We start from the raw sequence: 249,731 nt of genomic DNA, 5'->3' as shown, positions 1-249,731 counted from the left end.
TGGTCCTTTCGTGATGTGGTAGCAGGGAACCACCCAGCCAAACGGATGGCTACAAGGTGACAGTTGTGAGATCGTTCTTGCTGGACTTAACTATGCACAGGATGAAGACACTGCTGGATAGGAGGGGACCGAGCTCAGTTTCTAGGTTGAATTTTTCTTTTTAAATTTTGGAAGTGGATGGACACTGGTGATACTGAAATTAAAAGGATGGTATTGAAATTAAAAGGATGATATTTTGTGGGAGAAAGACCTAGGATTCGAGTATAGGCATGTGAGGTTTGAGATGTCTGAGAGACATCTGGTTGTAGGTATTTGTTACAAAGTTGGCAAGTGTATTGGTCTCAAACTCAAATTTGACATGAATGACATGTCAGTCATTTAGGTCAGAGAAAAATGGATGACTGTTAGGACAAGGAAAAATGAAGCAACAAAGAAAGTTGAGAGACAATGGCAAGGAACAAGAGAGAATGGAGAGAATGGTGCTCCGGAAGTGGAGAGGAGGCTCTGTAAAGGAGGAGGAAGCCAGTTCTGTGACAGGCTGGCGAGTGGGCAAGTAACGTGGGCTTGAGGAGAGCTCGTGGGGGATGGGGGTGTGGGTGGAGGTCAGACTTGCTGGATTGAATATGGATAGGGAGTACATGTTTATTATTCCCCAATGCGCTCTCAGCACCATCATAGCCTTTTGAACTCATAGCAATAATCTCAGTACAGTCATCATCCACATTGGTCTTCATCATCGGAAACCTGTGGGAGCTCTAACAGGTTCCTTTAAAATCCTCTCATACTCCATAGTCTAATGCTCATAACCATGGGGACACAATCCCCTATGTCCAGCTTTCTTTCCCCTGGCTCCAGGAAATCATCTCCCCGTCATATCTAGTGCAGTCTCACATGCAATGTCGACTTACTTTGAACAACTATGACTTATTCTCTTTCTGTTAGAATATAAACCTCAAACATGTAAGAGGCTAAGTTTGGTTCTTCATACCATCGTAAGCACTTAAAATAGTGTCTGGATGATGGTCAGTATCATACTTTTGAGTTATCAATGCTTTTGAGTTATTAATGACTTTGAATGGATGAAGGACTGAATAAATTGTCCTCAAGCCACCCATCACCAGCAGTCTGGTGATCCATCCATCTTGGTGATCTGGCCCTGGAGCCTAAGCTTTACATCGGCCAATTCCACTTTCATTTGGCACCTGCATAGGCAAAGTGTGAACGCTACATGTACAAAAGCAAAGGAAATTGGCCAGGCATTTATGACTCTGTAAAACACGACCAAATGTGCCTACTTATCATTTATACAATCTCTAAAAAATGTATTAGGCTCTCTAGGGTCTGTTTACTGAAATCAATGCGACGAGCCACATTATTAAAGAATTATGAAGGCAAAATTGAATGCTTCAGTGCTTTTGATATGCAGCCAAAGACATAGTCAAGCAAAGCCAAAAGAAGATGCACTGTCCATTTTTAATCTTTATGATTAGTTAACCGTGGTCTTTGTTAACTGTAAAAGAGAGAATTGTGAGCGGGTGATGAAATTAACTCAAATGCTTCTGGAAAGTTGTATAGACTAGATAGCACACCATGCTGTTTCTCCATTAAAAAAATGATGACGATGGTGATGGTGATGATGGTAACTATATATAAAAGTGATGAAGACATAACTCAGTGCTACATTTTGATTAGACCTCTAGGTGAAATGGGGCATCCAAACCATTCTCATTTTTCCACAGGAGATGCTGTGTTTGCTTTCACACTGTGTTTGCAGACAAGGCACTGATTTGTTATTTTAGAAACCAGTTTGGCAGCATGTTCGAGGTAGAAGCCTTTTGCAATTAATCCCTAAGCTTCTCATCTCTATTCCCTTAACACTGTGCATTTGTGTATGACACAGTACGTAGGATGTGGGCATGGGAGTAGGTGGTATTTGTTGAGAACAGGGAATATTTTGCTGTCATCATTTTCTCACAATACCTCATTGTCCACTAATTAATATTTAAGAAACCATGTGCTCTCTGTGGATAAAGTTTTAGTTATCATCCATTCTTTAGTGAGATATTCAACTAACTAGCTGAAAGGTGGGAAGACTTGGGTCTGTGTGTATATCCATGGGGAGATACATATGTATGTATGTATATATATATATATATATATATACATGTTTTTTGAACAAGAGATATGAAAGCTCATGTGGGAATTTGAGATTGCTTGGAAAGAAAAAAATCTGGACAGAGCCTTATAAAAACTACCTTTGAAAATCCTTTCATTGAACTCCTTGGGAGAGTAAGACAGGAGAGTCATTTGAGGTCAGGAGTTTGATTCTAGGCTAGACAACATATAGAGAGCCTGTGCTCCAAAAACTAAACAAACAGAAAAATGTCTTTGAAGATCATCATGACAGTGTTGATGGAGCTGCAGATGAAAGGCTCGAGTTTGGGGTGTTGAGAAAAAAGAAAGAGAAAGAATGTTTAATAAAATTTCTGTCAAAAATAAATAGATGACTCATATGTCAATAAAAAAATGAGTGATTGGATATCTTTTAAGTCCAGCTCTTAAAACTTAACAGTGATGTTCTGCACAGTGTCTGTGGGAACATTCGTTTTTGAGACCAAGATGATCTTTCTCTTTGGGAATGAGCAAAACATTTGGGAAAAATGTGTTTTGCTGTACTCTTGCCCCAGTTTTTACTCTCAGGTCTGCAGTGTCCATTGGCTCATCCAAATGGCTTTTCCCTTAAAATAATTTTTCTTTAGTAACAACTTTAAACTCTCTGTTGTTTTTGAACTGCAAATGAAAGAGATCAGATGACCCAGTAATGAAATGGAAGTTACTAGAAGGTGACCTTCCTAGTAGGCAGTAGTTGGCAACAGAGATAAGTTTTTCAATCCCCTTTTGCTTTGAGTTTCAAAAAGTTATTTGCTCGTCTTCACAAAGTATTTTGGTGCTTTTAGACTTTAAAATACAGAAGAAATTTAATATTCATCTTTCTTGATATGGAAATGAGGTGCTTCTTTTTAATGAACATTTCTGTTATTATGTGAGCACATTGTCTCCTTCCCCTTCTCCTTCCCTCCATCCTTCTTTCTCTCATTCTGCCATCAGTACGACATCACACACCATGTGTGTATTTATCATTTGTATCTATAGCTATATCATCTGATGATTTAAAGGAAACTCCGGTCTTACTTACATGGGGATAGTGAGAGAAGATAATTCTTCTGGTTTGTGACTGCAGAAACAAGTCTCAGCTCATTTGTCACTTTGACTTCCTCCAAAGCTCAGAGTTTACCTGGAATATTAAAGTGATTGTTTCTGGTATAAGGCTTGGGACAACTTGGGGATTCTCCCACAGGACAAATGAAGTGGAGGCCTTAGCCTTGAACAGTGCTCTGTGAGAATCTGAAAACTCTACCAGGCTTTTACTGCTAAGCTGAACATTTGGATATCCAGAATTTTAGTCATCCCAGAATTGTGGGATTTTTACTTGGATCTAAGTTACTAACACAACTCTTTCTTATCTAAGGCATCCTTCAGTATAGGATTTTAAAGTACATTAAAAGGTATCTTTAAATATAATAAAACATGTATTTATTTATTTAGGTATCAGTCCTGGGGCTTGAGTTCTGGGCCTAGGTGCTGTCCCTGAGCTCCTTTAGCTCAAGGCCAGTGGTCTACCACTTGAGCCACAGCACCACTTCCAGCTTTTTCTGGTAGTTAATTGGAAATAAGAGTCTTATGGCCTTTCCTGCCTGGATGGGCTTTGAACCGAGATCCTCAGATCTCAGCTTCCTGAGTAGATTTCAGGCGTGGGCCACTGGAATCTGGCCAAAATGTGTTTTTAAATATGTTAAAACATACTTAGAAGCGAATTTGTATTGTTTAGGATGCTGCAGAGGAATAGAAGGAATGGTTTCATTAAAAAGGTGGGAGGAGAGAGACAGACTGACACTGTCTTATTATAAGGACTCGGCTCCTGTGATTATGGAGATTGCTGTCTTAAGTCTGTGGTCAGCAAGCTGTACACGTAGAAGAGCGGACAGTATAGATTCAGCCTGAAGGTGGCAGGCTGGAGACCCAAGAAGAGAAGGTGATGGCGTTTCAGTTTCCATCCTGATGTCAGGCAAAGTAAAAACAATATTCTAGCCGAAGGGCAGTTCAGCACGTAGATTTCCCTTTTATTTGGTGGGGAGCAACTTTCGGTTCTACTCAGGGCCCTAACTGATTGGACAAGCCCCAGGCACGTTAGGGGAGGAAATCTGCTTTCCTCTACCAATCTAAATGTTCAACTCATCCAAAGTCACTCTCACAGAAATACTGAGATGAATATTTGATCAAATGTGTAGACACTAGATGGGCCAGTTGAGTTGAAACGTAAAATTAATCATCACCATTTCCTACTTTGTTTCCTTGACACCACACATATCCCCTTAAACCATAGCCTGTAAATGAAGAACAGAGCAAGGTCGTATTTCTACTTAGGATTATGTCATACCCCACATAGAGGTGAAATGTCGTGGACTAACTATCTTTACTCCAACCCAGTTCCTATGTTGGAGTCCTTGACTTCGGTGTTGCTATATGTGCATAGAGGAAGCTTTGGAAGAGTAATAAAGGTTTAAGGAAAGCACAAGGATGGGGCCCTGATGCGATAGAATTAGTGGCCTCATAGTAAGAGAAACCAGTGTGTTCTCAAATCCCACCCGAGTAAGGACAGAATGAGAATAGGAGAAACTGGACATCTCTAAGGCAGGAAGACACTAGTGATCTAGTCTTGGTCTTGGGTTTCTGACTTTCTAGAACAATGGGAAGTAGATTTCTCTTGTTTATTTATTTTATTTAAAATTTTTTTAATGGAAGCCTGAGCAGACAAAGACCAAGAGCAGCTTGTGAGCTACAATCAGAGTAATTCTAATTTTTAGCCCTCTTGATAGTAGAGATTTCTTTTTAAATGATACGCTTATTGTTGGGCTCAGAATACATTATTAAACAATAATGCTCATCAAAGGACACTAATGAGGAGCAGGGAAATTTTCTGAGCCAATATTTCTATCTTCATAAGACATTCAACAAAGTTGCAAGCTATAAACACTTCTTAAATAAACGTATGGGTACTTTAAAATGAATACGGAACATTTATAAAGAAGGCAATTCACAGGAAAAGTGTTGTTATGTTCTTGCACACATATTTCTCTTATGTCACTCAAAATAAGGATATGGGGCTGGGAAGGATGGCTCATGCCTGTAATTCCAGCTTCTTAGGAGGAAATGGAAGCATCAAGTCTGTAGTTCACCCAGGCAAACACACATGGCTTATTTAAAACCAAACTAAAGCAAAAAAGGGATAGGGGAGTGGTAGAAAGATAGCCTTAAAAAGCTAGGCAAAGATCGAGGCCCTTGGTTCAACTCTTGGTATCAAGATAAATAAATAGATACATTGACAGACAGATTAAGTAGTGAATAATAGAAGTAAGACCTTCCCTATTCTTTTTACTATTGTTTTGTAGTAATTTTACTAATATTGCTTTTGTGATAGCTTTGGAAAGAACTGATAGTTACTTAATGAAGAAGACATGAAGCCAAGCTCTCAATTCGCATCGTATCTACCATCTGGCCTTTGCCATCCAACCTGGCTTACAGACTCCTTTGCCTGCTCAGCCAGCTGCCCGTGTACCCATCGGTGGGAATGGAGCTTGGCATCTACTTGAATCACACTCAGTGTGCATTTGTTTCTGTATTTTTAAAAAAGTTTTTATTATGAAACTGATGTACAGAGAGGTTACAGTTTCATACGTTAGGCATTGGATACATTTCTTGTACTGTTCGTTACCTTGTCCCTCATACCCCCCTCCCTCCCCCTTACTCTTTCCCCCACCTGAGGTGTTCAGTTCATTTACACCAAACAGTTTTGCAAGTATTGCTTTTGTAGTTGTTTGTCTTTTTTACCCTGTGTCTCTCGATTTAGTATTCCCTTTCAATTTCCTAGTTCTAATACCATTATACACGGTTTCCAATATACTCAGATAACATTACAGAGATAGTGTAGATACAATCACAAGAAGGTGATACAAGAACATCATCAATAGTAGAAGCTACAGATACACATGGGATGTTGAAAGTAGTTACAACTGTGATATAACAATCATTTCCATAAAATGGAGTTCATTTCATTTAGCATCATCTTATGAGATCATAAGGGTATAGCTATTGGGCTCTTGTGATCCTCTGCTGTGACTTGCCTAAACCTGTGCTAATTATTCCCAATAAGGGAGACCATAGAGTCCATGTTTCTTTGGGTCTGGCTCACTTCACTTAGTATAATTTTTTCCAAGTCCTTCCATTTCCTTACAAATGGGGCAATGTCATTCTTTCTGATAGAGGCATAAAATTCCATGTGTATATGTACCACATTTTCCTGATCCATTCGTCTACGGAGGGGCATCTGGGTTGGTTCCAGATTCTCGCTATGACAAATTGCGCTGCAATGAACATTGTTGTGCTGGTGGCTTTACTGTGATTTTGTTTGTGGTTTTTCGGATAGATACCCAAAAGTGGGGTTGCTGGGTCATAGGGGAGTTCTATATTTAGACTTTTGAGGAGTCTCCATACTGCTTGCCAGAGTGGCTGAACCAGTTTACATTCCCACCAACAATGAAGTAGGGTTCCCTTTTGGCCACATCCCCTCCAACAACTGTTATTCTTAGTTTTCTTGATATATGACATTCTTACTGGGGTGAGATGGAATCTCAATGTTGTTTTGATTTGCATTTCTTTTATGGCCAGTGATGTAGAGCATTTTTTCATATGTCTCTTGGCCATTCTCATTTCCTCATCAGAGAAGTCTCTTTTTAAGTCTTTAGCCCACTTGATGAGCGGGCTAATGGTTCTTTGCGGTTTTGTTTTGGAAGAAGGTAATTTTTTTAGTTCTGCTTATATTTTAGATATAAGGCCTTTGTCCATTGAATGGCTGGTAAAGATCTTCTCCCAGTCTGTGGGCTTTCTGTTTATCTTGCGAGCTATGCCCTTTGCCGTGCAGAAGCTCTGCAGTTTGATGCAGTCCCATTTGTCCAACCTTTCTTTGATTTGTAGCCTTTCTGGGTCTTGTTTCTGTATTTTTCTACTTGTAAGTCTTTCCCATTAAGTGCTCTCTACAGAAAGCACAACTTTCTTTTCTTCCCCTGTACATACACAAATGACCCCGAAGAGACAGGGAACAGGGATTAAACTGGTTAAAGTATCCCAGGAGGGAGAAAAATTTGAGTGACAGAAGCTGATTAGAATAAGAAACCTTCTCATGGAAATGGGCCGTGGTCGGCTTTAGCATCAGATCATTACTTTAAGCGAGGCCTTCTCCCCGTTCTCCTGCCACCTTCCTACACAGATTGTTTCAAGTTATTGGGTATGCTCTTAGACAGACTATAATATTTACAGGAGCATAGAATGGTGTTTTTTTTTAAATGGCCAAACCTATTCCTTCCCTTGTACCTTTATCATAGAGTTGCCTTAGTTCCTGGTGTTGGCTTCAGGCCATTGTTCTAGAAGGTTCTTTGAACTAACAGAGTTGTTCGTCTCCCTGGACCTGGGGCTTGGATCAGAGTGTGACAGAGGACAGAACTGGAGAGGCCATGAAGTGCCAACATGCATTCACTTTATTGTCTTTTATAATCTGGCTTATATAACAACAGCAGCAGCAGCAACAACAACAACAAAGTATTCTGTATGCCTGCAAGAAAGCTGTAAAGTCCCTGAAACAAAGGATGGGGATTTCTGGCTTCACTACTGAGAGTTTTTTCTTAATAATTCATGGAACCTATTTGTCATTTTCATAGGTTTTTAACCTAATTATGTTTTTGGCAGAATTTCCTCCTTTCAGATATTCCCATGTTTATTCTATCTGACATTGAGGGGATGGGGAAGAAAGCTCCTTGATACAGTGCCTTCCAGGCACCATGTAGGACCCTTGATGGTGGATTTTTCCAGATCATTCAGCAAGGACTTGTACTAGCTAGTTGAAAGTTTCTATCAACACTTAAAGGGGGAATAGACAAAAATGTCCCTTGGTGAAGTGTAAGTGCTTTCATGGATTATATCATTTTATTTAATGCTTTTATCAGGCCTTTGTGGTAGTTATCATTACTTACATTTTATGAAGGAAAAGCTAGAACTGTGAGAGATTAAAGAGCTTTATGGCAAGACTACATAAATGGAAGAGTCAGTATTCGACCCCTTATCTGCTCCCACCAGGGGTTAGAGTTCTGTTCTTTCTTGTACTCAGCCTGCACTGAAGGTTTCTGTGGCTTAAAGGGTGAGGATTTGTACAGCTAGCTCCTACCAAAATCAGTTTTTCCAGTACTAAGTATCAGCAAGTGCATACATTTATTTAAACTGTATTTGATTAGTTCTACTTGTGTTCTGAGCGCTGTTCCAGAGCTGGAGACACTGTGGCCATGACTGGTAGGACATAGGATGTGTGGCTAGTGGGAGATGCAAGCTGCAAATGCTACACAAGCACCTATGTGTTCTCACGTGCAGTGTGACACAATACATCTTCCTGTGGTGATGACCGCTATCAAAATTTGCACAAGGTAAAGAGATGTTCATTGATACCGGAAAAACGGGCTGCTATTATGTATGGTCGGGATAGATAAAGAGATCTGAATAAGAATGTATTTGGGCCAGGCTCACACTTGTACTCCCCATTATTCAGGAGGCTGAGATATGAGGATCATAGTTCAAATCCAGGCAGGGCAGGAAAAGTCCATGAGACTCTTTTCTCCATTTAATCACCAAAAATGCCAGGAGTGGAGTTGTGGCTTAAGTGACAGAGTGCTATCCTTGAGCAAAAAACCTAAGGGACAGTAACCAGGCTCTGTGTTCAAGCCTCAGTACTGGCACCATATGTGTGTATACACACACACACACACACACACACACACACACACACACAATTTGGGTGAAGACTTGATTGCGGTATGCCACAGGCTACAAGAGTCCCTGAGGGCAGCAAGGACGAGGGCTGGCCACGCGAGCAAACTTCCCATATGCAGGGCTGAGCTGGGAGTCCAGAGGTGCTGGATGGAGTGGATGGGACAGGAGCAGGTTGGAGAGTAGCGGGTGAGGTGTACAAAGAAGGCAGGTTGGACCTGGCGTCGTCTTGGGGGTCAGGAGCTTGCATTTTCACCAGAGTGCTGTGAGACACCCAAATGGGGCTCTAAGCAGAGAAATTATGATGATGTATGTATGTATTACCAAGAGATCCGGTAGTGAAGGAACTATTCCTCAGGACCACCACCCTGCCTAACCTAGCCAAACCTTTGCTATGATTCTGACTCTAACAACTTTTTTCAAATAGAGAAAACTGTTTCTTAGAATCAAAGAAATGCACTCTGCCATACCATGTCCATGATATATTTTACTGGAATTGATTTGTCTGCATGACATTCTAGCTTTGGAGTCAGAGAGAACTGAGTGGCTCTTCAAGAACTTGTGGCTCTTCAAGGCCAATTTGCTCAAAGATCTCAGGCCTCTTGCATATCAGTCTCTCCTTTACCCATAGAAATAATAATGATTAAATGAACGTTGTAAGAGATAGTTTTTCGAAACTATTTAATATAGTGACGGGTGCATGCCCCAAATGGAAGCTATTATTTTATTGTTGGATAAGAGAAATGCCAAGTTTTACTAAATATCCAATCACGGTTTAAAAGAAATATATTGGCAATTTGGAGCAGGCCATTCAGATTGGCGAAGGATCTATTAGACAAATGATACAAAAATTGCTGGGAAAAAAATGGGAATCATAAATGAAAAAAAAAAGGGAATCATTTGCTGTGATTGAAGAAGGAAGTGGGGGTGGAGAGAAATGAGAAAGGCTATCATGTGTGCAAAAAGGAGAAAAGGTTTGTGGCACCAAGATCTCTGTTTTTAAGAAGGTTATTCTCATGCATTTATGGGCGTGCAGTTTTCACATGTGCAGAGCTTCCTGTATTCTTACTCGGGCTCAGTCTTGTTGGCACTGAGCCAGTCACCATCTCGCCTCATCTCTCTCTCTCTCTCTCTCTCTCTCTCTCTCTCTCTCTCTCTCTCTCACACACACACACACACACACACAGTTCTCATGGCTGTCATTTCCAGCTTTGATCTGCAGACAGAAGGCAATAGCAAAACTTCCTGGGGTCAATGGCTTGGCAATTGGAAAGTCACAGGAAAGTATGCTCAGGCCTCTTGGTCATTTCAGTGAGTTTTTTTTTTTAATCTCTGTTTGAGTCTTTTATGTAGTGATGATGTGGGAAAGAATCTGGGTATCTCGTGAGAAGAAAAATTTCAGCCGGGAGGCAGAGGCTCATGCCTATAAGAGGCACCGTTCAGGAGGCTGAGATCTAAGGAGCATGGTTTGAAGCCAGCTCAGCTAGGAAAATCTGTGAGACTCAAAGCTCCAATTATCCACCAAGCAAACCGCAAGTGAAGCTCAAGTGGTAGAGCTCCAATCTTGAGTGATAGTCCCAAGTTCAAGTCCCAGTGCGCTCTCTCTCTCTCTCTCCCTCCCTCTCTCTCTCTCTCTCTCTCTCTGTCACACACATACACACACACACACACACACACACACACACACACACACACACACATTGATGGCTGAGATGGTGTTAGTTTTGTTAGTTTTTTTTCCCTCCTATTGACCACAAATGGTAGAACTTGAGAACATTCCCTCTAAGTTCCTCTACAAGCTCAGTCTCTGATTTAAAAAAAAAAAAAGAATCTATTCAGTGTCTTGAACTGTCAGGCAAACAGGCTGTTGGGAGCAAAGTCCAATCAGTTTGACTCCATGCTCAAAAGTGTGGCAGGGAAATAACAAGACTTAGAGTTGACGGTGTAGGTACCTGGGCACCAAGATGGCGGTGTACTTAGTAGGTCTTCAAAGTGGTTTTGTGGCCTGGGATTAACTGTGCTACTGAATTTAAGTCTTCTATGCATAGCACGGAGCTGGCACTGTGCAAAGATGCTCAGGGGCAGAGTTCTTTATTTAGTCTGATTCTTCAATGAATTTGACCCAAATATGACATGAATAAATGCTGCATTTCTGAATAATTACGTGTCCCTCCTTCAGGCCCATTCATAACTGTGTTTCACTAGTCAGTTCCTATGCAGCGGTTGCATTCCTATGGTGATCGCAGGTGCTTGTTGAAGTTGATGCTGGAGAGAAAGGCAAGCACAAAGACAGAGCGTTATCCAGGAGGGCCTGGCCTAGGAAACCTCACTGACATGCATTGAGCATTCTTGGCCAAGCAGGTTTCATTGCCGCAGGCAGGTAGCGCCACCAGTCTCTCGTCTGTTTTGGTTCCTTTGTTGATCTGTCACGTTTGTAAGGATACAAGGATGGTGAGGCTGGTTTTGTGGGTGCCAGATGGGAGTACGTGATACAGTCTCCCCTGACTGCAGAAGCATTGAGCTTAGAAGGTTCTTACACTGGAAAAGCATCTCCTCATGACCGTGTACAATTAATTACATGCCACTGGCTTATTGGTGACTAAAAATAACCACACATTTGTCCTCATTTACATTTTAGAAGGCTTACTGTTTGTCCAGCAAAGCATCCCTTTCATTTCATAGGAATGTATGTTGGAGAGAAATGTGGGTGCTAGTTCTGTGTGTGTGTGTGTGTGTGTGTGGGGTAACTTTCAGCCAGGACTCTGATATTTCAGCCAGAACTGTTGGTATAAAAGAATTTGTTTTGCTCTTTGAAATCAGTCACTAAGAATTTCATTTATTCACCCTTCCCATCAAGTGGATCATGTTTTGAACACTAATGTCCATCAAACAGTCTATACAGCATGCAGTAAAATTCCTCTTCTTTCACTTAAAGATACTAGCCACAATCTGCTGTGATCAGTTGATAAAATAGTGAAATAAAAATAGTTCTAGTCAGGATTTTGTTGATTTTTTTAGAGCCATAAATCATGCTTTCCAGTAGTTATTCATAGTGATGGAAAAACAGCTCTACCAATTTTATTAAGGTTTCATAGTCTGGTAGGAGTCTGGGTACATTTGAATCATCAATATGCAAGTATCATGTTCGTATGATCTTATTACTAATCATGATTATTTTCATATGGAATTTTCTTGTATGATTACATCCAGTTCATAGTCCTTTCTGATTGGTATTTTGTCTCTTCCTGCATTTTAAAGTCAGCATTTAAATATCTCATCACAAACAGTCTCAAATGTAAAGCTTTACCATACCCATAGGCTCCATCAGGGTTTTGCTTGTGTATGCCACTAACCTGGACTTGAACTCCTGGCCTCACATTCTTCCTTGGCTATTTTAACTCACAGTTGCTACTCTACCACTTGAGCCACATCTCCAGAAAAACTATTTTGCTGGTTAATTGTACATGGAGTCTCTTAAATTTTTCTGCTGGGGCTGGCTTTGAACACTGATCCTTAGATCTCAGCTTCCAGAGTAGCTAGAATTACAGACATGAGCCACTAGCATCAATCATTTAAAGGTACCCTATTATACGTGAAGATCATCATCAAATTTCAAAATAAATGGACACATTTTTCTTCTGTCTTTGGAAATTGAACACCATTTTTTTCTCTCCTCTGTCACACATTTTTATTCCATACACCCTCCTCCCATAGGATGTTACCTGAAAGTTTTACACATCATTCTATCATTAATAATAACACTGTATTTCTTTGTGACAGAAGTGCTGTTGGTCTTTGTTGTTCAGTGTCTGTAAAATTTGTTTGTAAACCTGAAAACCAGTTCTTGGAGCACTTGTGTGGTTCCATAGAGCTGTGAGAAACTTGAGTCAGCTGGTAAGTATGAACCTAGCTGCTATTATGGCTGTGCTATGCTTTTTTTTGTTTCTTTTGCTCTAGTTCTCACGTTATAAACAGTGTTCCTTTTAAGGTTTATTTAATATATTTTGTAATGCTGTATAACCCTGGATGACCCATGCATGACAAAAACGTGAGTGGGGCCATCCACACGTGACAAAAACATGAGTGGGGCCATCCACGCATGACAGAAACACGTGTGGGACTACCCACTCGCGACAAAACCATGCGTGGGCTCCCCACTTGTGACAGGAGCCTGCGTGGAGGGTCCACGCGTGACAAAAACACGTGTGGGGGCCTCCCGCACGCTATGCCTGTGGACCAACCCACACAAGACCACCGACACGTATCGACCAGCCCACGGGAGAGCCTGTGAATTTTTTTTAAATAAATAATTATTTATTGTCAAAGTGATGTACAGAGGGGTTACAGTTTCATACATAAGGACATGGGTACATTTCTTGTAGTATTTGTTACCTCCTCCCTCACTCCCCCCTTCTCCCTCCCCCTTTTTCTCTCCCCCCATGAGTTGTTCAGTTGGTTTACACCAAATAGTTTTACAAGTATTGCTTTTGGAATCGTTTGTCTTTTTATCCGTTGTCTCTCGATTTTGATATTCCCTTTCCCTTCCCTAGTTCTAATACCACTATATGCGGTATCCAGTGTACTCAGATGAGATACAGTGATAGCGGGGACAACCACAGGAAGGGGATACAAGAGAATCATCAACAAAAGAAGCTACATTTCACATGAGCCTGTGAAATTTTGCAAGGGGGCGGGGTCAGTGTCACAGCTCAGCTCCATCTCCTAGGACACATGGCAATTGCTTGGAATTCTACCATTATTTTAAGATGTTATTTGTCATCATCAGGAGAATGACTAGGAAAGTTCCCTCACGTGTGTTTTCCTGTCGTGGCCCAACCCACGCATGACCCCTGACACACGTGGACAGACCCACGTGTGACCAAAACACGTGTGGGCCTACCCCCATGACAAAAACATGCGTAGGGCCTTTCCATGCGTGACAAAAGCACACGTGGACCTTCCCACTTGTGACAAAGACACGTGTAGGGCCATCCACGCATGACAAAACATGTGTGGGCCTGCCCACTCATGTCAAAACCACTTGTGGGGGCCGTCCATGCGTAACAAAAACCACACGTGGGGGCCCACCCACACGCGACGCCCATGGACCAACCCATGTGAGACCGCTGACTCGTGTGGGCCAACCCATGGGAGACCTCTAACACGCGTGGATGAACCCACGCGTGACCTCCAACACATGTTGACCAGCCCACAGGAGAGCCTGTGAAATTTTGCAAGTGGGGTGTGTGTGTGTGTGTGTGGGGTCCGTGTCACAGCTCAGCTCTGTCTCTTAGGATGTAGAGCAATTGCTTAGAATTCTGTCATTATTTCAAGATGTTTTTTGTCATCATCAGGAGAAGGACTAGGAAAGTTCCCTCACGTGTGTTTTCCAGTCATGGGCCAACCCACGAGAGACCTCTGACACGCCTGGGCCAACTCCGCATAACCGTCACAGGTGGACCCCAATGGAGGTCTCTTGTGGGTTTGCCCATGTATGTTGGAGGTCTCCCGTGGGCTGGTCCACGTGTGTCGGAGGTCTCCCGTGGGCTGGTCCACACGTGTCGAGGCTCTTGAGCATGTGAAAATTGTACCAACTTAGAGAATCGTGAGAATAAACTTACAGGTACACATGTATACGTTCAGGCACACACACAGAGGTACACACACAAGTGTGTGTACACACACAGCCACGCACATACACATGTGAAGAAATGTATTAAAATGTTTTGTGCTTTTTAAAGAAACCCTTATCTTATTGATTCATTTGCTTATGCAAATGATTGTCAACAATGTTAATAGGGATTAAATTTAGCAACACCAAATGTGAGAGAATTTTATCATCCTGTGGAGAGCCAGTATCAGTAGCTGTGTAACATTAGCTTTATGGCCTCTCTACCTAGCTTTAAGAAATTCTATGCTGGGCACCAGTGGCTCACGCCTGTAATCCTAGCTACTTAGGAGGCTGAGACCTGAGGATCATGGCTCAAAGCTAGTCCAGACAGGAATTCTCATGAGACTGAGCTCCAACCAACCACCCATAAAGCCAGAAGCAGAGCTGAGGCTCAAGTGGTAGAGCAGTAGTCTTGAGAAACAAACAAACAAAAAAAGCTCAGGGATAGTGCCTAGGCCCCAAGTTCCAGACCAAGGACTGGCACAAAACAAAAAAGAAAAGAAAAATAAATTCTACTGTTAGAGGGCATGTGGCCGCAGAGGGATAGGGGAGAATAATGGAAAGGATGACAATGATCAAGATGCATTAAAACCTCTTTGTACAACTACTTAATGAAAAATGAGTGGAAAAAAGGACTTCTGTATCCAAGTTGTATGTATCAAGCTGGAAAAATAAGAAGGAATCTTCTTAGTCTAGTGTTCTTCTATTCACCAAGTCTTTCATTAAGTGGACAACTTTTAAAGTCTGAATACCTTGTTATTCTTTAGACTAACAATGAAGCAGAAATGAAAACCTCTTCTGGGAATATTTGCATAAATTACTATTTAGTTGATTATGGAAACCACACCCAGTTTACAAAGGATTTGTGTATGACGTTTCAGAAACCTAGTTCATTGACTTATTTGTACTTTCTCAAGGTTTGTCATTACTTTAGCCACAGAGTTTTTCAAGTTAAATCAAAAGGGGTTATTGGATTTTGTATCATGATATCATATCATGACGTAGCAAAGCAAGTACTTCCAGTACGTTTATAATTCATATTTATCTTCATACTTAAATTCACAAGCCATTATGACATAAATCTAAGTAGTTCCACATATTAATGGAGTACCTGCTACAATGAAATTATTGTATGGTTGAATCTCAGTAATTCTCATTCGGCTATGAGTAATCATCTTTTTGTAAGTGGTTTCACTTTTTCTATTGAGTTTCCAAAGTTAGCTTTTGAGCTCTCTGGAAACCCAGCAGGAAAGTTACATGGATGAAACTGTCTTTAGCACTGAAAAGGACTATGTTGCAGAAAGTGATTTGTCTCAGAAATCCAAAGTATTTTATAACACACTCCCAATATCTTCCCTGTAGAATTAAGGAGTAGGAAGATATGCATTCATTGGCTACCTTTTCCCTCCACCCCTCTTTCTTTTGGGTCCAAGACACTATCCAAGTTTTTGTGCCTATAGTTTCAAAACCACAATGGATCAGGGAAAGCCTTTAGTCACAGTTTCCAGGCCTACCACAAGATGGGGCTCACTTGTAAATAGACTATTTTTATAGTCCATCAGAGCATGTTACCTAATTTTAACTCTTGCTCTTGCTTTTCTGAAGGGAGGAGACTAGTCTGCAGCAATGAGCAACTTACAAACCTTCGTAACTTAGATACTTTAGTCTACAGCCATGCCCTCTGAATAAACCTGATCCAGTCTGAAATAATTTAAAAATGGCCCAGAAAGAAGTGTCTAAATTTGGGGCTGGGAATTTGGCCTAGTGGTAAAGTACTCACCTCATATACATGAAGCCCTGTGTTTGATTCCTCAGCACTACATATATAGAAAAGCTGGAAGTGGTGCTGTGGCTCAAGTGGCAGAGTGCTAGCCTTGAGCAAAAAGAAGCCAGGGACAGTGCTCAGGCCCTGAGTCCAAGCCCCAGGAATGGCAAAAAACAAAAACAAACAAACCAAAAAACAAAGAAGTGTCTAAATTCATGTATTTTAAGTGAAGATACATACATACATACATACATACATATCTACATGTACATATATATATATATATACAAAAATGGTTTGTCTTGTCAAAAACTGCTTAAGATTTCACATTTTTTATATGAACATTGAGAATTCATTGTAGTGATTATGTGTGTGTATGGAGAATAGAATGGTATTTAAAGGAATTTTTCTCTGTAGTATTTCATAAGAGGAAGTCCTTTTCTTTCTTTTCTTCATGTTCATTTTTTTTGAAGCACTGGGATTTGAACTCAGGGCTTTGTGCTTGGTAGGTAGGCACTCTACGAGGCAAGCGCTCTTGCCACTAGGCCATATTCCCAGCCCCTAGGCATTTTATTACTTGAGCCACACCTCCACTATTTATCTATCTACCCCTCTAGTTTTGATGAAAAACTCAGTGATGATTTTTATATCTGTAATTTCTACCTAGCACTCTCTTCTGCCTTGAACAGCCATATATCCAAATGTCTGCTAGACATTTTCGTCTGGCCCTCTATCAAATTCAATTACAAGAACTAGACCTTATCACTTCCCTGGACCATTTCCTCGTGCTGTGTTCTTTGTATCAGCTGATTGTCTCCGAAATTGAAAGACGGGGTCAATGTTGAAGCTCACCCCTCTCTCACTTCCCATACTAAACAGTTACTGTATGTACCCAATTTAATTCCTGTATTTGTCTAATCTGTCCCCTCTAATCCACCTGTATTTCCATCATCATTTTCTTGACTCACAAAATAGGATGGTGGTATATAATTCTTGTAAGCCTCGTGATACCAGCTTCTCAGATAAAGAAATTGAAACACCGAGAGGCCAGGTCCTGGACAAACTTACTAAGTGAGAGAGTTGGGATTGAAACAGGAGGCTTGGCTTTTTCTGCTACACTACTTCATGTCTATTTTGGGTTACTCAAGCCGATTGCTGGTTTTCTTGACAAAAATCTCGGCTCCTCAAGCCCATCCCTGGCATAGTCAAGTGATCTAAGATGCAATATGGCTTCTTACAAGCCAAGCAAGGCTTTGGGGGATCTAGAGTCTGTCTTCCTCTCATTGCCATATTCTATGGAGCCGCATGTAGCTTACATGCCCCACTCTAAACATCAACTAGGTTGTCATTTTAACTCTATGGCTAGATCTTTGGTGAAGAAAAGAATCTGTATTTTCTAGTCTGTCCCTTTTCAGTATCTAGTGTAGTGCTTGGCTTGATACAAAACATTCAATACATTGTTTTTCATGGAGGGATGAATGGATACTGTTTTTTTTTTTTTAATTTTTTTCTTAACAAGACTGGGAGCCAGTTTTTGTATGTTCTGCATAAAGCTATTGTCTTCAAGTCTTTAGACAATAATCAGATTGGGAACAATTTCTACCCCCCCCCCAAAGAAAAGGAAATGAATTATACCCTTGATATAGAGGAGTTTTGTCTTAATAAGAAATTACTTTATATATATATACACACACACAAAATCATGGAATTAGTGTTTACAAGAATGAAAAAATGTTTTTATTGCTCCCAGGAAAATATTTTCTATTTTTGTCTTGTTCAATATAGATAAGATGAAAATATCCCAGGGAGAAAATGTAAAAGACCCTTGTTCATACAATTTAAATTTCTCATAACTAACTAGTGATAGAAGAGGATTTTTTTTGTTTTGTTTAAAAACATAGCCATTCAAGCATGAAATGGCCAGTAACTTCTTTCAGATTGTCAGGTTACCCAACAGTATCATGTCTACTTTGTATCTCAGAAAATAGGGACCCAGAACTTGGATAAAAGATGGCTCTTTGTAAACATAATGTTGGACCTTGTTGCAATCTAACACCCGCTTCTCTTGTTCTCGATGAATCTGAATGACAAGCTAACTTTACCAATGTTTGTGTGGATGAAGAATATTATAAATTACTTCACAGGTTGGCACTATGTGAATCTTACAGTGATTCCCCTTTCATCTCTCTGGATTGTGTACAAATTACATTATGTCATTTTTATATAACAATAATAAGTATTGTGGGGTTTTTGTGTCTATGAATGGAAAACTACCAACAAGAAGCAAATAACAAAGAAAGCAAAAGTGTTCATTTTTGAAACAGGGAAGAAAACTTGCTCAAATAATCGGGACTCAAGGATGCTGAAAACTATGACCTCATCAGCTCAGAGACAATTTTATTAGGGCTCATTACATAACCTCCTGCAAACAGAAATCCTTTGAACACCAAGACGCATGGAGGAGCGATCAGATGACCTCACAGTGATAAGTAGTTCTCTTGGGTGGCTCTATGGTCATCTTGCTTTCCAAAATACTAATCTTTTAAAAAACATTTGTAGTGATTAATTGTGATAATGTCGATGGAGCTCTCGGATTTACACTCCAAAGAAATTATTTGAATGCTAGTTGGAGGTGCTTTTAAACCTGAAAATGGTGGGTATGGTCTTCTAAAAATGGACACTGGGTGTGGGAAGTCTGGGGGAGAATCTCCTACCCTCCAAATGCTGTTGCACACACAGTGGGGTACATGCTCAGTCGTGCCATTTGTGAATACATAGCCTATTTGTTCAAGTGTTCATTAATTCATGAATGAATGCTGTTGGCCTAGGCTGCTCTTCTTGGTACTGTGCTCCTCTGGCCAGCTCTCCTCATCATTGCTTTGGCATCATTCCAGTAGGGTCATTTCAGGGACTGTTTCTTCTTCTCTGTTGGCCCTACTTTGTTTTAGGATCATATTTATAGCTTACCATGTAGTATGTCTTCCATCCAACTTGATACTTCTCACTCTTCTCTCTCTCTCTTTCTCCTTCCCAATTGCCTATCTGTCTGTCTGTCTGTCTGTCTGTCTCTCTCACACACACACTTTCTGAAGCAAGTCGCAAATGTTCTCATCAAACAAACTTATCCTCAAATTATGATTGACCACCAGCTTCTTTAATATCACAAGAAGGAGTTGACACCCAACATTTTTCACTGGTAGAAAATGGAAATGTGTGAGGTTGGACCCAAAGAAAACCTTGTGTTTGGTATGAGTGAAGGTGAAATGCTTTTTTTTTTTTTTTCTTTTTCTTGACTAATCTGCTTTAGAGTGCCTCAGGGCACCAAATGAAGAGTTTCTAGGAGGAGTGCTGTTTATTACTGGCAAGACAACACTGATCTTCACAATACCACTTACTGGATCACAACACCGCATACTGGATCCTTTTGGATTTCCATTTTTTTTGGCCAGTCCTGGGCCTTGGACTCCAGGCCTGAGCACTGTCCCTGGCTTCTTCCCGCTCAAGGCTAGCACTCTGCCACTTGAGCCACAGCGCCGCTTCTGGCCGTTTTCTGCATATGTGGTGCTGGGGAATCGAACCTAGGGCCTCGTGTATCCGAGGCAGGCACTCTTGCCACTAGGCTATATCCCCAGCCCAACTGGATTTCCATTTTTAAAATTATTCTCTCTCTCTCTCTCAAGATCAGCGTGCTTTGAACAATCATTCACTGTGGAGAAATGATGAGACAGGGAGGTGATGTACTTTTTTGATTGGATTTATATTCATGGCCATATAATTTGTGGATAATGAACCAAACATTTGCACGATCTAGGTAATGATTTGGTGTGAGCTCATAGTGTGTGTGTGTGTGTGTGTGTGTGTGTGTGTGTGTGTGTTCCTAAAGAAGCAATATACCTTAGTTTGAAAGGGGTGCCCTGGTTTCCTAGACAACTGAGGTAGTCTGCCCCACTGGCTGATGTTTTTGGACTAATGCAGAAGAATGAATGACTTTTCTTGACCTATGTAAAAAAATTCTTCATGTTACTTTCCAGGTCAAACATTCAGAATAATTTCTTTGAATGCCTGCCAGAGAAATCCCAAAGTGGCTTTCCCAGTCTTGTCTTTATCTTCTTGTTCAATTTCTTATTACTTATCACCACACATTCATCGGTTCAGTTTGGGGATGGTACTTATTATTTCTAAATACCACTTACCTTTCCATTTGCCAGGTCTAGTTTACTTATTTCTAACTATTCAGACTTTACCCATTCTTCAGAAGCTCATTCAAGCCCCATTTCTTTCAGAAGGAAAAAGGTAGAATTTATCCCTGTTTTCTTCTAAAATATCATAATACTGATTTTGCATATGAAATCAAATCAAATTTTGGTGCTATTTGCTGTGGTCATTTAACTTTTTATTATGCTTGTTATGGTGTACGTTCTTCAGATTTAGGGACTATATCTTGCCTTTCTGACATTTCTAGTGGTTGGCTTACTACTAAACATTCAGTAACTCAAGTATGTTTTGAGGTAAACAGGGAAAGAACTAACTAAGCCAAGATGAGTTTGTGGAATGGCATTAACACAAGCCTGTTATTACCACATCAGTGCCTCGTATTCATGAGCTATATGTTCTAAGATCCCAGTGAATACTCAGATAGTACTGAGTCCTAAATATCATAGGTCTTTTAAAATCATAAACATATATAGCCATGACAAAAGTTAGTGTTGTAAATTAGGCAAAGCCAGAGATGAACAAAGGTCAGAGACATACAGAATATTTATAATAAAATCATTACGAGAACTGAAGCTCTGCCATAACCATGGTGATTAATTTGATAACTACCCGGATTGCCAAGTGATTAAGGAGATGTCACTGTAGCCATACAGCATGGAGCTAGGAACAAAGGGATATTTGGGTTCGGGGTTGGGGGAGGAGATGGATATCCCTAGGTTTTGTCACAGTAACTCACACGAAAGCAAGATTGAAATCTTACAAATTGCTCATGTCTAGAAATTTCCACAGCTTATTTCTGGACCCTAGTGGTGGGTTACCAAAACCCCAGAAAGCAAGATTATGGATAAGGGAGGGGGGAGGGGCTCCTGTATCTGAGAAAACCAGTCAAATGACATTTTCTACAATAGTAAGCTAGACTTGTCCCCCTCCACCCCCATGCATAGTCTGTTTTAGAGCCACCCTACAATAGAACTATGAAATGGGATTTTGTTCAGTACCATAGCTCATCTGTGATTAACTATATGACATCGGACTGTGGACAAGACCCTCCATCTTCAGATGCATTTGTTTCTCTATCAACAACACACAAGGAAGCACCTTTTCCTCCTGCTTGACATAGCAGCTGTAAGGAATACTGAACCCAACATTTGCTCTGCTTCTTCTTTCCAAACACAGAGTAATTATAAGATTTCAGAGTCAGTTTTTAAACACACACACACACACACACACACACACACACACACACCCCAAAGACATTTTTAGAGGAATATTTCATGACATAATATTGTTCTGCTAAACTATCATCTCTTGGTAACATGAATATATGCTGAAGAATACTTTATGCGTCTTTCCAAATTATTGAGATGAATGCACATGGAAGAATTAACTTAGCCATCATCGAGATGTGTGGCTGGATTTGCATAAATTACAGACAAGTCTACTAGTCTCTCTTCTTATGGGAAGATATTTGTTTCTTGTTATGATTTCAAAGTTTAGCTTATAAGCAAGGAATGGTTGGGAACTGTATACAAATTCCAATGATAGGATCAGTCACAAATGTTGAGATGCAGTGTTCTGCACATCAATGGCATTTAAGTGCGTATTTCTTTATTTGACATTTGTAAGATTTTGTGTATTTTCTCAGAGTTAGTGTTGAAGAAGAGAGGCAACATTTTTTTGTGTGTGTGTGGAGAATTTTAGAAAGGCTGGGCAAGCAGAATTCCAGTTCCCAAACCCTGCAGTGCAGGTCTTGGGGTGCAGTGTGAGCGTGGAGCTTCCCAGGGGGGTACTGTACTTTACCTTTGGGAAGGGAGTACAGTGGGAACATAGAATCTGTTGGTAATGGAAGGGCATTTGTCCCAGGTCACGAGCTATTTTTAACAATTGCTCCTGCTACAGTAGCTCAGTCACTCTGAACACTGATGAAGTTGGGCTTTGGAGATTGCTATGATTAAAAGAAAATAAAAACAAGCAAACAGAAGCAAGATACAGCGATAGCCATGCCCAATCTGAGAAGGGCAGTCCCGGTGTTCCACTTAGATAATGGGCAAAAAGAACTCAATGATGACAGTGATTTAAGGATGAAATGCCTTTTTTTTAAAAAAACAAAAACAAAAACACTTCATTCTTATTTTCAAATACTACTCAGTTGTCAGAATTTCAGTTCTTGGCTTGGTGGTTTGAACCTTGAGTAATGTTAAAAATTCTTGTGAAAACCTAACAGTCTATCAAATCTAAGAATTTCCTTCTTTGAGTGAGAAATACCAGGATTTCATAGGAGATGGAGCTGAAATTCACCTAACTCAGTGTCTGCACACCAGGTAGAGAGACAGTCACCTGGGGAATCTGGATGAAAAGGACTAAAAACTGATTTATTTTGGCAATGACTGCCTACACATATTACTTCTTTGGGAACAACTCCTAATTAAGTAAATTAAAAAAATGGAACACTTGACTTTAGTTCACTGTTTGAATATAGACAGTTGTTAGTTCACTGTTTGAATATAGACAGTTGTCCGTTTTGTAGTAAAACCACCAATGCTTTAAGTTTCATTACTGTTGATAGAGAAATGGTTTAGGGTTACGTTTTTCTTTTTTGTTTTTGTTGGTCATGGGGCTTGAACTCAGAGCCTTTCTATTGTCCCTGAGCCTTTTGGTTTTCTTTCCTCAAAACTAGTGTTCTGGTTTTCTGGTGCATTGGAGATAAGAGTCTCATGGACTTTCTACCCAGCCTGGATTTGAATCTTTTTTTTTTGGCCAGTCCTGGGGCTTGGACTCAGGGCCTGAGCACTGTCCCTGGCTTCTTTTTGCTCAAGGCTAGCACTCTGCCACTTGAGCCACAGTGCCCCTTCTGGCCATTTTCTGTATATGTGGCGCTGGGGAATTGAACCCAGGGCCTCATGCATACAAGGCAAGCACTCTTGCCACTAGGCCATATCCCCAGCTGGATTTGAATCTTGATCCTCAAATCTCAACCTTCTGTGTAGCTAGGATTACAGGTGTGAGCCACCAGCACCCAGTTAGGATTATGTGAATACTGAGGTGTTTCTCTAGGCTTGAACTGTTCATTGATGATGTCAGGCATTTGAATATCATTCTTGAGACGTGTGCCAGGAATTATTGTAACATGAAGATCAATTTTCATTTCTTTCTTACTTCTTTCGAACATAAATTTGTTTCAATTATCTCCAGGGTACAACATCATTGAATCATTATTAGTAATGATTTGTTAATGTTCTTTTATTTTATATCTAGTCACAAGAGCACATTTCATTGTTGAAGTTAGTATTTCTAAGAACTCTAGTATTTACATAAATGGGTTTTAAAGTAGATTATTCTAAAATAATGAGGGAATAACAGATCACATATTTACTACAAACTGAACCTATTTAGGTAAATGTCTATTATCATTAGCAATGCACTATCAGGCCCATAACTGATAATTCATACTTGTTATTGTTAGCTTCAAGCCTAGTAAGCTACAGACAGAAAGAGATAATTCTTTTCTATAATATAATAAACAGACAGAAGAATTAGGTTATGAAAACACAGGGAAATGGTAAGCATGTCACCAAATATGATTGAGCTGAAATATTTCCTTTTTAAAAATTGTTCTGCTTAATCCCAAGGACCTTGTTTTCGTGGCAGTTTCAAATAAAGAGAAGATCTTAGGTAGTTTAAGAAGGGATTTGCCAAGAAATTGGGTTCTCAGGAAGGATGTGATGGGAAGGAAAAAAAAAAGGAGCTAACCTTTATAATGTGCAAGAAAAAGTTTTTTTAGATGCAAACTATTTTCAGAAAGAAAATGAATAGCTCAGCAAGTCAAAAAGTGAGAGGATAGTAAAGATGGCTGACTGCTTTTCCATTTAGAGACAAAAACACTAGAGAAGTTAAGGAACTTGCTTTTGGCCCCACAGCTAGTTATAAGACAGGAACTATGAAATATCCATGCTTCATGTACATGCCCTACACAATATGTTATTGCTTTTTCATGACAATGTATTACAGAAAGAAACTCAAATGGGTTATTAGCGGATGTACTATTTATTTATCACGCAGAAATCACATTATGATTTTAATACAGTAGATTTGTCTCCTTTTTAGCTCAATTAAAGACAAATTACAGGAGACAAACAGGAAATATGTTTCAACATAAAATCCTGGGCTTAGCAATCAGAATGGGAGTTCTGACTTGGATTTATGGACTCTGTGACATTGAGGAAGATATTTACAACTTCTGCATCAGAATTTCCATATCTACATAACTGAGAAAAATGTCCCTCTTGGGGCACTGTAAAGATTAAAAAAAAAAGAAGAAGAAGCAATAAAAAAAGAATCTGAGCTGGGTGCCAGGGGCTCACGCCTGTAATCCTATCTACTCAAGAGGCTGAGATCTGAGAGTTGCAGTTCAAAGCCAGCCTGGGTAGGAAACTCTGTGAGACTCTCATCTCCAATAAGTTACTCAAAAAATCTGGAAGTGGTGGGTGCTATGGCTCAAGTGGCAGGGTGCTTGCCTTGAGCACCTTGAGCAAAAGAAGCTCAGGGACAGCGCCTAGCCTCAGAGTTCAAGCTGCGGGACCAGAAAATAAAGAGAATTTGGCACATACATAGTAGGTTTGAAACAAATGCTAATTTCCTTTTCCTTCAGTAAACTTGGAAGATCAAAGGTTTGGAAGAGGGCATAGGTGGAAATAAGAATTTGCAAAGTAATATAGGCTAGTGAGGGCATAAGCAAACATTTATTTATAAAATACTATGGCTATTAGACATCTAAGGTTAATACTGTGGCTTACAAATACACACATAGGAAGGGTACAATAATATTTTAGTATAGCTACATTTAGTATTAAAATAATAATCCAAGCCTACAGAAGTATACTAAAGATGGCTAGTTTGGTGAGTCTGCAAATGAGTAGGTTGAGAATTGTAGAGGGCTATAGTATTGATCTTAGTACTTGATGCATTTGGTTTGTAGGGCCTCTTTTTTAGAGAGAGATAATGTCTATCCTATGGACTTCAATATGAAGCCACTTTACCAGAGAGTTGGGCTGTGCTAGCAACATCAAAATAGACAGATTGTTTGTCACTTTTTTTGGGTTGGTTGTGGGGCTTGTTTGTCATTTTTTTAGCCTCACATATTTGGTGGCATCAAAATGAGGAAGCTCTCCTGGTCCAACTGTATGTCTGATACAAATTCTCCTAAGTATATATTGACTTGAATTTTTTTCTCCTTTATATTTTCTCCTTCTCCCAACTACCCTTTCTTCCTCTTTTTCTCCCCAAGCAAGTAGTCTCCTTTAAGATAGTTTTATGAGTCACTATAATCATCAGATGAGGAATTACATTGCTTTCCATGCGGCCCTGTGTATTTTGCCAGAGAAAATGGTTCTTCTCATTTTTGGTATTATCCTTTGTGTTTCCTATGTCTTGAAAAAAATTGGCAAGAATTGACTATAGCTTCTCCACTTCATTGCACATGGCCATTCACTGACAAAGCCCTTGGGATCACTTTTAAGAGGGATATGGCACAAACCTCATCTTCATTTGAGTGACAGGGGCATAGAGTCAAACCTGCAGGTGAAGTGTGTGTGTGTGTGTGTGTGTGTGTGTGTGTGTGTGTGTGTGTGTAGTTTTCTAGGTTAGGGATTGAGGAAAATTTGCCCTAGTTAAGAATTCACCAGGTAGCTGTAGAAAGAAAAAAGTTTTCCCTAGTGAAGCATTCACCTGGTAAGCTGACAAGTTTATATAAATCTGCGAAGGACTGGGGGAAAGAGAGATTTCCTTCCTCTTTTGATTTGGGGAAAGGAACTCTTCTGGGGTTCTGGAGGGGAAGGAGCGCTGAGGCAGATGTTGGAGGTTCTCTTGCAGGAGACTGAGATGGATGAAAAGAAATTAGGACGGAGTTTGGAGCTTTGAATGCAAAGAATTTGGGGAATGAGGACTGATTGTAGTTTTTATCCACATTTGACAGAGGTGATTTTTCTTGAGTTCTCAGGAAAAGATGAACATCAGATGGAACACGGCAGTGTAGTGAGAGGAAAAACATGTTGTGTGAAGGTAAAGCTCAGTTGCCATTCTGAGGGAGGAAGGACATCTGTTTTCTTAGGATGCATTTTCTAGTCCTTGATCAATCTGAGTGGGTCCTTGGGTGCCCATAATATCACTGATAAACCGACTAATACTTCTGAACTGCTTTTCCGGCACAATACTGGCTTTATGGACTTCAATGAAACACAATACACCCAGCAGGGGTAGATTGGTGGGAATGAGTTTTACAGCTGTCTGTTCCTAAAATCAGAGCAGAATATTTATTTTTTGGTGGCCAACTCTTTGCTTAAAGTACTTGGATTGCATTTCTAGCTTAAGGGTGTTTTCTTTTTTTTTAAGTGTCGAGTATGTTATGCTTTGGTTTAAAAATGTTAATTCAAATATAGAACAGCACTCTTCCTATCAAGAGCTTTTTGAGCCCTCCTCCTTAATGAAAATACAAAAGGAAACTGTTGAAAGCAAAGCAGATGATGTACTGTCTGTGTTTAGGTCTTCATTTGTTTCTACTTTAAAAATTGGTGGGAATATCATGATCAAAGGCAGAGTAATTCATCCAGAAAATTGTCAGGCCACTTCATTTAGTGTTAAGAATCTTTGATCCAAATGGTTGACACAATGTCAGAAATGCCCCATAAGTTCAGAGATCTTTCTGGCAGTAAACTTTTCATTTAAGCAGAAAGACTCCCAGGCCTCCTGCAGCTGTTATAAACAAATGATACTCAGTGTTTTGTACCCAGTAAATTTGGCTTTAAGACAAGAGCTGGAGTGGACAGTAAAAAGTTCCAATTCTAAAGCTGGGCACTGGTGGCTCATGCTAATTACTCAGGAAGCTGAGATCTGAGGATCCTAGTTTGAAGCCAGCCTGGGCAGGAAAGTTTTTGAGAGTTTCGTCTCCAATTAAGCACCAAAAAAAGCTGAAAGTGGAGCCGTGGCTTAGATAGAGCACTAACCTTGAGCAAGAAGTTCAGGGACAGCGCTTAAGCTCTGAGTTCAAGCCCAGGACTGGTACACACACACACACACACACACACACACACACACACACACACGTTCCAATTTCCAACTCTAAGCTTGGCATGAAGTTTATGTACCACTATCAATAAAGTACCCTGTTTTTTTTTTTTTGTTTTTTTTTTTTGTATAGAGGACAACAATGGAAAGTTGAAATAATGTGAAGGGCAGAGATTAGGTAGCATCTTTTGTGATAGCTCTAAAATTCTATGATCTAAAGAACTTGAAAATTATCTCATCATTATTAAAGAAGAGAAGTAGGAATTGCAACCCATATTCAGTGATCAATACCAAGCACTGAGAATAGCACAGTTTCTCCAAAGTTGGAAGAAATGTAATCATCAAACATATTACCCACTGTAATTCAGACAAATGGGCTACTGAAGGTTTTTAGCAGAACTGAGGGGAAAAGATGTAGTTTGTATAAACAAATGCACACAGGATTAACTGAAATGAGAAATTCGATCACTGATATATCATACAATCCAAGTGTTAATGATAATAAGTATTTTAAAACTGAGGCCCAACTTCCTATGATAACATGAGAAACCATGGAGTTAGAAACTTCTTTAGCAGGCTGAGAAAGGATAGTATATACGTGTATATATATATATATATATATTGTTTATATGTATGTATATATTATATTGTTTATATGTATGTATGTGTATGTATGTATGTATGTATGTATGTATGTATGTATGTATGTATTCTGTCCTATTTGTTGCCTATTTAGGATCTGGGAATAAGCCATGCTTTTGCACCAATTTCAGTGGATTTTTTCCAAAGCATAAAAGGAAACATCAAGTAACATTTATATGGGTATCTTCATAAACAATCGCAAAGATTTAGCATCAAAAGAAACTTGGGGTAGGGGCAGTGGAACTCTTTTTTTTTTCTTTTGTTTTTAAATACAAAGAATCCACTCAAACCTGTTTGCCTTTCCCTGGATCAATTCTGGGGGAAAAAAGAACAAAAAATAAAAACAACAACAACAACAACACGCTTTGGCCTTGGTATTCTGGGAGAAATAAAACCAGCACCCAAACTTTTCTTGTTTTCTATTTCTTTTTCTTTTTCTTTTCCCTCCTCCTCTTCCTCCTCCTCCTCCTCCTCCCCCTCCTCCCCCTCCTCCTCCCTCTCCTCCTTTTTCCTCTTCTAGCTGTATTTAGAGAATATTTAAGAAAACATAAAAGCCAAGATTTATCTTCTCAATAAGACACTCTTGATTATACATGTTTAGAAGGGAAGCTGTGAGCACACTTGTAATCCCAGGAATTTGAGACACTGGGGAGGGGGTGTTTCTTGAGCCAGTCTGAGTAACATAGCATAGCGAGACCCCATTAAAACAAAACAAAAACAAACAAAAAATAAAAAGCAAACCAAAACCAAGCAAGGAAGAAATGAAAAGAAAAAAGTCTCCATCTAAAGCAAAATTATGAACCTACGATTCAATTATTAGGGTCATTAGATGAGTTTCAAAGTCCAATTATACAATACATCACCAATTCTCAGCATTTTTTTCTTTTGGTTCCAGTTTCTGATTTTAATATCTTCAAATCACTCCTTAGTGAAGGTCCACTATTGCACAATTCTTTCCACAGGCGGTGTGTGTGTGTGTGTGTGTGTGTGTGTGTGTGTGTGTGTAGATGTGTGGATGGGGAGGTGGAAGGGGGGAGGGAGGCAGTGGGGTGGACTGGGAGGCGGGAGGGAAGGAGGGCTGGGATGGGATGAATGCTCTTTTGCTTTGGTTCCTGATCAGAGCTGCAAGTCTGGCTCGCGAGGTCTCTGCCTCGTCCCGTCCCTTGCCCTAAGGGCTGAACAAAGTCCAGGGCTCCGCTGGCGCTGCCTCCTGGAGGCCTGGGTGCCAGGCGCAGGGCGGTGAGCACCGAGGCGGCCGTCTCAAACTGCAGACCAGGGCTGAGCTCGCGCTGTGGCGAATCTGATCCTTTCTTCCCACGCCCCAAAGCTTTGCCAGCTGCTTGAGTGCGCCCAGATTTAACCCGGAGAGCCCCGAGGAAGAGGGACACGGGGGTGGGGATGGGGTCCCGCTTTGGGCTGGGTCTACAGAGGAACTGTTCGCATCCCGTCCAGCACGCGGGCCAGCGCGGCTGCAGGTGGCAGGCGGAGCTGTCCAGCACTGGGGCCCAGCCCGAGGTCGGCGCGCCCCGCTGGGCGAAGCCCGCCGGAGCCCCCCCCCACCCACTCCCCACCCCCGCCCGCGGTCCCTGCTGCTCGGGGAAGGGGTGGTGGTGGCCCCCAGGAGTCCTCCAGGAAGATGGACATCAACATGTGGCCCCTGTCCTTCCCTTCCTGCCTGGGCATCAGGTCTTGGGACAGTCAGGCTGGATGGCGTGGCCTTTCCCTTTGCCCCCCGAACTTCCTAAATAAAGTCCCAGGAAGGCAGGGGGTGAGGTGGGGGGGGGCACGAACCCCCTGCTGGACGCTGCTAGGCTTCCAGGAGCTGGTTGCAGAGGGAGATCTCCCCGGCCGGGCCCTGCGCCCCTCTCCGCCCTCCAGCGCCCCACTGTCTTTCTCCGGGGGCGGGGGACGGACGCGTGGGGTGGGGGGACCTTGGGTCCCGCCGGAGCCAGGTGCGGCGCGCTCCTCGTGGGGTGGCCAAGGAGGGCGCGCCGAGGACAGCGGCACCAAGTGTCCTCGCTGCTCCTGAAACGTGGCGACAGGCGAGGCAGAGACTCCCAATGAGTGCGGTGGGGACACGTGATGCGGGCGGTGGGAGGATAAAGGGAGGAGAAGGAGGGAGGCGGGGAGCGGGGAAGGGGCGCGGGAGGCGCGCAGGCGGCTCCGGCACTAGCCGGCCTCGGAGCGAGCGCACCAGGTCGGGGCGCAGCCTCCTCCTCCCTCCGCCCATTCGTCCGTCCCTGCCGCCCGTGATCACACCCTCGCGGGGGGCCCCCCGGCCACGCGATCGGCAGCCTCGGCGGTGGCGGCGCCCCCAGCCCAGCCCAGCCCGGTGCAGCCGCCGAGCTCGGGCCCCAACTTCCCGCCATGAGCGGCTGGTCCGCGGGGCTCCGCGGCCCCGGGGACTCCCGCCCGGCAGTGCGCGCCCGCAGCGCCCCGCGGCCCCGACTCGCCTAACGCTGGCCCCGGCCGCCGCCGCCGCCGATCGCTGATCCCGCCACCGCCGCGGTCGCCCGCGCCGCGTCCCCGCCGCCCGCCGCCCGCCGCCGCGGCCCCGCCAGCACCAGCACCATGTCTCGCAGGAAGATTTCATCCGAGTCTTTCAGCTCCCTGGGCTCCGACTACCTGGAGACCAGCCCGGAGGACGAGGGGGAGTGCCCCATGGCTAAGCTCTGCTGGAACGGCAGCCGGAGCCCCCCCGGACACCCCGGGCCCCGCACGGCCGCCGCCGCCACCACCGCGGCCGCCGCTGCCATCACCCCGGCTCCGGCTGCCGCTGTCACCGCCGCCGCCACCGCCGCCGCCGCCGCCGCCGCCGCCGCCGGGGCCAGGAGGGCGCAGCGCCGCCGGCGGGTCAACCTGGACTCGCTGGGCGAGAGCATCAGCCGCCTGACGGCGCCCTCGGTGAGCCCGCCCGCCCGCCCGCCCGTCCGGAGGGGCCCCGCGCCCCGCGCCCCGCGCCCCGCGCCCCGCAGGGGTCCGCAAAGTTGGAGCGCGCCGACCCGGGAGGGCGCGCAGGGCCCCGCCGCTGGGGGGCGGCCCAGGGTTCCCGGAGGCCTTGGTGTGGGGAGCAGAGGGGGAGAGAGGGTGAAGCGGATGGGGTAGGGGGTGGTGGCGGCGGCGGGAACACTGCCAAAGGACTGAGAGACACCCCACTCCGTTCTAGGTCCCCTGATCCCAGAGCCTGTGCGCCCAGTGTCAGACCCAGGACTCCCACCCCAGTGCTCCTTCGCGCCACCTGTTTTCTTTCCCCCAAACTTTCCTAGGCGCTGGGATCTAGAGTGGGGTTTGACGTCTTTCATGTCTGTCCTCACCCCATCCCAAAGGAGCCCCCCTCCAGCCCCCTTCCCGGAAGTCCTTCCTCTCCCTATTTCCCACACCCTCTTGCTCTTGGCCTGACCTTCTCTGACATCTGAATTCCACCAGCCATCTGTGTGTCCTCGGCTGCTTCCGGTTTCTCAAGTCTTCAGGAAGCCACTGGGCAGAGAGTTTGCTCCCGGGCCTTCCCAGGGGGAACCCTGTAGTTTCTTCTCTGCACCCTGGGCCTTATAGTTTATCTTATTATTATTTAAATGAGACAGGGCACTTACTAGTTCTACTCTCTGCGCTTGGAAGCCCTGGCTCCTGGTTTTCAAAACCTCTGGGACACTTCTTACACCCCATCTATCTCATCTTTCACTTCCCCTTCAAGGCAATCTCCAGAACTTTGTGTTGCTCTTTTTTTTTTTTTTTTTAATGCCTTCCTTATAGGAAGCTCTTCACAGCTATGTGTCAAGTGAATAAATGCTTTCCTAGACTTCTCCAAACCTGTGCTGGTGATGGGGGGGGGAGGGGTCGGAGTGCGGATCAGCAGTTCTGGGGGAACAGCAGTTTCCCCCTGTCTCTACCCATCCTTCACAGCCCTGGGGCCTGGTTCTGAGCAGGCCTCTACCTTTTGCAGGAGAGCTAGACCTCTGGGTCTCATCTTGCCCTGCCTGCCTGAGCTCTCTTGTGAAGGAATCCACTCCCGGACAGTCAGGATGAGAAGGAAAATCAGTGTTAAATCTTTGTTCAGCTTCAGACCTTGTGGAAGCAAGGACTTGAACTCCTAGCCGCCTTTCCCCTCTCCACACCTGGGTTTTTTTTTTTTAACTTTTCTATAGTTCCCACAGTGAATCTGAACATTGACTAATCTTAAGTCTTACTTTGGAACCATTCTTGCGTGGCAGGCAGCACCTGAGCAAGAGTAAGATTCTGAGAGCCTGGGTTCTTGTATCTGGCAATACTACAGGTGACCCTCATGGCACTCGGCATTGGTGGAGAATGACTTCCTTTCCTCAGTAAAGCCACTCTGGAGTTCTTTTTTCATTCTTGGGTGTTTTAGTCTTTAATTTACTTTTCTGTCATGGTTTCTGTTGACAGCCTAGAAAGAGACCCCAGAATGGGCTGGCTGTTCTCTGAAAATATTCCCCAGGCAGCAGTAATCCCGCCAGTTACCTAATTTGGCAAATGGTGGAGCCTCATGTTTCCTAAGAGGAATTGAGTTCACTGTGCCTGTGTAGGTTTGTATGAGGACCTAAAGCAACATTTGTTCAATGAAGTGATTCTTCAGTATGTTCTTCGGCATGTAACAGATTCTTTTTTTTTTTTTTTTTTTAACATGGTGATGCTATTGAGAGGATGGTTAGTTTTTTGGGGCGTGGGGTGGGGAGAGAATTATCTTCGTAATTGTAGAGTTTTCTTTTTGGGTAGGACAGAGAAGTTACAAATTCCTAAGGTAGCTTTGTAATGGCAATTTAGCCTGACAGTTCCACATCTTTTAGCAGCAGCAGCAAACAAATGGAGAGCCCAATATTTACTACTGGAATGAGAAGGAGGAATTGTCTCTGACAGTTACTTTATGCTTTCTTTTCTTTTTTCTTTTTTTGGTAAAGTCAAATTTGAATCTCTCTGATAGGAAAAGCACGTGTCCAGGTAATGATTCTCAGAGTAAGACTTGTGAACGTTCATTGTGTTGAGCAGGGTGGCAGATCTATGTTGTCTTTGCTGCTTTGAAGAAGATCTGTTAGGTGGATGCCGAGAACAGCACAGTGTAAAGCATCTTTCGTCTCCCAAGGCATATTGAGGAAATCTCTCCTCGGCTAACCTCTTACCCATAGACCAAGGGATGCAAAGAAAACAGAGAGAGGTTCCATTTCAAGCCAGTGACTGAATCATGAGTGGCCCCCACAGCTGACTGAGAAGGTACTGCTTCAGAAACTTCCATTGGAATCCATTCTTTTGCATTGCCAAGCTTCTAAACTTAACTGGAAACACTTGGGGAGATGGAATATGTCCCAGGTATTCTCTTTCTTTAGAGCTGAACATTTTTTTTAACTGTCTAGAATAGCTATTTTAAAAAGACTGCCTAGGATAGCATTTTAAAGTGGGAGTTAGTTTCTAGCTGATTTGAGTGCAGCGAGCCTTCTACCATCCCATCACAGGATCCTCTAGATGAGACTGTGCTTGCTCAGGACCATGGAATGTCTCATCACTCGGGATGCACAATTTGCAAGTAGCAAAATAAAACTGAGTTGGTTTTTTCATACATACTAGGACATTGCCAAGTCATTAGAGGCATTATTTTACCCATGGAATACTCCAAGTGAAGGGATTTTTTTTTGGATATTTTAATAGTTATTTTTGAGTGCATTGAGTGCATTTTGATGTGCATGATGATACAAAAATTATGATAAGACTTGTCTGGCGCTGGTGGTTCATGCCTGTAATCCTAGCGACTCATGAAACTGAGATCTGAGGTTTGTGGTTTGAAGCCAGCCCAGGCAGAAAAGTCCGTAAGTCTCTTGATCTCCAATTAAGCACCAAACACACAGGCAGTGGAGCTATGGCTGGAGTAGTATAGCACTAGCCTTGAGCAAAACAGCTTAGGGACAGTGCCCAGGCCCTCAGTCCAGGTGCCTCCCCCCAAAAAATAAACTCATGATAATACTTTATTGTTTAAAGAATAAAGTTTAAAATTAAAATAACCTCTGAGATTGAAAAAAAAACAATCCAAATTCAAAAGACCTGATGCTAATGTTTCCTAAATATTTGTGCATCTCTGGGGCCTGCTGTGTGAGCTCTCTTCTGATTTGCTGTGTTATCCTTACTGTTCATTTCTACAAAGACATATCATTCTGGAGCATATGATCCTATGGCATGTGAAAGAAAAATAAGGCATGGATGAGTTGTTTTTAAACTTTTCAAGAAAATAGACTATGTTCAGAAGTAGGGTTCATCCAAGTTATTACTGAATTTGTCCGATTATTTAGGGAAGTTGAGAATTTGCTGTATGGTAAGTTTGGGAGAGAGCTCTGTCAACAGACATGCCGAGTATCAACATACCCAGACGTGGAGCTCCTGGAACTTACTTCAAGTCCTTCTTTTCAGGAAGTTGTATTGAGGAGAAGCATTTGGACTTCAGTCTTCTTGGAGACATCTAGGGGAAGTTTTATGTGTCATCCTCATTGGGTGGTTTTGTTCCCTGTGAATCTGAAATACAGCTAGGATAATAAAAATAACCTTGAAGACTTGACTAGGAGACGTTATAAACCACTCATCACCTTGTTTATTTTGAAATAATACTTAGGAACACATATGGAGAAACAGCTGGGAATTTTACATCAAGGGAGAATTTAGTAGCTCGTTTATTTGGACTCTAGTGTGTGTGTGTGTGTGTGTGTGTGTGTGTGTGTGTGTGTGTGTTGGTCCTAGAACTTGAACTCATGGCCTGGGCACTGTCCTTGAGCTTTTATGCTCAAGGCTAGTATTCTACCACTTGAGCCACAACTCTAGACTCAGCTTTTTGCTGATTAATCCTCCCTGGGCTAGCTTTGAACTATGTGATCCTAAGATCTCTGACTCCTGAGTAGCTGGGATTAGAGGCCTGATCCGCTGGAGCCCAGTTTGGATTCATTCTTTTTTTTTTTTTTTTCAAAATTTTATTATCAAACTGATGTACAGAGAGGTTACAGTTTCATACATTAGGCATTGGATACATTTCTTGTACTGTTTGTTACCTTGTCCCTCATGCCCCCCTCCCTCCTCCCCCTTTCCCTCCACCCCCCCAGGCGTTCAGTTCACTTACACCAAACAGTTTTGCAAGTATTGCTTTTGTAGTTGTTTGTCTTTTTTTACCCTGTGTCTCTCAAATTTGGTATTCCCTTTCAATTTCCTGCATCCAATACCAGTATACATGGTTTCCAATATACTCAGATAAGATTACAGAGATAGTGTAGGTACAACCACTGGAAGGTGATACAAGAACATCATCAATAATAGAAGCTACAGATACACATGGGACATTGAAAGTAGTTACAACTGTGATATAACAATTGTTTCCATAACATGGAGTTAATTTCACTTAGCCTCATCTTATGTGTTCACAAGGGTATAGCTATTGGGCCAGTTTGGATTCTTGCTGTATGAGAGTTGCAGTTTGGTCAGTCCCTTTTCTATCAGCTTTGGGTTTGCTAATGAAGCAGCCAGGGGCGTGGCCTCGCCAGGTGTCTTTGTCAGAGCCTGGTCCCTAGTGGCATTGCTGGAGGGTTCCACACCCTCAGAGGCTGCAGAAATGTGGAAAGAGAAGTAAATGAATGGGAGCAAAGACAAATAAAGGGAGGAAAGCTTGTTCATTTATGGACACAGGAAATTATAAAAAAAAAAAGGAAAGGAGAAATAAAAAGAAATTGAGATTCAAGTGACATTATATTAATAAAAAGCTTAGACAACAGCATAAGGACACAAAAGATACCTAGTTATTATCCCCTTCCAATGGGAAATAAAATTAGCTCATGGACATCTGCAAACTCCTTAAAAATCCTCAGCAAGTGTGACTGTAGCTAACGCAGAAATGATGAAAAATATACAACATTTATTTGTGTGCTAGTTAGGATATTTTTGGTAGTTTATCTATGGTTTCAGTTTGGGCTTCAGTGAGACTTAAAAAGTGCCGAGAAACAAAATTCACTAGAATTATGAAATTAGATACAGTATATTCCAAAGAGTTAACTATTTTTTCTCATTTGTAGAAATTAGATGGCATAATAGGAAAGGAGAATTTCATGGCTGTGTATTTCTTTCCTGTACCTTATTGCTAATTGTAGAGAAACAAAGTGGCAGAATTGTAAGAGCAAGTTTGGGGGACTTGGCCTAAATAGACCTGCGAGTTGTTTCTTTAGGATAAGACCCTGAAAAGTGAAAAGCGCCAGGTACTGGTGGCTCACACCTGTAATCCTAGCTACTCAGGAGGCTGAGATCTGAGGATTATGATTCGAAGCCAGCCTGGGTAGAAAAGTCTGTGAGACTCTTATCTCCAATAAGCTACTCAGAAAAGGCTAGAAGTGGTACTGTGGCTCAAGTGGTATAGTGCTAATCTTGAGCACAAATAGGCTCTGGAACAGTACTTGGGCCCTGAGTTCAAGCCCCATGACTGGTCAAAAAGAAAAGAAAAGTAAAAAAGAAAAAGACCCTGAAAAGCCACCTCTTACCTGCCAGTGCTTGTAGCTTTTCTCTTTTGTGAACTTGGAATTATAACTACCTTGTAGAATTTCCCCCCATCCCCGTCCTCTCTATCTCTCTGAAAGCGAAAGAGTAGTCTTTGTAAAACTCCCAGAATTCAACAAATAACAGGTTCAGAGTGAGAGCTGTTCATTTCAACCTGCTTTGAATATTATTTCCAATGATTTTATTTTTTTCCTCAATAATTTGCTTGCTTGTAACCTTATTTGAAAAGTTCATATAGTAGGCTAGGAGATGTTAAGTCCTCCCCAAAAGATAAAGAAGTGCTTCATTTTGTTGGCATAATCAGCCAATCTATTTAGAAAAAACACACAAAATATCTTAAAACTGGAGTCCCTTCTTGGTTCTCTGGTTGTGACTCACATGGGTACCGAGGCACGGGTAATTGTTCCAGAGTCAAACATTTCCACTAAGCTGTGATGTAGCAATTTGAAAGCCACTTTTACGAATTCTATAATAACACAAGGACCATTATACTTAATTGCCTAGAGCGTAGGTATTTCATAATAAATTGATTTTAAATTAGAAAAAAAATATGAGATGAAAGAGAAACTACTTATTTCATTTGTCTGAGAATTGCAAGCATGCCTCGTTGACTGCTTTTAAAGGAATCTGTGCAGGGGCTGGAAGGGCAAGGCAGAAAGATCGTGGCCTTTGTTATCTCTGTTTGGCTACAGTACTGCTCTGTTCTTTGGCTACCACCTCAATTGCCAGGCCTTGGTTTTAAAGACAAATGACTCTGGTGGTTGTTTGTGGGTAGAGGTGATGTCACAGAATTCCTTTTCAGTGGGTAACTTGTGAACCATGAAGGATTCTTAGACTCCTGAGAAGTCCCCTGGAGTATGAGATTTTTCGCTATTACCCTTGTTTTTCTTGCCTTTCTTTGTGTGTGTGTGTGTGTGTGTGTGTGTGTGTGTGTGTGTGTGTGTGCGCCAGTCTTGGGACTTGAACTCAGGTCTTGGGCTTTGTTCCTGAGCTTTTCTAATACTCTATCACTTGAGCCAAAGCTCCACTTCTGGCTTTCTTCCTTTCTTTTTCTTCTTCTTTCTTTCTTTCTTCTTTTTTTTTTTTTTTTTGGTCTTTTCTTATTTTGGTACTTGGGACTGAATCAGGACATTGCATTTGCTAGGCAAGTGCTTTGCCACTGAGCTACATTCGAGCCTTTTTTTTTTTTTTAAATTTCTGGCTTTCCCTTTTGGTGCTTAACTGGAGGTAAGATTGTCCTGGATTTTCTTGCCCCAGGCTGACTTGTATATAGATTCTCAGCCTACAGATTAGAGCCCTGCACCATTATTTTCTCTTTTTATTCACCTTTGATATTATCTGTATTGTATAGTACTCAAAGTAAAATAAGAAATAACAAATATTTTATTGGACATAATAGCAAGGTAAATACATCATCTCTAGACATAAACACTGCTCATCGTGAGCTACTAAGAAGATATGATATTTCCCTTTGGGGAATTTTGCACACATCTAGGAAGAAACATAAATTTGAATGGCACAGGCTGGGAGAATATTTACCAAGGGCTATATACTGACTGGATTTTCTTTATGTGCTCTTGTTTGAAATACTGACCAGTAATTTAACAAAATTCAAGGCTTTTATTTAAATAGATTGTTTTTCTTTTGTGTTTAGTATTTTATTTTTGTTGTGCCAGTCTAGGCACTACCCTGAGCTTTTTTGTTTTTTTTAATATTTTGCTCAAGGCTAACTGTCTATCACTGGAACTACAGCTCCACTGCCAGCTTTTTGGTGGTTAATTGGAGATTGGAGATAAGAGTCTCACAGTCTTTCCTGCCGGGGCTGGCTGTGAACTGTGATCCTCAGATCTCAGCCTCCTGAGTAGCTAGGATTACAGGTATGAAATATGTTTAGTATCTTGGATGGTATATTTGGTTCTTTCAGACAGAATGTGGAGATTTTGCATCCAGACTGGAAGAGACATGCTCAGGTGTGCACACCTGTTTGAACATTGCAGACACTTGCTGTTTAAACCCCAACATCTCTGTGAAGTTGTATAGAAAAAGAAAATATGGAGTGGTAGCTTCCTTCTAGGTCTTTGTGAGTGACTCATTTACAGTTTAAGAACTTAGGTAATGTAAGGAGTCCTCCTGTCAGGTTGCTTACATTTTCTACACAATTCTCTGTTAAATGAAAGAGAACTGTTTGTCAGCAAGGGGGCTACTGTAGCCAAAAACATACTGCTAGAAGATGGAAATGAGATCATCTGGGTCCTCAAATAGCATTTTTAGGACAGGATCTGCAGATCTAGAATTGTGTCCTGTAGGCTCAGAGTACCTCATAGAGTTGGAAGTTCCAGGCCTTGATGACCAAGGAAGTAGGAAATAAATAGCATTGCAGGCTGGCGATTGGTTCGGGCTGGTATGGGGAATTGAGAAGGACTAAACATTCCTATAAGATATGGTGAGATATCACTTTGTGAACTTTCCAATTGATACTATTTGAGGCTTACAGTTTAGTAGTTTTTCATGGAAGTTACTGGTTATCAAACTTCAAAGAACAGAAGACATAACTGAAGAATGCTGTTTCCTGGGCCTCCATCAGTTTGTTAATAGCAGGGACAATTTTTGACTACATTTTGTGTGCGTGCGTGCGTGTGTGTGTGTGTGTGTGTGTGCATGCATGTGTATATATGCCTGTGTGTGCATGTGTGTTGGTCCTGGGGTTTGAACTCAAGGCCTAGGTGCTGTCCCTGAGCTTTTTTTGCTCAAGGCTTGCACTCTACCACTTGAGCCACAGATCTACTTGAGGCTTTTTTGGAGGTTAATTGGAAGTAAGTCTCATGGACTTTCCTGCCTGAACTGTGATCTGGAGTAGTTGGAATTGCGGGTGTGAATCACTGGTATCTAGCTGACCTTAACATTGTGTGTGTGTGTGTGTGTGTGCACGCGCACTCGTGTACGTGCTGGTGAGTGGGTAGGTGTAAGCCACCAGCATCAATCTGGACTCTACATTTTGCACAGACTCAACACATAGCCTGTGCAGCAGATCACGAAATAAAATGCTGAAGATTTGAGACCAGAGCTGGGAAAAGAGCTCATGGTTGAAGAGAATGAATGATGTTGCAGGAGATAGATACTATCTTGAAAAATTAGCAAGCTTTCTGAATGAAAGAGAGTGAAAAACAAAACAACAGCAAAAGAGAATGGAGAAGTGATGGACAAATCAATGTACAAAAATGAAACAAAAACCTCCAGCAGATTGCAGGTGACAAACGCTTTCTTTGTGCTAGTAGGGTAGGAGATGGCTGGAGAGTTGGTGTAAGAAGGGACCTTAGAGGTTGATATTTACACAAGAATTAAGAAAAATTAAACGTTACTTTGAAGCCTACTTATAAGTTTTCTCAGACAAATCGTGTTCATCTTGCATCTGTGATAGAAACGATTAAATGAGGCTTAAAGGGGGAAATGTGTGAAGGGTAAATAAAGGCTATCATGCCAGACATCCCTGATTTAAGGCATTTGGCAATAAAAGGAGACAGGGAAGGAGAGCAGGAGAGAGGGAAGAGGGAGGGAGAAGAAGGAGAAGTGGGAGGGAGGACCGCAGAGGACCTGTGAGGCGAAGTCCAAGTAAGTAAACGACTCATTGTAATGGAATTGTGAAACCTGCAGATAAACCCAGGCACCTGTAGCTCACACCTGTAATCCTACTTACTCAGGAAGCAGAGGTCTGAGGATTGAGGTTCAAAGCCAGCCCAGGCAGGAAAGTTTGTGAGATTCTTATCTCCAATTAACCACCACAAAACAAATTCTGAAGCAATGGTGAGGTACATTGTTTCATTTGTATAATCAATCCATTACTTTCATAACTTTTGATCACTTTGATTAGTAGTTTTAGGCTTGGGATTAAAAAAATTCTTCTGAAGATAGGAGTGTGTAAATTGAAAGCCATGTAGAAGGCAGTGTTTTCTCATTCTTGTTTGTAGTAGCACATTCTCTTTTTAGTTTTTAAAGTAAATATTATCACTGGGTGCCAGTAGCTCATGCCTGTAATTTGTGGAAAGTCCTTGAGACTCTTGTCTTCCATTAACCACTGAGAAACCAGAAGTGGAGCTAGGGCAGCTCAAGGGGAGCACTAGACTCGAGCACAAAAGCTCAGGGTCAGACTTCTGGCCCTGAGTTTAAGATCCAAGACCCATATACACAAATCTCTCTCTCTCTCTCTCTCTCTCTCTCTCTCTCTCTCTCTCTCTCTCTCTCTCTCTCTCTGTCTCTCTCTCTTTCACACACACACACACACACCCTTTGTTTTGATCTTTTCCATGTGATTTGTTTACTTTTAGCGCTCTTTTTGGTGCTGTTTTGACACAGGTGGGGTGGTTACGAATGGATGTCTTTAGGTGCCAAGGGCATAGGCTTTTATTGTTACACTGAAAAAGTTTGTACAGTTGGAAAGTATGGAAGGTAAAATAAGGCCAAACAAGATGGGCATAAACAAATTTAGCTTCTTGGTCTTCTTGTTCCCTTTTCTGGGCAAATTTTGCTTCATTTCATTAAGTAAGAATTTTTGTCTTTTTTGTATATTGCCAAATTCTGTATCTATGCCACATTGCAGTTGGTCGATAAGTATTATTAAGTGAATAAATTTAGAGTGACTGTAAATATATTTGTTTTAAGGTACCATAGAAATGCAAGAACTAAATAAAGTAATACATTCAAATGTGTTTAAAAAGTAAAATCAATAACAATAGTAACCATAGTGCAGATAAAGAATAAACAAATGTTTAAAAATGTATTTTTCTTTGAATTCAGAACTTTTGTACCTATATAACCTGAGCTACTATTCTGCCCTTTTTTCCCCTTTGCTTTAGTTTATTTTTCAGATATGGTCTTGTGCTATCTTTCCCAAGTCTATCCTTGGACAACAATCCTCTTATTTCTGCCTCCCAGCTAGCTGGCATTATAGGTATAGAGCTACTCTATGTATTGTTACTTTTATTCTTTTATCTTACATATATTTAAAATGTCTGGTCTGAATGTTTGGACTTTTACTGTATTGTGAGTCAGAACACTAGATCTTTGAACCACAACAAAAAGAGTGATGCAATTATCTGTAGAATTAAAAGAAAAGTTGTATTTTCCATGCATATTAAAATCTGCTGCCCCAATCGACTTTTATATAGTAGCAGGAAAGAGTGAGTTCTTTCTACATAATCTGTATATTTAAAAACAGGGCAACATTATTTCAGGAAACAAATATTTGTGGTTAACTTCTGCTGGGCCAGGAATTTGAGGTGTCCCAACCAGTTATCCCAGGAGAATGCTTACAGTTTTCCCACCTAATGGTTTTCTTTGTGATTGATTATATGTTGCAAAGATTTCAAGAACGAAATTCAGAGTGGTTGCCTCTTCACCTTCTTTCTTGGATGGCGTCTTCTCAAGGGGAAACAAGAACTTTCAAGACAGACATTACTCCAAAGCAGATTTAAGGAGCAACTGTCACATTAATAGGAAATCTGTTTTCTTCATTCAGAGGGTTCTATAGATCTGGATACAGAGAAGAATATCTCATTTTAATGCCATGGATTGAATTTCCTCATTTTTCCTGCTCTGGTTAACTTTCTTTAAATTCCACTCTTCCCTCCATCCTCATGTGATTGGTATGATTTATACATGAGTGATGTCTTGATTTTCTTTTTCTTTCTTTTTTCCCCCCACTGGTACTAGGGTTTCCTCTCAGTGCCTCAGGCTTGCTAGGTTGGGGCTCAACCACTTGAGTAATGCTTCCAGCCTGGCTTTTGCTGGTTCATTAAAAAAATTAATTTTGTCTAGGTGATGTACAGAGGGGTTACAGTTACATAAGTAAGGTAATGAGTACATTTCTTCTAGGTTTCCCTCCCTCCCTCCCTCCCTCCCTCCCTCCCTCCCTCCCTCCCTCCCTCCCTCCCTCCCTCCCTCCTTCTCCCTCCTTCTCCCTTCCTTTCTTCATTTTTGGTGCTGTTCCTGGTGCTGGGCTGGAACTTTGAACCTGGGCACTGTCCCTTAGCTTTTTTTGCCCAAGGCTAGTACTCTACCACTTGAAACCACAGCTCTACTTCTGTTTCTGTTGTTGTTTTGCTTTGTTTTGTCATCAATTGGAGGTAGAAGCATCATAGACTTTCCTGCCCAAGTTGACTTTTAACCATGATCCTCAGATCTCAGTTTCCTGAGTAACTAGAATTGTATTATAGGGGTGAGCCACCAGTACCTAGCTCCCAGCTTGCTTTTCTTTTTCTTTAGATAGGGTTTTGCTATGTATCCTAGGCTAACTTGAACTCAGAATCCTCCTGTCTCAGCCTCTGCGGTGCTAGAATTGTAAGTGTGTGATACCATATCTCGCTTCATCTTTGAATGCTTACCGAATCTCTCTCTCTCTCTCTCTGTGTTTATCTTAAGAGGCTTGTTTGTTGATATATTTTCCAGAAAGGAAACCATACAGAAACATTTGTAGGTTACGTTTTTGTTAATAGTTTTTACATAAGAAACCTGACTATTTTCGTAGCACATTGGAAATACTTGTCTATAACTATCTATATCTCTGAATCTATTTTTTGCTTTTTTCTGAATTTATTTTAAAGGTAATGAACGGGGGGGGGTCTACTTACTGTTGATTTGGTAGGGCACAAGAGAAATGACTCCATGAATGGTTGTGAATTAAACAATAACATGAATTAGAAATCTGGAATAGACTTCATGACTCCCCATTGTGTCTTTTTAAAAATTTGCCACAAATGATGGAAATGTCTTTTCCTTCTTACCAAAAGGACCTGCTTCCAAAAGTATTTTTTTTTTGCCAAGAGTTACAATAATGAGATTGCATTGTATTAGAACAGAACAGAGCAGAGCAGAGTGAGTGAGAACGAGCAAGTGAGCAAGAGAGCAAGAGAGAATCTTAGCTATGGACCGTCATCCTCCCACTTGAAACTTGAGACAGCGATGAAGGCGTATGTAGTGTGGGAGCTAGAGAAGAGAGATTTATAGTTCCTACCTGATACAATGGTCAATAAACAGTGTTTGCAAGCTATAAAGCCTTGCTTTTTATTTACCTTTTTCCTCTTGCCTTAACTTACTGCCATTATAAATAACATTTCAGAGGAGGGAAGCAATCTTTCCTTTTGCTCTGAATTAATGTTTCCAAAAGGGTGTTTTCCAAGTTTAAATCTAACTTTCTTTTTTCAGGCAGATCCTTCTTTTGCCAATCAACTGCTTCTGCCGCTTATTCCCCGTGGTCAGCAGTGTGAATCATAGTCCCGGGACACTTTGCCTGTTGGTTCTGTCCACCCTTGTGTAGTTTATTTACTGGAGCTCTTGGGTTGAGGGTGGGACAAGCCAGAGGAAATCAGATAGGAAATGAAGCTGTCAGTGTGATTTTTACCATCTGACTCTTTTGACTGCTCACAAATAACCTAGATCTTAATGTAGAGTTGACAGAGATATCCAATTATTTTTATAATAGAGGTAGACTACATCACCCTAATCAGTTACACCCACAACTGTTATGATAAAAATTAAACATTCCTCTAGCAAAATGCAATAGGGAAAAGCATTTTGCTACAAGTTTGCTACAAGCCCAAAAACAATACTTTTTCAAGGAACTCATGTCAACAATTGCTTTCTCCCTTCCTCCTTCCATCCCTTCCTCCTTCCCTCCCTCCCTCCCTCCCTCCTTCCCTCCCTCCCTCCCTCCCTCGCTCCCTCCCTTCCTCCTTTTCTGTCTTTCTGTTGTTGTTCAAGCCTGGGACTCAAGCATAATGCCTGATGATTTCACTCACTGGCTGGTGCTCTACCAACTCAGCCACACCTCCACCCATGTGTGTGTGTGTGTGTGTGTGTGTGTGTGTGTGTGTGTGTGTGAATACATACAGAATACATACTGTATGTATTCTGGTTTAACCTCTGATCTCTTACGGATTAAGGGTGAGGAAAACGTTGTAAGGTAGGAATGTTTATTTTTCTTAGTCTGTGTTACCCATCTTTCCTCTCTTCCTAAATGAAAACCTTATGGCTCCAAGTGCATTCTGAGCCTCCTCCAACTGTGACAGTTTGTATTTTGAACACTTGATCATGTTCAAATGATTGGAAAGCTTTCTTCTTACCAGTGAACCCCAGTATAGGAGTGGATAGCGGGGTGTGTGTGTGTGTGTGTGTGTGTGTGTGTGTGTGTGTGTGTGTGTGTGTTGGTGGAGAGAGCTCCTCCAAGGCTCCTAAACTCCAATCGAATGTCTGCCCTCTTCAAGTTTTTTCATGCAGTTATGACAACAGGGAATCTAAGGGAGTTTGGAAAATCCAGGGCATTTGCCAACTGTATTTTATTTTAGGGGCTTGAACGGAAATCACAAGGTACTAGAGACATGACCTGTAACAAAAACTTTCTGCTGAGACCCGTGAGAGAAGGGTAGCTGGATCTATAGCTGTCCTAGGGAGGAGTCGCTAACCACAAATGACACCTGCTTTAAAAACCCTTGGTATCCTTCCCGATTCACCCAGGGAATGTCATCAGTAGACAGGGCAAGGATTACTAGGGCGCCCAACTTAAGGGAGAGGAAACTGAGGCACAGAGAGGAATACTAACTTGTCCGAGGTCAAGAATGTTTCTCAGTGTATACCCTATGTGGTCTGCTCCATGGATTGCATCTATTCCCCGCCCTTCGGGGCCCCTATCCACCCCCTAGTGAGGGAAAACATGGGATGCTCTTTCTGAGTTGGGCTTTATTTCAAGATATCTCATTCCATCCATATTCTGGAAGTGATAAGAGTTTTGTCCTTCTTTGTGGCTGGGTGGTACCCCATTGTGTGTGACATCTGCCTGTCTGCCTGCCTGTTTCTATTATCTGTATCTATAATCCTTCCTTCCTTTTCCCCTCCCGTCCTTCCTTTCCTTTCACCTGTCCTATCTGTCACATTTTCATATCCATTTATCATATATTTATCACACATTTCCTATGCATTCACATAGCCATTTATCAGTATCTACATTTTTTGTTGTTGTTGTTGGTCGTGGAGCTAGAACTCCGTGTCTAGGCACTGTCCCTGAGCTTTCATGCTCAAGGCTAGCGCTCTATCACTTTGAGCCACAGCTCTACTTCCAGTTCTCTGGAGATAAGAGTCTCATGGACTTGATTGCCCTGGCTGGCTTTGAACCACAATTCTCAGATCTTAGCCTCCTGAGTAGCTAGGATTCCAGGTGTTAGCCTACAGTGCTCAGCTTACCACCTACATTTTAATGCCTCTTTCTACTTTAAAGTTCTTTCCACCATTTCTCAATATCATTACTAACCAGCAGTTACAACCTCAATATATGACATGCAGTGCCGTTCAGTATACACCCTTGTCACACCTCTCCTGCTTTGTGACTTGCTAAGAAGAGGCTAGTCCAAATGTACTGTGGGTTTTCTTGTACCTGCCTGGTTTCCCGGTTCTGACTGTGTGATGGTCCTGTGTTAGAAATGCTAATGGACTCTTTCTTCACTGGGACTCTGCCTCAAGGCTGACCTAGTTTGCCTGCCCACTGTTGGTTTGTATGCCCCAGGCTCCCAAGGGTGAGACAGCTGTGAGCAGAACAACAAAAGCCATGGCCACTGCCCACCTTTCCCCCTTAGGCTGCAGAGCCTGGGAAGAGCAATGACATAACCTGAATTTTGATTTTTAAATATGAAGAAAGTCCTGGCAATCACTAAAATCATGCCAGTGGTGTAAGGGTATATGCCTTCCTCTACATGCATCACACACACGTGTGCACGTCTGTATATCCGCATGTCTTGGCATAATTAGATACCTTATTAGAAGGAAGGAGAAAATAATAGGATGATCATATAATAGAGTGATAGGTAAAGTATGTTTAGTTCACAGTTAAATTAAAACAATAAGACTTTTAATGTCATTGATATCAGTACTCTGCCTGTATGTTTGTTTTCCCTTTTCTCCTCCCCTTCCCTCCACCCCAGGAAAGCGTATTGTTTTAATTTGGTCATCTAGTGTCTCATGGACACCAATGATGTAGCTTTCATCTGCCAAACATCTGCCTCCTAAGTGTGTTTCCTGTCCTATGGATTAGATTCTAGTCAGTAAATATCAGAGTATATGTGGACCATTGTTGAGTTCTCTTTCTTTCCTTTCTTTTCTTGTGTGTGTGCACATGGGCCAGTCCTGGGCCGCAATCTCTGAGCCTGGGCACTTTCCCCCAGCTTTGTTTTGCTCAAGGCTAGTGCTCTACCACTTTGAGCTACTTCTAGGGTTTGTTTGTTTGTTGTTTTGCTGGTTAATTGGAAATGAGAGTCTCATGGACTATTTTGCCCAGACTGGCTTTGAACTGCAATTCTCAGATCTTAGGCTCCTGAGTAGCTAGGACCACAGGCATGAACCACCAGTGCCTGAGCTCCTTTTCTTTCCGGGTGAGGCCACTCTGCAGAGCGTGGCCATGAATTCTGCTCATTTCAGCGGGACACTGAAAGTCTGATGTCTCGCTCTTCTCTGTGTCCTGGAAACCAGTGAAAACCAAATGCTTCCGGCTTTCCAGTCTGCCTCTGAGTGACAGTGCTCTTCTTTCCACTGAGCAAAGGCTGTGAAATGCATCTCATTGCTCAGTCTTCCCCGTCAGCACATTTCTTACTGCCCGAGTGCCAAGTCATAATCAGAAGTTTGCTTCAATTTATGTAGAATCAAAACAAAAAGAATTTTGTGCCAAATTCTTCAGCCTACTTTCTGGAGCTTTCCAGTGAGTGATAAGAGGAGATCAGATCATGGAACCCTGATGCTCGGGGTCTGTGGATAAGGCAGACTCCCCTTTGTTTTGATTTTTTCCTTTCCTTTACAAATCATACTCTTCAATGCATCAGAGGGTTCAGATGAAACTCAACAATATGAGTTGTTTTTACAAGTGGTGCCTTTCTTCATTTCCCTGTGGGTTGCCCTCTGTATCTTTCCCCATCTTACTTATGTGAAGAGAAGCTGTATCTGTGGTTCAGTGGTTCACTTTGCATAGATTTACATCCCGGCAAGTGATTGGAGGAGTCGCCATTCACTTACGTATTAGCATTTGGTGACATTGATGAAGATGCATTGTACTCACAAATGGATAGGTTGGATTGAAAACCCCTTTGGATGCCTGAAAGTAACACAACTTAAAACATTAGTTAGCATTTAGGTTAGTGCATTTAGGGTTGACAGCTTGTTTGATATGTTTTTCCATTTGTTTGTGAAATAAAAGTTTTCCTTCCTTCATTCCTAGACTCTTTTTAGCTCCCCAAATACAGAAAACAGTAGAGAAGTCCTTGGAAATACGTAGATGATGGCTGTAAGAATTTAAAAAATATATATATTTTTAGTATCTTTAAGTAGTTGTACAAAGGAGTTGCCATTTAACAAAGCAGTTTATGAATACAATGCATCTTGATCTGTGTCATTCCTTTCATCCATTAAAAAAATATATTTTATTGTTATTGTAAAGGCGACGTACGGAGAGGTAACAGTTACATAGCCAGGTAATGAGTACATTTCTTTTTGAACAATGTCTTCCCTTCCCCTACTTTCTCCTAGTTTCTCCCTCCCATCCCCACCCACAAGTTGTCTAGTTCATTTTCCACATAGTGTCTAGTGAGCACCACTGCTGCATTTGGTCACTCTTTGTCACCGTTTCTGTGCCCCCCTTTACCCTCCCAAAGACAAATATGCTAAAAATCAAGACAAAAGGAAAAGATAGCAAAAAATGGCAACAACAACAACAACAACAACAGATCTCTTATTTTCATTTCTTGGAGTTCATTTTGAAAAATATTATTTTATATGATCCTACGCACACAGCAATTGAGCCTTTGTGATCCACTTCTATGATTATCCTTCTTTGGTCTCACTGTGACTACGTAGAGACAGTGTATTTTTTTAATCCTTCCCCACCCCACTCTTTCCTCAATTTTCTTAATTTTGTAGGCTATGCATTGAATTTTGTTGTTGTTTTTGTTTTTCTGTGCTGGTTCTGGGGCGTGAACTCTTAGGGCCTGGGCACTGACCCTGAGCTTTTGTGCTCAAGGTTAGCACTCTACCACTTGAGCTGCAGCCCCACTTCTGGCTTTTATTTAGCGCTTAATTGGAGTTTAGAGTCTCAAGGACTTTCCTGCTTTGCACTTTGATCTCATCCTCCTGAGAAGCTAGGATTACAGGTGTGAGCCACCAGCACCCAGCGTGCATTCAATTTTATAACTGCATTCTTTCCCCACTTCCTGTCTTCATCTCCCTCCACTCCTGTTGACTCCAACCCCACACTTTCAGTACCTGGTTATTTTGATGGACTGTGAATTAGCCTTTCTAAGTAATTACATTATTTGAATTCTCTGAATCTACCATATTTCAGTTAATAGATTTGGGCATACTTGTCTGACTACAGTCCGAGACATTAGCTATATTCAGTTTAGTGCAATTTAACATTTTTAAACTGCTTTACCTTCAAGAGAAGCATGCATAAATGCACCAAATCACACATACTTGGTAATAACCTTACTTGTATAACCTTAAAATATAAGATATATAAATGTAAGATATATATACATATATATCATATACACATACATATATATATATACATATATACATGTATATATATGAGAAAAGTTTATCTTATGTTTTCAAACAGGAAATTGCAGGTCAGAAAAATGTTTATCCCAAAACCCACACACAGGGTAGTTAGGAGTTAATCCCTTTCAACTGTGTTCTGTGCATTGGGGAGAATGGAGTCATGTATTTCAGTTTAGAAGCAGTTGGGAACTTGGCTTTTGGAGGCAGTCAGACTAGATTGTGTTCTGACTAGATTGTGTTCCTATCAAAGTGACTTCGGGCGAGTGTTTTAAGCTCGTCTGGATTTTAGTTGTTCCACTTACGAATTTGGGGCAGCAGTCCTTCTACTTCTGTGGGGTTTCTGTGAAGATCAGGTGATATGATGTGTTGGACCCAGTGTTTGACAGTGAGCACTCCAGACACTGTTGGAGGCTAGTACAGTGTTGCTCAGATGCTGATTCCTATTTCACTACGTACACAGTCAGTTCTGTGCCATCTGTGAGGTTCAGAGGCTTAAGCAATGTCCCCTTGGCTGCCTTAGGTTATAGTATGATCCATTTTATTTTCTCCCAAGCAAGTGTTTCCAAACAGTGCCATCTTATCTCATAGTTGGGCTGAGCATGTGGCTTAGTGGTAGAGTGCTTCCCTAGCATGCATGAAGATCTGGGTTCGATTCCTCAGTGCCACATACACAGAAAAAGCTGAAAGTGGCGCTGTGACTCAAGTGGTAGAGTGCTAGCCTTGAGCAAAAGAAGCTCAGGGACAGTTCCCAGGCCCTGAGTTCGAGCCCCAGAACTGGCAAAAATAGAAAAAGAAAAAATACTACTCAATTGATCTAAATTGCCTGAGAAAATGAGCAGTAGAATGGTAAAGCTCCTAAAATCTTCCCATTCAAATGCTAGCAGCCACAAACAGGGCTGTCTAAACAACATCTACAACTGTGGGAAAACAATTTGATAACTTTTGTTCATATATGACAGATTAAGAAAAAGGGTGAATTTCATTTAAGCACTGGGAGCTTTTGCCAGTGGACACCGAAGAGTATTAAGTTATGCGTGGAGGCAGTCGGTGGTGAGCGGAATTGCTCAGCAGTCCTAAATCCTCTGCTGGTGCTGCATTCATCTCTTGTAGCTCAGGAAAAACAACGTACTCTCTCTGATTCCCAGTTATTGTTTCTGTGAAATGTGGTTAATGAAATCTGAGACTCAGGGAGTTGTCACGGGACTCAGCTTGTGTGAAATGTTTTGAGAACTAAAGGTGGTGTTATGATTCTCTGGAATTCTTTGAAAGTAACTAGCATTCTTAGGTGACTTGAATGTGATTGTGTTCGAGGGTAGGGGAAGGACTTTAAAATAAACAACCCAGCAATAATGATTCCTCTTCAAGGGGCTATGTCTTCAGCTTAAATTAGTATTGATGGTATTGAGTCTTGTATCATATTGCAATTCAATGTCGAAAAGCATTAACGTAAAACAACACACAAGGGAGAATACTTGGACAGAAAACACACTTTGTAGAGGAAGACTTAATTATCATATTGATTCTATATTAAGCATATTCAGTTTCAATCAATAATTACAGTGATAGTAACTACTGAGTCTTTCACTATTTTGTGTATATCTCTAATCGGACAGTTTATTGGTTTGAACCCCCTGTGGGTCAGTTAGTATAATGTTAGCTCTCAACTTCTGTTCTCATGAGATGTTCAAATGTCTACTCACCCTCCCCAGGAAAATAGAGGGTGGGCGATGTCTCGGATCAACCATTGTAAGTAGAAGTCCAGTGATATTGTAATACATTTATAGCCCCCACCCCACCCCACAAGCATGCGTTAGCATTTTTGGACTATAAGTTTTGCTTAGTAGTAAACGTGTATGTGGGTCACTTAAAATACCATTCCAGCTTTTCTGAAAGTTTTCCATCCTTGCACAAAGTGAGGTTAAGAGTACTCGGAGATGGGAGCTTCAGTGCTTCACATTGCAGCCTGGGCTTGCAATCACTGCTGGGACTGTGAAACCCCTACAAGGGTTTTCCAGATGGCAAAGTGAAAACACTCCCCCGCCCACCCCCACCCCCCCTGGAACTTTCTTACTCCCAGGTTAAGAGTGTTTTGGCTTATTTTATAGAAAGGTCACTAACACAGCTGGACTTGAAATTCAGAGGTCCTGACTCTAAGTTCTATATTTACTTTTAAGTCTTTATTTTTGGTTTACATGTTTTAAGTTTAGTTAGAGGCTGGGAAAATGAACATTAGGTCTGGATATTTGGAAAAAAGTGGTAATTATTACACTTATGTCTCTTTAAGTAAATAAGTAAATGGATTATTTGAAGTAACATCCTTCCTTCCTTCCTTCCTTCCTTCCTTCCTTCTTCCCTCCCTCCCTCCCTCCCTCCTCCTTCCTTCCTTCCTTCCTTCCTTCCTTCCTTCCTTCCTTCCTTCCTTCCTTCCTTCCTTCCTTCTTTCTTTCCTTCCTTCATTCCTTCCTTCCTCATTTGTGAGGCTTGAACTCAGGACCTGGACACTGTTCCTGAGCTCTTTGGCTCAAGGCTCTACCACTTTTTGAGCCATAGCACCACTTCCAGCTTTTGAGGGGTTGATTGGAGATAAGAGTCTCATAGGAACTTTTCTGCTCTGGCTGGCTTTGAACCACCATCTTTGGATCTCTGCCTCCTGAGTAGCTAGGATTACAAGGATGAGCCACTGGCACCTGGCTGAAGTAACATTTCTTTGAATTGTTTTATTAACAATGTCAGACCATTTGTTCCATTGGTGACTGCAGGCATAATTATGAAGATATTCTTATTTTGAAGTTTTGGAATTTTGCACAGGGTGCCTTTTTGTGGGGATGGGCCTTGTGCTTGCTAGGCAGATGCTTTGCCACGTGAGCCATCCACCCAGACCTAGTTCTTTTTTTGAATAGGTCTCACACGTATTCTTTGACCAGTCTGTTTCATGTAGTTGCAATGACAGGTCTATGCCACCATGCCTAGCTTTTTTTTGTTGGTTGAAATGAGAGTATTGTGAACTTGAAGTACAGTCCTCCAGATCTCTGCCTCTTGAGTAGTTATGATTACAGGTATAAGCTGTCATATCCGACTGGCATAGGCTAGGTTAATACTCAAAGTTCTTCTGTCATTAAGCTTATTTCCCCAAACTCCACAGGTGAGGTTCAGAATGTCAACATGTTATAGAGATGCTCACCCATACCATCATTTTCCTTAGAAAGGATTGAGGATTGAGATTGTGTGATTTCGGATCTTTTGTCAGTACTGCGATTTGAACTCAGTATTCCAAGCTTGACGGTTGAATTGTTGAGGGAAAGGAGATCAGCACAAAGGGATGAATGAAGGAGAATATGCAATGGATTGTTTGGAGGTATCTATTTTGGGAGTTTAGATTGTGGTAGTGATTTGGCCTATTGAAAGTATAAAACCAGGTACTGGTGGCTCACACCTATAATCATAACTACTCAGGAGGCTGAGATCTGAGGATCGTAATTTAAAGCCAGCCCTGGCAGGAAAATCTGTGAAACTATTATCTCCAGTTAACTGCCCCCCCTCCAAAAAAAAAAAAACCCTAGAAGTGGAGCTGTGGCTCAAGTGGTAGAGTGCTAGCCTTGTGCAGAGAAGCTCAGGAACATCACCTAGGCCCTGAGTTCAAGCCCCAGGACTGGCACATATACAAAAAAGGCAGTATGAAGACAGTGGGTACTCAGAAAACGGGAAGAAGGAAGCCAGGGGATGAGAGAAAACTGAGAAAGAGGAAGACAGTGTGCAATGAAGGTATCCCTTTCTACAGGATCTTTTTCATTCTCTTCTTTTTTTTTAACAGGAGATTGATTTTTAAAAGACTATTATATTTGCTCTAGGAACAGATACACATAGTTCTTTAATTTTGTGTGAACATTAAAAAGTATTTTCTTATTGAAGACAGTTTCCTAGGGGAGGAAATGTTCTTTGTGTTAAAGAGGGTTGCTTTTTATTTATTAGATGTGTAATATTTGAGTAGATCATGCCATCTCTCTAACTTTAGTTCCCTCTCCTCCTCTTCTTCCTCTTAATCTTTTTCCTCTGTTTCTTCTTCTCCTCCTTGTTTCTCCTTCCTCCTTTCTCCTTCCTCCTCCTCTTCTCCTCTTCTCCCCCTTCTCCCTCTCCCTCCCCTTCTCCCTCTCTCTCCCCTTCTCCCTCTTCCTTTCCTCCCTCTCCCTCCCCACTCCTTCTTCCTTCTTTTTTGGTGATACTGAGGTTTGAACTCAGGGCATTGTGATTGTCTGCATGGGAGGGAGTCTCATGTTTTATGCTTAGGACAGCATGTCCCATGATCTTCCTATTAAATTTCCTGCATGGGTGCATACTACTGCACCCATATTTTTATTGGCTGAGATAGTCTCATGAATGTTTTGCTCAGACTAACTTCAAACTTCCAGTCTCTTCCTGCCAATCTCCTTCTCCTGAATAGCTAGAATTATAGGCAGGAGCCATTACGTAATGACCCAGCCCAAGGTTGGTTCCTTTTCAGTCAAATAGTGATCATGATGGCCTGCCTATTTCACAGGATTGGTACAGGATCTAGTAGGACAATATGTAGTAAAAATGTACACTGGGAATAGCTCAATCAAATATAAGCCATGAAGTGTTTATTTTTTGCAGTTCAGGTTGAAGGTGTTAGGATTGGATTCTAGAGTCAGATTGTCTGGGTTGCAAATCCTGGCTTTGTTTCTTTTTGCCTTTTTGACATGGGGACCTTAAGCCTTTTCAGTCTGTTTTCTTGTTTTCTTGTCCATAAAAAGCAAAACAATAGCACTTACCTTATAGACCAAAGAAGCTGGTACAATATACAATAAGCTTAACAAATAGAGAAAAAAATTCTATATTGAGGCTTTAAGCATTATATGTAAGTGTAAATCTGTATTTATCCAACAAATTCACATCTGATTTTAAGCCACTAATGACAGTTAAATGAGACTATATCTGAATCTAGTAATCATTAGTGAACATTCGGGGGCTAGTACACTGTCTCAAGGTTTAGAATGCCTGATTAGCAAGTGGTGTCAGGCCCTGAGTTCAAATCCCAGTAGTGCTAAAAGAAAAAAAAACAAGCTTGCCTTAGTACTATCTTTCTCTTGCTATTTGAATACTGAGCTACTCTGATCACTACTGATCCAGTCAAAAAAGGGCAGAGAGCATTGGCCTTGTTCAGTTTATGCCTCAATGAAGCATTTCAATTCTGACTGTACATTTGAAGCAACTGGGTCCCCCAGGACAATTGGACTGGAAAATGGGGGGTGGCTTTGTAGTGTTAGACTGTACTGCCTAGACCTGGTTGAAAACCACTGGCTTAGAATATTAGTATGCAGTGTATATTCATACCGTTTAGTTTCAGACGAAGACAGGTAATTGTATCATATATATATTTTTTTTTTTTGGCCAGTCCTGGGCCTTGGACTCAGGGCCTGAGCACTGTCCCTGGCTTCTTCCCGCTCAAGGCTAGCATTCTGCCACTTGAGCCACAGCGCCGCTTCTGGCCGTTTTCTGTATATGTGGTGCTGGGGAATCGAACCTAGGGCCTCGTGTATCTGAGGCAGGCACTCTTGCCACTAGGCTATATCCCCAGCCCCTAATTGTATCATATTTAAATGAGCAAAGCAATAAGGCTATTTATGGATGTTTCTTTAAAACAAACCCGTTGTTTGCACTAAATCTGTATCTGCTGTGTGTGTATAACGAAGCAGAAATGAGAAAGTTCAAATTATCACTGCTTTTATTATTGTCACAATAAAGGCTCCACATAGCAAATGAGAGTAGGGACCCAAAGAATGTAAAAAGGTGGACTTGATTGCCCAGGGCATCTAGCAGGATGAGGATGCCCAACACCAGGGTGGGCTTTTTGTAGTGTGTTCACTATGTCTGTGTGACACAGAGCAGGCTCGTGTCTGTAATTTTAACCACTCATGCGGCTGAGATCTGAGGATGAGGGTTTGAAGCCAGTCTGAGCAGGAAAGTCTGTTGAAGCTATAGCTCAAGTGGTAGAGTGCTAGCCTTGAGCAAAACAAAAAGCACTCTCAAGGACAGTGCCCAGGCAGAAAGGAAAGAAGAGAAAGAAGGAAGGAAGGAAGGAAAGAAGGAGGGAAGGAGGGAAGGGAGGAAGGGAGGAAGGGCGTGTAGGAAGGTGGGAGAGAGGAAAGAAAGGAGGGATAGAAAGGAAGGAAGGAAAGAAGGAGGGAAGGAATGAAAGGGAGGGAGGGAAGAACAGAAGGAAGGAAAGGAAGGAAGAAAGGATAAGGAAGGCAGGAAGGAAGACTAATGAACCTTCTTTGGACACAAAGAATGTAGAGAAGGAGAGATAGGTGGTCCTATAATTTTATAGGCCTATCCTAGAAGATCTAAGAGACAAGGATGAGGAGGGAGACAGATTCTACTATGATTATCCTAAAAAGAAAAATCAGAGAGAGCTATCCTTTCTCTTTGCTTCCTCCTATGCTATGCATGGTAGCCATGTATTATCTCAATTCAACACAGAGATGCATGCAGACAGAGACAGCAGGGAAGTACTAGCAGCCGTCTGTGTCTCTCACCAGAGCTCACACCCAAGGTTCCAGAAGCTTCCATCCTGTGGCCATGAGAAGCCAGCTTCCTCCATGACTATTATAACCAGCATCCCCATTCTCAATTAGCCCCATGGCTGACTTGACAGACTGAATGCCAGGCTTACGAAAAGTCAGGGGATCCACACAGCGAAGTCATGAAGCCATCCCAGCAGAGCCAGAGATAGGATCCCGGGAGTGTGCAGGAGGGAGCTGGTCGCAGCAGCTGACTCTGGGGGCTCACAAAGACCTGTAGAGCACCGCCCCCCCCACCGTCCCTGCTCTGCATATCCGCAGCAGATGGTGTTGGGATGAGGCAGGAGGCAGAGTCAAGTGTGTGTGCCCGTGCATGCACGTGCATGCGTGTGGCGTGAAACAGTTGTCAGTGCACAGGGCACATGTTCACCTCAGCTCCACAGAGAAAGAAGTGGAGAGGGGGCGGGGGAGGGGGTTCTGCTCTGTGTGCTGTTTTTCTGTTTCTTTTTCTTTGTAGTAGAGTTGATACTGACTTATTATTAGAAATAGTGCACTTACCATTACAAACAGTGGTATAGCTCTGTTGTTGGCTTTTTGTTTTGTTTTGTGTATTAGACTAGTTGCATGGGTTTTGCTACCTAAATGTTAGGCTCTTCAACTGGATTTTTGAGACTCATAAGGAAAGGTGGGTTTCTGCCTATTAGTGTCATAATAATCACTTAATATTTGGGCAAACACTGTATTTTTAGTTTCAGTTAATTCACATAAGAAACAATGTATATGCTAGGAATTATTTTTTTAACAGCAATGCCTAAGGTCAGCTAGTTTGTAAAAATTCTATTGCATAGCACTGTGTGTGTGTATATGTGTGTGTGTGTGTGTGTGTGTGTGTGTGTGTGTGTGTATCTGCCAGTACTGAGGCTTGAATTTGGGGCCTGGGTATTCACCCTTAGCTTTTCTTTTGCTCAAGGCTGATGCTCTATCACTTGAGCAACACCTCCTTCTGACTTTATGCTGGTTAATTGGAGAAAAGAGTCTCACAGACTTTTCTGCCCAGATGGCTTCAAACCTTCATCCTCAGATCTCAGCCTCCTGAGGAGCAAAGATCATAGGTATGAGCCACTCGTGGCCAGCTAGAGCTTGATTTTTGAACTCGGTTTGATCCTCAGGCTTTTTTTTTTCTTTTTCTGAATTCCTTCTTGAGGACAAGAACCTCTAGAGACCTGTCTATAGAGTGGGGTGCTCTAGTGGGGTCTGCTAAGGTGCTGTGTTGTCAAGGGAGCAGATAGAGGAGCTAGGGCGCTTCAGAGCCCTCGTTTTCTCCACCGTCTACATTGTCTTGCATTACTGGTGGGAGCCCATAGCAATGGCTGATTGAAGAACTAGACAGCAATCACCCCTGCAGGAGGCTTGGCCCCATGTGTGGGTCTTCATGCTTTTCATTAGATTGGAGACCCCCTCAGGTTATGGAAGATGACTGTCACTAAGAGAGCTGTGGTTCCAGGCCATCAGACAAGAGTCTAGGACAACTGAAAAGAGCCCATGATGATGAGATATTACAGAGGCTCCAGATATTATGGGCATTATGGAAGCTAGCCTTGGCCAGCAGGAGATACTTTTCAGTGAGCCCCAGCGCTTGAGTTTGTCTCCCTCATCCCTTCGGCTTTAGTTTGATATAGGACCTAGATAAATGTAGTGCCCACTTCAAGTTTAGTTGCTTGTGCTTGAGGAACATTTCCTTTAAATGTATTTGCAAACTACCCATTTAACCCTGAGTATGGAAGTATTGCTTCTTACAAGGAGAAAGTTCCTTTACAGAGCTTTGCTCCTTTTACACACATGTGCTTTGCCATGCCTGGGAAAATTCTAGTCTTGGAAAGAAAATGTCCTATAGGGGGCAAATAAAGACATTTGTACAAAGGTCATTCTGGTCTTCCTTGGCCCTGTGCATTTTAGTTTCTGCTTTCTAAAGCCCGTTAGGAGAGCGAATAGGAAGGAGGTGGCTCTGTGGCTAGTCACTGCCATCGTGGTGTCGTTAGTTAGCTTAGCTTGGGAACTGCCAAACGAGGATGAGGCTCACATCCTAGGGGAGGGGAGGCAGAGATAGAAAGGACTCCGCTTGGGCAGCCCGGGGTTGGATGGTTGCAAATTCTTTTCGTGTGCCACACCTGCTGTGCCCACGTCATCTTCTTTGCAGGTCTCATTGTTTTCTTGGTTCTGGGTTGCTATTGCTATTTCTTTACTTTGTGTTGAGTCTCTCCCGATGACTAGAAACAGCTGTACCCAGGGTGAGATTTCATTCATCCTTTTTAGCAGGCATACATAAATAAAAGCCGGAAGTTGCTCTGTCCCTTTCCTTTCAGCACGTGGAGTCTGATTCAGCCTATAATTAACTTGCAGATTGGTTTGGCTAAGGGGAGGAATATGTCTGAGTGCTTCCATTTGTACCATGAAAGGATCCCGTTTTGCGGTGGCAAAGAATGGATCTCAGTGGGTAGCCCTGATTTAATTTAAGCTCCTCTGACTTGAAAATGACTGTTTCTACCACCTGTTGACGGCTGTCATGGTGGCTCATGGGAGGATGGTGGCTGATGGGTTTTTGAGGCCCCCTTCTCTACTGAAGGCTAGATGCTGTAAAGCATGCCTGTTAGCCTAGCTATCATTCCAAATCTGAAATAGGCCTATCATAGTCCAGGTATATGATTGCGTAGAAAATAAGATCCTATTTTAAAAAAAGGATCAATGTTATAAAAAGAGCTGGGCAGTAGAGTGCCTGTCTAGTGGGTGCTAGGCCCTGAGCTCAAGGAAAAAAGACAGTCACTCTAAAGAACTTAGGACTCTGAATTCATCATCATCAACTACATCTTAGTGCTGGAACATCTCTATTTTTATTTTTTAGAGGAACTGCATTTGTGTCATTAATTAGCCATAGCTCATGAGATCATCAACTGTGGCATTGTCTCAAGTGTTGAAAGATGAGCATTACACTCACATTTCCCTACAACTCCTCCTGGGTTATAATGAATCAATATTTAGAATATCCTTGATGGCTTTTCCCTACTGGATGGACTATAGGTTTTTAAAAAAATTATTATTTATAGTATTCACTTTGTTGCTCTTGGGAAATCGGTTTTTATCATGAGTTCTTAGTGAAAATCTGTGTTCTGGGATGTTTGTCTTTCATTTATGGCTAAGTCTAACCCCCTAAGTCTGGGCCCTGCTGCCTGAATAAGTCTGAAAGTCATTTCTTTTTATTTATTTATCTATCTATCTATCTATCTATCTATCTATCTATCTATCTATCTATCTATCCAGTCCTGGGCCTTGGACTCAGGGCCTGAGCACTGTCCCTGGCTTCTTCCCGCTCAAGGCTAGCACTCTGCCACTTGAGCCACAGCGCCGCTTCTGGCCGTTTTCTGTATATGTGGTGCTGGGGAATCGAACCTAGGGCCTCGTGTATCCGAGGCAGGCACTCTTGCCACTAGGCTATATCCCCAGCCCCTGAAAGTCATTTCTTGATCTAGAATTAAAAAGCAATCTTGAACCGTCATGAGAAGGGGTGAATTATCCAAGTCAGTTATGAGTTACTTAGGTACTTTCTGCGGACCCCTTGGGGGTTAGGGGTGCTGAAGACACTTAAAGCCTCTGTAGGAGACCAGAAAAAAGTCTCTTGGACACCGAGGAAATGAAGCTGACTGCTGCTTGAGGTGCTGGCTGTGGCATCTGGATCCTCTGCTTCCTGTCCTACCCGAATCTCTCTATTGGTCCTCTCAGGTGTCAATTAACATTGCTGGGCGGGATCATCTGACTGAAACCCTACTCTGTTGTAAAGAGGAGGGGGTTAGGGCTTGGCTCAGGTGATCAAGTGCCATCCAACATCAGATAAGAGTTTGAATCTTAGTCTCAGACAAAAAAACAGAAAGTTGATTTCTTTAACTCAATTTACTTTTGTTTGTCAGATCCTTCTTGAAAGTTTTACTGAAACCTAAAAGTTCAATCTGTCATTACCTGACCCAGATTGTACATACTGGTCATGAAGAACTGTCCCCTGTGTTTCTATTGTACATTCTTGCCCTCTGCTCCTCAAGGCTACCTGGCAGCCAATGGGTCTTTCATTGAGCTTAATCACTGCTTTAGAAAAATGAAAAAAAAATTTAAAAAGCTAGGAAATCCTGCCAAATTATACATCGGGAAAGTTTGGGCCAATTGCAGAGTGTTTCATTAGTTCCCCTGGGGGAAAGTGCCTGGCCTGACACAAACTGGGTGAAAACTCTCACGAGAGAATTCAGAAGATCCACGGCTGCCTATGGGGTTTAGCATGGGAATGGCACTGTTTTGCTGATTCTTGTCTCTATTCTTGTTTTATCCTGCAGCCTCAGACGATCCAGCAGACTCTCAAGAGGACACTGCAGTATTATGAGCATCAAGTGATTGGGTGAGTAGAAATGGATTTTGGTTGTTAATGAGGACAAAGTGAAGTGAATTCTTCAAACACAGTAGGGGAGCATGTGGTTATTCTGGTGTCCTGGGGTCTCCTTTTCACATTGGCAGAGTTCTCCAAGTGTGGGGTCCCTTAGTGCTTCCCTTTGGCTTATGAATTTGTGTCGTGTGTGTGTGTGTGTGTGTGCACACGCGTGCGTATGCATGCATGTGAATGCCTGCAATGTCAGTGCCAGTCCTGGGTCTTGAACTTGGGGTTTGAACTGTTTCTGAGGTTTTTCCCTCAAGTCTGGTACTCTACCACTTAGAACCACAGCTCTGCTTCTGGCTTTTTGGTAGTTAATTGGAGATAAAGAGTCTCACAGATTTTTTTGCTGGGCTGGCTTTGAACTGTGATTCTCAAGTCTCAGCCTGCTGAGTAACTAGGATTACAGGCAGGAGACACTATTGAATTTGATTCTTTCCAGTGATATTCTCTTTTGATAGTGTTTTCTCCATCCCTTTTTGCTTTCGGTCCTCTAAAATTTCAAGATTGAATCTCATAATTTTGCCTCATGATGGTTATAAAGTTTATTGATCTCAACTGTTGGGGGGGGCTAAGAATGGGAGTTTGTAGTCCTTAAGTAGAGTTCAATTAAAATGACACCTCAAGGATTGTTATTAATGTAGGTAGAGTCTTGTGCTACCTATTTTTCTTTATTCCCCCCTCCCCATTTCTCCATGTGCTTATCATAGAGTGTGAAGTAAGATTTGATGTCCAAAGATGGGAATTCAAAATCTTACCAGTGCTTAGAACTTTGTGTGTATGTCTCTGTGTACAATCATGGGGCTCAAACTCAAGCCTTGGTACTCTGGGAGTTTTTTACTCAAGGCTGGTACTCTACCACTTGAGTCATGCTGCCACTTCCTGCTTTTTTTTTTTTTTGGCCAGTCCTGGGGCTTGGACTCAGGGCCTGAGCACTGTCCCTGGCTTCTTTTTGCTCAAGGCTAGCACTCTGCCACTTGAGCCACAGCGCCACTTCTGGCCGTTTTCTAGATATGTGGTGCTGGAGAATCGAACCCAGGGCTTCATGTATACGAGGCGAGCTCTCTTGCCACTAGGCCATATTCCCAGCCCACTTCCTGCTTTTTTGAATTGGAGATATGAGTCTCTCACATTTTCCTGCCAGGGCTGTTTTTGAACCTTGGTCTTCAAATCAAGCTTCTTAAGTAGCTAGGCTTATAAGCATGAGCTACCAGCTCCCAGTGCACAGAATTTTCAACAAGTAACTTTATTTCTTTTGTAAAATGATGATGATTGTGATGATGATGATGGCTATGACTCAATGGAGGGTTACATATTATGATTAAATGAGATCATTTCAATGAAAATATTTTGTGCTGACTCTCATAGAAAAGAATGGACACACACATAAAAAGCCTAAAGTTACTTTCTTGAATAATGTAGTCATTTAGATTAAATTCATGGACATCGGAGTCCATTTTTAGTTTTGAATTCACCTTGTTAGTATTTTCTGTGTACAGTAGTCATTTATCTTTGTGAGGAATCAAGGTTCAAATCCTGGTTTGTCCTGAAATAGCATCAAGAATTATTTTATACTCAGGGTAAGTCCCTTCCCCTGACATCAGGAGTTTGGTTTTTGTTATGGCAATACAACATGATTGGTAGTTGTTTTTTTAAGCAAAATTAAAGGGAAGGAAACCAATGGAAAGATAATTCCAGTACCTAGTACAATGCCACATACTTTAAGTGCTTGATGATTATGCTAATTGTCATTTCAAAGGGAATTGCTTTGAAACTTTGTCATGCCAATTCTCAAGAGTGCGGTACTAGCAAAAACATACTATTTAAACTCATGAGATGGCTTTTAGTTTGAGACCATTAGTGATTTTGAACGGTTTATCCTAATGGAGCTAAAGAAATGTCAAATTAATCTTTCCCCACACATTCTAAAATAAAACTTAATCACTCGCATTGAGTTTGCTACTTTGAAAAGTATGGTGTGTGGATTGCATTAGGTAATACACTTAGAGCCATTTCAGGGGCTGGGAGCCTCTGGCTTGCTGACAAAATGAGACCCTCAAAATCACCAGATGAGGAGGCAATGGTAGGAGGGATTTAAGGTTCAATAAATCTGGGAGATTTTCATAGTAATATAAACCCCAATACTAGCTATCATCACTCACTCAACATCCTTTGGCAAAAAATGTTCTCCATCTGATATGTGGTAAAGACTGTATACTTGTTTGCTCTTATGTTTTCTTCTTGTTACCATTCAAAATACTTGAAGGACATTCAAGTTAAATCATTTTCTGGGCTTATGAACATTCTTTCTGCATTGAACTCAAATACTAATGAAAGAGTCTGGTCTGTGAACTAAACTAAATCTTCAAGGAAAGTTGGGACTCTTTTTTTCTTTTTTCTTTTATCAATACTGGAGTTTGAAGTCAGGATCTCATGTCTGCTACATGGGTGCTTTGCCACTTGAACCATACTCCCAGGCCATTTGTGCTATTGTTTATTTCTTGGAGAGAGTGTTGCTTTTTTTTCCCCTTGGAACTAGCTCAAACTACTCTCTTACCTATGCCTCCTTTGTAGCTAGGATTATGGGTGTAAACTACGCACCAAATTTGTTGGCTGAGGGAAGGTCTTGCTGTTTTCTCAGGCTCTGGCCTTAAACAGAGATCCTCTTGATCTCCGCCTTCCAAGTAGCTGGGGTTACAGGCGAGCACCAACACATGTGCTATTGTGGATGACCAAAAGAAATAGATAACCAGACTGTATTATGATAATTAGCAGAGCATTCTTTTGGCTATTAGTAAAAAGTAGTTCTCTTTTATTGGCTGCCTCAGCTTTCCTGTTCTCCTGTTTTGTTTGCTCTGAAAGCTTCTTTCCTAGTTTTGTTTATTGCAAGCACAGCAAAAAGAGTGAAGGTAATTTGACTTTATCATAAATAGGTATCTTGATGTCCTATTGGATCCAGATAGACCCATGAGCATATTTTGGGGTGTTGCCTGATTTTCTGGGCTTACAGAGCCTCCATTCACTGCTTTTATTTGCATTGCTCTGCTTTTTATGTTCCCTTAAAATCTGAAAAAAGGAGAGCAGCTAATGTCACTAACACCTCGACTAAAAGGTGTTCACACTTACATGTTTTTCCTCTGAAGAAAAGACAATTTAAGGCTTTTAAATCTCAGTTATAAGGAATGTGTTTCTTTACAGTTAAGGGGATTTCAGGCAATGGAGAATAAGTGCTGATAAACATTTGTCTTATTAGTGGAGGTGACATGGGTACTAAGCTGATGTTTTTCTATTTCTGACGAGTTTTGCCTCAGGCCTGTCTTAAAGCAGTTCATCTTTTAGGTGTATTGACTGTATTGAGTCAGGACAGGTAACAGAGTGTCTAAGCTAGCCCTTCTCTTTTTTTAATTAAAAAATTATTATAAAGGTGATGTACAGACTGGTTACAGCCCTTCTCCTTTTCACTTTCTCAATTTACCCTTCAACCATGGGCCTTTCCCAGCCTCCATTTCCTTTCCCTAAACTTGCCCTCAGATCCTATTTCTTATAGTGTACTATGCTTCTTGGTCTTTTAAACCTATGTACTATAAATACACTAGGGCTTTTTGGTCTCTTGATACCTGGGCTTGACCACAGGGAACAGCTGCTCCAAGGATCCCAGATACAGGGTTGGGAGGGAGTCCCTGCTGTCTCTTGTTAAAGAGTAAGATAACCTCTCTCTGCTTCCGCTTCTTTATCTTTAAACATTCATTCTCCTCCTTAATTTATGCACTACCTCATTCATTTATATATTCACAGAGATCACTTACATTGGGGAAAAGAGTGCTAGAATAATTTATTCATGCTCTGTGATCCATCTCTCCATCTCTACTGAGATTCTCAGCTCTCATGAAGTTGTAAAATTTATAGTTGTGGTATTGGAGGGCCCTTCCCCCCTCATTTTTTTTTTCCCATTCCTGGGGCTTGAACTTGGGGCCTGAGCATTGTGCCTAAGCTTCTTTTGCTCAAGGTTAATACTCTACCACTTGAGCCACAGTGCTGCTTCTGGCTTTTTCTGAGTAGTTTGAGATACAAGTGTCATGGACTTTCCTGCCTAAGCTGGCTTTGAGCCATGATTCTCATATCTCAGCCTCCTGAGTAGCTAGAATAACAGGTGTGAGCCACCAGATCCCAGCAAGGACCCCTTTTTATGGCATAAATGGCACTAATTTGTTACCCTTGTTTTTCATATATCCTTAAGACTCTTCCTTTGTGTGTGTGATTGACCTTACAGTACACAAGGTCATGGTGATAGCACATTGCTGCTGACCTGGACGTCTTGTTTTCATAGCTGTCTTCAACCCTCAACTAAAGACAAGAAAAGTTACAGCTAATTTTTGTTTTTGTTTCACTGTACCAGTGTTTGAAATTGAGGTCTCACACTTGCTTGGGCTTACTTGGTTGCCTGACGTTCTACTATTTGAAACACATCTCTAGCTCAGCTTTTTCCTGGTTAGTCTCACGATCTTTTCTGCCCAAGCTGCCTTCTAACTTTGGTGATTGGAGCTGGGTGTTGATGTCTTATGCTTATACTTTTAGCTACTCAGGAAGCTGAGATTTGAGGATCATGGTTTGAAGCCAGCTTGGTCAGGAAAGTCTGCGAGATTCTTATCTCCAATTAACCAGAAAAAAGCTGAAATGAGAGATATGACTCAAGTGGTAGGATGCCAGCCTTGAGCCAAAAGGCTGAGGGATAGAGTCCAGGCCCTGAGTTCAAGCCCCAAGACTGGCACACACAGAAAAGAGTGGGGCATAACAACAGGATCAGAGTGAAGTTTAAATGAAAGCTCAAGGACACAATTAATGCAATCATGCTTTACAATTAGTGTACTTTATGATTATGCTTTATAATCAAGTAAAGTAGTTATCGGAGTGCCCATTACAACCCATGCTAGTTGCATTCTTAATTGGCACCTGATTCTTTGGCACTATAGTTTTTTGTTTTTTTTTTGGCCAGTCCTGGGCCTTGAACTCAGGGACTGAGCACTGTCCCTGGCTTCTTTTTGCTCAAGGCTAGCACTCTGCCACTTGAGCCACAGCACCACTTCTGGCCGTTTTCTGTACATGTGGTGCTGGGGAATCGAACCCAGGGCCTCATGTATCCGAGGCAGGCACTCTTGCCACTAGGCCATATCCCCAGCCCCAGGCACTATAGTTTTTAATTTATTGTCTTCCCCTTTATTCTCTTGCTTTCTTTTCTCTTGTTTTGTTAGCTGTCTAAAATTTAGGAATCAATTGCTTAATATCAGGAGCTGAACATAGCCAGTTCATATGACAGTTCTCCTTGCAAATTACTTTTGCTTTAGATTTGTTTTTCAATATCAATTTTTGTCCTCAGAGTGCCTACCTCAATGACCCTACTCACACTTATATTGTATGATTCCTATTGGCCTGTGGCACACGGATGTACTATCATGACAGGTTAGTGTAGGTGGATTTCTTCAGGAAGCTGCCATGGAAAACACATGATAATCAATATGGCCGAAACCTCTTGCTCATCCATTAGATAACTTAACCAATAAAGCTTAAAGAACGTGAAGCCAGAATCTTCCTCTTCATTGTGTTAGGAACTGGGTATGGGCGTGGTGCATATCTATAATCTCAGCACACCTGAGGCAGAAGAAGGAAGATTGTGAGTTCCAGGCCAGCCTGGGCTACGTAGCAAGACCCTGGCCTCAAAACCTTCAAGAAGAAGAAACTCACAATTAGGATGACTGCCAGCCTCCTGTTCGTCTGGGATAGTGCTTCCTGGAGTCATCTGAAATTAAATTCTACCACTCTGATTATCATTGTGTGTCCAATGTTTGTTTTACACAGCCAACCTTCTGTTCTCTCTTTTCCTTTGACAATGCATGAGAAATTAAGCCAAAATGATTTCAATAGGAAGTTAGAAGTGCAATTAAGAGCGGGTGAGACCTGGTTAGTTTGGAAACAAGCTTCGACTATATTGCTTAGGCTCCCATGGTCAGATTGTTTTCTTTTTTTTTTTTTTTTTTTTTTGGCTGTAAATTACTTCATCAGAATCCTAATATCTAGCTTCTCTTGCATCTGTTTACAGCAAAGAGCTGTATATTTTTGAACAATAACAAGTTAGACTGGTATATTATCTGCCGCTTAACTGTATTTGAAGAAATATGCTGAGCACTCACTATACATATGTTAGTTCACAGGTCAATTAAAAAGAGCTCATGTTACATAGGAGGACAATGGGAATGGCAGCAAAAATAAATACATATGTCAGGCAAGGTCTTGGAAAGCTATGTTTTCTTACTCTACATTTTAAAGTGTGCTTACTCTTCAAGCATAGATACACACAGGTTATGTATGCTTGCTATATGTCCGAGTGCATTTGGAAATGCTTTCAACACTGTCTCCATGGGCTGATTTTTACTTTCTTCTTAGTTATAGGGATGCCGAGAAGAACTTCCACAATATCTCTAACAGATGCTCCTATTCCGACCATTCCAACAAAGAGGAGGTTGAAGACGTCTCAGGAATTCTCCAGTGTACCGCTAATATACTCGGTATTTGAACTATGTGTGTATACGGTTGGCAGAGAATGAGAGAGCAGGCTGGGAAAGGGGAAGACATCTATGGTTTACTTTCTACTTGGGAGATTTGAAGAGCATGCAAATGTAAACCCAATCCTGTCTTCATGTGACTTAACTTTAACTCTGTTGAAGACTTTTGAGCCCAAGTTACAAATGAGTGCCATTTTCTTGCAGGTTAAAGAACAATAACAACATTGTAACAAAAATATTTGCATGGTGGGGAAACTTTTCCAGGTATTCATTCATGAATACTCTTTGCTTCCTATTTTCCAAATTTCTCTGGCCCTAACTCTTAGCTGAGAAGACCTGACTTGCTTCTTAAAGTCATACCCTGTTATTTCTGTGAGACCCTGGGTTGAAGCTGAGCTTGTGATGGATTCTACAGTTCCAAGGTCCCTTTCTTTGTTTATTTGTTTTGTTTTTGTTGCCAGTCCTGGGGCATGGACTCAGGGCCTGAGCACTGTCCCTGGCTTCTTTTTGCTCAAGGCTAGCACTCTACCACTTGAGCCACAGTGCCACTTCTGGCTTTTATCTATATATGTGGTGCTGAGGAATTGAACCCAGGGCTTCATGTATATGAGGCGAGCACTTTACAACTAGGCCATATTCTCAGCCCCAGCAAGGTCCTTTTCTTGACTGTCATTGGAACAGGTCACCTACTGAGCTGCCTGCTCTGCCTGGGCCTGGAGGAATGTATGTCTTGAAGACAACAATAGGCATCTTCTAGTTTTGGGGGGATGCTTCCAACAAGGCTAAAAGTACTGTTCTAAATGGCACTGAATTCCACAGCCTTAAGTTAGAACAACTGAGCTGTCCTGGGGGGCTGCCTGAAGGGCTTAATGTGTAAGAACTGCACTGAATTCAACGCAGTATTGATATTATGTGTTTTTCATGCCCTGGTATCTTACAGCTTTTCGGTAAAAAGTACCCCTTGGCAGTTCTTTTGGGGATCTTCCTTTATTTATTTATTTATTTTTTGGTCATGACTCCGATCAGAGTCCAGGGGCACTGGTGGAGGTGGCGGCTTTGGCAGATCTGAGTGGCTGGTTCTGTTCAGACAGCAGGGTCACGTGACCTTCAGATCAGGTGAGGGACAGTGTCTACCACACAGTGGTTGCCCTGGGTTTTTTTTTTTTTTTTTTCCTGTATGGAAAATACTTTCCTCTGGAGAGACTCAAGTTCTTCCTACCAACAAATCCTGGGTGATCTCAACCCCTCAGTCTCGTGTGGTTCAAGGCTGTGGTTTCCATTTGTCATCTGTGGGGTGCATTGGTAGGCTATTGAAGGATTGAAATCGATGACCTCTTTCTTCGACTTCTTAACCTCATACTGGGTTGTCCTAGAGGCCGTAAATGTGTTTGCTTATTTACTCACTTATGTACTGCTTATACTTGGGTTACCATCCAAAAGACTGGAAGTCCTAAATCAGAAAATAACACAGTAGCAAATGTTTCTCTTTCTAAAAAGGGCTTGGCACAACAGTTTTTTCAGGGTTTCAGGTTAAAGTTTGAGTGTAGGGTCACCCGAGTAGTTCATGCTTCTCTTTCAGTAGTGTAAAAACTGGTTGTGTCTATTTTCTATCCCATAGTTTACAAATTAGGAATACCCAGTATAGTCTGCTTCTTGCCTTCTAGTTAGCTCATTTTGATGTCCTGGTAATGTAGCCCATTGCTCTAAAGATGATATAAAGAAAGACAGCTATGAGCAATGCCTTTGCTGCTGAAGGCTTTTAGTGTTCAAGTTATTGCATTATTTGGTTCATATTGCCTTTTGCTTACCGAAATGATCTAATTCTAGTCACCTGAGAAATATAAACCTTTTTTTTTTTAAAGCTACAATATGAAATGCCTGTTTCTGGTTCATATTAGATAGTAAAAAATGTGTTTGTATTTCTGCGCAGCATGACATTTTGTATTCTTTTGGAAAGTGTAATGGTTGAATGGTTTGATGAACTGGGTTTTCGAGGATCTACACTATGTTTGCCGTAGAAATTTTGTTGCTTGGCCCCAGTGCTTGGTGTTAAGTGGTGTAGGGCAACAGAGAGAAGGAATGAGAATGAAGAATCACATCCTCTTCTTTGCCATCGTGGGTTAAAATAGAAATGTAGTTATGACTATTTCAGTTTCAACAAGTTTGGATGCTATTAAAGGAGCTGTGGGTGTTCGAGTTAGCGCGAGAGGTATGGGATGGGGGAGGTGACATCAGAAAAGAACATTGTTCATAGGTCACAGATCAGGTAGACTGAACATATTTCTTGATAGAGGTTCTGTTATTTTAGTATGTATTTAGTCTGTATGTATAGTATGCATAAAACATTTGTTTATCTCTGCTGGCTGAGTGCTTTTTTTCTCCTAAAATAACCCAGAAGAGCATGAGTTGGGAAAGGACACTGGTTAACATTTTCTCTGCTTCGAAGGTTTCTTTCAGGTTAAATGTTTAAGGTTTACATGTTTCGTCTTCTTCAAAAAGTTAACACATTTAAAGTCAGAACGGAGTGATGTTACCCAGGGGTTACTTTGTTTGGAAAGCGCTAGAGAGGCTGAAGGAGGAGATGACCTTTGGGACTTGCACCTGCCAGTGTTTTTCTGAAATGCTGTGAAACCAGACCTCGTTATTTTTAAAAAGGGCCACCACTCTGGAATCTTGCTGCTATCAAGCTTTCAGTGTTGTTTGTTGATTTTTTAATCAGTAATTTTGGGGTACGCACTTAGGAGCCTTCTCACTGGAAAGAATTGCACCAATCTTGGGTCTTATTTCATGCCTTTTTCCAGTGTTAAGCTGCCAGTGGAAGCATTTCTGTGATTATAAATGGGAGCTAGAAGGAAGTCCAAGAGGGGCTGATTAAAATGAGGGGAGCCTAGCTCATTCCTATGAGGGCACCTTTCCTCATTTCTTGCTCAACTTTCTTTTCAGAGGGGCTGAGGGTATTGAGTGGTCAAATGCCATGTTTATCTTTTTGAATCATGTTGGCAAGGGCAGATTGCTGGCCAGGCCAGATAGGCATCCAAGAGACAGGATTTGAAAGACAAAGGGAGGCTGAGGACCTGTCCTGGGGGAAGGGGATTGAAGACAAAGACAGGCAAGTGCCAAGACATCCTATTGGATCCTGGCCCAGGGGAAAATTTGCGCATTTTGGGGGCATTATATGGAATATGAATATAAACTGATGATGAGAGGATAGCATTGTTTGAACGTGCACCGATACATTCAGGGGTAAAGGGGTGTATATCTGCACACGTGTGTGTGTGTGTGTGTGTGTGTGTGTGTGTGTACAATGAGAGAGAAGGGAAAGAGAGAAAGGAAGGAAAGGAGGAGGAAAACAGAGAAAGAGAAAAAAATAAATTGGACTTTTTTTTTAAACAAATTAGTACACTTGGTAAAGGAATATGGGAATTAAATTCTTGGAACTTATCTCCAAGTCTGATGTTATATCAAGACAGACATTTCCAAGAATTGTTGAATACAGTTAAACTTACAAGTTTGTAAGTCCAAAAGTACTTTTGTTTCTATGAGGTTTTAGTCTTAATTAAAAAAGAATCAAACAAAATTGTAGAAAATGAAAACTAAAATAACAAAAGAGGTTTATAACTTGGTAGTCTACTTTTGTACTTAAGTGCCTTTTGTTTTTCTTAGTGTCTATTATCAGTGTCCGGATCAGATCCCATTTGATAGAGTTCAAAACTTAGTAGACATCAAGTTCTGTGGTTCACTGTGACTTGATTTAGTGACACAGACCATGGAGATGAGATTGAGGTAGTAGTGCAATATGATTCTGCCATTTTTCTAATGTATCAGAATAGCAGCTGGTTCATCCATGTTTTAGACTATTTTTTTCAGCTTTGAAAATGCAGTGTCAGGTGATATGTGGAGCCTCACGCCTGTAATCCTAGCCACTCAGGAGGCTGAGATCTGAGGATTGTGGTTCGAAGCCAGCCCAGGCAGGAAAGTCATGAGACGCTTATCTCCAATAAATTACTCAGAAAAAGCCAGAAGTAGTATGACTCAAGTGGTACTCCTTGAGCACAAAGAAGCCCAGGGCCCTAAATTCAAGCTCAGGGAAAAAAAAGAGAAAATGCTGTGTAATAATAAATACACATACATCAGAATAAAATAAAAATAACACCATAGACTACCTCTGTTGTCTAAGTTTTCTGATAGTGACAGTCACACTAGGATTTCTTCTTATAATCTTTTTACTATTAGGTAATTTTAGGCTTCTCCAATACTTGGTGTGATTTGAAAAGCCTCATCAATCATTGACATATTCTCCTTTGCAGATTCTGATTTTTTTTCTTTTTTAGATTGCTTTTCTGACATTTTAAATACCAGGGTAGATTATTTTTCATAGTCTGCCATCAGTCATTAGATAGCATTGCCATGCGCTATGAAAGTGCTTCTATATTTATCAGCAGCGCTTTGTTCCTTTCCTTACAGCAGTGAGTATCATTAGTTAGATAGAATTTTCACTTGAAGAGAGTCAACTTGAAAAGTCGTCATTGAGAGGTTAAATCTAACAAATGGGTAGGTAAAATGAGTTATTTAGAAGGCAACAGACACTGGTGACTATATAGATAGTTAAAATTACTCCCAGCTCCCAGATCTAAAAATTAAGGACCTACCTCAGAGATTTGTATTAGTGAGTCGTCTATTGATTTCAAGCTTAATATATGCACAGGTAAGTGTTGTCCCAGGTCCACTCCATTCTCACCTCCCTTTCCTCCCACTTCAATCATTGGACCCACACATACGCTTTCACTTTACTGGGGACCTCATATCCTGGCCCTTTGGTAAGAAAAGTTTTAATTAGATATGAAGTAAATGTAGTCTCATGACAGTAGTAATCACAGATCATTATCTCCCCTCTCCCCTTTGTATATATCTTAGAAAACAGGATTTGTGAGGTAGACTAAATGATATTTACCCCTGGGAATTTGCCTAAGGTTGGCTTTATTTCTTTTTATGTAAGTCCTTGGTTAGTTCTGCATAGTGACACAAGGATGCTAATAATGAGTTTTACTGTCGTCTACAGACAGCAGAGATCATAGGCCTGTTGTCTAAAAATAAGATTGTCCATGTTAGGAGATTTGCACTCAGTACAAAGTTGCCATAGCCACAAAGTGGGGAAAAATGTTAAATACCTATTTGTCTTTTAGGGCACCCAGGCCAAACATACAACTGTTAATGGGTTAGAAAAAACAAATAAACTATGTTGACCTTTGACCTCCTTCTGGAAACTGGAAAGGAAATAGCAACAACATTTTGGCAAGGCAGAGAATGCTCTAAGAAGAAAAAAAGCCAGCATACTTTTCTACTTTTAATCGTGACTTTTTCTGCAGCAGAGCAAAGAAGCATTTCGGTTTCATTGTGTGCAAATGCAAGATATTGCCACTTGGTAATATCTTTTTCCTGTTAAGTATTGGACTCAGTTGACCTTTTGGATAATGCGTTTTTGTTTGCTTTTGAGTCTTAGGAAAGATCTCTCATATAAGCTTTTGTTTTCTTTAGGAGTTAGAGTGCTGGGATGATAAAAATTTATGGGAAGCAGAAGAACTCACAATTCAGACATTTTTGTTTTATATCTCTTTTGAGTCAGATAGCCTTATGTCTACCTAGGAGATGCAAGTAAGTCTGGTAGTGCTTCCTTCCTTCTCCTGCTTGTACATGAGATATTTTTCCCAGCTTCCCCTTGCCAGGAAGTAGAGTGACTTCTTTTTCCCCGGTGCGGATTCTCTCCTTTGGGCATTCCATGGGAGAAAAATGTAAGTGGCAGGACACAGATGTTGGGATGAGCCAGATGTGCGCACGAGGCTTTGAAAGAGACTACTTGGATTTGAGAAATGATTTTTGTGAGATATTATTGGAAATGAGAAGGAATGATTTGATGATGTCCTGTGAGTAGGACCTGCCCGTGTCTCTTACTGGATGTATCATGGCAGAATGTGTGTCATTCCAGCAATCAGCAGTGGTATCAGCCAAATCCATGTTATACTCCTCCTTGTACACCTTGCCACGTGCACCCTCCCTTGCATCTCTCCCGAAGCTGATGCTTGGTTGAAGGTGATGGCCATCCCAGATGGAGGGGGACCACACCTCCACCAAAGATACACACAGGTTAGCTGTGGTTCCCCACTCCAATTGCCGAACAAGCTTTCAAAGTCTGTCATGGCCACTTTCATGTCCTGCTCCTCAACCAAATCTACTTCTGGCATTCCTTCCTGCAAATTTGTGCACAAGTCCTTGTGAGAGAGTCTTAACTTACATTCTTCTAGTTGATTAGGATTCCTTCTGTTTTGGGTGGCAATCACCTGCCCTAATTCCTTAGTATGCTGGTGGTATGTCTTACTATTAAGTATATGTTTATGCTATGATAACACAGAAAACCATAGTGTGCACAGACAGAGACAACCTTTATATCTTTGTCTTATTAATGGTTTATATATGAGTTTTTTTTAAAGAGAAATAATACAAAACAGAAAGATGGCACATAAGACAATGACTTGATAGTGTTGATTGATGTTGTCAAATATAAAACAGGGCAGAATGAAGCAGTTCAACCACAAGGAATGGTCAATTAAAATACGACAGCTCTGCTTTTCAGAGGACGCTAACCAGCTGTTTACATGAGAACTATGCACAGAGATTATCTTTCAGCAGGGGAAAATGCTTACAATGGTGTTAGAACTCTGGTTCCCCCGGAAACAGATTTTTAAGGTTGACAAGAAGTCTGTTAGAGACAGCAATTCAGCATCAGTAGTCCAACCAGGCAAAACCTATTAGGTTTTAAGGCCTAGATGACCTTTGTGTTTTGCAGCCCTGGTATCTGAGTCATCGTTTTTCTTTTTCTTTTCTTTTTTTTTTTTTGTGTGTGTGTGTGAAAAGGAGCACAGGTTTATACCTGAATGACTTCCCCAGGCTATTTCCCTGAGAGGATGGAGCAGAGGGAGAATGTGGATGGGGCAGAGGGAGAAGTTAAATGGCTATAAGTGTGTCAGCCTACAAGTCACCCCAATTGAGACAAGAACATGGAGCCTTTGCCTCCTAACCCCCTCCCTCTAAAACTAGTTGTCTTCTTACACAAAAAGAAAGAAAAGCTTGTTTGGGTGTAAGCATTATGTACCTAACTATGCAAATAAAATATGGATGTGTGTGTGTGTGTGTGTGTGTGAGAGAGAGAGAGAGAGAGAGAGCGAGAGAGAGAGAAGGGAAGAAGAGAGAAGAGGAGAGAGGAGAGAGAGGACGAACAAAATTGTGTTGCAGAAGTGGAAGAATTCATAAGAAAATAACCCCTTTCACCAGGTAAATGAGACTAAACAGATGAGCAGTTTCCTTTATAACACAAGAGTGCTAGTACATTTCTTCATCCTCTCTCCTAAATTTAAAATAAGATATTCATTGGTTTTTTTTCCCTCTTTCTCTTAGGCAGATCTTAGGTTTTTCCATGCATTTTCTTTGTGGAATTTGAAGCTGTCAGATCTGCTTTGAGATGAAAAACAAGTATGAGTAGTTGGTTTAAGTGGGTTGCTAACTTCAGCCATTCCTAAGGTAGCTTGTCCCTTGTCTTTCCTATACGCTCCTTTTCACAGCTTCTTTAACCAGACTAGCATCTTCTACCTGCCTGAGAATTGGGCAAGAAAAATGTAGATGGCACAGGGAAAAGAAGCCCAGTAGGGTCCTGGAAAAGCTTGTAGTGTGTGCTCCAATAAGGAGAAATCAATACAGATATGTGTTCCCCCAAGTTAAAACACATGCACACAACGGACTATAAAGTACAGGACTCCTTGTGATAGCTGCCTTTATCTGAAATAAGCTGTATCTCTCCCACTTTTTTGTCCTTCTGAAGTGTACTCTGTCCTCTCTTTGCAGATCGCTCTTACCATATGGGGCTTCCTCCACCCCCCTAATGTTTCTGTGCTTTATCTATTTTAAACAATTCTTTAGTGCTACCTTTATTATATCCCGAATTAGTGCTTCGAAACTATAAAACGAGAAGATAAAGGGAGAACATGAGAGTGATTCTGAGGAACTTGAAAGGACTTGTGTGAAGAAAGTATGAGGTAGATTTGTTCAAACTGCCACAGAAAATCGAACAAGTGGACCAAAGTTACAGGGCTTGCTTTTGCCTCAAATGGAAGATGAAAGAAGCATGGTAGTTTCTAGAAATACTTTGGATAGGAAGAACAGACTTCTCAAGCTGCTTAGACTGATTGTAGGATGGTTATGTGGCAAGACAGCTGTGTTTGAATGGAGCTTGGGCCCAGTTTCCTGTGAAGTTCCAGCATGGTGAATGGCTTCCTGCAAGGATGGATTGCAAAATGACGTATCCACAAATTGTCTCGTAAGCGAAACAGATACACAGAATCCCATGCTGCCATTCTCTGAGTGCATAAAGATATCAGAATTGCTTGTTTATAAATGGTGTGGAACTACTGTGTTATGCTGCAGCAATAAGCTCCATTGTGGATTCATGGTAATGTATCATTGCTGGTGCCTGACTTGGCTCAAAGTGGTCCAATGCCAGTCATGAGCTGCAAAGCTGCACTGAGAGTATGAGGCTGTAAGTTCAAGCCCAGTACCAGCATACACACACACACACACACACACACACACACACACACACACACACACACACACACAAATACTTGGTGCTATTTCTCTAGAAAAGCACCTATTTGGGCTCTTTAATAGGGAAATTGCAAAAAGCAAAATCAGATTCTCATCAACTTTTTCCTTCACTACAGCAGAAGCTTTCTTCTAAAAGTGAGTTCCTTTCAGTACCCGCTGGGCAGGGGCAGAGCTCCCAAATCTTGGTTGGAGCCATTGAGGAGGGCAAGTGATCATTTAGCCATTAAATAAGAAAGCAGAAGAAAACCAAAGAGGCATCAGCAGTGATTAACAGCATGGAGTAAGGCCTGTGAGGCTCCTTCCTTATGAAATTTATGCTCCCTGGCTGCTACTGCAGTGGCGTTCAGTTTGGACAGTCTGTCTGTGGCAGAAGCCAGAGTCCATGTTGTTTGCATAATAACCACCCTTCCTCCTCCTCTGCAACTAGCAGGTATAAAAGACCAGTGCTTTTATCTGCAGGGAGATGGCTATGCCTGGGAGCCATTTCCACTCTCCCATTTTCACAAGGTGGCAGATTGCATTTCAGAAGCAAGCCAGGTGTGGTGACTGAGCTGAGGCAGGTAGCCCAGTGGGGCCCATCTCTGTAGTTTGCTGACAGCTGTGGTTTCTCTCTGCCCTGCGCCGCTGCTGGGCTCCTGTCAGAGCCCTGATTTTACATTTGCTGCCTCCAGTCTGTTCACATCTTAGTACTGGGCACCCGCATCTGGTATTTGTTGGCAAAGGGAGAATTCAAGTAATAAGTACTCACAGCTACTAAGTCAGTTAGCACAGCTTGGTCAACCTTGAGTAAAAAGACTTGCTAGAGACTGAAGGATACAAAAAGCATTGAATGGAAGAATAACACATGCATACCTGTAGGAGTGCACATTTGCATATATGATTATCTGCCTACCTATATTACACATATGTATCCATCACACATGATATATATCTACTACATATGGTTAATGTTTATATTATATACATATTGTATATATGACTATGTGTATATTATATACATATTATATGTATTATGTATATATAATACATGATATGGACATATGATCAGTCCCCCACACTGTCCATTTATTAATTCTTTCATCTATCCATTCAAAAAATTCACCATTACAAGGTACAATGCCACGAACAGAAAAACCCTTGATGGTTACTTTTCCAGGATCTTTGCACGTGTGTTCCGTTGGTATGGAATGGTTCCTTTCCTGCCTGTTCCTTGTTAGCCGCCTATTTAAGTGTCATTTGTCCTTGGATGTGTCATTTTATGCAGGAAGCTTTGTTGTGGGTTTTTTTTGTTGTTGTTCATTAGACTACATTATGCTCCATTATATTCTCTCCTGTCATTCTGCCCTTATTATTATAAGCGCCAATGTCATGTCTGTTTGCTTGTACAGTTGTTAGGTTACGTGCACAATTACAGATAAAATTATCTTTCACCCAGCTAGGTGACAGCTCAATAGCTCTATTTCTATTTGGCTCACCCTTAGACCTCCAGATCTCCACACTGAGGCAGTGATAGAGAGATGGTGAACAGGATAGAGTCCTTAGCATTGCTGTTTCACTTCTGCAGCTTCACTTCGATTTGAAGGAAAGGATAGTGTTGTGGGTATTTTGTTAGTATCGATAAACTGATAGTATTGGAATGTGCTTGGACGTTATTCTGCTTCTTAATTGAGGTTGATAATTATTGAAAATAAGTATTTAAGTAGTCGGGTAAGGATTGACTCCATCTCTACGATGCCATATTTCTCATTATTAACATTTTTATGCCATGGATTTTTTTTTCAAATTTTTATTAGCCAACTGATGTACAGAGAGGTTACAGTTTCATACATTAGGCATTGGATACATTTCTTGTACTGTTTGTTACCTTGTCCCTCATCCCCCCTCCCTCATCCCCCTTTCCCTCCCCCCCCCCCGAGGTGTTCAGTTCACTTACACCAAACAATTTTGCAGGTATTGCTTTTGTAGTTGTTTGTCTTTTTTTACCCTGTGTCTCTCAAATTTGGTATTCCCTTTCAATTTTCTGCATCCAATACCAGTATACACGGTTTCCAATATACTCAGATAAGATTACAGAGATAGTGTAGGTACAACCACAGGAAGGGGATACAAGAACATCATCAATAATAGAAGCTACATATACACATGGGACGTTGAAAGTAGTAACAACTGTGATATAACAATTGTTTCCATAACATGGAGTTCATTTCACTTAGCATTATCTTATGTGTTCATAAGGGTATAGCTATTGGGCCTTGTGATGCTCTGCTATGACTTGCCTAAACCTGTACTAATTATTCCCAATAAGGGAGACCACAGAGTCCATGTTTCTTTGGGTCTGGCTCACTTCACTTAGTATAACTTTCAAGTCCTTCCATTTCCTTACAAATGGGACAATGTCATTCTTTCTGATAAAGGCATAAAATTCCATTGTGTATATGTACCACATTTTCCTGATCCATTTGTCTACTGAGGGGCATCTGGGTTGGTTCCAGATTCTCGCTATGACATGCTGTACGCCATGGATTTTTTTTTTCCTCAAATTTTTATTATCAAACTGACGTACAGAGAGGTTACAGTATCATACGTTGGTCATTGGATACATTTCTTGTACTGTTTGTTGCCTTGTCCCTCATGTCCCCCTCCCTCCCCCCCTTTCCCTACCCCCCCAGGTGTTCAGTTCACTTACACCAAACAGTTTTGCAAGTATTGCTTTTGTAGTTATTTCTCTTTTTTTACCCTGTGTCTCTCGAATTTGGTATTCCCTCTGAATTTCCTACTTCCAATACCAGTAAACACGGTTTACTCAGATAAGATTACAGAGATAGTATAGGTACAAACATAGGAAGGTGATACAAAACATCATCAATAATAGAAACTACACATACACATAGGACGTTGAAAGTAGTTACAACTGTGATATATCACTTGTTTCCATAACATGGAGTTCATTTTACTTAGCATCCTCTTATTTGTTTCTAAGTGTATAGCTATTGGGCCTTGTGATGCTCTGCTATGGCTTGCCTAAACCTGTACTAATTATTCCCAATAAGGGAGGCCATAGAGTCCATGTTTCTTTGGGTCTGGCTCACTTCACTTAGTATAACTTTTTCCAAGTCCTTCCATTTCCTTACAAATGGAACAATATCATTCTTTCTGATAGAGTACGCCATGGATTTTTAAGAGCGTGTCCTGATGGATTTTCAATATTATGCATGGCAAACTTAAACATCACAAATAATTTTGTAACAAAAATACATAAAGAGCTTCTAGTAATACCAATTCTTCTCTCTAGTTAAGAATTAATCATAAATACTATAGGGAATTTCCCTCATCCTTCCTTTTCTTTTTAAACTATGTGTAGACAATTCTTTCTTATTGCAAAGATATTAAAATCTTGGCTGTTAAAATATGAATGTTTCTTGGTATATAAGACATTGTAGAATTAAATGAAGAACAATGAATTGAAATTCATCTATACTTTGAAATAAATGTGTGAAAATACTATATTCCTGTAGGAGCCTGAGATGCCACTAATAAGTATCTCTAAAGTAATAGCAGGTGTTTTGTTTTTAATCCTTAATACCTTGAAAGTGGTAGAGATTGTTAGGTTACTATAGCAAATTCTGTGAAATAGCAAAGGTTTTGTGTCACCTCTGATAGACTCCAATGAGACCAGATTGATAGGGCAGATAAGAAAACAATTTCTTTGCAGTTATAATTGGACCAGTGGGATTTCTTTTTTAGTCTTTGTCTTTCCGTATTTGTTGAGAAGTATAATATTGATCCTTAAATCTCTGGAAGGCAGATGCTAACTTTTGTGATGGATTTATAATTTGGTATGGAGGCAGAATAGTATTCTTGCAAAAATCTATTGAGATTTCTAACTTAGTTAATAAAAAACATGGTCATCTTGCTAAATTTAATTACTTTCTCAGAAAAGATAATTGTCTCCTAAAAATATGAAAATATCTTTACAGTGTAGACTTGAGATACAATGTGCTTGTGTGATATGACACTTAAATATCAGGTTGATGAAATCTTATAAAGCTTCAAAATGTAACTATGAGATAGCAGTTCACAGAAGTTCCATGGTAGGTATTCAGTTCTTTGAGTTTTAAACAATTTGATGGTCACCTCCCATTTTGATTTGTCCCCACATTGATGATCTTAGACCCAGAAAGATACTAATAACATATATATATATATATATATATATATATATATATATATATATATATATGTTTTTGTCAGTTCTGGGGCTTTAACTCAGGGCCTGAGCACTGTCCTTGGCCTCTTTTTGCTCAAGGCTAGCACTCTACCCCTTGAGCCACAGCACCACTTCTGGCTTTTTCTATATATGTGGTGCTGAGGAATCTAACCCGGGGCTTCATGTACGCAAAGCAAGCACACTACCACTAGGCCATATCCCCAGCCCCACTAATTACTTAAAAAAAAAAAAGTTTTACTGTAGAACTTCTCCCAGATCAAGGATCCTAGGTTAGCAACTTATCTGTCTCTCTTCATTTATTTCCAAATGAAGGCAACATTTCCCATTTTAAGTAAGGAGGTCAGATTAAAAAAGAAAAGTTTTACAAAGGAAGTGATTTTAGCCTTCTACTGATTCAGCTGAAGGTCAATGCTTCTGTTTCTTTATCAGACATGTATATCTTACAGCATGCTATCTTCTGGCCTCCCTTCTCCATTGAAATTGCTCGCTCACCAGCCCCCAAAGACTAACAAATATATCTGACTGTTTACTGCCCTTGTCTTTTCTGAGCTTGCTGCGGGACTCCTCTGTATTGATTTCAGTGATTTATGAATTTATTAGTCAATACACATTGACCCAGGCCGATGATATAACTATGAGCAAGACATGCATGTTTCCTCCCTGAATGGAAACTTTGCTTGTTTGATACTGTACTTATTATACAAAGGTTACTTCTAGACAGACTTTCCCTGATGCCTGTCTCTGCTAGGTGTAGTTGTGTGAATGTGTACACTTTTTAAAAAAAAACATTCTTCACCTGTATAAGGAAGACACTAAAAATACCTATTCAAGAATTTCAAAAGCAGCTCAAGGATGGGGTCCATAAGCTATTTAGCATACTGTGCAACAGTTCTTGCCATTCTTACTGGGATAAGCTGGCAGTCTCTTTCATCTCCCAGTTGGAGTTCCCTTTGGCTTTGGCAGTTCCATGTCCAACTTCTACAATGCTGGTCCATGTACTACATTTCCCCTACTTCTACTGGCCCATTCATTATCCACTCCGAGGACCTGCCGTTTCCTGGCCAGGCTGGGCCCTCCCACTTCACTCCTTCACCTGGCCTCCATTACAGTTCATCTGCTGTGGTGCTCTTCTCTTCCTTATTGGGTTCTTGCACATCTGTTTGTGCTCCTCTGTTTTAGCCCCATCACAGGCAATGTATGACCAATAGGGAGAGCCCATGAGAGGAAAAAAGACACACCTTTTTAACTTGATGTCTTTAAATGTGGCACATCTGTACCCTGAAATAAATGATAAAATGTACCTAAGAAAGGGGTTCTATTTCCTTTAGGGACACAGGACACCAACATTTTGGGCATTTGCCTTCGCAAGGAGGTGATTTTAAAATTCTGACTTTTGGCTGGGAATGTGGCTTAGCAGTAGAGTACTGCCTAGCGTATATAAAACCCTGGGTTCAATTCCTTAGCACCACAGAAACAGAAAAAGGCAGAAGTAGTGCTGTGGCTCAAGAGGTAGAGTGCTAGCCTTGAGCAAAAAGAAGCCAGGGACAGTGCTCAGGTCCTGAATCCCAAGCCCCAGGCCTGGCAATAAATAAATAAATAAATAAAAATTCTGATTTTCAGCTTCCACATTAATGAGAGTGGTTTATGCTAAAGTCTGCTTCTTGAGGGAATGTATTCTTATAGACCCACATATCAAGCTGTCATAGCATCTTGCGATTTGAGGAGATGAGCATTGTCTGTATGTTGCAGGTGATTTACTGCAAGGTGGGGGATTTGCGCCAACCATAGTTGAGAACTGAGCAGTTGTTTGCACTGAATGACTTTACCTGTGCTTTCTGACTTTTGAGATGAGGTTTAAAATGGAAGCCTTGGCTATTGACTTGGTAGTATATTTGCAGAAACTTTAAATTTTTCCAAGCCCTAAAACTCCTTTTCTTCTTTTCAGATGTGCACTTTAGCAATAGTGGAAAGAAAAACCTTTCTCAGTTAATTCGACATTGCAATGTATATGAGACCACTGTGTATAGAGTATTATCCTCACAATATTCAGTTTTATTCAGTGATAAATGTAATATTTTAACCTCCTAGTATGCTCTAGTGACATCATTTAAAAATGAACAGTTATTGTACCTTAAAGTAGAATAGTGCCTTTTAGAGCAGCAAGGATTTCTTATGGATACGATTTCGTACCACAGTAGTTTTTATTCTGTAGCCTCTGGCATATTTACTTACTGGTTATTATTATTTTTTTGGGGGGGAGGTGCTTTTTTGAGATTCTGGCATTGAAAGCAGAACCTGAGCTTGCTGGACTGTTTTTATGTCTGTATTACAAATTAACTGCAAGGCCATTTTCATTGTTAAGGGAAATGCCAGTTGAGAAGTAACCCTTTTTCTCTTTTATTGCTTGTAGAACCTAAGTTCTTTGGAAGATCAAGTCTTCAACATTTAGAAGCAGTCCACAGAATATTTCCAGTGGTATTTGGGAAAAACAGGTTGTAGGAATATGGATTCTGGATTTAGTTTGAGGGAAGAATTTCATAATCAGAAAGTTTCCTGCTTGGAGAGAGTACTGTCATTAAATGTAGGTATCAAGTATGTATTAGATTTTTTTTAACTTAAGGGAATGTGAGGATTTAGCATAAAAAGTTTCGTTGGAGAAAATGTGTTGATGAATTTCCAACATAATCAAATCAGGAGGTCATGGTTTTATAAGCCATAATAAATGAGGATTTTTTTTTTTGTCTGTTGTGGGGCTTGAACTCTGGTCCTGGGAGCTATACCAGAGCTCTTCAGCTCAAGGCTAGCGCTCTACCACTTGAGCCACAGCACCAATTCGGGTTTTCTGGTGATTAATTGGAAATAAGAATCTCACAGATTTTCCTGCTTGGGCTGCCTTTGAACTGTGATCCTCAGATCTCAACCTCCTGAGAAGCTAGGATTACAGGTGTGAGCCACTGGAGCCTGGTTGAAATGAGGGTTTTAAGAGAAGTTGATAGTCTCAAATTAAAACAAAAATAAAGTTAAGCCAGTGGAAAAAATAGTAATGTGTTGGCTCTGTAATCCTGACAGCAGTTACAGCAGAGCACTTAGAGCTGCAGTGAATATCCTCTGATTTGCTTTCTCTTCATGCTAGAGAGCTGGCTGGGCAGGCAGGTGCTCTTCTCCTCAACTCTGGTTGTGGTATTGTGAGCAGGCACAGCATTTGTTGAAGGGCAGTCTTGTAACATGGCAATGTCAGAAGTGAGGCAATGTGTGCATCTCTCTTGGTGATGTTCTCACTAGCATCTGAGCATCAGATCTGTGAAACCAAAACCAGTGTGATATATTCCTTTATAAAGGGACTCTTTTTCTGTTAGATTTTTCTCTTTATTTTATTATTCACTTTGGTTGTGTATGTGTGTGTGAGTCAGTCAGTCCTAGAGTTTGAACTCAGGGCCTGAGCGCTGTCCCTGAGCTTTTTTTGCTCAAGGTTATGGGCTCTACCACTTGAGACACTGCTTCTAATGTTTTCAGTAGTTTTATTGGAGATAAGAGTCTCAGGGACTTTCCTGCCCAGGATGGTTTTAAACCATGATCCCAGATCTTAGTTCCTGGGTAGCTAGGATTACAGGTGTGAGTCACCAGCATCTGGCCTTCATGTTGATTTTTAAGACCTTCTTTGTCAAGCTGACACAATTGTTTGTGTAGAGTAAGCAAGGTGGTTAACAGGGAATCTTAAGGGGGGGAGGGGAGAGCATGTTGGGAAACATCTGGAGCATCTCTCAATTTTGCCACAGATGTAGATCTGATCTAACACAATCGGTTTAAAAGCAAACAAACCAATATGTTCTTTCTCATTAATGCCTTAGGAGCATTCAAAAGGCAAATTAAAGTTTACTTTCTCAGCTTCTAAATGAATGAATTGACCTCTGTGGGAAATTTGTGGGCCTGAGGACTGAGGGTAGTATCTCTTTTGTTTCACACACTGACTGTCTCTTTTGATGAGCCTTTGTTTGTTTGTTGTGTCAGTTGTGGGGCTTGGACTCAGAGCACTGTTTCTGAGCTCTTTTGCAACGTGGGCTAGCTCTCTACCACTTTGAGGCACAGCACCACTTCCAGTTTACTGGTGGTTACTTGGGAGATAAGTCTCATGGATTTCCCTGCCTAGGCTGGCTTTGAACCATGATCCTCAGATCTCAGCCTCCTGAGTAGCTAGGATTACAAGAGTGAGCTCCTGGTACTCAGTGATAAGCACTTTTTTTTTCTTTTTTTACCAGCTAGAAATTCCAATTATTCAGATTCTGCTCCCCTGACATCTGCTTTGCCATTTCTCTTTAGGTTTGAAGTTCGAGGAACTCCAAGAGAGGTTTGGCGAGGAGTTCTTTAAGATCTGCTTTGACGAGAACGAGCGGGTCCTTCGCGCCGTGGGTGGCACCTTGCAGGACTTCTTTAACGGCTTCGACGCGCTGTTGGAGCACATTAGAACTTCCTTTGGGAAACAAGCCACCATGGAATCGCCCTCTTTCCTGTGCAAAGAGCTCCCCGAAGGAACTCTGATGCTCCACTACTTCCATCCCCACCACGTCGTGGGCTTTGCCATGCTGGGGATGATCAAGGCGGCCGGGAAGAAGATCTACCGTCTGGATGTGGAAGTGGAACAGGCGGCCACCGAGAAACTGTGCTCCGAGGCCTCCAACCCGGGCAACTGCAGCTGCCTGACGTTCCTCATCAAAGTCGGCGAGAACACCAACATCCCCAAGAACCTTCCCCAGGGCACGTCCCGCGTGCCCGGCGACCTGAGAGTCAGCATCAACACCTTCTGCAGAGCCTTCCCCTTCCACTTGATGGTGGACCCCACCATGTCCGTCCTTCAGCTTGGGGAAGGCCTGCGCAAGCAGCTCCGATGCGACACCCACAAAGTGCTCAAGTTCCAGGACTGCTTTGAGATCGTCTCCCCAAAGATCAATGCCACCTTCGAGAGAGTCCTCCTGCGGCTGTCCACCCCATTCGTGATTAGGACCAAGCCCGAGGCGTCTAGCACGGAAAATAAAGACAAGGTAAGTACAGTGCGTGGCCCTACACTGGAGACGGGTGAGGGGGGAAAAAAAACAGTCGGATGGATCATGATTTCCATAAATGACATGCTGGCGGATCCTTGTAATTTAGAGCAAGAGAGCTTTAAGTGCCATTTAGGAGATTACCGGTCCCTGGATGTATGTAAAAGATTTGGCCCCATTCCCAGTCATTTGCATAATGCCCCCCTCATTCATTAATTTATTTCAGTACATAAAAGAGGACATTTATTAATACTAGCCATAGCAATTACAAGACACAATAGGACTCAACTCAAAAGTCTCATATTATCAGCTCACGGATATTTCCACTGTGGATGATGAAAATGATCTCAGCCCATGAGGCTTTGCTGCTTTATCCGTCAATAAATATAGGTTAAAAATAGGGTATCTTTCCAATTTCACAATGCAGCAACATACACGCTGCATCCTATATTTGTGTTAATATATCAAATAAGGAAAGGTCCAGAAGCTGGAAATGCATGATTTCAAGATTTCTGTTATTATTTTATTCTAGTATTGAAATAGGAATTCCTGTCCTTCTTAGCACTTCACTTCACTGCTGGGTGAATGCAATGAATACTAGGTATTTTTATTGTGGATTTCCTTGAATTCCAGGTGGGAGATGTGAGTTCTAAGTCATATATCATCAATGAGAAAGTGCCTTCGGAAAGCAATCCTAAAATAGTCAAATTTAAGCTCAAGTTTTCTCCTACAAATAGGATATTTTAAAATGTCAATGCTAATACAAATAATGAAATGTAAGGAAAAATCCACTATAAGCATTTTTTTTTACCCTTGGTAGTAGAGTGTCAGTGATTATAAAAGAAATACACTGTTAATTTTCAGAATAGGCATCTGAACGGACAATCAGTTTCTAATAACATGGCTTCCCAACATTTTCTGTAGAGGTAAATCAAGTTATCTTAGCGTCCTCATCTTGTTTCCAAGCTTTTTTGGGGGGGAATTATTGGAAATGAGAGGGTTGCTATTTACTAAGGGCAGAATTGTAGAAATATTGAAGAGCTCAATGAAGATTTTCCGAGTATTTTGTATAGTATTGGTTTTATCATCCATCAACTTTTATCATTTTGATCGTTACTAGGATAAACAAATTATTTGAGAGAGTTTAGGATGGTGCAGTTTTAATCAGTATGATGGGATGAAGAAATTTGGAAAGTTAATTCAATAATATTTTTATCATATAGGTGTAATAATTTGACATTACTTAAGGACAGATCTGGATTCCAATTTGGTATATTTAGACATTCTAGATTCTAGTCTGAATCAATTATGCCTGTTTAATCGCATGAAGACTTTAAAAAATATTTTTATTACCTTCAAATAGTTGTACAATGGAGTTGCCATTCAACAAAATAGTTTATGAATACAATACCTCTTTTTTTTTTTTTTGCCAGTCCTGGGCTTGGACTCAGGGCCTGAGCACTGTCCCTGGCCTCTTTTTTTTTTTTTTTTTTTGCTCAAGGCTAGCACTCTGCCACTTGAGCCACAGCGCCACTTATGGCCTTTTCTATGTATGTGGTGCTGAGGAATCGAACCCAGGGCTTCATGTATACAAGGCAAGCACTCTTGCCACTAGGCCATCTTCCCAGCCCAATACAATACCTCTTGATCAAGGTTTCTCCCTTCATTGTTCTACCCAGCCCTCATAACCCTACTCCTTCCTTCAAATTTCTTAATTTTGAGGATATACACGGACTTTTATGATTGCATTCTCCCCTCCCCACATTGCCTTCTTCTTTACTTGTCTGCTTCTCTCTTCTTGACTCCACTCCCTACTTTTCAGGTACTGGTTACCTGGTGTTTCTTTTCTTGGGCTATGACTTAGTCTTTCTAAGAAATTCTACCACTTGAGTTCTCTCCTGAGCCCACCATATTTTGGTGAATGCCTTTGGGTACCCTTGCATTCTACCTCAAAGTGTTCACTTATATATTTATAAATTCAAGCTACCTGAAGGTGTTTTTACATAAAATCTTTAATATGTAAATTATATCTCTATATATCTATATATATCTGTATATCTAATAATTCTTATTTTGAATCCTTTCAGAATGGAAGAAGCTTGATCAGTCTGTGTTTCAGTGTCTCTTTGTGGTGGTTTTAAAATTGGAATTGCTCTACTTCTTTACTTTGGAAAGTATTAAAGCTGTCAGTTTTTAAGTTTAATATTCAGCTAGGAGGATTTGAAGCATCTTTGGTCCTTAGAATGGAAGTTAGTATTTTTGACAATATGCTTGGAACCAGGATGTATTATAACCAATGTTAATTGCTTCATTTATTTTATAGCTTTGAGAAAAATCAATTCAATTTGAAGTTACTTCTTCCGATTTTTTTCCCCTCTCTATTTCATTTGGCTTGTATTTCTATTTAATTTGTATACCAGGGTAAGAAATAGACATAATGAAATGGTGACTCAAATGTCAAGGCCCCCTGCCAGTTCCAATAATAAGGAACTGTGCTCATTGAGAAGATACAATTATCATTTAAACATGTTTGTGGCAGTTTAAAGATAAGGCAGTATTTTTTACCTAGAATAAAGGATAGTTATCTGCTCATCTTTATATCTACTTTCTTTCTTACCTAACTGAGCTTGCCAATGTAGGACCTTTGGGAAGATTCCATAGCTCCAAGTGAAAACTATCATCAGTAATGGCATGGAGTCTTAACCAGATGAATTGCATTTTTGAGTTAGTATGTCATCATTCTTAACATACAGAGAACAAAAAGAAAATCAGGATTAAAATTAGGTCCTTGTTGATATGTGGGACCCTGATATGTAGTATTTCCTCATCATAGTGAAACTCGTTAAGATAGAACTACGTGTTACCTGAAGTATAATTCTGTAGTTGTCCTTGGTAAGAAAGTACTACTTTAAATTATCTATAGGGCTTGATTTTCATCAATTGTTTGACTAGGCACCCAAACACCAGTGAATCACTACTATGTCATAAAAAAAAAAAAAGAATCAGTGGTCACTGGAAGTGAAAATACTTTTAGTAAGCCATGATCCTTTTGTGTTGTCATTTGTGGGTTGTCTATGACTAGAAATAGAATGGACTCATGAGTATCTTGGTGACAGCCAGCATCCCAGAACTCGAATAATTTCCATCCTTTTCGTTTCTTTTTGTTGATTAAGGGGGTTGAACTCGGGACCTGGACACTATCCTGAGCTCTTTTAATCAAGGCTAGCACTCTACCACTTGAGCCACAGCTCCACTTCCAGCTTGTTGATAGTTAATTGAAGATAAGAGTCTCATGGACTTTCCTGCCCAGGCTGGCTTTGAACTGTGATCCTCAGATCTCAGCCTCCTGAGTAGCTAGGGTTACAGGCCTGAGCAACCTGCACCTAGCTGTAATTTCTATCTTGCTTCTGGTGTAATGGCTAGAAACATGGAAAGGTAGCCCTCCAGTCATCAAGCTGCCACATGGAAACATATGATGCAGTGACCACAACAGGCTTCCACTCAACAGTGTTGAAGTGAGTAGAGCAGCTTCTAGATGGTTTGGCCAGGTGTTCATCTCATCACTTGGTTTCTTCTTCATCTTCTTCAGGTGCTCATTCATGCCCTCATAGTCACTGTTTTCTCCCTGCTCTCCCCTCACCCAGGTTTTCATCTCTCCTTAAATTCCATTTTCTTCTCATCATCTTTCCTTGCCAGGCATCATTAGTTATAGACGAGTTATTATTAAAGAAAATCAGATGCACCAGTGGTTAAAAACTTGATTAGAAGTCCACTCTAATTTGTGCTGTGATCTTCTTTCATGTCATTTAAATCTAACAGTGTTAGGAGAATTTGGAAGTTTCCTATGTAGATCTTTTGGTCTACTTAAGTTCACTGTGGTCGATCTGAGAAGAAATCTGTTGTGGTCAATGAACAGATGTGAGGTTAACAGCTATGTAAGCCTGGGCCTCAGTGTGTGTGTGTGTGTGTGTGTGTGTGTGTGTGTGTGTGTGTGTGTGTGTGTGTAACATGGTATAATCCCTGTTTATGCAGAGTGTGCAAGGTACAGTCATGATGTGTGGGGAAAAGTGTCAGCAAACTGGTAGAGAGCAGTCTCTATCCGTTCTGATTTTAGTTACTCCCCATTCATCTCTTAGCATCAGATTTCTCCACCTGGAAATTAGGAAATCTAACTAATCATATTTGTGGTCCTTACCAAGTTATATTTAACACACACACCTTCCTATGAGGTCATTTAATCAGAAAGCCTTCTGTCATTCCTGTAATTCATTCTACTCAGATTAATTTTCAAGGAGAGGCAGGGGCTGCGGCTTAGCTACCAGGAAGAACTCATCTTATTCTCAAGACTGACGTACAGTAAATCTCTGACAGTCGAGGCTGCTGACCTGAGAAAGCTGTGAATAATAAAATGATAATCTAGAGAAAATTCTTAATGTCTTCAGCACCAACATTAAGTGCTGGATATATATTCCTCACTGCTACTTCTGCTTCTGATATTATTAATGTTCTTTAGCACATTCATAAAATAAAATTTGGGCTCTTTTAGTATCCTCAATAAATATTAGTAAGACTATCTGTCACAGATTGGCCAGGACCTCTGTGGGGTTCAACTTTCCTATTTACAAACTATCCCTATTTTAAAATCTGTTGTCTGTCTTTCAGGTTCAGGAACGTGTGGGACTAAGGTTTTATTACCTGTATTTACAAAGGCCTTTTGTGTTCATTTGCTGTCAAGAATATATTTTGACATGGATCAAGATATACTGCATTCATAAACTGCTTTGTTAAATGGCAACTCCTTTGCACAGCTACTATAAGACAATAATAAAAAAAGAAATACGTTTTAACTTAAACTTTAATTTGGGAAAATCTAAGCATGTCTTTCCCTGTTGACATCATGATATTTTATTAGAAAATTTTAAGTATTGAACTGTAGTTTTAGTGATGGACAACTTGACCTGAAGTCTTGAACCTATGCATTAGCAGATTATCACATATAACTTTGTTCAAACTTATGTGGATTTAAGTAAGTACAAATGCTATCCTTTAATTTGAATTTCTGGTGGGCTTAATTTTCTCTAGACCCCCTTATTTTCAACTCACTTCTAAAGTAGATTAGAAAAATGGAGATTTTGAAACAGATATTGATAATGGCGATCATGTCAAAAATCAGTTTATAATGCTGTTATGAATAATTGCTATATTTTGTATGGAGGATCTAATCAAAAGATTCCATGGTGAATTACATATTTCTAACAATATCCTTATGTTTAAAGTGCATTTTTCATCATGTTTTCATTTTGTCAGCAAGAAAGGTTTTCAGCTCTGTACTTAACAATGTGCCTCCTAGCAGAAATCAGATATTATTGGATTCTAGTCTTAAAGGTTCTGAGGGGGAAAAATGAGTCTCTTTAGGTTAAAAAAAAGTCATGAGGAATCCTTTATTAATTTGCTCTCTTGTTTTTAAAAATTATTTAAAATTTTTAAAATTTATTGTCAGTCATAAGGCTTGAACTCAGGGCCTGGGCACTGTCCCTGAGTTTTTTTTGCTCAAGGCTAGCACTCTATCACTTTGAACCACAGGGCCACTTCTGGTTTTCTGGTAGTTAATTAGAGATAAGAGTCTTATGGACTTTCCTGCCCACACTGGCTTTGAACAGAGGTCCTCATATCTCAGCCTCCTGAGTAGCTAGGATTATAGGCATGAGGCACTGGTGCCTGGTTGTTCCCTTGTTTTTAAGCTGGAAGAATTTAATTTCAGGCAGAAGTGGTTTTTTTTTCTCAAGGCTAGCACTCTCCCACTTGAGCCATAGGCCACTTCTAGCTTTATCTATATATGTGGTGCTGAGAAGTCGAACCCAGGACTTCATGTGTACGAGGCGAGCACTTTACCACTAGGCCATATTCCCAGCCCCATCAGGCAGTAGTTTTAAGTCTTCAGTGAACTGAAAAAAAAATCGAACTGCTGTTTTGAACATGCTGTCTGCCTCTTCAGTCTTAATTCATGTGAACATTTTTATAATTATATAAGGAAGTGAGTTTTAATAGATACAAATGACATGTGATTGAACAGTCATCACAACAGTGCAATTGTAGAAAATTTTAGCTCTCTAAAAAGTTGCCTGTCAACATTTCTGGTCTATCTAATATCTGATTCTACCCTAACCAATGGCCTATTGTCATTTGTCAACCTTTCTTTTAAATAGAAGAGTATGTTTGTTTGATTTTTGTTGCTATTCTCTTATGTTGGCATAGTTTAGAAGTTTTCTATGTTGTAAGCATGTATCCATCGTTCATTTTCATACTATCATACTATTTCACTGCATAGGTTGAATTATTTTCAGATATTGATTGTTGTGAGTAATGGTCGAGGAAATCTTCACATGCAAGTGTTTTGCAGGGAAAATTTAATTTTCCATTTCTCTTAGACATATTCTCTTGGGAGAGGAACTATGGTATCATAGAAAAAGTATATGTGTAGATTTTTAAAGAAGTTGCCAAGTTTTCCAAGAACGAGGTGATGCTTCTCATTTGTACAGCATTATATCATTCCATGTATATAATGTATTTAATATATGTGATATAGTTAGTATTACATATAATTTGAATTAGAATATATGCATCCTTATTTTTTGGCTTTTTTTGTTTCCAATTATAGATTTGCTGCTCCTTGTATTCTTTTTGTAGGGAAGGGATGTAGTGGGGATTGAATTATGGGCTCACTTTTACAAAGCAGGGCTCTCTCCTCCAACTCTGCCTCCAACATTTTGGTTTTGGCCTTGTTCTTTTCAAGATACAGCCGAGGTTAATGCCTAGGATAATCTGGACTGTGATCTTCCTATTTGTGCTCCCACATGGCCTTGGGGATGACAAGCAAGTGCACCCAGGCTTTGTGTTTCCCCATCGCTGGGATAGCAGGGTCGGGTCATGGCTTTGGTGCCCAGCCATTGGTTGAGATGGAGTCTTATGGACTAGATTAGAGATCTATCATGAGTAGTTAAGTATAGTAAAAGTTGTCTTTAAAACTTATTTAACTTTAGGACCCAGAGCCATGGAATTTTCCTTTTTCTACAACATAATGAGTGTAGTTCATCACACTTGGTTTTTCTGAAATGAATCAAATTATTTGTGCTTGAAACACAAAACAGTCTTTCATTTCCTTTTTTTTTGCATTTATTGCTATCTTTTAAAAAATTTTTTATTGTCAAACTGATGTACAGAGAGGTTACAGTTTCATACGTTAGGCATTGGATACATTTCTTGTACTGTGTGTTACCTCCTCCCTCATTCCTCCCTTCCCTCTCCCCTTTTCCCTTTCCCCCCATGAGTTGTTCAGTTCATTTACACCAACAGTTTTGCAAGTATTGCTTTTGCAGTCGTTTGTCTTTTTTACCCCGTGTCTCTCGATTTTGGTATTCCTTTTCAGTTTCCTAGTTCTAATACCAGTATACACGGTTTCCAATGTACTCAGATAAGATACAGAGATAGTGCAGGTACAACCACAGGAAGGGGATACAAGAGGATCATCAACAATAGAAGCTACGGTTACACATAGCACATTGAAAGGAGTTACAACAGTAATATAACAATTGTTTCCATAACATGAAGTTCATTTAACTTAGCATCATCTTATGTGTTCATAGGGTATAACTATTGGGCTGTTGTGATCCTCTGCTGTGACTTGCCTAAACCTGTGCTAATTATGCCCTATGAGGGAGACCATAGAGTCCATGTTTCTTTGGGTCTGGCTCACTTCACTTAGTATAACTTTTTCCAAGTCCTTCCATTTCCTTACAAATGGGGCAATGTCATTCTTTCTGATAGAGACATAGCAAGCGGTATGGAGATTCCTCAGAAGGCTAAACATAGAGCTCCCCTATGACTCAGCAGCCCCACTTTTGGGCATCTACCCAAAAGACCTCAAACAAGAACACACTAAAGCCACCAGCACAACAATGTTCATTGCAGCACAATTTGTCATAGCTAGAATATGGAACCAACCCAGATGCCCCTCAGTAGACGAATGGATCAGGAAAATGTGGTACATATACACAATGGAATTTTATGCCTCTTTCATTTTCACTTACTAAGACAGTGCGTATTTATCATGGAGGTTCTTGGGTATAAAAAATATCTGACCCTATCTGTGGACACAAGTGGAAGAACAAAGTTGATCATTCTTGCTCTTTGAAAAAGTTCTTGTCAGTACAAACTCACTTATAATGTTATTGATGGTTACTATTAAGAATTCTTATGAAGAATATGTCATATCAAGACAGATATTGCAACATTTTGTATTAATAGCAATAAACACTGGAGACAACCACACGGGAAAAAAAAGAATTCTTATGAGCATGTGCAAATCTCATTCAAAAGCTTGATATTTGTTTCAGTAATCTGGGTGCATAAGTGACTACATATTGAACATTCAACACTAGCTTCAGAAATCCTTCCTCTATAAATGAAATGTATGAGAGCATTGCTCTTTCCATACTTGCTTATGGAGAACTCACATTATGAGTTATAGCAGTTTACATTTCTGTATTTCTCTATGTCATTATGAATTCAACAAATATAGATTTTATCCTAGAAGTCCCAGAAACAAGAGTTACAAAGGAAATTCTTGCATTTCACTTTGAGTTTTATGCTACACTGACACATTTCCTAGGTAATTATTAATTCTGCTCATCCTATTCTTTACTTAATTATGGAAACTCCTTTTTCATTTTTAAAAATCATATTCCAATGTGCTGTATAGTTTCAGGGGTATTTTCTGTACTGTGAGTGTGTTATCTGGTGAAAATACAACATGTACTATTTTATGTGTAGTATTTACATTCTATATTAATGCTAAAGGAAATGAAATTTTGTATAGTTAGAGCTGCTATCCCCCAATCTAGAAAAAGTAATGATATCTAATAAATTATTTTTAGGTTCTGTTTTTCGTTTCCCTGTAATTCTCTTGGTTTTATGGGATTATGTATTTAGCAGATTTTCCATTTCAATCTGTCAGTTTTTCCATTCTTGGGTAGATACTTTTTGAACTTGAATCCACACTACTAAGTTACAGAAGAGAATGAATAATTTTATACTGTTTGAAAAAATCAAAAGCTCTTAACTGGCAAGGATCACTGGCCACTGTAAAGAATGTGTTTCCATTTTTATTTTAATTTTCAGAGAACATTATCTTGTAAAATTTATATATGATTTATCTCTTTCGTGTCCCTAGGCATTTCTTTCAAGAGACAGAGTGATCTGAGTGTTGCCAATATTCAACTTATGAAGCTATTTCTCACTACTATCGTATAACAATTTAAAGTAATTTAATTTAAAAAATGTGTTGTGAGCTTTCCTACCATCTAAATATAGAGCATATGTCTGTCTGCTAATTTGATAATTCCAGGGGGAAGAGATGATTAAGTGCCTCTGGTATGAACTGTTCTCTAAAATCTCAGCCAGGCCAGATTCTTGAAGGAGGAAAAATACTCTCATAAGCTTCTAAAAGGTCTTTTTTTAAAAAAATTAGTTTGTGAATAACATTACCTTGAGTATTTCCTTATTTTTCTTGTCTTTTCCCCTTAATAAGTCTTGACTCACTACATTTAAATTGTATTTACCTGGGTGATGTGGAATCTCAAGGTTTTGATTTGCATTTCCTTTATGAACAGAGATTTTGAACATTTCTTCATGTGTCTATTGGCCATTTTTACTTTTTTGTCTGAGAAGACACTCTTTAGCTCATAGACCCATTTATTAATTGGGTTCATGAGATTTGCGGGGGGGCGGGATTTAATTTGTTTTTTTTGGTTGTGGGGCTTGAACTTAGGGCCTAGGCACTGTCCCTGAGCTCTTTTGCTCAACCCTAGCCCTCTACCACTTGGGACATCAGCTCCACTTCCTGTTTTTGAACAGTTAATTGCAGATAAGAGTCTCATGGACTTTCCTGCGCTTGGCTGGCTTTGAACCGCAATCCTCAGATCTCAGCCTCCTGAGTAGCTTGGATTATAGGTGTGAGCCACTGGCCCTCAGCTGAGGATTTAATTTTTAAAAATTCTCTGTATATTTTTGGATTTTAGGTTATTCAAGGGGGAACACAAATCATGTAATTCCTTAAAAAAGGCAAAGTCATAGTTCAGCAAAATAAAACACCAGGAAGCGGGTACTTGAAAGGGGTGGGTGGAGTTAAGGAGAAAAGGGGTGAACAAATGAAGAGGAAAAGAGGGAGAGTGTAGCCAAGAATCCATTGTATCACCTACAAAATTAAGACTGAAGGGAGGGCAGGGTAGGGGAGGGATTAGTGAGAATATTGTATATACATGACATAGGTTACCCAAATCAAAAGCAGTGTCAACAGGGGATAAACCAAAGGGAAAAAAAATGAAAGAAAAACAAATAACATTGTATAGTACATTATAACAAAAATGTCCTCTTGTTTTCATACCTTGGAGTTCATTTTGATTAGCACTATTTTATATGGTCATATGTATGTAGCTATTGAGCTGTTGTGATCCTCTTCTAGGACTATCCTAGACATAAACTAATTAGTACAAATGAGGGAAACTATGGAGCCTATGTTCCTTTGGGTCTGGCTCACTTCACTTAATATGATTTTTTCCATGTATTTCCATTTCCTTAGGAATGGGAGGGGGGATGTTATTCTTTGTGATTTGGGGAAGGGAAAGGGAATCACAAAATGGTGAGACAAAGGACAAAGGGTGAACCAAATGCAACAGTGATACTCACTTTACAGCTGCAGGGGGGAGGTAGGGGAGGGAAAGTGGGAGAAAAGGAGGGAGAGGGTAACAATGTTTGATGTATTCATTCCTTACCCTCTGTATATCAACTTTATAATAAAAGTAAACAAAAGCAAAAACCCACATTGCATTCATAAACCGCTTTGTTAAGTGGCAACTCCTCTGTACAACTACTTAAAGATAATTTTTTAAAAGTGCATGAAAACAACAACAATAAAAGAGACCAAGAATCTCCCTTGTGGGAGACATAGTAAGAGAAATGAAAAATTGTATTTACTTTTATTTATATTGTGGTAGGCGACAGAGTTTTCTGAGTTAATTTCTCATGTTTTATTGATATATGTCAAATTTTGTTCATTATTTCATTCCTGATGTTTAGTCATTGCCTGGCATACAGCAGCGTCCCGGGAATGATGACATGATTTTGAAATTCATTGTTCATTTTCTAAGGCCACAGTTTGAGAATACACTTGCTAGCATTTGAAAGGCATTACTTCATCGCAGAGGACTGCATTAGGTACAGTTATTTATTCATTAATAAGTAGTCATAGTTAAACTTCCACAGCTAACATTAAATAATTTGATTTCTTAAGTGATATTTCTCTAAATTACCACTATAATCTGCCTGGCATAAAAGACAGAAATAGAATTACAATAAGATCCTAATGGTACAATTTTCTAATGAGTCCTCATTTATGGTTATGAGTCCAGTTGGAATCACTGCTCATTACATAAGCAGGTTGATCTTACTATATTTCTTCATCGTTATTTTTCTAGCATGTTTCTTTAATGAGCACTAGAGAGTTTTGTTTTGTTTTGTTTTTAACCTCAAGCCCCTTGTTGCCCATTTTCCCTTATTTTTTGGCCCTTGCGTCCTGTGTGTATTCAGGGTTCAATGCATGGCTCTGTGTTGGCTATTCCCTTCATTATAAACATGCTAAGAGTAGATGTGAGTATAAGAAATATGCACAGCTCTCAAGGGACTGCTTTACATTCATTTCCTTGGTGTGTGTGTGTGTGTGTGTGTGTGTGTGTGTGTGTGTATGTTATGTGTTTGTGCTTTCTTTTATTACATTGTGGGTCTCTTAAGTTTGTGAACTCTATAAATCTGGGGAAGTATTTCATTCGTGATCTTTACCTCCAATTTCACCTCAGATTTTTCTTTCAGCACCATTCCACATTTGTATGGTTAGTGCTTACTTAGGTCAAGGGGATGTGCACTTGACAGTGTTCTGGGTAGACAAAACTTCCCGATAAATTCAATTCCTGAGACCCCTCCCCCCTCCCACTTTGCACGAGCCTCTGTGTTGTGATAGATAGTAAGGATTGAGTGATAACTTAGCCTTCCGTTATTTCACCATGGCGAAAGGCAGAGCCTAAAATTCACTGTGGTCACTGACTACTATAATGGTAGAGGGCTGTCTGTTTGCTTATTTGCTTGGTCTCTGTCTATCCATTGCTTACAATGAGCAATACATTGGAATAATTAGTTCATATGTACGATCTTGTGCAATCTTTCCAGTAAGGTTAAATCTTTATGTTCATTTGACACACAAGGAGATGGAAGTATGAATGTTATGTATGGGATTGCAAAAGAATGAATCATTGGTTCTTTGTTGAGGAAGAGGAGATTTGGTTTGATGACATTGAGTTAAGAAAGAGATCGGTAATGCTTTCTGGGAGGCATAGTCTCAACAGAAGAGGAGTAGGTTTTCATCAGAATTGTTTTATTCCTTTTATCATCTTGGAAGCTTTATTTTTTCTTTTGGTGGAGCACAGTTTGTCTTGAGGCTTGTCTTTTTGGCCTAGATCCCTGGGAATATGAGGAAGGACATGGTCAATGTTCTAGTTGGCTGGAAATGTGGAAATATCTGAAGGATTTTTCTAGTCAGGTCCAGTAGGAGTAGAAATCATGCTGGTCATGGAGCATTTCAGGATATGGGAAATTGAATTCGGTGAACATGGAAATAATGATGAGAAATCCATAAACAAGTTTTAAAAATAGGTGACTTCCATGGCCTGCTCCTGGCTTTTCCCAGGAGGTCACACGGTTACTTTGCATTGCGTATGGACTGAGAAGGGCAGAGTGCATGGCAATTCATCTTACAAACTCATATTTTTTTTTGATGACTTTAGGGCATACTGCATGTGTTTAATTGGCAATCAAATATATATATAAAAGTCACAGTGAAGCTTATGCCAGGTTTCAGAATATAATAAAATTTCAGGGAAAAAAAAACCCCAGAGGCTTCATCAGTCTTTTGACTAGAATGTAATTGCTTTTGTCATCGAAGGAGCACTGAAGTATCATTGTTTGAGAGTGGTTTTTAATAAGGAGTCTAAATAAAGGAAACTCATTATAGATTAACTTTTTAAAGAAAAGTTTTATTGCAGATGACTTTATTTAGAACTGAGTATTATTTTTTCAGACTTAAAATTTAGTATTCTGCTGCTTACTTAAACCACTCTTAGCAAGAAACAGCTCGCAGGGTTTGTTTAATGGCTATGTGAGCTTCATTTGTGATTAGAAGATCCAAATGGTAAACAATTGGAAATGTTTACATCAGTAGAAATAACCCAGTTTCTTTGAATAGATTAAAATTACCCCCAAATAGCAATCATGTTTATACTTTCAACGAGGTTTAAATAATTAACGTGGATGTACTGGAAATTTTAAATTGGGAGAATGTGATTTAATGACCTTTGCATTCATTCCTAAGGCTAGAAATAAAACATATTGCAAGCTGATTAACTCAACTCCAGCCTCATTCCAGGGAGGTGGGTCTGTCTGTCAGTCTGGAAGGTCACCCAGGAGTGTAACAATGGACAATATGACCCATTATCATCATTTCTTGTAAGTGACATGAGCTTCGTTTTAAATTGTTTTATTTTTGGATCCCTGTATATTGATAGTAAAAGGGGTTTGGCTGTGATATTTCCACACACACTCACAGTGCAATGTGGACAAACTCACTACTCTCTTCCCCTTACCCTCCTGATCTCTTTCTAGACAGTCTCTCTTTTACATTCATGTCCCTTTATTATTTTTTATACCATCATCATCATTTTAGGTATGTATTACACAAATGAGAGAAAACGTGCGATTTGGCTTTTTGAACTTGGTGTATCTCACTCAACAGAATTATCTCCAACATTAGCTACTTTCCTACAAATGACATCGTACTTTTAAAAAAAAATGGCTGCATAGTATTCTGTTTTCTATATGCATTCATTGGCTGCGGGGCACTTTGACTAGGTCTATGGTTTGTCTATTGTGGACAGAGTGGTGGTACATATGTGTGTGTAGGCAAGTTTCTTGAACACTGATTCACCCTGCTTTGGGGTCTATGTCACAGAGTGGCTTGCCTGGGTCATATTATAGGGCAACATCACGAGCTTCTTAAGCTTAAGCTACTTAACTTACTCTAGCAAGCAAGCCCTTACAGATGACTGGGGCTGACAGATGGAGCGCAATCTTTGCACCATGATTCACGATCAGAGGATGGTCTCCCAGGAAGTCATGGAACACACTTTTAAAGATGCCAAGTACACCCAGCTGACTGCTGCTAAGCGCCCTTATCTAATTGAAATTTAAGGTAGTGATTACAATGAAGTGTGGATAAGTTTGGAAAAAGGCAAGAATCATGGCAAGAGTGACTCAAAGGAAAGAACAGTAGAGAATAAGATTCCAGAACATTTTCTGGTACATTTTTTGACATGTACTTTGTAGCTAGTAAATTGAAATAGGAAATGTAATAAATATCACATTCCTATGCATAATCTCACTAATGAATGGTTAATAAAGTTTGTTTTGGAAATCAGCCCTAAGATTAACACAGAAGTATCTGTCTGGATAAAATGGTTAATCAAAACATGAAAGCATTATTGGTGCACTTAAGCAGAGATAAATGACAGTTATGGTTTGATGGGAACATATACTCAACCATATGGCTACAATATGTGATGACTGTTTTCCTAGCAGAAATTGTTAAGCTAGCATCAAGGTAAACTGTGTGTAGGTAGCTTAGTTTTCAAGATGTTAGTTGACAGTTTATTGGAAATTCATCTGAAATCAGAGCATATGATAAACATTTTTCACTTGGCTTTGCTGAAAATTTTATCTTTTAGAACACATGTAAGAAATTATGGAAATTGAGCAGTTCTCTGGGCATATTTTTTTTTCTTTCTAGCAAGGGTGGTTGGTTGGAGAAATGGAAATGATAGAAATCTTGGTAGAAAATGATTATATTATGTTAGAGTTCATAATAGATAAGAAAAAATACTGGATTGAGTATATAAGCTCACTGAACTGAAAGTAGAAATGAGAAGCTCTGGAAAAGATTAAAGTATATTTCCTGAGAATGAGATTCTGAAATACTATTAACTAGAAGTAGTATATTGCTCCCTCTGTCCTTCTTACTCCTTCTTCCCTTTCTTTTCCCTTTGACTTACACACACACACACACACACACCCTCCCCTCCTTGACCCTTCCCTACTCTTAGCATTTTAGAGAGGCTTTAAAGAGTCAAGACAAGGGAAAAGAAACAATAATAAAAATCATTTGAAATAGGGCAATAGTGATTCCCGTCTGTAATTCTAGCTACTCAGGAGGCTGAGATATGACAATCATGTTTCGAAGCCAGCCCAGGCAGGAAAGTCCAAGTGACTCTTCTCTCCAACTAACCACAAGAAAATTGAAACTGGCTCAAAGTGGTACAGAAAAAGAACTCAGGAACTCTCAACTTCAAGCCCTGCAACTGACAAAAAAAAAAAAAAAAGTTATACACATTCTTAGAGTATATTTTCATTCATTATTTTTCCTTTATTTATTTATTTGTTTGTTTGTTTGTTTGTTTGTTTATTTATTTATTTTTGCCAGTCCTGGTGCTTGAACTCAGGGCCTGAGCACTGTCCCTGGCTTCTTATTGCTCAAGGCTAGCACTCTACTATTTGCACCACAGTGCTACTTCCAGCTTTTTTTATGTAGTACTGAGGAATTAAACCCAGGGCTTCATGCATGCTAGGCAAGCACTCTACCACTAGGCTAGATTCCCAGCCCCTTATCTTTCCTTTATTTTAATTCATAAATTATAGAGTATATGGCATGTGGATAAAAATATAGACATGGGTTTTGAAAGTATTTGCAAAACACTAGATTCTTAGCTGCTTATAATTGGTTCCTTTCAGCTTTGCAAGTTATTAATTTAGATTTGAAGAATCAATCTGATTTTGAAACTCACATTCACAAAAAACTCAACAAGCATTAATCAGTTGTCATAAATCAACAAAATATTTTGGAACTTTTGTTTCCATTTTATTCATTTGTTATGTTTTACTCTTTCCCCAGAAGTGGATCATTAAATTGATTCTGGAAGATTTTCCTCAATCTTAAAACGTTGAACATTTTCAGGATTAAGCTTGGTCCTGACCAAGTATAATTGTTAATATTAGAATTTGTCTCCCCTAAAGCCAAACAAAAACCATTAGGAGCGTTTCTCTTTATTGCTTCTTAAATTATTTTTATACAAAAGGAAGGATATAATCTACATGTTGTTGTGAATGCCTAAATCAAAAGCATAGGCATGGGGCTGGGGATATGGCCTAGTGGCAAGAGTGCCTGCCTCAAATACATGAGGCCCTGGGTTCGATTCCCCAGCACCACATATACAGAAAATGGCCAGAAGTGGTGCTGTGGCTCAAGTGGCAGAGTGCTAGCCTTGAGCAAAAAGAAGCCAGGGACAGTGCTCAGGCCCTGAGTCCAAGCCCCAGGACTGGCCAAAAAAAAAAAAAAAAAAAAAAAGCATAGGCATGAGCATAAAACCTATAAAAAGCATTGTATATGTTAGGTTGCAAAAACTTATTCTTTCTAAAAATGTGTACCCTTTTACCAATTTATGACTATATACTATGCTTATATCTAGCATTTTCTTTTGTCCAGTAACAAGATTGGACAAAAGTAATTCCTTGGACAGAGAGAATGTCTTCCAGTTTCTTCTATAACTGTTGATAGTTAGTTCAATTAATAGATAATAAATATATATAGTAACCATAAGAAACTATACACTCAGGTGACAGTGATTCAGCTGTATATCTTGGATAATATGAAGTTTAGATTAAATATCAGAATCTTAAAAGTATGCATTTTGAAGTTGCATGCCAAGTCATGATTTCATTGGCTTTTTACCATTGGTGATTTGAAGTGCTCTTTACTATCTATGTTCAAGCCAGTAACTAACTACATTATAGTTCATTGACTACAGAGGATCATCAAAAGTGGTGGAAATCTTTTGCTTTAAACTTGTTATTAGAAGATTTTGCACAACAGTCTTTCCTTTCTTTGGTTCTTCATTTAATAAGTGATCTGCAAGGTTCACAGGTTTTGTCACAGAATTTTTATTTTCTGTAAATATAAAATTTCCTTTTCCCCAGGCATTTGAAATGAATGTGGCATTGATGTGTGTGTGTGTGTGTGTGTGTGTGTGTGTGTGTGTGTGACAGAGAGAAAGAGAGAGAGGTTGAAAGAGATTTGCATATATTTGTGTATGTTTATATATAGCTGATATTAGTGACAAGGAAGTACAATTAAAATTTAAAAAATTGGCATTGTGGCATCTTCTTACACATAAATAAAGTTACATGTTTGTTTAAGAGTGGGTTCCACAAGAATACTATGTTGAGGAAAAATATTTTAAGAACAAAATTAAGGAGAAGGCACATTGGACAAATGGCAAGTGCTCTATCTAATAAAGGACTCACTACGAGTGGAGGAATTTTTGCCAGGATTTCCATTAACAGAGAACGGAAGTGGGTGGAGCTGAAGCTGTACTTCCATTGAGTGCCATTGCGTCTAAGGGCCCTGCCACAATGGGCCTCCCGGAAAGGTGGGTGATCTGCAGGTGGATTTGCTCCAGGTGTGTGAGCAGGGAGGGCACTCTGCCATCAATTCTCCTCTGCTCTCACCAAGGGCTATCCTTGTGCCTCCTCAGTGGTTCAGTAATTTCATGCCCAAGGCTAGCATTTTACCATTTGAGTCATAGCTCCAGGTCTGGCTTTTTGGTTGTTAATTAGAGAAAAGTCTCATAAACTTTTCTGCCTTGAGCAGCTAAGATGGATTACAGGCATGAGCCACTGGTGCCTGGCCAATCTATTTCTTTATTGCTTTTTTTTTGTCTTTATTAAGATATACCATGAAGATAAATCTTGACTATTTATTTTTTTGCTTTATATCTTTTTTTTTAACCAGTTAGTGTAATTACACAGTAGATCTTCATTAGGTATCTTTAAACTCAATTTGGAAATGGTTGCTTTTCAGATCTGCAATTTCTGGCTGGAGAAGTCAGCATTTTTCATAATGTTTTCTTTCTATAAGTGTTTATGTGTTTTATTTAACTCTACAAAAGAGTAGGCTTAAGCCAGGTTTTCTTGCCAGGGTAACTGTAACTCAGATTTATCTGGGCTGAACTGAGTCTGCTTACTTTGCAATAGATAAAGGCATGACAGGGCCTTGCTATACTAATTCATTCCTTGTCCTTCTTTGATATAAATTTTAGTATACCACTCTTATCTAAAAATAGATATAGAATATTCAGACATGCATGCTTGAAAATTGCATTTTACTCCAGTTGAAATTTTACTAGTTTGAGGGGCGCTCTTTGTTGAAGCAGGAGCGTAGATGATATTAAAGATAATTTTATCTTTAGTTGTACAAAGGACTTGCCCTTCAACAGAGAAGTTTATGAATACAGTGCATCTCGATCAATGTCATCCTTTTCGATATTCTCATCCAACCCTCACACCCCACCCCTTCCCTCACTTTTCTTATTTTTTTAGGTTATGTATTGATTGTTTCATTGCGATTTATGTATACAATGCATTGTGATCTGTGTCGTCCCTCCAACATTTTTACTTCCCATTTGACCCATCCCTTATTTTTGTTCATTCTGTGGTATATACACTGAATTCTGTCCAGTTTCCTCCCCGTTACCCTCTTCATCATAGATGAAATTCTTCCCTTACATGGTGATCCCAGCCCAGGGCTGCCTGCAATAACTCACTATTAATGCACTGGTGGAACACCAATATCAATGTGGATTAGCGTCAGTAAGTCCTAACATGAATATGATGTATAGACACTTATCATTTTGCAAACATGATATTGTTAGTATTGTTAAATCTTTTCCCCCCTGTACTACTAAAACTGGTAATAAATAGGATTGAGGTAACAGCTGCTGTGATTTATGATTTTCAAAACAGTCCAAATGGAATGTTTAACCCACAAGCACATTATGCCTTTGGCTTGGTTGCCCAATAAATCTTCTGCCTTTTCAGCTTTAGTCACAGAAATGCTTCTTGTAGTTAAGTGTTTAGGAAGTTGTTTTTAGAGACAGGGTCACAGGATTGTGTGTTGATCTGAGAGCATTGTGCCTTGTCTTTTACATAGCTGCTTCCCCTAGATAAATATATGCATTTAAGAGAGAGGCAGTAACTGTGACAGAAAAAAACCACAATGGAGTGTTGTAGAAGATCTTCCGTTTCAGGTCAGGTACTGAAAGGCTGTGTTTCATCGAGCCGGGACAGCCTTGCCCTGCTCAAGTTCATTTCCAACAAACCAGTGTGACCTTCAGAGCATATGAATATTATGAAGTCTTGAAAGTCAGGTATAGTGATTTGTCACCTGTTGGAACGGGGTTGAAACCAGCGCCTTCCTTTTCAGATGATCTGTAGAAATCTTTTGATGATTCTTGCCTTTGTGGTTACTTGAATGCACAAGTTACTTTATTTCCTTCATTGTTATCCAACTACATTTTCATCGTTTGTGTTTGGTGGTAAGGATGGAACCCCTGGCGTTTTGCATGCTACACATGTTCTACCTACTACCACTGAGCTATATTCCAGCTGCTTCAATAAACGCTTTACCTTATCTGTCATTGACATTAAACCTTCCAAATAAGCAAGATTCTGGGCACATCTTTTTTTGGGGGTGGGGGGGCAGTCCTGGGCCTTGGACTCAGGGCCTGAGCACTGTCCCTGGCTTCTTTTTGCTCAAGGCTAGCACTCTGCCACTTGAGCCACAGCGCCACTTCTGGCCATTTTCTGTATATGTGGTGCTGGGGAATTGAACCCAGGGCTTCATGTATACGAAGCAAACAGTCTTGCCACTAGACCATATCCCCAGCCCTCTTCATTTTTGTTTTTCATCTCTTGATAGATAAGTCATTTGTTGCATGCACTTTTTTTTTTTTGCTGGTTTTGGTCCTGGGGCTTGAACTCGGGCCTATGCATAGTCCCTGAGCTGCTTTTTCTCAAGGCTAGCTCCCTACTCTCTACTATTTGAGGCACAGCTCCAATCTGGCTTTTTTTTCAGTAGTTTTAGTGGAGATAAGAATCTTAGACTTTCCTGCCTGGGCTGGCTTCCAACCAGGATCCTAAGATCTCAACCTCCTGAGTAGCTAGGATTATAGGCAGCCACCAGCCTCCTGCTAACTGCATGAACTTTCATGGTTAGTGGCTATTCCAGATTTTGCCATGTATGTTTGCAACCAATCTCTAAGTCCACTTTCACACGGCACCACAGTGCTGTGCACGTAGGGTAAAAACTGTTTGACCAGTTCCCCACTCCCCATCCCTTACAACAGAGCTCTCATTTATTTTCCTCATCCATATTCTAGGATCTATATATTGTCACCATAAACCATTAGATTGTTATGTTGAGCAACTATTTACTATAACATTAAGAATGAGAAAAAGTGAATTTTTGGTTTTTCACTTTTTTCTTCAAATCTCTTTCTTTGGGACTGGGGATATATATGGCCTAGTGGCAAGAGTGCTTGCCTTGTATACATGAAGCCCTGGGTTCAACTCCCCAGCACCATATATACAGAAAATGGCTAGAAGTGGTGCTGTGGCTCAAATGGCAGAGTGATAGCTTGAGCAAAAAGAAGCCAGGGACAGTGCTCAGGCCCTGAGTCTAAGCCCCAGGACTGGCAAAAAACACAAAAATAAAAAACAAATCTCTTTCTTCATACAGATCCAAACTTTTGACCTATCTGATTTCTCTTTCTTTACCTGGGAGGATTTTGATCATTCTCCCCTGCAGCTATGTTAGCAATGAATTTCTTCACTCTTATTTGTCTGGGAAAGTATTTCCCCTTAACTTTTGCAGGATATGGAATTCTAGATTGGCAATTAAGAAATGAATGGAAATATGATTCAATGTATTGTCTTCTGGCTTACTTTTTTTTCTTTTTTTGCCAGTCCTGGGCCTTGGACTCAGGACCTGAGCACTGCCCCTGGCTTCCTTTTGCTCAAGGCTAGCACTCTGCCACTTGAGCCACAGCGCCACTTCTGGCCATTTTCTGTATATGTGGTACTGGGGAATTGAACCCAGGGCCTCACGTATATGAGGCAAGCTCTCTTGCCACTAGGCCATATCCCTATCCCTGGCTTATGTTTCTTGATGAAGGGACATTGTTAGCTTTGTTAGTTGTCCTTTTACATGTTGGAAAAATGGAGGGAGAATTGCTGTGCTCTTTCCATGTCGAAGGGGAAAATGGAAGTCTCGTTTGTGGCTTAACTCTATGTCCTTCAGAATGTTTTGTACTGTTGGATGTTTCCAAGTATCTATGGAACATTCTTCATCTTCTTAGATTTTTTTACCCTTAAACCCACATGAGTCACTGTGGCTTCCAGTTTCTATTCACAAAGAAAAAGCTCTAGTCTATCTTAATAGTTTTTGAAAAATTCCTGACATTTCAGAATGAAACTGAAATATATTAATATTCCACTTTTACGTTTTCCATGACAAACAAAATTCATGAGCCAAAAAACTAAAATACAACCCACCTCACACAAGTAAAAAAGGGTAAGGAAGCTTATAAAAGTAAATATGAGCTGTATGTCAGTGATCATGCTTGTCATCCTAGCTACTCAGGAGACTCCCATCTGAGGATTGTGGTTTGATGTCAGCCCAGGCAGGAAGGTCCATGAAACTCTTTATCTCCAATTAACCACCAAAAAGCTGGAAGTGGAGTTATGGCTCAAGTGGTAAAGCACTATTCTTGAGCAAATATGCCGAGGGACAGCTCCCAGGCCCTGAGTTCAAGCCCCAGGATTAGCACAACCTACAACAAAACTAAATACAGATCTCAGCAGGAACAGCTGATGAGAGAAAGGAATTAAAATGCTTTAATCAAAAAAGATCACATTGAAAAGCACATTATTTTATTTTGTCACAAAGAAATCTGACTTGATTCTTTTATTTTAAAAACAACTCTAAATTGGAGGGTTGATTTAATGATAGTCCTCATATTCTAAGTTTAAAATACTGGACAACCCCATCTCTACGTGAAGCCCCTGTTCCTTCATTCATTTGGTTATTTTTTCTCTCGTTTCTCATCCGCTCTCATTCCACATTCTCTACTCACTTTCCTGGTTGATGTATGGTTATGTCCTTGTGAAATATATAGCATATGGATTTTAAAATAAATGTTATTGTATCTATCTTATTATATCTATCTGCTTACATTATTTAGTGGTGTGTGGCTCTCTCTTTTCTCTATAAATCTGTCTCTGAGTTTTTTTTTTTTTTTTTTTGGCCAGTCCTGGGCCTTGGACTCAGGGCCTGAGCACTGTCCCTGGCTTCTTCCCGCTCAAGGCTAGCACTCTGCCACTTGAGCCACAGCGCCGCTTCTGGCCGTTTTCTGTACATGTGGTGCTGGGGAATCGAACCTAGGGCCTCGTGTATCCGAGGCAGGCACTCTTGCCACTAGGCTATATCCCCAGCCCTGTCTCTGAGTTTTTTGAGTTCATTGAAACAGCCAGTGAGAATATTGGTTAAGATTGTACTGAATATATGAGTTTGAGGACAATTGAGCTCTTGTGTTCAGTGCATGCTTAAGTGCTAAGGACTAGACTTGGTAATTAATGCCATTATTTCCTTCCCTCTGGAGACGTTGAGAAGGATCTCTACCCTGCTTTGCCTGCTATCTATCTGATGATGTTTTTAGTGTCCTAGTTTGGATTATATATACTATGTTTGTTGTACAGAAATTAACAGGTGGTTATTGGGCTCCTGGTATGTCATTGTGTGATCATCTTAATAAACGTTCCCAGTTGCAAGTGCAATTTGAAGTCAGAGCCTCACCTCTAGGGTTTCTACATTGTCAAGTCTAGTCACTGGAGACAATATGACAAAAGGGAAAAGTGGTGATGGAGGGTGGAGAAAGATTTCTTTTTCCACACAAAGAGTAAAAAGCAAGCACTTCGTCTTTGGAGTGCCAACGTGAGTCAGGTTTAAGCAGAGGAAGAGCAGGGGCAGAGGGTGAGAGATGAGCGTTATCATCCATGCTCTTGGCCACAGGTGTGGTCTGATTGATTTTCATCATAATCCCAAAAGGAAAATCAGGTTGTGCCTGGTCTCTCTCAGAAAGGTGCTGGTATGAAGGGCATTTTCAACTCTGGTCACAGGATGTTGTTTTTCAGTCTCTGTCATTCTTGGATTCCACTCTTATTTGCAAGGTGACTGCCTTGAGCATGGCTCAGAGCAGAGGAGACCTATGCAGAATGGAATCAGGAATGGCCAGCATGTCCCCTGCCTTTAATGACCCTCTGGACACGTGGGGAGGGTAGCAAGGAGTTGCTGCCTATTCAGGGAAAGTACTTTCTTTGTGCCTCTTATATCATTACCACAATTTCAATTACATAATTTTTAGTGATAGCCCTCTGCTAAGAGGATTTAAAACCCTATCTGCATCTTCTTGCCATTGTGTGGGTAGATTTATTTACATAACAGTAAAATGGCATCTTAGCTACCATAGAACAGTTACAGGGAAATGGGTATTGGTTTACTTGAACTTTATTTTTGGAGGGGGCCAGGAAAGAGGGAATCAGGTTTGTGGCCTAGGTGTCCTAGTTTCTCTTAAGTGGCAGAATTGTGTCACCCCCCCCATCTGTATGTTGAAGCTCAAACCTCCAGTGTGACTATATTGGAGATAGGAGATTTAGGTAGAGACAATCCAATGGAACTGGTGCCCTCAGAAGAGGCAGAAACTTCAGAATGAGAAGCCAGTAGCTACAAGTCCACACACAAGGCTTCACCAAATCCTATGGATGCTAACACTGTAACACTGCGTGAGAGACAGGAGAAAAGGAGCCTCCATCTAGTAAGTCACCCCAGGCTTTGATACGTAGTTACTGTAACCTTTGAGGACCAAGACACTAAATCTGCCATTAGAATGATGGTAACATTAATTAATGTGCTGGAAGACAGGCTTATGAGTCAGCTTTCCCTTAGAAATAATTTTATAACCATCTATTTTTGTCCTAGGGTGTTTAGGCATTAAATAAAGTAAATGAGCCCTTGGTCGTATCTTTCCACATTGGCTGACTCCTCACGAAAACACAAACTACCTTTTCTAGCCACCTCAGAGCCTTGCATTCTCGTTTCAGCTTTGTGCATCACTTCCTGTCTTTTCTGACAGGATATGAAATTATTTTGCAGCCCAATTCAATTAGGTCATCAAAGACATATTGTAAGCTAGGTTTCTGAAATGTAAAATGGGATTGCTAACATTGTTCAAGAGTTGAGTCACCTAGAAAATTAGATAATTGCATTTAATTATTCCTATTAATTGGCATCCTTTTTTTTTCTCACTTCAGGAGGCTATGTCATAGCAATCAGGTTTTTCTCATCTGTTTGGGGGTTTTTATGTTCGGATTTCACATATTACATTCACAGTAGATTTTAGACTTTAATAAGCTATGGATTTGGTGATAGATATAAGGCAAAGTTTAAATTTTTTTACCTCCTACTTCAGTGCCTGAAACATACTAGGCAAATCAATAGCTAGATATTTATTATTCGCTCAACGTAAAGCTTTTCATGTCAAAATTCCTGGAGAAGTTTAAAACAGACTTTCAGTTTCTTTTCCTACACCTCCCTGTCTTATTTTCCTTTCCTCTCCACTCCTTTCCTCCCTTCCTTCCCCTTCCCTTCCCTTTTCTTCCTTGTTTTACTCCCCTCCCCGCTTCCCTTTTCTTGTGCTGGTCCTGGGGCATGAGCTCATGGCTTGGGCACTGTCCTTGAGCTTTTTTGCTTAAGGCTAGCACTCTACCACTTGAGTCACAGCTCCACTTGTGGCTTTTTGGTGGTTAATTGGAGATAAGAATTTTGTGGAGTTTTCTGTTTGAGCTGGTTTCAAATCAAGATCCTCAGATCTCAGCCACTGGAGTACCTAGGATTATAGACATAAGCCACTGGCACCCGGTCCCTCCTATTTTATTTTGTCCTCTTCCCCTTCCCCTTTCCTCTACCTCCTCCTTCCCTTTCAGGTTTCCTTCCTTCCCTCCTTCCTCTTTCTATGTAGCCTAGGCTGGCCAGCAACTCAAAATCCTTCTGCCTCAGGCTGGAATCAAGGACATGTGCCAAGACATCCTTGAAACTGATTTTTAAAGAGCTTCTCAACAAGTAGTTTTGCTCATTTCTAAAGGGCTCATGAACTACTGAAATATATATGCTTACTGATAACATGTATGTATTCTAAACATTTATTTAACATAAAGATCTATGAAGTAACATAGGAATTAAATGACCATTGACATTAAAGGGGTGGAAAATAGGAAAAATGCATGTTGAACAATTTGAGGTTTGGAGTAAGATGCAGATAAACTCCTGTGTATATTCTGCTCTGTCTGCTTTGCTAGGAAGAGGGTGTAGGCCCAATGTGGAATGGTCAAATGTCTGTAGTTTGTTTACTTTGTAACACCTATGGTTATCACTAGCTCTTACTTTATATCAGCTATTAAATAAGTTTGGTTACTTAGGAAAGACTCTTAGGTTTAAAGTATGATAGCTGTGAGAGACTTCGTTTTCTGTTCAGTGAAAGCAGAATGTGATTCTGATGACTTCAATTTGCTTTATTTACCCACAGTTTGTGATTGAATAATGGCTTAGAAGCCAGATTGGGAAAATGAGTCTTATTTTTCTAAGAAAATATTTTATATCAGCTGTGTCATTTTTATATTATTAGCTCAGAATTAGGGGTGCTATGGCTTGAGTGTTCTTACAAGAAGGCTTGAGAGCAATTGCAGACAATTTTATCCAATTGTGACCATACTGTGGTAAATTTGATGGTAAATTAGAAGGGAGATAATAACATACTTCACAGAAGTCCTTGTGCCATGTTGTACCTTCTCTATCCTTGACAGTCTCCTTTTGCTCCACTTAAATGGAAATAGATATTCTGTGCTTTTCTTTAAAAAGAAACAACATCTTTTAGTGGTTATCAGTTTTAAAACTAGTTAGCAAAGTTATAATCACCTGGTTTTCCTTTGAGTGAGGAGCTTTAGATCAAACCAGGGTTTGAAGACTGGCAGTTTGAAAATGAATTCCCACCGAAGATTTCATGGCTGTGTCTGAAAAGGAAGTTTGCTGATTAAATCAAAATGAAATGAGCAAAAGTTACAGGAAATGGACACTCCTTTGATGGGGTGAACTGGAATAGGTTAGACTCCAAGTGAAATCCCGTAGGGTTATTGGTAAGTAACCTTGCTTCTATGACTTACCGCAATGTAATCTGTAAAGGGACATATAAAGCTGAAATGTAATACAAAGACATTCCTTGTCATTGTTTCTCTAGAGGAAGTTCAGTCAGGGGCAAAGTTAGATTGAAACAAGATAGAGAGGTAGGGCAATCGAAGTGAGAAAATTGGAATGGGCCAAGCGGCATTAAAGAATAGAAGAATGAAATTGTATGTGAAAAGCTTCACAAAGTGGTGTTTTCCCCCAAATCATTTCAAAGTATGTGATAACTTTTTTTTTTTTAGTATTATATACTTTGGTCACATCTAGTTAATTCTTTATGGTTTTATTTTGTTTTATTTTATTTATCCTTCAGAAGTTTAGACTCTAACAATGAATCCGAGTTGGAGCACAGAATAAATCACTGGACATATACGCTAGAAAGTGGGTTAGAATTCTTTCATCTTAGTCATCCTTGCAGGACTTTGACTCAAACCCAAGAGATATACTTTCATGTGGCTAAGGAACTGGTAATGTTGAACTTGGGGTGTGTTTGTGGATGATTACCTGCATTTGTGCTAATGTGGTAGCAGTTTGATTCACTTTTGCACCATTGGTGAAAATGTCAATTCAGGGAAAAGGCACATGATGTCTTACAATTATTATGAAGCCAGCTCTGACCTTCATGATTCTCTGAAATTCCAAAGTCTATATCACCCTCGGATAAAATTGTCTATACAATTGCTCTCAAGCCTTGTTGAATACTCAAACATAGCTCCCTTGATTTTGTGCTAATAACGTTAGGATGACAGAGTTGATACAAAATGCTTGTGTGGTTTGAGCACCACATTGTTAAGTGCACAAAGACTAGACTATTCTATCCAAGGGGAAGAGGGATGTGTGGTTCCTTTTTCAGATGGTTCTTCTGGTTCATCTTGAAACTGCAACTTTCCTTTTTGTTTTTAAATTCCATGGCATTAGGGGTATTCGTTTTCTTTTTTTCCCTCCTCCCTCTCCTTTTCCATTTCTTTCATTTCATTTAATTTCCCTTTTCTTTTTCCTTTCCTCTTCCCTTCCCTTTCCTATTCTTTTCCCTTCCCTTTCCTTTTCTCCCTTCCTTTTCTTTCTCTTCCCTTCCCTCCCCCTTGAACTCAGGGCTTGGGTGCTGTTCCTGAGCTTTTGTGCTCAAAGCCAGTGCTATACCACTTTAAGTCACAGCTCTACTTCTGGTTTGGGGGTGGTTAATTGGAGATAAGACTCTCATTGACTTTTTTTTTTGCCTGGGCTGGATTTGAACCACAATCCTCAGATCTCAGCCTCTTGAGTAGCTAGGATTACAGGTGTGAGCCATAAGTGCCTTGCTTCATTTTTTTTTAATGCTAAAATTTCTACTTTCCTCTTTCAAAAGAACTGTAATAGCTTCCTAGAAAATTATTACTTAAGGGGCTGAGAATATGGCCTTGTGATAGAGTGTTTGCCTTGCATACATGAAGTCTTGGGTTCGATTTCTTAGCATCACATATATAGAAAATGCCAGAAGTGGTGCTGTGGCTTAAGTGGTAGAGTGCTAGCCTTGAGCAAAAAGAAGCCAGGGACAATGCTCAGGCCCTGAGTTCAAGCCCCAGGACAGGATAAAAGAAAGAAAGAAAGAAAGAAAATTGTAACTTAACATTGTTTATTCTAATCCTTAATTGTTTTAATCTTTTATTGGTTAAGTTTTAAATGTAAGCTTCTTACATGTTTCCTAAGCTGTACTAGCATTTATGTAGGAATGGTGTAAGAAAAAAAAACTAGGTATATAGAAAATATTCTCAGAAATTATTCAAGAGGAAGCTTATCACTGGCAATAACCAAGAATCATTTTCAGTATTACAGATATTATGGGTTTATTCAAGTATAAATATTTTATTATTTGCTTCTTTGGTACATTGGGCTGTGCAATTATAGCTTACATATTAACAAGTATATTTGGTTGTTAAGACATCTCAGTAGGTAACAGACATTATACATCAACAGACTGCATACATCCTAGCTGCTGGTTTTTTTTGGTCAGTTGTGGGGCTTGAACTCAGGGCCTGGGTGCTGTCCCTGAGCCTCTTTGTGCTCAAGGCTAGCATTCTATCACTGGAGCCTTGATGCCTCTTCTGGTATTTGAGTGGTTAATTGGAGGTAAATAGTCTCATGGGGATTTATTTGCCTGGGCTGGCTTCAAAGGGCAATCCTCAGATCTCAGGCTCCTGAGTAGCTGGGATTATAGGTGTAAGCCACTGGTGCCCAACCATCCTAGCTTCTTAACCTACCAATGTATGCATTTCAGAATCTGCCTCCTCAAACCCATGTTATTCATATGCATAACTTAATACATCATTTCTTTTTTTTGGGTGGGGGGTGAACTTCTACAAGATTATCCACAAAGGATTTGTTAGTAATACTTCCAATTATTTTCTATTTAACAAAATGAGAATAAGTACTTTATTTCAGTGTATGTATTGAGGAAATTAAGATTCATACAGGCTAGACTCGCCAGCTGGTTACTTGAATTTTCTTTCGTCACTGTTGTTTGGGCATTTACAGGCAAAGCCCAAGTCCTGTAATTATGTCTGAATTAATGTATGATGCAAGGCGCTCACCCACACTGCTTCTATTTATCGCTCCATGGAAACAGCGTGCTTTGGGCTGCTACAAAATTTTCTACATGTAGGACATTGCCACATTTATCTTTTACTATATTCTTTCCCATGATGTAATATAGTAGTTTATTGTGCTTTAAAAAATACATATTTTGAACAACTCAGTTTGTATTGTATAGGTTGTTATCTTTGCAATCTCTCATTCCACTGCTTTTGGTTTGGCAGTTTAAAAATGATATTTTTAATGCTTTCTCATTAAAACAAAACACCCTTAGTTTAGAAGCCTCATTTACATATTTCCAGCACATTTTAAAAATGCTTATTGAGATGTAATTTTAATATATTTTTGAGATATAATTTGCATCTAACATGCTCAAAGAAAGGTATTGTACCATTTGTAAAGAAATAGAAAGACCTGGAATAAAGTATGTAAGTGAAGGTAAGTCAGGCCCAGAAAGACAAAGGATCCATGTTTCCCCTTATATGTGGAAGCTAGATCTAGTTTACAAACTCATAAGTAAACACATTGGGTGGTATGCAAGTGTGTACAAATGGATTAACTGAAATACCTGTAGATTCAAGGGAGATCTCAAATAGTGTAATTCAGCAAAATAAAACTCCAGGAATTGGGTTCTTGAAAGGGGTGAAGTGGGGTCAAGGGGCAAGGAGTGAACAAATGAAGAGGAGAAGAGGGGGAAAATTCTGCCAAGAATCCAATGTATATCCTACAAAATTAAGAAGCGTGAAGGAAGGGGCAGGTAGGGGAGAGATGGGTAACAGTGATGAAAGGGGTGACATAGATCAATATATATTATACTCACAAACTGCTTTTTTAAATGGTAACTCCTCTGTACATCAACTTAAAGACAATAATAAAACTATTGCAAAAAAGATGTAAAAAAGTCACATTTGCTCCAAACATTTTCATGTTTCAAAGGTCATATGTCAAATTTACTAGTATGAAATTTCTTTTGTTGCTAGAAAAGGGAATTGTGAGACATAGCGATGGAGTTTGGAATGCTTGAGCTAAGGGGCTGGCTTTGGACACACCTGAGATTAAAGCCAAGAGTCTAGACTCTGTAGAAGTTAATGAGATGCTATTGTGCCCAAGTTTGTATGTATGTATGTATGTATGTATGTATGTATGTATGTATGTATGTATGTATGTATGTACATACGTACATATGTATGCATGCACTTACAGACAGTCTTGCTTTCTAGCCCCTACTGGCCATTAAACTCACTGTATAGTTTCAGCTGTCCTGGAACTTGTGTTTTCCTACCTTAGCTGGGGCAGATCTCTACCAGTTCTTGGATTACAGTAGTGTACTACCGTGCCTATGTTAATTATTTTGTGTCATTTGAGTGTTGATCTGATTTTTTTATACATCTACATGATGTTAGGGGTCACTGATAAACATACAGTACTCAGCTTGGAAAAACCAAAAATAGTGACATGAAAAAATGTTATGTCTCATCATCTAGGAAATATGTAATTGTCATCTGAGGTTGAGTTCAAGGATGTTTTATTCTTGGGAATATGGGTCAATGAGTTTCATTATCAACAAGAGTAAAGGATAGAAAATGGAAGCCTAGAGGCATGGTAATGAAAACAAATTCATAGCACCCGAGTTTGATGAAATGTATACTATCATGAAAAATAACTTACTGGGTTGATAATTTTGAAAGTTTGGAAAAATGGTTAGTGCTAGATTGAACTATGACCTTCCACACTTGAGCCTTTGCAAAAGGCTTTTCTTATTGCTTCTCTATGTGCAATGTGGCCCTAATTTTCCTCAGAAAAATAGTTGTTCTATCTTTTTATTTTTTTGGCCAGTCCTAGGCTGTGAACTCAGGGCCTGAGCACTGCCCCTGGCTTCTTTTTTGCTCAAGGCTAGAACACTGCCACTTGAGCCACAGCGCCACTTCTGGCCATTTTCTGTATATGTGGTGCTGAGGAATCGAACCCAGGGCCTCATGTATATGAGGCAAGCACTCTTGCCACTAGGACATATTCCCAGCCCAAAATAGTTGTTCTAAATACAAGATGGGGGAAAGTAGGAAGGTGCATTAAGATATCTAATTGGCAAGGAAATTAGTTGTTCCCTCACCTCTGATGATTACAGAGAATATAACACCAAGCAATGAACTTTTCTAACTATCCCTTTGTCCTTTAAATTTATTTTATTTTATTGTGAAGGTGATGTACAGAGGGGTTACAGTTACATAACATTTTTACCCCCTCCCTCATTTTTCTCCCACTTTTCCTCCCCACCATTCCCCCCACCCCACATTGTAAAGTTCATTTCCATCATATAGTGTGAGTATCGCTGCTGCATTGGTTCACTCTTTGCCCTTTGTCTCACCATCCAATTATTCTTTTGGTACAAAATAAAAATCCTAATTCCAGTCACCTTGCCATCCAACCACCACAAATGAAACATTGGATACTTATTAATTCAATACAGGTATTGTGGCCCAAATACCAGTTGGCTCTCAAGGGGAAAAAAACATAGCCCTAAAATGAAGTTAGAAAGCAAGGGAAATCAAAACAATTGTGCTGTCTTTTTGGCAGCTATGGTGATGAGATTCTCTTTGTAAGCCTTTGAAAGAAGGACATGTGGCTTATTCGGAATGATTTTAAGTTTTCAGCATCTCTTGGACATTTTTAGACAACTTAATATGTGAAACACAGTAGCTAGACACCTATTCTTTTTTGTTGTTGTTGTTATTGCCCTTTGTTTCAGAGAGAGATTTTCTCAGATAAGTTTTGAAGTGATTTATCCAGAATTGCTCACAGTAATAAGTTCCAGAGCTGAGAAAGAATTAGATAGGATTCTGATTTTACTGAACAAATATTAAAATACTATTGTAAGTCACCCCATTTGACAACTTTGAGTTGGATAATGGGGACTGTAAGAAGGGAATTATTTCTGATTGGAGAGACCTAATTCCATGGTGTTTCTTCAGTATAAAACCATTGTATATCTTAGGAAAAATTATTAGTTTTGACATCTGTCACTTGCCTAATCATCTTCATTTCTGTCATAATCTTCCATTTCCTCTGGCATTGTACACAGATAATTAATTAGAACCAGATATAATCACTTGGCTGGGTGTTGGTAGCTCAGCATGAGGATAGAAGTGTAGGGATGAATGGTACAACTGAGAATAACTGAAGTGATTGGCATGAGGTCCTGTTGGTTACAGAGGGAAAGAGGAGCTGTAGGTGGGAATTTGGTGATGGTGGAGGAACATGGTGCCTAAGGACTGGAGGCTTAAGTACCATGTTAGAGCACAAGGGACAGTTGGAGGGGTTGTCTTTTATGAATGGGAAAGATGGCAGTGAGATGTTGAGATGTATGGATGATACATACGTATCTACAGTCAGGTCACGGAAGTGGAGAGAAGAAAAGGTCAGTGTGGCAAACGAAGCCAAGAATCTATGACCACCAGGTACTTGCATGGATCATTGAGTTGAACATCGTGTCTCCTGTAGGACTCCTATTAGGAGTCCTAATGGATTGATTACTGAACAAACATATAGGGAACTATATAAGAATGGAAGAAACTGCCTTCTCAATCCCAGCAAGTGTGCATGATGCTTTCTGTCTGGAAAAAAAATTCTTCTGTTGAATCTTAACCTGGTATCTCCAATTACTTATCTACATCTAAATTTCATCCTTACTCATATAAGTGAAGCCTTTCCCAAATCTTGAGTAGTAGAATCTTCTGTGAACATCTGTCCCATACCATCATTCAGCTCTTCTGAATGTAAAAAAAAGTCATGGTGCTTTAATCACAACTGAATCCCCAGCATCGAATACAGTCAGTGTTTGTTACATACTAAGTACACAGAGGGATTTTCTTTCTTTAGTCAATAAGTGTTTTAGATAGACATAAATTTCACATGAAAATGTGATCTGTACAGGCTGTGCATCTGGAGAATAATATATCCAGAAGTCTGCTTACTGGTTGTCTGATTTGAATATAAGGATAAAGAAGAAAGGTGCATTTCACATTGTTAGGATTCCAAAGTAGGATATGGGAATGTCTTCTGATGGTTCAGCCTTAACAGATGCATTGTAGGCACCGGACAGAATGGACATAAATGGCTATGAAGTGTTGCTCTATTTGTCGTAGCAATAATTAACTTTATCTGGGTGTCTTCAGTATGGATCATCACAGACAGATAACCATTTTTCTTTAAACACAGGCTCATTACAAACAGGAAGATGACAGAGAGGTCCTGAAAAATTTGCTAATTAACTAGATGGTGACTCTCAGTGAGTTTTCCTGTGATTCACTAATGAGAATTGGAATGACTGTATAAAGGATTGTGAAACTAAGAAATTGTGAGATTTACAACATGGCTTTGTATTATAACTGGGGCGGGGGGTCAGTGCTGGTAAAATCTTAATGTTATATCTCTAACCAAAAGCCCAAGTTGATTACAGTCTTATACTCTTTCATTCCTTAGTATATCATTGATTTCCCCCTTGGAGGACAAATTTTATTCGAGGGGGGGCAAATTTTCATGACAATGAGTACAGAGTTTTTGACATGTGGAGTTTTCTGTGAAACAATAGTGAGAAAATGGTAGGTACTATTAGGTATGACAAAATATCCATAGCCAGCTCTCCAGTCCTGAGACTTTTCTGGTATATTAGATTTGTACAGTCTCAGGGGAGAGCTTTGTGTCCCTGTGCACTCGACATTTAAAATCCTATGATGCACATTCATCTTACTCTCACCATTGGGAAACAATAATTTAATGCTGGTTCCAACAGTGTTTTCCTCTTTCTTCCCTTTCACCTCTCACCCCAGTTTCCAGCAGCCTGTGATAAATCTTGACTTTATTAAATTCATCCAAGCACATTTTGGGAACTGGACCTATTGGAGAAAGGTGAAGCACACAGTTGGCAACTATCTGAATAATTATATATATGTGCAGAATTCTATTTGGAACCATGTAAGCTCCATCCTTTCTCCCAGTGTTTTCTCATTAGCATGGTTATTTGGCAATAACCTTAGATTAAAAACTTGGGCTACTTTGACCCTGAGTCTCTACACTTCCCACTTTTAGATATTATAGACTGAAATGGAGTGTGAAAGGCTGAGTTGATTTTCATTTCCTTAGTTTGGCAACAAAATATTTTTAAGATGAAAAAATAGAAGGGAAGGAAGGAAAAGAGGGAAAAGGAGAGAAGGAAGGAAGAAAGGAAGGAAGAAGGAAGGAAGAAAAAGAAGGAAAAGGGGAAAGGGAAGAAAGGTGATTAATTGGTTTGGTAGGATTTCTAGTAGTGGGCAAGTTAATCATCCAGCTAAGCTCATTGCCATTGCTAGAACTCTTCTCACATATTGTGATGACATTTGTGCCTTCCTCTTCTCATTTCCATATGAATTATATAATGATATGTATCATATCCTTAATCAGTGATTAACATTTCCAGAATCTAGTCATATGAAATGTATTCATGCAGAGAACATTTAGAACAATAAAATCGATATATGAAATTATTGAGGACAATCTTCTAGAATTAGTTGCATTTTGTGGATTTTATTGTTTTAGTTACTATTGCATTGTCTTGGGATTACCTCTGGGGTGAGAAGGAAGATTGCAGGGGCCCCTGTCCTGGCAACATTCTATTTCTTAGGTGGATGATGGACTATTTGATATCCATTATTGTTCTTTACTACAAGTAATTTTTGAGGTGTGTGTGTGTGTGTGTGTGTGTGTGTGTGTGTGTGTGTGTGTGTGTGTGTGTGTATGTATGTATGTGTCCTGGAGATTGAACTCAGGACCTGGGGACTGTCCCTCAGCTATTTTGCTCAAGGCTAGTATTCTACCACTTGAGCTACAGCTCCACTTCCAGCTTTCTGGTGATTAATTGGAGTTAAGTATCTCATGGACTCCTGCCTCAGCTGGCTCCAAACCCTGATCCTCAGATTTCAGTCTCCTGAGTAGCTAGGATTACAGGCGTGAACCATGGGTGCCTGGAATTTGTAATAATGTTGAATGAGGAATCAACACTATAAGGTACTTGGTTGCTAGTTCTGTGGATTCAACTGAAGTATAAAACCACTCTGAGTTTTAATAGGCTCCCTGTAAGTCAATTAAAAACACGCTAATTCATGAAGTCAGGCTTTCTAAGGTGTACCCATCTATCGAGCATGATTTCAATTCTACAACTAATAATGAGACTGTTTTGTGATACATTCATCCTTTCAACCTTTGTGGAATAGCTAATGTATCTGCCATTGACCCTGTATGCAAATGTATGCAAAGTTCTGTGAGTCTTCTAACTTTCTAAAAGGAAAGTGTCTTTTCTAGAATCAAGTAGAATTGGAAGTGAAAGTTGTCCATGTCTGATCACAGTCCAAACCACTGGACAATTAGGTTTAATTCGGGGAAATAGAATCATGGAAGGTTAGAGCCGGAAGAAACCTCAGAGATAATCTAATTTATCCCCTTCAATTAAACAATGGGGAGTTACTACAATCCAGAAGCCTTAGTTGAACAGCTAGTTAAAGAAAGAGCTAAAAAGCACTAAACCTAAAATTTCAGTGGCCTCAGGATTTTCTGATGTTGTCCAAATTGGCACTGCAAAAATCGTTCATAAGAATGCAATCTGAACAAAACAAAACACATCACAACAATGAAACGAACATTTGCAAAGTAACTTCTGAAAGAATGGTTCCTCTGGTCTCCTATGGATTCTCAATCACAAGGTACTTTAGCATAGCAAAGGCCCTGTGCTAAATATTGTTTAATCTGTCCTTCCCAATTTGTTGGACACCTGAATGAAAGCTCTAGTACATTTTGAAGAAGGAAGTTCAGATAATGTATAAAATTAATCCGATTGTGGGTTTTGGTTATTATACAATTTAGCTGTAGCAGATCAACGATTATTTGTTTATTTATTTGATTGTGGGCCTTGATCTTGGGGGCCTGGGTGCTGTTCTTTAGCTCTTTACTCAAGGCTAGTGCTCTACCACTTTGAGCCATGGCACCACTTCCAGTTTTCTCGTGGTTCATTGGTGATAAGCGTCTCGCAAACTTTTCTTCCCTGGCTGCCTTTGAACTGTGATTCTCAGATCTCAGCCTCCTGAATAGCTAAGATTATAGGCATGAGCCAGTAGTGCTTGGCTCAGATCAACATTTAAAATTAGGTCGATTGGTAGTATAGATGCACGTTCATGAGCACAGACAGGAGCTCAACACCAAGGTTCCTCAAATGTTTCCAGTATGTTTCATTGGAAGGATAATAGTTTTCTATAATGAAAGAGTTCGAGTATGCTAGTGAAATCTTTCACTAGACACTGAACTATAGATCATGGTAAAGGATAAAGAATACAAAGAGAGACAGAGGCATTTCAGGGTGATCCATCAGGATTTCTCTCTTAAGGAGGTAATCCTCAAATCAATGAAAACACCAGAAAATAATTCAAGAAGTATGATTAATGTAAAGGAAGGGAAAAAAAGGAAGGACTGGTGTCAACAAAATAGAGACAAAATAGACAAAATAAGGCTAAAGCAGGTCAATGTGTCTATTTCTTCCGTAAGGTTTTTTTTTGAATTCCCCAGCAACCTGATTACCTAAACTCTTTAAGCTTTTCTTGGTTGACTCTGTAACTTAGCCTGTTCTGGATTTTCATTGACTTTGTTGTTGCATATATGTTTTATCCCTCCCAAGATATTGTTCCACAGAATGAAGACTGTGGGTTGTCTTTTTACTAAGTCCCATGGTTACTAACTGATTGCCTAGTATGAACCATTTCCTTATTGAATGTTATACACAAATAGAAAAGCACATTTTGTCCACAAGTGAGAATGTGAACCTTTATTAGCTCAGTGATCCCTTCTCTCAAAAGGTTTAGAGTTCTACTTGAGATAACACATTAAAAAAAATGAAAAGGAGAATCTTTTCCGTGAAACCCTTGGTAAGGAACTTGTCCATTATAAGGAAAAGTTTAGTGGATATTAATAATATTTATCGGAGGTAGTTGGTGACTTTAATAGTTTCTTATTGCTTTTGTTTCATTTTCACAACCAAGTATTTTAAAAACGACACGCATTTATTATCTTACAGCTCTGACTATCTGAGTCTGAAATGAGATGGGGGAGGGGTGTTGTCATAATTAAGGCTTGGGAGTTTAAGTAGGACAGCTTTCTTTTCCTAAAGACCAAACAGTCTCTAAGGGAAAAATACACTTCTTTGCAATTATTTAGAGGTTGCTTCCTTCCCTTGGCTTGTAGTCCTTTTCTATATCTCAAAATGAACCCTGAGAAACAGAGTTTCCTTCTTACAATTGCCTGGTTCCAATTAGATAATTTTGAATAATGTCCTCATCTCATGATATTATTTGATTGCACAAAATCACCTTACCATGCCAGATAACAATTCAAAGATTCTGATAGTACACGGGGGTCTTTTGGGGACCATTATTATTTATCCCACCATGGAAAATTGTTGTGAGGAAAGTTCTGGAGGTAGAAATCATCACCAGAAGTGTAGCTGCATAGGAAGCGAAGAAAATGACATATAAAGAACCTGTTAAGGAGTATGGAAAGTGGAATTGATTGTCAAGGCAGGTGTAAGTTATAAAACACTTTGAAATCCAGGACAGGAGATTTAGACTGGATGTAACTAACACCAGGGACCCTACCAGGTTTTAAAGAAGTGGTCAGTATTGTAAAAATATTATTTCTAAGGGATTAATCTATAGGATTTGTTGGGCAGCCTAGTGAAGAAGTTTGAAGGCAGCAAGACTGACAAGGGTAATTTTTCATGTGGTACCTTTCCTAGTTCTCTCTCTCTATGTGTGTATGTATATATATATATATATATGTATATATATTGTTAGACATAGTGTATATGGGGAGATTAATGCTTGGATTGGAATTGCAACTATGAAACTTTTCATAGGTCAGTAAGTTCATATTATATCTGATTTTGAACCACAAGCACTGTTGTCTTTCATGGCTCTCATAGCCTTCCCTTTTCTTTTTCCTTTCCTTCCCTCTCTCTTCCCTTTTCCCTTTCCCTTCCCTTTTCTTTCCTTTCTTCTATTTTTGGTGCTAGTACTGGGCTTTCGTTCAGAGTCTCATGCTCTTGCATAGCCTTTTTGTTCTAGGCTGGCATTTCTATTCCTTAAGCCATAACTTTCACTCCCAGAACTTTGCTGGTTAATTGGAGATGAGTCTCTTGGATTTGACTGCCTGGCTTTGAACTGGGATCCTCAGATCTCAGCCTCCTGATTAGGTAGGATTTCAGGTGTGGGCCACAGTGTCTGCCTTCCTGTTAGTTTTCTGAAGCAAGTATTTGACTCTAGTTGTCAGTATTTTTCTTTACTTCCTCATTCACTTCTCTTCATCTCAATTAATATTTCTATTTCAGTGGCTGTTTTTATTCAAGGGCCTCTCCTTTTTCTCAGTTAAAGAAATCTTGTTTCTATGAAAGTAACTTTATGTTAGGAATGATAAATGACTTCTTTTGACATTGTTATACATTTTCTTCATTAATTCTAATCTTTGTGAGGTTAGTCATTTCCCCCCCTAGGTGGAAGATACTTATGTCAGTTTGAATATTTACTTTAAACACATGCTACCTGGAGCTTTTAATGCTTTCGGGTCAATAGTTAATTGGATGAAAAAGATTCAGCTTGCTAATTATAGTGGAATGTCACCTGCAATGTGGCTTTTGGATTGTCCCAAGGCCACAAAGTCCTAATTATCTTGAACATTAGTGTGAAGAGCCACATTAGATGTGGTTGGTTCCTAAAGGGAAAGGACTATATTTATAATCTCTCTCTCTCTCTCTCTCTCTCTCTCTCTTGCTTATCTAGTAGCATCTATGCTTTGTGCCACTGGAAAAAAGTTATCCCATCCTTTCCACAGATTTTGCCCTTTCTCTACCTCTATTCTTTTTTTGTTATTTTATTCTTTTTTTCCTTCCTTCCTTCCTTCCTTCCTTCCTTCCTTCCTTCCTTCCTTCCTTCCTTCCTTCCTTCCTTCCTTCCTTCCCTCTCTCTTTCTTTTCTTTGGCAGTCCTGTGGCTTGAACTCAGGTCTTGGTACTGTGCCTGAGCTTCTTTTTGCTCAAAGCTAGCTCTCTACCACTTGAACTACAGATCCACTTCTGGCTGTTTTGATAGTTCATTTGGAGATAAAGAGTCTTACAGACTTTCCTTCCCCAGCCTCATTTTGAATCAAGATAATCAGATGTCAGCCGCTTGAGTAGCTAGGATGCCAGGCGTGAGCTCTCCACCTCTACTCTTAATGGGTAATCAGAATCAGAGCAATGACTTCTCTATATTTGTCTTACAACATGACTCCAGTCAAGGGGGACTGGTGGTAGAACTTCTGAGGATGAGGTACCACTCTGTGCCGGTGTGGATAAAGTAGTAAAACTTGAATATGGATCTGCCAAGAGTCACCTGTAGAGAGAGGTCCCCTAACCTTGCAGGCCATGCAGAGGAAATTGAGGCTGGTTAGAAAATAGTCTTAGTCTTGGAGATATGATTTTAACACTGGCTCAGATGATGATTAACACCGAAGCCTTTCCTACATGGGTTATTATCCAGTGTATTTTCTTCATGATTCACCTAGATTTTATTTAGTGATACATCTGTCACTTCCAGTCAAGAGCCGAGCCTACTATACAACACCTATAGCCCACAGTTAGGCTCCAGGGCCCTCTGAGAATCTTCTCGGAAATTTGGCCCCAAGTCTCCGATTTTTCCCTCCGTTTCTTCACCTTGAATCTCAGCAGAGGGAGTAACCCTGGCCTCCCAATAACTTGATGAGCCATGAAACTCTCTGAAAACAGCGTGTTCTAAAGGCACTATCAATAAAAGTTTTTGGTTTTATTTTTAGGAATGACTTTCATTACTGTTGTGGGGGCCGTGAAACCCAACTCTTCTATTTTTTGTTTATGGAATTATAGAGTCAACCCCATATCTGGATTCAATTTATTACTAGTGTGTATCATACTCATATTTCAGTAGTGATAAAATTTTTAAAAAGTCTTAGGGTGTTTATAAGGAATACAGAGATACTTTTTCTAGAAATATCTTCGAAGATTTTATTAAATGCATGGTGTCCAATAAATTACATACACACACATATTTTGCCAATCCTGAGGCTTGAACTAGGGGTCTGGGCCCTGTGTCTGAGCTTCTTTTTGCTCAAAACTAGCCCTCTACCACTTGAGCCACAGTGCCACTTCCAGAGTTTTGTGTTTATGCAGTACCCAGAAATTGAACCCAGGGTTTCATACATGCCAGGCAAGTACTGTATCACTCAGCCACATTCCCAGTCCAATAAATGAGATTTTAACAAAGATTTGAAGATTACATTGTACTACCACATGCTGAGATGTTTTCCATAGTAATTTTCTTAAAACATTTTTTTTCAGTAAGTTATGTAACCAAGAGGCAATTCTTTGCAAAGTGATATAGATGCTGTGTCTATTTCTCTTTCTTGATTTATTGAAATTTTATGTCAATACTGGTCTCCTCATTCTTTGAAGAAGGCAGACTGCCCAAGTTTTACTTATAAGTGGCATTACAGAAATAATTGGGACATGGTATTTCCATATTAAAATTAGTTAGCAAAAAAGGAATTGAGAAGAGTTTTATAATGCTGTCACAACTACTTGGCTTTGAGGCATGTTGAGTAGGTAACTATAGCCATAAACAGTCAGAACCACCTTGATTGCTGGACCTCAGGAGATTCCCGAATGTCCCATACCTGCAGATTTCTCTACCCCTTGCTTTAAGAAACATAGCTTTTAGATTCCCAAAGACACCCTTCTTTAAGAACTTGAAAGTATAGAAGCAGTGTAAATTCTCCTTCCTGGATTTCTTGTCCTAATACATCTGAAGTCAAACCAGAGATCTGTGAGCAGGGCAGTTGACAAGTTTTCTCCATCTCTCTCTTGTCTTTCATCCAAACCCAGAGAAATTCTTGCCTCAACTAGCTGGTTTGAGTAGCATCTCCAAAATCTAGCAAAGTGGTGGTACATTTGTTGCCAGAGGGAGAAAGCAATTGTCACTCCCATCTCTAGATATTCCTGAAGTTCAAACACAAGCGTTAAATATCCCTTGAAAGGCTCATGCCTGTAATCCTGGCTACTCAGAAGGCTGAGAGATATGAGGATCACAGTTCAAGATCAGCTCAGGTGGGAAAATACGTGAGATGTTTATCTTAACTATGAAAAAGCCAGAAGCTGTGGCTCAAGTGGTAGAGTGCTAGCCTTGAGCACACAAGCTCAGGGACAGTGCTTAGATCCTCAGTTCAAGCTCTAAGATTGGCCCATGTGTATGCACACGCACACATACACACATGTGTGCACACACACATCTCTGGATTCCTTAAGGAAACACACAAAAGGAGCAGCTATTTCTTTATGAAAAGTTACATGACATTTGAGAGCTATCCAGAGAGAGCCTGATGCCTCTGGAATGGCCGGAATGATGAAGGTAGCATTATCATCATCATCATCATCATCATCATCATCATCATCATCATCATCATCATCATCAAAGGAGGAGGATCCAGCGCTTACCTTCCCAATTTCCTTTCTTTTGTCCTTAAATACAGATTTTTGTAGAGAGCTTATCAAGAAGGAAAGGCAAACAGCTGTCCTAACACTTGCTTTTTTTTTTTTCTTTTCTCTTCATTATGAGTTTGTCAGTTTTGTTATGTCACATATAATTTCGTATGGAGACATGCTTTTCTGCACACTGCAAATGATTTTTTTTTTACTACGTGCAAATTATACCTCAATTTTTAAAAGTAGAATAAAAGCTAATTTTAGATAATGGTAAGTGTTGTTAAGGGAATAAAACAGGGAAATGAGAGAGAACAGGATTAAAAAATACTTGGGTAATTTTTCCATATTTGATTTTGAGCATTTCATTTTTAATAGCTTGTTTGTTGAAGGGAAAAAATGGCAATTACTATATTTTAAGCTTAAGTGATACAATATCTGATGAGGAAGTTCTAATTTTAATTGCTATTCTTTTACATGTATATCTGCTTTCAGCATTTGGGAATGCATTTATTCTAAGAGCTTGCCTGCAACTTGTTAGCTAGAGTTGTGACATTCTTGGCTGACAGAGGTTAAGTTGTATATGGAGCCCAGTGCTGTGGGAAGGATTAAGGCTCATAGGGAGACAGCTGACATAAATATATATGTGTATAAATATCTATACACACATATATAAATACATGTATATATTTGAGCATAGGTTTAATCTATGAAATAGAAGTAAATACTAAAAACAGCTCATGTTTATTCTCTGGAAGCATTATTATGCTATTAAAAACCAATGTTCTAATATTACCCTGAATTTTGAGACTTTTATGATCAGGAGACTCTATGTGAAATAGCAGAGCAGTGTGGATATATAATCACTCTTTCAATCCATAACGTTAAAGTTGAAGTACAGTTTGGTTCTTTAAACATCAACTTCAGTAGTTCATCGCATGAGTAATGGTATCTTCTACTTCTTAGATGCTGTCATAACTAATTTAAATGTATATTATTTCATTTATTTGTACTGAATCAGGAGAAACTTTTCCTTATAGTGCCAGGTTATCAACTTTCTACTTAGGATCATTACTATTATCATTATTTTCCATAAAATCTTAGGACTGTGTGTGTGTGTGTGTGTGTGTGTGTGTGTGTGTGTGTGTGTGTGTTGGTCCTGGACCTTGAACTCAGAATTTTAGATTTTTTTGCTCAAGGCTAGTGTACTACCACTTGAGCAACAGCTCCATTTTTGGCTTTTGAGTGGGCAAATGGGAGATAAGAATCTCACAGTGTTTCTTGCCTAATGGTTTCCAGCTGGGATCCTCAGAGCTCAGCCTACTGAGTGGCTAGGACACTAAGCATGAGCCATTGGCACTCAACTTTTATTTTAGTTTTATTTATTATTTATTTATTTGCCAGTCCTGGGGCTTGAACTCAGGACCCAAGCACTGTCCCTGAGCTTCTCTTGCTCAAGGCTAGCACTCTACCTCTTGAGAAACAGTGTTACTTCCGGCTTTTTCTGTTTATGTTATGCTGAGGAATCGAACCCAGGGCTTCATATATGCTAGGCAAGCACTCTACCACTAAGCCACATCTCCAGCCCCATTTTAGTTTTTAAGTGCAACTTTCTTGAGATCAAGAATCTGAGGAATCGAATCTTATGATTATGACTTTTGCCTGAAAGATGCCTCATAAACTTTTATGGAGTTAGTCATTAATCAAATCCATTGTAGATTTTATTGGCACTATGTTCTTTGCTGTAATTTATTTCTTAATAGGATAGGACTAATATATGTATAATATTCAGCAGAACAAATTAACACGAGTGATGGACTCAGTGGAGTATGAAACATTACTTTACATTGGTTAAAAAAGTTTAATGTTAGGAAATTTCATGAGAAAAACTCCAAACAAATAAATTAAAAATAAAAGTAATAATACAAGATTTATAGTTTAAAGCTATCAATTTAGAAAAACCTTTGTTCACAATTAGATGTCTAACAATCTAATTTTAGATAAGAACATTGACAATCACAGTAATCTACCTTTCATATCTGAATTCATTCATTAACTTTATGTCCACAATAAGTCAAATTATTGTTAACAGTGAATAGTCGTTCCTTAAAGAATGATTACAGAAGGAGGCTCACACATGTATTGGTGGTGCTGGGGTTTGAACTTGGAGCCTCTAATGACTTGGTAGTCAGATATTCTGCTACTTGAGCCATGCCTCCAGCCCTACTTTGTCAATTTAAATGTCTACTTTCTAAGTGTATGGCATTCCCTCTATCTCCATGATACTTTGTGAAAATAGATGACTTGAATAAAGTGTCTTCAGGCTTTCTTCTTTAATAATCACCAGACACTCTGTTGGAAGTGAACTTTATGACTTACAGGGAGGCGGGGTTAAGTCAGGGGTGGGAGATGGGTGAGAATGAAGAAGATGATGACACTGTTCAAAAAGAAATGTATTCACGACCTTACCCGCATCACCATAATCCCTGCGTGCCTCACCTTTACAGTAAAAAAGTAAAATCGAATCAAATTTGGAAGAAAGTCCTTCCCAACAGCTTACCCCTGCTGTCATCCTGACGATTGCCTTCCAAGCCTCCAGAATATAAAAGGTTATAACATTATCTTACAGTAGTTCTAGCTAAGACAGAGCCTAACTTTATTCTCAAGGTAAGAGAAATAAGTAAGTTAACCAGCTTAATGCTACATTCAGGGATAGAGATGCATATGTAGTAGCTCATTTAGGTAATTCTTTGGCAGGAAGTGGTCCATTTTAGGGGAAACATGCCATCTATTTGAAAATTGTCTTTTGTTTCCTTCGCAGTGAATAGCACTACAGGTACGATTCTAAACTGCTTAGTTTAAATGAATGCCTGTCCCCAGCCATGGTTGAATTCCCCTAAAGACAAGGGAATCACCAAGTAGGGGAATGGACAGCACTCTAAGTGTTTTCTTTTGGCTGCTGCAGGATTTAGAAGAAAGAGGAGCTTGGTGCACGCTGCTGTAGGCGTCATTGCTGTGGGTATTTCACACAGTACACCCTGTGAGTTATGTGATTTTACCCTGGGGATGAAGACTAATATGCCAGGCTTGTTTCTCACACACTTAATGGATATTTTGACACTCCGCTGGGAGAATTTTTTATGGTATAGCCAAGAAATAATAAATGTATTAGGAAAAAGAAGGATGGTACTTTCTCATTGTGGAAAGCCTTTTATATCGATCATTTTTCTTAATCTTAAAAATGAATCCTTGAAAATAGATAGACCTGGTGTTTCTACCTTTAGATTACAGACAAGGAAATTGTCAAAAGTTGTATAGCTTCTTAGTTGCAGAATCAGTAAGAGAAAAACCACCCAGTTCTTCAGTGTTTTTTTTTTTTATGATTCTTTCTGTGATTGTATTATATAAAATGACAGTGAAACAAACAAGTGTTCAAGATTTACTGGTAAAGTCTACAAACATTTGAAGAAGAATTCAAACCAGCCTTCAGGAGCTTTAGTGAAAAAATAGAACTGAAAAACTTTCAAAATGTCTTTATGGCTAGTTTTACCCTGATACCGGAACAAAGACCATACAGTTTCAGAAATAACGGTGCAAAATTCTCAGCTAATCAAATGGCAGGTGTTTGCCCCAGAGTACTAGGTTTCTTTCACCATTGCCAAACCAACCAATACATAGTATTAATGCAATAAGGAAAAAAAATCCATAATATTGTCTGCCGATACAGAAAAAGGCAGTTGACATTCAGACACTTTTTTATGACAAAACTTTTGACAAATTAGAAACAGAAAGGTGACTTTCTCAACTGAGTACGTTGAATCTTGCATAAACTCACAGTCTCATATGGTAATTAATATGGTAACTCCTATGGTAATTAATAGTGAATGAATAATAAATTAATAATAGCAAATAATTAAAAGTGAATTAATAATTAATAAAATGATAAATGAGTACTTCACAGGACTGAAATGCTTTCCATCTAATTTGGGGGAAAATACAAGCTTGCTTGCCTGCATTTGTCATTGAACTAGATAGTTTTGCTAGGGCATTTTTATAGGGAATGTGTACAAATGTCATTCACATTGGAAAAGGAGGATAACACACTGTTCTCAGTTGAAATGATATTCTGTGCTGGAAAAAGCTTACAGACTGCAAAAATACAATTAATAAACAGCTTTATGAATTTTGAAGAATAGACGATCTCTATATCATTAAGTGAGGGGGAATACAGACAGATGCAAAGAGGTGGGTGAATGCAGTCATAATAGTTAATGTAACACGTGAAAATGAAACTAGAAATTTGAGATGGATGGGGTGGAGACAGATGGAAGAAGGGGAGAAATGTATTGACATATATATTGATATGTTGAATTCAAACCCCTGTGTCCAAGTATTTAAAGAATATAAAAAAATAAAGACAGACAAATGGAAAAAAAGACCACAGTACCAAATATAAATTGCACTCCATTTCTATACATTACCTGAGATAAAGCAAAAAGGAAAACTTAATTCCATTTTTAGTAGTATCAAAACAAAACAAAAAACTGGAAAAAATGAGCCAACGAAGTTCAAGAGTTGTTCTCAAAAGAACTACAAAGTATTATTGGAGAAGTTAAGTATCTTTTTATCTTTTAGTTGTAAATTTTTTTTGTTTTTGCTTTTCTATGTTTTTTTCCACTCGATTTATGGATTTCAAGACCTACTATTGTGAACACTAATATTGTTAACACTAGCCCACATGATCTACAGTCTCTATACTTTCAACCAATATTCTAGCTGCTTTTTCATCTAAAAAACATTACAAACTTGTCCTAAAATTTGTATGGAATTCAAGGCACCCAAACATTCTTTAAGTGTGAAAGCCTAGCAATTTTTAACTCCAAGATTTTTTTGGGAAGCCACAATATTCGAGGCCACAGACATAAATCAATGGGAAAACTGAGATCTGGAATAAATTCTTACATTTATTGTCACTTGATTTTTGAAAAGTGTATCAAGATAGTTCAGAAAAGAAAGCATGCATAGTGTGAAGACAACAGGCTGTAAACCTGGACTCCTGATTTATATCATAAATAAAAATGAACTCCAAGTACAAAGTAGACTTAAGCTTTAAAATGATCTGAAACATGTAGGTGAAAATATGATTATTAGACTCCATTTGTATGAAATTTCCAGAAGAAGTAAATATCTGGCAACAAGAAATAGATTGTTAGATGCTTCTGGTTAGCTGGAGAGGAGGAAGGGATGGACATTAACTGGTAAAAACCAACATCCCCAGCATTGTATTTGTAGCTTATCTTTGCTAGAATGTGGTTAAGTATTGCATTTAGTTTTCAGGTTTCTTTCTCATCTTTTATTCAAAATGACTTCTTGTTTCCTATTCACAAATCTGCAATCTGATTTTTTTTGGTTTATTTTTTCATGTTGAATGTTTGTATTTTTGTGTGTTTTGAAGAACACTGCACAGGTGCGGTTTTAGACTTCTTATTGTATCATAGCAAGGGACATATTTTAGACTTTTCTTCAGATTAGTTTAGATCACTTGTTTTATGAGAGGTTGGCTGCTTATCTCTTCATGAAAAAGGGAACTTTTATTTAGTAACTAGTAAGAGATCACTAGGTTGATGACATGGATGAGGTGGAGAGACTGTATTCTCCCATACCTTTCATTGAATGTGTTTAGAATCATCTGTGAGCCTTACCTGGATCAATGATTATATTATTATGGACCCAAGGGGTATATGGTGATTTCCTAATTTTACCCTGCTCTTTTGTGTGAGTGTGTGTGTCAGTTCCAGAGCTTGAACTCAGGCTCTGGGCTCTGTCCCTGAGCTTCTTTTGCTCAAGGCTAGCGCTCTACCACTTGAATCACAGCACCTCTTCCATTTTTTTCTGTTTATGTGGTACTGAGGAATCAAACCCAGGGCTTCATGCACTCTAGGCAAGTGCTCTACCGCTAAGCCACATTCCCAGCCGCTACCCTGCTCTTCTTAGGCACCACTGTGAACTCATTGAAAAGGCTCTCTAGCTGCCCTGAATTTCCTGGGCCTTCACTTTTTCCTGTCTAGTGCATTGCAATAAGAGAAAAGTATAGCAAGGATGGATAGATATTCCTATGAACAACAGGAATACAAAGTGTACCTACGACAGCTTCCTCTTCAGCTTCTTCAACTACAGGAGAGAAATGGGAAGAGTGCAAAAATGATCTTAATGGAAAGCAAAAATAATTTACCCATAGAGCTTAAGCATTGGGTATGTTTCTCTCTCTTAAAATAAGAAGAAACACCCACTTCCAATATTAAAGTCGGTATAAATGATAAATCTCATACCTTAATGACTTAGACATTAATTAATATAGGAAAATGATATTTTAAAAATCTCTCTCAGGATTTTTTTTTGGGGGGGCATTGCTTTACACAGAAAGAGAACATTGTTTCCATGAAATATAACTTAACCTCTTTTCTAATTACTTCATCATGGTGGATTCTGATTGCAAGTATTGTAAAGCATCATCTCTAGGTGACTTGAATGCACAGCCAGAGATGAGAATGTTTAGGGAAGAAGAGGCAATTCCATTTTCAAAGATGGAATTTTCTGACTATGGGAGCTAGAAGAATATGGCCCCAAATCCCAATTCATCCTCTACCATTCCTTATCCGATATCAAAATCAAGAGCAACGTAACTTATGAAGAAAGCCAATAGGGACCTCCATCCAAGACCATGAGAGAGATATCCCTTTTTGTGAGATTCAGTTATTTCTTCGAATTATAGAAAGAGCATGGGCTTTTACATCTAGGTTTAAAGTGTAACTTTCCTATAAATGATGTGTACCCTTGAGCAGTTACCTTCCTCTATAAAGACAGGATACCATTATTCACCTTGAATTACTTCAAGGATTAAACAAGACATTATATAAAAAGCCCCTCACAGGCCCTTTTACTGCACCTAGCCTTTCTATATTAACAACACACCCCTGGCCCAGGTTAGTCTAGTTTTCTCTGGTGTAATGTGCTCTTTAAGCCCTGCCCCACTTCACTGACAGTGAAACATTATGTATGATATTGGGGTGGAGTTCAAAGGCAGAACATTACCTAGTGAGGCCCTTGGTTTGTTCCCTAGTACCACAAAGAAATACACAAAAACCATACGGTACCCAATAAATGCTGTACATAATATACATAATAAGGCGGAGACTGTGGCTTTGTGATCGAGTGCTTGCCTAGCATGCATGAGGCCCTGGGTTTGATTCCTCAGTACCACATAAATAAAATAAATAAAAATAAAAACTGTATACTGAAGTTTAAACTATATACATATTGTTATATAAATATATATTTCTTCTGCAGAAAAGGAAGGAGCTACAGTTATAGCTTAGGGGTAGAACATGTACTTAGCACGCATAAAAAACAAAACAAAGATGAATACATTTTGAATGTCTGGGGATTGAGAGTGGTAATTCTAATAAGTGAATGAAAACAGCATGGGGCAAGGTTTACCTGTGGATAGCATGGATTTGTCATTCCTTTCTACCTATGGGTTACTCCCTCCCCCCACCCCCTACCCCTCCCCCTGTGTTTATCTGAAAGGTAACTTGAACAATGATGCAATGAAGTTGACTTATTTGAGAGAATCACCAGCAGCAGTGTTTTGTGATATGAGCGAGAGATAATACCCTATTCTCCATCAGGTCCTCAGCCAATCCTTTGTAGCACAATGAGCCCTTTCACTGCAATCCTATTAGACCCATTCGTATAAGGAAATTACAGCCTTTGTTGCCTAGGGAGACATTAAGCAAAACATGGTTTATTGAAAATATGCCTGACATAGCAATGATCTTGGAAAAGATCAGAAGAGTATACAGTCTTGGTTTTCACGTTTTTCTGCTTTGACCACAAGGCCTAAAGAAAACAACCCCCCAAAACAAAACAAAACAAAACACAACAGGTAATTTTGAGCCTGTAAATACTGGTGATGAGATACAAGAAGCACACTGTAAATATTTTGAAGGAATAGTAATCAAAAAGTAGTGAGTCACAGACAGATAGCCGAGAAAAAATACAGAATTAATGTTGTCAGAGCTTCGGATCAGAGTAAGTTTTCAATTTTAATCTCTATAGAGAATAGCCAAATTGAAGATCAACATGAATAAATATGGACAACCTTTTCTATTAAATTTTTCAGACAATAACTATTTCCTGGGTTATTTTTTTTTTACATATTCCTAATCTGAAAGTACATGCACTATCTAAAAAACGATGAAAATAAATCCTTTGGAGATGTTTTCTCTTCCTCTATTATGTTTTCAGGAAAACAACAGTATATAAACAGGGTGTGAGATTATAAGGCCTGGGTTTTCATGTCCATAGGAAAGTGGAAATTTAAATACATGCCTGAAGCTAAAACTACTTATGCCCACAGATTCCAGAATACAGAGGAGAAGTAATGCCAGCCAAATAAGAAATACAAACAATGACGATCTTGAATTCTTTATATGATGGCTGCCCTTGAAGCATCCTCCAAAAAGGTCTTTACCCTAAAGTTGTTGAAATGTTAAAGCATCCCAAGTATGAGCCACTCACTCCAATGGCGATCAGTTTTTGGACTAAAGCTTTATCGTCTACTCCTGGAATTTTTCTGAAACATCAGCACAGAAAGGCATTCTTTTTCTTTTCTTCAAAACTTTCTCCAAGTTTTTTGTTTTAAATTTTTACTGTTGTATAAGAAAGCAACTGTTCTTATTTCCTGTCAGGTTTTGCTGACTATCAAAGTAAGAAACATCTTTGTAAGGAAGTTAATAGCAGTGCTCTTTAGTCACTGTCTTTAAAGACAGAACCATTTAAAATTGATTATTGCCGATATGTAATGCAGAAAGCACCATCTAATTATATTGACACTTAAGAAATACAGTGCATGCACTTAGCTGATCTGGATATGTTCTTTATTCATTTTCTTTTGCTGGGCTTATTGATGCTTTTAGAACAATACAGTTATTTTTGCCTTTCTGGAAATGGTAACTCCTGGCCAATATGTATTTCTCTGAATTGTAGCCAACTGGCAAAGACACAGAATGCCTCTTGAGTTAGAAGCATTTATTCAGACACTATCACTTCATAGAAAATTTATTGTCAAAATACATCACAGGAACACTGTCAGAAGTACTGGTGATCCTGTCAATCATCTGTTCCTCCACATTCTTATTCTTCTGAGTGTCTCTTTCTCCTTTATGATAGCCTTGATGGGTATTAATAGAGAAAAGAAGAGGATTACAATCAAAAATGCCTTTTCTCTCCTGATTATCAATATTATTGGTGCATATGAGAGGGAAATATCTTAGCTTTTAGGTAGATGGATGTGTTTGAAGGAATGATTTCTTAGCCAGTGTTCAAGCTTAATGGATTTGGTAGCTCATTTTAAATGGTTTATAGAACAGACATACCCTAAAGCATGAAGAAGATAGGAACATTTTTTCCTGTAACAGATTCTGGTTTTGATAAAAGTCTATGATAACACATGGCTTACGGTAGATTAGGTGAATTGCTCATGGATTCTGGTTGCTTATTAAGTGGATTTTGTTTTATTTTATGGTTTGGTTTGTCAATTATTAGTGAAACTTAGATATGGATATATCATTATGGAAACAAATATACAATGTATTTAATTTCCAGGTTATTTAGTCCTCTCAAAATGCTTCTGAGATTTTTCTTGCTTTCACATTTTATCCATTAATATATAAATGAACATGTGAATTTTATCTACATATATATGCAATGTACAATCATATATATAATATTTGGTGACTGTTTGATGATTTGACTTTATTTCTTTCTGAGGAAAACCCTAGAGCATAAATTAGGGCTGTATTCCACGTAGAGAAGGGTCAGGTGTATCCGCAGAGATCTTCGGGGGCATTGAAGATGTATGGCTGCATTAGTGCTTCCCAGGCCCAGAGTTGAGTCCAGGAATCTCAGGTTCTGCTGCCCCTCTGGGCTGCTAATGCAATGCCATGTCTTACCCTCAAGCTCACTTACCCAGAGTTGGCAATTACAGCCTACAGTTAAGATTTTAGGTCAAGGGTTTGGCTTTTGGTTTTGTTTAGGCCATTTTGATATTTTTTCCTTACCTATTTTAAGCTCAGCAGTGTTGTACAAATTATATATATATATACATATATATATAATTATATACTGCATATACTTATACAAATTTTATACATATATTTATACATACATTATACACACAAATTATATAAATATAGGCGCAGGATAATGGCCTACCAATATCCTGGGATAGTAGTCTACTGATTTCTTGCTACTTTATGGTTCTCGTTTTAAAGCTGTGGAGTCGCTGTTTGGCTATGCCATCTGTTTCTCATGAGAAGGAAAAGAGTTAAACATTCTATACAAGGCAGAGTCTTCATACAAGGTGCAATAGTGTTTTCCTGAGGGCTTTCCATAATACATTTACACACACACACACACACACACACAATGTTTTCAGATGGTTTTTAGTGTTAGTGGATTTGCTCAAGGTGCTCACACCTGTGTTCTGGTCGTGACTCTGTGTTACTGGAACTTGGATGCATAGCGTAAGGTTTTTCACTCTCCATTCTTAGATTGACTCCTATTGACTCAGTTATGGAAAAATTAAATCAGATTACATTTTAAGGGAAAAAGCAGAAGAGAATGAAGTCTCAAATTTATGTTTTGTTTTTTTATTTTTGCTCCAGAGATTATGATTTTAAGTGAGTTTATCCCCACAGTATCTTATCAAATCATATGCTAATTTATACATGACTTGGGAACATTCCGATCTAAGAAAACATTTAGATTCTTTACAGTGTAACTTGAAAGCTTTTGAAAGAGAGGGGAATGTAAGCTATACATGCAGTCTTAATTTCAAAGGGAGAAAAATGGATACCAAGTTGTAATTCACGTAGATTAATGTTGAATGAGCAGAAAGCCACTTGCAGATTAGTTCTGTAAGCAAAGTTTTAGATTTAGGAACAATAGATTGAAATTTAGTTTAAGCCTAGACATCAGCCTATAGGGCATATATTAATGAGAACGACAATATAATTAGACTAATCTGGAAGAGAGTTATGAAGAGCTTCTCTAACCCTATCCACTGGTCCCTGGGCTAGAATTTAGAAATGAGCTTGTTCAGGTTTCTTGCTGTGTACACAAGTCTATAGCTTAGCTCTTTATTCTGTTGATAATTTTGTGGGTGTAATCCCATTTGCATACTTTTGCTTTTATTGCCTGTACTTGTAGAATTATATCGAAAGACTCATTGTCCCAAACCAACACAAAAACATTAAATGTACAATATTTGCAATTATAAGATACATACTCACCTTCTAATTATTGCGAGAGGTAGTAAAAATTCTCATTTCAGATACTTTTAGACAGAAATATAGAAATAAAGCAAGTGGCTTAGCAGAGCCTGACAGGTTCTAATAGTATGACTTTTAACTCTTTACTGAAATCTAGAATTAATTAATCCCCTTTATTATGTTTGCTAGTTTTGGAAATATGATAGGTCTTAGGATATTATATTTCTTACACATTTTGTGTTATTCCATTTAAACTTTATTATAATTTAGCATGTAATAAGACCTTAGAAAGATTTTCATATTATGCAGTGCTCCACAATTCTGTTTCTTCCCTATAAAAATATGTAGGTCCTATCATAGTTTCCCACATTGCTAAGGTAATAAATGTAAATCATGTGGATTTAGTTTATAATTGTAGTAAAACAAAAAGTATTCAAGAAAAATGATTTAGATTATATTCTGATTACAATCATAATGCATATATGAGAGAAATACAAATGCTCCAGGTGAATATGCCCATTACAAGATAAGGAAAAAAAAGGTACCAGTGAAAAATATATTTAAAAGAAGTTATTTATTTTACCTTTTCTTTCTCTCTCTTTTCTCTAGCTTAGATGATGAATATTATTTTTCCTCCTCGAGTCTGTGAACTCTGAAGAGATGTCAAAAAATCAAATAACAGCTACATATTAATGAAGAACATCATTATTGTCTTAAACCTTTCTTCTTCTTCTTCTTCTTTTTTTTTTTGCAAGACCTGGACTGTCCTTATGCTATTTTTCTCCAGACGAGTACCCTACCACTTGAGCCACAGCACTACTTCTGGCTTTGGGGCATTTAAGAGTATCATGGACATTCCTGCTCCAGCTGGCTTTGAACTGTGATTCTTAGATCTCAGTTTCCTGAGTAGCTAGGATTACAGTCATGAATCACCAGCTCCTGGCTGTCTTAAACATTTTTTGTTGGTTGCTCTTTTTTTTTTTTTTTTTTTTGCCAGTCCTGGACCTTGGACTCAGGGCCTGAGCACTGTCCCTGGCTTCTTTTTTTTTTTGCTCAAGGCTAGCACTCTGCCACTTGAGCCACAGCGCCACTTCTGTCCATTTTCTATATATGTGGTGCTGGGGAATCGAACCCAGGGCTTCATGTATATGAGACAAGCGCTTTTGCCACTAGGCCATATTCCCAGCCCCTTGGTTGCTCTTCTTGAACTCAGGGCCTGAGTGCTATCTCTGAACATTTCCTCCCAAGGCTAGCACTCTACCACTTTAACCATAGCACCTCTCCAGGCTTTCTGGTAGTTAATTGGAGATAAGAGACTCATGGACTTTCCTGTCCTGGCTGGCTTTGAGCCACAATCCTCAGATCTCAGCCTCCTGAGTAGCTAGGATTATAGATGTGAGTCAGTGGTAACCAGCTCTGTGTTAAATTTTGGATGCAACAATAAAAGCTTCCTTGTATATTGAAGATACTCAAATTTTATTACATGTAACAAATTACATATGTAATCATTTATGGACATACACTATACAAACGCAGTGATTCCATATTTTAAATAGAGAGAAGCAAAGGAGAAAGGCCCTTTTGTGATAGGAAATGTGGAAGTCAGTAAGCACAAAGAAAAGATGTCTAAAAAGAAAAGAGCCAGTGGGGAGAAAGATGGACAGTGGAATACATGCGTTAGTATGGGGGAGGGAAACAAAGAGAAATAGGAAGGAAGGACAGATAAACTCCAAAAGGAAGGAGAAGGGAAATAAAACAGACGTACAAAGGGCAAAGGAGAGAAAGGAAAAAGGAAGTGAAGTGGAGAAGAGAAAAGAAAATAATTGGAAAGAAATGTGAGGAGAGAGAGGGAGTGAGGGAGAGGAAGGGAGGGAAGAAGAAGCAAAGGGAGGGGGAAAAATTAAGGAGAGAAGAAGAGAGGGGGGAAGGAGAGGGAATAGAAGGTTTTAATCCATCATCCTAAGTGGTTCTTATTTTGAGGATTGCCACAAGCTTATAAAAATGTTTTGTCCTTTTTTTATGAAAAATCTTTATTATTTTTAATGATAGGAGTATAGATTACATGTTCTTCTTTATTCTGCCTTTAATATCCTAATAATCTAACAATGAGAAAGTATGTGTTATTAACTACAGCCCTTCCATGAAGGCATGTATAAAGACAATCCCAAAGCACTTTCTAGAACAGTTATGTCTTTAGGACTTAGACCGCAGCCTGCTGTCCTTTGTGAGTCCACCTTACGTGGGAAATTGAGGTCTTCTGCGCTCTGTTGTCTGGCCTGGGCAGATTTGTTTTTGTGACTTCGAAATGGGGAACCACATTTTATCTGGTCATCCCTATCACATAGAACAAGTAAATAGAAAACATCCAGTATATACTTCAGTGAATCGATGTTGAGCGTGCTAAGACTGAAATACTGAACTCTGGCAGAAACGTTCCAAAGTAATCATTTCGTGAGGATTCAATATTTTTTTTATTTCCTTATATAAATAAGATCTTGGTAAATGGTATGCGTGAACAAGATGGGATGTGTTTGTAGATTTTAAAAGCACCCCCCCCTCCATCTTTGCTGTTCTTCCTGGTCCACCAACAGCCTAGCGATGTCATGCTATGAAAACATAAAGGGAAACGAATGCCCTGAGCACCTGCTGGGTGGCAGTGCAAGTGACATAGTTGACACGATGTCCTAGCCTCCTTAGGCTGCTCTTAACCTGTTTCTTCCCTGTAATTACAGCCAGCTTCCTAGCCAGCCATGTGTGCTGAAAGGCAAGTCCAGCCCAAATAACCATAGTTGGTTAGTCTTGCCCTACACCACACTCCTTTCCTCCCTGCCCACTGATATATTGTCCAAGCCACAGAGTCAGTCATACTTTCTTTCAGTTTCTCTTCTGCAGGGAAAGGTCATAGAATAAATGATTAGTACTCAGATTTTAAAAAATCTTATTTAACTATCCTAATTTGAATGTGTGTGTGAAATTACTTTATGAACATGCTATTTTTCTGACAGTACCCATTAAAAGACACCTGATTTTTATTATTTGTGAGATTGTAACAGTTTCACTTTACTTGTATGTTTTAAGTTATCTTTTCATGATCTCTAAGTCATTGTACAGAGGGTTTGCCATTATCATGTCAGTTTTATACGTATAGTATATTTTGATCGATATTGCCCCTTTCATCATTCTCTCCCCATCTCTCCTAATCCCCACCCTTCCCCTCAATTTTCCTAGGACAATTTCTTAGGATATGGATTGACTTTTATGAGTGCATTCTCTCCCACTTCATTCCTTTACCCCACTTCCCTTTGACCTTCCCACCTTTAAGTGCCAGTTTTCTAGTATTTGTTTTGTTGAAATGTGGGTTATTTTTTTTAAAGCGTTAGAAAAGTTGAATTGTCTGCTAAGCTAGTCAGTGCAATAACGGCTACTTTTTCCCTGGACTAGGACTGATTAAAAAATGACTTACATAAAGCCAAACAATTATTGTGCTTCAGCTGAATCTCCTGGATTTATTATTCGAAAGGAGGATTATTTTAATAACAGTTAAATGTAGTTATTTTGCCAGATGGATTTATCTTAATTCTAATATTATTAAGCAAACAGAAAGGTTTGGAATTGCTCCAGAAGTCGCTTCTATCATGTACCTGGGAGTACTTCCATCCTGAAGAAAACCTGTTTTCCTGTCTCCTTTTTCACTGATTTCATTTCTTTTTTCACTATAATCTTTAGAACTTGGCTGAAGGACAGGCACAGCAATTGTGTCTCTGTGCTAAACCATGCTGTATACCCTGATGGTGTATCAGATTAAAGCTTATTTGTACGAACAGAGTAAGTCAGTAGAGTTAACAAAGCATTGCTTGTTCATCAAATCAATTGTTATTGTTGTTGTTATTGTGCAACTTTCTTTGGGATGAGCACTGACAGGAATTCCATGTCGATTTCACAGGTGATGGAAATCAAGGGGCAGATGATCCATGTCCCCGAATCAAATTCCATTTTGTTTTTGGGCTCCCCATGTGTGGACAAGCTGGATGAGCTCATGGGCCGAGGCCTGCATCTCTCAGACATCCCTATTCATGATGCTACCCGAGATGTCATCTTGGTGGGTGAGCAAGCAAAAGCTCAAGACGGCTTGAAGAAGAGGATGGATAAATTGAAGGCCACTTTAGAAAGAACTCACCAGGCACTGGAAGAAGAGAAAAAGAAGACGGTGGATCTGCTGTACTCCATCTTCCCTGGTGATGTAGCCCAGCAGCTGTGGCAAGGGCAGCAGGTGCAGGCCCGGAAGTTTGATGATGTCACCATGCTCTTTTCCGACATAGTTGGTTTCACCGCCATCTGTGCTCAGTGTACACCCATGCAGGTGATCAGCATGCTGAACGAACTCTACACCAGATTTGACCACCAGTGTGGATTTCTGGATATTTACAAGGTAATGGGGGTTTAGTTGCCGGTACATGAACCCTGCTTCAGAGAAAATTGTCATCTCCAGTAAGTTGTAAGGATATGCTTGTAGCTTAAACTTCAGAGCAAATGCCCTAAGTATCTTTAATTCAGAAATGTCTCTACAGTATGTAGGATTGGCTGCTTTATGAGTGAGTAAACTTGCACTATGAGTCAGTTTATAGAACCCACAAAGGATGCCGTGAATTGTTATATTTCTCAATAAGAAAAAAAACACCTTTGTACATAGTTCTCTAAATGTATTACTATTAAAAATTAAACTTACAGTCATCCTAGGCACCGTTGAGCCAAACATCTTGCTTAGAGAATGCATCTCCCATGTCAATGACAAATTTCATGTTGAGAGTTAAAAGGAAATACACTAAAATATGCATGGCTTTATTGGTTAAACCATGGTTACACACAGTTGTCTACACCACCACCCATTAACTGAGATCCCTTTAGTTCTAAATGAATAGATGTAGGTCTTTCTGGCTGCTGCCTGAATGACTGATGATTTTTTCAAAGGAAATACCTTAATCTTTTTCAAGTTACATAGTAAAGAAAGAGGATGCTAGGGAGTGAACAGTACCAACACACATGGCATCTGTGAGTGGAGATGGCAGGGTGGCATCACTGAATACTATTGAATAATAGGGTATGAAAGATGGGGAAAACGAGCATAAGCCCGGGAAACCCGTTGAGTAATTAACATATACTGAAAACACATGGACATCAGGAATGGTAACACATTCTGCCCAGAGTATGGAGACTTGTGGAAGGGCAAAGGAGCATGAAAGTAATCAACCTACTTGATGTGCATGTGTAAAAATGGAACATTGAAGCTTATCGAGATTGGTTCGGGAAGGGGAGAGTGAAGGAGGGGTGAGTTTGACCAAGGTACACTATGTACATACATGTCAAAATAATCCCCCCACCTTGTACAAGTAGTTAATATTAATATAAAATGTGAAAAAAGGAAAAACAAACCTTTCAAAATGGGTAACGACCAGCATTTATTGATTTGATGATGTAGCAAACTATTCATTTCTTGTTAAAGTCATAGCAATATATTGAGTAATTTATTCCCAGAGCTACCTAATAAGTAACTGCAAGTTTACGTGAAATTTCATATGGATTAAACAGTGTTAGAGTAAGTGGCTTTTTTTTTAAATATGAAGGATAGTAATCACCTTTCATATAAATTGTGAACTGTAGGTGTTTAAGTTTTCTTCTTTACTGATCTGTGTAGACCTGCTGCTTTCTATAGTATGATTAACACAAAATCAGATTTGGAAAGAGCTCATTTTACTTTGTAGGTTTCATATTATGCTACAGAAGTTGTATCTTCTTGGAGAAAGGAATTCTCTCATAGATAGAACACATACTTACTATTTTAGTAAAAGAATTATGTGTTTAGTAAACACATAATTACTATTTTAGTTGAGCCTCCTCTCTCTCTCTCTGTCGCTATCTCTCTGTCTCTCTGTCTCTCTCTGTCTCTCTGTCTGTCTCTGTCTGTCTCTGTCTATCTGTCTGTCTGTCTGTCTGTCTGTCTGTCTGTCTCTCTCTCTGTTTCTCTCTCTCATCAGTTGGGGAGCTTGAACTTAAGGCCTGGGCACTGTCCCTGATCTTTTTGCTCAAGGCTAGTGCTCTCTCACTTTGAGCCACAGCTCTACTTCCAGATTTGGGTGGTTCATTAGAGAGAAGCATCTCATGGAATTCCCTGCCCTGGCTAGCTTTGAACCTTGATCCTCAGATCTCAGCCTCCTGAGTAGCTAGAATTACAGGTGTGAGCCCCCAGTGCCTGGCTAGTTGAGTCTTTTCTGAGTGGCAAGCATTCATTGTGGAAGATGGACGAAGGATTTCCATTTCTATATGAAATAAGAATTTGTATAAATTACCTTTAGCTTTATCACGGTATAATTTATAGTACAGTTAGCCAAATGACTGATTTTTTAAAGCAAGATAGATACCCCATTGAGTCATTCTCAGAAGAGTGAGGAAATTAGCTTGAATTTTTCCAGTACTTTTAAACTTCCACCAGCCTTGAGGCATTATTATAGCAAGCCCTGGAGCCAACAACTTCTAACTCATAGATTATCCTTGTTAATTTCTTGTAGGGAAAAATGTCAGGGTGCTTTTGTTTGTCTGGTTGGTTGATAGGTTGGTGGGTTTTATTTAGCCTGAAGTTTATACTGTTAAATGAGAACGATATAGAAAAAGATTTGCTTTTGAAAACATTTTGGGATCTCCTATTTAAATCCACAGACCAGGGTTTGAGACAAGAAGAATGATCATAGTCCAGAAGTTTGCAACACTATATTGCATCTTTAAGAACATGAGCTTTTCCCTTGCACCTTTCCTGTGGGTCAAAAAGCAGATAGAACATTTTCCCTTCATTCCTCCTAGGTAGCCATTGTCTACTGAGTACAAGAGGGGAACCAGTGATTTCAGGTGCACGCAATGAAGAGCACATGAGGAGAATGAGACTGAAGCTGAGCACAGGTGGCTCACGCCTGTAATCCTAGCTACTCAGGAGGCTGAGATTTGAGGATTATAGTTTGTAGCCAGACCAGGCAGGAAAGTCAATGAAACTCTTATCCTCAATTAACTACCACCACCACCACCACCAAGCCAGAAGTAGAGCTTTGGCTCAAGTGGTAGAGCATTAGCCTTGAGCAAAAAGAATCTCAGGGACAGGGCCCAGAATTCAAGTACTGGACTGGCACAAAAGTAAAAAACAACAACAACAAAGACAAAAACAACAACAACCCTGAATACAATTTTACATAATCTTTCAAAATCACTTTCTTTTTTTTTTTTTTTTTTTTTTTTTTGGCCAGTCCTGGGGCATGGACTCACAGCCTGAGCACTGTCCCTGGCTTCTTTTTGCTCAAGGCTAGCACTCTGCCACTTGAGCCACAGCGCCTCTTCTGGCCGTTTTCTAGATATGTGGTGCTGGAGAATCAAACCCAGGGCTTCATGTATACGAGGCAAGCTCTCTTGCCACTAGGCCATATTCCCAGCCCTTCAAAATCACTTTCTTATGAGAGTCTGAAAAGTTCTTTTAGTGATAAAATTCTTTCCACTGTTAGAAAGTATACACTGTGTATGTGATGGGGTTCTGAAAACCATTAAGGCTGAATATATTACAATTCAAGAATGAAAGTACCTTATTCTATTTTATTACTATAGCCTCCGATTAGCTAGGCAATTCCTTACCTACTTTGTAGGAAGAAAGTCTATATGCTCTGTCTTACTATGTATCTGCTAACCACACTACTGGAGCTGGGGACGTTTATGACGTACAGATGTGGGGGCTGGGAGAACCATGGCCTTAGGTCTGCATCCTCACTTGGCGGGAAGCTGAAAGGAAGGCAAACCCACTCCTACAGGCTTTCTTCATGTGATATGGATCCATCCGTAAGAGTGGAACCCTTGCCAGCCCCAAACTTCCCTTTCCCAATGTCTTCTGACATTGTTGTACTAAGGATCACGTTTTCAATGCCTGAGTTATGAAAGACACGTTCAAACAAACCTTAGCACATTCTGGAAACTGAGAGCCAGGCAAGTTACTGTGTACTTTCCTGGGAAAGACCCAAGAGGCTTTGCACAGTTATCCTGGGAGCACTTGCATTTGCGTACTGCATAAAGAGCTATAACAGGCTTAAGCCTTCATCTTTTTAACCTTCTTGGCAAAAGATGAAAGCAGACATTTTCTACAGGAACTTCCAAGGTGATAAAACTCTATGCCTTGGGAAATTTGATTTGTCTTGACACTGGATAGTATGGAGCTACTGAAGCTGTCTGCTCACTGGACCTTTGTCCCGCCTCCCTCCTTCCAAAAGCTCAAGACTCACTTCAGCATGAACTGGGAATTTGCAGAAAAAAAATGTATACAATGAAGTGCCGCCCTTTTCCTCTTGTTTTGTGCTATCATAAAACGGAGAGTTTTTCAAAGTACTTAAGTTATGGTTTGTCTTTTATCAATACATATATAGTATTTTATTCTACTTTCCAGCACTAAAGCCAGTTCCATTTAGGAAAGAGTAACTGGCTCTCCCCCGCCCCCTCTTCCACCAAGATTTACATATTTTCTGTTTTAATGACCAGGACAAATACTTCAGAAATTGATCACAATGAAGGGTTTCTACTAGTTCTTATCTGTGACCTCCATCAACATCATGACATTTTCTTTTGCTGCAATTTTTCTTTTATTATTATCTTTAAGCTGCTGTACAGAGGAGTTGCCATTGAACAAAGAAGTTTTATGAATACAATTTGATTGAAAATGAAGTGCCTCCCAGTACCTTAGAAAAGAAGAAATTTCTGAAGTAAAAATGTAATTACTGATTTCATTCATTCTCTCATTTGATAAACATTGGGAACTTGTGCTCTCAATAAGGGGGCATAACTTGCCTACAGGCCAACCCAATGTAATAAAAATTAGCATATATTTTTAGCACAATTTTAATCAGTGGAAAAGAAGTAATTTGTGTGCTTTGGGACACAAGGTGAAAGCAACAGATAAGCATTCTGTTTTGAGATCTTTTCTACTAAGCGGATTATATTGTCAGTTTCAAAATAAAGTATAGAAGGGGATTTTGCCTCATTATTATTATTATTATTATTGCCTTTGGCAAGCACTTATGTTGGAGATAAAGAAGGGGCAGATGCTAGAAGCATCATCTTCTCTTCATTCCCTTTATTTTTTTCAGTTCAACTGAACAATGTCAGTGATGTCTTAAATATACTACTTGCAATTTTTTATCTTCCTACTTTTAAATCACTTCATTTAAACTCTCTGCCTTGTTTTCTTCAGCTATAAATAAAGCAGTGAAATAAGGTTTATATAAAATGATTAGAATAGGTCCTGGCTATTGTTTATCAAACAGGTGTATCTGGGTTTCTATGAAGTGTGTATATGTGTGTGGTGTCAGTATAGGTGTATATTATGTACATATGTGCATGAAGTATGCTTAGCTTAGTTGATCATATGTGTGAAGGCACACAAACATGTATCCAATGTTTACCCAAAATAGATAAAACACTTCTCAATTAGCTTCATTTGTTTAGGTTGTTAGGATTTAAAGGTAGTCCCCCGAAAGACTGAAAGACAATCAGACAGACGAGAGAGAGAGAGAGAAGAGGAGAGGAGGAGGAGGAGGAAGAAGAAAAAGAAGAAGAAGAAGAAGAAGAAGAAGAAGAAGAAGAAGAAGAAGAAGAAGAAGAAGAAGAAGAAGAAGAAAGAGAAGAAGGAGGAGGAGGGAGGGGAGGGGAGGGAGAGAAAGGGAGGGGATGGGAAGGGAGGGGAGGGGAGGAGAAGAGAGGGGGAGAGAGAGAAACAGACCAACAGAAGTAAGAATGAGGAAAAGAAGGAATAGCTTCCTGCCATGCATTAATCCTTGTTAGACACACAACTTATTCACATTATAAGACTTATCAGAAATTCCCTTCTAACTGTTCAGTGGTCAAAGCAGTTACTTAGGGATAATGATTATGGAACAAAGCTACGGTTATCAAGTGATGTTTTTTGTAAGGTTGAAATAATTGGCAGTAAAACTTAAAGTACAAAATGCACACAGATTGAATGCTAGTTTCTCATACTAAATGGCTAGTAACAAAGAGTTTGAACTTAGAACTTAATTTTTTATGTAGTTTATTGTTACCCAAAGAGAGAAAAAGACTACATAGAGACAAAGATGATGTATAACATTAGTAACCTTTGTGTTAAGATATATTCATTCCATACCTCATTTGTTGCTAAGATGTTTTTTTTAATATAAAAAAGATGATGAACTTTGTTAAATGTGTCAAATGTCTTTTCTGCAACTATTGATAGAATCATATATTGTTTGTTTGTTATGCCAGGTCCTGGGGCTTGAACTCAGGGCCTGGGGATTGTTCTTGAGCTTCACTTTGATCAAGGCTAGTACTTTACCATGTGAGCCACATCTCTACTTCTGGCTTTTTTGGTGGTTAATTGGAGATAAAAATCTCATGGCTGGCTTCAAACCACAATTCTCAGATCTCAGCCTCCTGAGTAGGATTACAAGCATGAGCCACCGGTGCCCAGCTATAGGTTTTGATTTTTAAAATGTCTTTCATTCTGCGAATGCAGCAAATTATATTAGTGGGTTGAATATATTAAACATCTCAGATCTTTTCATCCTAGGGACAAGTTCCACTTGATTATGGTATGTGCTCCTTTAAGTGTGTTATTTGCTTTGTTTGTATTTTACTGAGGGTGTTTCATTTCTGCTCATTAGGGACACTGACCTGTAATTTCATTTTCTTGTAATATCCTAATCTGGCTTTGATATCATACTTTATTGGCCATCAGAATGACGTTGGAAGCATGTCCTCCTCTTTTAAGAATTTGTCTTAATTTTCTAAAACTATACTTTATCTGAGAGGATAATAGGTTGTCATTCCATAGCTGTCGAAAATATTAGAATGTTAAAATTGGTGGAGACTATATTGTCTTCTTCCTCTCCTCTCCCCCCAGTCCTGGGCCTTGAACTCAGGGACTGAGCACTGTCCCTGGCTTCTTTTTGCTCAAGGCTAGCACTCTGCCACTTGAGCCACAGTGCCACTTCTGGCCATTTTCTATATATGTGGTGCTGAGGAATCGAACCCAGGGCCACTAGGCCATATTCCCAGCCCCTATATTGTCTTCTTTTAAGAATATTTTTTCGCCCCATACTACTCCTGGTACTTGAACTCAGGGCCTGGATGTTGGACCTAAGCTTTTTTGGTCAAGGCTAGTGCTCTACCACTTGAACTACAGCTCCACTTCTAGATTTTGGGGACTTAATTGGAGTTAAGAAGAGTCTCATGGACTTTCCTGCCCAGGCTGGCTCCAAACTGGGGTCCTCAGATCTTGGCTTCCTGAGTAGCTAGGATTATAGATGTGAACCACCTAGCACATGGATTAAAACCAAATTCTTTTTTTTTTTCTTTTCTTTTTTTTTTGGCCAGTCCTGGGCCTTGGACTCAGGGCCTGAGCACTGTCCCTGGCTTCTTCCCGCTCAAGGTTAGCACTCTGCCACTTGAGCCACAGCGCCGCTTCTGGCCGTTTTCTGTATATGTGGTGCTGGGGAATCGAACCTAGGGCCTCGTGTATCCGAGGCAGGCACTCTTGCCACTAGGCTATATCCCCAGCCCTAAAACCAAATTCTTAATGAGTTGTTTTCACTTGTGTGCTCCTTGCTTGGACTACACTATTCACCTTGAGGCCTCAGTTAACATCTTGAACATTCCTTAGGTGTTTGTGGAAAATAGAGTAGACCTTCAACATTCTGAGGACTGGTTTCAATGTGTGTTACAAATCTGCAGAAAACTTTTCTTAAAAAAAATAATAAACTCCTAATATTTATTTTGTAGAGGGTGAGTGTGTGAGGACTGAGAAATACAGCAAGAGAATTAAATGTAGGCAGAGTTGTAGAAGATACAGAAAGTTTGCCAAGAATATTGAGTTGTTCCTTTTGACTGGAACATGGAATAATATTTGGTGATAGTGATGGATGAACTGGAAAAATTGGAGCCTTATTTTTAAAGGTGTTTACAGGACTTTATATCAGAAAAAAAGCCAAAAATCCTGATTTGCCTACATCTAACTTGAGTGTTTAAAATTAAAATTTAAAAAATGGACTGGATTTTTCAATTTATTTTTCTTTGCTAACATGCCTCAGTATTTAATAACCTTGGTGATTAATGGCCTAGGGCCTGGCACCAGTATTTCCTAAATAATTGAGATTCCTGTGCTGTATCTGGAATTTACACTGATACAGCTACTGAGAGTTTTATCCGGAAAGGAGCTTTCTTTGGTTGGAAATCGCTTGGAATCCTTTTTTCCCCCTCATTTGGGAGTCACTCCCAGGCCAGCTTGCTGCTCTATTTATATCCATGGCCTTGTTTCCAGGGCTAAAGAAGCTCAGCACTGTACAGACAGCCTTAAAAGCAGTATTTGGGTCAGAAACATCCACCAGAATGAGTGTATGTAGACAGACTATTTTTTTTTTGAAACAGCAAAGGGATGTTTTGGAGGTAGTTTTATCAGTAAATCCTTAGTGAAAATTGTTTCCCTGTGAATTGCTAAGTCATTACATGCTGTGTTCATTTGGATCCATTTCACAGAACTCAGCAGCTCTGTTGAGATCACTGAATGTGATCTTGCTCCAGTACATATTGTCCATTTTCAGCACCAGGGGTGTGTGTGTGTGCGTGTGCGTGTATGTGTGTGTGTGTGTGTGTAAAGTATGGGGTATGCATGTGCATGCATATCTGAGCACATGACATGTGCATGTTTGTGCATATACATGTATGTGAACATGTGTGGCATATTTGCACATGTGTGCATACACACATCTTTGGGCTTGGAGGTAGAGTCTAAGGTTCTGGAAAAGTTTTATTAGTAGTATGGATGGGTGGGAAGAGAGAGAGAATGAGTATATCTGAGTAGGTGGGTGGGATTGAGGAAGGAATGGGCTTCTCCTTTCTAAAAGCCCACTGGCTCATTTATAACAGTGATCACCTGGGTGAATATTTTTATTATTTTAAATTCCTATCATATGCCAGAATTCTTAATATAAAATATACCCAGCAGTTTGTGAAAATGAAGATACTGGGGCTTACATCTAGATTTTGATTTTGTAAAGTCAGGTGGGCCATGAAAACTCTGTGTGTGTGTGTGTGTGTGTGTGTGTGTGTGTGTGTGTGTGTGTATACATGCAACCAGTACTGGGACTTGAACTCAGAGCCCAAGTGCTTTCCCTTAGCTTTGTCACTCAAGGCTAGTGCTCTACCACTTGAGTCACAGTTCCATTTCTGGCTTCTTTTGGTGGCTACTTGGAGACAGCAGTTTCATGGACTTTCCTGCCCCCCCCCCCCGACTTTGAATCCCTATTCTCTTGAGTATCTGGGATTACAAGCATGAGCTACCAGCACCCTGAAGGACCTAAGTTGTAACAAGTACCCTAGGGGTGACTCTTATGCATTTGGTCCTGAGTTTTGCATTTGAAACCCTTGCCTAGTGGACTTCAGGCATCACCAATCGCTAAATGTCATAGCTGGATGCAGTTTCAAGCATTTAGTAAAATTGTTTTAGGCATCCTAATACCATGCTAGGATGCAGGGAAATAAACATAAATATCTAGGCCAGGTCTTGTGATGCATATCTGTAATCCCAGCTCCTTGGGAACCAAATGTAGAAGAGTTATAGTCTCAGCTTAGCACTGAGCAGAAACAAAATTGAAACACTAAAATAAACTAAAGGAAAACAAAGAGGACTGAGAACACAACTCAAGTGGTAGAAAGCCCTGAGCCCAAACCCTAGTATCACTAAAAGAAGAAAGTAATTGAAAAATAAAGTTATGTATCTAGTGTGGGAGAGTATAAACACGCACACACACACATGCACACACACACTTGACATGCTTTGTTCTGTATCAGTGACAGAAAATTTCCTATCACAGTGGTATGAGTAAGCTATAGATTCTCCCTCACTTCTGAGAAAATAAAAAGCAAGATAATTATTCATCTAGAAATAGGGAAATTGAAAACTTGAGAAAATTTGAGGGCTGAGTCCTGGTATAGAAACATCCCATCCCAGATATTTCTTGGAGCCTTAACTAGAAACGAGGAAGAAAAACAGTGAGGAATGTGATTCTATTAGGGACTGAAAATGAATGCTTTGATTTGACTTAAAACTGAACTGAAGTTTATAAAAGAATGCCTATGTCTAAGAAATTTATTTTTACCGCCATTATTTCCGGATCAATGTTTATCAATTTGCTTATAAATGTTTGAAGAAAGACATGGCAAGATAGGCTAACCCTATAACGTCTTATTAAAGCAGCTATAGGACTATGTAGGCCATACATGGCAGATATTTTCCTTGTGTACATCTCTTCTGTGTTAGGAAACGGATGTGAGTTTGTGCTGACATCTGCAAGAAGCATCAATCCTTTCTCATTCTCACCCCTCCTTACTGAGCTGATTAGCCATTTTTATTTTTATCTAGTGTCATTCCAGAACTGGTTGGAGATCATCGTTTAGATGGTGTCTGTTGCGTCTAATACTCTATAAAATACTCTATAAAAATACTGAGACAATTATAAAGAATTCAGAACACAGCCAATGTTTTTAAAAAGATTTTTTTTGTGTGTAGTCTCTTTACTGTATCTATTTGTTTGGCTTAGGTTTAACTCATAACCTCAAGAGCAAGTAGGATTGTTATGTAATTCTTGCTCTTCACGAAGCAAAGTAAACTTAATTATTTCCAGTGGGAGCCACTAAACTTTCCACATATATTTCTGCTAGACATATCTTCAATGAAGGGAGATGTGAGAAAACTGGAGTGTTCATGGAAAGCTGCAGGTGTTGTTGGTTTTGCGTGCGTGTGTGTGTGTGTGTGTGTGTGTGTGTGTGTGTGCGCATGTGTGTTCATGCTACTGGTTTGAACTCAGAGCTTCATACTTGCTAGCCAGGTACTCTAATATTTGAGCCATGCCCCAGTCCAAAGGCAATAGTGTTTCACCAAGATAATATATATATATTTATATATATGCACTTGGAATATTTATATACCAAATATATAAATATTATTTATATGTAGTTATTTATATAGAAATATCTACAAATTTTCCATATTTATATGCTAAATTTTATATATTATAATGAATATATCTTTATATGAGTGTGTTATATACATACAAAATAAATCAACACCATATCACTCTAATGTATGCAATTTACCGATATTACCAAGAATTTTCAGGTTCATTTCTTTAGTAACTATTAATGTTAGAATGCATTCACATGAAATGGAATTATCACTGTTGAATCTTAGTAGAATACTTTGTAACTCTTGATACGTTTATGAGAAAATATCTTTGAGTCATTGAGGCAGCTCTTCCTATTTAGTTTTATATGACACAAACATCTTGATAGTGCTCATGAAATGAATAGTAAAATATAGTCAAAATAGTAAAAAAGAAAAAAAATCAGCAATGATAGTAAAATACCAGAATGAATGATAATTGTTAACAGGGTTAACATGTTTGACAGTTATTATGATGGTAGGTATTTATTAACAACCATGCTTTAGACCAACAATATAGAATACATATACCAAGAATGTATAGTTGAAAAAGACCTCTCATCTTAGCTGGTGATAGATACTGATTATTCATGGCTGCACATTCATTATAGTCTCTGGTAAATTTACCAGTTAGATATAAATGGTAGATATAAAATGGAGAAGAAATTAGTTCTTTTACTAAGAACTAATGAAAAGACCATTGATGACTTCACAGAAAAAGAGATGCTGGAATTGGAATCTAGTATTTAATATAATATTTATCATGTATTGAATATCAGAACTAGTGAGGATTATACCTCCTTACCTACGGTGGATCATTAGAGAATTTTTTCCTCTGAAAATAAGTTGGGTCAATCTTTTATGATTTGGATATTTGAGGAGGTGAATGTTTAATCTTGGATATTTTAAATATATAAAAATAGTAATTACCATGTTGTACGAATACTGACAATGAACTTTGGTAAGAGCCAGGAAAGAACAGTGCCTGCGAACTATTTAATTGCATGGTGATGGTTATAGATAGGTTTTTGCAATGCAATTTCTCATCTCCAAATATAATTAATACTTTTCTTCCATTGAGGGTGAGGAATAACACATGTGAAATGCTTGGCACATTAAATGGCAGCGAGTATGAATACACAAATTTTAATCTCTGATTTTGGATAAAAGAATTCAGATACAGACATTTGCACAAAGTAACATACTTTTAACTATACAGCACTGTCAAGAATGTCATAAAGGCCATCTAGATAATTTATAATAGAAAATATCCCTCTTGCTAAAACCAGAAGCACAGGGTCCTTCTTTCCTCCACCACCCTACAAAAAAGAAAAAGAATAATTATATTCTCCTCATAATGTATGATAACTTTCAGCTCACATGAAAAAAATGACAGACTGCCAGTTTATTATAAAATAAGGGACAGCTTCCTAGAGGAAGTGAAGTTTGATATACAACTTTACAGTTTAACAGAGACACATTAATAATCACTCAAAATGAGATACACAGGTAAGTATATACTTTCATCTTCATTTATAAATATATGTGCCTATCTGCATATATTTAAAATGATAGTCACATGTAATTTTCCATGAGTAAGATTATAAAGAATATTTCTCGGAATCAATCGGCTATATTTCTCAACCTATTTACATTTTAATTTTCTACATGATAGATAGGATATAAAAAAATAATAAAAATACCATGTAGTATATTAAATATGTTGCTTAAAATAAAACACACACACACACACACACGGAATTCTAGGTATTATAATTCCTAAGGAAGCACAGACCTGACAAGCAGTTACAGATGCTGGTAAACACGTGGAACATTTGGGAAGTGGGAACAGAGACAGAATTATAGAAAGTCTGAAGAAGATGAGAAGGTGGCTCTTATAAAGGACATTGTTTGAAAATTGTCTTGGAAAAATACAGACAAGTATCTTTTTGAAGGGATAAAATTAGTTTCTATTCCAGTTATTCCCAATTTCAGTGATCATCTACGGTGATCATGAAGGGCCTGGAGTGAGATGTCAGTGTTGGATTGTGGCTGTCTCCTAGCTCTGCTGTGATTATACTCAGTTATCTAATTGCTGAATTTATTGATGTTTTCCTGAATTGTTTTCAGCAACCTTCCTGATTGCAGATAACTGATCATTTCCTTCCTTTCCTCCTCCCCACCCCCGACTGATTATCCTAAGTTTGCCTTTGGTCTGTCTGGTTGTTGCAGGTGGAGACAATAGGTGATGCGTACTGTGTCGCTGCGGGACTTCATAGGAAAAGCCTGTGCCATGCCAAGCCCATTGCGCTGATGGCCTTGAAGATGATGGAGCTTTCAGAAGAGGTGCTCACTCCTGATGGAAGACCTATTCAGGTAAGTCTCTCAGCAATCTGGGAGAGTCTTCAGTGTACCTTTCTTTGTATCACGGTCATTCCCAAGTGCAGATAAATCAGGTGCTTCAGAATGAACAGAGAACAACCTGGAACAACCCCTAAATCTAGGAAAAAGAAAAGTGGGATGTGGTCCAACACAGGAAAGGGATGCAGAAGGCAGCTTTCTGTACCGAATTTCTAGGCCTACAAGTTGCTTATGAAGCTTGGGACCTGAGTTTTGCAATAATTTCCTGTGGCAGAACTTGGAGCTCAGGGACACTTGGGAGATTTTGAAAACAGTGCGAACACCTGTGGGGATCATAACATACATTTATGGGGTTCTAGATGGGGACACAGAAGGAATGCACAAAAGCAATTGCTGTCCTGTAACTGTACAGAGACACAAACCAGCCATCTGACACTATCATGCTAAAGGATCCTAGAAGAGGTAAGTCAACGGACTTCAACTCTAATGGCATCTGAGAGGAGGCTGCAGTACATTAGAGAAAAACACTTGGCAAATGGAAAAGTCACTTTTGGGGCAGTGTGGGAAGGGTAGATGTTTCAAGAAATGGTGGGTGAGACAATTGTCTTTCCATGTGGAAAATAAATTGAGTTTTTAAAATTTTATTTATTTATTTTATTGCTTCTCTACTTTGTAAATCAATACATACATCAATCCTAGCTGGTTTTGACAGTGAAAAGCCAAATAGCTACTGCGGTCAGTGAGTTTACTAATGGTAAATTAATGTGTGTATGCATATACTTATGGGTAATCAGTAAACTTCTATCATCAGTACATCTTTATGTAGGGTGGACTAAGCCCCAAATTTGTAAATTGTAAAGTAGTATACATTTTGCTACATTGAAATGAAAGCTCTTCTGCTGTGTGAAAGAGCATCAAAAGACAGTCATCAGCCCAAAACTAGCAGAAGGTTGTTTCCAGCACATACAACCAAAGTTGTCATTGTGTCATTTTCCTCCTCAGTAATCAGATCACTACAAGCAATAAACATTATGACACAGGGTTTCTGCCTACTGCTAGTAGTTTGGCAAACCTCTCAATATCTACCAACGCCACTGCTGAAGAACACTAGGGATTTGCTTTTTCCTTAACAATTGCTGGTTAACTGTTATGAGGTTCCCAAGGGGGTTTAATTGTTTTATTCCCATGCATACATACTAGGTTCCCTGACCCAATGTATCCTGGCCCCCACTCTCCCTATTCTCCTCTCCCCTTCCTAAAACAACATCAGCAGATCCCATCATTCTCTTTGCATACAAGCCTATACAGAATTTTCGCCATATTCCCTCTCCTTCACCTTCTCCATTGGCCCTCCCTCGCAAGACCATCGGTTACTTCCCTTCCAAACCAAGTCTGTTTTGCTTTCCTGGCATTCATTTTTTCAGTGTATATTAATTGTACAAAGGTAGTTCACCATGGGACTTTGCAGGTGTATATATTATTGCACACTGCCTCTCTGTAAGATGCCTTATACATAGACAGAGTGGGTTCCAATTTTATTTGTCCTCTGTTTTTCTCCTTCCTCTATAACTCCCTTTTGGAAATCCCTTTTACCTACCTGGAGTCCAGTAGTTTCTCTGCTGGTGTTTTCTCCAGCGAGGTGCTAAAGCACACACAAGATTATCATAATGGTATTTTTCACAATAGTTTCTACTGGAGATAAGTCTCTCAACTGCTAAGTAGATACACCATGATACACAATATAATAAGATATAATGTATTTTATTTTTTTCAGTGTTTTATTATCTTTAAGTAGTTGTACAAAGGAGTTGCCACTTAACAAAGCAGTTTGTGAATACAGAGCATCTTCATGTCACCCCTTTGAACATTCTCATCCACCCCTCTCCAATCCATACCGTCTCTCACTCCTTTTAATTTTGTAGACTATACATGGGATTCTTTTTTTTTTTTTTTTTTTTTTGGCCAGTCCTGGGCCTTGGACTCAGGGCCTGAGCACTGTCCCTGGCTTCTTCCCGCTCAAGGCTAGCACTCTGCCACTTGAGCCACAGCGCCACTTCTGGCCGTTTTCTGTATATGTGTGGCTGGGGAATCGAACCTAGGGCCTCGTGTATCCGAGGCAGGCACTCTTGCCACTAGGCTATATCCCCAGCCCTATACATGGGATTCTTGTCTGCATTTCCCCTCTTCTCTTCACTCGTCCACCTCTTCCCCCTAAGCCCTGCCCCACTCCTTTTCAGTACCTGCTTCTTGGTGTTTTCTATTGCTAAACTGCTACCTTTGCCTTTCTAAGGAATTATACTATTTGAGTTCTTCCTTGAGTCTACCATATTTCAGTCAATATATTTGCACGTAATTGTAACCCACCCAATGTATTTACTTTTCTCAGCACAGCATTCAGCTACAAAACTTAACATCAGCTACTGACCTCATGCGGATTGAAGGTCAAAAACATGAAGTCATCATTGAAGAATTCTATAGTTGGGTTCCATTTACTTCCAAGTTCAAAAGGGCAAAATTGGTTTAAAAATCCATTTGGAAAAAGTGTAAAGGGAAACAAATCCAGCCCAATATGGATCATTTTACTCCTCTTTTATTCATGTGTCTGTAATGCGTTCATATTTCACAAATCTCAAAAAGTAGTTCCCTGTCTACTTTTGCTAGTGATGAAAATAGCAAAAGATGGAGCGTCAAAAAGAAAAATTTAGATTAAGTTCCCTCAGGGCATAATTACTGAAATAGTGAAATATATGAATGGCAATTCACACACCACCAAGTAAACAAAATCTACAGGAATGCCTTTTGCAGACTGCACCCAACTAAACAAGTGTCACTTCTTAAATCATACAGCCTACACCTGGAAAGTCTTCTTGTTTGGGATTGTTTTCTTTATTTTGTATTTTACCTGCTAGGAGTTAAAATATTAAAAATTGATTGCAACATTGTCAAACAAACTTAAATTACCAGAACCAGAAAATCATGCTTTTTATTTCCAGTGTTCATCAATATTTTCATTTGTGAAATGAAACATGAGCTCTGTCTCATGAATCAGATCGTCTTATTAAATCAGAAGAGGAAATGTCCACATAGATTTAATCAGATTGAAGAGAGAGAATTAAAAATAATAAAACCACCTTAATAATTTTAGCTTCATTACTGATTTATAGTATTTGCATGGTTTGGGATTCTTTGTGGCATATTGATTTATTTTAAAATGCCCTCTGGCTTGGTGCTTTGAGAACATTTCTGAACACACAGAGAATCTTCCATTATGAAATGCTTGGGCATTGCAATAAGTTCATTATGTGGGAAGTTGATTCTCTTGCCTCAAATTAGATAAGTTTTATGCTGTCCAATATAGAAGCTATTTAAGCTGCAATAATTGTACCAAAAACCCTTTTAAAATCAAACTTTCAGATTTTGACAAACAGATCATTTTGTATGGTTTTATAGACCTCTGGAAATTGGGAGTCATTGGGAGTCACATGAGTCCATTATAACTGATTGGAAGTGATTTTTAATGTCTTTAACTCATCAGTTATAAAACTGATATGTTTTTTAAATTATGCTTTTCCATTTAATAGTTACCAGGGACTGTATACATCTTTAGCCTATAAACACTGAAGCAAATGATATTCTTTAATGACTCTCAGGTAATAGTGTTAGACAATATCTAGAAAGCATACATCAATGTGGTCTAATGATGCAATAAATTAAGAAAAATTAGTCCACAGTGGTTTTAATTAGGGCTGCCTTGAAAAAGGTAATAATTTGTTCACAGTTGAGGCATATTCTTCTGGATGAAAATATGGAAATTCTGCTATTACAGCCATACATTTTTAGTTTTCCCTAGAGGAAGAAATAGTCAAAAGAGTAAAATTGGATTTCTATTCTTCCTTTCATGAGCTAGCTATATTGTGATTTCACTAGAAAATTGTATGACTTTGTGCTTTTTAATCTTATAAGGCTAATCTTGCAAAGATATTTCTGCTGAAGTTTTAGTGCTTAAGAGTTGAACTGATGCTAGTCTTTAACCACACTTTGATTAAAATAACAAATATTTCTTACTGTTTCTGCTTCATTCTTTTACAAAATGTTCACGGAAAAGGAAACTGGCTTGAGGATTCACTAGAAAATATAATTAAGGATATGTTACAAAAGCAAGTGACATTTTCTCTATTTAAGGATTTTGAAGAATAATGAATGTATCTAAAAATCTAAGTTTTAATTCCCGGCTTCAGGGTTTTTAATTTTTTAAATGTTTTCACAAATTTTCATTGCGTATACACCAAAATTCCAAATTCCTTCAGCAATTCAAGGAACAGTACATCTTATATGATGAGGCAATAATAAGGAGAATGTAAAGTAGAATTCAAATACAATGTGTAATCATGTTGTAATACTAATGTGTTTAACAATCTCAACTGCAAATCAGGGAAATGCTAGGATTATTTTTTGTTCTAACTTCCTAGCTTACAAGCAAGAATATTAATGTACAATTTACATGGATTTGTAATACACTAAAATGTTCCTTAAACCTCAACTGCTTCTAATGAGCTTATAGGATTTTTTTGAGATTATGAAACGATTATTATTCTCCCAATTAATTTTTAAATAGTTGTTGCTATTTGCAAAAGAAATCTAATTATATTTCAAAATTTGGAGGGATTTTACTCTTGGCAAATATTGTGGTATTTAATTAACCTCATGGGATTTCAGTTTCAGATCGTAGTTAGAAGAGCTAATTATTTGATAAGTTAATTTTCTATAATTCTTTGGTAATTATTTGTTTGTAAAATTCTAATTGGTACCTTTATATTTTTAAGTTCTTTTTTCTATTTTTATTGATGCATAGAATTTTACAGAGGAGTTTCTCAGTAATATTTTCATGCATATGTATGATATACTTTGATAAAGTATATTCCCTTGGTTACTTCTTATTTTCTACTAACTCCCCTTTATTGAACAGTACTAATGGGTTTCTTTATACTCTTTTCTTCTTTTTAAAGTTTTTATTGTAAAACTGATGTACAGAGAGGTTACAGTTTCATACGTTCGGCATTGGATACATTTCTTGTACTGTTTGTTACCTTGTCCCTCATACCCCCCTCCACCCTCCCCCTTCCCCCCCTGAGGTGTTCAGTTCACTTACACCATACAGTTTTGCAAGTATTGCTTTTGTTGTTTCTCTTAAATTACCCTTTGTCTCTCAATTTTGGTATTCCCTCTCAATTTCCTAATTCTAGTACCAGTATACACGGTTTCCAATATACTCAGACAAGATTACAGAGATAGTGTAGATACAATCCAAGAAGGTGATACAAGAACATCATGAACAGTATAAACTACAGATACACATGGGATGTTGAAAGTAGTTACAACTGTGATATAACAATCATTTCCATAAAATGGAGGTCATTTCACTTAGCATCATCTTATGTGATCATAAGGGTATTGCTATTGGGCTCTTGTGATCCTCTGCTGTGGCTTGCCTAATCCTGTGCTAATTATTCCCAATAAGGGAGACCATAGAGTCCATGTTTCTTTGGGTCTGGCTCACTTCACTTAGTTTAATTTTTTCCAAGTCCTTCCATTTCCTTACAAATGGGGCAATGTCATTCTTTCTGATAGAGGCATAAAATTCCATTGTGTATATGTACCACATTTTCCTGATCCATTCGTCTACGGAGGGGCATCTGGGTTGGTTCCAGATTCTCGCTATGACAAATTGCGCTGCAATGAACATTGTTGTGCTGGTGGCTTTACTGTGATTTTGTTTGTGGTTTTTTGGATAAATACCCAAAAGTGGGGTTGCTGGTTCATAGGGGAGTTCTACATTTAGCCTTCTGAGGAGTCTCCATACTGCTTGCCAGAGTGGCTGAACCAGTTTACATTCCCACCAGCAATGAAGTAGGGTTCCCTTTTGGCCACATCCCCTCCAACAACTGTGATTGTTAGTTTTCTTGATATATGACATTCTTACTGGGGTGAGATGGAATCTCAATGTTGTTTTGATTTGCATTTCTTTTATGGCCAGTGATGTAGAGCATTTTTTCATATGTCTCTTGGCCATTCTCATTTCCTCATCAGAGAAGTCTCTTTGTAAGTCTTTAACCCACTTGATGAGGGGGCTATTGGTTCTTTGCGGTTTTGTTTTGGAAAAAGGCAATTGTTTTAGTTCTGCATATATTTTAGAGATGAGGCCTTTGTCTGTTGAATGTCCGGTAAAGATCTTCTCCCAGTCTGTGGGCTTTCTGTTTATCTTGCCAGTCCTGGGGCTTGGACTCTGGGCCTGAGCACTGTCCCTGGCTTCTTTTTTCTCAAGGCTAGCACTCTGCCACTTGAGCCATAGTGCCACTCGTGGCCATTTTCTGTATATGTGGTGCTGGGTAATCGAACCCAGGGCCTCATGTATATGAGGCAGGCACTCTTGCCACTAGGCCATATCCCCAGCCCTACTCTTTTCATCTTGAAGTGTGCATACTTCCTTGAAATTCTCTGTATCTAAATCCTGCATCGAAGGAGAGAAACTTTAAGGGGATATGAAGAATAACATAGGTGGTACATTTATACACTGTTAAGATATGGAGCCACATTAAGTGTCTCATATTTATACATCAGACACATTTTCATTTGCTTTTAATCTCCCAGGGAATGCATTGTATCTTATTACAGATTTAGTAAATGACTATTCCACTGTGGCAATAACATACAGAGATGATGTGTCATATTAGTCATGAATATTGTGGTTGAATGTGTGTGTTTTTGTTTTTTAACAAATCTGTTTTGTATAGTGAGTTTATTTGGCACTAGAAATATGTATATGTCTATTTTAACAAGAAATATATGTAAAATATTTGTTCACTGAGAGTTTAACAAGAGTTAGGCTATATTACACTTGTTTGAGTTGCTGGCATCCTTTACACTCATAGAACTTTATTTGGTGTACTGTTTACAGATCATTCTTTTAATTCTCTAGTCTTCCATTCACCATAAAAATCATTTGTTAAATTCACTCACTTCCTACTTACTGTTAACAGTTCCATGTGTCATTTTTTATTTTATATCCTTGATCATGTATGATCTACAGAAATTATAGACTATTTGATAAAAATCTTTTCTCTACAGCCCTGTGGTCCATGACATTATCTATTCCTTTGCTTGATTTTTAACCATGTTACCTATCCTCTGTATGTGTAATTCCCATTTTTATCTCAGTGCTAGATATTGTATATACAACATTATAAGAAATCATATTGATTTTAGGTTGATGCTACACTCCTGCAGAGAAATGCTGTGTGTGCTATGGGCAGAAGGTAGAGGTCTTGCCAGTCAAGGACCAGATGATGAAAATCTGGTTTGGGGTTCTCAGAAGACATTCTATTTCAGATTTATTCCTGTTTTTTTCTTGGGGCAGGGGGAGGTGGTTGTGGGGCTTGAACTCAGGACCTGGTGTTGTCCATGAGCCTCTTTTTGCTCCAGGTTAGTGCTCTACCACTTTGAGTCACAGCACCACTTCTGGTTTTTGAGTGGTTAATTGGAAATAAGAGGCTCAGGACTTTTCTGCCTGGGCTGGCTTCCGACCACAATCCTCAGGTCTCACCCTCCTGAGTAGCTAGGATTACAGGTGTGACCACTGGCACCTGGCTTATTCCTGGGTTTTTATGTCACCTTTATGTCTATGATAGTACCTTTTGGGGTGTTGTCTGAAAATAAGGAGGATTTACTAAGGCCTCCCCTTGGCACTTTTTGGATTTCACTGTTCACCTTGCTCCTGCCGTGCTCTCTAAAGTGCTTTCTGGTCACTTCTATAGTAGGATGATGCTCATAAAGGCCTCTGATCCCCAAATATGTACTGCTTATCCATTTCCAAGTCAGTGTACCTCAAATCTTGGTGCCATAATTTTTCATTGCCTTGTTAGGAGACTTTCTATGGCTAGACATGGAAGTTCAAAGTGATGTCTATTTTTTTCATAGGAGGGTAATTACTAATGATTCACTTTCACATTTATGTCTGTGGTCAACTGAAGTCACAGATAAAGCTGTCTTTAAGTAGAAAGGACAGAATCACCTATTTGTGAGTAAGTTGTCTACTGTGGAATAAATAAGTGACATCTACTGAAACACATAGCAGCATGCAAGCCGGCCACTGTGTGAAATGCTTTCATGTTGTGCATTGTTGAAGTCTTTCTTACAATAACTCTACAGGAATTATTACAGGGGAAGTATTGTTGTCATCTCCTCTTTGAAAAGGAAGAAAATACTTTTTAAACATCACTATTCACTGTAGATATAAAATGAAAGCATGCTAAAATGCACAAAGTCTACCTCTCTGTACATCAGTTTGATAATAAAAATTTGAAAAAATGCACAAAGTCAATTTTCCTGTTGCTTTTAGTGCTTCATTAAGTTAGATTTTTCACAGTTTTAGTCATTAGGAAATTTAAATTCATTTTAGATGTTCCTTTTAAGAGCATGAGAGGTCTTCCATCCAAATGATCCGTGTGTGTGTGTGTGTGTGTGTGTGTGTGCATGCCTGCGCATGTGTGTGTGCACGTGTGCTGGACCTGGGCTTGAACTTAGGGCCTGGGCACGGTCCCTGAGCTTTTTGGCTCGAGGCTAATATTCTACGACTTGAGCTACACCTCCAGTTCTGGCCTTTCGGTTGTTAATTGGAGATGAGAATCTCACACTTTCCTGCCATGTCAGGCTTCAAATTGCAATCCTCAGATCTCAGCTTCCTGAGTAGCTACGATTGCAGGTGTGAGCCACTGGTGCCCAGCTTCAAAATAATTTTTTGATCAGATTCACTTACATGAGGAAAATATCATTATTTTGAAAATTGCAATCACTGGCCAGGTGAGTCTGGGAGACAATAAATTGTGTTGTGCAGTTATTTTTCTCTATTTCCCACTGTTTATCATTTATTGTAGATTGCAGTACAAGAACTACATATTTAAAAGTACAGTATTTATGCGATTCCATAGGTTATTCTTTGAATATAATGACTGCATCGTATTCTGTTTGCTATAGACATGGAACCAAGTATTCATTTTAGTCATAGAGTTACTTACCTGGAAGAAGGCTCCACGGATGAGTTTATTAGACAGAACATTATCCCTTAAGATGTCAGTGTAATGTTTTAATGCAGTACATTGCCTCTGCAGTGTGTGTCAACAGAACTCCACTGCTGGCCTCCTTTAGCTTTTATCTTTAGTAATGAGTAATTTCAGTATTACAGAGCCATAGACTCTCAATCTTTTTCTTTGCTTTTGTTTTTCTTTTTTCTTTTGGTGTGTGTGCTAGTCTTGGGGTTTGGACTCAGGGCCTGGGTACTGTCCCTGAGCTTCTTTTTCTTAAGACTAGTGCTCTACCATTTGAGTGACAGCTCAACTTCTGGCTTTCTTGGTCATTTATTAGAGATACGAGTTTCAGGGACTTGCCTGCCAGAGGGTGGCTTCAAACTGTGATCCTCAGATCACATCCTCATGAATAGCTAGGATTACAGGCATGAGACACATATGCTTGGTGAGAATTATATTCTTTAGTGGGGAGGGACATGGTTTAAATCATTGATAATACTATCGTTTTAGTAAATAGTTTTAAGGAAGCTATAGTCTATTACATTTATTTAACCTGTCTCCAGGGACTGTGTTGGCCAGGAGGTCTGCAACAGTGCTCTAAGTTGAACTAATTGTGAGTCATGTTATTCATTTTTAGTTGGTTTTCATGTGGAATGCTATTCTGCAGCCTTTGAGCATGTAGGCAGTTCCTGATTTTTTTATTTAACTGAAGTTATGTAAAGAATAAGGCTCTCCGTTGACCACTGCTTGTTCCTAAAGGGGTAGGATTTTGCCAACCTATTTTGAAAGGTTAGAAACATTATCTTTAGAATATGGTCTCTTTCTTCAGCCTTACTGAAAAGAGACCTTTTATCATTCACTGCCAGTGTAACACAGTCTCTTTTAAACCTATTATGCAATATGCTAACATTAGTATCTTAATCTTACAATGATATGTATGTATATATATGTGTATATATACATATATATGTGATTTAAGACAGTAGTGCATGATGTACACTCTTACCACACTGTTGACTTAGGTTTTAGTTTTATATTTGGTATTATTTCTTGAAATAGCACATTTTGTCCCAAAGAAGAGTTTAAAATTTTTTTGAGGTAACTTGAATTACAAAATATAAAGTAATCCCTAAAAGACTAGCATACAGAAGATAATCAAAATCCCTTAAAACCGGCAGGTGCTGGTGGTGGCTCACGCCTGTCATCTTATCTACTCAGGAGGCTGAGATCTGAGGATTGCAGTTCAAAGCCAGCCTGGGCAGGAAAGCCCAAGAGACTCTTATCTCCAATTAATTACAAATAACAAAGCTAGGTGTAGAGCTGTGGCTCGAAGGGTAGAATACTAGCCTTGGGCAAAAATGCTCAAGGACAATGCTCAGGTCCTGAGTTCAGACACCAGGATTGCCACCCCCCCCAAAAAAAAATTCCCTAAAACATACCAATGAACCAGTTCTACATTTCATATCTATCATGTCTTTATAAATATAAAAACACATAAAAATACAAAGTATGGACTTGAGATGTAGGTGCTTTGAAAAATTAAAGTTTGTTAAATATTGTGACATCATTAAGGCATTGTACCAAAGGTATAAATTTATCCTAAATATAAGGAAAAGGCTGTTAGTGCTGCAAACCCCCTCACTGTTATGAACTCACCTTGATTTTGTGTTCTCCTGAAGATGGATTTTCATACCCTTGATAGGCAACTCTCAAATCAGAGTGGCAAAGGTATTAGTAATAATTCAGTGTCCCAAGTACTTCAGAAAGTCTCTTCAGCTTCGCATTGATGTCAAGTCAGGCCTAGGGTAATGGTTTGGTCACCACTACATTGTTCCTTATTTGGAATATGGTCTCCTAGCAACCTCAGCATTTTCTTAATGGCTGAATCAATGTCTGTGTATTTGTATTGGTTCTTAACTGCTCCTGAAATTGTCACCTTGTGTTACCAGATTAAATTTACATGTAGATTCAAGTCTAAGAAATGATTCTACTTTATCACTTGCCTTTAATGTGTTTGTTCAAAGGTTAAACCAGAAACAAAAATTTAGGCTGGGTGCTTGCGGCTCACACCTGTAATCCTAGTTACTCAGGGGTCTGAAATCTGAGGATCACAGTTTGAAGCCAGTCTGAGCAGAAGTCTGTGAGAATCTCATCTCCCCAAATGCCAGAAGTGGAGCTGTGACTCAAGTGGTAGAGTGCTAGCCTTGAGAAAACAAAGAAAAACATCCCTGGGACAGCATCCAGACCTTGAGTTCAAGCTCCAGGACCGAAAAAAAAAAATTTTTAGTAACACTGAATTAATTCAGAGCTGGCTGTGGGAAAATATGGTAATTTTGAAAACAATGTCTGAAATGCATGCAAATAGTTCCTAGTCGGAGACCTGTTGAAATTGAAGAAAAGAGGGAGTTTTTTTTTTTTTTTTGTCCTATATTTATAGGACTTGAACTCGGGGCTTGGTTGCTATCCCAATGACTGTTCAATCACGAAACGGAGTCCATAGGAACACAGGTCTGGAGTGTCCACGGGCCTACCAAAGGAGGAAAGGATATTTTGGCAGAAGCTAGCTGTTTTAACTCAGATGAAGCATGTTTCCCCATGAAGCTGATCAGAGTCTTGCCAAGAGTGACTTACTCATTTGTTCCACAAGTGCTTGTAGAATACTGACTGTTTTCTAAACAGTTGGTTAAGTATTAGGGAAGCGAGGGATAAGCAAACTAGATGTGCCTGTGAACAGCTAAGAATTACAACCTATGGAATCGACAATGAACTTGGAAAATTGGAGACAGACACACATTCTCCCAATACTATTTCTGTTCTCATGTTGAAAGCTGTTGTTAGGCCTTTTAAAAAGATTTGGCAGACTTTTACGTTCTTTGTGGAGAAAATATTCAACAGAGTGCTGTTTATGTTCAGATCTACATTATTTTGGTGTCTGTAGATTTTCTATGGTGTGTGTGTGTGTGTGTGTGTGTGTGTGTGTGTGTGTGTGTGTGTGTGTATGTGTGTGTATGTGTGCTGGAACCAGAACTTGAACTCAGGGCCTCTTGATCTCACATGGCTTTCTCACTTATGGCTGGTGCACGCTCCTAGTCTGGTGTTTTTCTGGTTATGGAGATGGCGTATTGTAGATTTTTCTTTCCTGGGTCAGCTTCAAGATGCATTTCTTCAGATCTCAGCCTCCTAAGTGGCAAGGATTTTAGGTGTGAGCCCGGGCACCTGGCTATATTTGGTACATTTTTAAAAGAAGTAGAATTGGAAACCAACTATATTTATTATCATTTAAATTACATCAAAACTATTTTTCAGAGTATTTTTGTATGTAGATTTGAAGTATTTCAAAAATGAGAAAATAAAGGAACTTCCAAGAATATGTGTGAAATCAAAGGTAAAATACATATTACATTTCTTTTAGATATCAGACTTAGACCAAGTGTGCTATATACTCGGAACGCTTTTCATCTCCCTCCTCAAACCCTGAAAAATGGGTTTCATTAAGATTTATTTTACATTTAAATAATTTATAATTCAGAACGTTTGCATAATTTCAGCAAGATTATATAGCTCGTCAATCCGAGAGCTGAGTTTGTGCCAAGTTGTATCTACTTGAAAAGAACAACAACAACAAAAAGTTTCCAATTTTCCAGGATCCCAAATTTGCCAAATTATTACCAGTATCTACTTAGAGGCCTCACTTATTCACTGGTTACAGTGACCAGGCCCGATGCCAAGCAGGAGACTGTATGGCATCTATCTCTCTTTTCCTTTCTACATCCTTACACAAGTGTTTCCTACACATGTTGAGAGCTAATGTATTTGCATCTCTCTCTCTATATTGTAGGCCCATTCCCATGTTTGTTTATGCATAATACCACACGTCTTACACCAATCGTGGACCATGAATTGGATACATAACTGAGAAAAACCAAGAGGCAGCAGGACTTACTGTGAAATAAGGGTAAAGATGAAATAAGAATTGATTCCACATTGAGAGTCCAATCTGTTTGCTCTTAAAAATATATACTCCTAACCATTAGCTTCTACCTCTTGTCATACAACTAGAAAATAGGATCCTGCATTTGGTCACTATGCTAATTTTAATCTTCCTTTGAAGAGTGTTGTTCTTCATGTTTCTGGTAAATTGCAGTGTGGTGTCCTTAAGGCTTTCTAATTTGAGGCAAACTTGACTGCAATTGTACATGAATATGTTGACATCAGGAAGAGGCTTATGTATGTATTTAATCTAAGGAGTCAAAAATTGGTAGGTCTGCGGAACTTCCAAGACTCTGGTGAAACTTTTTTTTTTTTTTTTTTTTTTTTTTTTTGCCAGTCCTGGGGTTTGGAGTCAGGGCCTGAGCACTGTTCCTGGCTTCTCTTCTAAGGCTAGCACTCTACCTCTCAAGCCACGGCACCACTTCTGTCTTTTCTGGTGCTGAGGAATCAAACCCAGGGCTTCATGCATGCAGGCAAGCACTGTACCACTAAGTCATATTCCCAGCCCCTGAAACATTTGAGAATGATATTGAATATAAACTTCTGTAGTATTAACTGCTTATAAAAATAGAAGCTATGAGCAGGTGCCAGTGGCTGTTACTTGTAATCCTAGCTACTCGTGAGCCTGAGATCCATAGGATCACAGTTAGAGAGCAGCTCAGACAGATCTGATACCATGTTTCCCAAATTACCAGTATAAAGCAGGGCTGGAGGCAAGGTTCAAGTGGCAGTATGCCAGCCACTTGAGAGTGTGAAGTTCTGAGTTCAAAAACTAGTACTACCAAAAAATAAGTAAAGGGGGCTGGGGATATGGCCTAGTGGCAAGCGTGCCTGCCTCGGATACATGAGGCCCTGGGTTCGATTCCCCAGCACCACATATACAGAAAACAGCCAGAAGCGGCGCTGTGGCTCAAGTGGCAGAGTGCTAGCCTTGAGCGGGAAGAAGCCAGGGACAGTGCTCAGGCCCTGAGTCCAAGGCCCAGGACTGGCCAAAAAAAAAATAAATAAATAAATAAAAATAAAAATAAGTAAAGGAAGACATGATCTTTTTGTGGCAATATGAAATCTCCTCTCCCCCCAGGAAAACAGTAATATTAAAAATCACAAGACAATATAAAAGACAAATATATTATCTTGAACATATATCTGTAAATGGTATTAGTTGATGGTTTTTACATATTAATTCCTCTAAGACTACTTTTTTATTTGTAATAGTCAAACCCACCAACTGGAAGTGCAATATAGTGTCACATAGTTTTATCAGTCAGCCACCAAGCCTCCATTGAATTTCTCTGTGTCGCAGATCAGACAGCATTTGTGCCAGATACTAATCTGCCTTGTTTTCCCAGCTCTTGAAACAAAACTCGGCCTACATAATAGCAAAACATCTGGTCACTGACATCCATTCAGTAAAAAAAAAAAAAATTGAATCACTCACCAAGATTTCCCAATTTGAAGATACCATTCTACTTGTTTGCTTGAATGAATTCGTCTACAAGCTTGGTCAGTTAAGCTGGCACCTGTGTTTGTTTGTTTCAATAGTGCTCTTGCATCTTTCTTACAAGTACAAATCCTGAGGAAAGAAACAGTTTTGTTGCTTGTGCTTCAACTAGTGTTGCTGCACATGTGTGGGCATGTTGTTCTCTGCTCCCCTTGGTTATTGCCCATCCCCACGGATCTGTTTGCTTGAATCTTGAGCCCTTCTCCATCTTTAGCACCTATCCGGCTCATTTCCTTTCTCAATTAAACAGAAAAGTGATGGTCATTTTTCCATGGATCAGCTAAATTCTACTCATGAAAACCAACATTGTTGTGAATAAATGAGCATAATTGTCCATACTGATCAATTTAGGAAAAAGAGCTTTTCCCCCCGTTTTAACCCTATAGTTTTCATATTTTCTCACATTATCTAAGTGTGTGCATAAAATTAATTATAGTTATATATTCTTTTTTTAAATGATCAATTGTGGGGCTTGGATCCAGGGCCTGGGTGCTTTCTCTGAGTTCTGTTGCTTATGGCTACAGCTCTATCACTTTGAGCCACAGCTCCAATTCCACTTTTTTAAAATTTTTTTTTGGTGGCTAATTGGAGTTAAGAGTCTTACAGACTTTCCTGCCCAGGCTGACTTTGAACCATGATCCTCAGATTTCAGCTTCTTGAGTAGCTAGGATTACATGCATGAGTTACCAGTGCTTGACTCTTGACTCTGTATATTCACTTTATTATTTAAATGTAGCTAATAATCCAATGTTATTAATATATTTAATAAGATACCATTACATTATTAAGTTTAATATTGTATCTATAATATCAAAATTGTTGGTAGCATCATGAACCATTTTTATAGAGTTCAATAATAAAAATAACTCATAATTTTAAAATGAAGTACATCACAAGCTTTTACCTATCTATTCAAAAAGGAGTAGACAGTAGATAGTGCCTATAATTGCACAGGGTGAAAGATTTTACTGGCTAAACTTTGGTATCCATAAGATATCAGTAGTAGAAATTAGTAAGCTACTAATGAAAGAGTCATAAATACTCACTGTAAAGCGTAAATGGGAATGAGTTGACACCCATTAAGTTTCATAGCAATGTAATGTAAACATTAGAACCACTTTATACTATATAGACAACACACCTCAAATGCTTACATTGACCTAATGACAGTTATCTCACAAAATAAACTTTTCTTGATCATTCTTCAGCACTGGTACATTTCTATACTTAGTCTTCATATTCCTTTGATGGGAGTCGGCGGGGGGGGGGGTCCAGATATCCCAAACTTAACTTTTCTTAGCCAAGAATTATTTGATAAAATAGCAAGAACATGCTGGATTGGTTGTCTCAATACAACTGTATTCAATTTGCAAGTACTAGGAAAAAGTAGAGGATGCCACTTTGTTGTTGTGCCATTGATGGCTGTTATATCTTCTTTTCTCCAACCCTTTGCTTTGTGATCAATATTCTTCACATTGGAACATTTGCCATGCCCTGTACTTGTAAATGACTGACTTACAGTGTTCATGTCAGTTTTTGGAGCTCTTTGTCTGCCTGCTATTCTTTTCCTCAAGTTTTCCTTTTTTTTTTTTCAACTTTGCATATTCAGATTCATGTCCTCTTGAACACACTAGACTTATCTTGTTTTCACCTTCAACACTCAAGACATATAGTTTTCCTACCTAAAGTATAATAAAAGAAAGTGGAACTAACTCCACGAGTATGGAGAATATGTTACTATAGAAAGATATAGCCAAATGTTATGCTTATTTTATGATTAAAGCACACATAGACCCCAGGGAAACAAGAACCATTACACACTTAAATATATGGCCTATCAGAAGTCTAAGTATGTATCTATCATAAGCAATGCTGGCAAAACTTCCCTTCCAAAGTTGATGCTTGAGGGACAGTTCATCTCTTTTTAAGTATCTGCTCTAAAATGACGAATGCCTATTTTAACTTGGAAAAGTTATTAGTGTGTTCTGGTAGGTTGGCATTTTGATTCTAGAAGATTTCCCCAGGCAAACTATCTAGCTAGCTTGGTTGCATTGTTGAGCTGGACAACTCCTCCTGGATTCTAGAGCCAAATACATTTGTCTGCCACTGCTGTCCAATCAAGCAGTAGCACGCTGTCAGCTTTACAAAGCATGTTCTGCTGCCCCTTGTGTTTTTTCTTAGAGATCGATTCAACCAGAACAGAAGTAAAGATGCTTTACAAAGGATATCATATAGGAATTCGGGGGAAATCCATTGTGAATGGCCAGCATTTATTAATTATTAAGATTTTAAAAGTTGGAAAATTTAGAAGACAACTCCCTTCATTATATATGCAATAAACCATACTTGGAAGCAAATTTTTCAATGTATAATATGTAACTGGATACCAAGGGGATCTGAATGTTGGAAAGTTATAAAGGAAGCTAATGAAGAAGATAAAGCCAGCTGGTAGAAGGAGAAATAACTTTGTAATCATTTTTTTTGTGGGGTCACACTGTTCATTTGTGAAAGAAGCAATGGCAATGGGTAAGGATGTTTTTGAGGTTATTATATAAAAAGATAGAAAAAAATTGCACAAATCTATGGCAGATAGTCAATTTTTACCTTGGAGTATGCGACCACATTTACAGTTTCATTTAAGTTCTTTTTAAAATGGTTAATTTCTGCTTCTCTATCCCTCCTTCTCCTCCTGCCACCTGATTCTCCATATCTTCCTTCCATAAGACTTTCTCCCTGCAGGCAATTGTTCACATATAATTTGGCCACACATGCCAAATAGGTTTCTTCTCCTTTTAACTTTTAGCGTTCCTATGGCTGTGCTAGGCCAGTTTTCTGTGGTCTTTAAAACATCTGTGTGTTTGGGGAGGAGGTGGAACTAACAAGCAGGTATGTTCTGAATCCCCCAACATCTTTTTCTTCTCTTAAAATATATTCATTTATAGAAATTGTAGGAATTGGAAAAATTGTAGTGTCTCTTCAGGTAGAACTATTTTTCATTGTTTCTCATATTGGCATCTTCATGTATGTCATAGAATTAATCAGTGTAAGATAGTTTATGTATTTTACCCCTATATCAAGTTAGAAATACTATTCACATGTGATAAGAGAAAAAATGTGTCAATATAACAGTCATGTTCCTATAAGTGATGTTTATTTTTTAGCATGGTCTTGCCCTTCCTTGGTGGGCAGCTTACTTCAGAAATCCCATATCCAGTCCTGAACCCATCCTTCAAACTGTTCTGGCTGTAGATTCTCAATTCTGAGTGTTTTTTTCTTGGCCACTACCCCTTTTTTTTCTGCCACTTCCTACTCCATCATTCTTACTGATCACTGCAATGTCCACAGCTTTCTCTGTTCTTAGGTTTTGCATCTCTCTCTGTCTCTCTCTGGTTTTCCCTTCTGCATTAGTTTGTTACAGATGCCATCACAAAGTCTCACTGCCTTAGCAACTTCAAACAGCAGATGTTTATTGTCTCACGGTGGCAGAAGAAGCTGGGAATCTGGATCAAGGTATTGATAGGGCTGTGAGAATGGGTGGTGGAGAAGAGCTGTTCAACTCATGGCAGCCAGGAAGCAGAGTAGGCATGAAGGGGCTAGGAAAAAAGATACCGCAAGTGTCCATCCCACAGTGACCTATTTCTTCTAAGTAGATTCTCAAAGAAGGTTCTAGAACTGCCCCAGATAGTACCAGCACCTTGGTATCCAGACCAAGCCTTGAACACTTGAGCCCATGGAGGACATTTCATATTCAAACTATCAATGACCTTTACAGAGAAGGTTGCAGTCATAGACTACAGATTGGGCTTTCAGCAGAGGAATTTGGGGGCCGGGGTGGGCAAGAGCACAATCTAACTCCTGTCTGATCTAGCCTAAATGCCATAATCTCCCATCTCAGCACTGTTCCTGTCTGGACTCTTAGTTTATACTCTTTTTAAAAATCATCCATCATGTCAGACTACCTAAGTAGAAAATTATTGCTGTACGACTGATGTGTGCTATTGGAGAAAATTACATAATCATGGTAGTTAAATATCCATTAAGAATGCATGCAGCTTTTGAAATCAACTGGGTCCTAGTTCTGCCATGGTCCCATTTTTTTTTCTTTTCTTTTCTCTAGATGTGAGGGTTGCAAATATTTTTCACTGTCTGCTTATCTCTTAATGTTGCTACTTTTAGTTTCAGTAGCCCCTCTCTTCTCTAATGTAATGAATGATAGCAGATAATCAATCTGAATAATCTAAATATTTCTTTACACATCCCTTCCAACATTGATCTTTTCAAATGGCTTTCCCTTTCCTACTTTCATCTCTCTCCTTTTAAAGATCTCACTTGTGCTAACATAATTTTCTTGTTGATTAATATAAAATTGTAATTTTCTTCCAGAAAAAAAAAACTTGCCTTTCTGGACTCTTTCATATGCTCCTTCTCTAAATAATATCAAACATCAGCGACAAAACCTAGCCCCGCTGTCCCCTATCCATTGCCTGTGAAATGAGGACCAACCCCTAATCACTTCTGTTGCCAAGGTACTAATATAACCCTATGTATTTCCAACTAAATCTTTACCCTAATATTTTGGCATTAAATATGCCAGGCTAATTGTCACTCTGCATGTTGATTTCTGCTTGGTTTGGGTCACCCTGTTTTGTTCATTATTATATTTTCCTTTTGTGTTTTATTTTGTTTTGCTTTGTTTGCTTCCTTCTTCTATCTCTTTTTTTTTTTTTTGCCAGTCCTGGGCCTTGGACTCAGGGCCTGAGCACCTTCCCTGGCTTCTTCCTGCTCAAGGCTAGCACTCTGCCACCTGAGCCACAGCACCCCTTCTGGCCGTTTTCCATATATGTGGTGCTGGGGAATCAAACGAGAGATTCATATGTAGGAGGCAAGCACTCTTGCCACTAGGTCATATTCCAAGCCCTTCTTCTATCTCTTTTAACCCAGTTCAAATCCTATGAAATCATCCTCCACAGTCATATTCAGTTTCATATAGCAGTTAAATAGTCCTTTAGAAAATCCATAATTTTTAATCACAGTTTACTATTGATATTTAACATGTTATACTTTGTAGGTAAATTATGTAAAATCTTAGGTGTCAAGAACACTTGTGAACACTCCATCTGGTGCATCTTTGTATATTAGGGTACACACAATATATTCATATTTGTGAATTCTATGACACCTGATGCACTAGTGCTAAATGCTGATTGGCTAAGTGGGAAAACAGATGCCCTCATTCATTTGTTACTCACATTTCCATACATTGCTTTTCCACCTACAATGTTTTACCAAGATGATCCTTCAATGTGTAGAATGTGTTTTATCAAGATTCCACCTTGTACCACACTGATGACTGAATATTACAACTTGTTCTGTAATCTAATTTTATAAGTGCATGATGGTACTTCCCATTTGGGAATGTGATACTCTTGACTTTATATTTTAAGTTTAAAAGATAGGGCTTTATTTAAAAAAAATACAGAAAAACTTTCCCAGCATCTAGCTCAAGACTCTATAATATGGTATGGTAACAATATAGTATGGAAATACTATAGGAATAGTTTTGCTTAGTATAGTATATGTAGTGTAATTCATGTCAGTGGTCAGACATACAGAAAACCAAGTCATTAGCTGTGCTCTGGTGGCTCATGCCTATAATCCTATCTAATCAGAAGGCTGACTTCTAAGGATCACAGTTCAAAGCCCGCTCAGGCAGGAAAGTCCATGAGACTCTTATCTCCAACTAACCACCAGAACAATGAAGTGGCACTATGGTTCAAAGTGGCAGAGTGCTAAGCTTGAGCCAAAGAGCTCAGGGACAGCACCCAGACCTTAAGCTGAAGCCTCAGAATCATGGGGGGTGGGGGGAGAGGGGGAAGAAAACGAAAGAAAACCAAGTTGCAAGAAGAGAAAGGAGAATTTATTACTGTCTGCCTGACAGTCACCACATGAGAGTAACACTTCAGTGGAGTGTTCATAAGCTGGCTTTAATTAAACAGACCACCTCTAGTTCTAAGTACGTCCTTTATCACCTGAGCTGACAAGAGTAAAGAAATCCAGAGGATACTCTTTCTATTTTCTTGAATTTAGAGAATTACCGGCATATTTCACTGAGGTTACCAAAGGTTGAAGAATGAGCTATTTCTGCAATTGATTAATTATGAGAATAGTTATGAGTACCCTTTCTTTCAGTAAAATGTAGAAAAGTCAGAACAGCACCAACAGTTGGGTTTAGTCATATATTTTTACACAGCAACAAGAACCTCTTTAGAGAGCATCCTTAACAGGAAGACATGTCCATTAATATGCAAAGGCACATAGAGAGAATTAACCAGGCATCATCTTCTCATTTAAGGAGCCCTCATATGATTAAATTGCTGAGCTGAAAATTTATCCTTAAAAGTTATCCTTTAGCAGAGAGATGGATTTTATTTTATAGCTGTCAGCTTGATTGACACGTAGGATTCATCAAGTGTGTTTCTATTCTCAGAATTCAAGGGCACCTTGAAAAGATTTCCTGGGGGAAAAAGGAAGAAATAGATAGGGAAAAAAGTGAACCACATTTCTGACTAGAGAATGATTTAAAATATAAACTATAGAAAAAGTTTCTACATTGATTATGGTGATAAACCCATGACAGTGGGGGAAATGCCTGGGTGGTGGGGTGAATGGTATAAATCAAATATGTCCTTTTCCTTTGGCATACACTCATATTACTTCATAATTCATCTCAGGTAGGCAGGGTTTTTCTATATTTTTATGCAGTTTTCATTGATACTGTGTTGTTCTATTTCAGCAGTCACTTTGCTTTTAAAATTTTCACTTGGTTATTTGTGGATACTTACAATGATAGAACTTTGTGCTTTTTTTTTTTTTTTTAGTTCTTTCTGCTATATTTAGTGCTAGATGTTCACATGGGAGTATAGTGTGAGTTTTCAATAGTCTGAGACAAGGTCTTGGAGGGTAATACCAGAATGAGGAGCAAGAGTCAGGGCTGAGATAGAGAAGGGGAGGAGGAAAGGACGGTGATGTTGGCATTTTCAAGGTCATGTCCCCATGGGCATGGTGGATCTGATTGTCCTGGGGTTCCTCTAAGCATGTGTCTAGGGAAAGAGGAAGAACATGGATCTCCTGGCTCTGTCTCCAATTAGCTTAGAGGGAGAGGAAGTCCTCCCATTTTCTAGGCTGTCAGAACTTCCTTTGGTGGACTTAGAGCATTAGAGAAGCATCAAGGAAAAGTGGAGGGAGATGGATATTCTCTTGGCATTGTGAACAGTGGTTCTGGGAGAGCACAATTTCCTTTAACACATTGACTTCAGTTCCTTGGAGTGTGTACCCAGTTTTGAGACTGAGGCACCACCTGGTAAAACCATGTTTTCCCCTGTATCCATTGGCCATCTGAGACAATTTCTTTTGAGAAATGTCTGGTCCTCTCCCTGAGGGCTACATGCAGATGCCCCCACCTCATTAAGTCTCCACCCAGTTACCTGGGTAACCTGCAGACCTGGAGGCAGTTACCTCCCCTTTCCCTGAGGTCACCTCCTAATCCACCTGGCCACACCCCTTGCCCCTGCCCTAAATAAAGCAGGGCTGGGTGGGGGTCTCTCTCTCTCTCTCTCCCTTCTCTCCGGCCATGGATCATCTTGGCCACACGCCAGCAGTTCGGTAATAAACGTTCTCTCCTGCCTGAATACCGCGTGGCATTCTCCTTTACCGGCTACCTACTTTAAAAAACCTAACATATATGGTGCCGTGACTGGGGAAGGGCTTAAGAGTCAGGACAGGCGGAATTCTCATCTATTTTTCTCCTTTTTCTGGGAGTATGCCCAGTCCTGACGGCCCTTTTTCTGCGAACCGAACTGCTGCGAGTAGCCACCCGGTACTTTTCACTAATACCATTGCTGGCCTCCACATCCACATCCACCTTCACACCACTTGTCTACCCTGGTGAGTGAAACTGCTGCTGCTCGGGTTCTCTGCCGCTCCGTCCGCCGCTTCTGCCGCTCCTTCCGCCGCTTCTGCCACTTCTGCTAGTCAGTTTCTTCTCACTGGCAAATACTGGTATGTTAGAGCAGGGTTGCTTACCTCATGACAGCCAGGAAGGGGGAAATGGAGATAGAGGGAGAGGGAGAGAGATGGGGGGCACCTAACAGATTTCAAATATTATTCTTGTGAACTACAGTAAGTCAATTATAAATCAGGTCCTAGGGCAAACATTAATGAAATAATAAGCTTACTTTGGGCAGTGCAATCTTGATATTTTCTGTTCCATACTGTGCTGGTAGCCCATTCTGTTCTATTTAATTAAACAATGCTGTTCATAACTCCCTAAAGTAATTCTCAAACCCATGATTTGGAAAACAGTGGATGAGAAATAATGAAATTAATTTACCTAAGAAGGTAAAGGATAGCATACTAATATAATTAAAACCATGTGGCCCTGGGCCATGTCCAGTGAAAATTTTGAGAAAGAAAGGGCCTACCATAAATGTCAGTTAAGAAGAAAAAAATTACAATGAATTCTTTGGAATTAGAAATCTAGGTTGCCTGGGTTTATGTTCCCTGGTACTCTATTTTATCTGTGTTTCAGAGTCTATAAATGGATAAAGTACATCCAGCTCCCTAAAAGAACAAATGGAGTGAAAACACAGAAGGGCTGAATAATGAAGTGCTGTGTGTCTCCTGCCTTTACCTTAGGTGCTCTGTTTGCTATGTCCTCATCTTTACACATGATACACATGTCCAGCACACAGACATGCGTGTCCACACACATGGGCTGTCCTCATCTATACATGTCCAGCACATAAACATGGGCTGTACCACCTTGTAGACCAAGCCAGGTTCCTGCATGACCTCAGGATCGTTTTGCATCTGAAGTTTGTTTCAGGCCAGCTGTTTTGACACTTGCCATTCTGATGCTTCTTTGCTCCATTCATCAAGGAAGAGCTTTTAGTCTCCTAAGCACAGAGCCCCGTGATCGTCATTACCTTTAAGAAGAACGTGACCTGTAAATTTTTATGCTCCAAAAGTATATCATAATAACTCATCCACCCACCTTATCCTCACCATCGGTTGGTGTTTTCTCTTTAGATAGAATGACTTCCTTCTTTCCTGCCTCTTCATTTTCTTTGGAGGAAATGAGAGCTTCAGGATTTGGGAAATACCACCAAGTGTCTATGAGATTTCCCTGTTGCTTTCTACTGTCAGCTGTTGTGTTTAACAATGTCATTACTGGGAGATCTACTGGCATTGCTGACATCATACATGTTTCATAAAGGGCACTGTTAGGGACTGGGAATGTGGCTTAGTGGTAGAGTACTTGGTTAACGTGCAGGAAGCCCTGGGTTTGATTGCTCAGCATCACATAAACAGAAAAAGCCGGAAGTGGTGCTGTGGCTCAAGTAGTAGAGTGCTCGCTGCAATGGCATGGGGGCGAGGCGGGGGAACCCCCCATCCCTCCAAGAGTCCACTATTCAGAGACAGTCTCAAGTAAATATATGAATTTATTGGGTAAGTTCCGGATGGACCGGTTCCAGGTTTCAGAAAAACATATAACACAGAATAGGACAGTGGCACAGAGACTTACTTCTGGAGGATTTCCAAGTACCAACAAACCAAGTCAGCTCCAATGGAGAGCTGAACTGGGATGCCATGGGGACAGAGACACAAGACTCGAACATGTGGCATGGCGTAAGGCGCCTGAGCTGGCCTGTACTATTTTTTACAGGGAGAGGGAATCTTCCTGGGCCTCTGAGCAGGAGGGCTGGGGAAATAGTGGAGATGGAGTCAGCTTCTGCCCTCTTTCGCTGGCCAGATCTGACCTCCATATTACACTGGCTTTGAGCAAAAAGAAGCCAGGGACATTGCACAGGCCCTGAGTCCCAAGCCCCAGGACTGGCAAAAAAAAAAAAAAAAAAAAAGGCACTGTTAAAGATCAAGAGAAGGTGAATAGGAAAGGAAGAGCAACCTTCCTGTCAGTTGTAACTTCATGTGTGAGAATTCCACCATGACTGCACGCGCGCGCACACACACACACACACACACACACACACACACACACACACCACGTCACAAATCAAGTTCTCATAAAATCCTAATTGTACCTGACTATCATCTTCCTATTTCTGGAGGAGAAAAAAATCAGAAGGCATGGGTAGAAGGGAGTGCAAAAATTCAGAAAGTCTTCTGTCTTTTGCCATCTGCAGTTGGTTACCCCAGCTGGGAACACAGCTGTTTGCAACAGTACCATGAGTGCTCCTCTTTTCCGCCATTAGCTGTTTCTGTTAGGAGGGATTTTCTAATGCACGTGTTGTTAGCGGGCGACCTGTGGAAGGACGGGCCTGGAGAGCACAGCCCCTATGGGAAGAGGCGCAAAACATACTACCATTAGAAAGCATCAGAAAAGTCTCAATGTTAAGAAATTTTATTATTTTAAATCCAGGAGTGTCCGTATTCCTTATTTCATAAAGTATTTTTTGATCCTTGAGGTTTTGAGGTTGTCAGCACAAATTCAGTGTGGAAAAATGACTTTCAGATCAGAGTTCCATTTTATTCCTTCCCAGTGGCCGGATATGCCGCCTTCTGTCATGCTCAATCAACTCTACATCTTCCCTGGAATGCTCTTTCATGTCTTGAAACAACAGACTTTCCCTCGTGTCAATAATTTCTATATTGTAACACCAATATCAACCTCATTGATATTGATCATAAAACACACAATCATGTCATTTGGCTATGATTATGTGATCATCAAAAATGTCATAGCCCATGGGTCCTTGTGGCTTACTTCTATAGTCTTAATTACTTGGGAGGCTGAGATCTGAGGATAACTGATCAAAGCCAGCCTAGGCGGGAAAGTCTGTGAGACTCTTTATCTCCAGTTAATCACCAAAAAGCCAGAAGTGGAGCTGTGGCTCAAGTGGTAGAGTACCAGCCTTGAGACAAAAAGAACAACAAAAAATAAAGCAAAAGCACAGCTCAATGCCCTGAGTTCAGGCTCCAGGACCTGTGTTCACACACGCACAGACACAGACACAAACACAGACACAGACACACACACACACACACACACCATGATATCTATAAAACACAATCAATATTTTGATTCTTGCTCTTTGATTCAGTTGGTGTGCCTACGAGACCACAAAGAGCAAACTGTCCTGTTATATTTCATTCAGCTGTTTCTGAACTGGTGTTGACACTACATAGAATTTGGTACTTGAAAAGTTAAAAAAAAGACTCCACTTACTTGAAGGAGAATGAGAGGTTCTAGATATGCATGTTGGTTATTCTAAAGTACATTCTGCTTTTATTTATCTAAATATTATCCTCATTTGGGGGGGGGCAGTGCTAGAGATTGCGCCCAGAGCTTCATGTCCTATTGGCAAACTCCCACTGTTGCTCCAGTCTCTAGCCTGCCACCATTACTCTACCATGCCAGTATTGGCAGCTTATTGAGAATCGATTTGGGGCCCAGAATCATGACAGAGTATGTACAGGAATTATTTTTCTGATCCTTTTACCAACCTTCTAGAGAATACCTCACTGGCTTCATTTCATAAATCACTACCACTCAGAAAAATGAAGTGACGTTTGCAGCCACCTATGGCAATACACATGTCAGAAAGAGTCATGGCTTTTACTTTACCAGGCAGTGCCTAAAGCGTTAGCCCAAGAGAAATCACTTTTCTTCTTGTCCTGGTCTATCAGTCATCATGAAGATAAAATTCATTACCTTTTTTGTTTCTTTTAACATAGGCTGACAGTGACTCCTAATGAAAGAATAGAAAAGACACAAAGGTCTAATAATAAAAGGGGATAAACTGAAGCTACAGTGTTGGCCACCACATTTATGAGGCTCATTCATGCTTGAAGAACTCTAGATAGCTTATGCGAATGCAAGGTATCATGGTGGCCATGGAGATGCGGGCCGCGGTGTGGTTCATTCTGTGAACTGTTGAGGCTACGTATTAGGAATCCGCGGCATACGGTTAGTGACTATTTATTATCCGTATCGATGGGCGAGGAACGAAGAGGGATGTATTCCTTAGCTCCCGTTGCTATGGGATAAACACTGATTAGTGTTTATGCTGTGCCAGGAAAAGGATTTGAATATTAAAACCTCAATTCTCAGAAGCACTACTGTGTGGCAGCAAATGGTAATTAAAATAAATATTTGATAGGACTTTATTATTTAAATATGGGGTGCAATTTAATGAGGGGAAAATACGCAGGGGTATACTAAAATGGCTAATAAATCACTGTTTTTTTCAAAGAAGGGAGAACTGACTAGATAAAAAAATACTTTTCAGGTTTTTTTTTACATGTGTAATAAGAATTACTCAAGAATCACTGTGGGGTTTGGAAAGACCCTCCTTCAATCCTGCCTTTCCTTTTAGTTTATCCACTAACTCATGGTGAATTTGATTTGTTTCTTTTTTAAATTAACTAAGTTTTGTGTGTGTGTGCCAGTCCTAGGGCTTGAATTTAGGGACTGGGTGCTGTCCTTGAGCTTATTTTGCCCAAGGCTAGGACTCTACTACTTGAGCCACAGCATCATTTCCCAAATTTTTGGTAGTTTATTGACAATAAGAGTCTCATAGACTTTCCTGCCCAGCCTGACTTCGAACAGTAATCCTTAGATCTTGGCCTTTTAAATAATTTAGGATTGTAGGCATGAGCCATCAACACCTGGCTTAAATCAACTCACTTCTACCTTTTTCCTTAATCATTCGCCATGATTTTGATAACACTTACTAATTTTACACAAGGAAGTATAATCAGGAACTTAAGAAATAAAAATACTTGGTTAGCCTTTTAGAAATTATTCAAGTAGTGACACCTAAGGAAATAGCAGGGTAAGACAAAGAGAAGATAATCTTTATCCATTTTAAAAACAGAAGTACTCACCAAAAGATGACTGTTTGAAGTTATTTATTTTGGGCAGTCCTGGTATTTGGGATTTTGAGCTTGTTAGGCTGCCCTCTGCCCCTTTAGCCATACCTATACCCCTACTTTTTTTCTGGTTATTTTTGAGACACAGTCTTGCAAGGTGTATTGCCAAGGCTGGCATGAAAATGATTTTCAGTTTTCTGAGTAGGTAGGATTATAGGCAGGAGCCACCAGTGCCCCAGTTTGCATTATAGTTTTTAATGAAATACATAATTAGGTGCTTTTACATAAACCTTAAACTTAGTTCTGCTTCCATCACAATTCCACCCTCATTCTATGATGGGACATCACTGTTTTCAGATTTTAAGAAATATCTTACCTTTACAGTAATGACAACAACAACAACAATGAAATGTGAGCTTGCTCCTGTAGTCCCAGCACTGACACGGCTCAGGAAAGAGGACTGAGAGTTTAACACTGAGACTTGTGAGCTCTAGGTCACCCTGAATGACATAATGAGACGTTGTCTAAGAAAAAAACACATATTGCAAGCTTTCTTTTCGCACATACAGTATTTCCATCGCCCTTTGAGCAGCTCCTAAAGCAAATTCAGTAAGACATGGCAAGGAGACCTTCTTGCTTCCTTACTTGTCTTCCAAAAAGATCTATGCAAATGCAAGGTCCAAAGGGTACAAATGAGGACATTTGTGTAAGGCAAAATGAAAGTTAAATTCTGGAATTTATCAAAACACATTCATTTTGATGAACACACAGAAAGGCATTTACTACCAGGGACATTTTCCACAGGCTTTCTTCACACCTCTGCCTCCGCATTCCCAGAACTCTTTGCGATTCTCACTGATGGCAAACGCCATTGCTTCTCTCTAGTGTGGCCATAGATGGTGGATGGGCATGTTCCTCACTGCCTGATGATGTATGCTGCACAACTGTGAGCTGCTTGGTAGTTGATTTGTGACCTAGATTCTAAATTGAACATGACTCATGTTTGAGATTGGGTTGGATTCTTAAAGTAGGGATCGAACAGAAGGTAAGTTTTCTTACTATTGTGTTAAACTCTGAATTTTATCTAAACTTGGGGATGTTTGTAAGTGTAGTTCACTTAGACATTCATTTACCAGATGCTGCTTATGTGTGAAACACTATCTTAGGTCTCCTGCTAAGGTTCTGGTGTGAATTGTATCATGCAAGTAATGCAAAATGTTTTTTTTATGATGAATGATGATTTTTACCTCAATGAGTGAGGTAGTCATCACACTGACATACCTAAATACATAATACAGCAAAACTAGTACATAGTTAGCATATGCAAAGCATGTGAACGACAGAGGATAGAGAGTAATCAGGTGACAAATAAGTCAAGGATGGGCAGAAGCCACATTATGGGAGTCTGCAGGGTCATGCTAATGAGCATGACTCTCTCCAAGCAGGAAAGGAACCACTATGGTAGCTTTGAGGTTCATACATTTGAAGGGATAAGACTGAGAAGAGTTTTCTTTAGTAGGCTATTGTAGGAGCTCTTGAAGGCTTATACAAGCTGAGAAAAGCCTGAACCAAAATGCTGTTGAAGTGAGGAATGGAGAAGGCTACAAAAATATATATGAGCCTAATTCAATTAAACTGATTTGAACTGAGTTCAGTGATTCAAGTTCAGTGATCCTAGCGACTTGGAAGGTAAAGGCCAGGAGATCGTGGTTCAAGGCCAGCCTGGACATAAAAAGTTCATGGGAGTCCATCTCAACCAATGGTGGTACACAGTTCTGCCATGCCACTGAGACAAGGGAGTTTAAGGAGGAGTATCTAGGTCATAGCCTGGGCTGGCCTGAGCAAAAACTGAAAACCAACCTTGAAAATATCCAATGTAAAAGTGAGCAGGCAGTGTAGCTCAAATGGTCAGTGGCTAGCCAACATGAGGCCCTGAGTTCAATCCCCAGTACTGACAAAAAAAAAAAAAGGAAATGGGGAGGGGGCAGAGAGAGAGAGAGAGAGAGAGAGAGAGAGAGAGAGAGAGAGAGAGAGGACAAGAAAAGGAAGGAAGGAAGGAAGGAAGGATGGAAGGAAGGAAGAGAAGGAAGGACTAGGTTGATTAGATATAGTACTACTCCCAGGATTCTAGTCTGGGTGGTAGCAATTCAGCAGTATGACACTATGGCAGTAAGGGGGAACCTATTACAGCTCAATATATATACTGTGACTTACTATTCAAGCCTAAAGAAAGAAAACACATGAACAAATATCAAAATAATATCAAAATTGTATCTTCCTGAAACATGTTCAAAATATCCTAAAACTCTTCACCTGTTGAAAATTCATTTGTTGATAATTCCATGTGCCTCTTCTGGCCCTTATTAATTTTTATGCCCACTCTTTCCCTGCCTTATTTGATTTTGCTACTGTGTTTCGGTAACAATGTCAACTGTGATAAAATGCCTTAAGTGGCATGCAGTTGAAAGGTGGTAATTGGTAGGTAAGCAATACTAAGTAGGTATAGCAGAGTCGTTTCTTTTCATCAAATGATAGATCTGAAAGTGAGAGTAGAAAAATGGGTAGCCTTGCTACATGTTCACATGTCATAACTTCATTTAGTGTTTGTCTCTTTCACTATATGCATTAAGTAGAAATGCATGTTAATCAAATTCATGCAGCAATTATCTAGACTAAGTACTGAAGGAATTCATTGCATTTGATTATGCCATTTTATTGAACAGCAAAAAAATCTATCCTGTTCATGGCTATTTTACATGTCTGTAAAATAAGGAAAGGTTATATGTATTTGTCCTATATTATTATCACCATTGTAAACCTTTTCCCAAATAGCCCTACATAATTGGTGCCAGTCAAAGCACCCCATTTTCATTTTAAAAACATTACATTTGTTTTTTCTACAATCATTTTGACCATGGTGTAAAATATATTACCTTATTCTGGTCCTTCAGACTTTCTTTTTCCAATCACATTTGGTTTGTACTTACAGAGAACCAGAACCAATTCATTGGAAGCCCCATTTTTTAGTATTATCCACTTTTCCTTATCTTCTTCTCCCATGCTTTACAGTACCATCCCACCTCCCTAATCTGTTATACACCATGTTCTCCATTCAACATAAATGTAAGCTTCTCTGCCCATTGAGGCGCTTCATTGTCCGTCCCCCTCAGAGCCACATTGTCCACATGAGCTTTGCAGTACATCAGATATGGCGAGTCTGAATGGATACGTGCTAAGCATGCAAAATACACACCACATTCCAAAGACTTTGCAAAAAGAATGATTTCCAAAGTCATTCATAATGGTTAATTTAGTGCCATTTGAGTTGATCACTTATTTGCTTGCATTAGGTTAAGTAGAATGTGATTCAATTAATTTCCATCATGCTTTATTTTTTCACATGTCTACTAGAAAAATTTTAAATCACATATGGGGATTACCTCTGGAGCCTACGTTGAATTTCCACTGGCCAACACTGCACCAAAGGGCGAAAGAGTGGAAGCAGGAGGGGCCACCTCTGGGGTTGTTCAACTAGACACGAAAGAAATATCATTTAGCTAGACAAGAAAGCAATGTCATAGCGTGATGAGAGCAGACTCCTCAAATATTTAATCATATCATGGCCCTGTGGCTAGCCATGGCAAATAAAAATCTGCCAGGAAATTATTTCAAGCTCCTTACCAGTGGCTCCCCTCAATAGCACTTGTTTCTATTCCCGTGCTTATTTGCAGCAAGGAAGTCCCTTGGAGTGCGTGTATACAGAAAACCCCTTCTCATTGGTGGAATATAGGAAGTCCCTCCTCCAAGAGGGGGGACTTGTCCTTGATGGTGTAGAAATGAGCTACTTTGGGCAGATCACATAGGCACCTCCTCAAGTTTTGCCTATAGGGAGGTAAACACTGGTGTGGCTCTTGAACGAGAAAGGAAGCTGTTGCTTGCCAGACACCCCCAGGAATGGCAAGACAACAGAAATTGTCCTCTGACAATTAAGATATCCCATTGTTTACTGTAATGCATAGTTGAATGAGAAAACAAACCAACAAAAAGAACCAAAGATGAAGGAAGAACAGATGAAAAAACTAGGAGGAAAAATCAGTTTTCAAAAAGAATAAAGACGGTAAGAAACTCCAAAGAGAGCAGGAGGAAGGAAGATGCTGGCTCAGGTTGGAATCTGGGCTCTGGCAGGAGCTGTCTTTCTGTTGAGAGCAAATTGCTTTCTCTTTCTGAGTTTCTGTTTCCTTATGTGCAGGTAGTACAAGCTGGGCATTTCACAGAAAACGAGAAGTAGTAGAAAATACATCGCGACTGTCATGTTCTAACGAATTTTGTTCACTCTCAGCTAATTTTGCACATTGTTTTTCTCTATCTTAATTTGGTTGATTCCCAGGAAGGAACTTGACAGGTGTCTGAATACACATATCCCACTGTTGTTCTTAAAGGGAAAGTTAAAAGACAATATGAGGCGGGTAGGTGATTTCAGCAGTTCTAGAACACATGTTTGTCCCCTGTTTGATGAGTATCGCTGAACCTTGGCGATGCCTGAGAGCTGCCTTGTGCCTTCCCGAAGCAGGTTATTGCTGTCCACATCTGCAAAGATTTCATATTCCCAGTGACACATGTGGACAACTTCAACCCTAGATGTGGTTAGCACTCTACCACTTGAGCCACAGCACCACTTCTGGCCATTTTCTATATATGTGGTGTTGAGGAATCGAACCCAAGGCTTTATGTATACGAGGCAAGCACTCTTGCCACTAGGCCATATTCCCAACCCCAACCCTAGATGTTTAAAATCTACAAACAAGGATTATTTGAAGCAAAGGCTACGGGGTTTATTTTTTGTTGGAATCATACTTTTGCTCATCTTCTGGTAACATTTCAAATGCTCCAAACTCAAAGCATTCTGAAGAGTGGAACCTTTGAAAGGAACACCTCTTGCCACTGGAAACATAGGTAGAAAACGATGGCTGCTAACATCTCCAATTCAAGCAACAAGTTAAAATAATTAGAATCTAACAATGAGGGACTTTAGGAAGAACATTTTTTTAAAGCTCATCTTAAGTTAGTATATTTCTCATCTTTTGTGTGTGTGTGTATGTGCGTGTGTGTGCACAGAATGAACATAGTAAACTATAGGTAAGTGTAAAAGAAGTGTTTTAGCAATCGTTGAAGGAAATTACAGGCAAGGTGAAGGCATTGTCATGATTTAAATTGATTGGATGGGTTTCCGTAGTTGTACAAGAAATACTCACGCCTTTTGCAATTGATGGGATTTTACATTCTCCAAAATACAGTATTTTTCCCTCTATTGTACAAAAGAGAGTTTATGAGCAAAAGATGGGTTAGAGCAATACCCTCAGATTTATAGCATAGTCTTATTATATCCTTAGGACCAAGGCAGGCCAAGGACAAAGATGTGAAGTAAACAAACTCTACCTTTAACTTGGGCTGTCCTGTTGTCTCTCAAGTGTCAAAACAGGTCACTGTAATCACAGGGCAAAGGATTTAGAGTGCAAAGACTCGGGTTTTAGGTCTTTCTCTGGTAATTGCTGGGTCTGTGAACTTGTGTGAGTCTTTATTTCCTGTGAGTTTTCTCTGGGGATAGTGATATCCCTGCTTTCTGGTTTTCAGGAGGTGAAAATGTTGGAAGCACATTTGAAACAGGCTTTTAAATATTACTTGCTACTAAATGGTCCTTTTCCTTTTGCCTGTTTTACAGGCAAAATGGGAACTCAGATGCATTTTCTAGATGAGGGAGGATAGAAAATAATTACGAAGTTTATTTTTCCCTATCCACATTCATGCATTGTGACTGACCAGTTATAATCTACAGGGTATATATGGCTAAATATTTCAGTCTCTAAGAGATAGAGGAATATATTTGGAATAAAGGTTTGTAGATTCATCTCCCTCCCTCTCTCCCTCCCTCTCTTTCCCTTCCATTTCTCCAGTTCTCCCTTCCTTTCTCCTCTCTCCTTCTCTCTCCCCCTTCCTCTCTCCTTCCTTTCCTTCCTTCCCTTCGTTCCTTCCTTCGTTCCTTCCTTCCTTCCTTCCTTCCTTCCTTCCTTCCCTTCCTTCCTTCCTTCCTTCGTTCCTTCCTTCCTTCCTTCCTTCCTTCCTTCCTTCCTTCCTTCCTTCCTTCCTTCCTTCCCTTCCTTCCTTCCTTCCTTCCTTCCTTCCCTCCCTTCCCTTCCCCTTCCTTCCTTCCTTCCTTCCTTCCTTCCTTCCTTCCTTCCTTCCTTCCTTCCTTCCTTCCTTCTTTCCTTCCTTCTCTGTCTCTCTGTCTCTGTCTCTGTCTCTGTCTCTGTCTCTCTCTCTTTCTTTCCTCATTTTCTTTCTTTCCCAATCCTGGGGTTTGAACTCTGGGCCTGGGCCCTGCCCCTGGGCTTTTATGTTCTTGCCACTCCACTACTCCACTCAGACATGAGGAAAGCGTGGCCCATCCTCTACACCCCTTGAGCTCTCAGAACCAGTCTTTTAAGTCTTCAGTCTACTAAACAGCTACTATCATGACCTAGTCTCAAAAGTTCAACACATTTTAATACAAATCAGGAATAAAAAAATTCTTTTTTCCATTAAGGAGGTGTAACTGTAAGTCTCTCTGGAAAGGTACAAAGAGAGAGTACTGATTTGGCCCATGTTTAACCATCTGGAGAACATATTCTTTACTGCTCCCTGTCAATATCGTATGCGTTCATGTGCATAAAACATGCTTAGCTCACTTGTGTTGCTTGAAACAATGACTTCCAAATATTCTGACTACATCTCATAATAAATAGACTGTATCACTTTGTCCGAACCCCCCATTTATGTCTATCAACATTCAAAGCACACCACACAAAAAGTTAAGTTTTAAAACTTAAAATCCTTAATGTAAGGCTAGGCACTTTACCACGAGAGGTTTGCAGGGAGGGATTTAAAGTGTGCTAATGGGGAAAAATGGGAAAGTTTTTTTTTTTTTTTGGCAAACTTGATTAGAAATATTTTTGGTGGCCTAGAAGTTGCTTCTCTGAGAAGCAAGTGTTACAGAAAGTGTTACGGTGTTGAGAGAAAAATGTGACAAATAATCTTAGATTACAATTGCCTGTGAGCACTCCAAATGTGAGGCTTCCATTCCCTATGTGATTTTTCCCTCAGAAACTAAATTGTAACATGTGATTTTGTAGCAGATGGATGAGACAGGGAAAGTAAGAATATGATGTTTCCCCCCCCCCCACATATTTAGTTGTTCATTTTGATATGTCCATTTCACTTTGCAATAGAATTTCAAGATCTCTACTGTAATTTTTATATGCTGAGAAAGAATGTGCGATAAGCCAGGATGACCGAGAAGATGAGATGATAAACTCTGCCCACTGAAGGGATGGAGGAAAGAGGACAGGAAGTCAGGGAGGCCATGACTGAGAGAAAATAGGGGGTATATTGAAGATGAACAGGTTGAGTAGGAAATCAGGTAATGAAAGCAGGGGAGTGGTTCAAGCAGATGGAATAGCAGGTGTAAAAACTCAGACATGTGAACTATTCAGGAAATGTAGAGAACAGCAGGGGCCCATGGTACTGTTCAGGTACAGTGATAAAGGTGGAGGCGTCAGGTGAGAAGGCAGGCCATTAAGACTGTTTTCCTTGCATCTAGAGTCAGATGCAGAAGGAACTTAGAGTTTTCTGGAACTATTCAGAAGGAACTTACAGCTCTCTGGAGCGTCTCATTGAGGAAGTCACCTGTTCAGGTGTATGTTTTTGAAAGAACCAGAGCTGAGCACTGGAAATTTGCAAGAGAAATAGACTAGAGATAAGATAGAAAAGTTATGATATTACTATGATAGTCCATGTAGGAGAATAAGAGCCTCAAGTAAGATACGAACCACAGGAGTGGAGAAGGAAAGCCCGTAAGAGACTTGATAAGAGAAATGATCTGCATACTTCCTAAGTGATTTTTAAGTCTCCTTTCTCAAAATATGTTGATAGCCCTTTGGTTTATTTTATTTAAAACCTATGGCATTTCCCCCAAAAGTATATATATGTATATATATATATGTATATATGTGTGTATATATATATATATATATAGTTATTTTTTTCCTTTTTGAATTCTTTTCCAGTGACTGGGGGCAAAGGAATAATTTAAAAATGTGACCTTAAGGTTGTGTTTAGCAGACTGCAAATTCTCCAGAGGTTTCAGAAATGAAGCATGACTGTGGTTTTCTTCCAAGATCCAGAGATTAAGGTCATCTCACTGAGAGGCTTCGACCATGCTCTGCATGTTCTCTTCTTACTGATGTGGAAAAATGCCAATGGCTGGATTCTATCTTCCAGGCAGGCAGCTTGGCTCAGAGACCCTCAAGATAGGACAACTCTTGGACTTGTTTTCCTGTTCTCAGCATTGGCTCTTGACTTCATTCTCCAAATAACAAGGTTATTCTCCCCAGCGCCCTTTCTCCTGACCTCACTGAAGATCCACTGTGGAAATGACTTCAACCTTTACAGCCTTGTGAATTTCGAGATCTTTCTATGGCTCCATGCTTCATCACTTGACTCTCATGAATTTCTTTCTTGGTTGTTCCCACACTCAGTTACATTTCCTCTGACTTATAATCCTGACATGCCTACTCTAAAACTTCAGACTCTTGGTCTGGATTTTTATTTTATGAGTCTCTTAACTATACATGTCCCAAATGAATCCCTGGGAGTTTCTTTTCCTCCATGTTGAATACACACCTTTTGCTAAATGTGCCTTAGTCATGACTTCTACAACCACCTTAAAGGTCTCCAATTCAAATTTAATGCTCCTTTACATGAACTTGTCTCCTACCTCCAGCCGACCCAAAAAGAACCTGTCCTTTCTCCTTTGGCCTCTATTTTTTTTTTTTTTTTTTGGCCAGTCCTGGGCCTTGGACTCAGGGCCTGAGCACTGTCCCTGGCTTCTTCCCGCTCAAGGCTAGCACTCCGCCACTTGAGCCACAGCGCCACTTCTGGCCGTTTTCTGTATATGTGGTGCTGGGGAATTGAACCTAGGGCCTCGTGTATCCGAGGCAGGCACTCTTGCCACTAGGCTATATCCCCAGCCCCTTTTGGCCTCTATTTTAACCAAGAATATCTCACACACTAAGCCAGAGTTAGGGTCATCCTCCCTTATAACATTCTTTCTGTTATCTTTTATCTATCTAATCTGCTATCCATTTGTCATCCACCTATCTCTCCAATCGTTCGCTGCAATCCCACCTTATAGGTGTCTCTAAAAAACTTTTAGCCTATTGTCTTTCTAGGCCAACATCAACTCTAAGACCTTTCTGTGCCCTGTATCTCATCTAATGTTCTAAAAGAAAAAAATATGGTTTGTGAATACACGATTTAAATTCTGATTGCATGCTTGGTACTTACATATTTATTGATTTGCTTTGTATATGGGAGGCACAATGAAAGGGGGTGGGATGAAGACAGTAAGCAAGATACTAGGTGTAGTTAACTCCATGCTCTTGATGGCCTTGAGAATTGACTACTCTACACTGATTAAATCAAATAGTTGTACAAGGGGGTTTCAACTGAACATGTCCATTTGTGTATATAATACTTGTTGACCTACACTTGGAATGTTTGGATAAACAAACTTTCTGTGTCCTCTTTATTTGTTGGTTGTGGGACTTGAATTTGGGCCTGGGCTCTGTCCCTGAGCTCTTTTTTGTTTTGTTTTTTTATTTATTTTTTTAAAAAAAATTTTATTATCAAACTGATGTACAGAAAGGTTACAGTTTCATACGGTAGGCATTGGATACATTTCTTGTACTGTTTATTACCTTGTCCCTCATTCCTCCCTCCCCTCTCCCCTTTTCCCTTCCCCCCCATGAATTGTTCAGTTCATTTACACCAAACAGTTTTGCAAGTATTGCTTTTGTAGTTGTTTGTCTTTTTTACCCTGTGTCTCTCGATTTTGGTATTCTCTTTCAATTTCCTAGTTCTAATACCAATATACACAGTTTCCAATATACTCAGATAAGATACAGAGATAGTGTAGGTACAACCACAGGAAGCGGATACAAGAAGATCATCAATAATAGAAGCTACAGTTACACATAGCATGTTGAAAGTAGTTACAACACTGATATAACAATCGTTTCCATAACATGGAGTTCATTTCACTTAGCATCATCTTATGTGTTCATAAGGGTTTCGCTATTGGGCTCTTGTGATCCTCTGCTGTGACTAACCTAAACCTGTGCTAATTATTCCCTATGAGGGAGACCATAGAGTCCTTGTTTCTTTGGTTCTGGCTCACTTCACTTAGTATAATTTTTTTCCAAGTCCTTCCATTTCCTTACAAATGGGGCAATGTCATTCTTTCTGATAGAGGCATAAAATTCTATTGTGTATATGTACCACATTTTCCTGATCCATTTGTCTACTGAGGGGCGTCTGGGTTGGTTCCAGATTCTAGCTATGACAGATTGTGCTGCGATGAATGTTGTTGTGCTGGTGGCTTTAGTGTGATTTTGTTTGTGGTCTTTTGGATAGATACCCAAAAGTGGGGCTGCTGTGTCCCTGAGCTCTTTACCCAAGGGTAGCACTCTACCTCTTTGAGCCCCAGCATCACTTCAAGCCACAGCTCTACTTTCGGTTTGCTGGAGATGGCTTTGAATCGCCATCCTCAGATCTCAGCCTTCTGAGTAGCCAGGATTACAGGCATGAGCCACTGAGCCTGGCCCCTGTGTGCTCCTGAGTACACTCTCATCTGTGAATAGGTGTACCAAAAGCAAGAAGAAAACAGAGGACTCCTGCCTTATTTTGGTAGTTACCAGAGATTCAGGGATCTAATCAAACATGTGTATGTCTATCACTACCTTTTCGTCTCATAAAATACCGTTTTACCATGGCTCTTTGATTTAAAATATGTGAGTCATTACTATTATTGAAGGGAACATTCACTTTACTAATATTGTGACAAAACATAATTGCATGTTGAAATGTGATACTCTAGACTATAAAATGATACCCTGCCATTGCTTCCCTCTTGTGTTGATAGTACCATTCTTGCTCATTAAAACAACTTGTAGGAATGGATGTTAGGACAAACTGTCTAAAGGAATTGTAATTTTAGGATATATTCTTTCTATACGTATGAGACTATATCAGCTTTCAAGTACGTATATTAGTTAAAATTTAGTGACTAATTCAGTAAGACGGTAAGTCTGAGAGATATGAACAGTATTCTGCTAAAATCAAAGATTACTTAAAATTATTTCTGCAATACCTGTAAGGCAAACATTTGTAATATAATTTTGTGTTGTGAAAACTGTACTTCTTAGGAAAAATACCAATTGTTGGAGTCTTCTATTAATAAACAGCAGCTTTCTAAGCTGTTTCTGCACTCAGAGACAATGGATCTAAGAATCCAAGAGAGCAGGCTTTGGTGCCAGATTATCTATTCAACAAAATAATGCAATTAAATGAGATAATATATGACGGAGCCTTATCAAAGCGTGTGGCAAGTTGTCAGTATTCATTTGAATGCTAGGGATAATTAGGGGAATAATGAGTTATCCTCAGAACTATAATGTGTAAATGGAGATGATAAAGCTCAGAAAGCAACAACGATTCACTTAAGGCCAGGTCAAAAACATATGTATTTTTTTATGTGTGTGTACATACATATCTATATAGAGAGACATATATGTATAACATATGTATGTAGACCAGGATTAAACTACTAGTGGTCTTTCCAATCACAATTTGAACCAAGACTCCTCAGCAAGGGAAGAATATGAAAGCCTGGTGACCAAACTTGGTTGAGCCGAGTCCACAGCAAGACAGCCCACAGTCGGATCGCCAGGATCCTGTGAGATGGGTATGGACAAGGTAAAGAGATCAGAATAAGCAAACTAGAGGATAGGTGTGGCTATATGGCCACAGAAAACTAAAACCCAGGCGGACGAAAGTTCCTAACAGCTCCTTCATGTTAAGTTGAGGAGCGAGGACTCCTTTCTGGGTCTGAGGAATGAATTGCTGTGAGGGCCGAGTCTTCTGCCATACACCTCACACCTTATCAAAGCTGTGTTCCAAGCTGTGTTCCTGAAGCTGGCCCGCCTTCCTTCTGCTGTGTTCCTGGTTCCCCGTGTCTGGTTTTGCAAGGCCCAAGCCAAAGCTGTAGACACTTGCAGGCAACAAGTACTATGACTTGGATAGAGGCACAAACCTAACCCTGAGTTACCTTGTGTCATTCATCCAAGGGTTACTGTTGACCTTTTGACTTGACAGAAACACTAGAGTAAAGGAGAACACAAAAATACTTTCTACAAGTTTCTGGAAAATGATTCCTTAATACATGCTTTAGGAAGGTCTCTCCCCTTGCCTTTTTTTTTTTGTGGCCAGTCCTGGGCCTTGAACTCAGGGCCTGAGCACTGTCCCTGGCTTCCTTTTGCTCAAGGCTAGCACTCTGCCACTTGAGCCACAGCACCACTTCTGGCCGTTTTCTATATATGTGGTGCTGGGGAATCGAACCCAGGGCTTCATGTATACAAGGCAAGCGCTCTTACCACTAGGCCATATTCCCAGCCCTCCCCTTGTCTTTTTAAGGAGGAGAAACTAGTTAAAGCATGCAAAATGCATTTCAAGTGGCTTTAGAGAGCCTCATTTCTATTCCAAGGTTTATAACGAAGTGGCTTGAGTTCATATTGAACTGTGGAGCCCCCCTGCCTTTTGGCCAGGAAGTGTCTGAAAAGTATGGGAAACGAATGAGTCAGACAGATGCTACCCTCGCGTCCCCAGAGTTCGGAACTAAGCAGAGGAGACAGGTCATGGGAAAAACAAATACATGACGTATAGATGGCAGAAGAGGAATGGTGAATGCAGGTCATGCCAGGGATGCCTACATTTCTGAGGAGAGGCTTCCCAGGGGAAGCGATGTCTAAGCAATGGTCTGAAAGGTGAGAATCTATCCATCTAGAGATGAGGAGAGAGGAGAGAAGAGAGATAATGGTTTGGCTGGGTCTCTGGAGGTTAGAGCGAGGACTAACCAGCAAAAGGGGAGACAGTGAGAGCAGTAATTGGTCACAAGGAAGATTCCTGGAGTCAAACAACTTGAAGTGTTTGGGGACCTGCAGGTGACTTACGGATTGGTCAAAGTAACTACTGTCTCTCTGATGGTCCTAGAATGTCATACACAGGTAGACAAACATACTGAGGAACTTCTCCATTGATAAGAATTTTCATTTGGATAAAAGTAAAGATTTCTGAATGTTATGGGAGGGAGGAATAGAGTCAGCACAAAACAACTCAGTCCTAAGTATTTGGAGAGAATTCTGTGTGCACAGGAATTCGTTACAATGAATTTGTATATACCACCACTCCATAAAAACACACAAATGATTCCTTGATGACTACTTTGTGTGGGTTCTTCATTTAGCAATTCCCCTTTGGAAGAAAAGAAAGTTGCTTCTCATTTTCTTTTATTTTCGTGGGTGAGATCAATAACTTGCTACTCACAAATAAATACTACAAAATCTTGCATTTCAACTCCAGAGCTCTTTTGTAAAGGGTAGGTAAAAAGAAGAGCCTTGTAAAACCGAAGATTTATTATAGTCCATGGAAAAAAATTGATTCTCCAGAATCAATTATTGTTTCATAGCAAGAGCACCACAAAATGGTTGTTTAAAAGGACAGTTGAGTTTAGAGTAGTTATTTGAATCCACAGTACTCTTTTTCTTTTTGTAGCCATTGGTTTTATTTTTCCAATTTTTAGCCAGGCTTTTGGACCATATGAACATATAACTTTATAAGGTCTAGGTTGACATTCCTTTATCATTTATCAGAATAATATGGCAAGCTGAATTAGGATTAGTTACACAAAACTGATTTAAGAGGTATTTACTCTTAGTTAAAAGTTGTTACTTATTCTTCGCTTGCAAACATTGAATATTGAATGCCACCTGTGGTTAAAAAGAATCATAATGCTGAATGTATTTCAAGGAGAGATGGGATTGGGGCCTAGTATGGAAATTCCTTTCATTCATACATTGTACTCCTCCATTTATTTATTCTTTCAATCAGCATGTTACCATTGTCTACTAAAGGTGAAATACCTTGATAGATGCAGATACTGAAAAGTTCTAGAACTTTAAGAAAATAAGAGTGATGACTCTCAGTCCGGAGTGTTGATTGATGACTCCTTTGAAAAGCTACCACCTACACGCACATCGTTTCCCATGACCTCAGGATCTTGAAGCCCACCAACTGGACCTCTTGGGATATGTGAATCTTGCCCAGTGACTATTTCCAGTTTTGTTAGTATTTTGAAACAGGCTACCCCACCCAAAGTATCTTAGTCTTCTTAGGGGGTTGATTTTGTTTTCCCAATTTTCTCTTCAAAAATATTGGGGAGTCACATCTTCCCCGCTTGTCCAGTTGACCTATCACTAATAGTACGGAGCCAACCTGCTCCGTGTGATGAGCATGAGCGCCACCTAATGTCCAAATGACAGAAATGCTTGTAAGGACTGACAACTGAAAGGATGGCTATGTACCAAAGGAATGCTCATTGCTAATTTGATTCATTTCTCTCCAATGTTTGTAAACTATTTGTCCTGTTATATTCAGTCCTTTTTATTACATATCAAAATCAATTGAGCAAGCTACCACTGCCTGGATTTGTATAGGTAAAACACCGTTTCTCTCTCTTAAAAATTATCTTTTTGTACTTGTACAAAGGAATTGCCATTTAGCAAAGTAGTTTATGAATACAATGCATCTTAGTCCATGGCACCCCTTCCAACATTCTCATCCCTCCCTCCCCTTCCCTCACTCTTCTTAATTTTATAGGCTGTTATTGGATTCCTAACTGCATTCTCCCCCTCTTCCTCTTTGTCTTTCCCTTTCCATGTACCCATTTCCTGAACTCTGCCTTTCTAAGGCATTACGTTATTTGAGTTCTCCCTTGAATCGACCATATTTCAGTTAATACATTAGTACATACTTGCAAACCACCCAATGAATTTACTTAAAAGTTTATAAGCTAAATCTAGCTTCCACATATAAGGGGGAAAACATGGATCTTTTTTCTTTCTAGGCTTGACTTACAAAATGTTTTATCATTCAAAGTGTATCATTCCAAGTGTTTTTCAGTAAGTGATGTCCTTTGTGTTAATGTAGAACATCTAGTTTTACATTTGTAGAAAAAATGTTTTAGAATATCTTTAAGTCTTCAGAATGATTAGTAAGATAGGGAACCGGCAGACTCCATTTGCACTTTTTCCTAGTTCTATCTGAAGGCTAGCCTGGTAAAATTGTTACAATTAATGAGCCCTTATTGACACATTACTGTCACTAAAGACCACAGCTTATACATGTTAGTTTTATTTTCTAAGTTCTCATCTTGTCTAGCACCTTATACTCGTTAGTTTTATTTTCTAAGTTCTCATCTTGGCTAGCACCTTATATACGTTAGTTTTATTTTCTAAGTTCTCATCTTGGCTAGCACCTGTAGCAGTCATACCTGGTTATGAGACTTTGGTGTTGTGCATCTCTGGTACAACTTTGTTATTATGTAAAATGTTACAAGAATTTAACCATTGAGAAATGACTTCCTTTCCCTTGACCTATTCCTTTGGCAATGACATGTAACTAATTCAACAGTTTCCATGGAGCCTTGGTTAAACTAAAATTACCCTCATGCCATTTCATTTCTAGTAATGAAAAGAAATGATTAAAGAAAATAATCAGAATGCAATGACACAAATACTGATTCACTGGAAGCCATAAGAATTAGGCTCCAGTTGGGCTTCAATTTCCCCTGGCTGTGCCTTCTTTTGCCAGCCATTTATCTTTTGTATTTCACTTTCCACATCTGTGGAAATTCCTCAGCCCTTACACCAAGAGAAGCTAAATGCAATTGAACATTATTTTGAGTAAAAATTAACAATTATGTTTCAGGTTGGATATGATTGAATGCTTATCCAGTATCAGCCTCCCATCGTATCTACTATAATTCTCATATCATATTTAAAAAAAATATTGTTTTGGAATTGGAACCTCCTGGTATAACTATATAAGTCAGGTTATGAGGATATAGTTAGGGAGAATTGCTCCTAGAGTTATACAACAAATAATTGCTGGGGAGTCCAAGACCTCTTTCTCTACAAAGCTTCCCACCAGCTGTCATGGTGTGGGAAATCTTGTAATGACCAACACCCCCAGATAGTGTGGGACACCCTTGCTCCCACGACTCCACGCGGAAGTGTCACGGAAACTTCTGTCTTACATCGATGAAAGCGCACTGAGGCTGAGCCGCAGGCAGAGCTCTGCCCTAGTTACTAATGTGTTTTTTTTTTATTACACATATACTTCTGTTGCTTTTGAAAGTCATCAGGAGATAGGACAGGAATGGTTGGTTGGCTGCTTTAGTTTCCTGGGAATATTATGGAAGGAGGGATATTATGAAGAGGTGAGGCCATAGATGTGTCTACATTTGTGGAGGAAAGATGTACAATGCTAGCTGAAGGGTTGAGAGGCCAAGGGTGGAGCTATGTTAACGACTTGTGTCCTGAGGGTTGATAATTTGGACAAATAGCTGTGTTATGGAGTGATTGCTGTCCCTTGCATGCATCTCAACCTTGGCTGCACATGAGAAACCCTAAGATGGTTAATGGAATCCCAGTGCCCAAATCGGATTCTAGATTGATGAAGTCATGATCTCTTCAGGCAAAATTCTAGTCCTCTTGCTCAATTCCCATATACAGGCAGGAGTCGACATTTCTTACAACTCAGGAGGAGAGTGCTGATTCCATATGCCTTAACTCTAGATGTGGCTGTGATCTTTGTTCTTTACCAGGCTAGCAAAAATACATGGCTACAACAGGTGCTAAGAACAATGAACATGTAATATGTCTGTCAAACGCATTGTTTTCTCTTGATGTGTGACTTCTAGGAACTCAAAAGAACTAAGTTTTTCCCAAAGCAATTCTATTACCTACAAGTACTCACAGATAGTATTATTTTTACTAAGTAGTCAGTGAGTGGAAGATCAAATATTTGAGAGCTTTTGTTTTCAGCGGTGGCAAATTGGAAATAGCCAATTTCAGTATCTAATATTGGGAGGAAATGATTTGTTAAATTATTTTTATACTGTCAAAGTAATGTACAGAGGGATTACAGTTATATATGTAAGGCAGTGATTTTTTTAAGAATTAAGATTTGTATATTTTTACAACTCGGTGAGACTTGAAGTACTTTGAAGGCAAGGGGGTAGATGTGTATTTGGGATTGAATTGTTCCCTGATAGTTGTGGAAGGGGGGCCAAGAGAGAAGAGAAAAAGAAAGGAAAGGGTAAGAGAAAAATAGCGTCTCACATTTTATAGTTTAATGTTTGTTAAGGATGAAAGGGTAAAGGTTGTTTATGTTCTGTCTGTTGAAACTGTGTCTCCTGGGTTACAATTAAAATAGCTCCAACTATGAAATGTTTTTGTTGAAAGATTTTCTGTTGGTTGACTCCTGGGTCTTCTGAATAAAATACCTATTCTTGTCTTTCTCCTTTCCTCCATTCTACTCCTTCCTCTCACTAAACAAGCCCACATGGAAAAATTTATATTTTACTAGCTAACTTAGATGGCAAAGTGGAAGTTATTCTATACTCACATGTAATACTGTTAAAACTTTCCCCCAAGTCTCTATTCTTTGTCAAAGGATTCCATTTCTGCATATAAAGGAAAAAAACTTAATCATTTTTTTTTGATTCCATGCTACAAAAATTCCTTCCTTCCTAGCTAATCTAGTTAAGCACAGCATTTTGACAGGTGATTTCCTTAGTTAAGAGAGCGATCAGGTATTTTTCAGTGGTAGTCTGAAAATAGATAAGTCTCTGAGCTTTGAAGTTTTAGCAATTAAGACTCGGTGAAAGAAGTGCCTTTATGATATTAGTATGAGGTGGATTTTATTCTGGGCAATTATACAATGAAGATGTAGTTAATAGGCTAAATAAAATATCACAGAATGATTTGATTAATGTAACAGATGTGATTAGCCAAGTGTTTCCTTAGCATTGTTACTCAAATAGCCAAATATTAGCAAAGGTCTCTACTGCCTTCCGACATATCAGAATGAAAATCAAATATTGATAGGAAACAGTCGCAATCATTTTTTAAATTCCCCAGATCTTTATCATCTGTTCATTTTTAAAATTATAAACAATCAGTTCTTGTGAATTTTAAAATGTGACACTATTGTTTTATGATCCTTATTTCTAGCACAAAGTGGCACGTTTTTTTAACCTCAAAATTACGTGCTAGTGATGTCTAAGTACGTAGTTTCTAATTGCAGTATTATGATAGCTTTGAGTCAATTTCTTGCTTAAAAAATACTAAGCCTTTTTTATTTGCATAAAAGATACAGTTCAGATTCAGCTTGTGGGACACCAATAACAATGCCCTCCAAACAAGCGGGATCACACTCAATGCTCTTAGACAATAGCATCTGCACTCTTGGTGACGTGTGGCAGCACAGGGTGAGATGGAGCCCTATTGTATGTTTCCAAGGCAAGCTATGATATTTTATTCAGCTCCATCATTTACTTGAAGTTCACCAAGCTTACCTTCCTATTCAGTATTTTGTAGAATGCCATCCTTCTTCATCTCAAAACCTCAAACACTATTACAAATCTACTCTCCTCTCCATCATCAAAGGGCTCGTTTCAAATTCCACCCTGTTTTAGTTTTTTTTACAAAAGGCACCAAACAAGAATAGTGCTTATTGTGTATCTTAAATTGTATGTTAACCTACAAGTGATGAGGGTGTTTATTTGGTCCAGCATTGCCTATAAAGTGAAATTTATCAGTAAATGGTACTTCTGTAAGATGTACAATAAACAGCATCAGATATATTTTGCTCACACAAAGTGCTATTTGTCCAAGCATATTATCTGCGAATGTGACATTTTGACACCATCAGACCGGAGGCTGAGTCCTAAGATAAGGGGAAGGCAAAGCCACCTAGCCGGAGAAATTATCTCTCCCCACTTCCTGACCCATCCAGGAGATGAGCAAACATTCAAAAGACCACACAGAGCATGGGAGTGGATGGCATATTTTTTTCTTATAAATCCTGAACTTCTGAAGTTGGAATTTAAAACAGTGACTAACTTTTACCTTGTTGGGGAAATAATGAGTAAAGAACAAGAGTCAAAGGCCATACTACTGCCCAAGGTCATCTGATTTCAGAAGCTAGCTAGGGTCAGGGCTTGGAAGAACATGAGAAAATCAATTTTATTCAATTTATTTTATTGGTGAAAGGAGTGTTTTATAATGAAATGGATACTGATTTTTTTTTTTTACCAATTCTGATTTTTAAAAATGAAATGTTTTCCTCCTTTATTCTTACTTAGCTGCTTGAATAATGATTTCTCTATAGCATAAAATCTTTTATGTGTATGTAATGGAAGAGTAATACTGGGAATTGAACCCAGGGCTTCTCACACAACTAGTCACAACCTTAAGACTTATGCTAACATGAATACACAGTGCCTTTTTCTACGAGAATATATTTGCATTCCCACTATGGACCTTCTTGTTTAGTTTTGACCTTTTCCCTTGCTTAGATAGGACTGTTTCAACACAAGTTGGTATTTATTTGTTAGAACATTCTCAAATTGATCAATCCCCTTACTGAATTATAAATGGATGTGTAATACAGTAGCTACTATCAAGTGTGGGAAGAGAGGTAGGGTGAGTCTGTTTCTGTTTTGGTCTGTGATAGGGCTTCGTCATAGGGCTTGGGCATTGTTCCTGAACTTTTCTGCTGAATGCGAACACTCTGCTCTACCACTATGAGTCACAGCTCTACTTCTGGTTTTCTGATGGTTAATTGAACATAAGAGTCTCATGGATTTTTCTTTTTCTTTTTTCTTTTTCTTTTTTTTTTTTTTTTTTGTCCAGTCTTGGGCCTTGGACTCAGGGCCTGAGCACTGTCCCTGGCTTCTTCCTGCTCAAGGCTAGCACTCTGCCACCTGAGCCACAGCGCCCCTTCTGGCCGTTTTCCATATATGCGGTGCTGGGGAATCGAAACCAAGAGCTCCATGTGTAGGAGCCACTAGGCCATATTCCCAGCCCCTCTCATGGATTTTTATGCCCCCAGGTGGCTTTGAACCACCATCCTCAGATCTCAGCCTCCTGAGTAGCTAGGATTACAGGTGTGAGCCACTACCACTAGGGTGGGTAGGACTGGTTGTTTTAGCTAATGTGTCACATGGAAAGTTTTCTTTTACCCATTATAGAACAAATAAGGTTCCTTAATCAAACAGAATAGATTTATCCAAAATAACAGAAGACCTGAGATGGCTAGCTATAGGGTTGTTACCTTCCCTGCATTGGCTTCATCCTGAAGCTCCTCAAATTGGTCCCATATATCTCTAGCTCCTGTGTCTCTAATCATGGTGATTTGGCTCTAGCTGTTCACTGAAGTACTGTCTTCTGCTCATAAACACACACCCAGGGGAAAGAAAGGGTTCTTAATATATCTCCCTGCAAATGCCTCTTTCATTGACTTTTACGTGGGCTCGTCTTTTCCTACATTAATCGCTAACATACTTTGGCCACTTTGAGCCTACTCTTGCATTTGGAAGTAGAATTAGTCCCGCAGAACCTGCAGAAATGAGAATAGTAGTAAGTGAATTGCTTAAAGGAAACCAGAGTGCTAATGGCTGCCAAAGTTATGCTTATGTTTGCCCTATAGTCTTCTATGCTTTGTCAAAACTTCGGTGTGATCAAAGCATTTACATTTCTTGCTTATACTGGTTTGCGAAGGGTATTTGTAAGTTGGCAGTGTGTTGAGTGCAGATTTTTTTAAACAAAACTTTATCACTGATGATGTTTGGGGCAGGAAAAGATGTGAATAGCAGCAAACACTTTCCAGCTGTGAAAACCCAAAAATGTATGCAGACCTCAGGGCATTGTCAATTGTCCACTGATGGCACAAGCAGCTGTATGTGAGGCTGCTAGTTTATCAAAGGTGTGAGGGTAGGAGTTACTGCTTGGCTAACCCATTTAAATAAGGTTAAAATTTGCTAAGCTGAATCTAACCCCCTCATGGATAGTTAAATGTGGCCCTCTATTTTGTCTAACTGCTGAATGCTCTTGGCACATTCTGAATGGGGCAATCAGTAAGTTCCTCATATAGGCCACACAATTCCTGGGAAATCTCAATGACTTGTCAGAAGAAATGTAAAAGAAAATGGAATCTGATGATTCAGCTTGTAAGTTTCCTATGGTAGAGACTTACTTCGCAGATGACATAATTCTCTCAATCCTTTTCTATTGTAAGATAAAGACAGTGATCATCCATGTTCTTTTTTTGTGGTTGTTGATACTCTTGAGCACTTTTCTAAGGGTTTCTAAGGGACTGTTTTTAATGACTTCTTTCCTCCCTTGCCCAACTCCAAGAATATCATGTTCTTTATATTCACCCTTTCCAGGTTATGATAATTCATACCCTAATAACTTTTATTTCCAAGCCTCGGGTCTTTTGAAAGGAATCAGAGGTACAACTATATACAAGCTTTTTGAATACTTGGTGTCAGGGTCTTTTCCTCTATCAGAGAGTGCAGAAGAAAGAAACTGGGAAAACTGTCAGTGTGGGATTCCTGCCTGCTCTTCTGCTGACAGTGATCACAGTAGTAGATGACTGGCCCCAAATGACAGTCACAATAGCCTCTCAGGTCTGAGTGTTATTTGAGCAATCCTGTGATACAGAAGGTAAAAATACAAGGCTAAAGAAACATAATGCCATTACAGATGTGTTACTAATTTTGGAGAAAGGCCTTTCACAGTCTTCTTTAAAAGAAGCATTGCCATTCAGCACTTCCACTCTTAAATCCAAATGGATAAACTCGCATCAGAATCAACCTGCATTTTTCAGATAGTTTTGATCTCTTACAAATGCTGTCACCTCCACTTCCAGCCAATATGGAGTTCAGGGCTGGATTTATGCTTCCACCTTAGAATATTAAAACAAACTGGACAAAATATACGAAAGAGCAGCTTGCATGACAGTGGATACTAGACAATGGAAGTCAGTGGCATCAGAAAGGATGAGTAGCAGACTCCCACCTAGGACTTCAGGGAAAATACCTGTCTCTGTCAGGCAGTCAAAATGCTTCTAAATTACAGAGAGCATCCGGAGGGTTCATGTCTCAGTAATGGAGGATAATTAGCCCTTCATGACACATTGCTCCAGACTTGTCTAGCAAGATTTAAAAGCAGGAGTTGAAAGGAACAAACTGTTTCTAAGTAACTTGACTATCACCAAACAAAGCTCAAGAGCATTTGCAAAAAATATTCAACTCAACAAGGTCAAATTGATGACATTTGGCCTCCAGTCAAGAATTACTAAGCATGAAGAAAAGCTAAAAACATGACTCATAATGAGGAGACAAGTCAATCCATCAGAACTGACAGATACAGGCCTCAAACAGATGTTAGAATGAGCAGACAAAAAGAGAATTGAAACAGTTGTTCTTACCGTGTTCCATATGTTCAAAATTTGAATTATTCCTGGAAGACAAATGAATCACCACAAATTTAACTTCTAGCATGGAAAATGGTAGTATTTGCGATAAGTACACTGGACGTGACTAACAAGAGAGTAGATGTTGCAAAAGAAGTCAGTTTGGAGATACAGCAATAGAAATCCAAAATAAACACAATGAGAAGATTATGTTCAGTGAACAGATAATCAGTGATCTTTGGAAAGAATTTGAGCATTCTAATATGCATGTAAATAGAGAAATGGACAGAAAAATATATTTTTTCTTGTCTAGAAAATTCCTAGGCGTAACTCTTTAAACCCATAGATTGGAGAGCACAACAAACTCCAATCACAAAAAACAAGCAAACAGCAAGAGAAGTAATGACCATTTACTTAAAACTAGAGATAAACACTGAAAAGCAGCATAAGAGAAAGACACATTACAGGTAGGAGAGTTAAGTGTGGTGGTGGATTTCTCATTGGACAGAATGCAGGGGAGAAGCAAATGGAACATTTTAAAAAGTAGTAGTTTAAAGATGGTGTGTGTGTGTATGTGTATGTATGTGTGTGAGAGAGAGAGAGGGAGAGAGAAAGAGAGAGAGAGAGAAACCTGTCAATCTGAAATTCTATACCCAGTTAACGTATCCTTCAAATACAAAGGCATGAGCTACTGGCAACTGGCATAAGTGTTTGTATTTTGAGGTTTTACTAATACTACCGGTTAACCTTTCATTAATTAATATAATTCTTTTCAAAGTTGTGCTTTTCCATTAAGATCTTTAATGTACTTAGATTTTTTTCCCCACAGAAAGGACATCATCCTTTTCTCCCTATTTAAATATTCCACATATCTAACACCTGTATTTCCATGTGGACCTGCCCTAGCTATTTCTACTCTTTGTTTTGCCAGTCCTGGGGCTTGTCCCAGGCACTGTCCCTGGCTTCTTTTTGCTCCAGGCTATCACTCTGCCTCTTGAGCCACAGCACCACTTCTGGAGTTTTCTGTGTATGTGGTGCTAAGGAATCGAACCCAGGGCTTCCTGCATGCTAGGCAAGCACTCTACCACTAGGCCACATCCCAGCCCCGTTATTTCTACTCTTATACAATGTAATTCATGTGGCAAATATGTTTGTACTATGACTTGGTGTCTGGTAGGATGACTTCATTTTTTTCTTCTTTCTCTACTGCATTTTGGCTCTTTCTACCATGTTGGAATTCAATATGGTTGTTAAAAGCAAGTGAGAAGTGGAGCAGCAGCCAGACTGCCTTCATTTCAAACTGTGGGTTGATTTATAAAGAAGTCTTCCATTTTACTTATGAGGGTTTGTCTAGAGTGACCTTTTGTTTTCACAACCAGTTTGTCAGAGAGGGAGATCTGACTACCACATTGGCAGTTACCCTGTATTCCCTCCCTTGTTCCCAATAGCTCTCTGTAGACCACATGGAGAAAACTTCATTTCATCAGACTTAAATGCGTGTCAACTACATATTGAGGGCTCCTTCTAGGTACAGGCTAGGTTAATCTTGATCAGATTCTCAGAGAATACGTACACCATGCTTAACTTACCTTTTCATCATTTCAATCAGTGCCTTGATGAATTCAAGGGTTGAAGTCTCTATAACTTCATTTTATTATTCTGTCCAGGGAACTCCAATAATGCATGCAACGTTAATCACTTAGTACATTTTGGGTACCTGCTTTGCTTGAGGTATTATTCTAAGTGCTGAATACCTAGCAGTAAGACACTAAGCAAATACTCTTCTCTCATGGAAAAATCCAACATTATATAAAAGAAGCAGAATTATAAATATTTAACTTAGAACTGTGTTAAAGCTATGGAGGGAAATAATGGGGCCTGCTAGGAGAATCACTGGAGGACCGTGTGAGGAATAATGGATCTTGATTTAACCTGTAACATATTTTTCTAAATACCCACTTACTTATCTCACAACATTTATGATCCTTGAACACTGAAATTGTCTAGATATTATGCTCATAAAAGTGACTGAGACCTGGATCCTGTCTTTGAGGAACTCTGGTCTTAATTATTGGATGACAGAAGTACCTGGTATTGAAACCATTGCATCCCAGAGGAAACAAGCATGTTCTTTACCTTTTCCTTTTGTAGATGAGGATAGGAATTCACTCGGGCTCCGTGCTGGCTGGAGTTGTTGGGGTGAGAATGCCACGATATTGCCTGTTTGGAAATAATGTGACTCTGGCAAGCAAATTTGAATCGGGAAGCCATCCTCGGCGCATCAATGTCAGCCCCACCACTTACCAGTAAGTGTTCTCTGGCCTTCTTCCTCCTCTCTTGGGTACTGAGTTGAGCTGGTATCTTGTCATTTTGTGACATCCTCTTCTTTTTCTTAACCCTGTCCTTCTCTAAGTTGTTCTAAGTAAACCGTCCCATCTGAAAGATAGTCATTGTGACACAAACTTGTATTTGCACCCTGCGAGAATACCTGGAACATCTGACTTGACTGAGAGGTTTGTCATTTCCTGTGATCTGTCTTTGTGTTGTAGACCTACTTAAAATACTGGAGAAGACAAATGTTAAGGGTCTACAATGCACTTTAAATCCCAGGATCTGCACAATGTTCCTTATTGTTTATAAAATCCAAAGGAGTAAGATGGAAAAAAATGGTTACATTGTTTCTATTCTTTTAAAAATAGTAAATATTAAGCAAAAATTGTCAAGTTCAATATGCTATGTACAGAGTAAAATTTCAAACTCTATTGATTTTCAAGTAATCTCTGACAACAGTACACATCTTGGACTTCTCAGTTTACCCTTGTTTTGTTTCTTTTTTTAAGTTTTTATTATCAAACTGATGTACAGAGAGGTTACAGTTTCATACGTTAGGCATTGGATACATTTCTTGTACTGTTTGTTACCTTGTCCCTCATACCCCCCTCTCCCCTCCCCCTTACCCCTGTTTTGTTTCTGATAAATGTTATCTCCCCTACTAAAATGCACTCCACATAGGCAGAGTATGTCTGGTTTAGAGCATCAATATATTCCCCAGGACTTAGGGAAAAATGTTTAACATAAACCAAGCACCTCTTAAACATTTATTGGTTTGATGAGTTAAGTGTTCCATAAGGTAGACCTCTATGAATAAATGGAAAAGAACATTATGAAAATTTCTCACCTGGCTCAGACTTTGTGCTAGTCATTGGTACATATTTCATTAGTATCTTATTTTGGTTAACTTAGAAATCAAATTGGTAAACTGTTAGTCCACTCTTGGTGTATTAACTTTCTATCTATGTATCCCTAAACAATAGCATCTTATTTTACATATTTTAATCTATCTAAGTGGTATTTGGCAATATTCTTTTTCCTGTTTTGGTTTGTATTGGACCAAAACTTCATGTTTTTAGAATCTGTCTGTGATGAAACATAGATTAATGGTCATTGGTTACTTGCTATGTGACATTCCGTTCACAACGACATGATGTTTTATTAATTTATTTCTCCATTGATGAGCACTTAGTTTTATTTTGTACTTTTAAATTCATGCAAAGTATGCTCTTACTTTGCATTTCATATAACAATTTTACTTTTCAAAGATTTTACTGGAATTACTGGATTTTTTTAATCTGAAAATTCCTTGCAGACTTAACAGAAAATGTCTTTAGAATCAGGACTATAACTCTGATTTGACAGTCCTCATTTCTTTGAGATATTAAATGAGTCATTGTGTTGCATGAATGGCCAGGGATCATTTCCTCTTCACCTAGAGCATTTCATCACTAATTTTATTTCTTGACAAAAATAAATCTCTATTGAGTCTAGGTTTCTCCATGTTTGATGGTTTCACTTTTATCGAATAAATGTGATGGTTACCCTCATCTTTGTTCCCACTCATCCATGTTTATAAATAGTGCACATATTACAAATAATGGCCTTACCATTGTGTTACTGATGTATGAGGCAGAAATTGTTGCTAATATTGAGGATGGCTTCAGCAAATTTTGAAGTGGCATGAATAATTGAATGATTTCTCTGAGCAGACTTAATTGTTTTTCCTTGATGGATGCAAGCTAAAAATGTAGAAAGACTTTTTTAATTACGTTAATATGAAAGTTTCCTTAACTTTTAAATATTTGTGACTTTCTCATTTTGCAATTGATTAGCTCCTAGATATTTTTTAAAGAATGCTTGTTATTCTTCTGCTGTGAAAACATCTTTTCTTGATAAAGTCAAGCTTTATTTTACCACTACTACTCACAAATTGTTCATTACAAGAGGAAATTTGCATTGCAATTGGATAAGACAAACTCAGAATTAGATTGTGGATGAGAATCCTGTCTTAAGTTCTCTCATCTTGAAAATGAGTACTTATTATCAGCCACCAGTGACTCACATCTATAATCCTAGCTATTCAGGAGGCTGGGATCTGAGGATCAAAGTTCAAAGCCAGCCTAGTCCCTGTGAGACTCATCGCCAATTAACCACTCAAAACCTGGAAGTGGAGCTGTGGCTCCAAGTTGTAGAACACTATCCTTGAGCAAAAGAGCTCAGGGACAGTGCACAGGCCCTGAGTTTAAGCCCTATGAATGACAAAATAATTTAATAAAAAAAGAAAACGAGTACCTATTCAGAAATTATTGCTAGGGTTTAACCTGATGTTTATAAAGTTCTTATTACTTGGAATGTAGTAACATTTATTTATTGTTTCATCCTGTTCTTCTCATGAAGATGGACATCATATTTCTGTACTTCCTTCTATCATTTTAGAAATAGTTCTATTACAGACCCATCTGGCAATCCTAAGGAAAGAATGCATTTGGTTATTTGGTCAAAGGTATTTGAGCTATGAATCAGAATGGAACTAGTAATCAGTTCTATTCTTACGAATTTTTATTAACAGTGGTCTAACTTAGAGACACATGCTAGAAAGTGACTGTTTTCCTGGAAAATACCCCAATTTAAGCAGAAGTTAAAACTGCTTCAAACGGGGCTGGGAATATGGCCTAGTGGCAAGAGTGCTTGCCTCATATACATGAAGCCCTGGGTTCAATTCCCCAGCACCACATATATAGAAAACGGCCAGAAGTGGCGCTGTGGCTCAAGTGGCAGAGTGCTAGCCTTGAGCAAAAAGAAGCCAGGGACAGTGCTCAGGCCCTGAGTCCAAGCCCAAGACTGGCAAAAAGAAAAAAAACAACAAAAAACAAAAAACCAAAAACTGCTTCAAATGAGTCTTATAGATAGGATTACTTGCTGATCACTCATTAATCAGTAATTACTTACCATTGGCTTTTTTTTTTTTTTTTTGGCCAGTCCTGGGCCTTGAACTCAGGGCTTGAGCACTGTCCCTGGCTTCCTTTCACTCAAAGCTAGCACTCTGCCACTTGAGCCACAGCGCCACTTCTGGCCATTTTTTGTATATGTGGTGCTGGGGAATCGAACCCAGGGCTTCATGTATATGAGGCAAGCTCTCTTGCCACTAGGCCATTGTTCCCAGCCCTTACCATTGGCTTTAACAACCCAATATGTAACCTAATTGTTTCATAGCAGTGTCATTGAACTAAAATCAAGTTGTATTCCATGCTGTATTCTTTTCTGCAAGTTCTGTGAGACAAAGATTTCAGCCTTTTCTAGCTACTAGAATTTCCTTGCTTAGTGTCGTCCCCTCTCTCCATTGCTGAAGCCAGCATGGTGCCTGCTACCACCATCACCTCTCCTGATGCATCTTCTTCCCTCTTCCACTTCAAGGGCCAGTAGATAAGCTAAAAATCATCTTAAAGTCACACGACTAGCCATCTTAATTCATCTGCAACCTTAATTGTTCTATGTAGTCTGTTATATTCACAGGTTTCAGAAATTAATCTGCCTATGTAACAAGGGGAAAATCTTAAAGGCTAAACCCTCATTCATTACCTCCCATTCTGGAGAACATTTCTACTTAACATGTTGATGTCAGCAAAATCTTGAAGAAGACTTTACAAGATGAAATCCCTGACTTCTGTAGGCTTTTCACTGCCACGAATGATACAGATTCCTGAAGATGAGCCTCTTAAATACAGAAATATAATGTTACTGTGTAAGCAGCAATGGAGTCCTTGACTTGAATAAATTAAGATATTCTAAGAAATGTGGAAAGGTGATAACAGTCCTTAGAAGTTCGTAATCTTCCCACAGACATATCTACCCCCTATATTATCTATAAAGAAGTTGTAACTTGGGTACTTGGAAGGTTGAGATCAGGATAATTGAAGTTTGAACCAAGTCCTGGCAGAATGTTAGCAAGACTCCATTTCAGTGTGAACAAGCAAGCAGTATGATTGTGTATACCTGATGTCCAAGCTACATGGGAACTAGAAGTATGTGGATCCTGGTCTAGGATGGCCCTGGGCACAAAATGAGGTCCTATTCCATTGGTGCAAAGAGCTAGGAGGTGTGGCTCAAGTGTTAAGAGTGCCTATCTAGAAAATGTGAGGCCCTGAATTCAAATCCCAGTATCACAAAAAAGACCCCAAATGTTAAGTCTTAAATTACAAATATCTTTAGACTATTAGCAATTAAGCCTAAAATTCCATAGATCATGTTTTTAGGCTAGAGTTTCAGGTAGTACTTAAACTTCTACCCTAGTAACTAAGAAAATGGGGTCTAATCTTGATTGAGATATTAGGATCTAGATGGTCAATAACAAATCTTTTACCTCTAAAATCTCATGACAGTCATAGCAGACCTTCATTGGATGACTTATTCTCTCAAAGCAATGTATTCACATTACTTTCATAGAGTCCTCTAAGTGAGTCTGTAATGGACTAAGTATTGCTCTCATCCTCATTTGTCAAATGAGAAGAAAGTGGGACTTCAGAAAGTTTTATAAATCACCAATACTGTGCATCGAAATTAAGTGTGGGGACTCAGAATTCATGTGCACAGGTCCCTATTCTTGAACCTGAGTCTTCATCCATGGCCAAACCACCTTGTTGAGAATTACAAATTCCAATGGATAAAACCACAATAAACAGGGAGAGAGAGCCATAGGAATCAAGAATCAGAAGGAAGGTCCCTTTCTTTCTGGCCTCTGTGGGCTTAACATCCAAGATATACTTGGGTTATTCTACAGTTCTTTTTCTGGGAGGAGGAAGCACATTCTTTCTTTGAGTCTCCATATTTCTAGCAACACATCATTTTCTGGATTGAATATGTAAAAACATGGCCAGTAGAGAACCAGAAAGCTGGATTTCTGTGAGGCTGAAGTCTTTTCCTTAAGCGGGCCTCAATGTGAGTAGTAAGTTACTTGGTCTTGAAAGGGAAAAGCAACACTTAGTGGCTCCTGAAAATAACAATACCTTATTGATTCATTTTCTCATATACACTTACTTTGGGGTATAGCAGGTAATCAAGCTTCTATATAACATTTTATATTTCTTCATTTTTCTCATTTATGCACATTATTAAAGGAAATGACAACATTTTATATTATTCTTGTTCAGGGTTTTTGTATTATATATATTAAATAAATTCTCCCCAAAGCATAATCTTCTTGCCAATGGAATTAGTCATGAAGCTAGGATATCTGTGGCTCATGCTTATAATCGTGGTTACTCAGGAGGCTGAGATCTAGAGGGTCAGTTTGAAGCTCACAGGAGCAGAAAAGTTTGGTAGACTCTTATCACCAAAATAACAAGCAAAAAGATGGACTGGAGGCACAACTGAAGTGGTAGAGTACCAGCTCATAAGCATGAGGCCCTGATACTAGCAAAAAAAAAAGAAAAGGAAAGATTAGTCATGAATTATATCATGTGAATACATTTGAATATTTTGTCAAATTTTTGTCAAATATTGTATATGTGGACAATTCATTTTTAACCTCCGGAGCTAAAACCAGTCTTATTTGGGCCCTAATCTTATAGTCATCATTTTTTTCTCATTGTTATTGTGTTTATAATTGTTTTCACCCTAGGAAAAATCTGCTGGCTTTCACTTGTAACTCAAGAATCCTTACCTGGATCTGGGTGAAGTTCAGACATTCTCTCATATATATTAGTCATTCATTGCTAAACCAGAATTTCTTTAGAACCAATTTTCAGTGAAATAAGCTAACATAAGCATTATTTTCCCTGTAGGTTTTTGAGAATTTTTCACATTTGCAAGTCTAAAATAAACATTTCATGACATTGCTTTCAATGACCCTCTCTTTGTATACCATATAGTATATAAACTCTCAAGCCTCAATGAGTGTTTAAACTCTAAACCATCTTTGCAATAAACTAGACCAAAAGCAAAGGACCATGAGGGCCAGATAATTTTAAGTGATTTGCCCAATGTAGTTAGCTAATCTGCTCCCATCTCATCTGTATGGAAGAGGAAATAGAGTTAATAATAAAGGAAATATGGAGTTTAGGGGTACTGTCTATCGTATTTCATTCCTATTTACTACTTTGCCATAATTTCATTCTACAATTTAGTATTTTGGGACAAGAAGTATCACTTTCAGAGGATATGCAAGGAATATTTGCTATAAAATATTGTTCCAGGTAGTTAATACAACAAATAAGTTGAAGTCTTAAGAGAATTGAGGTGGGGATTATATCCTTGCTTTTTAGCTTCCAATCTTTTTCTCACAGAATTATACATGATATTCTTTTAAGATAATGAATCTTAATCCACTTTAGACTGGCTTAATTACATAGGAAACAAAGAACATGCAATTCTTTATCATATTTTCCGGTCCTTTTTTTCAATAATGAAATCATTTAGTGATTATTCACTAAAAATAACTGTACATGTTTTCTTCTACCTCATCTCTTATATACAAAGACTATTATGATAATTGTTTAAGGAAGACTTAAGGCCAGAGAAGTGAGTCAGTTATTTAATTTACAAGGACTGATTACAGTTATCTCTTCTGTCATGTCTAAAAGATCTGTCTGTTGATGCGTGAAACTTCTGAATGCTTTAAATTTTAAATTCTCTTAGCATTTACTGGAAATGAAGACCATAGACTGGTAAGTGTCAAAAGTGGCAGTGTCCAGAGTAGGCAGGGGGGATCTAATCATCTGTAGCTATTCAACATCCTGAAGTTCAAGGTAAGAGACTTTAGTTTGGCCACTCAACTAGAAACATGACAGGATGGTGTGTGTTCTAGCAAGCCAGGTACACAGACAGTGGAGTCCAAAGTAAGCGCATATTACCTTCACTGTGCAACCTAGAATGGCTTGTAGAAAGAAACGATCTGGGGTGCCGTAGTACATGCTTGTAACTCTAGCTCTGTAGAGGGTGGAGATGGGAGGACAGTCATTTGAAGCTGCCATTTCAACACTGAAATCTGCGTGCGGTGTCATGTATAAGTCCTCCTACTTTGGGAGGCTAAAATAATAAAAGGTGGTATCTGCTGGCAGGTACCTATTGTCTGAGGTCCAATGGGAGAAAGACATCAGGGATTGCAGGCCAGGCCAGCCTAGACCCAAACTGAGACCTTATTTCAAAAACAACTAGAGCAAATAGGACTTGGAGGTCCTGCTTAAATTGAAAGAAAATGCCTCTGAGACTCCTTGCCTTACGATTTACAACGGACATGCTTAAAAACCTTCCTCACCCCATTTCTTCTAGAGCCTTTCCAATTATCTGAATTTTATAACCCACGATACAATCATTTTATAAATAATGCCTCAAAAACTGGCAACTAGAAACATTAAAATACATTTTTTAAATGGGTGAGGTCCTTTAAGGCTTTATTTCATGGTGAGCTAGATTCATACATTCTTTATTTGGACAAGCATGTTATTCCCCTCCCCCCCCCCCGCAAAAAAAAAAAGAGAAAAGAATCATTGAGTTTTAAGGGATTTCAGGCTGTCTAGCTGACTCAGACACTGGCGTTTCTTTGGGCCTGTCTTCAAACTGCATAATCCTCTTGAGCAGTGAAGCACAGAACAGATACATAGAGTTCCTTCTTCTCTTCCACTCAGGTGGAAAAGAAAAAAGATGAATAGGGAAAATTCGGGAACTCCAGAATACTTAGAAAAATGTAACATATCTTCATGTCTTCTTCTAGCCCTCAGATCTAGTGCATCATGCCATTATTATAAGGCCCTCATGCATTCATTAGCAGAAAGGTACTCAGATGAATGATTTGCACCACTAGAACCTTCCAAGTAAGGGAGCAGATTGCATAACCAAAGTTACTCTTATGTTTTTGCTGGTGTGTAGAATTCATCTTTTACTGGGAGGTGGGGAGAACAAACAACCAGGTACTGGTGGTTTACACCCATAATCCTAGCTACTCAGGAAGGTGAAATCTGAGTATAGCAGCCTGGGCAGAAAATCCATGAGACTCCAGTAACCAGCAAAAAGCCAGAAGTGGCTCAAGTGGTAGAGCTCTAATGTTGAGCAGAAAAAGCCAAGCATGAGACCCTGAGTTCAAGCCATCTACCGGCAAATCCCACCTCCCCCAAAATAAAACCCTGTAAATTATGCAAAAGTATGAACAATTTATAATTCTTTCTTGGCATTGGATTTGACAGTGGAATAATAAGTAAGATGCAAAGGGTACAACAGTAGAGAGAAAAATACTGAAATTTCTTGTCCTATACTGGGAAGGGGAAGTTGCAGCTTAGAAACAAACAGTCACTCTGAGTTTGTATATCAGTCTATTTGCCTAAGTGTGTGTGTGTGTGTGCGCACACACACACACTTAATCAGAGAAATAAAATACAAGGTCCTATATATAACCAAGGTAAATTCCAAAAGAAGAAGAAAAAGTACAAGGCATAGAAACCATTCTAGGTATTTTAAGTAGAAAGGAATTTAATATTGGGAATGATGTGCTTACTAGTGATTAGAAGGGACAAATGAGCAGATTCTAGGCTGGCTAATTTGAAATTAGAACCCTAAAATATAGAACTGGCTACTTAGGCTAGCTCTGTGGCCACAGTGCAGGTTTCAAGCTACACCAGCCTTTGAACATCTGGAAACTGAAAACTTAGATGCCTGACTTTTACATTGTTGTTACTAGGAAGTTGCATAGAAAGTTCACCAGTACTTAGCCATTTTCATGACATTGAGGAAGTTTGGAACTGGAGCCTGCTTCTGTCAAACGCCAATATTGGCTGCCAGTGTGGATTGTCAATTGTCAAGGGAAGCACATTCTACCTCACTTCTGCCATTCCAGTGATGGACAAATACATCGACTTGTAGGATGTAATTACTGTCTCAAAACCCGTGGTACAAGAAATATGGTGAAAGGTAGTTTCTTGCTGAGGAAACATGTACTTAAAACTTTATCACTTATAAATAAGGAGAAGATATATTTTTGGAGGAAAACGAACTCTTCTAGAAGGGTATGACAGATTTGTTCTCCTGAAATATTGAACCAAAGTGGCTATAGATTAACACTGTTAAACATAGGGGCATAAAGGTTTTTACTTTGAAGAGTGAGATTCTTAGCCATCCAACTTCCAGAATATCAGAAGCCATCATTCCATAGGAATGGTGGGTACCTTATGTTGTGAATGAAATGGCCCTAAGGGAAGATACTACACATGCTGGTATTTGGGAGTGCTGATTGTCAGATGCACTCATAATTTCATTGATCTTGCCATACATAAAGCTTCTAGTCTTTACCTAATGACTTGCTTAAGTAGGAAGAAATTTAAAAGCTATTAATCATGTTTTGAATGCCTTTGGTATGGAAGAAAGGGACCAAAACAGACAAGCACATAGCAAGCATTGCAGCAAAAGTGAGTCCATAAACAATTTGGAGGAAGCAGAGACAAGAGAGAGAATAAAAGAGAATTCCTGGAAATTATATATACTCACAGCTATGCAATAAGAGAAGAGATCATATAAGAAGAATGAGCTCCTGGAAACTAGACATGTAGTATTTGAAGTTTCAGATTGCAATGATGGAGGCAACCTTCCAGATTGTACTATATAAAAATGAGTAATCAGAGAAAGGAGAACAGATTGGATGAGCACTTTACCAAGTCCAATATCTGACTGAGTAGAAACCATATAAAGAAAAATTATAGACAAATGATCAAATAAATACCATAAAAATTCCAAATGTGAATGGCACAACTTGTTACAACACAAGGTTTAAAAGCTTCCAGTATTAGTCATTGCAATGAATATAAAAGTTATATACAAATATAAAATGTTTAGATCTATTGGATTATTAAACAGAATAAAATTTAACTTTTTTTTTTTTTTTGGTCAGACCTGAGGCTTGAACTCTGGGTTTGGGCACTGTCTCTGAGCTTCTTTTGCTCAAGGCAAGTGCTCTACCACTTGAGCCACAGCACCACTTCTGGCTTTTTTTTTTGAGTAGTTTATTGGAGATAAGAATCTCACTTATTTTTCTGCATGGGTTGGCTTAGAACAGCAATCCTCAGATCTCAGCCTCCTAAATAGCTGGGATTTCAGCCACCAGTGCCTGGCTTAGTATTTATCTTTTTAAGAGCCAAATACTGAAGGGAAAATTATTTCTAAGCAAGAATTGAATGCATGGCCAAAAGAATCAGGCAGAGAGTAAAATGAACTAAATATATTAAAGACATTCAAATTCTTTAAAATTTTACTGCCCACATATCCTTTGTAGCCCTCTGCTCTGTAAGGTGCTCTGCATTCTGCTATCTGTTAAGAACAGTGCTGGAGGACTATCAATTCAAAACTTCAAACTGTATTACAAATCTAACAGCTTGGTATTGGCACAAGAATAGCCCTGAGGACCAATGGAATAGAAGACCCAGAAACAAATGCACAGACCTGCAGCCACCTAATATTTGATAAGGGATTCCCCCAACACAATAGACAAAGGCCTCATATCTAAAATATACTTAGAGCTCAAAAAATTAAATCCCCCAAAAAGAAATCCTCAAAGAACCAACAACTCAATTAATAAATAAGCTAAAGAATTAAAGAGAGACTTCTTCCAAGAAGAAAGAATGGCCTATTGACATATGAAAAGAGGTTCATCATGTCTGGCCATAAAAGAAAAACAAATAAAGACAACACTGAGATTCTACCTCACCCTAGTTAGAATGGTCATTATCAAGAAAACAAATAATAACAGATGCTGGTGGGGATGTGGCCAAAAGACAATGCTACTACACTGTTGGTGGGAATGTAAACTTGTTCAACTATTCTGGAAAGCAGTCTGAAGGTTCTTCAAAAGACTAAACATAGAGCTTCCCCATGACCCAGCGATTCCTCTTTTGGGCATTTATCCAACTGACCACAAACCAAGTTACCCCTAAAGCCACCGCACAACCATGTTCATTGCAGCATTATTTACCATAGCTAAGATATGGACAGTCAATCTAGATGCCCCTCAGTGGATGAACAGATCAAGAAAGTGGGGTATATATACATAATGGAATTCTACTGTTCCACCAGAAAGAAAGGCATTGTCCCATTTGTAAGGAAATGGAAAGACTTGGAAAAAGTGTATGATATCTATTGCTTTAGTTCTAAAGCATCTTAGTGAAGGCCATACATGCTGACTTATGACTGTAACCCTAGGAATTGGCAGTGGAGACAGGAAGATTGAGAGTTAAGGCCAGCTTGAGCTACCTTAGAAAGTTCAAAGCCAGCTTGAGCTGTAGAAAGAGATCCTATCTATAAAAAAAATGAGGGATAGGGATGTAACTTAGTGTTAGAGAACTACTTAATGAGCAGTGTCAAGTACTTAGTAAACAAGTTTGTGATTAATCTCTTAGATGACATTCTTAAATAGCTTCCCTAATTAGCAACTGAATCAAAGGAGAGAATTGAAAGGAAAAATTATGTGGAATAAAAGACCAAATTCTTGCCTCTTTGTGAATAGCCAAGCTATGGTTTATACATGTCTCTTTAAAAGATTATCTTTAAGAAGTTGCATAAAGCAGTCGCCATTGAACAAAGCAGTTCCTGAATACAATGTGACTTGATCAATGTCACTGCTTTCAATGTTCTCACCCATCCTTCCCCTACCCATCCACTCTCTCATCTTCTTCATTTTGTAGGATGTACATTGGAATCTTGACTGCATACCCCTCTCATCTCTTCTTCATTTTTCTACCCCTTTCCCTGTGGCCCTACCCCACCCCTTTTGAGCATTCACTTCTGGTGTTTTTGTTTTGCTGAATTTTGACTTTACTTTTGCCTTTCTAAAGAATTATACTTTGCTTCTCTAAGGAATTACATTATTTGAGTTCTCTCTTGAACCTACCATATTCCAATTAATACATTTCATATATTTCTCTTGAAGTATGATTTGAAGAAGAAAATATCCCCAAGAATAGGTTACATATTATAACTCCATTCCTTTTTGTCAGAACTGCTCTACAGGAAGTCATCTGAATACTGCACTTTGGTGCTCACACACACAAAGACCACCAGCCAGTTCCTGGGTGTCCCAGGAATTGCAGTCCACTTGGATTGAATTTTAAAACCATATTTAATTTATCGACACCAAAATGTTTACTTGGATAAAAGAATGAAATCCTATAAAAGCTGTCATCCCGATGTTTTCCAGCTCTGTCCTTGAGATTTATTTAAAGTGTCAGGAAATCAATGTGTGGCAAAGAGTTTCCTGCCAGCCAAAATGCAGTGAATTATTTCAAAGTCCTGGCATCTGGAGTAGCTGGTAACCTTTTTTTTTTTTTTCCAGTCATCATTCACAAGTATTCTCAGAGGCAGTATCCATTTTTATTTTTCATGGTCAAAAAGTATCCATGATTGTAAGACATCATGGATGTCTTCTGTTTGTCATATTCTCTTGTTGAAATTCTGAACTTAAGATACCATCATGTCCACAAAATCTTTATGGTCCTCCCATGGTTAAAAGTATTCCTCTTCTGGAATTCTGTAGTTCCTTGTATCTTGCTTTCTTGTGGCACTATTTTGTTTTTAACTTTATTTTTATGGAGGGCTTTGCTCTTCTTTTATTTCTGGTTTGCATCTTGGTTGACCAACCCTTTTTAGGTGTTGTTATACTGATTACATTCACAAGAATGTCCAGGAGATTTTCTTGGAGAACAGAGAGCAGTCCTTGAAGAGTTGTTGAACTAAATGGAATGTGAGGGCCATGCAGGTAGTTAGGGGAATCAAACAGAATCTTTGGTGGCTCTCAGCAATAAGTTTAAAGCATAAATCTTCAATGTGAACACTCTAAAGAGAGTTTCTAAAGTGACAGGAAGGGAAGCCCAACGAAATAAACACCAAGAACTTAGTGCTTGCAGTGGTCGGGGCAGGGGCGAGGGAGAGACAATGAAGGGAAGGAGGGGAAAGAATACAATGAAGAATTCATTGAATATACCACAATACTATAAATAAATGCAAGGGAAGAGTCCAAGGGTGTGTGTGTGTGAAATTGTTGAAGGGGTGACACAGATGAAGATGCGCTGTATCCATAAACTGCTGTTAACACAACACCTCCCTTGTAAAACTATTTAATAATAATAATAAATACATAACATTAAAAAAGGTATTTTAGACCGGTACATGCTAGTAAGCTAGGGGAAATTTACTAGATTTTTGTTGCTAGAAATCAATAACCAGACCCAGTAGTCATGAAATGTTCCACAAAGCTAAATACTTGATTTATGTATTGGACATACAGAACAAATGTTTAAAGCTTATTGAGGGTGTACAAAACAGAAAAAAAAAAGCACACTAAAGTTTGAGCAGACTTTCAAGACAGACTGAGTAAATCCTGCCTATTTGAAACAAAGCCTTGTCTTTTAGCCCTTTATTTTAGGGGGAAAAATAAAAATTGAGCACCTATTTTTCCAAAGGTGCTGTTTATGAAGACACCACACCTAAATGTATTTTTAAGTAGTGTTATGGAAAGCTTGATGGTTATTCTATCATTAAATAACACAAAGGGGTATTTCCTGAGTCATAACAACTTTCTATGGTTTGAAGTCTACATAAAGAAATATCACTATATCTCATCTGAGTACACTGGATACTGTATATACTGGTATTAGAACTAGGGAAATGAAAGGGAATATCAAAATCAAGAGACAAAGGATAAAAAGACAAACGACTCCAAAAGCAATACTTGGCAAAAGCATTAGGTGTAAACCAACTCAGCAACTCATGGGGGGAGAGGGGAAGGGGAAAGGGGGAGGGGGAATGAGGGAGGAGGTCACAAACAGTACAAGAAATGAACCCAAGGTCTAAGTATGAAACTGTAACCTCTCTCTATGTCACTTTGACAGTTAAAAAAAAAAAAGAAAAAAATCAGGATGCTCACGTGAGTGTCCAGTCATGGACCAGCTAGCTTCCTGAACTTTGGAAATTTCTACTTATTCACACTGGCCCTGCTGTTTGATTCACGTGATCTGTGTTCTGTCCTTAGATTATTAAAACGAGAGGAAAGTTTCACCTTCATTCCTCGGTCCCGTGAAGAACTTCCAGATAACTTTCCCAAGGAAATCCCTGGGATCTGCTATTTCCTGGAGGTAAGGACTGGACCAAAGCCACCGAAACCTTCCCTCTCTTCATCGAGAATCAAGAAGGTCTCTTACAACATCGGCACCATGTTCCTTCGGGAGACAAGCCTCTGAGACCTGCTACAAGATCAAAGACTCCTCCCAAAAGCACAAGCCCGCAACCGGAGTCACCACAGGAAGGGTGGAGGGAGTTTGTTTTGCTCTTCCAATGCTTTGTGGAGACAAAGCAGAGGAATCTCTGTGTCATGCCAGGCAATAATCCTTGAACAAGTGGGGGACCACTGTCAATATAAATAGCTGGAGGGTGGGGTGAGGGAATGAAATGTGTCATCTCTGTGAGCATTTTGGGGGGCATATATATATTTTAATTACAAGTACAAAGGCCCCCTTTCAAAATTAACCAATCAAAAGCTCCATGTTTTCGTGCTTGCCACTCATGCAGATCGCTTCCCTTGTATATTTGTACCACTTTGGAGAGCCAGTTTTGAGCATCATCATGCTATCTTAGTGACCTTGGTAGATCCGGACTCTTTTCTAACTTTGTGTTTCTGAACAGACATTTTCATACAATGCACCTCGGTGGTGTGGCCAACACAGCAAAATATTTGAGGGATATTACCTATTTTTTATACATACCTCTTCTTCTAGATAATTGCATTTCACACAGCATTATTAGATTTTTCAGAATCTGCTCCTGTTTGGTTGGGGTATTATGTAATGCTAACCTACTAATCTAATCTCATTTGGTTTATTTAGGGAGATTAGCACTTGGACAGAGAATACATATAACCAAGAGTTTCAACTGCTAAGAAAACCATTGTACGTCTGCTGAGTAAATATATCTTTCAGATTTCATTTATGTGGGGTGGACTCCAGAGAAAAATGGAATTTCCTAGTAGCAGATTATTGTCTGTAACAAAGATATGGGGGAGAGGTTTTTTTGTGGTCTTCAAACACACTATCAGTTAAAAGGAAATGTTTGGCTTCATAGTGAATCCTTCCAAATAAGCACTTATAAATACAGATATTTTTGTACAACATTAAACAGCATTCTAATATACAGCACCCTTGTAACTTCTCCAGCTGATTTCTCCTACAAGCTGATTGCCACTCCCAAAAACAAATGGCTCCATTCTGTCACTTATGATGAAAGAAATATTGCCAGGTCATTTTACCAAGAATATTGTTTCTTATTGCAAAGAAATGCATCTTATCACGTTGAGAATGATTATTATTTTTAGGAAAAGAATGTTTGCAGTTTGACTTAATGTGGCTTTTAAATTCGGCGAATCACCCTTCTGAACACTAAGTAGGGATCACCTGCTGAACAAGGAGATACTGGAGTTAGGTTGCATGTTTTACTAACATAAAACCTGGTCCCATTATCAACACTGCATGAAAAGAGGATTATAGGCTCACTCTGAGATTAGGAGTACAATGTGTCCAGAGTTTGCCTATTTGGGATCCAAGGTACAAGCTTCCATTTCTACTTGAGTTGAAGGAACAGGGAGTGCTGGGTGTTTTCCTGAAGGCTGGAGTGGGTGTCCTCTCTCTCACTCCAGGGGGTCCTTGCTGGCAGCTCTCTCTTTCTCTCTCTGCTGAATGCAATATATTTCTTTTCTTTTCAGGGATTTTGGTTGTATTGTGATTCAGTTATAATGTAGCTATATAAGTGTATGTATAGATATACAGCTATATACTAGATATACTATATAGCTATAAGCTGATTTCCAATGTAGCCTGTCAGGTTTAGTTAACCTCTTTCTGTGTATATAAGTCAGAAATATTTACAGACAGGCAGAATATTTGTTATAATCACAATCTCCTTGATCTTTTGAAGTCTGTTCTCACCCCCAGGAGTTCTGAGGACACTGCAGTGGAGGGGGCTCTTTGTGTGGAGAAGGCAGGACACAGACCTGGAGCTCTCTCAATCCATTTCTGTCCTTTTTGGGTGGGGCCTAGGTCTGCTTTCCACCACAAGGGGACAGAAGGGCAGGATGTGTATGGGAGGCTGTGTGAACTGAGAACAGGGTATGCTCATGCTGGCCATTGCTTTGAAATTGCTTCAGGAGACTGACATGTGAACCTACCTGCTCCACAGGGGACATGTAAGGGTTGCAGGGTGTTGGGATGGAAGAGCCCAGAAGCACTTTTAACCTCATGCTGTTACTAGAAAAGGTCCAGCCAAGGTAGAGCTCTCCACGACAGAGGCATGGAGAGAGAGCCAGGCTCACTGAGGTCATTTCTGCTTATTCTGCGCCATAACTTAGAGCTTATTGTGATGTCTTTAATTGACAAATGTTTCCTTGTGAAACCATGTGCTTGGTAAACAAGGCTTGAAGAGAAGATTTGAGAACCATCTGATTTATGTCTCTTCCTTTTGTAAAAGGATTTGCCTAAGCAGCTATTCCAAATACATGCTTATTCTCCCAGCAACTTAAGAACATCTTTGGGAAGTATCTACATTTTAAAACATTGTTGGAAATCTGACCTGGAGGGAAGAATTTGTGTAGATACTTTCAATTTATTGGATGAATCACCAATTCTGTATTACATGAGGAAGAAGTCAATGAAGAACATGCTAGAGGCCTATTATATATCACGGACCAGATATAACCTACATTTTTCATACACTATAATCCAAATATATATATTTTAAGATTGTCTCATTGTTCTCATTTTTCCCTAACTATTATAGTTCCACTGTTTACTATATATGTTTGCAATGTATGAAATGTCTGTTCTTGGTGGCTGCAGTCATAAGTATAGAAGCTGTGAAAAAGTCCTATATTTTTATTTGTCTTACACAGTGCAGTCCACATAGCCTATCTTGGGAACTGTGATTGTAACAGTATGATAGTATTTGTGTGATTTTTGACTAATACCTCTACAACATCCTCATTTACTCACAAACCATCAGGAATAGTATGCATTTTAGTCTGGTAGGTTAGAAAGAATTTATCTTAAAATGGTGCAGTGTGCTTAACCTACTCCAAAGGAATAGTTTAAAGATCATTTTGAATTAGATAGTACTGTCATTTGCCAACAAATCTACAATAAAAAATCAAAATTGCCCGATATTTACTCAAAGCTTCCTGCTTCTATCTGAATTATAGACCTTAATAAATAGGTAACAATGGCCGTAATTTTAAAAAAAGGAGTAATAACATGCCTCAGAAATTGGATCTGTTAGTTGGTAATGTAGAAAAGATAGAGCCTGAGAATATATCCAAACTATCTAAAATCTGCTTCTATATTCATCTCATCTAATTTTGTTTCCAGTTAATTTGGCTTTCCCTTTTGATACTGATTCTGAGTAGAATTGGAGCTTGAGAATGGCTCTGTGGAATCAGCCCTGAATTCATAATTCCCACCCATGTCCAGTAGCTATGGTGTCATTTGTTGTGAAAGGCTGGGCCTCCCCAGAGAAAACAGAGCAAAACAAGGCAGTAAACAACTTAAAATCTCATTCACAAGTTCATCCAGGCTTTAAATTTGTAAATTCCTCAAAAAACAAACCAAAACAATGACAACAAAAAGCTCCAGCAAGAAAGCAAATGACTAGAGACAGAGGGGAATGCTAGTGCAGAGATGTTCGAACACCATCAAGAATTTCTTTCCATACAGAACCATCTTGCTGCTGGTCAGAATACTGTAATGGGTCTAACGTTGTGAAGAATTAAGAAGGAGCTGGGTTGTGGCCAGCAGCAAATAAGGTTGTTGAGGGCTGATGCAAGTGTGGAGGGTTAGGATGGATAGTTAGGGTCCATCTTGCCATGTGGTTTGAGCAAGACCTTGTTCATCCTTGACCCTCCCATGCTGCATGCTATCCTTGGATCCTTCTCATCCCCTCAAGTCCTGGCCTATCACACAAGCTCTTTTTTTCTCTCCACTTCTGAGCCTGACAGAGCCCCAGAAAAAGTTGCTGATGCCCAGACAGATGAATGCACATAGTTCCAGCGCCGAGTCACAGCGACTTGATTTTGTGGCATGTGCTGGCACACTGCTAACATCTACAATTTCTCCTTTTCCAAGTACAACCTGACTCCAAGCACAATCTCTTCAAAGTATGATCTGACTCCAAAGTACAATCTCTTATAAAGTACAATCTGACTCCAAGAACTTCATGCAATTTCTGAAAATGTGTCTTTGGAATTACGTATGCATGAATGAATATGCCGATATCTTTCAGCCAATAAATCCTAGGAACTCAAGTCTATAAACAAGCATCTATAGTTGTGCTTAGTTATTTCTATTATTAGATCATCGAACTGTAAATACATAATTATGTCATTTCAGAGACTTCCAAATGCATGTCTCACAAGAGATAGCCCCCAAATCCTAATGCAAGAAAGATTTAATGATTAAAACTTAACATATTCCAATGTGGATGATGATTTTATGGGTACTTTTTGACATAAATTAGACCTAATTCACAACCAGCAGATATGCATTAGCTGTCTTAACTTGATAGAATAAAATGTAGTGTTATATGGGCATACTCTTCTTTGCTATGAACTCAAGCTCAGAATCCTTTTGGTGGTGAATGAAGAACAGATATAACAGATCCTAATATATTATATATGGATTAATATAACCGTGTCAAAACATATTGAGATAGTGTGCAAAATTCCTTCCTCACACTTGATTCAAGCAACTAGTGGTGTTGTCCTGCCACTTTCTGTTCCATCCCTTTGTCCATTCTTCCATTATCAATGTCGCTGATAACAGGAAGAGTCATAATCACTCTAATAGCATCAGGTGGTTTTCTAATAAAAGCAATGGATGTTGTTAGCTTGTGTGAACATATGTTTTTATTGAAAGTAGATATTATGTGAACAAAAGGAACAGTATTTTGGGATAACTTAGGAATGTAGAGAAGTTAAGTTTGTGTCTTTATTCCTACTATGTGATGACCATTTCACAACTTCAGTTAAGTAACAGCACCATCTCATCCTTAAGAAATGAGCTAGTTCAGAGTCTCAACTGACCTGCTTTGAAGTACTGACTGGCTCTAGAAGAATTGCCTAGAGAATTTTTGGAGATGCAAATTGCTAAGCTTTTCCTTTCAGAGATCTGAATCCAGTCAGTAGATCTCAGGTAAGGCCTAGGAGTCTGCATTTAGAAAATCACTCTAAGTACTTCTAACATACAGCCAGACATGGAAATCATGCAAGAGTGTGAAAATGATCCTAATTACTAAGAGTAAGGCAGGCTGACTGAGATAGCAATGTTTTCATGTATAGTTATTTTGAAAAATGAAACCCTCTGGGCCTCATGCCATTGTTTCTTTCATAAATGTTAATTTCAGCTTTGGTTTCAGACTTATCGTCTGCTCTTTGAGCATGCATCTTTAAACTTATTAGAGACAGAAGTCAACACATATCATAAGCATGAGGGATGAATATTGCTCACTATAGGGCTATTTGGCATTCTAGCAATGGACCATTTTCTTCATTACTGCCAGAGCTGCGCAGTACATCCTATTTGCTGTTCCTCACCACCAAGGTATAAACTATGAACTTCAGGACACGAACATGCATTGAAATGACAGCCTTACTTCTGGATGCTTTGATCTTTATGTTACACAGTGATATACATTTAATATGTAGTCTCCCTATGTACTTTTTTTTTTACATGGAATCATACATTCATCCCAAAGTGACTTCCTAGCAATACCTTAACCACAACTCTTCAAGCAATAATTAAAGCCATGGTTGATGAGGCCATATAAAACTTGCGCTTCTGTGTAGTTTACTGAACCTTTGGTGAATTAGAGACATGATTTATATAAGCAATAATGTAGGCAGTGTGGACTTTTTGAAGATTTCTCACTATTCCATAGCAAAATGAACTGCAAGTGAAAACTCAGATTAAAAATATAATCTGGCCAAATGACATGCTCAGTGTCTCTCAGAAGTAAGTTATTTGCTCATACATTAACTTGCCACAGAATGGTTAATTTCATAAGATTATTTCTGGTGTAAAATTTAGAAATATCTATCATATATGATTTCTGTTCCTCTCTAAGAGATTTGAATAGTATTTGTAATGTCCAGTTGTGCAGCATGCAAGAGTGAATCAGTGACCAAGAGTAGAAAATGGTTGTAAGAGCTGACTGACAATGTAGGCTTTGTAGAACGAGAGATGGATTTGGGGACAAATTAATGCAAATGTTAGTTTGCTGAAAGCATGAAATAGTAAAGATGAAAAAAGAGCTCATTATTACTGTTCTTGTGATAGTGACTCACACATGGTTAGTGTGTAAACTAGTATTTTGGCTTCATTTGAAACTCACCAGTTGTGTAATTAGCAAATATGTGACTGATTATGCCATCACATTGAAAAATACTATATCTTACAAATTTCAAATTGAATTTTTTTAGCATTCTTAAAATGTAGTTTTATTGGATGAGAATGGTGTTTCATGCCTAAAATCTCGGCTACTCAGGAAGAAAAGAGAGAAGGATTCATAGCCTGAGTCTAGTCTGGGACAAAAGTGTGAGACCCTACCTAAAACTGAGCACAAGAACTAGGAACATGGCTCAAGTATCAGAGCACTTACTCAGCAAAGTGCGAGGCCCTGAGTGCAATGTAATCTGAAGGTGGGTGGGGGAGAAGGGTGGAAGGGGGAGAGAGGGAGAGGAGGCGTGGGAGGGAAAAGGAGTGAAGAGAGGAAGGAGGAAAGAAGGAAGAAGAGAGAGGGATTGAAGGAGAAGAAGAGGAGGGAGAGCAAAGAAAGGGAGCAGTAATGTTAATCAATTTTGGCATTGCCAATAATAATCAGTCCACTAATAGTTAAATTTACTCCACATAGTAAAAACTCTTAAAGCACCACTGGAAAATTATATTACTATAAGCCACATGAAACATCTAACATGTTAGAATAATAAGCATTATTCTTCAATAGCTGCTGCTTATTACTGCCTCTCGAGGTGAGGTCCTCTTATCAGGAATCTGAACAAGTAGAGTAGTGAGTATTGCTTGTGTTTCACCTTTATCTTCTTATTACTCATATTTCGGATCACCATACTAAAAAAAAACAAACAAAATTGTTGGTGTATTGAGAAAGTTTCAACAATTATCTATATCATGTTACAGAATGCTGAAACTCTTACTAAGCATATTTTGTGCATTAATAAACAAGGAAAGATAATTCATTTGGATGTGTATTAAATTATCCTGAATTGATCTTCGTCCTTAATGCATCTAGCTTCCAATCTGATCATTTTTAATGTTAGATGAAAATAGTCTGGCTTATTATCTGGAAGCAGAAAATAAGAAAAAAGAAAAAGGCAAACGTTCAGCCTAAGTAACAATCTGTATTTGTTTTTGTTTGGCGGATTGGTCCTGGGGCTTGAACTCAGGGCCTGGGTGCTTTCCCTCAGCTTTTGTGCTCAAGGATAGTGCTCTACCACTTTGAACCACAAGTTCCATTTTTGCCCTTTTGGTAGTTAACTGGACATGAAGAATGCATGGACTTTCCTGCTTGGACTGGCTTTGAACCACAGTCCTCAGATCTCAGCCAGCTGCGTAGCTAGGATTACATGTACAAGCCCCCAGACCCCAACAAATAGCTTGTTTTGGTTTCCTTGTTCTTTTAATGATGGAAAGCATTTAGATTTCATCTTTGTAGCCTTTTCATTTTCTAGAGATAAAGAAGTGATTCCTGTAAACATATATACTTCTTTTGCTGTGGACTGTAAAAAATTGTTATGTCTAAATGAAACAAGAAGGTGATAATTGGGGTAAAATGGCTTCTCCACATCACCTCACTTTTTAAAGACACTCTCTTGCCATCTTGCTGTCAGCCATACATCAAATCCAGAATAAAGGGGCCGAAGCAGGGAAGCAAGTGGGCAGGTATTTCTGAGGAAATATGTAATTTTCCTTTAGGAACATATAGAGACTCATAAAAGGAGAGGCAGTTTTTTAAAAATAATAAATACCTCTGGTTTAATGAAAGCCAAATAATTTAATCGACTAGGGTTCACTCTTACTTTAAATAAGAGGAAAAACAATTTTTCAGTCATTTTAGGAAGGAGCTGTGCCCCTCGGTGAAGCTCGGATTAGAGGCTCAGGATGCTATAAATAGCAGCTCTCTGAAGGTGGCAGAGAGAAGCAGTCTTGGTTATGATGTTAAAGGTAAGCGGAGGTTTCAGAACATCTGGATTTAAGGAACAAAGACAGCCAAATACCAGCCCTACCATAGGTCACAGAAAAGCCTGCTAAGATTAGCATAAAAGAACAAGTAATGAGTGTGCAAGTGATATGAAAGCAAAACATTTCCTACTTATTCTATGCTTGGCCAAAGCTAGCATTCAGCGAGGAGACTTTATTTTGTGCATTCTTTTCTTCTTGACGTTATAGAAATCAGATCTTCTACTGCCAGGGAAATTGAATCACAAAGACTAGGAAATATTTGGTTTGTGCCCTAAAGTCTATAAAGTCATTTTTTTCAGGCCTATTCTTGTATTCTTCCTCATGCTGTTCTCCAATTTGGTTTGGTCTGGTGGTATATAGGTCAGAACAAAGACTATCAAGGCCAACACTGAGAGGAATGTGACTCCACTGAGATGCTGAATCACTACATTTGGGTCTAAACATTTGAAAGCCCTTTTCCTTTCTCTTTTTCTTTTTTTTTCCATTTTCTTCCTCAGCAGTTTAGTTGAAACCCTTATAAAGTAAATTTTATCAGTATAAATGATCACACAGAAATCAAAACCTCTCCTTGGCTTGGCCTCTCAGATAAATTACTTTGGCTAGTCTTTGCCCAGAAAAGATTGTCAAGAAGAACAAATTATCTCTGATGATAGATCTTCCTCTTAGCCAGGAGGTCTGGATAAACACTACAGGACTGTATAATTATCTAAAGTAATTCAGGGGTGATTTTTAGAAAAAAATTCTTTAACTTTTGCTCTTGTATGAAGAATTCTTAGTGGATGACAGCTGAAATTATTATTCATACCTTTTAAAATTTGTTTCAAGTGTGTCATGGAGAACTTGTAAAATCCATCCTTTTCATTTATTATGTAACTTGGTGACCTAGATTAATAGGTGCTACTGCCTTATCTTTTGATCCTTAAAATACTTTTTTTACTCTGTCTAAAAGAATCCTTCTACTGACATGTAAATACCTGATGATAGGGATGTCCCATTTTATACTCATTTAATATATTTACTTGGGTTCAGCTAGAGCGCAATGAAGAGACAGAAAGATATAGCAGGAAAAAAGATAAAAGGCCATATTTGTATACAATAAAATGATGCTTGCATCTCTTTGTTAACCTAGGAGAAAGCTGAAAGTATTACTGTAGATAATTGATTTCTTTTTAATCAACAGAATTCATATTCAACAAAATATCATGAGCAATAGACTCAGCATGTCAAAACTCTGATAAAACAAAGAACTTAATAAATATGCTAATCAGAATGAATATTTAAAGGAACTCAAAGAACTTCTCATATATGTCCATCACAACAGAATTTGTGTTTGGAAAAATTTAGTATGATGTCTTCCATCAATATTTGCTACAGGATCTAATTAAATATTAGTATAGCCTTTATGGTAATGAGAACTCAGGAGTCCAAATATCAAGTGAGGTTGTAACTTAACTGCCAGTAATGTTTGGTTTTATGTCTGAATTAAGACTCTTGGTGAATGTAAAAATGAGTGGGGATGGGTTGTATGTGTAGGTATTATGTGTAAGAAAATAATTAGGCCTTGAAAGCTTGGCAGAATCCTTATCTCCTCTATTCTTTTCTTCCTCTCTTGCCTCCTTCCTTTCTTTTCCTCTTCCTCCTCTTCCCTCCCCTTCCTTTCTTCTCCCTCTTGGTTTCTTCATAGTTCTTTTTATTTTTGGCCAGTCCTGGGGCTTGGACTCTGGGCCTGAGCACTGTCCCTGGCTTCTTTTTGCTCAAGGCTAGCACTCTGCCACTGGAGCCACAGCGCCACTTCTGGCCATTTTCTGTATATGTGGTGCTGGGGAATCGAACCCAGGGCCTCATGTATATGAGGCAGGCACTCTTGCCACTAGGCCATACCCCCAGCCCCTCTTCATAGTTCTTATAAGGTACATGACAATAGCATTTCACTATTTGGGCTGGGGCCTTCCTTTTCCACTTTCAAATGATTAAGCCCTATGCTGACTTCTGAGGTAGGGAAGAGAAGGTAAGTACTTAGCAGAGCTCAGATGGGGGTGGAAGTGACTATGAAAATTGGGATCTTGGCTTCCAGAAGACTACAAGGTCTGTAAAAGAAACATACTTGTGATTATTTTCATTGGATTTAAGCATTTCCTCCAAAAGTCTCAAAGTCACTCTTTTTTTTTTTTTTTGACAATCTTCTATCTTTAGATTCTACAAATGTCTTAATTTAGAGACACCTAAAGACTGAGGGGAAAGATTTTTCTATCTATAGGAAAATGTTTTTTTAAAAACAATGTGCTACCAAGCGCTGGTGGTCTACACTTGTAATCCTAGTGACTCACGAGGCTGAGATCTGAGGATTGTGGTTCAAAGCCAACCTGGGCTAAAAAGTCCCCGTGAGACTCGTATCTCGAATTCACTACCAAAAAAACCAGAAGTAGCACTGTGGCTCAAAGTGGTAGGGTGCTAGCCTTGAGCAAGAGGAGCTTAAGGATAGCACCCAGGTCCTGAGTTCAAGCCCCATGGTCAACCAAAACAAAACAATGTGCTAACAGGAGAAATAGATCAAACATGACTTGTGTTCCTTAGGTGCGCTGGGCACTCTGTCTTGCTCCCTGGGTTCCCTTTTGTAACTCAGATTGATATGTTATTGTGCATGAGTTCCTTTTGAGGGTCTGAAAACATTTGCTATCAATTTTATAAGTCTACACGATGGTAAAAAAGCAATATACAGAATATCTCACATTTCTCTGCTCTTCTGGCTTTGAAGTTTTAGCCCATTTTCACATACATGCTTTTAACTGCTTTCTTGACCTATTCATCAGAATCAACCCATTTCCATTGTCGTGAGTACAAAATGACTCAGCTTCAATCACTTTTTAAAATCATTTATCAAATGATTGGTCATTTATAAATTCCAATCCAAAGCCATTTACTTTTCAGGGAAAATGAAACCATTTCTATGATTGTGATTTCATTCACATATTTGCTAAGTCCAATATCTCATTTGATAAATCCAATATCAATTACAAGAGTAATAATGAGGAAAAGAATTTTAAGAAATTCCCCCTCAACATTATAATAGTGTAAGTTTTGAACTTAATTTTTTTTTCATTCTCAAAATATTAAAAAGTTATTTTTGTCACGTTCCTTAATGTGAAGTCACGCAAGAATACTCTAGATTGTTCCTATACGAGACAATAGTTGAATTCCCTTTAATCCTGTTTAATTGTTAAGATTTTAGGAATTACAACCATGTGCATGCTAAGCATGTGCTCTACCACTAAACATGCCCACCACAAAATTCTTTAAGTTTTTACCTCTTTTCCTTATTTAGACTTTATGCACCTCAGAAATCTTAAGACTTATCAGGTAGAAAGGGGTGTGAAAAATTCAGGAAAGCTAAAAACTTCAAAGGAGATAACTCCATCAATTGACTTTTATTTATTTTATTTTCTAAATGATTTTAAATATATAAAAACAGAAGAAAGTAACAACAGGCAGTGTCTTCATAAATGGACACTCATAAAGAAGGTACTGATTATTTTCCTTTCGTGCTGTTATGTCATCAGAAGGAGCCTTTGTCTCAAAATTAAGAGTAAGTTTTAATGCTTGTTCAGAAGAAGAAATGTGACTTCCAATACCTTCACTACTTTTATTTCTTTGGGAAGGGCTTTTTAAAGCAATTGTAAAGTAGAAGAGTTATGGGTAAGGAAGACAGAAGAAACCAACACGAACCTCCACAGTTATGATACATAAGTTCCTAGGTACCATTTCCCCCAATATGCAAGAGTTCCAGGCCACCAACACTTCTGTGGAAAGCAGCTATTCCAACTATGTGGAGCTTGAATGCCATTGTCACAGTACCTTACATACAACGACTAGGAAAGTTAGGAGGGGTCCTTACAAAACAGTCCACAGAAAGATTTTTGGAATTGGATGTTATAGCTTTATTCTATTTAGGAAAAAATAAAGCCCTAGAGTTTTGCTTCCGGAAAAAGTCTAAAGTTTGATACCAGCTATCCCTAACTACATTGTAGCTTTAGCAATCAAATGATAAAACTTCTTCATTAAGCTTTTAAAATATACCGATGAAGTGCATTCCTTAAACAAGACATATCATTCTTCATTTCAAAAGAATCAGCCTACCTGAATTCTGACTCTCCAACTGTGAGTAGCCATCTTACAAAACCAAAGGGTCTTGTTTCAGTAATCAAGCATCCTGCTCGTTTCAGTGCACAAAATAACAGCCAATACACTTCTACTGAGCATTCAGGCAGCATATACTAATAAATAGCTTTCCAAAATTAATTAACATATATAGTTATTCTATGCTAGGCCTTCATTAGCTTCCTCTGCATGGGGTAGTTTTTGTCTAATCTGATAACCAGAGATATTTTAATATTTTGGCCAATTTATTTGCTGTGATCTCATGAGTCCAAATATTTGGCTTGGCTTGCTGTAAATAATATTGTACATCTGCAATTTTGTTATCAGATTATACTTTGTGAATCATTTCTTTAAAAAAAAAGCTAGTTATCACAAAGTACGATGACATCAAATGATACTAGTAAATATACTAATATGTATGTAGGGCATGGTTAAATTACATCTATTTTGAAATGTCAACCTGTTTTTCATGCATCTTTTAAATCTGTGCCAAAAGTTTCATTTAATGTTTCACATTCTATTTTTAAGTATTTTCCCTTATCTGTTATTATGGTTTTACAGAAACTTGTTTTTTTTTCTCATTAAAATACTGATATATGCCTCATTTCAAATGCTAGGTTTAAGAATCACAGTACATGTCCTAGCTTATTGTGTACACATTAAGCACAGAATTATAAATACCCACTGTATCTTCTCTGCCTTTATGTAGTACCACATGTATGGACTTACATTTCTTTGTAATTATCTCGCCATGCTCAGTGTAGATAGCATGTCTCATGATGCAGCAGTCTTTATATGTACAGATTGCAGAAAAAGGTGAATTTGTATATGAAAAAATAATTGATGGACACTAGGATTCTTCTAACAAAATGGAATTAACCATTCGTGTTATATTTATGTAACTCATTATGAAATTGTCTAATTCATGCATTTATTTACCTTAAAAGCTCAAATGGTCACTTATAAAATATTTAAACCAATAAATTGTACCAGGAGAAGAGTGTGTCAGCTTCTTTTATAACAGTCTGTTTTCATCTTTGAAAGGACAACTAAGAATAGGAATGGATAATGTTGAAGAATGGGAGAGCAAACTGACAAAGGAATGAATGGAGTGACTGCGGTGTATTATATTATGGCTGGAAATTATGCTTCTGATATAGTGGGCCAATTTCAAATTGGTTTTAGAACACAGGGTCCTTTAATTCTCTTAGAAAAGCAAACAGCACAGGTCATAATTACAGTAATCTTATGTTTCCAATGGTATATGATACAGCAAAGAGATAGCTCATTTGTCCTGTCCCTAACAAGAGAAGACAGAAGTTACATAGTTCATAGTTATATGTTAGCTAAAGGCCCACTGAGGATGAGCAGAGATTCTCACAACTATTATGTTACATAAAGCATATGAGAAGGCTAGTTTAATCCAATGTTCTTGGATATATGCATATAAAATCAAATCATCCTTGGTATTTTATGGGTCTCCATCTTAGTCATATCCTGTTGCTGAAAAAAGAAACGAGGTTCATTCTGGCTTATGGTTCTGCAGGTTTAAGGTTGGATGGATGGTTTATGGATGGATGGATGGTTTATAGATGGATGGATGGATTCATGGCCTTCTTGTTACAGAGTTCTAGGATACCACAGATAGTGATCAGACAAACACTTCCCTATCACTATAAGCCAGGCACCAACTTAAAAGGGATTCTCACAATTCAGATGAGTAGAAGAGCTGGAACAGGTAAAGTGTGCCAAAAGGGACCTTTACACTAGTGTACACCCTTGTACCATTCCTGATTTTAAAGGACATGTTTCCAGTTTTTCTCCATTTCATTATAATGCTAACTCTGACTATGTGGGCAGAGATGGCATTGATTACCTTTAGCTGTTGCTCAGTGTCTCAGCACTGGGTGGGGCAGGCCATAAGCATTCTGCACCTTCAGATGTCTGGCTATGGGGTACTGAATGCTGTGGACAGTGTTGTGGGGAAGATGGCTGTATTCACATGCTGGAGACCTCGCTCCTGCCACTTCAGTCACTTACAGCTGTTCTTTCCCCTCCCAGAGCTGGCATGCCTGCTTCCACACTTGAACTCCAGGGGTGGAAAGCACATGGAGCTTTCCATGGTTCTGAAGCTGTAGTCAGACCAATTCTGCACTCAGTGGTTACTGCCTGAGCCTGGCAGTTCCTAGGAACAGGAAAATCCAGGGAGTTTGTACTCCTGAAAGATTCAAATAAGAGCCTTTCAAAACAGTTTTCTGCCACAGCTTTCTGGGCACTGTCATGCCCAAATGGTAGGTAGGAAAGAGAAACATATTTGTAGACTAGAAAGATTTCAGGCCCACTGTGTGGCTAGACTACAAATCTGTTTGGCCTTCAGTTGTATTCTGTTTTTATTGAGTCCTTCTTTCCTTCTCTCCCTCCCTCTCTCCTCCTCTCTCCCCCTTTCCCTCCTTCCTTCCCTCCCTTTCATCCACCATCTCTGACCTTTCCCTCTGCTATTCCATTTCTGAATGTCCTGCTAGCTGAGTCACATACCCCTTCCATTTCATTCCCTCAATTTTCAATCTCGTTCTTATAAGATCCTTTCTGACTACAGATAAAATTACAAGGCTTATTTTCTGAGGATCTTGCTCTTTCCATCACCTTTTCTGTCGCTTCAGCCCCCCACCCTGCCCTCTGTACTCCACGCTGGAAGACTCAAGATGGGGTGAACTTTCTCCTGATGTTCCAGCTAATAAAGTTTTTCTATTACTTTTTCTATTTCACTCTGTTTATTCACTAGTGAAACTTCAGTGCCTTTCAGCTTCACCCACCTTGGAAGGCAGCTGCTCTGCAGCTGTTCCTAGCTAATTCCACAGAGGTGCTAGTGATTGATGTGTAGGGCCAGTCTGCCTACTCAGATGACTGCTGTACCTCCACTATTGAGCTGTTTATTAATTCTCCTGCTCTCCTTTGACATTCTGCCATTCATCTGGGCTGAGGTCTTGGTAAAATTCTCTTTTCCTCTCTTGGCTTTGAGTGGAAAAATCACATGTTGTTTTCAGAGTTCACATCCCAATCATTGAGATCGAGTACACTTCAGGAGGCAGGATTGCACCAGCAGCCACACCCTCTGTAGATTCATAGCCTGGGGTCCTCTAAGCCACATGAGTTAGGTGTGCTCGGGCTCTGTGTATTCCCGAAGGCAGTTTACCCACTGCTAGAAGAAATGCATTGTGGGCTTTCATGTCACTACTGAAGCATGCCTCTTTAAAATTATTAACCATGTTGAAGGCAAAGACTTTGGGATAGAATCTACCAGGTGAGAGATGAAAATCTTAAAGAGTTTTTTTTTCTTTTTAAAGTTCTCTCTTTCCTCCTTCTGCTCATCAGGATAATTCTGCCTGCTTGCTAGAAGAGGTTTATGATCGGTGTTAATATTGAGCTCAGGAGAACAGATCCCTGTACATGACTAGAATTTTTCTTCTCTGGGATCATGGGGTGTGTGTGTGTGTGTGTGTGTGTGTGTGTGTGTGTGTGTGTAGCTTCATTATCAAAATTTCTCATTAAGCTAATGGGATTGTGAACTTGCTGGTTCTAATGTGAGAGGGTGAGGAGTGATTTACAAACCTGATAGAGACTAATACATTTAAATGAGTGGCAAACCTTTCAGCTATTCGAGAGGAAAGGAAATCTCCAGATAATCAAATGTGTGGCTCATCAGCACCCACAGGTAAGGGAAGATTTCAATAAGCAATGGATCCACTCACCACCAGGGGTGGAAAGTGAGTTGTGACCTGACACATTGGTGCATGTCTGTTTGAGCTTTCCAGTATGACTCCTGAAGCAACTGTCTTGTATTCTCAGCAAATGCTTGTGTTTGGGTAGGCTTTCAGACTTTGTTATGGTAGTATAGTGTTGTTAATATTTTTATATGATCAAAAAATGTCTGAATTTCTATGACTCCTTTCATTGTCTAGATGGCCTAACTTGAAATTCTCCCCATTGTTTTTTCATCTGAGATAACCACAAAATTCAAGACTTTGGATAGAAGGCAGGGTTTTGAGTAGCCTAGACTGTAGTACTCCAGGCCTGTGATCTACTAAACTAGTCTCCTTTATTTCCCACACATCATGAAGATTATCAAGAGACAGAAACAGAGATGGAAGCCAAGGCCTAATACACATATCAGGACATACAGTCAACAGTTACTCCACCTCAATTTCCCTTCACTCATGAATTCTACTATAGTAATTCATTTATTTGGTTAATCCTGTTGTTAACAATGGAAAACTAAAACTTCAGTAAAGTAAAAAGAAGCTAGTCCTAAGAAACTTCACCGTTATCACCCCTGATCCTAAAATATTTTCCCAAATGTTATAAAGTTAGTGTCAAGCAATCCACTTCATCATTGACATGAGAATTAGTATAGATACACCAAAATGGAAAGATCTGTGCATCCAAACACATAATTGTACTTATATTTTATTGAGCCTATTCTCAAGGACTAGGCCACAGGTTTCTCTGATACCTTGTTAAAATATTCTACCTGGCATGATTTTGAGAATACTTCTGGATAAGATTAATGTATTTTGTTTGGCTGAGAGACAGGAGATCTAACTATATATATATAGTCCATGATATCCTCTAACCTCATGATCCTCCTGTCTCAGACCCCTAAGTATGTTAGGATTATAGGTACATGCTATTATAGGTACCTTGCCCTGCCCCAAATTAGTGTTTAAATCAGTGTATTGAGGGAAGCAAACTGTATATTTCACATAAATGAGCCTAATTTAATCTGATGTCTATACTGAGCTATATCATCTTTCTCTATATGGACATCTATGTCATCTATATCTATATCCTGTCTGTGCATGTGGTTGAGTATGGAAGATTGGGCATATTATCAACCATGGAGATTTAAATAAGTCTGGGCTGTTAAGCATTGCATTTGATTAAGTAACTGTGACATTAATGAAGACAATAGGCTCAGGGTAAAATATTACTTTATGTCACAAACATAGAAAGTTACGTATGAAAGTGAATCAGATTTGGTATTAAAAAAGATGGCACCAAATCTAGGCTCCAGTAAGAAAGGTAGCTGGGGTATGCTGTTTTCCTGACGTGTTATCAGCGAATCTTTGTTAACATGGTCCATGCATAAGAACTCTTTTAATGACGAAATCATTGCAAATACACTAAATTGTCCATTTGTCAATTTACTCTCCTGTGGGGAGAAAATGATACATAATATATGCTCATTATAACTATTATGTTCTCCCCAAAGCATTTTTCAGGTGTCTAAAATGCTATTTGGGGAACTAGACACAGGAGCCAATTTCTATTCAGAGTGTTCATGGCTTCTTATTCTCTCTGTGCCTGATATAAAGAAACTACCACAACAGAAAAAGATGGAAGTCTATATTTAGAATCAACCTGTAGTGGGTGGAATTAGGGAAAAGCTCGCCAGCAATGGCTTCTGGAAACACCTGCACATGATCGGTCATTTCTAGCCAGGAATTAATAACCTGAGGGAGTTTTTTCCAGTGCCTGGAGTGCCATCAAACATGAGACAGGTGTGGCCATGCGCCTCCCGGGAAGAAGGAGTTGGCCACAGCCAAAATATCTGCTTTGTTGTGGGAAAACAATCCTATTGTTTTTGGTTGCCCGAAGTCAGACATCTTCTAGTGAATACCCTGGATTTCTATCTGCCAGTCAGCAAGTAGAAAAGCTTCCCAAAGCCACCCTAAGGATGATGGCCAAGTCCAAAGAAACTGCTATGTTGCATGGTTAGTAGCTCACTATGGGTCAGGCTCCCTTACCACTCTCTCCTCACTACTAGCTCTTCAGGTTGGGCAATTCTTTGTTGAGGGTGTGTCCCGTGTCCTGACAGACAGCTGGTAACATCCCTTCCATGCCAGCAGCATCCTGACTCCTACTCATGATTGTCACAATGAAATATCCGCAGACATCACCCAAAATCCCCTGGGGAAATCTTTCCCTCTAGTTTCAGACCACTGGTGATTATGAAAAGGTTTCTTCTACTAGGTAGCCACAATTTTTGTGACTTTCCTGAAGTGAACTTTAGAAGAAGAAAACTCACACGTTTAACATGTTAATAATACATCTATATTGTTTGCCTTTCTGTTTAAGAGGCAGCGGGGGGTGGGGGGCGTGGATTTCTTTGAAGAGGAAGCTCTAATTTAAATATTCTTTCTTGAAAGGTCACTTGTCCATATATTAAAATAAGCCTGAGCATGTTTTTGATCTAAAGGCCCAGCAATAAAAAATTTTAGAATTTGTCAATGCCTGTTGCAGGTACTCATCTCAGCTGCTTTAGCAGAAAACCAAAACCAAAACAAAACAAAAACAGCCAAACCATAGATAATAGTAAAGAATGAGCCTGGATGTATCTAATAAAGACTTAGCTTTCCTCTTCCTGTGTGTTAGAAAATTAAAGCAGAACTTTAGAAGAGAGAAGTGTGGTGGCAGTCTATTACCACATTTCCAAATGATAGAGAACAGAGAATGAAGAGATTTAGATTACACATGGAACAATGGTTCCTAATTGTAAAATATACTATAGGAAGAAAAGTTACTAAGTTATTATTGCATGACACATCGTATGTGGGCATTTTCACACAGATCCTCCATTGTGTGTGGGGTTATGATTATCTTCCAATTACATTAAAAATATTGGCACAGAGGATTTAAGCTACTTGAATAAGGTCATATATCTAATGAGTGACAGAGCACTGACTCAAAACCAGGTGCTCTGACCTAATTCTAGTGGTGCTTTTCCATGCTTCCTTCTTCTCTGAGAGACACAGGAAAAGGACTGTTGAAATAGGAAGTCATTTTCTTATTTTTTTAAAAAAATTCTGAAAATAGTGTTTTCAGCCTGGATTTTTATGACTCATAGAGTCATAAAGAGAAAAGTTCATAACAGACTTCAGTCATATTTACTCTACTTTGAAGTCATTTTCTCAAAGCTCTGTATGGGCACTGGGAAGATTTATGGAAGGATAAAAGTTAAAACATGTCAGATGGTTTTCAGAGCAAGATGGCTGATAATGCTTCTAGAACAAGATGGCTGACAAGGTACTTTCAAGGCAAGAAGGCTTGACTAGATGTTTTCAGAACAAGATGCCTGAGTAGTGGCTTCTAGAAGACGGCTGACTAGGTGCTTGGTGGGCAAGACACCTGAGTAAATGCATTCAGTTCAAGGTGGCTGATGGGCACTTTCAGTGCAAGAGGATTATGGTGCCTTCCGAACACCTCAGTGAGTTGGCTGAGCCTGGAACCATTGATCCATCCAGTACTTATTAAGAACATGCAATGTGCAATGACTTATTCTGGCATTGAAGGCAGATGTTATAACTTTAACTACCAGGTTCACACAGGCCTTTTTGAGAAATGTCTTCCCATAGGAACAAAGGCTTGAAAGAGGTGTGAGACGCCATGTGTGAATATTTAGGGAAGGAGTTTTCCCGTTGGAGGACAGAGGCTAATGTGGGAGGCTATCTGCCCAAGGCAGAGACATGCTGGCCTGGGTAGCTGGAGCAATGTGTTGGGATGACTTCAGAGTGGATGGAAAGTAGGGAGTGTCCAAGAGTTCTGAGCAGAAGACTGAAGAGCTATTTTGAAATCTACTTTGGCTGCAATATGGAGGTGAAGAGCCAGTCCTAACTTGTATCTTAGGAGAAAAACAATAGGCCTTGCACCAGCCTGGTGGCAGAGGGCTGGCGCACAATGTCAGAAACTTTTTAATATAAAGCTCATGTAGGCATAGAGAGATTTCTGAGCATCTGGAGAGATCCAGTTGATATCAGCTGAGATGGAAGCGACTGTGACCAGTATAATCTTAAGAGTTTTAGAAGCCAGGGACCCCTATAATCTCAGCTATAATCTCAGCTACTCAGAAGGCTGAGTTTTTAATAGCTTTTTTTTCTTTTTTTTTGAGGAAGGGAAAGGGGTTGAACTCAAAGTTTTGTGGTATGTGGTTGGCAGGCACCTTTATTACTTGAACCATACCCCTCAGTATTTGTCACATAGCATCTATCTCACTTTCACCTCACCTCAAACCAGCCTTGGACAATAATCAACCTACTTCTGCCTGCCTCTTATGTAAGTGTATGTAGAAGCATAGTTCTAATCATTTGGGAAAAAACTAAAAGGCTGATGATAGATCTATATCTATAATCCAGGGTTCTCATTCCTAGAGCTTGCTTCCCTCCCCCTTTTTCTACCAAGAACCTTACAGATGGCCTTCACACTCAATTCAAAACATTAATGCAGAAGCCATTCTTCATTGGCGCACATGTAAATCTTTTTCTGTACACAGCAGTGCACTGCAAAGAATCTATGCGACGCTTCCTGCAATTCATTAACGACTTTAAAGCTAGCTGCAGAGATTTCTCACCTGTGGAGATTAGAGATTTGTGCTGTTCCAAATAATGCCAGGTGTAGTTTAAAGCTCTTTGAACCTCCAACCTTTTGCTCCTTAAAAGACTTGTGCATTTGGATGCCAATATGGTGTAGGCTTAATTCACTACCTGCTAGCAAAACAAATTTGTCCCGAACAGGTGTTTGCTGGAGCAGATGCAAAACTGCGATAAGCAAAGGGGTGCGATCCTCAGTGGAGGCACCAACGGCTCCTCAGATGGACGCAGAGGAGACACTGTTCCATCTCGATTCTGATTCAAATGCCAATAGCTTCATGCCTATGATGATAAAAGTCATGAACTCCTAAAACCAAGAACAATGATGTCGCAGGAGTCTAGCGAACAATACAAACTCAGCCCAACAACCAACTTCTAGAATTTGCAGGATTCTCAAATTTCCAAAATGAGTTCATTTCCCACACTTTCTGGAATGTACATACAGGGTTTAAAGGGGATGGATGCACAGCTCACATTGTATACACACACCTGGCGGGCATAAAAGCCCTAAGCTTAATCCCTACTACTGCCAAAATTTAAAAATAAATAGATAAATACAAAGTGAAATTCCCTGGGGCTGGGTACGTAGCTCACTGTTGCTAGTGCTTGGCTAACATGTGCTAAATCCTGCCCAAACACCGCCACCGCCACCACCACCACCCAAATCTAATATTAACACAATCAAATACCTGCCTCCTTTGTCTTGCCTGGAATAAATTAGATTACTCTAATGCTGTTTGAATGATCCTATCAGTGCTACACTTTGGGTTCACTTTTCATGTAAGATCAAGTTGAATATGAATCTTATTTTAGTTTGCAGGGTAAGGGAGAAATTGCTCCACAGTTAATACAGCAAGCATAGAAATCTGATTTCAGTGTAGATATAATTCTTTCTCTGTTTAGTCTCATGTTCTTTTGTTGTTTTCATAGCTTCTCTTAGTTCAGTAGGATCTACTGGCAGCCTCTTCCTGGGTAGAGGAACAAAGTCTTAGTTTTATCATCTCATCAAGGTACAGAAAATGAATCTCAGGATTTCTTGTCAGCTTTTCCTGTCCCTCTTTGTGTTATCCCCCTTATCTATAGATATGATCTGTCTATCCATTTATTTCCTAAAGGTATTTTCCCAGAGAAAGGAAATATAGAAGGACAGAAAAATGCGTGAAGATCCAACAACGGTAAGGTCACATATTTATTATGAGAAGTGGAATGAACATTGTGGTTAGGTATTATTAGTCTGTTTGCTGATAAGTATAGTAATTGCTATTGTGTCTCTACAAGGACCAAGGCCAGCCATCTGGTTGCAAATAAAGGATGCAAATGCCATTCTGAATACTCTATACTCTCTTTTACCCTTACACACTGCTTCTCACCTAGACATGGGAGAAACTGCCAATCAAATGAGAGACCAAAGAAATCAATTATAAACATTGACATTGTTGAATCCTCTCTTTCAAAAAAATTATCTTTAAGTAGTTGTTCAAAGAAGTTGCCATTTAACACAGAAGTGTATGAATACAATATATCTTGATCAATGTCACCTCTTTCAACATTCTCACTGATCTTCAAGATGTGAAATGCTGTGGAGCATCACAGAGATGACCTGTATAATCCAGGCACGAGCATGAGTGCTGGGGAAAAAGGAGGGAAGGAAACTAGGACTATGTAAGCCACCACTATGCTGGTAATGTTTCTTAGGTATGTCTTCATTTAATCTCCAATAAAATCTTGGGAAATAAGTATCAGTTTTGACTGTTCAAAAGTATTAATGACCAGATACTCTTCTATTAGAAACAGAACAATAAATGACAGGGGGCAAATACCATTTCTAACATGTCCTTTGTTTTATAGAGGCAGAGGCAAGACAATAAGAAAGTGAGCAAGAGGGTTGCTCTAAGTCATGCTCAAATTCTGGAGATTAACTGTTCTGGGAACTGGATATTCTAAGCAGAGGACCAAGGCCTTAGGAGCTTTGGTTCTAAGAAAGACTTGAACTGCAGTACAGAGGTTGCATGGGTAAAGATGGTTTCAGAGGTCCCTGAATTATCTGGAGATAGTACTTAACAATAAGAACACAACCACCATAAGTGCTTCAGACTATCTGCCATTCTGCTCCCCAACAACTTGGTAGTACCGTTTTACTTAATGTAAAAAGAGTTCCAATATCCATGAAGCTACAGAGGGATTTCAAGTGGCTTGTATTGTGGCATGATTTGATTTTTTGGCTATTTTAGTGGGACGATAGATTTTTAGTAAGGTAAAATGATAAAACCTAAGACTGGGTCAGTACTCGTCAGAAGAAATTGAGGCTTAGGGAGATGCAGTGGTTTGCTGAGATCTTTCTGTAGGTTCCTAGTGCATGTCAAAACCTATCTGACCCAGAATGTGGCTCTTTTATTCTCAGGTCATGGAAGAGATAAAGAGGCTTGCGTTGGAAGATGCGCATTCATGGGCTCCAATTAGTCTAAGGCAAAGACTGGGTTTACTGTCTTCACCAATAGGTGACCTGAAGAATAGACACCATGTAGGGCCTGCCAGGTTCATTGTGTGTATTCTGAAATAGTTTGCCATGAGCACCTCCTAAGTGCAGGCAGACCTGAAAGAGGTCAGTACCTTAAACTGGAAATCCCACAGTGGTTTATTTCATAGAAGTGGGCCATATTCTAACAATCCCAAAATGTGCCTTTGGTAGGCAATTACTTCCAAAAGGAGATTGGCTTTTATTGCATCACCACATCAGAGGAATGACTTCCTCCCTCCCCCCCTCAAAAAAAAGAGAAATAAGGTGAATTCTTAACTAATTCTGCACCCAAGTGATAAGAGACACTGCTCAAGGAAAAACAGATGCCTATTTGCAAGTGTGACTGCTAGAAATGAGTTTGAAGTTTCTAGTGCAGCCTCCCAGATGTTCTACTTCTTGAGCAGCAAGCTATGCAGCTGATCACAGGGCTCACTCATGACTGCACATCTGGCCATGTATTCCATGAATCCATTGAACAAGTTATTCTAATTTGGGGAAGGGCCGCGTGGCTTCCTGCATGTAAAAGATGCTGCTGCGTTTTCCAACAATGTCTGTATTGCTACTTCCTTTTGTCCTACCTGTTGTTTTTCGCTGTTATTTTTCTCCCACCCAAAATGAATCCATGTGAGATCATAAAATACCTGGCGATATGTTTTTATTTTTTAGAAAACATCCTATTTGAGATTCATCCAAATGTTTTCCCACTTGGGTATAGTTGACAATAATTATATGTACATAAAAATCAGTATGAACTCGCGTGCTGCCACTTGGTCCCATGAATCTCCCACTTCATGGGAGATTAGAAAAGTGGGTGATATCACAGTCCTTTCCAGAGCTGAGAAGCCGCGATTTTAGTGAGGGTCAAGCTGCCCATGTGCTCATAGATGAAACAAGCAAAGATGAGGATTTTAACCCAAAACAGTTACACTCCAAAGCTGCTTCTCACCCCTAGCTCCATGATTTGCCATGTGAAGGTAGTTCCTGGCTTCACAGCAAAAGCATCATCAAGGAACTTTGAAAAGCAAATACCCAGATCCCAGTGTGATCAGACAATTACTAGGTCATAGCTGTTTGTGGTTGGAAAAATCAATAGTCTTTTTGTTGAGAAATACTGAGCCCTTTAAAATGTGATTAAAGGTCACACAACATTTCCAGCATAGCAGAACAAGTTTCTTGTAATATGGAAATACACCTATCTATCTATCTATCCATATATATCCAAAGAAAGAAGGGAAGAAAATACCCAATGTTGGGAGAATAGCCAAAACTCTGTATTATCTTTGCAAGACAACAGCCTAGTGTTTCACAGGACCAAAGAAAGGATGTTGTTTGTGAGTATTTAAAGCATTGCTATCTTCTCCTTTAGAGAAACATTCGAATGGATTGCCTGGCCCATGCTGGGCAGCTCGATAAAAGTCAGGAGAAAGTAGCAAAACCTTCAGAATTAAAGAAAATGATTTCACAGCAGTAAGAGGCATGTGAGCAAAAGTCATGCACCACAAAAACACTTTTTTTAATGCCTTGTGTCATATATTATTTGTCAGAGATTTTGTCATGAAGTCACAGTGGGTCTTGCAATCAAAGTCATCTGATATTTTATGACAGTCTTAAGAAGTATAATGAGTGTTTCTAAGTATTATGTGATAACATACAAATATAATATTTTGTCACATAGGTAGCACATCAATTACATATGTTACATATCTAGTTGCATACTAATTAATACAGTTAATGATTTTTATTTTTGAAAGTGCTGGTGTTCAGATGTTACCTAGCATGTACATATATAAATATTGTCAAGGGTTGCATAATTAACTGATTTTTACCCCAGATTAATTGAAAGCTTTTTTTCTAACTCAGCCTAAATCTGTTAAACTAGACTAACACAATTTATAACTGGGATTAAATAGAAATCCAGGGTGCTCTGTGGAGAATTTGTGCCAACTCTTGCGTATGGCTTCTATCAGTTTTCCTTTGTTTTACCTTTCCTTTTTTCAAGGAGGAAGACTTCTAACAATCTTTCCATAGTTCATCTTAAGAAAGGTACTGATTGCTGTTCTGGAGTAATTACTTTCAAAACCAACTTCCTCAGAGGTAGCAGAGACAATAAAAATGAAAGATCGTTCACCTTTCATGCAAGCCCTACCTTTGATAAATGCCCATGATCATTCCCAATTAGACAGAAAGAAGGTTGCCCCAGACCATGAATCCTCTTCACTGAGAAGACTTTGTTGCTCATCTTGCCCATCATAAAATGACGAGCTCTGAAAATGCTGTGCATTCCCAAAAAAGCCAAAAATTAATAAAAAGTGCAGATCACAAAAGTCCAAGGAGATAAAGTATGTAACACACACAGATTAGATACTACACAAGAAAAAACCCCAGAGAATGCCAGACACTGGTCACAGTGGCTCAGGCCTGTCACCCTAGCAAGTTAGGAGGCTGGGGCATAAAGCTCAAGGTTCAAAGCCTGCCAAAGAAGACAACTCTGAGAGACTCTCATCCCCGCTTAACCAGAAAAAGTTACAAGTGAAGCTGTGGCTCAAGTGGTAGAGTAACAGTCATGAGAAAAAGAAGCCAAGTGAGAATGTGAGGCCCCAAGTTCAGGCCCCCAATACTGCAAAGCATAAAATTGAATAATTTACTCATACTGAAATGGAATATGTCTTTAAAAATTACTGCATATTAACCTTGGTAGAATACATAGGAAGACTAGTGCACTCTTTTATGCTCTCTACTTGAATCAAGAGGACCCCAAATTACACAGCCAGCAAAGACCAATGAGGATTTTAGATTCAAATGGTCTGGCATGCTCGAAGGCCCCCTGAGTGAGGGAAGATGTGCCCAGCACTTGCCTTTTGTGAGCATTTGAAGGCAGGCATTGCCCAGCCAACAAAGCCATAGGCTTAGCTCGTTTCTCGTGAATTTCATTTAAGAGAGTGCTTTGTCAAAAGCAGTAGCTGCACGTTGCTTGACGCATTGCTTGAGTGGAGGAAAATGTAGCATTTCTAGTAGGAAAAGAAAAGAAAAATATCAGTACCTCTCTAATCCAGGCTGCTACTTATTGCCTTTACTGCCTAAGAGCTTTGTGAGACAAGTTATTTTCTCTGTTTAATTTCCTTCCTTCCTTAACAACAACTGTCCAATTTGAAGAAAATCATGATTCTTGGAGGATGCCACTTCCTGAAATATAGGCAAAAAATACTTAATAACACCTAGCAATGTCTTGAAATAATCTTTTTTTTTATTATATGGAAGCAATAAATCAAAATTTGCCCAGTATATTAAAATAAGATTTCTTTGATCAGTTTTTACTAAGTGAAATATCAGTTGTTCAGTTGGGATTATAAGTTTCTTGATCAGAATTTGCTTTATTTATTGGGTTGTTTTTTTTTTTTTTGAGCCTATGAAGTAATTGCACAAATGCTGACAGGAAAGTAGAAAAAGTAAAAAGGAGAAATTGAGGGGAAAGAGAGAGGAAGAAGGGGAAAAGATAAGGAAAGGAGGGAAGAAGGAAGGGTAGGAGGGAAGCAAGGAGGTAAGGAGGTAAAAGAGTCCTTTAGAGCCAGTGTCCATGGCTCATGCTTGTAAATCTGAGCCACTCAGGAGGCTGAGATCTGAGAACCATGGTTGGAAGCCAGCCAGGGCAGAAAAGTCCATGAAACTCTTATCTCCAATTAACTACTAGAAAGCTAGAAATGGCATTTGCTCAGTGTGGTAGAGTGCTAGCTTTAAGCAAAAAACTCAGGGACAGTGCCCAGGCCCTGAGTTCAAACTCCACAGGGAACAACAACAACAACAAGTCTGTTAATATAATTTTAAATAGAAATTCTACCTTCTATCTCACCCTGAGATAATAGTTCCCAGTGTTTCCCCCTTAGTTTCCATCAGAGAAAACATTTATCTTTGATGACTGGGGGTACACTAAATCTAAAATTATATGAGTCCGGTCTAGGATTATTGTACTCCTTCAGCATTCAATTTGAATAAGGCTAATTTTCTACTTGGTTCATGAGGAAATCTGTGGGATACATACACCTGTCATGGTCAAGACTGAAGCAACAGGATGGTAAATGGGGTCATTTGGCATTAGGCATGAGAGGCTGGCTCCTGGAAGGATTGCTGGCACCAGCTAGGAAGTAGATGGGACCCATCCAATGTCCTGTACTTTTGCTTTTCTGTATTGGTTTGCCTAATTTACCATTGACTCTACTTGAAGACTATATACTGTTTGGGAGTGGTCCATCAATCATCTCAGTTCTTCACACTCCTTTGGTCTAAAGTAAAACACATCAGTTTTGTTATTCTTTTTTTTCCTATTTCTGAAGTCAAACATAGCCCTGTTCATATTCATCATTTCATACATGTCTGACAAATTGCATCTCATCTGGCATAATTTGATGTGCTGGAGTAGAATCAATCAGTGCTTGTCTTTCCATTAAGAGTCCATTGTGTCCCTTTCTACCCCATCCCCCATAGAACTGATGAAGACAAAGAGGAAAACAGGAAGGATAAAATAATCAGTCTGAAGGGAGGTCATGGAAAAAATACTGAGGAGTTTAACACAATACTGTGAACATATTTTGATACTTTATTAAATAAAAATTCATTTTTAAAGAAGGACATGATTGGCTTGTTAAATTTTCAAATTTTCTAAGAGAACTGTCAGCTCTTGTATTGCAAGCAGAAAGAGCATTGGGGTTGAGTTTACTACTAGTCAGATATCTAAACATTAGATGTTGCTCATTAAACTGCTGGGTTATTCTCTCTCTTTTTATTAAAAGTCAGATATTTCACTACAAATTGCATATTTGGTGTTTCTTAACTCTAATTCTGTCCAGAATGTCACTAAAAGAAACTGGAAATCTTTAAGTATACAGTTCAAATCATCAACATCTTTTCATTTTGCTACTCCTGGTCTCATTGGTGAAAATTAAAAAAAACAAAAACAAAAACACTACCATTTAAGAGTATTCATGTGAAAATGCGATACACAATCACCAGTCTTGTAAAAATTCTGAAAAAGCAAGCTTCTGTAACCCTGTGC

The 249,731-nt window shown here is 39.3% G+C and overlaps 1 protein-coding gene and 1 long non-coding RNA gene across 3 annotated transcripts; one reads left to right on the top strand and one right to left on the bottom strand.

Annotated features, from left to right (window-relative positions):
• The first annotated feature begins 30,559 nt into the window (after positions 1-30,559).
• Positions 30,560-248,548, top strand: Gucy1a2 (guanylate cyclase 1 soluble subunit alpha 2). 2 transcript variants are annotated; one of them, XR_007210533.1, is made up of 10 exons: positions 30,560-31,184; positions 60,301-60,362; positions 66,831-66,952; positions 84,147-84,865; positions 141,600-142,085; positions 154,935-155,078; positions 207,150-207,304; positions 221,332-224,122; positions 244,081-244,087; positions 248,538-248,548. XR_007210533.1 is itself a non-coding variant. In XM_048343770.1 (8 exons), the coding sequence occupies exons 1-8, from the start codon at positions 30,852-30,854 to the stop codon at positions 221,537-221,539; spliced, it is 2,229 nt and encodes a 742-aa protein (XP_048199727.1). In that variant the 5' UTR covers positions 30,560-30,851; the 3' UTR covers positions 221,540-225,625. The 2 variants fall into 2 exon arrangements, 1 of the variants encoding a protein (XP_048199727.1); XM_048343770.1 differs by lacking the exons at positions 244,081-244,087; positions 248,538-248,548 and having other exon boundaries at positions 221,332-225,625.
• On the bottom strand, positions 177,011-177,736 carry LOC125349543. Its single transcript, XR_007210534.1, has 2 exons — positions 177,657-177,736; positions 177,011-177,061 (listed from the first exon to the last, which is right to left on the bottom strand). It is a non-coding gene; the product is annotated as an uncharacterized LOC125349543 (long non-coding RNA).
• Positions 248,549-249,731: the final 1,183 nt, after the last annotated feature.

The sequence above is a fragment of the Perognathus longimembris genome, chromosome 3 (genome assembly GCF_023159225.1).
Source record: "Perognathus longimembris pacificus isolate PPM17 chromosome 3, ASM2315922v1, whole genome shotgun sequence".
Classification (NCBI taxonomy): Eukaryota; Metazoa; Chordata; class Mammalia; order Rodentia; family Heteromyidae; genus Perognathus; species Perognathus longimembris.
The sequence above is the reverse complement of the archived record's forward strand: the minus strand, read 5'-3'. Positions and strand labels throughout refer to the sequence as shown.

Bases quoted from the DNA above. Each gene is read 5' to 3' on its own strand.
- Gucy1a2 (XM_048343770.1), top strand. From the start codon at position 30,852: ATGTCTCGCAGGAAGATTTCATCCGAGTCTTTCAGCTCCCTGGGCTCC. The intron at 60,363-66,830 runs GTGAGTAGAAAT...CTTTCTTCTTAG, and splicing joins TATGAGCATCAAGTGATTGG to TTATAGGGATGCCGAGAAGA. The intron at 84,866-141,599 runs GTAAGTACAGTG...TCGATTTCACAG, and splicing joins GCACGGAAAATAAAGACAAG to GTGATGGAAATCAAGGGGCA.